Consider the following 227,721-nt stretch of genomic DNA (forward strand, 5'->3'; position numbering starts at 1 on the left):
AGCAGGCTCACTGCCAACCCCACGACTTGGATGGGCCGAGGCCTCCGGACACTTGCCTCTTGGACCTGCCGTCCCCTCTGCATTTGTGCTCGGCCCTTGCCTCCTTCAGCTCTGCCTTGGCCTCGGCCACCTGCTTCTTCTTCGCCTCAATCTGCAAAGAAGAGGGGCCCAGTCAGGGCTGCTCCTGCCTACCCTAGTCCAGCCCCAGGGACCACCGTCCACAGCCTGCAGGCCCTATGCCCTGAAAGGGCCCAGCTGACCAGGTCCCCTGGGTTCTGCCCATTCAGGGTGCTGGAGCGCTGGTCCTGACTGGTCACTCTGTGGCCAGGGGACAGGGTGAGGCCAAGCGGCCCCAGACATACCACCTGCTCCAGCCAGACCCGGCCCCCTTGCTCCGCTGACCTCCCTCCTGGGCTAGAGGCCCTTCCACACCAGAAGGCCGTGCAGGATGGCCTCTGGCCCTCCCTTAGCCGGTTCTCCCTCCTGGCCAGCACCTGGCCCCGGGCAGCCCTGATGTGCCCAAGCCCCTCCGAGGGCCGTGCGCTCCCAGGGAGGGAAGAGGAGGGGAGCCGCGCAGTCGCCCCAGAGGCCCTCCCGCCGTGCCCGCCGCGCACCTTTGACCGAAGCGTCTGCATCGACTTCTCGAAGGTCTTGGGAGTTGCCCGCTGATGGTTGCAGAGAACGGCAACGGCCCGATTTGCTCGGTTGTAAGACAGAATCTTAGCGGCTACGCTGTCTTCAGCTAGAAAACAGGAGTCTGTTACGCAGCGGCAGCCACAGGACAACAGCCGCTGCCGCCCCGAGGAAGGACCTCACAGGACAGGACTCAGGGTCCACACCTAGTCCAAGGGCCTCCCAACAGAGGCAGAGAGGAGGCCTCCCCAGATCCCCCCTGGGCCCATGTCCAGGAGCCCCCGCTGGGGGTGGGAGTGGCAGGAAGAGGGTTCCCGCACACAACGGGGGGACACGCAGAGCTGGACAGGCGCTTCAAAACCGACTCTGCCGAGGAGCAGACGCAGAGACTGGGCAGGGCCCTGACCGTGGGAGCAGAGACTGGGCAGGGGCCTGACCGTGCAGGTGGCCCCGCGGGGATGGCTTGGCCTGGGGACCTGCGCATCCCTGACCCGTCCCCGCAGGCCAGGGGAGCTCCACTCTGCCCTGGACACTGGCCACGAGGCATCCCGTACCAACCCAGCAGCCAGGCACCAGCCCACAAGCGGGCGCCCTGTCCCCACACCAGGTTCTAGCCAGAGCACACGAGCAAGAAAGCGACGTAAAAGGCATCCAAATTTGAGAGGAAGAAGTAAACTGTCTTTATTTGCAGATGGCAGGATCTTGTGTATAGAAAACCCACCAGATTCTACAACAACAACAAAAAATTATTAGGGCTAATAAATTAATTCAGCGAAGTCGCAGGGTACAAGATCAATATACAAAAATTGGTTTTCTTTCTTTACACCTGCAGTGAATTACCTGAGAAAATTACAAAACAACTGCATTTACAGTAGCACCAAAAAATGAAAATAGCTAGGAGTGAACTTACCCAAAAAAGTAAAATATTTGTAAACTTTAAACTACAAAACATGCCGAAAGAAATTAAAGAAGCTCTAAGTAAATGGAAAGTCATCCCATATTCATGGATTGGAAGACTCATTTTGCTAAGATGGCAATATTCCCCAAAGTGATCCACAGAAAAACCTAATCCCCATCAAAAGGTTGGCTTCTTTGCAGAAACTGACAACAATCCTAAAATTCACATGGAAATACAAGCTATCCAGAATAACCAAAACAATCCTGAAAGAGAAAAACAAGGTTAGAGGACTCACATTCTGATTTAACAGGGACTTCCCTGGTGGCGCAGCGGTTAAGGATACGCCTGCCAATGCAAGGGACACGGGTTTGATCCCTGGTCTGGGAAGATCCCACATGCTGCAGAGCAACTAAGCCTATGTGCCACAACTACTGAGCCCACATGCCACAACTACTGAGCCCACATGCCGCAACTACTGAAGCCCACGAGCCTAGAGCCCATGCTCTGCAACAACAGAAGCCACTGCAATGAGAAGCCAGCACACCACAACGAAGAGTAGACCCCGTTCGCCATACCTAGAGAAAGCCCACACACAGCAACAAGGACTGAACGCAGCCAAAAATAAAACAATTTTTTTTTAAAAGTACAAGCAAGGAAAAATAAAACAGCTAAAGTGGACTCATCAAAATTTCAAACCTTTTGTGCTTTAAAGGACACCATCGAGAAAATGAGAAGGCAATCCACAGGAAGGGAAAAAATGTTTGCAAATCATGTATCTGGTGAATGTAGTGTTCAGAATATATAAAGAACACTTACATCTCAACAATAAAAAGACAAATAACCCAACTAAAAAAAAAATAGACAAAGAAACTGATCAGACGTTTCTCCAAAGATATACAAACGGTCAATAAGCACAAAAGATGCTCAACATCCTTACCCATCCGGGAAATCCAAATCGAACCCACAATGAGAGGCCACTTCACACCCACCCACTTCATAAGCCTTCACGTCTCCTCATACTAGCAACTCCACAAAGAGCACCCCATTTCACATACAAGAAAAAAGAGGCTCAGAAAATCTAATTTCCCCAGAATCATATCGTTGCTGATATGGTATCAGGATCTGATACCAATAAAGACCATTCTGATCCCAAAGCTGGCAGCCCCACCTGTGGTCTCTGCTGCCCCCTTCACAAGGTGTGAAACAGCACTGACCAGCAGAAATGTGACACAAGCCACAAGTGAATTTTAAACCGATTTGATTTTTTGCAATATACTTAATTTCAACCAAAATATTTAAAATATTGTCACTACAATGTGTGATCAATATAAAAAATGAGTTCACATTCTTTTTCCTACTATTTGAAGTCAGCATGAACTTTTCACCCACAGCATGTCCCCACCAGGACCAGCCACATCTCAGGAGCTCACAGCCACACGCGGCTGGTGGCTGCAGGCTAGACGGCCCAGGAGGAGTGGTTAAGACGGCGGTGTCCAATGTGTGCTCCTCTGCTTAGTGTCCCTGTGACATGGCCAAGTTGCTTAACCTCTCTGTACCTCAGTTTCCTAACCTGGTAAGTGGAGATAACAGCACCTACCTCGCCAAGGACTGGCCAAAAGCAATGGAGACACAGAGCCAAGTGCATCACGGACGCTGGTTCTCACTAGCACCCGGTAACACCTACATTTCAAAGCTGCCCCTGCCCTACAATATTTTGGCGTTACCCACCACGCCTCCCCGACAGGCCCACAGCCGCAGCAAAAGCCAGCACTTACAGCCACCTTCTCTTTATGCCCACACGTGGGCGTGAGAGACCGCGGGTGGGGGTGGGGCAGAGGCGGGCCGTGAGCCCGGGGCGGGGCTACAGGGGTGGTGACCGGGTGAGGGGCGGGGCACGGCCTGCAGTGGGTGGTGATGGGCAGTGGGGGCGGGGGCGGGGACGGGGCCGGCGCGGGCGTACTATCTCCACCTGCCTTCTCCCTCCTCCTCCGGCCCTTTGGTGGCCTCGTGGTCCCTTTTCCTGTCTCTCCCTCGGGACGTTGCACCGACGGCTCCTCCTCTTGGCCTCTGCCCTGCTCCAGGCCACACCGACTTACCTCCTCTCTCCGTCGTTTCTCCCACCGTACGTCCTTCCCGGGGCGGCCCAGTCCACACCTGATGGCCCTCTCCGCCCGCCCATCCCCCCCCAGCTCCCCATCCCCTTGTCTCTGTTCCTTTGCTTCCGGAGCCCCTGCTCCGCCCACGCTGTCCTTCTTCCTTTTTTTGACTTTTCTGGAAACCACAGTCTCTGATGCGGACTCGTTACCAGCACCACATTTTTCATTTTCTTCTTAGTTTCTCCAGCCTACATGTCTTTCCCCTCCTCGACATTCCCTCGTAGCTGCTTCCTCCCCACCAACTCTCCCACCTTTTCGGTGTAGGCTAGCTGCCGGTCGTGGACGTTCCCCCCGCCTCCGCCTGCGCGTCTTCCCTGCGGCTCTCGGCTCCCGCGTCCCCATCGCCTCCATGCACCGCCTCCCCGCTAGGCCTGCGCCCCCTCTCCGCAGGCGCCCTCCTGCTGTGGCCACATGCACCCCTCCAGTCCCCGCTGCCCTCCTCCAGCTTCGAAGCCTTGGTCTGTCTCCCAGCACCTTTCTCCTTAAGCCCTTCCCGCCTTTGCTCTTCCGATATGTTCTCCTTTTTTTTTTCTGTTTGCTTTTCACTTTCACCCCATCCTTTCCCTGGCTTGCGTCCACTTGCTCCTTGTCTCCCTCTCCCAGGGTGCTGGGCCACACAGCCTTCCCACCATCCTGGCCGCTGGGCACAGCCTGCAGTGCCCCATCCTCAGAGGACACCTGGAGATCACCAAGGGCCATCTTCCTCTCGTCCCCAGGGCCTTGCAGCCTCGGAACCTTGTGCAGGAGAGAGAGCACACTGTGAGTGGGCCACACCCCACAGGCAGCACCCACCCAGGTCGCAGACCCCAGTGACTGCTTTACTCACCACATCCTGCCCTGCCCTTCCCCCCAGAGGCTTCCATCAGAGGAGCAACAAATCCAGACTGTGCGCCTCTACTGCCTCCAAAGGAGCTTCAGAAAATAGCTTCTGTGTCTCAGCCCTCCTGGCCCTTGTCAGAAGTGGAACCCAGGGCAGTGCACTGCCCCCGGGCACAAACCCCACTGGGAAAGGGCACAGGAGGAGCAGCTATTCCAATGCCACTTCCCCCACCCAGGCTCCACAGACTCATTTCACAATACATTCCTATTAGGAAGTCAGACAGGGGATCTGCCTGGTGGTCCAGTGGTAAAGAATCCGCTGTCCAATGCACAGGACACGGGTTCAATCCCTGGTCGGGGAACTCAGATCCCACATGCCACGGGGCAACTAATGCCACGTGCCACAACTACTGAGCTCATGCGCTTCAACTAGAGCCCGTGTGCCATAAACTACAGAGCCCACGTGCTCTGGATCCCACATGCCACAACTAGAGAGAAGCCCGTGCACTGCAGCAAAAGATCCCGCATGCCACAACTAAGACCTGACACAGCCATAAAAAATTAAAAAAATAAATATTTTTTTAAAAAAAGAAAGAAAGTCAGACAAGTCAGACAGTAAGGTCATTCGTTGTCTTTTTTTTGCCCACGCCGCACGGTACCAGGGATGGAACTCATGCCCCCTGCAGTGGAAGCATGGAGTCCTAACCACTGGACTGCCAGGGAAATCCCCATTCACTGTCTTCTTACACTTGCAAGAACAAACACGCAAGCATGCGCGCCTAGAAAGCTGCTCACGAGAATCACCCCTGAAGACGTCACCTGGCCTTGTAGCTGCTCACGAGAATCACTCCTGAAGACGTCACCTGGCCTTGTTTCTTGCAAAGCTTTGCACTGTTACGCGTCCTCACAGGCTTGGCGGTCTGTGCAGATCTGGAACACAAAACCATACGTAAATACATAAATCTGCTGCTCACTTAGGAAGCCTACCATTCTGAAAACAGATAAATAACCTACATTACAGACTACAGAGTCTCCAGTCTTTCCAGTGGACTCTCTATTTTTCACAACATGTTTGGTGAACATGAGCATATTCACAGGACATCTGTGGGCGGGGGCGAATGAGCGCAACTCCAGTCTGACACTAAGGAGCTGCTGGCAGCTGCAAAAGCACCCCTGGCGCACGTCCTGCCGACAGGAGACCCGCGGGGGCTGCAGAAAGAGCGGATGGCACAGCCAGCCCTGTCACCCACCAGGTCCACCTCTGTCCACCCCCGGCCCCTGTCAATACTGTGACTGCCATGGGACTTCCCTGGTGGTCCATGGTTAAGGCTCCACGCTTCCAATGCAGGGGACGCGGGTTCCATCCCTGCTTGGGGACCTAGGATCCCGCGTGCTGCGCAGCCAAAAAAATTAAAAATTAAAGAAAAAAAAAACTACGACTGCCAGGAAATCATCAATTTAGAAAAACGGCCCTTCAAGAGTAGCCTTGAAGAAGCAGTAATTGCGAGAAACACATTCAGAAACAAAACCCAAACTAAACAGAGAGATCAGACACAACAGGCCCGAGCAGGAGCGCGGGGCAGCCCCTGCAGCCGCCACCCAAACACCGCCACGGGGACAGGCCCTGGGGGGCCAGGCACTGGGGTGCCAGGCACTGGCTTATGGAGGGCAAGGGAGGCCCGCGACCAGGCGACTGACCAACTTCACACCCACTAGGACGGCTACAGCGAAAAGATGGACAATAACAAGTGCTGGCAGGCGTGTGGAGAACTCAAGCTCCTCGTACGCTGCTGGTGGGAATGTCAAATTGTGGAGCCGCCCCGGGAAACAGTGCGGCAGTGCCGGAGCGACGCAAACAGCTACCACGAGACACAGCAGCTCCACTCCTAGGTGTTCACACAAATACTGTGAGGGAATGTTCACAGCAGCAATACTGACAAGAGCCCAAAGGTGGAAACAACCCAAAACGTCCATCAACAGATGAACGGATAAGCAAAAGGCGCTACACTCAAACAGTAAAATATTTTCAGCCATAAAAATGAAGTGCTGTGGCTTCCCTGGTGGCGCACTGGTTAAGAATCCGCCTGTCGATGCAGGGGACACAGGTTCGAGCCCTGGTCCGGGAAGATCCCACGTGCAGTGGAGCAACAAAGCCCGTGCGCCACAACTACCGAGCCTGCGCTCTAGAGCCTGCGAGCCACAGCTACTGAGCCCGCATGCCGCAACTACTGAAGCCTGCACACCTAGAGCCTGTGCTCTGCAACAAGAGAAGCCACCGCGGTGAGAAGTCCACGCACTGCTACAAAGAGCAGCCCCCGCTCGCCACAACCAGAGAAAGCCCGCACGCAGCAACGGAGACGCAACACAGCCAAAAATAAATAAATAATTTTTTACATAAATAAAAATGAAGTGCTGATACGTGCTACAATGTGGATGAATCTTGAAAATATGTTAAGTGAAAGAAGCTGGACACAAAAGGACAAATATTGTGTGACCCACCTGTACAACATACCCAGGACAGGCCAATTCGTAGAAATAAAAGGCTGATGAGAGGTCGTCAGGGGCTGGGGGAAGAGGGAAATGAGGGGTATGGGGTTTCCCTTTGAGGTGATGAAAAAATTCTGGAATTAGATCGTGCTGACAGCTGCCCAAGATTGTGAATGTCCTTAGTACCAAGGAATTGTACACTCTGAAATGGTTAAAATGATGAATTTTACATTATATGAATGTTATCACAACAAAAACAAACACAAAAGGAAAGTTTCCCAAAATTTCTGACATTTTCCATGAGAGAAAAAGAAGAGTTGGGACAGAACACCAGGCACAGGAGAAATCCTGCCTCTGTTCACAGCACGGGGGCCGCACGATGAGGCCCACAAGCTAGACCTAGGTCGCACACGTTTCTGTCTGTCTGGCCAAGCAGTTCTGTAAAATTTCAGCAACATTTAACATCTGAGACGCTTCACCATAACGATACCCACGTCGATGGTGTGTGAGCTGCATACCCAGGGGCCTGCTCAGAAGTTCATCCACCACTCACGGCGGGGGTCCAGCAGGGAGGGAGGGAGGGAGGGAGCAAACGGCAGCCAGAAAAGGAGGGGCCCGCCCTCCCCCCACCCCACTCCCCCCCACCCGATTACGGGAAACTAATAAACATGATTTGACATGACTCAGAGAAAACATCAAATTAAACTACTCCTGTACTCCGAGGCCAGGTGCTTCACCCAAAACTGGAAATACTATTTAGAACAACAGCTTCAACTGCCTGATTCTGAAGCCTGGACTCCTTTCACCATGAACTGATACGCAAATCCTGTCATCAAGCCACACGTGTTTCCAACACCAAAGTTTCCAAAAGCAAAACCTACCACGGTTTTTTTCCATCAGGTTTTTTCTTTGTTCTACTGGACAAAGAGAGCTATTTATACTGTCCTCTGAGACAAGAAAGTGGTAGAAAACAGGAGAGGTAAAGAAAGGTCAGAGACAACCATATGCCTAATGCCTTTTAAACAATTTTTGGTTCTATTCTTTGAAAAAGATGTGGTTACGTTGATTGTTACCTAGTTTACAATTATTTCTGACAAGATCCTTTATTTATTGATAAAATAAAAACCACAAAAGAGAGGACCGACAGCAGATGAAGGGGGCCAGTCCTCGGCCTTCACAGAAGGCCTTCACAGAACGCGCAAAAGACTGATTTCCTGTGCAGCAGCCAGCAGCTCCCATTACCAATCGTTCTGTGGTTCTACCAGATTCTTCACTTCTGCTCAAGTGAGAGCAAAGACTGGATAAAAACAGGGAGTGCAGGTCCCAATTCCAATGCCAAGGCCGGACTCAGGACTGAAGGTGATGTCGCTGCCCCTCCCACAGCTGCATCCTCACCACCCTACCTCACCTCCTGCACAGACGAAAGGGACACAGAACAAACCCTACCTGATATCTTCGGAAATGGAGAACGTACTTTCTTCCTTCAGGCACTGCTACGAGACACAAGAAGACAGAGAGTTTTACTGAGAACATTTCCATGTTGCAGTAATGGTTAGAACTTCTGTTAAAACACTAAAGAGACCACCACCAATGTGTCCTGAAGTGGCCCCTGGGAAGAGCAAACGTGACCCTCAGCAAGTGAGCAAGTTAGGTCCAGGACACCACGACGCCCCCAGCCGGCAGCTTCCGGGTCCTTAGAACTCAGCAAGAGGGTGGCAGCCACTCAAAGGATTCTGAGTAATGCGTAACCGAACCCACCCCTCCCAGAACTGATTCCGAGGCCCAGGCACAACACAAAGCAGCGCGCCTTCCGAAATTAGAAATAAATGTACTTTACACACAAAGTGTACGTTTTTAAAACTATCAAAATGCCATAGAGACTAAGAAAGGCTTACAGATTTAAAAAAATGAAGAATTTAACTTACTGAAGCCCGTTAAGTTTAAAAACAGGACATTAACAGTAAATGAAAGATTCAAACCCGGTCTTTCCCACATCTTCCCTGCTGTTTTTGGTTTGGCTCCTTCACTTTCTGTTTCTTCAGGTTTTCTAGGTTCATGTGGTCAGTATTCTCCCTCTTCCTTTAATGAAAAACAAATTTTAATGCAAATCCCAAGGGAGGAAATGTAAAGCCAACATTGAAACGATGTCTCTGGCTTGAAGAAATACAAACTGCACAGAAAAGCGATAGGATCACCCCGCCCTCTCCCTCTCCAGCCTGACACCAGACTCCTTGCTCGACACCACCTGGGCCATGTCTGTGTGCACACACTCTTCCCATCCCATTTTCCACTAGTGCAGGGATGGGGTCAATTAGACTAGGGCATTTCAAGAGGTGAGCCAGCTCGTTAATAAAAATCACAATCCACTAAGCAAAGGCCGCTTCTTCCCAAAAATATTCAGTTACCCTGTGAGGGCAACCTCACCCTTCACCGAGAATGGCTTCAAATCGGACATTTGACCATCTCCCATAGCCTCTTCTTTACCTGTAATCGCGTGTCTCCAACTGTGAGAAAACAGAGCTGAGATGCATCAAAGAGGACCCCAGGTGAGGAGCAGGTCAGGCGGAAAGGAGGTGAGCCTGGGCCCATGTGCAGGGACATTCTATGGCCTGTCATGCTTGTGGCTGGTGGTCCCACTGGCTGAGTCTACATCTAAAACAGGTCAACAGCTAACTCACATCAACCCACGACTAAGAGAAGAGCAAAGGCCCACCGTTCACAAGGTCTCTATAGAACAGGCGCACCAGGAGATGCGTGTCACTCTTGACCTCATTACTACAGAAACAGTCTCTAAGAACAGCTTCAGGGCTTCCCTGGTGGCGCAGTGGTTGAGAGCCCGCCTGCCGATGCAGGTGACACGAGTTCGTGCCCCGGTCCGGGAAGATCCCACATGCCGCGGAGCAACTAGGCCCGTGAGCCATGGTCGCTGAGCCTGCGCGTCCAGAGCCTGTGCTCCGCAACGGGAGAAGCCACAACAGTGAGAGGCCCGCGTACCGCAAAAAAAAAAAAAAAAAAAAAAGAACAGCTTCAGTTAACAGGTCCTGAGCATTTTGCCGCGTTTTATGTATCATCTTCTTTACATTTTGAAACGTCACAATTAACTATCTTGAAGGCAGGCAACAACTGCCCTGAAAATAGCCTGTTTGCCAATTCCAGCTGAGTACTTATGGCTTTAGATGCATCAGACCAAAAGGAAAAGGAAAAGAAAGCTGTAAACTCGTGGTGTTAACGAGATGAACGCCAGCAGGTGGTAAAGACAAAGAAGGCAGATCAGAACTCAGGCAATGGGGCGGGCGGCTCCACGAGGAGGGCAACCCAGGCCCTAAGGCGGATATTCGGGTTCCAGGGCGGCCTCCGGCGGGGACTGGAGCCCGGGCACCGAGGGATTTGCGTGCGTCCGCGCCGGTCCACGCCCATTTCCTAGGGAGCTGGTCAGGCACAGGAGGCCCCGCGGGCCACGCTGGATCGTGCGGAGAAGGGGAGACTGGGGAAAACGTCCCCGGGGAGAAGGGGAAACTGGGGGAAACGTCCCCCTCTGGGCCCCACCCGCCGCGCGTTCCGGAAGTCCCACCTGCGGCTCCTCGAAGCCTCGGACTCCGCAGCGAGCGCCCCGTCTACCGACGCGCCATTTCCTGCCGTCAGGTCCGCGCGTGCGCGGCGCCGCCACCACCACGTGCCGCGCCTCAGCGGCGCGGGGGCCGCTGGGAAGGCAGGAGGCGCAAGCGTGGGGCGGGGCTCCTGCGCGGCACTGGCAGCTGGGGGTCTGGGGCGCGAACTCCCAGCCGCAGGCGGCGCGGGAGGTGGGGGGCGCAGAGCTGGGACCTGGCAGGGTGGGTAGGAGCGACGAGGGGGCAGCCCAGGGTCAAGGGCCCCGCGGGAGATCTTGGCCCGGGTGTGTGAGCGTGCATGTGTGAGCGTGCACGTGCACCTGCGTGCGCGGGTTGGGATTGGGGAAGGACCGGCAGGGCGTGGATGTGATGGTGCCGGGGGAGGGGGGCGGGGACTGTCAGGTTAGGAAAGACAGCGTGTTCCCATTGCATTTAGAGGGATGAGTGAGCCTCAGTGGGCAGGACAGTTCTTGGGGCAGAGAGGCCTGCGGGAGACGCAGTGCCTGGTTTCCTGGGAGACGGCAATGAGGTCGGCCAGCGGAGGATAGTGGAGGTGGGGACAAGAGGAGTTGAGGATGACACCCAGGGTTCCAGTTTGCATGGTTGCGTGGGTGGGGCTGTCCTCTGACCCTAAAACCCCATCACAGGAAAACCGTCTAAAAACATACCTCTGGTGAAAACAGAGGAGGCTATTACAAACATGCTCCTTACTTTACAATTTGGTTGTTGTTTTATAAGTTCTGGTGCTTTTGTTTGACGTTATTAAAGATGCCATTTTCCTGCCTTCTTAACAAACGGACGTTAGGTAAATGGCTGTTTTCCTGCTTTGGTGAATAATGGCCAGACGGAAGCCTTCTGTCGTGTCGACGGCCTCTCACTGCCAGCCCAGTGTGTGCTGCGGCAGCTTTGCATAAAGGTGGCATCGAATCTACAATTGCGCCTGGATTTGCTGGAGCCCACGGAGGCGGAACTCATTTTATTCAGAACGCCGCGGAACGATAACCAAAAAAGGATACCATGAAGGCAACATCCATCATATGCTTCTTTAAAAACCCCATTGTCAGCATCAGTGACGATGGCATTACCGCTCAGTCACTGAGATTAAAAATTAGTCATACGTGGAAAATAGAAACAGGTTTTCAGGGAAAAGGAAGCTTTGGTTCCACTGAATTATGCCTCTTTTTTGCTTGGTAAATAAAGGATGCATATTTTCCAATGATATATATTTTCGAGGTTAGCTATGTCTAGGTGGTCCCAGATTTGGGGTAAGAGCCTTGTTGTCAGTTGACTGACTGGGCAGGTGTCAAAAACACTTTATAGGGCTTCCCTGGTGGCGCAGTGGTTGGGAGTCCGCCTGCCGGTGCGGGGGGCGCGAGTTCGTGCCCCGGTCCGGGGGGATCCCGCGTGCCGCGGAGCGGCTGGGCCGGTGGGCCGTGGCCGCTGGGCCTGTGCGTCCGGAGCCTGTGCTCCGCGGCGGGAGGGGCCGCGGCGGTGGGAGGCCCACGTACCACGAAGAAAATAAAAAAAAAAAACTTTATAACTTATATCCAAAACCGTCTGACAACAAGGTATTCAGTTGTGACATCAGAGTTACCGCCATCCAGAATCTGAATCTTTCTGGATTGGGTCACGAATGAGTCCTTGGAATGACGGGTGTCTTCCTTCTCTTAGGTGTCACAGCCCATCAGTGAGGCTGAGTGTGCAAAGCGTCACTCGGCTGCCTGCGCCCTCTCACCCCCTTAAACCCTGGTGAAACCGAGCCCTCTGCCTTCCGGGCAGCCACACGCCAGCTGGGGCCCCCGCCCCACCAGGAAGCCCCACCCCCCGTCCTTAGCCATCCTCCTCCTTGCCTCCTGTGACCTCCAGCACCCCTCCTCGGCCCACTCTCAGCGGGGGCCTTGCTTCCTATGTCATCGACACATAGAAACAGCGCACAGGGAGTGTCCGCATCCTCCCAGCCCCACGTGTGCCCTGCCTGTGTCTGCCGTCCCTCTGCCTCCTCCTGTCGCTGTGGTTGGACTATTCGAACCTCTGTTGAAGGCTCTCAGCCCTCCCCTGAACCCACAAGCACGTGTCCCACCAGTTCTCTGCCCCCCGCCCCCTGCCAAGCAGAACTCCCCAGATGTGTGTCCACTTCCCGTCCTCTGGCTCACTTTTGATCCCCGTTAAGGCAGCCTTCTGTCCCCACACCCCACTGAGACGGCCCCCAGCAAGGTCTCCAACACCCACCACCACCTTCCCTGGCCTTATCCCGCTGACCGTCAGCAATGTGGGATGACGCCTCATTCACGGGTGCTCCTCGGACCGTGTCCGTCCCCAGGTTTCTGGGGGGCATCTGGCCCAGCTGCTCCTCCTCTTCCTGGCACTGCCATGAACTGCCAAGCTGTCTGCCCATGACTGCCCCACCACACGTGGCCCTGCCTGCAGCCCGCTCCCCACCTGGCCTCGCCTGGCCTCCACTCCTCCAGAGCCCAGGGTGGTCCTTCGGCAGCAGGATTTTCTGCAGAAGGTCGTGGGGGGGCCTCAGTGGGGGAGAACATGCAGGTGCCTTCAGCCGTCTGCCAGGGACCAGACCAGTAAACACCACGCTCTGGGGAGCCCTGGGCACCCTCACCTCGCACTGTTCAAAGGATAAAGCTAGTTCCCCAAAGTGGCCAGAAAAATGTCCATGGAGCCAGGCCACGATGCCAAACTTACAAGGACAATAATTTGTACCCACCCCCTTTCCTTGGACCTCATTCCCGAAAAGTGCCGTTTCCCCAGAAGCCACCGTCCTTGCTTGGAGACAGACCTCTCCCTCCCTCCCCACGTGCACCTCTGCGTCCAGGAGGGGCGAGAGCACAGACGTGGCTTGGGAAGGGTCCAGAGTGTGGTGGGTATTCAGGGCCCACAGAGCCCCTCCCACCAGGGCCCTGGGCTGGGCGCCCTGAAGAAGACTCTTCTAAGGCACTCTGTCTGCTCCCAGGTGGCTTTTCCAGGTGCCCTCTGCAGCCATTGCTCTCAGTGGCTCTTTTTTTTTTTTTTTTTTTTTCCCCAAATGACTCTCAGCTTGCCTTCAAATAAGAATAAATATGTGTGTCTGTTCCCTGGGCCTTTGACAGCCCTGAGCTGGCCCCATGACTCGGGTGGGATTGATGGCCCCGTCTCACTGAGAAGCCAGGTGCATCTTTTCCAAATGATGAATGGCTTTCTCACGAACACAAAATTGTTGATTGTATTTACAAACAATTCCTTTTTCACGTTCCGTTGATTCTTCTCCAGCGTCGGTCCCTCGGTGACACCCGCACGGCTGATGCATTGGTGGCCATTACCTCCATTGATTAAGGCTTCCTGTGGTCCCGCGGCGCCTGGTGCGCCATTTGTCACAGACAAGCGGCTTGCACACAGCAGTGTATCATGCTCCCTTCGGGCTTCACGGTTATTTCTTCTTCAATTTATGTTGCGTACCCTGTAAGTACAGGCGCACACCAAAACTCCAAAATCTTAGCATGCCACAACAGTGAGCGAATACAGGAGTAAAGGAATTCTTTGCCAATCCCGTGCCTCCAGAGCCTGACTCCTCTGCCCCTCATTCTGAAAAAATGCAAATGTAAATAAACAGTGTCAGCACTGTCCCTAATTGAGACTTGGGACCAGAGAGAAGGTCGACGGAAGCGCCGCCACTTTTCACCAAGTCATTCAACACTTAGCATGGAACCAAAAGACCCCAGACCCAAATTCTTCAGCACCTCCTGGGGACGAGGCAGCCGTCAAAATGGCCCAATCCAGGCCAGGTGGGAATTTGCTAGAATCAGCTGCTTTCTCTAGGTTCCTCTGTCCCACCTCCTCCTCCTGATGGCATTTTGGGCTCACCCGGGGCATTCCCCACGGTCAGTCCCTACCAGGAAACGGGCTGTGTGCAGAGAAGGTGCTGGACGCTGCAAGGGTCCTGGCTTCTCTCCGGCCACTGGGTCTTGGGCAAGCCGGTGACACTCCAGATGGCCAGGCCCTCCTCTGGAACTTGCAGAGGCTCAGAACAGAGCCCAACTTTCCTCCCAACTCGAAAACCTGGGTGTTCACGTTCGCATCGATTGCCTATCTGGCTCATAGTTGCAAAGTGTCGATCAGTATAAAAGTGTAAGTCAGAGCCCATCAGCACTTACCGTGTACTGCCGTGGAGAGAAATTTATCTTCTCACAGTGCGGGAGGCTAAGTCCAGGATCAAGGTGCCAGCTTATTCAGCTCCTTGTAAAGACTCTCTTCCTGGTTTGCAGATGGACACCTTCTCACTGTGTCCTCACGTGGCTAAGAAAGCAAACTCTGGTGTCTCTCTTTCTTTTTTTTTGGCCATGCCACTCAGCTTGTGGGATCTTAGTTCCCTGACGAGGGGTCGAACCCAGGCCCCCGGCAGTGAAAGCAGGGAGTCCTAACCACTGGACTGCCAGGGAATTCCCTGGTGTCTTTTTCTCTTACAAGGACACTAATCCCATCATGGGGTCCCCACCCTCATGACCTCATCTAACCCTCATCACCGCCCAAAAGCCCCACCTCCAAATCCTATCACATTGGAGGTTAGGGATTCAACATAGGAATTTGGAAGGTGGAGAAAATTCAGTCCATAACGTAGCTTAACACTAGCTACCTTACCAAATTATCTAATTAGTTCTAATAGGGTTTCTTTTTGGTTGAATTTCTTGGGATTTTAAATTATGCAATCATGTCATTTGCATATAATTTTGTCTTCTTTCCCCTAGTATTTAGTTTCCCTGCATTATTTCCTTAACTAAAAGTTACAAACTACTCCTCCTGTGGGGCTCTCCCAGGGGCCCTCTGAAGATCCCCCCCACCCAACTGGCCACAACTACATCCTGAGCCCATGCGTGTAGGCCTATGGATGGCTAACGGAATGGGACTAAGATGACCACTGTGGGTCACTGTGTCCTGCCGATGTTTGGGGCTGGACAGTGACTGTGCAGGTGTGCCCTGGCGTCACGGGCATTTATTTATTTATATATATTTTTAATGTCTCTTTTCTTGCTTTGCATTTTTTAAGATGATCTGGGTTTTTTAAATTTTATTTATTTTTATTTTTGGCTGTGCACAGGCTTTCTCTAGCTGCGGCAAGCGGGGGCTACTCTTCATTGCGGTGAGCAGACTTCTCATTGCAGTGGCTTCTCTTGTTGCGGAGCACGGGCTCTAGCCGCATGGGCTTCAGTAGTTGTGGCATGTGGGCTCAGTAGTTGTGGCTCACGGGCTCTGGAGCGCAGGCTCAGTAGTTGTAGTGCACGGGCTTAGTTGCTCCGCGGCACGTGGGATCTTCCCGGACCAGGGCTTGAACCTGTGTCCTTCGCATTGGTGGGCAGATTCTTTAACCACTGCGCCACCAGGGAAGCCTTCTAGTTATTTTTTAGGTAATGTGAAGTTTGTGTTCTTTCTTCTATTTCAAACCTTGTTTAGAAATATCTTTTCACTTCCAATGGTTACCTTTTATTTTGGATGTTTTTTGTTGTCCATTTCTAGACATCCACTCTTCCAAAACGAAGCTTTGGGATTGCTTTGTTATAGAAGGTGCAGAGTTTCACCAACCTTAGCTCTACAAGACCCGATTAGCCAAACAGGAGCCTCCTCCAGTGCCCTACCGCCCCCCCCAGGGGCGACCTCTTGTAACTCTTTGAGCTGCCGATTTGGTATTGAATTCCACAGTTCTGAACAACATACTTCTGCATCCGGAACTCTGTTTTCTAACTGAGGCCTTACCTACTGACTTTGCCTCAGGAGGATGAAGCTTCAGCTTCTCTCACCCACTTCTTCACTCTTCCCCTCTCCCCTCTTCCTAACAGAAACTCGTTATAATGGTCCTGAGGTCAAGATGCCAGGACATCCTGAAATACACAGCTGAGTCAGGTTATATTCTGTGGTTACTTTTTATTTTCCCGGGAGTTAACAATTACCTTATTTTGGAGTTGTTATTGTTGCAGATGGCCAGGGTGGGCCAAGGAGCTTAGTTTACAGGATTTAGCGCTGGGGAACTGCCGGATCAGGCGCACACGTTTGGAGAGAAGGAGCCTAGGGCTCTGCACGGAGGGGAGATGGTGAGGACGGACAAGCTGGAACTTTATCGGAACTTGATAAACTAGGGCTACTTATTACTCTGGTGTTCCTGCCCCTACAAACGGTGTGTTCTTAGGTGAGGTGAGCCCCACATGAAATTTGAGTGCATTGCAGAGTCACCATAACTAGAGAAATTATGAAAGGACCTGGACAGAGGCACATCGCTGGGGCAACCCTGCAGGGAGAGCAGGTTACGGAAAGAGTCCAATTCTGGAAGCAGGCTGGTCCTGGAGGCAAGTCAGTTCTAGAAGTAGGTTGTGAAAGCAAGATGATACTGGAAGCAGGTTGTGGAGGTGGGCTCCAGAGGAAGGTTCTGCAAGCGGGTTCTGGAGGTGTGACAATGGACGGCCGACCATGGCACCTCACTGGGGCCAGGCCGGAGCCTGGGTATCCGCGCGGAGACAGGAAAGCGGACCTTAAGAGCTGCACGGGCGCTCGCGCCAGCAAAACCGTTAACCCCATTGCGGATGTTTTCGGACTAGCCCCGCGGAGGCCCCCCAGCCGGTGCGGGTGAAACCCGCGCAGCCCGGGGCCCTGCGCGGCGCAGTGTTTTTCCCTTATCCGCCGGCCGGCGGTTGCCAGGGGCGACCGCATTCCCCCGGGGCTCCGCGGGAGCGGGAGGGCAGGGCCTGGACGCGGACCCACCTCCCTCGCACCCTGGTTGGCCAAGGCTGCTGTCCGTCGGAGTCTCCGCTGCCGCCGATTGGGCAGCGGAAAGTTTCGCACGCTCGGCGCCCAGCGCCCCGCCCCTCCAGCCGACTGGGCCACCCCTCCCACCCCCTCCGGGAGAGGGCAGTGCGGGATCCCGTGCGCCCGGGGTTCCTGCGCCAGCGTTGGCTTCCAGGCGGGCGCGGCCCGAACGGCGGGCGGCAATGGTCCCTGAGGGGAGGCCGGACGGTGCGGGCGCCGGCGAGGAGAGCGCCCGGCTGCAGGCGGCGGGCAGCGTCCGCAAGGTGGGAGTGCCCCAGGGCGGGGGGCGCCGGGAGGTGGGGTGCCAGATCCGACGTGCTCCTGTCGCCATCTGACTCCGGCGGGCGCGGGACTGCCGGGTCGGCGCTGGCTTCTCCCGTCCGAGCGCGCCGCTAGACTCCGGGGCGAACCCCGCATCTCGCTCGCCCCTAGAGGCAAGGTGGGCTTATCGCTGGGGAAACGGGCCCGGTGCGGAGCCAGAGCCCAGCTGTCTGCCTTTGCTGGGCTCCTCTCTAGCCCGTTTGGGGACCCCTCCTGTGTCGACCAGGAAAAAGTGGGAGCGCAAGTCCACCTCTTGGTTTTCTCCAACGCTTCAGGACCCCCTTCTGTGACAGGTGTTGCGCTCTGGTCAGTGACAGCCCGTGGCCCTAGTGTTTGTTCCTGGTGCCCATCATTCCTCCTTTTCTAGCTTTGCCCTCTCTCTCCTAGGGCTGTTCAGCTTGCCCTGGGCACCCAGCTCTGTGTTTAATGAAACTTTTAGCAACAGGTGGCTGAAGCCTCGTGGGTACGGGAAATGGCTGGAGGATTGCCCAGCTAGGTGGTTTGTCCCTCCTCACCTACCCGCACCTCTGCCCCCTCCTGAAATCCCTGACCCCACGCGCTGTGGACTGTGGACCATTTCCAGGACGACTGGGGAAGCTCTGGAAGGGAGGGGGTGTGGAGACATTCGAGTCTGTGCCTGGGAAGGAGAGGGTGCTCTGGCTGCCTCCCTCTGCAGCCCGGGAGCCCAGCTGTCCCCAGGTGGTCAGCAAGAGGCTGCCCCAGTGTTTATGCCAGGCCTTGGGCATCCATGTCCCCAAGGGTTTTCAGTCAGGTGCCACCAAGCATAGGTGGCACCTGCACCCACAAGGGTGTGAGGCCTGGCCCTGCTGACCATCTTGCTGATTGTTCCCAGGCCTGTGCTGGCATAGTTGCCCCCACACGTAGCCAGTTCTGGACACTGCCCATGCCATTTCCTCCTGGGCTTCTGGGGGATCCGCTAGACCCATGCCATCAGGGCCATTGCAGGGAGGGTGTGGGGAGCTGCCCCTCTTCTCCGTCGGAGTGGAGGTTCTTCCACAGGTGGGCGAGCTGGCACATCCCTTTACCACCTGGTGCGGAAATGGGGGTGAGTGTGGCTCTCAGCCTGCCCAGCACTGCGGACTGGGCCGTAGGCACACCTCCCATCCAGGTCACACAGCCAACCTGCCTTCTGGAGGGAGCGTTAGGGTCACAAGGCCATGGGGGTGCTGGCTGCGGAGCTCAGAGGGGACCCTGGCTCAGAGGCCGTGGTCTCCCGCCTCCAACACATCTCTCCGGGAGCACTTGACATTGGAGACAAACGAACTGTGTTGATGGGGACAGCCCTGCGGGGCTGGAGGTCTCTGCCCGGCACGTGGACCACCCCTCCCCAGGCAGACAGCTGTGCTGCTCACCCAGAACCCTTAGAACCTGCTGGAGCTTTGCAGTTGGACCTTCAGAGGGATAGGGATGTAGCTTCGGCTGTGGCCTGCCCCTCTGTCCCCAAATTCTCAGGCCTCCTGGAGGGGAGACTGCTCACATCCTCTCCTCATTCCCTTTTGCACCAAGTGGGTATGGGAGGCACCACGGAGAAGAGGCGCAGGCCAGTGGGAAGACAGACACTCAACAAGCAGAGCGGAGAGAGGAGAGCCGTGTTTTGTCTTGTTCCATCCTGGTGCCACCCTGACACCAGCCCCCTTCCCATCTACAGATGAGGGCCTGCCCAGGGTCCCACAGCAGGGAGTCCTCCAAGTTGATTGCTCTTTCTCCCATTGTTCAATGTGGACAAGTCCCCTCTCCCCAGTTACCTTGAAGCCTTCTATCAAGTCCCAGAAGAACGCCTCCTCCTGCAGGAAGTCTTCCCTGATTGATCTCTCCTGAGAATACTGGAGTGTGGAGGAGATGTTGGGCCATAATCCAAGGTGGCTATGCACCAGGAGCCTTGTCTGTGCAAGGGCGTGAGACCTTCTTTAGGGTGCCCCCTGCACAGGGCTGGGACAAACTAGAGCCCCCAGAAGGTGGGAAACTGCCCTGTGTGTGACAGTGGGGGCATGCTTCCTCAGATTTGCGGAAGACAGTGGCCATTGTAGGGAGGCCAGCGTCAGCCCCGCATGAATAAAACTTCCCCTGTCTGTGCCATCAGGGCAGGGTCCTGGGAGGCACTGTGTTCTCGTCCCTGCTCCGTTCGGGGGCCAGGTGATCACCTGAGCCTGAGAGGACGTTGCCCGAGGAAGTACGTTCTGAGAAATCCTTCCCAACTCTTGGGCTGGTGACTGACCCAGACGGGAGGTCCTTAAATGGCCAGGAGGAGGTGTGGCAGCTGCGGCTGCACCAGTCCCACTGGGGCCCTGAAGCCCCTCCCCTCACCAGAGGAAGCCGCTCACCCTCGGAACCTGCCGCAGGGCTCCCTGCTTGGGGCCCGGGACGGGACGTGGGCAGGCAGGCAGGTGGCCCATATGCAGTACAGAACCCGCGCAGAGGCACTTCGGATGGTGGCCGTTGGGAGGCCTGGCCTGCTGCCTGTGAGCAGAGGGACCCTGGGCCTGTGGTTTGGGACGGAGCCCGGCAATGTTCAGCGTGGCCCAGGGGAGCCTCCTGTTAGCGCCCCAGCGGGAGCTGGCTGGGCATCCCCTCCAATTAAACGTGTGTGGCCTGGCATAATTGTGTGGGCGGGATGGGTCGTGGGTGTTACAGAAGGAATTCAAAAGGGCAGGAGGATGTGTGGTGAGTAATTGGCCATCTCCCGGTGGGAGCTCCAGGCTGGGCTGCTGAGACCCAGAGCCACACCGGACAGGCCGAGATTCTTCCCGGGGCCCCAGTCCCAGCCACATCTCCCCCTGCCATGTCCTTGCTGGCCCGGCCCCCGTAACCTGTGGCCTCTCGGCAGGGCTGTGACCTCCTGGCAAATTCGCAGCACGGCTGCCTGCAGAGCCGCAGGGCCCAGATCCACCAGCAGATCAACAGGGAGCTGAGGATGCGGACGGGCGCCGAGAACCTGTACAGGTGCGTGCTGGCTGCCTGGGACACCTGCCGCCGGCCGACCCGTGGGAAAACAGTGCCGTGTTCCCCGAGGCCCCTGCGAGGCAGGTGCATCCCGGGGCAGGGCAGTGACCCAGGTGGGTGCCTGGTCTTGTGGTCCACATGTGATTCCGTGACCATGGCCTCCCATTCAGGCTCCTGAGAGGCAGGGCTGGGCGTCCCACTGGGGTCTGGGGCAGTCATGCCGCTCAGCTGAGACCCTCACAGGTGACTCAGGCCCCCACCTTGGTGGCCCAAACTGGCAGGGGTAGGCTCAGGGCCAGCCGAGTTCTGTTCCGTGCGGGACTGGAGCAGGGCTTGAGGGGATGTCCCCACTGCTGTGCAGTGTGGGAGCCTTTGAGATGCACATGGTGACCAGCAGCTGTGTGCTGACCTTCACACACGCCAGTTCTACTGGTGATGGCCTGAGGCCCAGGGAGGAGGCCTGACCTGCTTGAGTGCAGACTGCCAGTGAGTGCAGAACCAGCCCCAGGGCGGGGCTTGGCTGGGCCTGGGCCACTCCTTTTCCTTAGCAGCCCTGGCCCCCTGTCCCTCCCATCTGTAGGGCCAGCCCTGCCTTCCTGGACCTGTGGCCCCACTGGCAGGCACAGAGAGGGTCTGATCCCTGCCCCTCCAGGGAAGTTGGCTTCCATTCGCTGTGGAGGGCAGGCTGAGCTGTGTCCTGGGGGCGCGAGAGGTGGTGGAGGACACTTACGCCCTGGAAGCTCGGGGACCAAGGAGACGTGCTTGGGCCAGACATACCCGCGACATACCTGCGTGGACAGGAGTCTGCGTGAACCATGGGGGTTTGCAGAGAAGGGGGAGGTCATCTGGTGGGCCCTGGACCCCACTGCTGCCCCCCAAGGGGGCTGGGCCCGTCAGCACATCACTGTGGGAGCGGGCTCCAGAGCTCAGGCTAGGGCAGGGGCTGCAGCGAAGCCCAGGGGCGTGGGCCCGCCTGCAGGGCTGGGGCTTCACCTCAGCCTGGCCTCCCCTAGAGCCACCAGCAATGCCCGGGTGAGGGAGACTGTAGCCCTGGAGCTGAGCTACGTCAACTCCAGCCTGCAGCTGCTGAAGGAGGAGTTGGAGGGGCTCGATGGCAACGTGGACGCCGACCAGCCCCAGAGGTGTGTGTGCACGCGTGTGCAAGGACACGGACTGGCCCCGGATGTGCGTGTGTGCATGTGTGCAAGGACGCAGGCTGGCCCCAGAGATGCATGTGTGCAAGGATGCGGAGCGGCCCCAGAGGTGCGTGTGCATGCGTGCGCAGAACAGCACCCACCACGTGTGTGTGTGGGAGGATGTGATCCAAGACAGGGCGTGGTGGGACGTGTGTGGTGTGCAAGGACATGTACCGTAATCAGAGGAGAGGCGTGTCCCGTGGGGCGGGAGTGGTAGAGGGTGGACTGCGTGGCCACTGGGGACAGCAGAGTCCAGCCTTAGAGCCCAGACTCGATGCTTCTGGTTCTAGCGAAGGTGTCACTGTCCCCATGATCCCCCTGGGGCTGAAGGAGACCAAGCAGCTAGACTGGGCCACGCCCCTGAAGGTGAGTGCTGGCCTGTGCGCCCTGGGCTCGGGGGGTCTCTGGGGCTTCCTGGTCCAGCCGTCTCACGGAGATGAAGACTCTGAGGCCCAGAGAGGAGGGGGTCTGCCCTGGAGCCCCTTGGCCTCCCCAGGCTATGGGGGATTTGGATTGGGTGGGCTTTGCAGAAAGGCACGCACCCTGGGATGGGTGTCAGCAGAACTGGAGGCCCCAAGACGGCTGCAGGGTCCTGACTCTCACTCTGAGGGTCCCTCTGGCGGGGGCCACCTCTTCCAGTCAGAGCCTGTGCTGAGAAAACCCGCTGGTTCCTGGGGCCTTGTTGGGGCTCGTGAGCCCGGCTGCCCTGGCTAGCTCGCCACTCCGGCCAGGCCGGCAGAAAGGTGCCTCGCCTCTCGGCCTCAGTGTCCTTGCCTGTCAAGGGGCAGGTCACTTGCCTCGTGGGGTTAATGAGGGAATTCAAGTAGAAACATCACCAAGTCTCCAGGCCCCATATCTGTGGTGGGGGGCACCCATGTCAGTGTGTAGACCAGGGCCTCCCCTCGCTTCGGGTCTTCACCCGCGTCGGGCTGGGAGACTTCAGGGAAGCCCAGCGCCTGTCCCTTCGAATCAGGAGCTGATCTCAGGGCACTTTGGAGAGGACAGTGCTTCCTACGAGGCTGAAATCCGGGAGCTGGAGGACCTGCGGCAGGTGGGTGGGTGCCTCCCAGTCCATAGGTGAGAAGACAGAGGCTCGGTGCTGCTGGCCCTTTGGGAATGGCTACTCTGTGCCTGTCCCCACCCCAGGGACCCTGCCTGGGTCTCTCGCCCCAATGCCCTGCACAGTCTCCTGGAGTGGCACGTGGTCCACAGCAGCCCCCGGGAGGGCAGGTGTGACCGTGTCTACCCCTAGACCCTGGGGTGCTCTCCTAGGGCTGTGGCATTCAAGGGGATTCCCAGGGCGGTGTGCGTTCCATGAGGTGGGCTGGGGCCGTGGGACCCTGCTGACTTCCACCCGGCAGGCCGCGCGGACCCCTAGCCGGAGCGAGGCGGGCCTGGAGCTGCTCACGGCCTACTACAATCAGCTGTGCTTCCAGGAGGCGCGCTTTGTCACCCCTGCCAGGAGCCTGGGGCTGCTGTTCCACTGGTAGGGGCGGGGCGGGGTGGGGCGGGGCGGGGGGCGGCGGCGCTTCTGAGACCCTGGCTTCTCGTGAGGGCTCTGCCCAGCCTGACCCGACCCTGCAGGTATGACTCGCTGACGGGGGTTCCGGCCCAGCAGCGGGCCCTGGCCTTCGAGAAGGGCAGCGTGCTCTTCAACATCGGCGCCCTCCACACCCAGATCGGGGCTCGCCAGGACCGCTCCTGCCCCGAGGGCACCAGCTGTGCTGTGGAGGCCTTTCAGAGGGCTGCGGGTGAGAGCCGCCCAGGGCTGGCCCCCCAGCTGTGCCTGCGTGGTCCTCGCTTCCAGGCGTGAGGGGCAGAGGCTTCTCTGTGGCCAGAGCTAGGGGCCCAGTACGATGGCCCCCTAGCCCGAGGGGTCACACGCACAGGCCCTCTGTGGGACGCAGAGGGTGTTCCCCAACCAGGGCCGAGCACACGGGGTGGGGGTGGGGTGGGGGTGGGGTGGCCCCGCCGTGCCACGCTGAGCCCCCTCCCCTCCGCAGGGGCCTTCAGCCTCCTGAGGGAGAACTTCTCCCACGCACCCAGCCCCGACATGAGCCCCGCCTCACTCTCCATGCTGGAGCAGCTCATGACCGCCCAGGCCCAGGAGTGCGTCTTCGAGGGCCTCTTGCTGCAGGCCCCCGTGGCTCCCCGTGACTGCCTGGCCCAGCTCCACCTGGCTCAGGAGGCCGCCCAGGTGAGGGCGGGGAGCCCGGCCAAGCTGCGGTGTCTCAGTGAGCAGCAGGGCCTGGGTCGACGGTGCCGGCTGGAGCTTAGGAGCAGAGCCAGGATCTGGGCGGGGGGCGGGTACAGGGCCTCCTGTAGGGCCCCAGAGCCGGCTGTCAACCCCGAGGTCCTGAGTCCCCGCCTCTGGGGCAACACCAATCAGGGCAGGAACCGGGGCCCTGCCCCTGAGCTCAGCCTGGCATGGGGCAGGGCCGCTGGGACTTTGGTCGAAGCCAAGCCCCAGGGTGGGGACGGGTGGGGGCCCAGGCCGCTGGGCTCGCGGGAGGCCCCACCATCCTGCCGTGTGCGCCAGCAGGTGGCGGCCGAGTACCGGCTGGTGCATCAGACCATGGCCCAGCCGCCCGTCCAGGACTACGTGCCCTTCCCCTGGACCACCCTGGTGCACGTGAAGGCCGAGTACTTCCGCGCCCTGGCCCACTACCACGCGGCCCTGGCCCTGTGTGACGGCGCCCGTGAGTGCCCCGCCCCGCATGCCCGTGTGCCGGCAGGGCCCCGCCGGCGCCTCACCGCCCTCTCTGACCCACAGCGGTGGCGGAGGCGGAGCTTCCAGCCCTCGAGCAGATCTTCCTCGGGCTCCCGGCCTCGTCTGAGCCCCGGGGCCCCGCCCTGCCCCAGGAGCAGGAGGACCGCCGGAAGCTGGGTGAGGCGGCTGAGGGAGGGGCGGGGCGCTGGGGCCTCCGCGGGCGTGAATGCCCCACTCCACCCTGTCATCCCCAGTCCTGATGCCCCGGCGCTGGCGGGTGGGGTCCCCAGCTCGCCCGGAGCAGGGGCCCCAGCAGTGCGGGCGGCGTCGGGAGGGGGCGGGGGCAGGGGGGGCGAGCCACACACGGCGGCAGTTCTTTCGCGGCTCAGACCTGCCGTCGGGCCCTCAGGATGAGCCCAGAAGCCCTCGCTTGCCCTCCTCTCGCAGCACCTGGTGGTGGGGGAGCTGGGGCCCAGCCTGGAAGGGCCAGGCAGGCAGCGTGTGACAGCTCTGTCCCGTGCAGGCAAGGCCCACCTGAAGCGGGCCATCCTGGGTCAGGAGGAGGCCCTGCGGCTGCATGCCGTGTGCCGGGCCCTGCGCAGGGTGGACCTGCTGCAGGTCGTGCTGGCCCAGGCGCTGCGGCGCTCTCTGGCCAAGTACTCGGAACTCGACCTCGAGGACGACTTCTGTGAGGCCGCCGAGGCCCCTGACGTTCGGCGTGAGCAGCCAGGCCCCTTGGGTGGGTGTGTCCTGGCCCCAGGGGGGCGGGGGGCGGAGGCCTCCTGGCGAGCAACAGCCATTTGCCACAGAGCTATGGGCCCTGGAAGGAGGAGCGGGGCACTTGGCGGGGGATCCGTGACGGCAGCTCCACGCCCCCCTCTCCCTGCACCTGGGACCCCCAAGAACCACGCCCCGGGGCTCCTCCAGCTGGTGGCCCACAGAGGGGCCGGTGTGCACGGGCTGCATTCGGGTCACCCACTCCGCTCTGGCCGAGCCGCACCCGGCTGCTTCCCAGGGTTCTGGGGCCGAGAGCCTTGGGCTCAGCCACGCCCTCCCTCCCCCTTCTCCCTTTCAGCTAAGACGCAGCGGAGGCCGGAGGGCAGGGCGCCCAGCTTCTCCCGGGTGAAGGTGGCTGACATCTTCCATCGTCTGGTGAGCACCTCCCAGGCCACCCCCACCTCGGCTCTGCCCTGCGTTCTCAGGCAGGCCCTCGATGGCGGCCCAACCCTGCCCGGCCCCCTTGCAGACCCTGCTGGTTTCTGTCCCCAAATGTGGAGATCGGGGCGAGGGTGCTCCAGGCCGGGGCTCCCCCGAGGGCGGCAGCCCAGCCAGGCCTCTGATCTCTGACCTCTGGCCGCCCCCAGGGGCCCCTGTCCGTGTTCTCAGCCAGGAACCGCTGGCGGCTGGCAGGGCCCATCCACGTGGCCCGAGGAGAGGGCGGCTTCGGCTTCACGCTGCGGGGCGACGCGCCCGTCCTCATCGCGGCTGTCGTTCCAGGGGGCCGGGCCGCGGTAAGGGGCCCCGCCCCGGGGCTGACTGCGGGAAGGGGGAAGATGGGACTGGCCAGAGGTGGAGGGGTGCCCGCGGGACTCTCCCCGCCTCCCTGCAGGCGGCCGGCCTGAAGGAGGGTGACTACATCGTGTCAGTGAACGGGCAGCCGTGCAGGTGGTGGAAGCATGCAGATGTGGTAGCCCAGCTGAAGGGCGTGGGCGACGAGGGCGTGAGCCTGCAGGTGCTGACGCTGCTGCCTGGTGCCGAGCCGCCTGGCTCGGTGAGCCCCGGGGCCCTGGGGGGGTGGTCCCTAACTCCTTGTCCCGCCCCGGCCCTGGGCCTTCCGCCAAGCCCCCAACATGCGCAGATGCCAGGAGGGCACTCGGGTGACCTTCCAGGCAGCAGCCGCCTATGCTGCGGCCTCCACCTGGTAGCAGCTCCTGCCCTTGACAAGGCCCCAGCCCACCCCTCAGCTGGCCTCCACCCTCCTGGAGGCCCCGGGGTGCCCTGCTGCATGGCCGCCCTCCCAGGGACCCCGCCATGTGCCCCCTGAATACCACCCAGCTCGTCCCTGTCGCACTCACCAGGCTGGCCACAAGCAGGCCAGGCCAGGGTGCCGACCGATACCCATTTCCATCCCGAACACAGGGGGACCGCCGGCCAGCCCTGGGGGCGCTTCTGAGGAGCCAGAAGGAGTGTGGCTGGGAGACACCAGGGCCCGCACAAGCCAGCCCCAGGCCCCTCCTTGGCTGGAACCGCAAGGCCAAGAGGGGCAAGGCTGGAAGGAGGCTGTCCCCAGCCCCACACCCCTGAGCCGGGCTGCCCAGGCCGGCAGTGAGGGGCCAGCTCTCCCCACACCCCAGCCCCAGCACAGGCTCCAGCTGACTGGGAGTGAGGACCCCATGCACGCCTTCCTGACCCCAGAGCACCTTCGGGCCAGTTTGCTGCCCCACCCAGTGCCCAGAGCTGCCCATTAAAGACATTGTGAGATGAGGTGTGTCCGAGCCCAGTGATGTGGGCCAGGTGCTGCCCCCCCCATACGGGAAGTGTCACAGTCGCCTCTGGACCCCAACTCCCAAGTGCCAGGAGGCTGCCCCTGGGCTGCCCTGTCCTCCTGCGCCCCGGGTGCCCACTTGAGGGCAGCTTCCCGGGTGGGGGTGTCCGGCTGCCCTTCTTGGATCCTGAAGGAGCCGTCCCCAGAGAGCCAGGCAGGCTGGGGTGACGTGTTGCCAGCGGGTCCCTGCAGCCCAGATGCCCCCTGCCCCCCGTGCTGGGCTCCTGAGGCCCCTCAGCTGAGCTCTCCCCATCCCCCCGCCCCCCCAGCATGCCATATCTTGTCCACACCCTCCCTCAGGACTGGCTGCGCCCCAAGCCAAGCTTCTGTTTGGCCCCCAGTGATTCCTTCTGGGCACCCCTCCCGCTGGCCCACCTGGCGCCCAACAGGCTGGAGGAGGCTCAGCTGCCTTCCCGCCCTGCCCCTCCCTCCGCACAGCAGCCTGGAGTGCCCACAGCGCTGCCTCCCATCTGGTCGGGGTCCCAGCCAAGGCCAGCTACTGCAACACCCTTTACTGTCCCTCCGTGGACAGAACGGGGACCCATCCCTGCTTCCGTCCCTCCTGTCCCCTCATCCTGACCCCTTCTGCGTCGAGGGCCTAGATCTGATCCCAGCCCTGCACCTGCAGTCCAGTCCTTTACCAAGCCGCCTGCCAGGCCCATCTCCCGCCCTCACTTCCCATCTGGCCAAGCTCCACCCGCCCTCACCCTGTCTCCGCCCTCACCCCGCCAGGCCCCACCCCATCCTGCCAGGCTCTGCCCCACCTGTCCTCGCCCTGCAGTCGAGCCTGGGCGTCCGAGGCCCCTGCTCCAGCCTCGGGCGGGTGTCTGCGGGGCCGTTTCATCCTCCTGCACCTGAGCCCAGCACTGAGGGGTGCCCCCAGCCCACTCTAGCCCCCTTGGACTCCTCCCCAGCCCCTTTGGCACTGAACTGGGCTCCTCAGACCGTGAGCCTTCAGTGTTCCCCCCCAGCCATGCGTACTGGTGGACGGCCCCCAGAGACCACGGCGGCCACACTCTCCTGGATCCCCCGGTGGTGGTGTGGCTCAGGATCTGGCCCCAAAAAGAGGAGTGAGAGGTGGGACGGGGTGCCGCCTGCAGCCCTAGGCAGGGTTGGGGGGAGGCAGGGGTCCCCGTGGCCACCAGGGGGCAGCCGCTGCCCGCTAAGTGCAGTGCAGGTTTGGGGAAGGGCGAGCAGCAGACCCAGGAGAGCAAGGAAGCCCCCCTGCAGACCAAGGCCCAGCCACCCCCGTCTCCGGGCATCATCCCTGTCCCCTCTGTGAGGTCCCCAGGCAGGAGCAACCCTGTGGGGGGGCCAGGCAGGCCTGGCCCCTGCCATCCACCACCTTCTTTAGCATCACTGGGGCAGGGGAGTGAGTGGGCGGGGGGGCGGGGGGGGGCGGTGAGAGTGTGAGGGAATGGGTAAGTGGGTGTGATGAGGGCATGCAGCTTTCGGAGTGGGATGGCAGGGCTGCGCCACCTGCCGGAGCCTAGGGACAGGGCATCCAGGTGCGTCCCTCCCCGACCCACCTGCCCCTCCTGGGAGAATGCCCCTCTCAGCAGAACCGGCCAAGGTCACCTCCGCACTTACTAATTTGATTAATAAAACTGTGCATCAAGGAAGCATTACCCGCTAATCGGGGACGACAGGGCTGGCAGGTCCTGTCCAGGACTCAGCAACTTGCCTGCTTCCAGCAGCCGATCTGGACCCAAGAGGGGCTGGGACTGGGCACGGAGCTGCTACCTGCTTCTCGCCCCAGGCAGGTGGGGAGGGCCCCTTGCCAAGGACCAGACCCTCCCCATGCGGACAGCCGGTGGTGCACGCCCCACCAGGGCCTTCCCAGCCCCTCCCTTGCCCTGCACAAGTGGCCTGCCTCCCGGCCCTCAGGCAAGCCAGGGCCTTTGCTCCCCTGGGCCAGGTGGGGCTGGGCATCGAGGGGAACTCCAGCTCTCCAGGAAGCAGTGAACCCACTTTCCAGATGGGAAAGTAGGTGCTGAGCGTGGGGCACAGACCAACCGGCGTCCCACAGGGCCAGCGGAGGCTCTGCCCACACGTTTCAGCTGTTCCTGGACGCCGAGAGTACTGCCACCCTGTGTCCAGCACACCTCAGCACACAGCATACAGCACACGGCCCACCCAGTCTCCCTGGCATCTCCCTAGTGTCCCTGGACGGCTGAGTTGGCCAAAGGCGGAGTCCTGGGCTGGCTCCAGGAGGCCTTGGGGATGAGGTCATGGACACGACTCTGGGCCTGGCAGGACCCCCGGCGGTCAGTCGTGGCCTGACCCCCACCATGAGGGCAATACTGCACCCCCGTGGGGGCAGGACTCAGAACAAGCTGGCAGTGGCCTGTCTGGCACCCGAGGGTGAGTCCCGCTACACACGACATCAGCCTGGGGTTGTGTGAGCACCTGGCCCAGCCCAGGAGTGAAGCAGGCGGCTGAGGGGCTTCTCCGTGTGTGCCAGGGGACTGTCCAGGCTGGGAGAGGGACTATGCCCTGAGGGCCCACCTGGGCTGAGTCCTCTCCCCAGTGGCAGCGGGCTGCCCTGACGGGCTGGCGCGTGGGGATCCGCACACAGTGGGGCTGGGGGTGAGAAGGCGCACGCCTGCCCGGCCCATCCACTCTGCCCTGATGTGTCTAGGGGCTCCGGCCCTTCCCAGATGCCTGCCCCGTAACAGCGCCCCAGCCCCATTCTGCCCTGTGCTCTCTGCCCCCTCAGTTCCAAGCTGGGATGTGCTCAGCCTTCCTCAGATGTGGCCACGTCTCAGGTCGGTCACGGCTCTAAACCCCCCACTTTCCGGTCCAGCCACATCCCGTTGTCGCGATGCCCCGGATGGGCCGTGGGCCACAGACAGGGATGGCGCCGGCTCATCCACAAGCTCCACAAATACCTGGGAAGGTGCAGCCGCCTGGTGCGAGTGTCCCGTGCATGTGCCACCCGGGGAGGGAGGGTGAGGGCCGGGAGCTTCCGAGGCGGCAGCGGGACACTGTCCTTGTCCCCGTGCCCAGCGCGGGGAGGGCCCGGGAGGACTTGGGAGAGCGTGGGGCTGAGGGCGTGCGCTGAGCAGCGTGCACGCGGAGCTCCCCGGCACGCGCCCGGGCCGCCCCGGCCGCCGCCCCCCCCGCCCCACGCAGGGACGTCTCATTTTCCAGAGCGGTCTCGCGCTGCGCGGGGAGGTTGGGCTGAGTGCACGCTGTGATCGTTTTGCTTTGCCAACAGAAAACTGCCGCGAGGGGAAAAGGCAAACTCCCTTTCGCTTGGGTCAGCAGTGAGCGCAGCAGATTAATGTGAGGAGAGGCGTGGGCGCGGAAGGAAGGGAGCCCCGAGGCGGCGGCGGGAGGGCCAGGGAGGGGGTGGGGCGCAGGGGTCACAGGGGAGGGCCAGGTGGAGGACAGGTGTCAGGGCCGCCGGCTGGGGGGACTCCTCCTGGCTTCGCTCTTCCCCCGTACCCCCTCGATTCACTTCTCCCAGGGCTCCCACCGCACCCCACCCCCACCCGCACCCAGCCCAGGCCCATCCACCTCCGCCCCAATCCCCCAAAAGGCAGGCTTGGCCCAGGAGCCTCCAGAACAGGACCTGGATCGATGGCACACTCCAGCCGGAACCCCACTAACCATGACCACGAGGTGGTTCCCAGCCTTCACCCCACTGGACACCAGCCCCTGGGGTGAGCCCACGGGAGGTAGCACTCGGGGACCCAGGGCCAGTGTGAGAGGCGGTGCGGCTCACCAAAGCTGCACAGCCGCCGCGGGGGTGGGGGCCGCCAGGGTGGTCCCAGGGCCCTGGGGATCCAGAAGTGGGGTGCGTGGGAGGCAGTTAAGTGGGAGAAGCAGCCGCTCTGACCCCGAGCTCCTGGTGGGGCCGAGTCCCCAAGGCCCTGCTGAGAAGGCTGGGTTAGAGGTCTGCCGGCCCTCATGGAGGCCGGGAGGTAGGGCTCCAGCGTTGGGGTGTCCCGTAGGGACCCAAGCCCAAGAAGCCCGAGGCACACTGCTCCCAGCATCCCGAGACAGAGCTTTTGTTGGAGACGCTGAACTTGCTGCCTGACCGCAGAGGGCTCAATGGTGGCCCCCAAAAGATACAGCCACCCAGAACCTGTGAACGTGCCCTTGTGTGGAAAAAGGATCTTTGCAGATGTATTCAAGTTACGGATCTTGGGATGAGATCATCCTGATTACCCGGTGGGCCCTGAATCCACTGACACGTTTCCCAGTAAGAGACAGAAGAGGAGAGGCCGTGTGAAGACACGGGCAGAGACGAGTGCTGAGACAGCAGCCTAGGAGCACCTGGGGACACCAGAGCGGAAGGGACCAAGAAGGGTCCTCCCCTCCAGCCTGCGAGAGAGCACGGCCCTGCCGACACTTCCATCTCAGACTTTTGGCCTCCAGAACTGGGAGAGAACAAGTTTCCGGTGTTTTAAGCTTCCGAGTTTAGGGTAATTGGTTAGAACAGCAGCAGGAAGCCAATACGCCGACCTCACACAAGTCCCCGTGTTTCTGGGCCTCAGTTTGTCCTTCCGTAGGATGGACAACAGGGCCTCAGGTGTTGGATTAGAGGAGTGGGCTCAGCCCAGCTGTCCAGGAGAAGCATCTCCCACTTCTGGAAAGCCCGCCCCACCCCCAGATTCTGAAGCACGTGGCTGGGGCACTCGGTCACGATGGCCTGAACATCTGCATTTCGGGACTGTCCAGCTAGAGGCGGACCGAGTGGATGAGGCAGCCACAGACATCCCCCACCCTGCTCACCTCCCTCGGCCTCAGAGTCCTGGGGGCTCAGAGCCTTCTGTGGCTGGCTCCCAGGTGGCTGTGTGCCTTTGAGGCATCTCACCACCCCTCAGACGGGCCATGGGTCCTGAGTGCTGCCTCCTGGGGGCTCAGCCCCAGGGGGAGGTGGGAGACCGTTCTCTCGGTGGCTGGTGAGGCCTCTGCACAGGGCCGTGGGGTCGCTCAGAGTCCGTGTGAAGCAGCCCGGCCACGCCCCTGGCTGTGTGTGTTAGGGGGGTCTGAGGCCTGGGGGGCTGCCCAGGCTCAGCCAGCACCCCATCCACCCCCCCCACCAGGGCCAGGCACCCTAGCAAGCTTTGCCCTCTTCCCTGTGGCCGGGGTCTGTGCGTTCAGCTGTCGTGCAGGTGAGCCTACCTCACCGAGCTCCTGGGGGGGGGCGATGGACCCAAAAACAGTTGCCCCCAGGTAAATTTAGAAGGCTCGACTGGGGCCGTCCAAGGAAGTGGAGTGGAGGTGACTTGGGTCAGGGTCAGTAGTCGGTGTGGCCGCCGAGGGAACGGGCAGTGCACGGGTTTAGAGGACACTGAACCCCGCCCCCCCCACGAGCCCCCCTCTCCCAGCACCAGGGGTGAGGGTCTCCCGGGGCAACCTCGGCCGCCCCTTCTGTGGCCGCGTGCCTCCTGGTGCGAGGGAAAGGAGAGCCGCCCTGCCCCTGCGGGGCAGCCCCGAAACACCCCTCCCCTCCCTGCACCTGCCACAACAGAGCCACCTCTTCAGGGGGTGCTCCTGGAACCCCTCGGCGGAATCCCGGCCAAACATCTCTGCCTGGCCAGTCTCCTGGGACAGAGGGTCCCTGGGCTCACAGCCCAGGAGGGACAGGGGAGGAGTGGAGGGGACAGCGGCTTGCGGAGTCCTCAGGGACCAGAGCACACCCAGCACTCTGCTCGGACGGCTGGGAGAAGTCCTGTGCCTCTGGCCTGATGCATCGCTCTCTGCTGACTCTGGGCCGCCAGCCCTGCCCCGCCCCCCCGCAGCTGTGCCAGTGTCTGGAAGCCTCCTCTGCTTGCTCCAGTGCAGCTTAAGCTCATGAGAAACCCCACTATGGCCCTCCCCCTCCTCCCCTCCCCCTTCCTCCCTTCCCCTCCCTCTTCCCAGCCTCCCCTCCCCAGGGCCTGCACTCTCTCAGTGGCACCTAGCTCCGGGGCCAGGTGGGCATGGTCCTCACCTGCCCCTGAGTGGAGTTGAGGCAGGATGTGTGGGAAGGAGGGCAGGTGGGCTCCCAGAGGGGGCGGGGAAGGACGAGACAGAACTGCCCAGCTGAAGCCCAAGGCCCCACTTGTAAGGGGCTGTCCCTGGGGCGCCCTGTCCCAGCCTGCGAAGAACGCATCGCTGGGTCTCAGTTTCCCTACCTGAGAGCTCAGAGCCCTGCTGCGGCGGGGTGGGGGGCAGCGACGTCTGGGAGTCCTGCGTCCCTCCAGGAGCGGACGTGCCCGCCGTGACTCCCTCCTCTCCGGACGCTGACTGTGGACTGAGCCGGGGTCGGGGTGAGCCCAGCCACCACGCGCTCACACACACACACAGCCACTCCTCCCAGGCCATGCAGACCGCGAGGCCGGCTCCAGGTCCCGCACGCTCGGCCCACGGCACCACCAGGGAGCGCAGGAGGAAGCACCGGGCCGGGAGGGCGGGGTCAGCCCCGGAAAGGCAGGAAGGACCCTCCTCACTTCCTGGATCCCCTCCGAGGCTCCTGGGCCTTCAGAGGAGCAGAGAGGAGCCGGCCTCCGCCCACCTGCTGCCTCGCCCCTCCCCTCCCCTCCCCTCCCCCCCTGCCAAGACTCCCCTTTGCCACCTTCGCCTGCTCCACTTGCCCCATTGCTCCAGCCAACGTTCGGACCAGTAACAGCTCCAGCACCGTGGCCGCTGCCGGCCAGTAGCAGCACGTCCACCCCCACCCCGTCCCCACGGCCGTCAGCACCGTCACCTCCACACTGTCCCCGGCATCCACACATCATGTCCCCCGCACTGCGTCTCCGTCACTTGACCAGCAACACCATCACCGCCATGGCCGACAGCCACATCAGTGTCACCGCTGACTCGGTCTTAATTCCCTCAACGGCCACGACACGCCACCTTTACAAGTCCCTGGCCAGGCTCTTCTTCACCATTGTCCCTTCTTCTGGACAGAGGACCTCGGGTTGGGGCCAGTCAGTGCTGGCATGATGACGACAGGGTCCAGAGCGCGCCTAGGATCAGCTCAGGAGGGCCACCAGAACCCCGCTCAGCTTGCATCACTGAGCTGCGCTCTAGGCACTAAGAGGTGAAGCCAGGCCCCGGCCCTGGGGGGCTGACCACTGATGGGGCTGAGACACGCATCTCAGGGCGGCGGCAGTGACAAGCTCAGGGAACTTTGGGAGCCCAAGGGGCCTTCACCCCCCCCTGCCCAGTTTCAGGTTGGTCCCTGGGGACAGGGGGGATGAGGAGAGCCTAGAAGGGGCAGGAGGCAGCTTGGCAGAGAGAGGCAGGGCCGAGGTGCCTGGGGTGGGGCTGGGGGCCGGGACTCACCCCACCAGGTGGGCCCCTGCCTGGGGGAGGGCGTAACTCCAGGACTGCACCCCACTCCCGGAGGGCCCCCCGGCGGCCTGAACACTGAGGACCAGGGCTCACAGGTCCAGGAGCACATCTGTGAGGCCATGTGGCAGCGCTGGGCCGGGTGTGCTGGGGCTGTGGTTCCAGGAGCACATCTGTGAGGCCATGTGGCGGCGCTGGGCCGGGTGTGCTGGGGCTGTGGTTCCAGGAGGACGAGCAGGTTTGGGTGGGTCAGCTCAAGGTGGACCCACTGGACTTGGGCTGCCAGTGGGCACAAGGAGCGTGTCCAGGGAGCCGCTGGGCGTGGTCTGGGGCTGGAGGGAGAGGGTGGGTTGTGGGGGAGCCCTGGAGGGTTACCTGAAGCCCTGGGAGAGGGTGGTGGGGCTGGAGGAGTGGGGGACAGCCTGGACACCCCATAAGGGAAGGCTGGCGGGAGAATCTCGAGGGGGAGGTCAGAGGGGAGCAGTGCCCCAGAGAGCAGAGGCGGAGCGGCTGAGGGGAGGAGAGGAAGAAGAGGAAGTAGTCAGCTCCCTCCCTGCCCCCAGCCCAGCCAGGCCAGCCCTGCTGAGGGGTGGTGGCTGGAGCGACAGGCCCTGGGGGCCCTGAGGTCTCTCTGGAGGATGCAGGTGGGCATGGAGTCCAGGAGGGGCAGGGGCCCCTGCTGGTCAGGCAGCCCAGACCAGGCTGGGGTAGGCCCCCGGTATTGGAGTGGGAGGGGGGCCTTAGCTGGTGGGAGGAGGATGGACAGAGGCCTGGGCAGGTCCCTGTCAAGGTCAGCCCCTCTGGGGCCAGAGGTCTCACCTTACCTTGACCAAGAGGAAGGCCTCAGCAGGCCACCCCTTCTGGGAGTGGGGGCTCCTGCCTCAGTTTCCCCCTTGTGCAGGGCGGCCTCCCCGGCCCATGCATAATGCAGTATTTACCTGGGGATGATGGGCAGGCCCCCAGGCTCCACGCTCCTCTCCCCCTCGGCCCCTGGACGGGTGAGCCAGACGTGCATTAAGACAAGAGTGACTTATCGAGCTGTCAGGGGGAACGTTTTAAGACAGAATTATAGGGGAGAGGAAAAAGATTTTTACCAAATTAATGAAAAATCAATCTGGCCTCAAAAATCCATTAGCCTTCATAATGCGTCGGTTACAGGCCGAGCCGCACGGTCCGACGCGGCTGTTAAATACTGCGGCCACCACCCCCATTCGTTACCCCACGGTGCTTACTGCTGAGAAGACACCTGCCTCCCCGCCCCCCAGGCATCCAGACTCGCCTGGTCCAGGGCTCCTACCTCAGGGCCCCTCGGAGGCCCCAGCCCTGGACCCCAGTGTCCAGCTGAGTCGACCAGGGGCTCCCCCGGCAGACCCAGGGATCCCCGCACACTGGGCAAGGGAGCAGTACGGTGAAGGTGGGGTAGACAGGAAGGGGGATGCTGCCCGGGGGGTGTGCTGTGATGTCGGTGTCCACGCAACTGGCCGCGTGGGCAGAAGACTGGCTGTGGTCTCGGCAGGGCTGCCCGCGGTCTGTGGCCGTGAGGGTCAGTGTGGCTGGCGATGGTACTGCTGGCTGTGGAGACAGGCTGGTGCTGCCGTGGTGACCGTGCTGAGCTGGGTGGTGGGAGGTGCCAGGCCCGTGAGGGGGAGTGGGGAGCTGTGGGAGGGGCCGGAGGCCCTGCGCTCTGTCACTCCACGGAGGCCTCAGGGGCCAGGGGTCGGGACAGCAGGAGGGTCCTGGCTGACCCCAGACCCGGGTACTGCCAGGGGGACTCCTTCCCCACTGAGAGGAGGGGACCATGCTGTCCGAGGTCCTCCGTGCCCGGCAGGTGGCCTGCACCGGGCCAGGAGGCTGGACTGCTTGACTTTACATTAAATCGACAAATCTCTCCTTCTCTCCCCTCTCTCCTGGAACCCTGCCTTAAAACTCTCCTGCTCCGCCAGCTGCATCCGTCAGCGGCCCGTCTCCCTCTGATCCCTCTAAGGAGGTGCAGTCAGCACCCCTCCTGTCACCTTGTCACCCACCCCCCTGGAGGGGCTCCCTCGGGCCCGGCCTCAGGCGGGCAGCACCCCGGGGAAAGCCCAGGGCCTAGAGGGCTGCCCCCTCACCTGGCGCTTCTCCCCGGGACCCCTGCCTGACCTGCTCTAGTGACGGCCACGTGGCCTCGCCCACCGTGTGCCCGCACCCCGCCCAGACCCTGGTGTCCAGTCATTCCGAGCTGCCGCCCCCCTGAGTCCTCCTGGGGCTCTGCTCGCCTCACTTGTTCACCATTCATTCATTTGCACGGCTCCGGAGCCTGTCCTGCGGCGCCGCCCGGCCGGTCCCCGCTGCCCAGACGGGGCTCAGTCCCGGTCCCTGCCCCTGAGAGGGGGTGGGTTACGGGAGGCCAGGCAGGTAAGGGGAGGGCCCACGGGTGTGGGGCAGGAGGCCAGCCCCGGGGTGGGTTTGGGGCAGATGCGGTGCTGCCAGGGGGTTGGCCCTAACGGTGGGTGCTGGGCGCAGCAGAGGGTGGTGCCGGGGGCCGGCCCGGGGCGGGGTGCAGCCCCGGGGGGCTGAGGCTGCTGGAGGAACCCCTCAGAGCCTGCGAGCCCACCTCACCACCCCAGGCCTTGCTGCAGGAGATGGCCCACGGGGAGCGGCACACTCAGGGGGCCTCCCTGCTGCCTGGCTGTGGGGACCCCCGGCCCAGAGGGGTGGCTGCCCCGGGCCCTGAGCAGGCGGGGCAGTGGGCCCAGTGGGCTCCGGGCCTGACTCCGCTGCCCGCCTGCCCCTCACCCGCCCGGCTGGAGCCAGACAGTCGCGCTGTGGCCGGCTGTGATGTTGTGGATCAAATCCCAATTCATTAGCGGTGCTGGCCGGGGCGGGAGGGTAATTGTGGGCAGGGGCCGAGACCCTGTCTGCAGTTTTCCGGGTGGCCTGGCCGCCTGGCTCCAGAGGCTCCCAGACCCCACCAAGGGGACCCGCTTCCAATAATCGGTCGGGGATGGCGCGTGCCAACCGTGAACCCCTCAGACAGTGCGGCGAGCGGCCCAAGGCGACCTGAGCCTGGTCCCGCCTCTGAGGGGTGTCCAGGAGCGAGCGGTGGGGGCCCAGGTCCCGGCCCAGCCCTTTCTCTGTCCTGGTGTGTCCGTTGCCCCCCTTGTATCGGTCTCTCCTCGGGGTCTCGGCTCCCTTCTGCTCCTTCCATTCCTGGCCTGTCTCCCAGGTGCCCCTCTCGTTCTGGTTCTCATGCACGCATGCCCTCCCTCTCCGTCCGGGCACCTGTCACTTCTCTGCCTGCACCCTCATACCTGGGCAGGTCTGGGATGCCCAGGACCAGCCAATGCAGGAGGGAGCCAGGCCCTCCAGGTCAGAGGGCCCCTCAGTACAGGCTGGCAGTGTGCCTGCTAGGGTTCAGAGGTCACAGCCAAGTTCCCACTCTGGCTGGGGCGAGGGTCTCCCTGCCAGGTAAGGACAGTGTGTCAGGGGTGTCTTGAGCCTGCACAGGGCCAGGGCTGGCCCGCTGAGGCCACAGGAACTCTAGCTCCCCACCGCCGGCCAGGCCTCAGCTCTGCCCACTGGGATGATGCCAGGGCAGCATCAAGATGCCCCGGCCTGGGCTTCCCTGGTGGCGCCGTGGTTGAGAGTCTGCCTGTTAACGCAGGGGACGCAGGTTCGTGCCCCGGTCCGGGAAGATCCCGCATGCCGCAGAGCAACTGGGCCCGTGAGCCACAAGTACTGAGCCTGCGCGTCTGGAGCCTGTGCTCCACAACAAGAGAGGCCGCGATAGTGAGAGGCCCGCGCACGGTGATGAAGAGTGGCCCCCGCTCGCCACAACTGGAGAAAGCCCTCACACAGAAGCGAAGACCCAACACAGCAAAAATAAAAATAAATAAATTAATAAACTCCTACCCCAACTTCTAAAAAAAAAAAAGATGCCCCGGCCTGAGGGTCAACCGAGCAGAGGCTGGTGGCACGAGGAAGGGAGTGTCTGCATGTCTACGCCCACCCCCTGACCACGCTGCATGGGCAGCCCCCCGCCTCCCCCAGGGCCCAGCCAGGCCAGCATCTGTGTGATCTGACATCCTGAGCGGGGGATGGATCTGCTGACCCAGGCCAGCCTGCCGCATCCGTCCCATCAATAGCAGGTCATCCGGTGCTGTGCTGCTCTCAGCCCTCCAGGGAGCCTCGGCAGGACGATGGCCGGGCCCTGCAGCCTCAGTGGGGCAGGCCCTGAGAGCGAGGTGGGCAGGTGGGCAGTCACCTGGAGGCTCCTGGGCCTCGCCACCTGCCCGTCTCCCTGGTGGCCTCCAAGCCCCAGCAGAGTGGGCCCCCAAAGCTGCCTGGGGGCCTCCACGAGGCCTCACGCCCAGGACTCCTGCAGGGCTTTCAGGACAGCTGACCCCTCACCTCTGAGGCATCGCCTGCTGGGTGGAAGGGACTGGCACTGGGAGGAATTCCTGGGCCAGACTACCCTCAGTTTGGAGAACTTTCTACGAGGCAAAGCTGTCTCAGATAGTGGGGGGCCATGGAAGGCTGAGCTCCCCGTCACAGAGCTGTTCACGAGGAGGCCTAGTGGCCCTGACGGCAGGCAGCCAGGCCCTGTCTGGTCAGAGGCTCCACCACCCACTGTCCCCAAGAAAGCGGGCCCGAGCTCCCCACGCAGCGTTCACACCACGTCGTCCTGCACTTCTGTGAGCAGCCTGACCGGCCAGACAGGGCTTCCTGCCCAAAGAACAGGGGCTCCAAGAGGAGATTAGCCAGCTGGGGGCAAGCCTGGCTCGAGAAGACTTGGCAGCCTGGCCCACCAACGGGCCGAGGGCCAGTGAGGAGTGGGTCATGGCCGGGCAGCGGAGCAGTTGGTCAGAGGCAGTGGAGGGTGGGCAACCTGAATCAGCAGCCCAGGGCCCCTCTACCACCGGGACCACCACCCCTGGTCCTTCAACCCACAGGCTCCATGGTGACTGAGCAACCTTCTGTCTGCAGGCACTGGTCCTCCAAGCCCTGGACCATGACACAGCCTCTCAGGTTCATGGGGCAGGGCTTGGACTTCTGTTGTAGTGCCCAGAGAGGTTCAGAGACCTGTCCAGTGTCACATAGCATTTGGGCAGAGTCGGTGGACCTAGACACTCACCTCTGGGCCTGTTCAGAGCAGTTTGTTAGGGTTTGACTGGGAGCCCCGAAGGGCAAGCCCACCTTCTGTCTGCCACTGCATCCCCTGCCATGGGCGATGTGCACAGTGGGGGTGAGAGGAAGCAGGGCGGGGCCGCTGCACTCTCTGCCCTGGAGGGAGGTTGTGTGAGGGCATCCAGCTACGCCCCGCCCCCGCCGCCCCCACCCCGTGGCTGACTTGGGAGGGGGGCTGGGTTCACCTGCTCTTGGAACCGGTGTTTATGAATATTCCTAAAGAGGAAAAATCAATCAATTATCCCGGAACGTGGCCATTTCTCTAACTGGGAGAACATGCAGTTTTATGCACCTTGGAAGAGACGCCGGGGTGGATGGATGGCGGAGCGAGCTACCCTTTAAATCCTCTCTGGGCTGGCAGCCGCGCGGCCGGCCTCCGCAGGCAGCCTGCCATCTCCCCGCCCGGCAGCAGCCACACTGCCAGGTCAGCAGCCCTCACCTCCCGCTCGGCAGGACGGCAGCCGTGAGCCCTGGGGTGGCCAGACTGGCCAGCCTGGGACAGAATCACTCCTTATGGGCAATCTCAAGCGCCCCTGCCAAGGTCGCCTCCCCAGGCCTGAGGGCCCCCACCTACACTGTAGACACAGCTTGTGGCCAACACGGGGATCTGTGAGGAGCGCCCTGCGGGGTCGGGCCTGCCCTTTCCCAGCCCGGCATCCAGATGGTCTTGTGCTGAGGGGAGCGGCCAGCCTGCCCTGTGCAGGCGGAAGGGGGTGGGTTAAACAGACCAGCTAAAAGCTGCCCTGCTTTCTATCATCACCGCCCTAACCAGTGTCAACGAGAAAATGCCCCTCCCTCTGGAGGACCCTCCCCTGCCCCCCCGCCCTGCTTCCTTCAGTCCCAGCGCTGGTGCCCAGCTCTGCTCACCGGGACAGCCTGGGGTGCCCTCCTGAGCCTGGGCTTCTCCTTGGGGGGCCCCAGGCCCAAGCTGGCCTGGAACACCAGCCTCCCCAGCACCCCCTGGTCCCTGGCCCCCTCGGCCACTGCCACCCCATCCACGACAGTCCTCAAAGGAGGGCCTGGCTAGCATGGGAATAGAAGGAATACGTGAAATTTATGTTAAGTGTATTTTAACATGGTAAAAAAAAGTCTGTATAAAATCTTAGCATTTTTATAAGCACAGTTACATTGTGGTACAACCTTCACCAGCTCCAGAACCTTCTCATCTCCCCAAACTGAGGTTCTGCCCCGCTTAAAGCCCCCCAACCCCTCCCCCAGCCCCTGGCCCCCTCCCGGAGAGCGGACACATCCACCAGGCTCGGCGGCGTCATGGCGTGTGTGCCCGCAGCTCTGGAGGAGGGCAGGTATCCTGCCCAGGGAGTGGCAGGCCTCACCCAGGGCAGGGAGGCGGGGAAAGCCAAGGGAGACCCCGTGGGTGGAGGGTATGATGGAGCGGGCACGGGGGAGGGGAGGCGGCAGCGGTAACGGTAACTACCGTCCAGCAGCAAATTGATGTCTCCAGGCGGCCAGAGGCGGAGAGGGTTTTTAATGGTCCCTCAAGCCCTCGGTCAGCCGGCAGCGCTGAGCTCAGCATTCCCCCGTGAGGCTGGGAGGGGCCCACCCCCTCTCCTACTCCCCTCCAGGGCCACCGGAACTGGCCGCCAAAGAACTCAAGGAGAGGCGGGCAGAGCCCTGTCCTGTGGGTCTTCAGACCGCAGTTCTGACCCCTGCCTGCCAGGCCGGAACTGCCCTGCCCTTGGGGGCCCTGTTGGGGGGCACGGACAGATCGGAAGCTCCCCCAGCATCCTCCATCCTGTGTGTCAAGGGACCCATTAGGTGCTGACAGCTGCTTCCCCGTCTGCCCACCTCGGTGCAGGGCCTCGGCCCCCAAACCCCATCAATCATGGACCCTGGGGTCTGCAGCCCCCTCCACCTTGGTCTGGGCCGGGGGCCCTCAGTAGGACTGTTCGTTCGGGAAGGGCACCGTGGAGGGCTTGGGAGCATGTAGCGGGGAGGCAGCTCCCAAGCCAGGAGGGGCAGCAGTACAGCCAAGCCCCGGGGGGCTGGTGGCCAGACCAGGTGCCTGGGCCTGGAGCGTCCGGGTCAGGCCGGTCACAACCCTGCCCTAGTGGCCCACCTCTGGAGGGGGCCTGAGGCTGACACTGCTGGGTCTCTGGGCCTCTGTTTGCCCATCACCTGGGCTAGAGGGTGCATGGGAGGCCAGTCAGCCCCCAGGAGCGTCCAGCCGCTGGTCTCATTGGGCTGAGCCACCGCCGGCATGGGTGCTGGGCCAGGGAGAAGGGAGCCACCGGGAACGCCTGGCAGCTCCTTCCCTCCTCCAGAGGCTGCGTGCAGGCCTGGATGCAGGTGATGGCCTGGTCAGGCACACCAGCTGCCCCGGTCAGGACCGCCCAGCAGGCTGTGGTTTATTTATATGACGAGGTTTATTTATTTCTAGGACTCCCACTGGGCAGTGTCCAGCCATGACTGGGAACTCCCAGCTGCCAGAGGGGCCTGAGCCCTGAGATACTCAAGGCCCCACTGCAGAGAGGCCCACTGCAAAGGTGGCTGGTGTCCACCCCCAGCACGGGGAAGCAGTCCCCAAGGGGCCTCCCGCCTCCTTCTGGGTGGGGAAGCAGCGGTCACGCAGGTGAGGGTCACCAAGGGGTGTCAGGTCACAGCCGGGCTGGACCGCGTTTATGACAACAGTCCTCCAAGACCACGTTTCTGGAGCGCCCATGCCCTGGACCGGCTCTCGGCTTCTTGGTGCCCTGCTGGTCATGACTGTGGGAGGCTGGTGGGGATGACTGGGCCTGGGGCGGTGTGGGCCCTGCCAGGCTCTGGGGTCACAAGGCTTCCCTCCTGCCCGTCCCGTGCTCCCTCCCCAGGGTCTTCAGGTGAAGCCCAGGACCCAGGGGCATGTGCGTTTTACACAGGCAATGAATACTTCTTAGTGTCAGTAGTCCCCAAATCAAGCATGGGGCACACTTATAACTCGAATTGTTAAGCTGTTGTTGATCTGAAATCTGACTGTAACGGGGCCTCTTGGGTTTTTATTTGCTAAATCTGGCTGCCCTCCAAACACCGGCCAGGCAGCTGTCTGGGACCCCCCTGAGGACAGAAGCAGCCCCACCCCCGCAGAAAAGGGCCCTGAGGGCCGGCCTGGCCAGACCTGTCCCTGCCCTGCTTCCTCATATTTCAACCTCCACTTGCCCTGTGCCCACACCCCTGCGCCTGGATTAATTTGGGAAGGACAATGTTTGTATTAACCATTCATTTATCGACGTCTGCTTGCTGGGTCAATGGCCAAATTTATTGTCTCACAAGATGGGCCTCACTGAGCCGTGTACGCACCTCCCCCCGCAGCCCTGGGTGGACAGACGCTGTCAATCACAGACAGCTGACCTTGGGCCTGCCAGGCTCTGCTGGGGGCTGGGGGTCTCCCGCGAGAGGCTGCAGGAACAGGGAGGAGAGCAGGTGGGGGGGGTTCACCCCCGGACCCCACCATCGCTGTGGCCCCTTAATCGGCTGCACCCTCCCTCATGGATGGGGGTGGCACTGCCCAGAGGCCAGGGCTCTGACCCAGGCATGGGGAGTTCAGAAGCTCGAGAGGATGGGGGACATCGGACCACAGGCCCAGTGGGCGCCTGCCCAGTGATGCGAGGCCCGAGGCATCAGTGTGTAATTACACGTGGCACCTAGTGCCCAGAGCCTGCGGGGAGAGCCCAGGGCGGGGACGGGGCAGAGGAGCCAGGGGTGCAGAAGGCCTGAGAGCTGGCCACCCACCCTGCTGCCCAGCCGTGTAGACGGCTGGTGTAGACGCCTGGGTCAGCGCTGAGGTCCTGTGCAGAGAGACTGGGGTGTGTGCAGGCCTCAGGGACGCCTGCGCCTCCAGGCCCGGCCCGCCGCTGGCTGAGGGGGAGGGTGAGGCCCGCTCTTGTCCTCCCTCTGTCTGCAGAGTCCTGCGGGGCCTACAGACTGGGCTGTTCTGGGCAGGGGACCTGCCAACTCCAGGGTCCGGAGCAGGAGGGGCAACAGGCGGGGGGCCAGGGGCCAGCAGAGCCCAAGGAGGCTGTTCAGCTCAGGCTTCGGAGGGGCCGTGAGCAGTGAGAAGGTGAGTTCTGGTGTCTTTGAAGGACGATCACGTGGGTACGAGAGAGAGGGGCCTGGCGCTGGCGGTGGGGTCTGCACACTTCCGGGGCAAGGAGCTGGCTGGGGGTGGGGGAGAGGCGATGCTGTGGAGCTGCTCCTGCCAGAGGTGTCTTCCTGGGGCGCAGCCCGCACGAGCCCCTTCCAGGTCCTCCCCTTTCACCCCCATCCCCTGCACTGTGCCGCCAAGGGGAGCTGGCGGGTGGGCTCATTTGTGGGCAGCAGGTGGTTGACGGGCCTGGGACAGCCTGGCGCTGATGAAGATGCCCCTGGAGTTACAGCCTCCCGGAAACGGGTGATCCATCGGTCAGCTCAGCTCGTCCGGGGAGCAGGGCCCAGAGGCGGGAGAGACGGGGATTGGGTCCGTCCCCTTGGGGTAGGTGGATCCCAGCCCCTCAGAGATGCCCCTAGCCCTCCATCCCTTCCAATGGGGACAGGGTCATACCAGGCCCACATCTTTTTTCTGTTTTCTTTGATAGATAGATAGATAGATAGATAGATAGATAGATAGATAGATAGATAGGTGTAGATGTAAAATTAATAGACCTTTTTGGGTTCCAGTGGTTAAGACTTGGCGCTTTCACTGCCGTGGCCCAGGTCCAACCTGTGGATGGGGAACTAAACCCCACAAGCTGCACGGCCAAAAAAAAAAAAGCATTTTTTGAGCATTTTTATATTTATGGAAAAATGGGCAGGCAGCACAGCGTTGCCACATCCACCCTCAACCCCTTCCCAACGCGTTGCGTTAGTTAGTGGGACACTTGATGAGCCAACGTTGATACGTTATTATTATTGACTAAAGTCCACAGCTTTCCTTCGGGTTCCCTTCGGTGGGGCATTGTACGTTCTGTGACGTGTACCCACCATTACAATGTCATACAGAAGAGCTTCCCTGCCCTAGAAACCCCCTGTGCTCCCCCTGTTCTTCCCCCCTCACCACACACACCCCTGGCAAACGCTGGTCCTTTTACTGTCTCTATAGTAGTTTTCCCTTTTCCAAAATAGCCATAGAGACAGAATCACACAGTATGTAAGCTTTTCAGATTGGCTTCTGTCATTTAGTGATATGCACTTAAGGTTCCTCATGCCTCTTCATGGTTGGTAGCTCATTTCTTTCTTTTTCTTTTTCTTTTTTTTTGGTAGCTTTGAAGAAATCTCTCTCTCTCTCTTTTTTTAATTGAAGTGTAGTTGATTTACAACATCATGTTAGTTTTAGGGGTACAGCAAAGTGATTCAGTTTCATACACACACACACACAGAGCTGTATATCAATATAGAGATTCTTTTCCAGATTCTCTTCCCTTATAGGTTATTACAAAACATTGAGTACAGTTCCCTGTGCTATACAGTCGGTGCTTGTTGGTTATCCACTCTCTATGTAGTAGTGTGTGGATGTCAATCCCAACCCCTAATTTATCCCTCCTGATAGTTCATTTCCTTTTAGCATTAATATTCCGTTGCTTGGATGTACCACAGCTTATCCACTCACCTACTAAAGGACATCTTGGCTACTTCCAGGTTTGGGCAATTACGAATAAAGCTGCTATAAACATCCAGGTGCAGGTTTTGTGTAAACATAAGTTTTCAGCTACTTTGGGTAAATGCCAAGGAGCAGCAACCCTGGATCCTGTGGTAAGGATATGTTAGTTTTATAAGAAACCACTCAACTGCCTTCCAAGTGGCTGCACTATTTCGCATCCTGTCCAGCAATGGATGGGAGGTCCAGTTGCTCCACACCCTCGCCAGCACTTCCGGCGGTGTTTTCTCCGTGTTTCCAAATAATCTGTGAACGTGGCTCTCTTGATCTTTCAGCTTTAGTCGTCCCCAGTCCCTTCCTCCTCAAAACCAGGGTCTCCAGCCCCTGATTTGTTCACATCCTCATCATTGCCAGCTGTGGTTAGAGCACCGTTTCTGGTTGGTCATTACCGTGGCAGTGTAGATCTGTCCACGGCTGACACTGTGTCCTACAGCCCACAGGATCCTGGAGCCAGTCTCCCTCCCCCTCCCCACCCGCCCCCTCCTCCCTGAGGCTCAGTGCCCTACGTGGCTTCCCCCCACCCCTGTCTGCAGTGTGCCCTCGGCCTGGGATGACCTTGCCACTCCTGTGGCTGCTTCCCTGGGCCTCTCTCCTATGCTGGGGCCCCCTTTCTGGGGACCCATGTCTTCCCCCTCCCTGGCTTTCTCTCAAGCTGCTGTCTGCTCACTTCCCCAGGGACACTGCAAGGCAAACCTCTGGGGTCTTTGCACACCTTAAATTGTCCTGATTCTACAACCCACCTCAAGAGGCAGCTGGCCCAGGATTCTGGTTGCAAGTCGGCTGTGAGGGGACGCTCTGCTGTCTTCTGACTCTTCCCCTTTCTGCTTTTCTTCTCTGTATGTGACCTGGGCCACCCCGTCCCCCAGTCTTTTAGGAGATTCTCTTTGTCCTCAGGTTGGGGAGTTTCATAATGATGTTTGGCCTCTTTCCACCAGGTGTCAGAGCAAGAGCTCGTGGTCCAGGAGTGGGACGTGTTCCACCATCCACAGGCCATGACGGGCAGCATCCCTCCTCCGTGTTCTGGGAGTCGAGCGACGGGCACCGTGGGACCCACTGGGGAAGATCCCACCTTTCCACACAGAAGAGGGGTGCCCCCCTCCCCAGGCTGCTGTGCCCCCTGCCTGCCCCCAGCAGCTTCAGCTGCACTGCTGCTCCACCACTCACGGCCTAGCAGGGGCCAAGGGAGGCTGAGGTATAGGTGGGCAGCCAACTGGATGCCCAGGCAGGGCAGGGACTGGGAACCTGGTGTCCTGGTTGGCAAAGGGGAGGCTAGGACAGGCTGGAGGCTCTGGGGGTGTCCCCACCCCCCAGGCTGAGGTCACCTTCCAATCTCAGCCAGCTGCATTATTCATGTCGTGGTGGAGTGGCCTGAAACCCAACCCCACAGCTCCAGTTCCCTCCGCAGAGCCCAGAGCCCGCCGGGAGCGCCGGGAGGGCTGGCCCACTGAGGATGCTGTCCATCACTGCCCACCAAGGGGGGCCATCACTGGCCAGGGCAGGTGAGGTGAGCAAGGGAGAGGGCAGAGGGGGTGGCGGCACTGCTTACAGTCACCTGGCCGGGGCTGTCCTCTCCATTCCCTGGCTAGCCTCTGGCCTCTCTGCCCTGGCTGCAGGTCACCTGTGAGGTCATTTCAGTGCCGCCTCCTCAGGAAGCCCTCCCTCCCAAACACTGTCCCTCCACCTTCCAAGGCCCTTGTGATCAGCCATGTGATCCTGGGCCCTAGGAGGCCCTCCCCAGACTCCTGAAGGCGAATTCTGGGTGGGTCCTTGGCCCCTGGGCTGTTCTGCCACCCTGCCCGCGACCCCTCATCCATGGATGTCCCCCACAGCAAGATCGCCTCTCCTTTCCAGCCCAGCTTGCCCCCTCCCACCCCAGCCCAGGGTCTGGCCTCCTACATGCTTGGCCTGATGCCAGGTGTCCCCAGCGGAGTAGGTGGCAGGATCTCTGGGGTATCTGTAAAATGCAGATTCCCAGGCCTGCCCTCGGGCCTTGGGATCCCCAGGGTGGGATGGGGAGTGTGCACCTTGGACTGCTCCTGGTGCTGGGTGGGCACTGTGGAGGGGGCCGCCATCAACCACACGAGGTCGGGGACCCCTACAGAACTAAAGCCTCCGGAGGACAGGAACGTGTGGCCCTTCTCAGCCTTTGAGGACCTCAGCCCCACCAACACGGGTTATTTACAACAAATGTATTCCACTTCGGTTAAATAGATTTGATTAGGAAAACACCTTAATTTCATTGCTTTGAGAAACATAGCAAATGCAGGTTGAAATGAAATTTATTCGTTTTAATAAAAGTGCACTGAGCCTAGTGGGTTTTTTCTTTTTGGGGGGTGGGGGGCCTAGTGGTTTTTAAAAGAAGGCCACAGGCCAGAGCCTGTCCCAGGTCCTCACACCAGCCGTTTGCCTCCGGGCTAAGCATCCCGTGCCCTACCCCACACTCACTCCCGTAATTCCTGGCTGGCCACTCCTTCCAGGAGCCTTGTCTGAGGTGACCCGTCGCAGGCTGCAGGACACCCCGCTCGGGACCAGGTACAGGAAGAAGTCCTCAGACCCTCCAGACCCTTCTGCAGCCTGACCCAGTGACCTCACCCCGCTGCCCACAGTGGTCCCTGGGCTGCAGCACCACAGCACCATCGCCTCCAGGGCCTGGGAGGCGCTGCCCCTCTGGGGATCCCTGCCACACTCCAGGCCCCGCCCCTGGCCGCCCCTCCCCCACCCCTTTGCCTGCTGCACCGGACTCAGCACAGGGCCCACTCAAGGCGGCCGGGAGGGCAGGGGGCCCCCTTCAGCGTGGGGACCCAGCAGGCTGGCCTGGCCTCCCCGCAGGGCTGGACAGGAAGCATGCTCCTCTCACAGCAGCCCTTCACACACCTGCCTTCACTCCAGGGCGGTCTCAGTTATTCACAAGCGAGCCAGCTCCTGGGACCTCCACCTCCTTCCCGGAAGCCTCTTCAGCCCCAGGGGACAAGGCCGGAGGTGAGGCTGCGGGGGGGAGCAGACCCTGGGCTCCGGGAACGCCGGCCGCTAGCTCTGCCCTGCCTGCTGCCTGCCGGGGAGCTGCGACCTCCTCCTCGGTCTCCAGCACCCGCCCCCACCAAACTGGGGGCCTCACAGGTGCTCACAGGCTGGCTGCAAGAGTCAGGGGACGTGCCTCCCCTGGGCCCCTAGAGCCACCACACGGGGGCAAGGCCACTGTTCGGGGACTCCCACCCTGTCCTGTGGATGTCCCGGGCAGTCATGTGCTTTGAGGCTGTGTGCCCCCCACTGCCCCCATACTCATCCTCATCCTGGGAGTAGCCGGCCTGGAAGAAGCTAAGATGGACCCAGAGGGCCCACCAACCATGCCCTGAGGGTGCCCTTTTAGCTCCGTCCTTGGCGGAGGGCTCTCCGTGGGGAAAAGCCCCCAGGAAAACCGGGGTGTTTTTCACTTTCTGACAAGGAGACAAGGGTGACTGGGGTTCAGTTCAGCTGGGCCACGGGAGCTTCTTTTTGTTGCTGCATCTCCTCTTCTTTTATCTTAAGAACGTCTATTTTCTGCCTTACCTGTGGGTTTCCTGCACAATACCTCAAATCGTTATACGGCCCCACCCCAGCCTGCGTGGAGAGTGAACAGCTCACCTGGGCCGCAGGGGCAGCTCCGGGCAGGTGCCATGGCACAGAGGCAGTGAGAGCCCATGGGGGGATGCGAGAGCCAGTGAGAGCCTGTTGGGGAACGCGAGGGACAGTTAGGGCGCGTGGGAGGGGTCACAAGGGCTGGTCCCCGGGCCGCCCGCCCCGCCCTGGGAGCCCCGGCCGCGCACGCGCACTGGCGGCCCGGCCTGGCGCCGAGCAGCTGCGAGGAGACAGCTGCGCCCGCCCGCGCGTTCCCACCTCGCCCCGCCGGGGCGCGTCGGGACAGCCCCGGGCACCGGCGGTGGCAGCTCGGCGTGTCACCTCTCCTGCCACCCGCGCGGCGCAGCGGGCACGCGGCCCCTCCAGATGCGCAGGGCCCAGGGCCCCAGCACGCTTCCTCGGCGGAGGCGGGGGTCCGCCCGGGGCGGCACCATCTGACGCCCCCCTCACCTATCCGCCCACCCCGCCCGCTGCCATCTGTCTGCCGTGGAGCCGCGCCAGGCCAGGGGCCAGGGCCCGGAGAGCGCCCCAGCCCCTCCCCACGTCCAGCCGTCCCCCCGTCCCCACGCCGGGCTGGAATGCAGAGCCCCTGCTCGTCCCGGATGACGCCCCTGGGGCCGAGGGCGAAGCAGGAGAGGGAGGGTGTCGAGAGGTACGGGTGCCCGGACCTCTATGTGGAGCCAGAAGAAGAGCTACTGGGATCCTCCTTCCCGGGAGTCTCCACTGTGGGGCCTCCTCAGCTTCAAGCACCGGCCTGCTCTGGCCCTCACCGCGCCCCGGGCCCTGCCCACCCCCACCCCCCGGCCCCCAACGCCGTGCTGCCCGGCTCCGGCTCTCCAAGTGCCCCCATCAGGTTCCTCAGGTTGGACCCTAGTTTGCAACCCCCGACATCTGCAGCCCCAGAGCAGCAAGGAGCCTGGAGGCGACTTCCTCCTCCACTGGTTCACTCTGCATGGCCCCTACTCAGGACCGCTAGCAGTGGGGGCTCCCCTTGCCCCCGTGGCCATGCCTCCTCTCTCCTCGCCAGGGAATCAGGCTGATCAGCAAAGAACCACAAGGGGGGCCAGCCCCATATCCCTGGAGGGAGGCCTGTCATCACCACCCACTTTACAGATGAGGAAACTGAGGCTTAGAGGGAGTGTGGCCATCCCTTGGCCGTTCCACCCTCCTCACCTGCCCATTGGCTCCTTCAGGGAGAGGAGGGGTGTGGTCCTCCTGTGGGGGGGAGGGTGGAATCCCCCAAGCCTTACTGCAGTGGAACACAGGCATTGTGGGCTGCACAGGGATGCCAGGAAGTCCCTCAGAGGTACCCCAATCCCTGGGCTCCCCACCCACCCCCAGCCTCCCCTCTCTCCCCCTTTTTCATCAGCCTTCCTACTCTCTACCGCCTCTCTACTCACCCCCATGACCCAGTGGGGAAGGGGCTTCAAAGGTATGGGGGCCTGGCCACAGTCACCTGCCTGTTAGGCCACTGTGTCCACGTCCCCTGTAGGTCTGTGGCTGCTTGGGGTGAAGGGAGGGAGAGCCAGAGTCCAGAGGACCCCAGGTGGTCACAGATGGGCCAGGAGTCTGGAGAGGGGCAAGGGCCCTGCCGTGAGGTATGGGCACGCTGCCCTCATGGCCAGGAGCCACGGTCAGTGCTGGTGGCTGGAAGCTCTAGGACACATCTTCCCTGGGAAAGCCACCTCGAGAGGGAGGGGTCTCTCTGTCACTGGATGAGCTAGTCCTTTGGGCTCTCCTCTGGGCAGGGGTGCTGAGGGGGAAAGAGTGGCCAGGGGCTGATCCGTCTAAGGTGGTTGGAGAGGGACAAGAGCGGCCATGGGGGCTGTCTTGAGGGTGAGGGCCTCAGGGTGGGGGCCAGGCTGGGAGACTCCAGCTGGGAGAGAGCCAGCCCTGTGGGGAGGAGCACCACTGCCAAGGTTGCCCTTCACCCTCCTCCAGCCTCCATCGAGCGGCTAATTAGCATCCTGACCACCCAATTAATTAGGCTGTGCGGGCTTAATTATGACGGAGTGCCCGGCGGGGGCGGGGCGGCACCGTCAGCCCACAGCCCCAGGCCCCCAGGAGCTGAGGTTTATTGACCAGAAAAGACATATGAGGAGACCCTGGCCATGTGCAGCAGGGTGGGGTGTGGGGTGGTTGGAGGGGTAGGGGAGGGAGGCGGGAGCCCCGAGTGTGTGTGTGGGGGGGTAGGGGGCACTCCCATACCCTTAGCCCGGTTCCTGCCCAGGTCCCTGGGGGCGAGTCCTCCCCTTTCCACATCTCTGGCCCCCAAGTTTCTACCCATACCTGCCTTGCCTGAAGACAGCAGTTACCTGAAGTTATCCCAGGCAGGGTGGGTGTGTGGCCTGGAGCCCCCAGAGTGGAGGCCACACCCCTGCGAGCCCTCTCCTCTTGGGGCCTGGAGCAGGCGTGTGCCCTGGGCCAGCCGGGACACCTGGTGTGCTCACCCCAGATCTGTCTGCTGTGCTGTTCAGCTCATCCTGTGTTCTGCCAGACCGCCAAGCAGAGTGGCAAGGCTCAAGGCCCTCCCAGACGACCCCAGCCCCAGAGGCTCCTCCCGGTTTACTGTTCTGTGGGCAGAAATAGTCAATTTGGCATTGAGTTTTTTTCAGAAATACAAGAGGTTGTGTGTTATCTCCCAGCTAGATGATCATGAAGCTAGCAAGGTCCACAGTAGGCACTGATAGTGCATAATGAAGTGGTGATGGTGGTGGTGGTGGTGGTGGTGGTAGTGGCGGTGGTGGTGGTGATGGCAGAAGTGATGGTGGCGTTGGTGGTGGTGGAGGTGATGGGTGGCAGTGGTGGTGGTGGTGGCGGCGGTGGCGGTGGTGATGGCAGAGGTGATGGTGGTGGCGGTGGTGGTGGTGGCAGAGGTGATGGTGGTGGTGGTGGTGGCGGAGGTGATGGTGGTGGTGGTGGTGGTGTTGGTGGTGGCAGAGGTGATGGTGGTGGTGGTGGTGGTGGTGGTGGTGGTGGTGGTGGCGGAGGTGATGGTGGTGATGGTGGTGGTGTTGGTGGTGGCAGAGGTGATGGTGGTGGTGGTGGTGGTGGTGGTGAGGGTGATGGTGGTGGTGGTGGTGGTGGTGGTGGCAGAGGTGATGGTGGTGGTGGCGGTGGCGGAGGTGATGGTGGTGATGGTGGTGGTGTTGGTGGTGGCAGAGGTGATGGTGGTGGTGGTGGTGGTGGTGGTGATGGTGGTGGTGGTGGTGGCGGAGGTGATGGTGGTGATGGTGGTGGTGTTGGTGGTGGCAGAGGTGATGGTGGTGGTGGTGGTGGCGGAGGTGATGGTGGTGGTGGTGGTGGCGGAGGTGATGGTGGTGGTGGTGGTGGTGGCGGTGCCGGTGGTGGAGGTGATGGGTGGCGGTGGTGGTGGTGGTGGTGGCGGTGGCGGTGGTGATGGCAGAGGTGATGGTGGTGGTGGTGGTGATGGTGGTGGTGTTGGTGGTGGCAGAGGTGATGGTGGTGGTGGTGATGGCGGAGGTGATGGTGGTGATGGTGGCGGTGGTGGTGGTGGCAGAGGTGATGGTGGTGGTGGTGGTGGTGGTGGCAGAGGTGATGGTGGTGGTGATGGCAGAGGTGCTGGTGATGGTGGTGGTGGTGGAGGTGGTGATGGCAGAGGTGATGGTGATGGTGGTGGTGGTGGAGGTGGTGATGGTGGTGGTGGTGATGGCAGAGGTGATGGTGGTGGTGGTGGTGGCGGAGGTGATGGTGGTGATGGTGGTGGTGTTGGTGGTGGCAGAGGTGATGGTGGTGGTGGTGGTGGTGGTGAGGGTGATGGTGGTGGCGGTGGTGGTGGTGGCAGAGGTGATGGTGGTGGTGGTGGTGGCGGAGGTGATGGTGGTGATGGTGGTGGTGTTGGTGGTGGCAGAGGTGATGGTGATGGTGGTGGTGGTGGTGGTGGCGGTGGCGGTGGTGGAGGTGATGGGTGGCGGTGGTGGTGGTGGTGGTGATGGTGGTGGTGGTGTTGGTGGTGGCAGAGGTGATGGTGGTGGTGGTGGTGGCGGAGGTGATGGTGGTGATGGTGGTGGTGTTGGTGGTGGCAGAGGTGATGGTGGTGGTGGTGGTGGTGGCGGCGGCGGTGGCGGTGGTGATGGCAGAGGTGATGGTGGTGGCGGTGGTGGTGGTGGCAGAGGTGATGGTGGCGGTGGTGGTGGTGGTGGTGAGGGTGGTGGTGGTGGTGGTGAGGGTGAGGTGAGGGGACCTGCCTTGGGACGTTTCTCACAGGCTTGAGTGGCATGTGTCCTGAACACAGCCTGGCGAGGCTGAAGGAGGACGCCCTCATCTAGGAAGGGCAGTGCAGGGTGTGGGCCCCAGGGGCCTGGGAAGATGTTTGGTAGAGGCTGGAGGTTCTCAACAGAGACTCAGTGGGCTCTGGGGTTCCTCTGTCTCCCGATGTCACCATTTGTGTGGGGGAACCCAGGCTAGAGCTCTGCCTGATCTCTGACCTCTATCCCAGATGGCTTATCCCAGGCACACAGTAAGGCCACACTGTTGAGGACCCCAGTGCCTTCTGCCCAGCTGGGCCTCGTAGGTGACAGAGACCTGGAGGCACAGGCATGGGGAGGAGAGAGACTGGCAGTGCTGGGGCTGGGTGGGGGCAGAGGCTAGAACCCTGGGGGTGTCCAGGGCCTCTGAGGAGGGTCTGAGGGGCTGGCAGCAGCTCCCTAACATGTGGGGCTGGGGCAGGGTCCCCAGGTGTCTGCCCGGCATGACCCTGCAGTGACCGAGGCTCCCCCAGTGTGTGCCTGCGCCCCCCATGCAGCCAGAGTGGGCCTGGAAATCGCTGCTGGAAGGTCACATCCCAGCAGATTCAGAAGCCCACCAGCCACGCCGTACAGCCAGGAGCCCCCACAAGGCCCTGTGGGGAAGCAGGGAGGCCAAGCGAGACCCAGACGGGAGCCCGGGGCGCCCTGGGGAGGGAGAGAGGGGGTGCGCTGTCTTGAGGCGTGCAGCCTCATCCTGGCTCTAGTCGGGGTGCCCTGGGCCCCTGGCCCACCCTGGGAGGGAGGCCCCACCAACCCTGGGGAGCTGAGAGCCTGGCGTTCCCCAGACAAGCGAGGCCAAGGAGGACCCCTGCACCGAGGGGTCAAGGGCTGGAGGTCGGTCCCAGGCAGAGGGCAGAGCTGTCCCGGCTGAGAGGGCCAAAGGCTGGTACACCCCCGCCTGCCCATCCCTGCAGCCATGGTGGGCGCTGGGAGTCAGATACAATTACTCACTCCGTGCATCATAATTACCGCAAATAGCCCATTAAAGGAAATTACCATCAATATGATATTAGCAGACAGCGGGGAAATGAAGAAAGAAAAGTGCTTATTCTCCCATTGTCCCCCTAATGGGGACAGGGGATGCGGAAGCAGTGACACCCCCCTTCACTGACCTGCAGCCACGAGGGAGCCTGCAGGCCCAGGGCCGAGGCCTCGATTGGGGTGGGCCTCACACCTGCCCAGCTGCCAGAGGCTCTGTCCGCCCCCTCCCAAAGGCAGCTCCAGCTGGACCTGGCTGGCTCAGGCCGCCCTCCACGGGCCTCCCCAAGCCCTTCGCTAGGGCCCTCCCACCCTCCCACCTTGGGGAAAGCCCTGCAATCGGAACGGTCTGAGCTCTCGCAGCCTGGCTCAGTGTGGAGACACCAGGGCCCCGTCAAGTCCTGGGAGCCCAGACTTCTGTTAGACATGGCGGTGAGGGCAGGGGTGTCACTTCTTGGTGTTTCCCAAAAAGTGACCAGAATGACAGAGAAACAATAGAGAGAGAGGTGGTCCGTGGGACCAAGAGCACAGCAGAGCCAAGAAAGCCGGAGAAGGGACGCCCAGCAGGAGAGAAGCCAGAGGTTCTGCTCTGGGCCTGGGGCACCAACATCTGTGGTCAGAACCACTGGCCGCCCTGTGGCCTCTGCCAGCCACAGGGGACCAGAGACCTGCTGTTGGGGAAGCTGGCTGTGGGCACGGATCGGGGTGGTGGTGGTGGTGGGGCGTGTGGTGAGAGGACGCCTCTGTTTGCAGAGCACTGAGTGTCCCCTGTCTTGGCAAGCGGAAGGGATGTGATGACTGATGGCCAGGAGGCCACCTGTACCCAGGAGGTACTTGCAGGATGAAGGACCCCATCAGCGGACACAGAGCAGAGAACTGGCCAGTGGGGGGTGGCCTGACCCCGCCCTGTGCCCCCGCCTGTTTGCCAGGCCCCCGCCTGGGCTCACTCTGGTGGTAGCAGGTGAGGTGCGGACTTCAGTCTTGGGGAGAGATGGCGGTGGGCGGGGGTCGCAGACGGACAGTGGCTCAGGGCGCCCTCAACGCTCAGAAGAGGGCGGGGATCGAGAGGGAGGGTCTCAGCACTTTTTTTTTTTTTTGCGGTACGCGGGCCTCTCACTGCCATGGCCCCCCCCCCCCCCGCCACCGCGGAGCACAAGCTCCGGACGCGCAGGCCCAGCGGCCATGGCTCACGGGCCCAGCCGCTCCGCAGCATGTGGGATCTTCCTGGACCGGGGCACGAACCCGCGTCCCCTGCATCGGCAGGCGGACTCCCAACCACTGCGCCACCAGGGAAGCCCGGGTCTCAGCACTTCTTGAGCAACCCAGGCTACCTGGAGGGAAGCAGGAGCCAGAGAACAGCTTAGGGGGCAGCCGTGTGTGGGCAAGGTGATCTCTGTACGGAGAAGGAACAAGGGGCTGGAGGGGGGCCTTACAAGGTCAGTCCATCTCGCCACCCCTCTTTCCTTTGTTTTCTCCTTTCAACACCCATTTATTAAGCACCCCCTCTGTGCCAGGCACTGGTGTCAGCTCTAGGAAGCCAAGAGTGGAGTCACACAGACCCTGCCCTCCTGAAGCAGATATTCTGTGGTCAAGAGAGACAGTAAATCGAGCAGTAGGTATATTAGAAGGTGACAGGAGTCCAGAGAGAAGCAAGCGTGGGAGAGGAGAGGGGAGCATTGGGGACCCCAGTGATGATACAGGTTTCTCGAAAATGCAAGGGCAAGATTTGAGGAGGGCTCTGAAAAGAGGAGAGAAGGGGAGAGATGTGAGAAGGTTCTGGTGGGAGAATAATAGTTTGGAGTTGCCCTGTAGCTTTCTACAGCATCCATGTACCTATCCAGCCATCCACCCACCCACCCAGCCATCCATCCACCCATCCATCCATCCCCCATCCACCCACCCAGCCATCCATCCCCCATCCACCCACCCATCCACCCAGCCATCCATCTACCCAGCCATCCATCCACCCATCCATCCATCCATCCCCCATCCCCCCACCCACCCAGCCATCATCAATCCACCCATCCATCCATCCATCCCCCATCCCCCCACCCACCCAGCCATCCATCAATCCACCCATACATCCATCCATCCCCCATCCACCCACCCACCCAGCCATCCATCAATCCACCCATACATCCATCCATCCCCCATCCACCCACCCACCCAGCCATCCATCAATCCACCCATCCATCCATCTATCCATTCATCTATCCCCCATCCATTCATCACTGTATTCGTCCACGCATCATCCACCATCCATAGATCCTTCTATCCAGCCACCATCCTTCCATCTTGTCACCTGCCCATCTCTCCTTCCATCTTCCTAGTCACCCATCCAGTTTTCTGTCTGTCCGTCCAGCCAGCCAGCCTACTCATATTTATCAAGTGTCTTCTCACTCCAGGTGGCCAGTCCTGACTCCAGGTTCCAGCTGCTACCCCAATAGTGGTCTGGATTGTGGTGGTAGGAGTCTTGGGGTCTAGACCTGGACCCTGGATTGTGGGCCTGTGGCTAAAAGTCATGCTTTCCTGGATCATAATCTCGACATGGCCCTAAGTGCCCTGTCCATGCACCAGATTTTCTGAACTCAGCTTAATTCAGCTCCCCAAACTCAGTAGGAAGTGCTGAGAGATGGGAACGGGACTGTCCCCCAAGAATAACCCCTGGTGCACAGGTCTGGACAACGGCAGTGGAGGGACAGACCTAGATTGGAGGTGGAGGAAATCTGAGGGGCAGACGGCTGGGCACCTCTGCATGTCCCTCCTATGCTTCTTCCCTGCCCACCTCCCACCAGGACCAGGAGCCTGGCGCTAAGCTCCTGCAGGCGGTGGCTTCCACAAAAGTGTCTATGGACTGGGGACAACCCCTTCTGCAAACCCTGCCCCAGTGCACCTGGAGAGGCATGTCTTGCTCCATGCCCTCCCTTCCATACAGTGCCTCCTCTTCCAGGAAGCCTTCCCAGACTGACAGAGAACTTGCCTTTTCTCATTTGTCCCTCACAAGGACCCTGTGTGGGCAGGGGGAGCTCTGTCCTTTTTACCGATGAGGTGACTGAGCCCACAGAAGTCACTCCCTCCCCCCACTTCCATCTGGTGAGGGGCAGAGCTGGAAGTAAAGTCAGGCCTGGCTCCAGCCTTGGTGTGGATGGTGACTGGGGCAGGGGAGCCTGCAGAGGTGTCCCTCCAACCCAACCCGGCCTTTAGGCTGGGCCTCTGCCCACCCCAAACTGCCATGACCCACTTCCAAGGCATGGGCAGCCCCTATTCCACTCTAGAGAAGGGTCACTGAGGCCTTTTCTGGCTCACCAACCCCAGGCAGAACCCTCCACACCACCCCGTGCTTCCTGAGCCCTTGGAGTGTCATGGTGCTGGTGGGCTGTCTCCAAGCGCCCACAAAAGTGCCCGAGGGGCTGCCGTTCGGGGGCACCCAGACCAGCCTCCTGCCTTGGCTCTCTTGGAGGGCTGGTGGGATGGAGGGAGGGGCTCTGATCACTGTGGGGGTGGAGGCTCTGGGGCCAAAGTTAACCTCACTACACCCATGGGGGACATCTGTGTCACCCCCAACCACAGAGGAGACTGATGCTAGAACGGGGCAGCCGTTGGCCCAGGTCTCACCCCAGGCAGCCTGGGGAAGTGCATGCCCTCGTACAGCACCCCCAGAAACCGGAGGGCTGAGATGATGGCCGGTCAGGAGGAACAAGAGGCTGAGGGGACCATCCACGCCTCCGCCGTGCCCCATTTCATCCCCAAGCAAACCAGGGGAGCAGGTTCTATTATCATAGTCCCACACTCCCGCTGGGAGGACTGAGGACTCTTGCCCCTCTGAACTACAGCACAGGGGAGGGAGAGAGAACTCAACGGCCTGGCCAGCCTTCTCCCTGCACCTGGTGGTGGCCTCCAGCTCCATCCCCCAAGATCTGTCCCTAAGGAGGAGAAGCGGTTGGGGCGGGGGGCGGCCTTGCCCTGTTCCCACACCAACCAGGCTTCTGTGACCTGCCCTGCTCCCTCTCAGCCCTCCCCCAGCCCCTCCCCTGCAGCTTTGTGGGCCCCACCTCCCCTTCAGGCCCAGCCAGGCACCTCTGCACCTGGGCACCTGCTGCTGCCTCTGTCGGGAGGGCTCTTTCCCTCTCCCCTCCCCCCCGCCCTCCCCTCCCCCTGCACCCCCCCTCCCTTCTGCTCCTCCCCACCCAGCTGCGCTGTCTCCTGTGCCCACCTCACCTCGCTCTCTGACTTACTCTATCATTTACTTATTTAACTTGCTGACCGGCTCTCTTCCCAATAGAGCAGAGCCCCCCCACCCAGCTCTGCCCCTGCAGCTTGAGGTGGCGGCAGTGCTCACACCGGCCCACCCTGGAGTAACAGGTCCCAGGGCTGTGCTTCCACGAGCTCTGTGTACTGATCCATGTACGTGCCCTGCAGTGACCCAGCCAGAGCGTCTCACCCACTGACACACATCTGGAAGGGCCACTTTTTGACACCTGCCACTCACACCCACAGTCACGAAGTCACGTGCCCCACCCTGGGAAGGCGTGGCTCCCACCCCCACGGCAGCACTTGAGGAAAGCCTGGGCCGGTGGTGGGTGCAGGCCAGGGAGCCCTGCCACCTTCCTCCGGTGCCCCTCTGGCCACGCCCCAGCCCCCTCCCAAACCCCAAAGGATGGGGTCCCCCGAGGATAGGGAGGTTTCAGCTGTGTGGCGGCCCCAGGCAGTGGGGGTGGAGCTGGGGCTGAGCCAGTGGCCGCATGGGGTGGGCGGGGCTCCATTCACCACCGTATCTGGGGGGGATGAGTGTGGGGCCAGCAGGAGCTGGCAAGCGGGATGCTGGGAGCAGGTGGGAGTTAGCGGGAAAGGTGAGGAAGGAAGAGGCACCTGGGACAGGAATCAGAGAGCCCTGAGGCCCCAGGGCTACAGTCAGATCCCTCAGGAGCTGGGGGTGAGGGCACTGGGGAGCCACAGGCAGCTCCTGCCTGGAGTTGAAGAGGAGAGACCAGAGGCACGAGGGAGAAGCTGGGGTCAGGTCTGGGTGGACCCTAACCATGGCCAGTGGTGTTTAAAACCCCTTGTGTCTCAGGGAAGTAGTGGGCTGTGCCCCCTGCCAGGGCCAGGTCGTCAGCTGCTCGCTGGGGCACCTGTGCCCTGCAGAGAGCTTGAGGGGGCCTCGAGGGGACCCCGCCCCTGTCCCCTGGGTCTGACACTGCGGGAGAAGGGGCAGCGGAACTGTCCTTAACAGAGGGACTGGCCACTGCATCCTTGTCGACTGGCCTCTGGGGTCCAGCTGGGCCCCACTGAGCGACCTTGAGGACAGTCCCTCAGCCCAGCGCCCATCCAGGACCATTCCCAGGAGGCCATCGGGCGATCTGGAACCTGGCACATGCTGGACACTCCACCGTGGCATTCCTGGGCCCCTCTCTGAGGACAGGGTGGGAGGGAGGAGAGTCAGGGGAAGGCCCGTGGGAGAGGAGTGGGGGGGCAGCCTCCTAGGGGCTGGGCCCCGACTGAAGTGATGCAGGTGTCGAGGTGGAGTCACAAGGGACATGGCCAGGGCCACAAGGCAAGAGGCCAAGGCACCCGCCCTGTGGGGACCGGGAAGGGAGGGAACGGTGGGATGGGGGGCAGAGGCAAGTCGGGGGGCGGCAGAGCGTGGCTCTCTGGGAAGGCAGTGGCCCGGCGATGGGGAACAGTTCCCCTTGAGGCCGGCATGGCCGATCCCAGCTGGCCTCAGGACACCTAACGGGCGTCAGCCAGCAAGCGCTCCAGAGGCAGGGAGGCCAGTGTGGAGGAAGTGGCAAGGCTCAGGGTAGTGCCAGGGCCCAGAGGGCTAGGAGGAGGGCTGCTGTTGCAGGCAGCTGGAGCACGCCTTCCGCACGCTGCTCCCATCAACACTGGGCCGAGGTCCCACACCCACAGTCTGCTTCTTGCAGCACCACCCCCTGACTCCTGGGGGCGTCTCCCTGCAGCCCCTCCATCCTCCCAAACCTGTTTCCTCCTGCGATCCAACCCGGCCCCCAAAGAAAACCTTCTGGTCTCCACACCCCCTGCCCTGTGGCTTCAGCCCCGAGCGCCCTAGAAATGCTGGTTCTTGCCGCCCTGAGGTTCAGGGCGTCTGCATTTTAGCAGGATTCTAGCTTGGCGCCCGAGTCCTGAGAATGTTCCCGACCCGTTCTCCTCCCTAGGCGAGGACGCCAGGTCAGCCCGGAAGCTCCCTGAAGGAGGGGGTGGAGGAGGAGACGGAGGCGGGAGAGCGCGCCCGGAGCACTCGGTCTGCCCCTCCCCTGCGCCTGCCCCTCCGCGTCCCCTCCTCCGCCCCCGCCTGCCAGCCTTCTTTCCTCCGGGGTCGCGGCTAATCGGCTGTGACAACTCGAGCCCTCAGCAGCTGAGCGGTGTCACCGCGAATTAGGCCGGCGCTGAGCCCGCCAACGGCAAATTACTCGTCGCTGCTGCGCTGGGGCCGCGGGCGAGGCTGCGGCGGTGGCGGCGGGAGCCTCGTGAACGGCCCAAGGGCAGGTGTGCCGGGAGCTCGGCGCCAGCGAGGGTGTGGTGGGAGCGAGGGGTGCCCCACAGCGGCCCTGCCCGCCTTGCCCTGCCCTCCCCCGCAGCCCAGCGCTCCCAGCACTGCAGCCCCCGCCGGTCCGGTCCTTCCAGCTCCCGCCCTTCTGCCTTCCCCAGCCCAGCGCCCTCACCCCCAGGTCCACGCCCACCTTCTCTAACTTTCTTCCCAGCCCCGTTGTTGATCTGCTCTCCTTTTAGCAAAACTTCCCCCACAGTGACCTGGGCCCACTGTCCCACTTCCCGGGCCCCAGCGCTGCCCCGCCAGCTCACCAGCAGCAAACGCAGGACGGCCCTTCCGCCTCCTCTGCTGGTCCGGCCCCCAGGCTGGAGGGCAGCCTCCCACCAGAATAGGACCCCCAGGCAGTGGGCTGTCTGTCGTGTTCCCAGTTCTGTCCTCACCTTCTAGAATAGACCTTAGCACACAGCAGGTGCCCCATGAATAGTCTTGAGTGAATGAATGAGTCCCCTCCCCCTGGAGGAAAGGCAGACTTTTCTCCAGGCTGGCCCTCCTTCGATCCGGTGTGGTGTCCCCGTGGTGGCCAGGCGGGCTGGGCTTGTATCTGGGAGAGCAGGGGTGAGACCAGCCTCCCTGCACCCCAGCAGGGCCTCCCTGGCCCGTGGCCAGACTCTGTGGCCTCAGGAACTGCTGACAGTGTAGCTGGGCCCAGGGAGGTGACAGAGCTGGTCCTGTGGAGTCAGAGCCGCAGGCAGGGCTACGAGCTGTGCGGGGGGGCAGCTTTGGACCTCCACGGGACTGGTGGCCCTTCCCTGTCCCCCACTGTCCCCTCAAGTGCTGGGGACAACGCAGCCTGTCATCTCTGTGGCCAGCTCAAACCTGCCACTTGTCTGCCTCCCGGAGCGGCTAGAGGTGAGAAGACCCAGGCCCACTGGGGTCTGGGTGACTTGTCCTGATGCCCAATGCTCACCCTGTCCCAAGTCCCTCGGCCTGGGGCCAGAGAGTCCCAGGGCCGGTGCCACGGGGTGCTTTGACCCTTCCTTGGGCCCCAGGCTCCCAGCCCTGCCTGGTGGGCAGGTCACACAGCCCCGGCCCCACCAGTTCCCCACAGGTCAGTCTGCAGCTCGGAATCCTTCACAGCTCCCTGCGCCCTTCTAGGCCAGGCCCGCCCGGCATCACGCAGGCCCAGCCCGGGTCTGGACCTGGTACCCGCTGAGAGAGTGAATTCTGGACATGGAGCCCCCAGTCCAGGGCAGCTGGTGATGGTTCCCGCTGGGGCAGGGCCTGGCCTTTACCACATGGCGGGGGCGCGAGGTGAGCCTGAAGAGGGCTCTGCTCTTGGTCCAGGCAGCGGGAGGAGGCCTCCATCCGGGAGGGCATCTGGAGCCGCACTAGTGGCATGGAGGACCCAGGCTGGCCAGAGGGAGAGGACAAAGGGGCAGGTGGGGCAGCCGTGGGGCCCGGAGCCGGGCAGTAGCGGAGGGTGGCACTGCCCTGGGGTGGCCAGTGTCAGAGCTCATGAGGTCACAGGGCCAGGACGTGGGGTGAAGGGCCTGGGCCTGGGACAGGAAACCCCCGCGGTCTCGCGTGTGTCTGTGCAGGTCCCGCGTGTGCCGTCATGGGTTCCGGGATCCGTGTGCTCCCGGGCACGTCCAGTCCTGTGTGTGCGCGTGTACGTGGGTCTGTGCATTTGCACGTGTCTCAGCCACGCGTGTGGCCGTGTTTATCTGCGTGTGCGCCCATCCTGGGGAGGCGGGAGGCCAGGGAAGAGGACACCTTGGCCTTGGCCGGCCCCACCCAGGAGCAGCTATAAATAGGAGGCCGGGGCGGGGCCAGCGGACAGCCATCGCTGCAGAGGGCTGGGCTGGTGTGGAAATGGAGAGAGGCGGGGGAGGGGGCGCTGCCGACTGTGAGCAGAAGTGGGGGCCCCAGTACCGAGCAGCCCTGGGCATCCCCTAGGGCCAGCAGCTGGGGAAGGGGCCCAGGGCCCGCCTCGGTCCCCTCGAATCCCAGCTCAGGGTTTTTCCCGGAATCCTTAACCAGCTGGAGGACGAGGGCAGCAGCTGTGCCGTGTTCGCATGTGTTCGGGGTGTAGGGATCCTTGCACGAGGGGAAAATGAGGCCTAGCTGGGTGCTCTGTGTGTGGGGTGAGGGCCTGTAATGCAGGGGCGGAGCAGGGCCTGGATGGGGTGTGGGGTGCTGGGGCCTCAGCTCAGGCAGCCTCCCTGGGCTGGGAGCTGGGGCTGTCGGTGCAGGGGTGGCCCTGGGGATCCCAGCAGTCGGCAGCGAGCACAGCTGTGGTGGGCCAGGGCGGGGGAGAGGTGAGGGAGGGGGAGAGGGACTCCATCCTGCCACCCACCATCCGCAGTGGGGCAGCCATGCAGGGGAGTGTGTGGAGTGCAGAGTGCGTGTGTGGGAGCCACAGCTGCACTGTTATCTACACGTGGATCTGTGTATGTCGAGTGTAAAGAGTGTGCACGTGTCCAGTGTGTGTGTATGCTGCCCTGTCCTCTCCAGGGCCACGGGTCACAGTCCGCTCACTCAGCCCCCAGGCCTCCGGAGGGCGACTCCTGGGCCCTCTGGGAACACGACGTCCTCATGCTGCCTTCCAGGCTGCCCCAAATCTGCTCTAATGTCCTAGACCGCCCCTACCCCGAACCGCCACCCCCTCCTTTCCTCCAGGCACTCAGCCGCTGCTGTGTGTGTGGGTGATTGTCTCTCCCTTGGAATGCCAGGTGAGGGCTGTCCTTTTGGTCCCTGCTGTGGTCCCCACTGGGCCTGGCACAGAGTTGGGACTCCAACTGAATGAAGTAACGAAGGAATGAAGAAGGGATCCCCCCAGAGGCAGGGGCAGGGGCAGGGGGTGGCCAGGGTGCTTGGGGCCCCAAGGCCGCTGCTGCAGATTCTGCCTGTATGCTGGTTCTGGGGAGCCCCCTCCCGGAGGGCAGAGGATGGAGGTGTGAGCTGACAGCGTGCGAAGCTCTGGGATGGGCCCTGCCAGGAGTGACCAAGGCAAGGGCACCACCATGGCCCCCTGAACATCCAGGCTGGCACAGCAGCCCAGGGACCTTGGCATTGAGTGGAGGCTTGTCCTGCAGCCTGGACACTGCAGTCACCCCTACCCCAGGCGGGGGCCCTCGCTGCCCCGCCAGCTCCCTCTCAGACCCGTCCAGGTGGCTCCAGGGATCTCGGTGCTGCCAGTGCCCTCCCCACACCTACAGGGACACAAGTCCCATCACACTCATACAGGCAGAGAGAGACACACCTGAGCACTGGCTGTCACACGCCCGAGGTCCCCCTGCTCTCGCGGCCCCAGGCCCAGTGAGGTGGAGTCGCTCCACCACGCACCTCCCTCTCCCGCCCCCACCCCTGGGCCCCGCCCCGCCCCTGGCTGCAGCAGCACCTCCCTCGTGGGCAGAAGCTCCGCCCCCAGCACCTGCCCGACAGCGCCCGGCTAGGAGGAGGGAGCAGGTAGGGGGCCTAAGCTCTGCACTCCTGGAGGACTCAGAGGTGCTCCAGGGGCTCAGAGATGCTTTCCACAGGCTGGCTGCTTTCCTGCAGGAGTTCGTGAATCCCCTGAAAGCTTTTCGGAAAAGATCTGTCTCTAAACACAAAAATAAGCGCTCCTCCTGCCTCCCCCAATAACTTCCCTGTCCTCCGTGTTCATTTGTCTTCTCCATCTTATCCTAGAGGGAAAACCAGAGGAAAGAAGAGGTGGGGGAAGAAAGGAAGGAAAAAGAAAGAGGGAAGCAGGGAGGAAAAAGCAAAAGAAAATAGAAGAGGAAAGGGAAACCAAACCCAGAGCTCAGCCCCTCGCTCAGGCCCGCCCTGCAGAGGAACCCAAGCACTGGGGCGTGGGGGCGGGGGTACTTCCCGAGCCTCCCCTCCCCACCCCAGCCCCACTGCCCGGTCCAGGCCCCGAGTACTGGGCTCTGAGAGGCCTGGGGTGCTGGAGGGAGAGGGATGAGCGCGGCTCCCTGCCCACCAACTCCTCCCCGCAGAAGAAGACCGACCGTCAGGCTGCCCGGCCCTCAGCCCTTCATCCGCTTTCTCTGCCCGGAGGATGGCTCTCCAACGGCCCCTCAGGCGGTAACAGTGGAAACTAAGGCGCCCTCATCTAAACCAGCCAGAGGACCGGCCCTCGCGCGCACCCGGACTCCGGGCCCCTCGCGTCGGCAAGAGTCTGAGCCGCGGGGCGTCCTGAGGTTGGCTGGGACCCGCTGCGTGCTCCCCACCCCCTCGCCACGCTGCAGTCTCCCCAACTGCTCCCCTTAACTCGCTCCCCCACGCCCACACTTCTTCTCTCTGCACCAGCGTTTTTGCCCGCGGAGAGGGCAGCTTGCTCCCCTCCCTGGGGCTTGGAGGACTCAGCCCCTGGGTTTGGGGATTTCGCTCAAACCCTCACGGAGACCCAACCTCTCAGTTCTAAGTTTCATTCTAAGGCAAAGAGGGAGGGGGCAGCCCCCGGCTTTTCTCTGTCTTGCAGACAGAGGCACTAAAACAAACTCAGGCGACATCCTCGCGGGACCTGCAGCTGTCCCGGCCCCGAGGAGGAGCCTTGCTGTCCCCAGACAGAAAAGCGGGGAGCTTGGCAAGTTCCGTGGCAAGCTCTTCTCCAAATGTGCAAACCGCAGACTTCACCGGAGTTCACTCCACCCCCTCCCGTCGTGAACAGAGGTAACAGTCAAGTATCTTACGGCGGCCCCAGGTCTCAGCGTGAAGTTCCCAGAGGTGCCGCCCTCCCTGGTGCCCTTGCAGTCCAGGCCTCGGCCCTTCAGGTGGGAGACCGCAGGCTCAGAAGAGCTGAGGACGGCACTTGCCACCAGGACGCATCGGCGCTGTGTGTGGGGTCACCCCCAAGGACGGCCTCACGCACCGGGCCGCGTCCTGCCTTAGTGGGGCCGGGGCCGCCCTGTGCGGCCCTCCTCCCAGTGGGGCAGCCCAGGGGCGGCAGGGCAGGTGCCTGCGGGTCGGGCCCTGACAGCAGCCTTTTTTAACAACTCTGGTCAGTCTCTCCCTGTCGGCCCAGGCGGGTCACCCAGAGCTAAGGCAGGGCCCAGTTCAGGGACCTCCTTTTCTTTCTATTCAGGAAGAAATATGGCAAAAACGAAAGCCACGTAAAAACCAGCCAGGCTCCAGTGATTTTTGGATCTAAACCGATTTATTTTGTGTGTGTTTTTCTCTTTCTTCAGTTTCGTAGCAAAAGGAAAAAGAACCCAACAAATACAACAACACAACGAAACTTGCAACGAATTGGAGTCTCCTGCGCCCAGCAGAAGCAGGTGCTGGAGGAGTGCAGGATGGGCTGCGGTCCGGGGCCGGGGGCCTGCAGGGGCCGGAGCACCGGCCTCCCCACCCCCTCTTCCGGCTACTCCAAAAAGTGATCAGCTCTTAAAAGAAGAATCCACAAAAAACGAAACACATTTTAAATTAAAATAAAAACACTTTCTCCACCCGCCCCCATGCCAGGAGATTCAGGCGAAACCTCCTCTTTAAAAAAATTGTTTTTCTGCTAGAAATACTGTGCATTACTTTTTTTCTTTCACTTCTCTTGAGGGTTAAAATAAGATATATTTTCGCGGGAGTCATAAATACGATCTGGTGCATAGAGAAATAGCAGCTCGGGAGTCTGGGCCAGCTCCCACCCCCCTCCCCCCGTGGAGTACAGTAGGGCAGCAGGACTGAACACAGCATGGATAATGCTCCTCGGCTTCAATCTCTAGGGGACGCCAGTGGCAGGGTGGGGGGCAGGCAGGCAGGAGGGCAGGCAGGGGCCAGGCCCCTCCGAGCGAGCGACACATGCTGGGACACGCGACGTCCGAGGGCAACCCCGGCCGGGAAGCAGGGAGCTTCCTCTAAGGGTTTCTTTTCTAATCACCGAACAAAACAAATATAAATACTTCGAAAATAAGACCGCTTTAAAAAGGAGTAGAAAAGGGCGGGGTAGGGAGGCCAAAAGGAAGTAAACGAAGGAGCGCGGGGCGGCGGCGGAGGCCCTCGCGGCGGTCCGGGTGAGGTCGGGCGCAGAACCGCATCTCACGTATGTACAAGCGGACGCCAGGAAGGACTTCGACCCGGCCCAACTCTCCCGGGAATCGCCGCGCTCCGAGCAGAGGAGTCGTGGCAGCGTCAGGACGGTCAGCCGGTAAGGTGCGCGGGCCGGGAGCGAGGAGGCCGCGCCGCGGCAAGGGGCTTCCAGTCTGGAGCCTGCAGACGTCGCAGCGGGTCTCGCGGGGCCGGCCCGGCCGGAAGGCGGCGGCGTTAACGCGGGCGCGCGCGCGCGCGCGGCGGGCGCCTCGGCCCGGCCATGCGTCCTCGCCCTGCGCCGCGGAGTCCGAGCCGAGGCCCCGGGCCGCCCGCGCGAGCCTCATCTCGGCGGCGGCGCGGGCTCGGGGTCCGGTGCTCACAGGAAGAAGTCGGAAGCGCCCTTGGCCCCGACTCCCGGCGAGGACTCCCGCGGGAAGCCGGCTCCGCCCGCGCCCCCGGGGCCGCCCCGGCCGGCCAGCTTCTCGTATTTCTCCTTGTACAGGTCCCGCTCCTTGGCCAGGCGCCCCACCTCCAGCTTCAGCTGCTCCACCTGGCTCTGGAGCTGGCACTTCTCGCTCTCCAGAATGTGCCGCTGCTGCACCCGCTTGAAGCGGCATGACTGAGCGTAGCCGCGGTTCTTGAGCGTGCGCCGCTTCTGCTTCAGCCGGATGACCTCCTCCTTACTGAAGCCGCGGAGCTGCCTGTTTAGCTCGCGCACGGACATGGACACCAGCTGGTCGTCGGAGAAGCGCTCCTCCAGACGCACGTGGTGGCCCGTGCCGCCGCCGCCATGGCCCGCGCCGCCGTGGTGGTGGTGGTGGTGATGGTGGTGGGCGGCGTGGTGCGTGCCGTGGTGGTGGCCGGCGCCCATGTCGTCCGCGCCGCCGCCGCCCGCATAGCCCTGGCCCCGGAAAGCCTCGTAGGCCGCGGCGGCCTCTGGGTGGTGGTGCGCACCGTGGTGCCCGGTGTGGTGGCCGCTGCCGATGAGCGCCTCCACCGCGTCCTCAGGCGTCAAGTTGAGCGCCTCGGGGTTCAGGTGGTGCTGGTAGCCGCTCATCCAGTACAGATCCTCCAGCGCCGGCTTCCCCGAGGCGCCCCCGACGGCGCCGGGGCCCCCGCTTGCCGGCCCCGGGGCAGCCCCGGCCTGCGCCGCGCCGCCGCCGCCCCCCGCGCCGCCGCCGGTGCCCGGGCTGGGCGCGCAGAAGCTGGGCGAGGAGGGCACGGAGGAGCAGGGCGTGCTGAGCGGCGTCGAGGATAGCGAGCCGGGCGGCAGACGGTGGCAGAAGCGCTCGGCCTCGGGCGGCTCCTTCTTCACCTCGAACTTCATCAGGTCGAAGTCATTGACGTACTCGATGGCCAGCGGGCTGCTGGGCAGCTCAGCGCCCATCGCCAGCTCCGCGGCCATCGCCCGGGGGGGCCCGCCGCCTCGCCCGGCTGAGCCCCAACAGGAGGCCGGGGGGGGAGCCACGGGCCTCTCCCCCCCCTTCGCTCCCCACTGGCGGCGGGTCCCTGCGGGGGCGGCGGCGAGGGCGCGGGCTCCTAGCTGAAGCTCGCGGCGAAAAGTTTCACGCAGCCAACTCAGGGGTGGCCACCGGGGACGCCGCCGGGCAGCCCTGGGTCGCTCCCCGGCGGGTGCAGGCCGGCCGCGGTCCCCTGTTCCCGAGCCGGCGGCCGGGCGCTGGCCCGGCGGGTGGCGGTGCGGCCACCGCCTCCGGCTGCTCGGGTTCCCCTCGCTCCGCCCGCGTACAGCCCGGCCCCGCCTCCACCGCCGAGCGCCGAGCTGTGCGCTTCCCCCTTATAGTGCCGGGCGCCTGGGCCCGCCTTTATGGGAGGGGTACGCGCCTCCGGGCCAATCGGAGCCCCAGACCCGTCGCTCTCATTTGCCTATCCCCATGGCAACCCGGAGCCCAGCTGTCAATCTCCTGCGGGGAACAGCTGTGGGAAGGGGTGGTGACCCGCCGCCAGGGAGAGGAGGGGCAGGGCCCTCTGGTGGCCGCCTCGGGGGACTGCACGGGCAGAGGGCGCGGGGCGCGCGGGGGGCGCGGGACCGGGCCCGAGGCCTCCGAGGCCTCGCGTCCGCGACGGGGCGGCCACAGAGGCTCGGGGAGCAGGGGGTGCTCCTCGGTGCCTCCTTCCCCTGCAGTCCAGCTGGCCGTGACCCAGCAGCCTCTTCCCAGGTTTCTTTCCGGCCGGCCGGGAGCCCGCGTCCAGCCCCGCTAGCGTGGTGGCGCCGGGACATTCCGGTCTCCCGACACAGGTGACACTGCGCGGCCTGGCCGGGCGCTGCGCGGGAGCGCCGGTTATTTTTAGCTCCGCGGTTCAGGCGGGTTCAGGAATTTAGTCAACAAAGTTGCTGGCACCTTCGTGCGGCGGGATCCACCGCGGGACGCCCGACTCCAAGGGTGTGCGGCGCAGATGGGGAGGGAGTCGCGCGCAGGCCGGCGAAGTGGGGGCGCCAGGGACCCTAATACCGGGGCCTGAGCCGCGGGACGGGTGAGGCCTGGGGCTCAGAGGGCCGCTAGGCTCGCACCGCATTAGGCGTCCGGGCTCCAGCTGCCCACCTGCGCGGGTCTGGCCTCTTGGCAGGGTTGTGGCGCAGAGCTGGGCGGGGGCGGGGATTGGGGCGGCGGAGGTGGGGAGCCTCCAGTGCTAGGAGAAACCGGGAGGGCTGGGCTCAGGGAGCGGAGGTGCGCCTATTGCCCAGGGCGTGGTGACTAGGTAAAGAACTGTGGAGCAGTGGGTGCGCCCAGAGCAAGGGGCGGTCCCTGCCACGGCCCTCCAGGGTCAGCTGAGATGGGAGGGCGTGACCCAGAGAGGCCCCCAATCCTCTATGCTATTATGTGACTTTTATAATTTAAAAACTCAGTCTTAAATGCAACCATGTATGCGCATAGAAGCAAAGGTCTGGAGGGACTGTGGGCAAGACGTCACCAGGGACAGCCTAGCCACGTGCTGGGCGCGTTTATCCCCCAGGGTTTTTACCTTGTTCCTGGCATGAGTATCTAATATTTTATAATAAGAAAAGTGTCATACAATGGGGAGTGAAACCGCACCTCTTAAGATGTCATGGGGGTGACCCGGCCCCATCTGCACAGTGGGCACCTCTTGCCCCTTCCTCCTTTCCCCCACGTCCCTCTGGGTGGGGCTGGGCTGTGAGGCAGGGCCATGCGGAGAACAAGGACCCGTCCCACAGGGATGGCCCAGCAAGTGGCAGAACACAGGCCCCAGGCGGGGGGTCTGGGCTCTAGGCCAGATGCGTTGCCAGGTTTGGGGCTCCCTTTTAAGCCCTCGGCGTTCAGAGGGAGGCCACAGCGCAGAGGGGTGATGGCGAGCTGGCGGTACGTCTGCCTGTCCCAGGGGGAGAGCGCGTCTGCATTGGGCTGCTGTGTCTGGACACCTGGCCTCTGCCCCTCACACTGTGGCTCCAGCCAGGCCGCTGGACCAGCCACGGGTTTGGTCCCAAGCTCAGAAGGGTGCTGGGGTGGAGCCAGGCTTGTGCACGTGGGGGCCCTCCTCACAGCTCCTGGCCTCAGGCCGAGGGGCACTGACCTACAGCCGTGCCTGGGCTCTGTGGCACCCCCAGTCCCGCCCAGTCGTCTTGTCTTGTCCTGAGACATGCAGTAAGGCCCATCCCAAGCCCACCCTGAACCCCCTCGAGTCCTCTGCTCAGCCACACCAAGTCAGGGACAGTTCCCGCCACATCCAGCCCCAAAACGTGATGCTCGAGGATGCTGGGCCCCGCCCCAGCCCAGAGGCAGCCAGCCCCTCACTCAGTCACACACACAGGTCGTTCATTCACTTCCTCCACTGGGGGAGGGGACCCAGTGCAAGGCCTGCTGCAGAGACGGCATTCAGAACTGGGGAGAGGCACGGGGGCCTTCGGGGCAGCCTGGGACCAAGTAGGGTACCCATGTCCCTGACGGGCTTAAGCACCCGGTAAGCTCCCTGGTCCTGGACTTTGCCTCGGGGTCGGACTGGCTTCCTAGAAGGTCTGGGCCAGCAGGCCTGGCCTCAGCTCCTGGCGGTCCCCAAGCCTGGGGAGCCCTCAGTCTGCTCCCTGACTCTGCACGGTCTCAGCTGAGCTTTCGTCTCTCGTTAGTCACAGCCAGGCAGGTGGGAAAGGGGCCGAGAGTCCCCGTATGCAGGCCTTGGAGGGCTCGCCGACCACCCAGCGCCCTGCACGGTGGGCAAGACAGGCTCTCCCAGCCCAGGGAAGGGGCCGCCCCTTCCTGACTCAGGTGGTGGGCTCCAGGCTGGCTCCTTTCTCTTCAAACTCCTCTTTGCCACTTGCTGGCCTGGGGTGGGGCAAGTTCAAGGAGGCGCTCACAGCAGAGTCTGGGGAGCAGAGGCCGCGAGGGACCAGGGTCCATCCTGTCTGCCAGGAATGGCTGGTAGAAGGCCACAGAAACAGCATACAGGTGTGCTGTGTGCCCTGGCCGTGGCTGTCTTCTCAGCTCCCTGGACGGTGGAGGCTGGGAGAGATCACGCCAATGCCATGTTGCCCAGAAAAGGATCACTTTCTTCCCATCCACCACCACCACGTCTTCTGGGGGCCTCTCACACCCACCAAACAATCAGCACCTGAACCCATGGAACTCCACAGGGAGCCCCGTGGGGCTCGTCATTAAATGTGCCCCACGAGCCTTTACTGAGCACATTCTGTGCGCCAGGCTGCCTGCCCGCGGGCAGTGTCCACTGCCTTTCACCAGGGAGGTGGCCCTGGTGTGTGGGAAGCGTGATGCAGCCAATACTGTGCTCATGGGCTCTGCAGTGGACGTTTCTCTCTGACCCCGACAGCTGGGAGGACTTGAAGGCTAGAGCGACTGGACAGCTGACAGCTGGCAGATGACGGGGGCTGTAGCTGGACTGGCGCCTCCACACGGCAGCTGGCTGGTTGGGCTTCCTCGCAGCATGGTGGCTGGTTCCCAGCGGGAGTGTCCGAGAGCCTGGCGGACATGCCTGGCATTTTTGTGAGGTGCGGCAGTGCTCAGCCCACATCCCATGGGGGCACAGACACAGTCTCCTACAGGTCACGTAGAGGAAAAACACTACACTGGTACAGCATCTCTGGCAAATACAGTCTACCAGTGTGGGGATGAGAGCAGGGAGTAAACCATAAAATAATAAGCAAATTATCTGTTTCCCACTGCCGTGCAGGAAATCACCACAAGTCCAGCATCAAACGGCATCTTTATTGTCTCAGCGCCGTCGTCAGGAAGCCCGCGGGCCAGGGTCTCAAGGTCGGGGGTGCGTGCGTGCGTGCGTGCGTGCGTGCGTGTGTGCGTGCGTGTGTGTGTGTGTGTGTGTCTCTCTCTCTGTCTAGTCTGGAGGTTCCTCTGGGGAAAGAGACCCCCAAGTTCCCTCAGGTTGTCAGGACCATTTCTCGGAGTCTGAGGGACCAAGGCCCCGGGCTCAGGGGGCTGGAGGCCGCCCTGGCTCCCTGCACCCCATGACTGCCCCAAGGTGGCCAGGCCAGCGACAAGAGCCTCTGGAGGAGCCCCGCCCACCCGATGCGGAGGGGCCACCACAGCAGGTGAGAAAGGGGAGGGTCCAGGGGGCTTGGCCTGATGTTGGGGGTGGTCAGGCGCCTGTGGGCCACCTCTGGGGACCACAGGGCCGCCCATGGGCAGTGCTGCGTCAAAGTCCCAGCTCAGCACCCTGGGCTCTGGGCAAGCCCTGTTGCAAGGGTTAAACGCTCCATCACAAAGTGCGGTGCTGCAGGGTCCGCACGGCCTGCTACCGAGCTGCCTCACGGAATTCACAAGGTGAAGCCCCAGGACTCCCGTCCCCGAACAGCTGGCCCAGGCTCTCCAGGCTGGGGCCAGAGGTGCCGCTCGACCTGGGGCAGGGCGCAGCTGAAGGCCTCTGCTCAGCCCCACTCCCTCCCTCCAGGGATTTCTTCCTGAGCTCAGAGCGCTGCGGGTGCTCTCCCCACCCAGGGCCTCACCAGTGCTCAGAGAGGAGCAGGGTCGCATACTCTGCGGGGTGGGCGGTGCCTCCCTGGGGAAGGGCTCAGGCCGCCGGAGCGCCACCCACGCCCCCTTCCAACTCCTCCCAGCCCCCAGGAGAGGCCGTGCCGTGCCCAGGCAGCACCTCCTCCGGACTCCACGTGGGAGCCACGTTCGCGGCCCCCAGGCCTCCCCAGTGCACCCCCCACCTCGGATGCCTCGCCTCCCCTGGGGCTAGGGGCCCAGATTCTGAGGACCCTCGTGTGGTGGCCCAGGCCCATGCCACCTGCGGGTCACCTGACCTCAGGCCTCACCTAGAGGGTCTGCCCGCCACGGCTCCCTGTCCTTGGGGCCATCATCTGAGAGGCTGCACGACCTGCCTCACTAGAGCAAAGGGCAGTTCACAGGGTAGCGGGCGGGGGGTGCACAGGCCTGAAGAGGGCAGTGGGCTCCTGACAAGGCAAGAAAGGCTCCAGGAGGCCCTGCCTGGGCTCCACAGCCCTCACGCAGGCGGGGCTGCTGCAGGGCAGTGGGGCGGCAACCCACGCCTTCAACCTCGGGGCGCCCAGTGGCCTGCCCCTTAGCACGAGGAGCCCAGAGTGACCACTGCCCCCTCCTCCTGCCTGGGAACAGAGACCGACCAGGCTGAGCCTGAGGCTGACAAGGTCCTCAGGGGGTCACAGGGGCTGGAGGGTCCCCAGGACACGGGCCCAGAGCAGCCGCTGGTGGGGCAACTCCTCTTCCCGGGGTGCCCAGCCCTTCCTGAGCCTTCCACGGTGGCCTGCAGCTGTCAGAGCGGCTGCTTCCGGGCGGTGGGCTGTACCGTGGGCAGTGGGGCCAGGGCACAGGTATGCACGTGGAGGAGAGAGCGGCTGGGGAGAGTAGCCTCCGGAGAGCAGTGGCAGTCCCAGGCAGGCGGTGGGCATCCAGCTGCCCACGGGTCTGTCGGGAGCCCCCGCCATGGACACACCTGCTCACCTCCTGTCCAGCTGGTGCCCACCTTGCAGTCTCAGGGGCGTGTACCCTCTTTTACCGTGGAGGGAAGTACAGGGAGGTAGTGAGCAGGTGAGGGTCTGAGCCGGCCTCTCAGATCAGGAGGGACCAACAGCTGTGTTTCCGGTGGTCTCCTATCTGCCCAGGCGAAGGAGGGAGGATTTATCCCCCGCCCTCCCATCATCGAAAGTTTGCCCGCTGTGGTGGCGCTGACTGTGGGCTTCAAGAGGGAGCCTGGGGAGGATCGCCCGTCCTAGCCGGGAGGAGGAGCCGGGCAGCGGGGCAGGTTGCATCTCCGGCTCTTGCAGTCTCCCCTTTGTCATCACTTAGCCCAGGATCCTTGGCCCCCGCCGCACCAATCCACGTCTCCTCCAAGGCCCTGGGCCGAGGCCACCACCGAGAGACCCGAGGGGTGGCTGGATGAGGATACGGGCTCTGCCAATATCTGCCCGCAGGGCCAGGCTGGGGAAGCTAGCTGGCCCACAGCTGGTCCACTCAGTTCCCTGACGGGCTGGGGGCCCTTTTGTATAATTAATTAATTAATTAGTTAGTTAATTATTTTTCTTGGCCGCATTGGGTCTTCGTTGCCGTGCGCGGGCTTTCTCTAGTTGCGGCGAGCAGGGGCTACTCTTCATTGCGGTTTGCAGGCTTCTCATCGCGGTGGCTTCTCTCGTTGCGGAGCACAGGCTCTAGGCGTGCAGGCTTCAGGAGTTGTGGCACGCGGGCTTCAGTAGTTGTGGCACACGGGCTTAGTTGCTCCGCGGCATGTGGGATCTTCCTGGACCAGGGCTCGAGCCCGTGTGCCCTGCACGGGCAGGCGGATTCTCAACCGCTGCGCCACCACGGAAACCCCTGGGGGCCCTTTCTTCACAGCTGGGTCTGACTCCAGAATCCACCATCCTGCCGAACTGGCAAACGTCAGGCCCCAGTGATCAGCACGAGACGACAGGACCCCTGCTCTGCTAGACTGAACAGCGCCACCGCACGCTGACGCTGGGCAGGACCCTTGCCACGAACTGGCCTTGGTTCTTGTCACCTCTGAGCTGCTGCAGGGGCGCGCCATCACACAGACGAGGGCTGGTGGAGAGCAGGACCCCCGGGTGCTCACCCTGGCCTCCCGGGGCGGAGTGTCCGTCCCTCCCGTGCCGGGGCTGGGCCGAGGGGCCTTCGAGGCACTGGCCATCGAGGATGGAGTGTGGGCGGAGGCCCGAGCTGCACCCACACGGGTGGCCCTCTTACCCTTCAGCCAGCGCGGCCCTTTCAACCTGGGCCCAGAAGGAGCAGGTGGAGGACAAGTGGCCGTGCAGCTGACCCGACTCCTGGCAGAAGCGTGAGGCTGCAGGCTGGGGAGCAAGGGGCCCCCAGCACACGGGGTGGTTTGTGATGTGGATCCCGGGGCGGCCGCCCCAGAAGGGGGCTGCTGGCACACGCTCGCCAGCGGAGCACAGCTCACTTCCCTGGGGGTGAGGGGTGAATACCCTGAGTGGCCATGCACCCCTCCAAGCCTGGGCAGTGGCATCCAGCAGGGGGCCAGGCCCTGTCCGAGGCCCCCGTGCTCTCCGCCAGGGCTCCCCAAGCCCAGGGGCCAGAGACGCTGCCTCCTCCCTCGGGCCGCCCTGTCCCAGGCCAGGTGCCAGCTTGGGGCAGGTCCTCTGGCCCCAGGCGGTGGCATCCAACATGCAGGCAGGCCCCTCCTGGGTCTCTCCCAGCCACAAATCACACTGGCCTAGCCGTGGGGGACAGGCTGCCCCAACCCTCTGAGCCATCTAGGGGTGGCAGGGAAGTGGCCCATGTTCCTGCCCGAAGGCACGGAGGGGCTGTGCCTCCGCCTCACCAGGGCCAGGCGGGCAGGTGGAGAATGAGTGGGGGGCCACTGGAGGGGGGTCTGTGGCCTGCCCCTCACCTTCCCCTCAATCTCAGGCCTCCAGGCCACCCTGGGGTGGCACCCCTGGGGACGCTCTGGGGCCTCTGGGCAGGCCGGGCAGCGGTGGGGTGGCAGTCAGGACAGCCACGAGGACACAGGACAGAACCTTTATTGCTGAACACAAAACACCCGCCAGGGAGGCCTGCCCGGCAGTCCCTCCCTGGGCAGGAGGTCTGCGGGAGGACCGGCGTGGGGGTGGGGGGGCGCGCATTGCATGGCCGCTGCCGCACCCACAGTGGGGACGGGCCTGGGGGTGAGCCCTGCCGGGCACCCCTCGGGGCAAGGCTGAAGAACCCGGGGTGGGTGGGTGGGTGGAGCCCAGCCCGAGGGAGGTGAGGCCTGGGCACTGATCACGCAGGGCTGAGAGCCAGGCGGGCAGAGCGACGGCCCTGCAGCCCCTGGGGGGGCGCCCTGTGGCAAGCGGTCCCTCCTCTGGGGCGGTGGCGGGCAGTCTCCTTCCTCTCCAGGGATGAAGGGCTGAGGTAGGCGTGGGCCGGCTCCCTGGGCCTCACAGACGGGGTTTGATGTGCAGCGATTTCCCTGTTCCGAGAGGGGCAAAGGTCAGGCACCAGGAGTCCCCCAGCCAGGAGGAATGCCCCCCCTCCCAAAGCTTCTGGGTCAGGGACCGCTAGCAATGGGGAGAGGGGCTTTGACACCATCGTCCTCTCGTCCACCACCCACTGCCCTCCCTGGGGTCCGGCGTCTAGCAGGGTGCAGGCCTGGCCTGTGGGGCTGAGAGCTCCCCTGGGTGGGGGAGCAGAGGCCTGCCAGGTGGGATAGCCCCTGGGGAGTGGGTGGGTCACGGCGGGAGCCACAGCAGTGTCCAGGCTGAGCTATAAACACCAGATGCAGGCCGCCTGCACGCACACACAGCACAGGCTCGCACCTGGACAAGTCTGAGGCTGCCAGACGGAGCCCCTGGCGTGAAAAGCCAGGGTGGGTGTGAGCAGTTGCTGGGTGAGGGGCGGGGCTGAGGCCCCTGTGCAGGGTGACATGCCGGGGCGGGAGGGGCGCGGTGGTAGAGGCTTCCCACAGCAGAGCAGGCTCCTGCCCTGTGTGGCCCACGCTCACTGGGTGCCAATGCCCCTCCCCTCCTGTGAACACTCCAGGCCAGCAGCCCCGCTGACCACAGATGCCTCTGTGTGGCTGCCCATCGGCACGGCACTGTCCACGTGCCCCCTGCCAGCCCGCCTCTCCTCCTGGGACCCCACTTCAGGGCCGAGGACCCCAGTCACTGGCTCAGCTAAGCCAGTGCCTAGAGGTCAGCCCAGCCAGCCAGGGCCCCCGGCCTGCAGACTCCACCGGCCTCTGCTCGAGGGCCTCGGCCCCCCTCTGCCTGTTCTTCCAGCTCCTGGGAGGTCAGCAAGGCCTGAGCAGGGAAGGAGGCTGATGGGGGCCCCCAGGACAGTGGGGGTCTGCAGCCTCTCACCCACCCTGCCTGCTTCCTCTGATTCTGGGGCTGGTTGCAGGGCTCCTTATCTTACTTTAAAAAAAAAAAAAAAAGAATTTTCAAAGGTGGCTGCCTCGGGCTGTCTGCTCCCTCCCCCCGTGCCCCAGTGTGTCCTCCCGATGGAAGGAGCTGGTGACCAGCCAGGCAGGGTGGGCGGGTGGGGGGCCCGGCCGCAGCCTGGCGTCTGGGACGCGGTGGCTTGAGCAGGCGTGAGCGAGCTCAGCAGAGCTGTTAGCAAAGGCTGCAGCAAGCGTCTTCCATTAACGCTACGACCGTGAAATATGACAATAAAATGACGGCCGTATGGTCGCAAATTTGCAGCCCGCCGAGCTGCGTGGGGTTTATCGTCACTCAAACGCGCAGAGAGCTGTAAAATGTTTACAGAAAGGGTCGTTTGCAGCCATAAAATCCTCTTTTCTCTCCTAAACAAGGCTGAGTGGAGCCATTTACCAAGCCCCAAATGTTCATCGGGGGAGAGGGAACATCTGTTCTCTCCAGGAGCCTGCAGTGATCTTCCAGAACAAATGAACAGAAATGGGTGCTTTCTAATTAAATCAGCCCTCGGCTGGCGCGGTCTGTGCAGGCGGCGCTGCTGTGCTCGCACCTCGCCGGCCCTGGCCCTGTGGGCCCCCGCAGGTGCACACCTGCCAAGCCAGGGACAGGGCACGGCAGCGCCCAGCCCACGCCAGCTCTCCGGAACCATCCAGGCCCCGCCTAGAGATTCTGACCCAGTGGGTCTGAGGCGGGCACTGCAAGAGTGCAGCTGCGCTCCGGCGGGCGGGTTGCCTACCTGAGTCCTTGGTGGGGCTGCTCCTGGGGGTCGGGGTCCTGGGCTGGCCTCCTGGGCTTGGCGAGGACTGCAGGGAGATGAAGGAGGGCAGCCTGCAGAGGCTGCCGGAGCCCGTCCCCGCCGAGGCAGCCTCCTCCGGCACAGACAGCTCCTCCAGGTCCAGGGGCAGGGAGGCGGAGGGGGAGGAGGGGGAGAGGCGGGAGGGGGAGGACGGGGGGGAGGAGGGGGAGGGGGGCGAGGAGGAGGAGTGGGAGGAGGAGACGGAGGAAGAGGAGGCTGAGGCTGCAGCTAAGAGCCGTGGGGAAGGCGGGGTGGAGGCCGAGCCGGCTGCCGCGGAGGTGGGGCAGCTGGACATCTGCCTGGTGGGGCGATGGGCGGCCAAGGACTTCCTGCGGGAAATGAAGGGGAGCAGAGGCGTGAGGGTGGGCGGCCGGCCGGCCACCTGTATACTGCCTGTCCCGGCGGCAAGGCTCCCGGCGCCGCCCCGCCCCGGCAGCCATCAGGCATCACCGTGCGGGTTCAAGGCTGGTCCTCGGCCCAAGGACAGGCTGGCGGCGCTACAGGACCTGCAGCAACGCCACGCTGACCCTGTCCTCACTTTCTGCAGCCTTCCTCATGCACACGGGCTCCCACATTCACAGGGGGGTGAGCACAACAGGGGCCCCAGCCGTGAGCATCACCTGGGACCCTCCCCTCTCCTGGGGACTTGGAGGGGGCAGCTGAGAAGCCCCCACCTTCCTCCCCAGGGCGGGGGCTGGGCAGCCCTGCATGGCTTGGTCTGGGCCAGGGATGCCCTTGGCTCCGCCCAGCCTGGGGACCAGTGGGTGGGACACCTCGAGGTCACTTGATCGACTCTGGACTGAGGTTTCTTTTAGGGTCTGAAGCCCACAGAGCTGGGTGGCGGCGGGGTGGGGGGCTCCTTCCTGACCACCCCCCACCCTGCGCTTACACATGCAGCGCCCACTGTCCCCGTCACCTGGGCCCGTGGCTGGTGGAAGCCCTGCTCCTGGGGGGCGTGATGTTGGGCTCCGGGGCCGGGGCCGTGGCTGCCCGCCGGCCGAGGTGCCTCTGGTTGCGGTGGGGCAGCTGGCACTGGGCGCCCCGGGGGCAGACGCCCCTGCGGGAGAAGTCGGGACACAGCAGCGTGTGCTTCTTCTTGCACTGCGGGGAGAAGGGGTGTGGCTGGGCAAGCCAGTGGAGGCCTCTGCGCCACTGGGGTGGCCCTGCCTGCTCCGCCCGCTGAGGCCTGGGCCAAAGGCTTCCTGTTGGGGGACTGAGGCCCGAGGGCCAGAGTGGCCCCGCAGCCCACGCCCCACCCATCAAGAAGGGCCCCTGAGCAGCCCAAGGGTCGAGGGCGCCGCCCAGTCCAGCCCTGCGCCTGGGCTGAGGGTCCTGTCAGGCTGAGGTGGCGATTCCCAGGGCGCTAACTCCTCCTCCTGACCACAGCCCACCCATCCTGGCAGAGGACCAGGGTGGGGGCGCTAGGCCTGGGGGCCCAGGGTGGAGGCCGGCTGCACACCTGATCCACCACACCTGTCACGGTGCTAATTACACCCCGTGGGGGCGGCCTACAAGCAGCTCGGGCAACAGGCAGCCTCAGCTCTGCCCTTCAAGCCCAAGGCCTGCCTTTCCTCGGCCCTCCTGCCCCCAGGACTGGGGCTGCAGGGCCCAACTCCGCAGCCGGGCTGTGTCCCACTTCTTGCCTGGCTCTTCTAGGGGAGGGGGTCCTGTTCTTCCCCACACCCAACAGCTGGCTTAGGGGGCCCGACCCAGCAGGAGAGAGCCAGGTACAGCAAGCCTTATGGGCCAGGTGACAGGCGATATGCTGGAGACAGGCCCGGATGGGAACCACTGCAAGCAGAGTCCCTGTGAAACCCACCCAGGGGGGAGTTTAAAACCAGCCCCGGTGCCTGAGCAGCTCGAGGGTGCCCACCGGCACAGCCACTGGAAATACACGGCAACAGCCTCGAGAGCGTCTTCCTCCCGGGCCCCATCACCTCTCCCCGGGCACGTGCCCCGAGAGTCCCTGATCTTAGCTCTGCTCCCAACACCCAGGACAGAGCCGGCCGAGGACCCCACGGGGCGTGTACCCATTCTGTGAGCAGGATCTGGGCATTGACCCCATTCTTGGCCCCACACCTGGCTCCCCGCTGCCCCCAAGGGACCAGAAGCCCCTCACACTGGAGCCTGGGGGCTGGCATGAAGACAGGCAGGCAACAGCCCGAGCACCCCTGCACCACATCCCTGTGCTGGGCAGACTCAGCCCTGCCCCCGAGCAGAAGGCAGGCTCAGGCCAATGCCTGCTCTCCCTCCCTCCCTCCCTCCCTCCCTTCCACAGGGCCCTCTGCCCTGGGCCTGGCCAGTGACACGATCCCGAACCCAGTGGCCCCGCCCTCGCTGTTGCACACATAAAAGAGACACATGGAGACGCTGGGGCCATGCAGGGCTGCCCCTCGGGGTCTCTTGGGGAATAAGGGGGTCGGGGCAGGTAGAGGGGACAGGAAGGACCTTTGGGTGGAGAGGGCCCAGCACCGGGCTGCACACAGAGAGATGGCTAGAGGGCGCTGGACCTGCACTGTCCCGCGGTGACCACGAGCCCCGCGGCTGCTCTGAGCCTGGACGGTGTGACAGGTGCAACGCACAGGGGGCCCCAGGTAAAAGGCGGCACAGAGCTTTCTTCCCTGGTCGCACGCTGACATTTGTGATCTGCTGGGTCAAATAAACTCATCTCACCTGTTTCTGTTTCACTTTCTTAAGGTGGCTACTAGGAAATGTGAAATCCTGCGTGGGGTTCACATCTGGCTGACCTTCCTACTAGAGATGGCTGGTCTGAACTAGCTGAACTAGCTCCCAAGAACTAGTCTGAACTAGCTCCCAAGAACAACCGAATCCTAGGCTAGAGTGTAAAGAACTTTCTCAAATCGTCCGAGAGCTATCGAGAAAGTGAAATGATGGAGGAAAATCTATGCAGAGATGTGGTGGACACAGGGCTAGTCTCAGGTCTCAAAGGCCCGACGTCCCCCTTAGACCAAGGTCACTGAGGAAGGGGCAAAACCAACCAACCACACAAAACTCCCTGCAGAGCTGGAAATTAAGAAAGTCACCACTAAATAATTCATTGGTCAAACAAGAAACAATGGAAATCAGGTCATATTTAGAACCAAATGATAACACCAAAACAACCCATCAAAATTCGTGAAATGCAGCTGAAGCAGCACTTGGAGAGAAGTCCTCAGCCTTACAGGCTCATGTTATTAGTAAAGAGGATATACCTCAAAAGTTAGAAGTCTGGTCCACAGAAAAGGAAAGCAGAGAATACTTCTCAACGTAGTTTATTGGGCCAGAATAATCTTAGAACCAAACCCTGACCAGAACTAGATGATAAGAGAACATTTAGGGACTTCCCTGGTGGTGCAGTGGTTAGGAATCTGCCTGCCAATGCAGAGGACATGGGTTCGAGCCCTGGTCCTGGAAGATCCCACATGCTGTGGAGCAACTAAGCCCGAGCGCCACAACTACTGAGCCTGCGCCCTAGAGCCCGTGAGCCACAACTACTGAGCCCACGTGCCACAACTACTGAAGCCCGTGTGCTTTGAGCCCGTGCTCCACAACAAGAGAAGCCACCGCAATGAGAAGCCCATGCACCGCAACAAAGAGTAGCCCCCACTTGCCGCCAACTAGAGAAAGCCTGCGTGCAGCAATGAAGACTCAACGCAGCCAAAAATAAATTAAAAAAAAATGAAATTCAGCATCAATTCAAAGTTTAGCAAATTTGTGATAGAAGGGAACTTCCTTAGCTTAATATAGAACCTTTCAGAAAGCCTCACTTGCCAAGGGGCATGGCTGGAAGCCCACGGCCAGGACGAGTCAATATCACACTGGGCTTACAGGCAGGGCAGAAAAAGAAAGAAAAGGCGTTTAAACTCAAAGGAAGAAAATACGGTCGTTACTTCAAAAGATACGACTGTTTATGTAGAGAAACCCAAGAGAATCCACCCTATGGATGATTCACTACAATTACTAATACAGTTTAGCAAGGTTGCTGGAAACAAAATCAATATTAAAAGTTGTATGTCCAGGGCTTCCCTGGTGGCACAGTGGTTGAGAGTCCGCCTGCCGATGCAGGGGACACGGGTTCGTGCCCCGGTCCGGGAAGATCCCACATGCCGCCGAGCGGCTGGGCCCGTGAGCCATGGCCGCTGAGCCTGCGCGTCCGGAGCCTGTGCTCCGCAGTGGGAGAGGCCGCAACAGTGAGAGGCCCGCGTACCGAAAAAAAAAAAAAAAAAATTGTCCATACACCAATGAGCAGTGAGAAGATAACATTTAAAAATGTGTTCTTGATAAAAATAATAAATGTGACAGGAATAAATCTAACGAAGATAAGCAAGAATTTTATTAAATGAAAAGCTTTTGACAAAATTCAACACCCATTTATGATAAAAACTCTCCAGAAATTGGGCATAAAAGGAACCTACCTCAACATAATAAAGGCCATATATGACAAACCCAGAGCAAACATTCTCAATGGTGAAAAACTGAAAGCATTTCCTCTAAGATCAGGAACAAGACAAGGATGTCCACTCTTGCCACTATTATTCAACATAGTTTTGGAAGTCCTAGCCATGGCAATCAGAGAAGAAAAAGAAATAAAAGGAATACGAATTGGAAAAGAGGAAGTAAAACTGTCACTGTTTGCAGATGACGTGATACTATACATAGAGAACCCTAAAGATGCCACCAGAAAACTACTAGAGCTAATCAATGATTTGGTAAAGATGCAGGATACAAAATTAATGCACAGAAATCTCTTGCATTTCTATACACTAACAATGAAAGATCAGAAAGAGAAATTAAGGAAATAATCCCATTTGCCTACATATCAAAAAAATTAAAGAACCTAGGAATAAACCTACCTAAGGAGGTAAAAGACCTGTACTCAGAAAACTCTTAAGACACTGATGAAAGAAATCAAAGATGACACAAACAGATGGAGAGGTATACCATGTCCTTGGATTGGAAGAATCAATACTGTGAAAATGACTATACTACCTAAAGCAATCTACAAATTCAATGCCATCCTTATCAAATTACCAGTGGCATTTTTACAGAACTAGAACAAAAAATCTTAAAATCTGTATGGAGACACAAAAGACCCCGATAGCCAAAGCAGTCTTGAGGGAAAAAAAACGGAGCTGGATGGAATCAGACTCCCTGACTTCAGACTATACTACAAAGCTACAGTAATCAAGACAATATGGTACTGGCACAGAAACAGAAATATAGATCAATGGAACAGGATAGAAAGCCCAGAGATAAACCCATGCACCTATGGTTAACTAATCTATGACAAAGGAGGCAAGGGCATATAATGGAGAAAAGACAGTCTCTTCAATAAGTGGTGCTGGGAAAACTGGACAGCTACATGTAAAAGAATGAAATTAGAGCACTCCCTAACACCATACACAAAAATAAACTCAAAATGGATTAGACACCTAAATGTAAGACCAGACACCATAAAACTCTTAGAGGAAAACATAGGAAGAATACTCTTTGACATAAATCACAGCAAGATCTCTCTTGATCCACCTCCTAGAGTAATAGAAATAAAAAGAAAAATAAACAAATGGGACCTAATGAAACTTAAAAGCTTTTGCAAAGCAAAGGAAACTACAAACAAGACGAAAAGACAACCCTCAGAATGGGATAAAATATTTGCAAACGAATCAACAGACAAAGGATTAATCTCCAAAATATATAAACAGCTCATGCAGCTCAATATTAAAAAAACAAACAATGCAATCCCAAAATGGGCAGAAGACCTAAATAGACATCTCTCCAAAGAAGACATACAGATGGCCAAGAAGCACATGAAAAGCTGCTCAACATCACTAATTATTAGAGAAATGCAAATCAAAACTACCATGAGGTATCCCCTCACACCAGTCAGAATCGGCATCATCAGAAAATCTACAAACAACAAATGCTGGAGAGGGTGTGGAGAAAAGGGAGCCCTCCTGCACTGCTGGTGGGAATGTAAATTAATACAGCCACTGTGGAGAACAGTATGGAGGTTCCTTAAAAAACTAAAAATAGAATTACCATATGACCCAGCAATCCCACTACTGGGCATATACCCAGAGAAAACCATAATTCAAAAAGACACATGCACCCCAATGTTCACTGTAGCACTATTTACAATAGCCAGGTCATGGAAGCAACCTAAATGCCCATCGACAGATGAATGGATAAAGAAGATGTGGTACATATATACAATGGAATATTACTCAGCCATAAAAAGGAACGAAATTGGGTCATTTGTAGAGATGTGGATGGATCTAGAGACTGTCATACAGAGTGAAGTCAGAAAGAGAAAAACAAATATCATGTATTAATGCATAATTGTGGAACCTAGAAAAATGGTACAGATGAATCGGTTTGCAGGGCAGAAATAGAGACACATATGTAGAGAACAAACGTATGGACACCAAGGCAGAGCGGGGGGAAGTGGCGGGGGTGGTGGTGGTAGTGGTGGGATGAATTGGGAGATAGGGATTGACATGTACACACTAATATGGATAAAACAGATAACTAATAAGAACCTGCTGTATAAAAAAATAAATAAAATTCAAAAACAAAAATTTTATTAAACGACATCAAAGGAGAACCCTGTATAACTAGAGACGGTGTGCCTTGATCATGGGCAGAAGACTCACTGGAGAGACAGATACCAACTGTCCAAGGAAACCTGACTACAGAGGGGCCCATGACAGATCCACAGGGCAAAGGGGCTCTTCAGTGCAAGGTGTGTGGGCGAAACAACACTGGTCCCCTACACAGACACAAAATCACTTCCAGCTGGACTGGTGGGGAACGTCTTAAATGGCAAAGATCCGACCACAGGATGCAGTGGGGAAGGAGGTCTCATACAAGCACAAGAGGTGCAAACTGTAAAGAGAGATGAATAATAATATTTCCATTAAAATTAAGAGCTTTTGGGCTTCCCTGGTGGCGCAGTGGTTGAGAGTCCGCCTGCCGATGCAGGGGACACGGGTTCGTGTCCTGGTCTGGGAAGATCCCACATGCCACGGAGCAGCTGGGCCTGTGAGCCATGGCCGCTGAGGCTGCGCATCCGGAGCCTGTGCTCCGCAACGGGAGAGGCCACAACAGTGAGAGGCCCGCGTACCGCAAAAAAAAAAAAAAATTAAGAGCTTTTGTTCGTCAAGATTAAAGAACCTAGGAATAGGAAGTGGTAGGTGGTGGTAACGCACCAGCGCTAACTTCTTAGTTCTGACAGACAGTTACAGCTACGTAAGACACTAGGGTCTTCCTGGTGACGCCGTGGTTAAGAATCCGCCTGCCAATGCAGGGGACACGGGTTTGAGCCCTGGTCCAGGAAGATCCCACGCGCCGCGGAGCAACTAAGCCCGTGCGCCACAACTACTGAGCCTGCGCTCTAGAGCCCGCGAGCCACAACTACTGAAGCCCGCGTGCCTAGAGCCCGTGCTCCGCAACAAGAGAAGCCACCCAATGAGAAGCCTGCGCACCGCAACTAAGAGTAGGCCCCGCTCGCCACAACTAGAGAAAGCCCACGTGCAGCAACAGAGACCCAGCGCAGCCAAAAATAAATAAATAAATATTTTAAATAACTAACTAACCAAATAAATAAATAAATGGCACTTACCAAAATGATATTAAAAAAAGACAAGATACTAGCAGTGCAGGAGCCTGGGTGAAGGGTGCGCGGACCCTTCTCTGCACTATCTGCAACTTTTCGGTAAGTCTACACGATCACAAAGAAGATGCTTATCACACGATAAATGACGAGCACTCTGTGCCGGGGCCCATGCAGAGAACAAGCCGCCCCCTCCCAGTCAAGGTGCCCGCTGGACTCCTTCTGAGGGCATCAGAGGCCACTGCGAGACCAGGGCCCTGCAGCAACAGAAGCTGATCCCAAGGGTGAGACCTGTTGTCTGAAAAGGACAATTAGATGGGCAAGCCTCGGGCGAGACAGCCCAGAGAAAAGGCGAGAAAATACAGATGGAAAAGGTTAAGAGCTCAAGATGCAATGGGGAATGTTATACACACAAAGGCACACCAATACATTGAAAACCTCGATAAAACAGATCAATTTCTGGGGGAAAATAAGTCAAAACTGGCAAAATAAGAAATAGAAGGGACTGTCACTTCCTGGAAGACGAAGGAGACATATTTGTCCCTACTCCTCCACTAAGCACCACCAAAACCCTGACAACCGCAGGAAGACCATAAAAGGTGGAGAGGAGGCAGGCCACCAGGGACCTGGGGACCCAAGAAGTGACGTGGTGGTGGCTCTTGGGACTTCCTGTTGCCTCGTCATCCTGACCTGGAGCAGAAGAAGTTGACAACTCGGAACTGTCAGTGGGTGCGGATAAGGGGTGGCTCCCTCGCACCCGGGCCAGCAAAGGCTGAGTGGCGAGCCTTGACCCTGGCATCCCTCCCTGCCCTGCTAGGATGGTGCCGGAGGAGGCTGAGTGGGAAGCGAGTACTGCCATCCACCCAGGACCACCAGGGAGACCCCTCCGCAGGGGTCAGTGAAGGCCGAGTGGGGGAACCAGGATTTCTACCTGCACGCCCCCTGCCCACCTCCTGGAGTGGACTCAGGGGAAACCTGCTGAAACAGAAGGTTTAAATAAGATCCGGACTCTCATAACAGCCCAAACATCCAGGTTTCAATAGGAAACGACTCATCACACCAAGAGCAGCTGGCAGGGAACCACGTACACGGAGGAATAGCTGTAAAGTTGTATGTGGATTTTCAACTGCGCCGGCGGGTGGAGGGTGTTGGTGCCCCTGACTGCCCCCCGCCGTGCTGTTCAAGGGTCAACTGTATAGTGCAGAGACTGAATCCGTAATCAAAAGCCTCCCCACAAGGAAAAGCCCAAGACCAGATGGTTTCAACAGGTGAACTCTACTAAACATGTATAGAAGAACTGATACCTATTCTTCTTAGATTCTTCCAAAAAACTGAAGAGGCAAGAATACTTCCTAACTTACAACAGTCAAAACAATCTATGAGGCTAGTCTTACCTTGATTCCAAGACCAGACAAAGACACTACAAGAAAAGGAAACTACAGATCAATATTACTTATGAATACAGATGTGAATCCTCAACAAAATACTATAAAACTGAACTAGTGGCATATTAGAAGGATTATACCTCGTGATCCAGTGGGATTTAGTCTCGGAATGCAAAGATGGTTCAACATCCAAAAATCAATCAATATAATTGTGACTGATCAATGTGATCAATATGTTTATTGACCAGCTTAATAGAGTGAAGGGAAAAACCCCACATGATCATCTCAATTGACACAAAAAAGATTTGACAGGACTCAACACATTTTCATAATAAAAACACCAAATAAACTAGGACTGGAAGAGAATAACCTCAACATAATAAAGGCCACGTACGACAAGCCCTTAGCTAACAGCATACTCAACAGTGAAAGACTGAAAGCTAGGATAGCCCCGTTGTTCACTTTTATTCAACGTACTACTAGAAGCTCTAGCCGGAGCAATTCGGCAAAAAAAAGGAAGGAAGAAAAGAAGGGAGGGAGGGAGGGAGGGAGGGAGGGGGGGAGGGAGAGAGAAAAGACTAAAAGGCATCCAAATCAAAAAGGAAGAAAATTATCTCTGTTAGCAGATGACATGATCTTGTATGTAGAAAACCCTAAAGAATCCACAAAAAAATTGTTAGAGTTAATAAGTGAATTCAGCAAAATTTTAGGATATAAAATGAACACACAAAAATCAACTGCAGGGGCTTCCCTGGTGGCGCAGTGGTTGAGAGTCTGCCTGCCGATGCAGGGGACACGGGTTCGTGCCCCGGTCCAGGTGGATCCCACGTGCAGTGGAGCAGCTGGGCCCGTGACCCATGGCCGCTGGGCCTGCGTGTCCGGAGCCTGTGCTCTGCGGCGGGAGGGGCCGCAGCAGTGAGGCGCTCGCGTACGGCAAAAAAAAAAAAAAAAAAAATCAATTGCATTACTATACATTTATAATGAATGATCTAAAAAGGAAATTAAAAAACAATCCCATTTAAATAACATCAAAAAGTATAAAACACTCAGGATTTATTTATTTACTTATTTAGTTATGGATGGCTGCACTGGGTCTTCGTTGCTGCGCGCGGGCTTTCTCTAGTTGCAGCGAGTGGGGGCTACTCTTCATTGCGGTGCGGGGGTTTCTCACCGCGGTGGCAGAGAGCGGGCTCTAGGCGCTCGGGCTTCAGTAGTTGTGGCACGTGGGCTCAGTGGTTGTGGCTCGTGGGCTCTAGAGCGCAGGCTCAGTACTTGTGGATCACGGGCTTAGTTGCTCTGCGGCATGTGGGATATTCCCGGACCAGGGCTCGAACCCGTGTCCCCTGCATTGGCAGGCGGATTCCTAATCACTGTGCCACCAGGGAAGCCCAACACTCAGGAGTAAGTAAATTTAACCAAGGAGGCAAAAGACTTATACACTGCAAACTACAAAATACTGCTGAAAGAAATTAATGAAGGTCTAAATAAATGAAAACACATCATGCATTCATGTACTGGAAGACCTAGTATTGCTAAGATGACAATACTACCGAAAGTGATATACAGAGCTAATGCAATCCCTATTAAAATCCAAAAGGCCTTGTAAAAAAAAAAAAACAGAAATAGAAAAACCCATCCAAAAATTTACATGGAATCTCAAGGAACCCCAAATAGCCAAAACAACCTTGGCAAAGAACAAAGTTTGAAGGATGCATATTTCCTGATTTCAAAACTTATTATAAAGCTATAGTAATCAAAACACAAACATATAGACCTATGTAATAGAAAAGAGAAGCCAGAAATAAACCATCCCAAGTATGGTCAATAAATTTTCAACAATGGTGTCAAGATCATTCAATGGGGAAAGGACAGTCTTTTCAACAAGCAGTGCTGGGACTTCCCTGGTGGCGCAGTGGATAAGACTCCGTGCTCCCAATGCAGGGGGCCTGGGTTCGATCCCTGGTCAGGGAACTAGATCCCACATGCATGCCACAACTAAGAGTTCACATGCCACAACTAAGGAGCCCGCACACCACAACTAAGGAGCCCTGGTGCTGCAACTAAGGAGCTCGGCTGCTGCAACTAAGATCCGGTGCAACCAAATAAATAAATATTTTTAAAAAAGTGGTGCTGGGAAAACTGGATATCCATTTGCAAAAGAATGAAGTTGGGTCCTTATTTAATACCATATGCAAAAATTAACTCAAAATGGACCACAGACCTAAACTTTAGAGCTAAAACTATAAAACTCTTATAAGGAAACACAAGGGAAAAGCTTCATGACATTGGACTTGACAAAAATAAGTTAGATATCACACCAAAAGCACAGGCAATAGAAAAACAAATACATAAATTGCACTTAAACAAAATGAAAAACTTCCATGCATCAAAGTACACCACCAAGAGAGTGAAAAGACAACGCACAGAAGAGAAATATGCAAATCATGTCTCCAATAAGGGGTTAGTATTCAGAATATATAAAGAACTCCTATAACTCAACAACAACAAAAAACTCCCAAACAACCCAATTCAAACATGGGCAGAAGGGACTTCCCTGGTGGTCCAGTGGTTAAGACTCCATGCTTCCAATGCAGGGGGCGCGGGCTTGATCCCTGGTCAGGGAACTAAGATCCCACGTGCCACGGGGCACAGCCCAAAAAAAAAAAAAAAAAAAAAGGAAAAAAGGCAAGGACTTGAAGAGCAATTTCTCCAAAGAAGATAGACCAGTGACCAAGAAGCATGTGAAAATATGTTCAACATCATTAATCTCTAAGGCACTGTGAACTGAAACCACAGTCAGATGCCACACGCTGGATGGCTATTAACCAATGAGGAAGGTAAGTCACGGGTGAGGATGTGGAGGAAGCGAAACCCTCGGGCGCTGCCGGTGGGGACGCGAACAGTGCAGTCATTACGGAAAAGTCCAGTGGTCCCTCAAAGAGCTAAATACAGGATTATCGTATAATCGGCAATTCCACTCCTGGTGCCTCTCTACCCAAAGGAAGTGACAGGAGTAACCTGAAGAGCCACTCGTACGTTGATGGTCACAGCATGCAAAAGGTACAACCCCCGGGTCCATCCCCAGAGGAGGGGACAAACGAGTGTGGTCTGGACGCACGATGGGCCATCGCTCAGCCACAAAAGGGGTGAACCCTGAACGCGTGGTGCTCAGCGGGAGAAACCTGACATGAATGGACAAATACTGTAAGATTCCACTTATGTTAAATATCTAGAAGAGGCAGATTCATGGAGACGAAATGTAGATCTGTGGTTGCCAGGAGTTGGAGAGAGAGGGGGGACAGGGAGTCACTGCCGACTCTTTACAGAGGTTCTGTTTGGGGTGATGGAAAAGTTTTGGAAATAGACCGTGGTGGTGTTGCACAGTATTATAAATGTAATTAATGCCACTGAACTGTATACTCAACAAGGGCAAATTTTATGTTATATTTAGTTTACTACAGTTACAAAATTAAAAATGTAATACACCAAAAACCACTGTCCTGTGCACTTAAACGGGTGACAGGGCTGGCAGGTGCTGGCAAGGAGGTGACAAAATGAGACCCTCACTCATTCCTGGTGGGAGCTGGACCGGTGCAGGCGGCTATCCCTGCAGGCTGTGTCCACACTGAGACCCGCAGACGCTCACAGCAGGCTCACTCCAACAGCCCCACTGGCCACAGCCCAAGTGCCCATCCCCCGACGAGCGGAGAAACAGAAAGCGGTCTCTGCACACAGTGGAGGGCCGCTCGTGTGCTGCTCGAGACCACAGCACGACGATCCTCAGAAACACGTTCGCGACAGAAGCCAGACGCCGAAGTCTGCATGGTAGGACTCCCTCGCGTGCGCTGCCCACAAAAGACTGGTTCACGCAGACGGAGGTACGTTAGTGTGTCCTGGGGGTGGGGGGGGCAGCAGAGACAGGACCGACCACAGAAAGGGCTGAGGGAATGTCCTGGGGTGACGGAAACGCTCCAGCACCGGGGGGTGGTGATGGCTGCACAACTTCGTAAACTTACTAAAACCTACTGAATCGTACACCTGCCCAACAGATGAACGGGGCGATATGTAAACCGTACTCAATAAAGCTGGCGTTAAAAAGTGGCACCACAAATCAGAGAGGAAAGAACGGACAGCTTAGCATGCATCTGCGGGGAAAGGCTCACTATGTGGAAGAAACGAAGCGAGGTCGCACCTCACACCACAGGCTGGGTAACAGGGACACCGGAGCCTCCCTGACACCCCAGGGCCTGCTCCAAGGGCTGTGAAGCACTGCACTAATGTATGTACGTATGTACGTATTTACTTACTTATTTATTTATGGCTGCATTGGGTCTTTGTTGCTCCGAGTGGGCTTTCTCTAGTTGCAGTGAGCGGGGGCTACCCCTCGTTGCGGTGCGCGTGCTTCCCACTGCGGTGGCCTCCCTTACTGCGGAGCACAGGCCCTAGGTGCGCGGACTTCAGTAGTTGCGGCACGGGGGCTCAGTAGTTGTGGCTCGCAGGCTCTAGAGCGCAGGCTCAGTAGTTGTGGCACATGGGCTTAGTTGCTCTGCGGCAGGTGGGATCTTCCCGGACCAGGGTTTGAACCCGTGTCCCCTGCATTGGCAGGCAGACTCTCAACCACTGCGCCACCAGGGAAGCCCCCTGCACTAACGTCTTAATATTCACAAGCTTCCTACGTGGTAAGTACTACCGTTATCCCAATTTTACAGAAAGGAAACCGAGGCCCAGAGGGTGAACAACTTGTGCAGGGCCACGGCCGCGAGGGGACTGGGGTCTGAGCCCCAACCGGAGCCTCACCTCCACCCCGCCTCACTGCAGCTCGTAAAGCCAAACTGGAGAAGGTACAGGAGGGGCGCGTGGCCTTGAGTGGGGGCAGATCCTGGAACCAGACCCACATGGAGAAAAATGGAAGGACGCTCCCATAAAAACAGGAAGGATTTCAGCCTGAGAAAGGGTACCCGGGGCAAGTTATCAGGCGGTGACAAGGAGACGCTGTCTGTGACTCCAAAGACTGATATGCCAGGACAAAGAGCCTCCGAAGGGCAGGAGGAAGCAGGGGACAGGGGCGGAGGGGCCTCTCCAGCAGGCAGAGCGCCCCTGGAAGCCCGGACCCTGACACACGCAGGGGCAGGGTGAGAAGGAGGTCGAGGAGAGTATGTGAGGGAGCACAAGGGCCGGGACGCAGCCGGGCGGGGGCTGTCGGTACAGAGGTGGCTGCGAATGAGACTGCACGTGAGCTGCAGCAGGAGGCGCGGGAGACACGCGACACCCCAGCTGCAGTGAGCACCCTGACCACAAGCTGTGAACACAAGGAAGAGGAGCCAGGGTGCCGGGAGGGATGGCCGTTCCAGGGCGGGGTGCATGTCCTGCAGCGCCAGAAGGCACCCTGGGGACCACGTGAGCAACTGGACAGCGACAGTGAGGTCCTGGTGGGAGTCGCGGAGTCTGCACTGCTACCCACTCCCGGTGGGTGCAGGCAGGGAAGGGACACTCTCCCTCTGAGGGCAGCGCTGGTGACAGTGCTCCGAGTGCGGTGGACAGAGCAGCAGGGCTGTTAGCGCCGTGCCTCACAGTGGCGTCCCCCACAGCACGCGCATTAACAGCTGCTCCACGGACCCGACAGCAAGGGAACAAGGCGACCCCACCGCCAGCGCCAGGAGTGACGGGACTCGGGGCTGCGCAGAAAGCTCTGTGGCGGTGACCCTGTGACATGTGGCCATTGGACCACCCGAAGTGACAGGCGTCCTACAGGAGGACGCCGTGTCCCCAAGTGTCCTGAGTCCAGAGGGACAAAGTGAGGAGACACGAGGGGCTGACCTCTGAGCCTCAGGCCCAGGAGCAGCACCCGGCACCCGGAAGGGGAAGGGGCAGAGACCTACTCCGGACCTAAATTATTCACAAGAAAAGGGAACGCGCCTCTTTAACAAGCCAGCGCTTTATGAAGCAAGGTTAACAATTCCACTCGATTCGGTGGAATATTATAAACTCTCTGGGGCCCATCTGAGGACTTCCACTTCAGGAGCAAGGTGACGACTCAGCACTTTCTATATTATTTAGAATAAAATTAACCCTCGCCGGCCCAGGCTGCTGCTTCTGCTCCCGCGGATCCGGCCTGCTCAGCGCTTTTCCCACCTATAATTACAAGCTGCTATCCATCACGGGGCAGCCTCGCAGCCCGAAAGGGACGCAGTAAGCACTTCCACTAATAGAGGCAGACCTTAAAGACCGCTTTGATATTTTCATTTAAATGGAATCTCTAACAATAATCATCCCCAGCCTCTGGGGGTCCTGCCCCACCCCCCACCTGGGTTGCTCTGGAGCTGCCTGCTGGGCCCCGCCTCCAGGAAGGGCTGCCCTCAGGGTCATCACTGGCTCTGCTTGGGGCCCAGGGTCTGCGGAGCCGGCCCAGCCCTTAGGCTTGGGGCAGGAGGAAAAGGATTCGGGGAAGGGCTCCACCGACTGCAGAGAGCCGGGCACAGGAAGGGAGGGGTGCGGTGCGCAACGCGGGGGCCGGGGCCGGGGAGCTGGCCCCGCACTGACACGCGATCCCCATGCCCAGGGCCCAGGCCTGGTCCCCCACGGCAGACCACGGGTCCCCGAGGCAGGGCGGTCACTCACAAGTGTGTGGGGAAAGGGTGGCAGCGGGCCTTGCTGCAGCCCCTAGGCCAGTGAGGAGGCTCCCTCTCGGGGCACCGGGACCGAGGAGGCCTCTCCGGGGTCCCCCACGGCCCGTGCAGCCTCCCCCCAGCCCCGCAGGCCCGTGGGGGCGGGCCCTCCCAGAAGGAGCTGCGGCGCCGAGGGCTGCTCAGCTGCTGGGGGCTTTCCCACAACGGCAGCCCCGGTGCTGTGCTGGGCTGAGCCCACAGGTGAGCGTGACGGGCGAGGACACACCCGCGAGCCCCTCCCACCACCCACGCCCCTCACCTTCGCACCCAGTGGGCAGTAGCCTTTGAGGAAGTCGGTGCAGACCTCCGCCTTGCGGGACACGTAGACGTGACTGTAGGGACAGTTGCTGTTGCTGCAGATCCCTTTCAGGAAGTAGGAGCACACAGGCATCTGGGGGGGTGGAAAGGCATGAGGCTGAGGGCAGGCCACTTCCCCCGAGCCCCCCTCCTCACCCCACTTCACAGGCAGGAACGCCAGGATCCCAGGGCCCCACCCAGGGCTCCACCGCCAGGCATGAGCCACACACCGACTGTGGAAATAAGCACAGCGCTGGCCAGCAGGAGGGGCCGCCCACCCTGAAGTCAGACCCTCAGCCTCCCCAGAAGGTGTGGTCGCCCGGGCAGAGCTCGTCTGCCCTCACACGGTCCAGATGAGGATACTGAGACGGGGGACCCAGCCCAGCAGGCTGGCTCAGGCCCTGATGTGCTGTCACGTGAGTCCATCACCTGCCCCGAGCCTGCCTGGTTTCCAGGGTGTAGGGCTGGGGTGGCATGGGCCAGGAGGAGGTTGGTCTAGAAGAGCAGGGCTAGGGGGTAGGAGGGAGGCGGTGCATGGGGGCTCTAGGTGGGGTGTCAGCCCATAGGGCCTGAAATCCAGCAGAGTTTCCAGCTGCCTGATGCGTGGACACCTGGCAGCGTCCGTGAACTGGAGACCTGACTTGGCCTGGTGAAGCCTGGCCACGGGGCTCTGCTGAGCACTGAACGCAGGCGGGCACTGTGGAGGACTGGTGCAGGGGGCAGGCTCCCAGCACCCTGGCCCGTCGGCAGGTGGGTCCAGGGGAGACCTGGTGGGGGACACAGGGTGGGCAGCCCCCCTTCTCCCCCCGTGGGGGGACTGAGGCCTGAGGGCCAGCAGACAGCGGGAGGGGAGGGTGTGTGCCTCTGAAGTCGCCCAGGCTGACTCCTCGGTTGGGGCCCCTGCGGTGAGCCCTGCCCCTCCAGCAGGCCAGCCTCCTGGCGGGATGGAACCTTGCCAGGAGCTCGCACGGCTGTCACCCTGTAGGTCTCACACCTTCCACAGGCCTGATACCTCTCGGGGGCCTCCTCCCTCCGCTGTCAGACCTGCCTGCCCTGCCCACGTGGTCCCCGGGCACCCCCCACTGCTGGCCTCTCCCGGCCGGACTCCTCACTGCACCCCACTGGACTCCCGCCTGCCTGCAGAGGACACACAGGAGCTTCAAAAAGCCACTTTTCTGGGGAGAGGTGTGGGGTCGGGGGCAGCTGAATACGACTACAGCTGAGGAGGGAAGGAGAGAAAGCAGAGAAACAAAGGGTGATTTAGCGAGGAGACTATTTTTAATTGTCTTTTAACTGCAGCGCAGAAGGGAGCGGGGAGCGGTGGCCTGCGGCCGGCAGTGCTGCGGCTGCAGACAATTCCCTTAATGTGCGTTTTGATACAGGACCCAAATTAGCGCTAATAAAAAGGGGTAATAAAGCCAACTCTTGCACCAAACGGAACTCCTCTAGCTGTCAGCATCAAGAGGAAACTGCGTTCTCATTTCAATTAACCTTGTTTGCACCCAGCACGTCCACACAAATAACAATAACATTAATTCAGGGCGCTGGTGCAGGGCTTCTGCGTTAGACAGCTCAGAGCCTGCACCAGCTTTGGAGCCGGAGCTAATGAACCCGAAACTCGACGTGAATTTCCAAATTGCTCACAGCAGAGTTTCGAAGCTCTACTAGGGAGAAAAATGCTGATTCTTTTCAAGTTCCTCAAGGGGAAAAGCTGCAGCAGCAGCAGCGCCTCCGCCGGATCCCGCCTCCTCTGACCCGCTGCAGCCCCCGCTCCGCGCAGTGGGCGGCCCTCCGGCCAGCACTGACCCCTGACCTCAGAGCTCCCCGCACTGTGCGCCCCCCTCCGCCACGGCCCGGCCCTACACCTAGGGGCCACCGGGCACGTGGCGGGACGGAGGGGCAGAGCCTCCAGGTCCCACCCCCGGCCCCACGGGCGCAGGGGACAGGGGAAAACTCACCTTCTCCTTGGAGACGTGGTGGGAGAAGGGGCAGGTCCCGTCCGTCTTCTTGCACGTGCCCCGAACAAACCTAGGCAAACAGGGAGGGTCTGAGGGGCGAGGAGCCCGGGGAAGCCCCCACCCCACCCGCAGGGAGGCCCCAGTGGGCGCACCTGGTGCACACGGCCACCTTCTCGGGGTCGTGGATGTAGGGGCAGTGCTCGCCGCGGTTGCACCTGCCGAAGCGGTTGTAGTACATGCAGTACTCCTCCTTCCTCCGCCTCCGCCTCTGCCGCGCCTGCCGCACGATGGCCAGGCTGCGCTGCACGGCCCGGCTGGGGAGGGGGCAGACGTCCGTGAGCCCCGGGAGGACGGGGAGCACCCCCGCCCCCAACCCCAAGGGACGTACCTGGCCAGGGAGCGGCTGCAGCTGCTGGCAGGGTCCAAGCGGCCTGTGGTGGAGAGAGGCCGGGTCACTCCAGGCCCACCGCCCCGGCTCTGCCCTCTCCCTGCTCACCTGCCTGGCACCGGCCCCCTGGGATGCCCCACCCTCAGCTCAGGCACTGCCACCCCTCCAGGAAACCGCTTGCCCTCCTGGGCCCCTGCCAGGCCCCCTCCCAGCCCTGTGCAGGGGAGAGGCCGAGGCGAGACAGCAGAAGCGGACGGGGACGAAGGCTCAGGGACCAGGTCTGGTGGCACAGCTCCTCGAGGCCACCCTGGTTGCCGGCCAGTGGTCTTTGTTTTTTTAATTAATTAATTAATTAATTAATTTTTGGCTGCGTTGGGTCTTCATTGCTATGCATGGGCTTTCTCTAGTTGCGGCGAGCGGGGGCTACTCTTCGTAGCGGTGCGCGGGCTTCTCACTGCGGTGGCTTCTCTTGTTGCGGAGCACGAGCTCTAGGCACGCGGGCTTCAGTAGTTGCGGCACGCGGGCTCAGTAGCTGTGGCTCACGGGCTCTAGAGCGCAGGCTCAGCAGTTGTGGTGCACGGGCTTAGCTGCTCCGCGGCATGTGGGATCTTCCCGGACCAGGGTTCGAACCCGTGTCCCCTGCGTTGGCAGGAGGATTCTTAACCTCTGCAACACCCGGGAAGTCCTTGGCCCGTAGTCTTGCCTCAAGGCAAGTGGTCCCAGGAACAGTGGGTGGTGGGGCTTCCCCGCCACCTCCCTCTGCCTGGAGGAGAACCCAGGGACGCGTGACCTGAGTGGGGTCTGGGAATGCCACCTGGTTCTGCAGTAGCTAAGAATAGCTTATTTAAAGCGTCGTAAGATAAAAACAAAAAAGATGTGTATGGCCACAAATCCTGAAGTCCTCACTCCCAGGCCCTGAGGAAGCCACGTGCCGACGGCGGCCTGTGTCGTGTGGCTGGAGGCCCTGGCGGGTACCCGCTCCGCACAGTTTCGGAGGCACCGTGTAAGACACTCCTCAAAACCCCAAGGGCACAGACCAAGCAAGGCCTCTCTGAGGTCACCGATTGTGGCCTGAAGGGGAGTTGCTCACAGAGTGGTCAGTGGCGACAGGAAGGGAACAGGTGGACGTGCAGCCAGGGCAGCTGGGGTTTGGGTGGGGCTGGGCCCTGGGGGCAGGGGATGCGGGGCAGGCGGGTGGCACTGTCTTCTGCAGTGTGAGCTCACCCTACAGAAGGGGCATCCGGGCTAATACACGGCTCCCGCCTGCCTTTTTGATACCAGGTCACTCCCCAGGACCAAGGCGGGCCGGGCAGGGTGAGAGCTGCTCAGGATGGCCACAGTTCCTCAACACACACATGACCCTTCCCAGACCAGATCCGGTTTCCCACAGGCAGCTGCTGAAATGGATCCGGCAGCAGGAGGCACGAGTGACATCACTCAGAAATTCTAGGGACCTGAGGCGATGACAAAGCATCCCAGGTTTAAAAAGGGACGCCCCCAAGCTGCCTGGCCCTGAGCACCCGCCCCACCGGAGCCGGAGCCGCGTGGGAGGCCTGGGCAGGCGGCCCTCCTGTCACCTGTAGGGCCCTCTCCCTGGCTCGCCCCAGGGCGTCCTTTCCCAGGGCCCGCTCAGCTTGGTCTCCCGAGCTCCACACCCAGTCACACCAGTGTTCTGACACTTCACTCGGCCTGTCCAAACCCAAACCCCTTTGCGCCCCACAGGCCGGACCCTGAGACGCCCTCCTCCGCAGCCCACCCTCTGCTAAGCCCTGCCGCTCCCTGGACGCTCTGTGAGCCCGTCCTGGGCCAGTGCCCTCTGGCCAGTGTCCGCCCGCCTCTGAGCCTCGGTCTCCTCAAGTTAAAAAAGGCGGCTCCAGGGCTGTGCCGCGAGACCCCCGCGGGAGGGAAGTGCTCTGCACGGCGGCCCAGGCGGCTGCGTTACTGTATGTGAATGGGGGAAGGGAACGCGATGACACAGAAGGGAGAGAGGGGGCTCAGAGCGTGAGGGCTGGCGGGGAGGGGGTCTTAGGACGGCTCCAGGCCATACTGGAGTCTGGTTTCCAGGCCGGGGACACCCATCCTCGGGGTGGCAGTGGAGGCCAGTCCAGATGGCACGCAGTGGCCCTCCGCCTGCCAGCCTGAGGGTGACAGTGCAATCTGATCACTGTCGGTGAGCGCGGCTTCCGGGGCAGTCGCCCAGGCTGCCAGTGACGCCGTGGCGCCATCTGCTCCCGCCAGGGGCCACTGGCGTCATGCGCCTGCCTGTCAGACCCGCCCGCAGGCCTGGCCTCTGGTCGGGGCGGCAGGGCGGGGGGGGGGGGGGGGGGGGGGGCGGGTGGGCAGGGGGGGCGCGGGCAGGTTTACTCCTCTGTCCACTTCTGCTCTTACAAACATGCCAGTGCAGGGCCCCGCAGGAGTTTTACAAGCACAGGCGGCGCCTCTCCAAGTACTCTGCAGCGCTAAAACAGGCACATGAAGTAGCTGTTCGAAAAGCGGTGTGGAGGCGCTGAAAGGTTCAGCGGAAAACCCTTGGCCACCGCAGAGCAGGAGGCACTGAGCCTTCTGGAGAGCTTGCACTTCCCAGGGGTCTTCCCAAAACAGACTCAGGCGGTGAGGCAGCCCCCGCCCAGGCAGCGACTCAGACCGCCCCCACCCCCACCCTGCCCCGCACTACCTGCCCAGGGCACGTGGTGGCAGGTCAGCAGCAGGGAAACTGCCCACCACAGCCTCCGTCTGCCCCGGTCTGGGGCCTGGGGCTCAGAAGAAGCCTGGGAGCCAGGCCTGCAGCCCAGGCTGAGCAAGGTGGCTCTGGCAGGGGGACTCGTGGCTTCTGCTCCACCGCAGGGCCCTGCTGGCTCTTGGGGCCGAGGCACAGGCCAGGCCCAGTGGAGCCCCATCAGAGCCCCCGCCTGGGAGGACCCCCGCCAGGTTCCAGGCCAAAGCATGTGAGGGGGTGGGTCCCAGGGTTGGGCCCTCTGGGTGGGCAGACCTTAGACCTGGGAGGAAGTGCTTGGCCCCGGGGTTCCAGGGAAGCAAGGTGTGCCTGCTAGAAGGCCCTGCCCCTGGGGCTCGGGAGCTGGGCAGGGCAAGGCTCTCCCCAACGAAGCCTGGGATGGATCAGGCACCCCAACCAGGGGCTGATGTTGTCCCAGAGAGGCCGGCAGCCAGGAGGCGGGGGGGAGCCCCCGCCCCCTCCCAAGGAGGCCTGCACTTTCTCGCTGGAGTCAAAGTTCTGTCGACTCCGGAGTAGAAAATTTATTTCTTTAATTATCATTCACCTAAGTGGGCTGCTGGTCCACAGGCATTCCCACAGCTGGGAGCAATCCACCTTCCTTATAGCCAAGAATCGGCCACCCGTATGGGGGTCCAGGCAGCTGGTGCTGTGTTGGGCCGGCCTCATGCCCCCAGGACAGGCTGCCCTGTGGTCTGTGCTCCAAACCCCACCTCCCTGCCCCGACCCTGAGGCGGGAGGGCTGAGCCCCAGGGCTGCCCCTTGGCAGCCAGCAGGCTAGTCAGCAGGGTATGGGCAGCTGTGGCCTGCAGGGGCGGGTCAGCAGGGAGGAACCCCCCCCCACCCCTTCCTCACCTAATTGCCCAGAGGCTGGAGGGCTGGGGGGAGATGGGTGGGGAAGGCCAGGGCGCTACCCTGCAGCTGTCCTGTCCCTGCTGCTCTGTCTGAGCGGGGAGGTGGGATTCTGCGGAGCTCAGCACTTGGAGGGCAGCGGGCTCAGCGTGGCATCCTCCCCGGGGAGAAGTGTCGCAGCCCCCTCCCCGGCCAGCTGCCAGCTCAGGCGGCAGGGCCGTGCCCCACAGTCCCTAACGCCGGCCCCTCCCACCTGCTCTGACCGCACCCCGGGGCAGCAGCCGGCTCAGACCCGGGGCCCAGCGCCCAGCAGGCTGCTCGAACGTGGGGCCCCGCGATGCCTGTGGGCAGGCTGAGTCCAAACCCGCTTCTTCCTCTCAGCCTCCAGGCGCCTCTCCTCCGCCTGGATGCAGGCGTGAGGGATGCGAGGGGACGCAAGGAGCCCAGGTGGCGGGTGCAGCCCCGTCCCACAGGCCCACCGGCCCATTTCGGATCAGGCTCACGTGCAGCCCAGGGTCCCGGCGAGGGCCAGGACAGCCCCAAACCACAACCTGTCCAGCCCAAGGGAGGACAGCAGGGAGCGGAGCGGGGGTCCTGCCTGCTGGGCCGGTCGTGAGGGTGGGGTGGGGGGGGCTCGGGCATAGCTGGGGCCAGAGGTCGGGCCCACGGAGAGGCTTGGTCCCTCGGGCCGCCGGATGGCCACTCCGCCGAGCGGCCGCTGCAAGCCCTGTGCGTTTCTCTGGATGTCTGGGCACCCACGGCCCTGTCCAGCCCGCCAGCAGGCCTGGCTGCGGCAGCCCTGGGAGGGGCCTGGCTCAGGGGAAGCAGCAGGCTGGAAGCGGCCATGGACAGAGGAGGTCTGAGGTCCCTGCCCTCTGAGATGCCCACAGCTGCGTGTGGGCCCCACAGACTACGAGCACACGTGCTACGGGCCCGCTAGGCAATCCGGGTGGGACAGCAGATCTACCCGCCTTGCCTCAGGGCATCCCCTGACCCAAGGCGGCAGCCCCTCGGGGCTGAGTCTCACCAAGGCCCCTGAGGAGGCCCAGCCAGGCCTCTGCACCTGCTCCTCCACCACCAAGCTCCCGAGGTCAAGGCAGAGGCCCTGAGAGGTCACACAGCCCAACCCCTCTAGGTAGGAAACTTCCTCCAGGCAGGCGCAGAGTGCCTGTCCTGGGGAGCCCGGGGCACCTGGCCTGGAATTAGGCAGCCAGGCGCCCCAGGCCAACAGACAGAGGCCCTGGGAGAAGAGAGGGAGGGCTTCCAGGAGGGTCACCCGCGCCCTGCCTCCTCCCTGGCCCGGGCCTCTTCTCCCTCCTGCCCCTTTGGGCGGGTCGGGCTGGGGGCTGGGGTAGCTGGGCCTGTGCAATCCCCGTACCACCTGCAGCCTCTCCTCGTTTTTCTCCCTTTTCGACAGCAGAGAAAAAGAGTAAAACTGGACTGAAACCAAACTATTTTTCTAGTTAATGTGCACAATAAGCAAATCCAAAGCATCTCCTTCTCTGCGGCCTGTTTCCCAGGCTGCGGAGGCGCACGTGGTGGTGGCAGCCTCCAGGCACAGCGGGGCGTTGCCAAAGCAATTAGGCACCGCAGCCCCAGGTGTTCACTCGCCCAGGCCGTGTTCACCATACCCGGCTCACCTCCTTTGTCCAGGAGCAAAACACAGAAAATCAGAGGCGGCTTAGCCAAGCAAGAGGCAGGGGCACCCAAGCCGTCCCTGGGGGGCCTCCCCATCGTGGCCACTGCCAGCCTTGTGAGGGGCAATTGCTGAGGCTCTGCGAGCAGGAGTGAAGTGGCCCTGGGGCTGGGGCGCTGTCTGGGAAGCCCTCGCTTGGGCCGGGCCGGCTCCGGGAGAGCCCCAGGCCTGGGGCCTCAGACAGGTGGCCAGCCTGGAGCAACCGGCGCACGCACAGCCCTCACCCGCCAGGAGCCTCACCTGCGCGCAGGAGGGGCCTGCTGCCCCCGTCGCCGCCGGGCCGGCCGTAGGTCTTGGAGAGCTTGTTGGCCGACACCTTGTAGAGGACGCCTCCGATACAACGGTAGCCTTTGTTCCGCCACCGAGGGGAGCCGGGCTGGGCTTTCCCACCCGCTGCAGCAGTACGCAGGCCGTTCAGCACCAAGGACCTGCAAGGACAGGGAACGCCTGTCAGCCCAGCCCCAGGGCCCGCGGTCGCGGAAACCTGTCTCCCGCCCTCCACTGGCACAGGAGGGGGCACCCTCAACCCCACCAACCAGGCTGGGACTGAGCCTCCCCCTCCGACACGCACGCCTCTGCGACACGGCTTCGAGGGGGCTCCTTTGTGCCCTGGGCGCTTGCACTAAGGTGGCCCTGAGGGTCTACTCTAAGGCCTGTGGCCATCACCACTGCCCGGGAACACCTCCTGGGCGCTGCCCCAGTGGTGCCACCCCGGCTTTGGGAAGGCCGTGCTGTGGGGTCAGCAAGCTCCACTGCCCACCCTCCCTGCCTCTCTTCCATTGCACGGAGGGCCCTGCATGGAGACTGGGAGGGGACAGGCTCACAGACCCTGCTCCCGCCGGCAAGCTGTGGCAGGGGAAAGACTGAAGTCTCCTCGAGGTCAAAGGCTGGCAGAGGACTGAGCCGGCTGTCCTGGGGTTAGCGGACGCCCAGGCCAGCCCAAGGGCAGACAGGTCGGGATAAGTCCCCCGACAGACACACAGCGCGCAGCGGCCACACACACCCTGACTCAGGTCCCACAGATGGTGGGCCTGCAGCTGCCCTGGTGGACCTGCTCCCCCGAGCTGCCACGAGGGGTCCAAGGCCCTCCCGCTGCCCAGGGCCTCAGGGCTCCAGAAGGACTTGGCCTTGCACCGCCCCCCAACCCCGTGCGTTTCAGCAGGAATCTGTTTATGCAACTTGAGCTTAATTCCCTATGAGCTCAGATTCTGCTAATCACGCTGTCCCCACCCAGTGTACGTTCGGGCCCCACTGGCAAACCTGGGCAAGGGAGCACCAGCTGTCGCGTGAGCATCACCTCTACCCGAAGATGGCCCCCAAGGAGCAGGGGGGCGGCGCGTGAGGAGGGTGGTCCTACTGCAGGCAGTGCCACCAGCAGCAGCCCGGGGCCCAGCAGAGGAGCCGGCTGAAGCCAGGGCCCGTCCTGGGGCACACACGGCACCCTCCCTCTGGGTTCTCCAAAGTGCTCCCGCTGAGGCCCCTTCCCCTGGGAGCATATGAACCCCAACTCCACCTGGGCAGCAGCACACCCTTTCCTGGCTCCCTAGGGCCAGGGAGGGGGCCCAGACCTGGGTCTGAAGTGCAGACGGGACGCGGCAGGCCTCCGGGCCCACCCCTTGGCCCCCATCTCTCCATCTGCGAGTTGGGGGTCATTCTCACCAGCCGAGTGAGCCGGGTGCTGGGGACCTGAAGCAGCACCATGAGGCGGGAAGCTGAGGAGGCCCGCCAGAAAGCGCACAACCCCGTTTCCCCTAATTAAAACTTAAGTTCACAGAGACCGATCTTGGAGCGAAGGACTCCTGCCAAGGGTCCTCGGCAGCCCGGCTCACGCTGGCCGTGCCGACAGGCTCCAGCTGCCCTCTCACGGGGCACGTGGGCATCCTCTGGGGGAGGAGCCAGACCTCCAGGCTCTCCCGGACCTTGGGACTGCAGATCTACCCGCCTTGGCCTCAGGGCATCTGCATGTTCAGCGGGCACCTGCCCTGTCCCCTGGGCTCACACCAAGGCCAGGTGGAGGTGTGAGGAGGGGGCAGGGCTGGGTGGGGTCTCCGCCCCTCACTGCAGAGCGCTGTCAGCCTTGGGAGCCCGGGGCCCTCTGCAGGAGCTGTGGCTGCTGCCCGAAAGGCACAGCTTGGCCTGAGCCCTGATCTCCAAGGTTGAGAGCAGAGCCCAGGCTGGTGGTCACCACAGCTCACTTAGCCCGAGGCTGAGAGGCCCCCGACAGCCCCGGCCCCCAGCCCCGCACCATCCCGAGCCCTCAGAGGTCTCCCCGCCCACAAACCAGCCGCCCTTTCATCTGCCAGCCCCGGGCGAGGCGCAGCGTCGGGGCCCCCCCACTCCGCAGCCCCCATCTGTGCACCCAGGGTCGCCCCCAGCGCGCCGGCTGCTCGTGGCACTCAGGCCCTCACCGTGGGGCGGCTGCTCAGGGACAGCCCCCCGCCTCCCGCACAGGCTGTGCATCGCAATCGTGTGACTGCGCTTGCCAGGAACAAAGACGCGCTCAGCCGCCCCTCCCATTACCAAGGGCACCCCCTCTCCCACCTGCCTCTCCCTCCGCCCAGGGCGCTGGCCCCCATCAAACGTGAGAGAGAGACGGTGGGGAGGAAGGGAGTCAGGCCCTTCAAGAGGTGAGGAAGCTCCCCACCGGTGGGCATGCGCTCCTGGCTGAGGCTGGACAGGGACAGACCACCGCCCCCAGAGGCAGCCACGCAGGCGACGCCGTGGGCCGTGGGATTCAAGCGGCACGTGGCAGCCCAAGGAAGAGAAGGCCCCGCCCAGGCAGGACCCAGCAGGGTGGAGGCCGGCAGGTCCTGGGGCCAGAAGGAACTGGAAGCTTCAGGGCAGAGCGTGTGCCGGACCCCTCAGGCGGCCCCCGCCCAGGGCCTGCGTCCCACAGCTCTGCACACAGAGAAGCCTCAGTCTGGGGCTGTTGTTGGCCACCCCCACCCCCAGGAGAAGTGGCCCCGTTAATCGCTGCCTTCTGCGATTTGCTCTTACTGCTACGACGCCCATCTCAGGTGACATTCCTCTCTCGGGACAATGTTGATTATTCTTATGGATGAACACGACCAACCGATCCATCCCCTTTCCGACCCGAAAAGCCATGCCCCTGGGCTCTGGTGCAGTGGTGGGGCAACTGCGGGCCTCCGGGAGGAGCGGAGGCGCAGCAGGCCTCCTGCTCCGAGGCCCCGGCTCTGTGCTCACAGTCTGTGCTCACACCTGGGCCCAAGGACCCCGCGTGCCTGGGTGCAGGGCTGCAGCACGAGAACAGCCCTGGAGCCACAGCTCCCTGGGGCACCCCAGGAGCCTGGGAGCCAAGCTGGGAGAAGCTGCACTCCCAGATGGTGCCCTGGGGCTGCCTGGGGGAGGTGGATGCACCCAAAGAACTCGGGGAGGGCTGGCGAGGGCTGGGGAGGGCCCCCAGCCCGTGGAAACCGGCCCGGCCTGCAGTCTCGCAGAGCCGCCTCTGCCCCTCCCTCTCCCGCTGGTCCCGCTGACTTTGGACCTGTGGCCTGGCAGATGCCGGGCAGGCGGGAACTGGAACAGTGGGCTGGGCACCCCCCCCCCCCCGCCGCCCCAAACACCTTGTAGCCTTTCATTGCCGTGGGTGTCACAGCACTCCAGTAAATTGTTACCCTAATGGAGAGGACAGCCTTTGGAAACGAACTGTATTGAGAAGAGGGGATAAAATTAATGAGATAATAGCAGGGCCAAGGACCCAGAGAACGCGCCTGCCCTCGCAGCAAGGGCCTGTAATTCCTTTTCTACAACAGGAGCCTCAGATCTAAAGGCTGCTCCCATCCGTCCGGCAGGCCCATGCCGCCAGGAAATTTCATTAAGGCTGGAAAATAGGAAAGGTATTAAGCGAGGATAATGAAGGCCGGGGAGGGAACCTGCCTTAAGATAGTCCTTTTTCTCGCCTTTGTGATGGGAGGCATGAACTTTCCCTTCAAATCCATTTCTAATCCATTTGAAATACTACAGCAAATTATCTTTCCTTCAGCCCGAAAGCGGCCAGCCAATTTACTCCGAATAGCAGTGACAATGCCCCAGGATTTATCACCATAACCTTGACTACTCTGGGGTGAGGGCTGGGCCTCCCCTCGGCCCCCTGGGGGCCACGAAGGACAGGTGGGGGGGAGATAACGTTTTAAATGAAAAGCGGCAGTAATGGGGAGAAAGACACACACGCCACAAAAGTAGGTTTAAAAAGAAAAGCAGCCGTGTGTCCGCTGCCTGGGGAGCAGCTAGAAACTTCTAGGCCCAAGGCCATCCAGGAACTCCAAGGGGCTCTGCCCTCTGAGGCCCCTCTCACCTGCTGTACCCAGGAAGTGAGTAGAAAGTCCCAGGGAAAATGGACCCCGAGAGATGGGGCATCAGGGTCTGGGTAACACAGGAAAGCTCTCCCCAGGGAGCCAGGATGAGCGTGACAAAACCTCTGCTCGGCCTGCGGGGCGCACTGCCGGCACTGGCCGACTGCCCAGCCTGCCAGGGCTCCCCCACTCCCCAACGGTTTCAAAGGCTGGCCCTGGACACCCAGGCTCCCTGCACGCTCCCTGGCCACTGCCCAAGCAGGTCTGTGCAGCCCCCAACACCATGCGCAGGGCGCCCCTGCTGCGGGTCCGCTTCTCGGGCTGCACGGCTGAGACGGGCCCACCCAGAGCATCCTGGGCTAAGCAGCCTGGCAGCCTGGGGCACAGGTGTGCGTGCACGGAGTGCCAGGCAGACCAGCACCTGAACGCCACGCACCTCACCTGCCCCAGCGCACCCAAGACCCTGGGCCGAGGACAGGCAGCCTGCCAGGCCACGTCACCTTAAGGCCCACAGAGTGGCTCCTCCTAACGGAGGGCATGGTCAGGTGCAGGGAGGCAAGGGGCAGGGAGCCGGCCTGGCCCTGGAGACCCTGGAAGCAGCCCCAGCCTCCAGGACACCCTGGGCAGGGCGAGCCTCACCCTGGAGCTGTGCCCGGGTGCCCAGGCCTCCTCGCCAGGCCCACTGGCCTTTAAACTGACACGGCCTCAGGCCGCCAGCACAGCCCCGCGGGCTCCTCCTCGGCTGTCACTGCTCAGGTGGGATGGCAGGACCACACTGGAGCTGAAGGGGCCCCGCTCCGGCGTACCCACTCCTGAGGGCTCCAGGCCTCTCAGCACCCAGTCCTAAGGCAGCCTGGCACAGGCCCCGTGGACCCAGAGAGGGTGGGACAGAGCCTGCTGGGGACAGGGCCAGGCCCAGGGAGCCCGCGCCTGGACAAGTTGCTGGCGGAACTGGCGGCTATGCTCCAGGAAGGCCCCTCAGACACAGAGCGCTTCGCTGGTACCTTCCTTCCAGTCCCCACAGTCTGCTCCCCTCCTCCACACGCCCCGCACGCCCCGGGATGGGGACGCAGCCCGGACCTCTGTCACTGGTACCGAGGAAGTGGCCCTCTCGCCCCAGAGGCAGTCTGGGGTCCTGCCCTCATTCACGGCTCCCTGGTGGGGTCCCCATCCCATCAGTTGGTTTGAAAGCTGCACATCTGCTCGAGCTCCCTGCGCTCCACCTGCCCCCCCTGCAGGCGGGTCTCTCGGGCCCTCAACGGCCACTGCGACCCCCCTTGAGCCAGGCCTGTGCACGTGCCATCCCTGTGCCTGTCACACAGGTCTACCTGGAGACCAGGTCAGACGTCAGGTCCCTGGGAAGCCTCCCCCAAACCCCGACGGCACAGGGCTGTGTCATACCTGGGAGCGGGCACCACGGGGCGGGGGCCGTGCCAGTGAGCGGGGGCTCCAGTGACCCGTGCTGGGTGAATGCACACCAGGAGGGAGGCTGGGGGGCCACCCGGGTCCCGCACACCGGGATGCCCTGAGGTGTGAGGGGAGACACACAGACGGGAGACCTCGGTGGGTGGGAGACAGGACACGTGGGGCACTTACACCAGGAGAGGCCCCTGGGCTCAGCTGGAGGGACTGAGGCCGGGGCTGGGCAGTGCAGGGCCAGGAGGCGGGCAGGCTGGCCGGGAGCAGAGAAAACAAGTGGGGAAGCATTTTTCAGGAAGTGGAGCGGCTTCCACGCAGCTCCAGGCAAGCGGGGAGTGCGCCGTCAGCAGAAGGGGCACCCGGGGAGGCGGCTGCGCGGCGAATCCCAAGTAGGTCAGGCTCAGCCGCTGCCGCCACCGTGACGGCTGCAAACTGCTTAAGCGGGCTTTCCACGGAAACGCTGACGGCCTGGCTCCCCGCCACAGGCTGCGCCCTCCCAGCTGAGGCCTCACTCGGGGTCCTGGCCGTCGTGCAGGGCATCCTGTCACGCAGGTGCTGACAGAACGTTCTGGGTTCTGGGGGCGAGGGACAGAGGCCCTCGGGGGCTAGGGTCCAGGAGGGGTGGCAGGGCAGGCTCCCGGGAGCCAGGGACTCAGCGGATGTACGGACGGACGGACGGACGGTGCGGGCCTCAGGATGACTGGGGCCACCTGGCTTCCTGGGACCCTCCTCCCGGCGTGTGACGTGCTCCTCCTGCGTGTGGCCCCGGCCACCCTGGGGCAGGGGTGAGGTGATGGCTCGGCTTCCCAGGACACACCTGCTCGCAGTGGATGCGGGGCTACGGGTCCGGGTGGGAGCTGAGGCCTGAGGGCCCTGGTGGGTCGCGACAAGGACAGGACAGCCCTGGAGAGAGCTGGCCGGCCCAGGGCACAGGCTGAGCACTTGAGGGTGGAACTGCGGGGGCGGGGGGTGCAGGCAGGGGGCTGGCTGCCACGGGCCCCCCTGACCCAGCAGGACACCTAGGCGTCGTCTCTGAGGGTGCCTCTCCTTCCCAGGGGGTCCCCGCTAATGAACAGAAATGATTCGGGGCGCCCCTGGCCAGCCGGCATCTGGTGGGCAACACTAATCGTGCTGCCCGCAGTACGAGCGCCGGGGCTGCGTGAGGGGGGCTGGCTTGTTTTATGTGCTCACATCTATTCAATTGGTATTTCGATCAATGCATGCATTACAAGCTTTCCTTTTAAGAGCCTAGTAAACAACAAAATAGAAAGTAAAATTCTCCATAAAATGACACTTTTAAAAATCCATTTCAGCTGAAGCTATTGGTGTTTTGTATGTTAGCTGCAAAAAACAGGTTATTATTGGGCCTTAATGGCCCCACTCCAGAGGGCAGAGTTCAGCTCGCTGGGCTGAGGGGCTGGGGGAGCCCAGGATCAGGCAGCCAAATAGCTGGTGTAGCCCAGGGCGGGACCTCGGTCCTCTGCACCCAAGGGTCGCCTTCCATGCTGGGCTGTCGCCCAGGGCTCCCCTGGCCCCTGACGGCTGGTGAGGGGCAGGGCGGGCCCTTCCTCTGCTCCCTCGGCCCCTCCCATGTCGCTCTCTCTTGCCCACCAACTCCTCCCGCCCCCCCATCCCGGCCCTCACCGGCTCACTGTGCCCGTGAACTCCAGCCCACCCATCCCAGCCCTCTCCCGCAGGGCTGCATCGGCGAGGCGCTCCACGTGGGCAATAGACAAGGGAAGGCGGCTCAGGCAGTAGAGCGCCAGCCCCAGGTTCTCTGGCTCCCTGAGGACACCCCTGAAGGAGCCCTGTGCCAGTCGCCTGGCTCGTCCGGTCTCCGGCCCTTGCACCCGAGGACGCCCCCGGGCAACATCCGCGATGCCCATGCCCGGGTTTCAGGTCCAGCCCAGCCTCCACGTCCCACCCCGAGCCAAGACCTCAGACTCCGCCCACCAAGCCCCGAGGGCGCTTCCTCAAGCTCCCTCCTCAAAGCTGGGCCAGCGCATCAGCCCCTGCTGCCCACACACCATCCTCAGAGCAACCCCTCCTCTGTGCCCTGGTGCCCACTGCTCTGACCCCCATCACCAGGGACGCGGGGACCAGCGCCCAGAGAGCCCAGAGAGCGCCCCCACGGAGCCCTGGTAGCGGATGGGCCGAGGCCCCAGTGAAAAGCCAGGCCACCTAACCTCTGGCAGCAGAGGGCTCGCGCTCCTTGGCCAGGCCTCCCATCACCTACCTGCTCGGCAGCCCATCTCGGGGCCTCTGCCCTCACACTGCCCCGCAGTCCTGCTGGCTGGCGCTCGGCGCGCTCCACCTTGCAGCTGGCCCTTCTCGGGACGCGGCTCGCAGCCTCTCACTCGCAGAGCGCCACGCGGCCTACTGCTCAGGGTTAGAGGGCCCTGGCCACCTGCACCCCTCCCCGTCTCTCCAGCTCCCCTCCAGCCCCAGAGCCAGGGCTGCCATCTGCTCGGCAGGCACCTCGCTGCATCCCCCCTGCACCTCTGGCTCTCACACCAGTCGCCCGTGTCCCTCTGGTGACCCCCTAGGACATTCACGCTTGCATGTACGTCACGAAGAGGCCCCAGCACCTGGACGTGGCCGAGCTGAGAGACGCTGGAGGGCAGCCCAAGCGGGAGCGTGTGACACAGTGGGAACACGACCAGACCCCTGAATGCTACAAGCCCCGGCCCTCAGGGACCCGCATGTCACCGCTACGTAAAGAGACTCAGGAAGAGAGGAGGGGGGGGGGGGCAGGTGCCCCTCCCGCACAGTCCCCAGTGGGACGGCTCCTCCGAGAGTCACACGTGAGCACAGCCTGGCTCCCCGGGAAAGGGGGTGGTGGCCGCGCAGACGCGGGATCCAAGCAACTCCAGGGAAAGGCCCACGAGCTCAATAGCAAAAGTTCCTGAGAGGCAGAGGGTGAGCAGGCAGCTAGCTGCAAGGTGAACACACGCCCGTCAAAGCCTCCAAGACACCAGCAAGACTGGCTGGGACCACAAAAAAAAGCAAAACAAAACACTAAAGGCGACACCTTGGCAGGTGTGCCCGCAGACAGGCAAAACCCACGCGACACCGTTTCTGCAGCACCGAGACGAGGCAAGCCCTGCACAGAGGGCAGAATGAGAAGCTTAAGTGCAGGTGGGTGGGTTTGGAGGCTGGCTGGCTGCGGAAGGCTGAGAAACTGAGCCAGTGTTGCTACGGTTCACCTGAAGAATACGGAGGCCAGACACACAGTCTCTGGCTCTGCATTTTGGTGGGGGGAGGGGCTCGTCTCAGCAAACGTCTCTGTGAGGAGACAAAAAAACCTTGACCCCCCACCTCAGATGGCGAGTAAAAGTTAACTCACGAAGGATCGTAGGCTGAATATAAATGCTAAAATAGCCAAGCTTCTAGAAGAAAGCGTGACCTTGGGGTAGGCAACTATTTCTTCAACACGACACAAAGAGCACTACTCATAAAAGAAGACCGATAAATTAGACAGCACTGAAAGGCAAGCCCCACGCTGTGAGAAGATATCTGATAGAGAAATGTAGCCATAATATATAAAGAACACTAGCAAATCAATAAAAAAACAAACTAATACAAAGGTGGGCAAAAGACTCCATAGGGCACTTCACGAAGGTCTGCCAAAGTGGGAGAAGACGCTGGCACCGTGAGTCATCGGGACGTGAGATGCCACCCTAGCCCCCGTGACCGGAGCACCCTCACACTGTGGCACAAGTGCAGGCTAGGACAGCCGTGGGGGAGACCGGCCTTCCCTGCTACAGCCCAGCATCCATCCACCGCTGAGGCAGCAGTTCCATAGAGAGGAGGGCTCCTTGTCACTCGGCAACATGCCCAACAGGACAGAGAGCAGCAGAGCCTGGAAATAACCCAGACGTCCATCGAGAGCAAACGAGCACAGTGTGGCACACCCTGAGAGGAGTGCGGCACAGTGAGGGAAAAGAAGACGCCTCTGCTGCACACGGCACCACCTCAGCAGGCTCAGGCTGCCGTAAGGCACCACAGACGGGCGGCTAGGTTGGCCCACAGTTCTGGAGGCCGGAAGCCCCAGCTCAAGGCACCAGCAGGGCTGGTTCCTGGTGAGGCCTTTCCTCCTGGCCTGCAGGTGGCGTCTGAGTGCTCAGCTCTGGCGTCTCTTCCTCTGCTTATAAAGACACCAAACCTATCAGATTAGGGCCCCACCCTAAATGACCACATTTAACCTTAACCACCTCTGTAAAGGCCTCGTCTCCAAATATAGCCACACTGGGGTTCAGAGACTCAGCCTATGAATTTGGATGATTCAGTCCACAACAAACGGTGAGCAAAAGAAGTCACACACAAAACAGTACCTACTATATGAATCCACTGGTATGAAGTTCAAAAGTTTGGAGACAGAGCTAGTCTAGAGGCCAGAGGCCAGAGGAGTGGGACCTATGGGTGGCTGGCTGGGGACGTGACGGGAAGGAGCATGTGGGAGCTCCCGGGGCAGGAGACGGGCATACCCCGACCTGTGCGGTAGGCACGCAAGATGAAAACCCACAGAACTGACCACTGAAAATACAAACCACCACAAATGTTTTGCAAAGGGAAATCAAAGAGAAAGATCTGTCCAGAAGGCCAAGTTCAGGAACAAGATTTGTACATGACAAAAGTGACATTTTTAAATACTGGAAAAAAAGTCTGAATGTCTAGTGGTCCAGAGACAAGCAGGTAATAAGCGTTAAGCAAAATTAAATTTGACCTTTAGTCTTACACCATGTCCCCAGTAAAGTCCAGGTAGGTTACAGTTTTAAATGCAAACCTTGAAAACATAGCACTAGAAGAAAATAACTGAACTCATGTAATCTTGGGATGAGGAAGGCTGTTCTAAGCAAATCAATATACTAAGTCTTAACAGACTGACAGTTTTAAGAACACAGAAAAGTAAAAAGTTTGTTAAAAATCCAAAAGGGTGCCCCCCACCCCGAATACTTAGAGAGTCTTGAAAACCTGTAAGAAACAGGCCAGAGACAAATGAACAGTACACATAAAGAATGCTGAACTTGACAAAGAGTATGAATAAAACTGAAATTAAAAGAGTTCCCTGGTGGTCTAGCAGTTAGGATTTCACGCTTTCGCTGCTGTGGCCCGGGTTCAATCCCTGGTCGGGGAACTGAGATTCCCACAAGCCACGTGGTGTGGGGGAAAAAAAAAAAAACTGAAATGAAAACTGGACAGCATTCTCCTCCAGTAAATTGTCGAAAAGTTTCTGGCAGTGGCAGTTAACGCCAAGAAGGACACGAGAAGATGCAAACCAGCACGGCAGGAGGTGCCCCCCTGGCTCTCCCTAAAGCCCAGAACCAGGGCGGCCCCTCCTGGGTGGACCGACCTCAGTGAGGTGGACAAAAGAGGCACAACTTCAACAGCCGGGTCAGGCTGTAGCCACCTACGCGGCAAGCCAAATGTTGCCTCGGGAACACATCCGGGCTGCAGACACCACGGGGCAGAGCCATCTGTGGGAGGGAGGAGGTGGCGGCAGTGCGGTCCCATCGGCGCTGGGTCTCACACGGCAGAGACCTTGCTAGCACCTGCTGGTGGAGGATGGTCCAGGTGGAAAGCGCTCAGCCAGGGCCCGGCCCCAAGGAGGCCCTAGGGGTGGGGTGGGGGGAGCCCTGGAGGGCAGAGCGGCCAAGTCCACCCTCCTTCCCAGGGCCAGACACCGGAGCCCAGCAAGGCGGGGCGGGACAGGTGGCCTGGCCACGCCCACATGCAAGCCCCGAGCTGGGCATACCCACCTGGGCCCCTACCGGGCAGGTGGGCAGGGCAGGGCGGACTGGGAGGGGCCTGGCGCACCCCCTCTGCCCTGCCCCACCCCCAGAGGATCCCCCTTGCCAAGGGGACAGAGCCTGGGCCATAATTCATGCTCCCCCGCCTATGCTTTATGGCCTTCTTAATTCGGCTCCTGCTACTATTAATGTAGTTAATGCTGAGATTATATCTATTTTCTGGCGTCAGACGGTGATTTATTCAAGCCATTTTTCCGGTGGAGGCTCCCACGCTGTTAAATCAAGCGCCTTGCCAATTAAGTGCTGACTTGGGAAGTGGACGCAATCTTAACAGACATCTAACCGCAAATTAAACCGGGGCTCCTTACTCTGGGGAGTGGGTGGGGCAGCCACAGAAACCTTGCTGACTTCGGAGAAAGTCCGAGGAAAATAAACCGGCTCTGCGCCCGCCTGCTGCTCTGGCTCCAGGAGATGGGAGTGCGGGCCCAGAGCCAGGCTCAGCCGGAGCTGGGCTCAGGGTCCTGCCTGGCCGCGGTGACTGCCCCGCAGAAGGGGTGGCCGGGGCAAGGGCAGCCGTCAGCGGGCCTCCCCAACTCACAGAGGTCTTTGCAACCGCAGCCCCTCCCACCTGGGACAAATGTTTAAAAGGAGACACCCCACGATTCCTCCACTGTCCACCAGTTCGCACGTGCAGTGGCTGGAGAGGCCCTCTGACAGCCTTAGCAGGGTGCCAGGGGGGAGAAGATGTGACGTGGACGCCCCAGCAGTGGGTGGACGACATTCTGGCTCAGCAACCCCGGTCCTGGTTGGAGCCCTCAATGGCCAGGGGTGGAAGAGGGGCGAACCGAAGGCCCACCTCTGAGGACCCACATGGCGACATGCTGGGGGTGGGGGGGGGCTAAGTGCCGAGCCATGGCAGGGGGAGGACATGCCCACCCAACCCCCCAAGGGCCCAGCAGCTACTTGGGTGCCCCTGTGCCCTTTGGGAGCCCCCTGCCCAGAGAAGCTGAGGGTGACGCGGAGCAGGGCTGATGCCACAGGGTGGGGCATGGGGAGGAGGTGGTGGCCAGGCTGCCTGAGGCCCACCAGGGGCCTGAGCGGGCACCTGCTTGTGGGAGCCCTTTGGGCACGGTCCCCAGCAAGGGGAGCCCCCCGGACCCCACAGCCAACGCAGGGAGCCCATTTCCCTGAGCTACCCAGACCCCTAGAACAACGCCTCCCCCCAACCCATCTCCAGAGGCCCTGGCTCGGCCCCGAGGGGAATCGTGCCGTGGGGTAAGCTCAGGCAGGAGGCTGGACGTACGCAAAGAGTTAAATACGGTATTGATTATTTGAACGATGCTTTACTACCGCCTCTAAGCCAGGATAAAAGTGGCATTTCAAACGGCGTTTGACTGTGGAAGGCACCCAGGAAGCACTGGTGGACAAGGACGCTTTCTGTCTCCCCGTCGGGGGCAGTACTTTCAGCTGCCCCTGCTCCTCATCCCCCGGGACACCGACACAGACGCACGAGGGCCCACAGTGCAAGGTGTGGCCAGGGCCTGGGCACCCCCGAGGGCCACCTCCCACAGGGCCCCACGGGGAGGGACCTCACGGGACCTGCCCAGCTTCCTTCCAACAGTCCCGCTGCCTTCGGAACAAAGCTTCCCCCCGGGGCGAACGGCAGGGATGCTCTCTCTAGGTTTATCCTGAAACACCCAACGTGGCCTGTCCCACTCTTCCTCTGTGAGTCGCTGTACTGTCACCAAGCGCACGGGGAGGCCACACCGTGGCCTGTGCTCTGGCCGTGGCAGCGGCAGTGTCGCACGGGGCCCTGCAGGGTGCTGTCCCGTCAGCGCTGGCCCACAAGGAGCCAGGCCCGGGCGAGGCTCCTGCCTGCCTGACCCTTTTCCACGCCGGTCTGGAGGCTGCTGGGCAGGGCTTGGCCACACAAGCCAGCTCCCGTAGGGCAAAGAAGCCCCCTGCACGTCTCATGATCAAGACGCAGTGCGCTACGGCAGGCGAAGCAGGCCCGGCCACAGGCAGCAGAGATGGAGGGTGGCCTGGGAGAGCCCTTCCCCGAGGGGCAGCTGCAGCGAGGCGCGGAGGCTGGGGGGTGGTGCTGGGCCACGGGGTGGCGCCGGGCGCGGGCGTTCTAGAGTAAGAGCGCTTCACAGCCTGCCACCGCCGGGGCCCCGGCCACTCGGCACGCCCGCCCTCCTCACCTCCCTGTCCCCGGCACCACGCGCACGCCTGAGGCACCAGGGAGCGGCGTCCCACACTGCAAGAGGAAGGGCACGGGGTAGTGGGAGCAGGACAGAAGGGAGACACGCGCACGTCCGTCCATGGAGAGAAAGACACCAATGTGTGGAGGCAGCGACAAAAAAGCAGGGCCAAGGGATGAAGCAAGAGGGCTGAAGGCTCGAGGGCCCACGAGTCACACACAGACGAGGCACCAGCAGGGCTGGGGCTGGCCAGACGACAGAGGCCGTCCCAGGAGGGACCTGCGGCAGAGCGCCCTGGCCTGCTCAGCGGGCCGCTGTGCCCTGCACCCCGGCCTTGGCCCCAGCCCTGTGCGGCAGCTCCTGCCTACCAGCATGGCCCTCAGGGACACTGACCCAGGGGTGCACCCTGGGCCAGCGAGCTCCGGGCCAGCGAGCTCCGGGCCAGCTCACCACGGGCCCGGAGAGGGAGGGACCATGGCCACGGAACAGCAGCCCCTGGCCTGAGACAGAGCAAACGGGGGCTCCAGTGTAGGCCGCCAGCCTCCGCTCCCACGCCGCCTGCAGATGGAACACAGGTGCCACCTGTCAATGTGGTCTCGCCACAAACACTCCGGCTACAGTGCCTGTGACCCTGGGCCCACGCCAGTGGTCCCCATGGCCAGGGAAGAAGTGGTGGCACAGAGCTGCGTTGGGGGGCAACTGTCACGGGGGGCTGTGTGGCCACTGGGGAGGACGGGCCAGAGGCTCGGACTGATGGGGAAGAGGCACGTGAGCCCCACCCGGCCCCATCCCACACCAAGTACCCGCACACCCCATGTCAATGCCCCCGCAGTGCCAGCACAGACAGCCGAGGAGGAGCATGGCTCTGCCTCGCCCCTGCCTGGGAGCACACGGGCCGCGTGGCACTGGGGTGGCCCGGCCGAGCACAGCCTCCCCTCGCTCAGGGCTCCAGACCCTTAGTGCTGACTCCCTGCAGCGCTGGCCATGTCCCCCGACATCACGGGTCCGTCCTAGAGCTGCCCACACGGGGCAGGACGGGGACTGAGAGAACGAACAGACCCTGGACCCAGAGGGACAGGCTGGCCTGGTGCTCGGCTCCTAAGGGCTGGGGGTTCCACGTGCCAGCCCACACCGGTGGCGGTGCTTGACAGAGAGCACAGAAGAGAAGGAAGGCAGCAGGGCCACCTCGGCCTGTGCACCAGCTGGGCCCTGGCATCCAGGGCCCTCTCCTCAGGGTCCTGCATCCCAGGCCAGGCCCTGTCAGCGAGGGGCTGAGCTCTAACGTGGCCAAGAAAGGCCCCACTTCTGGACCAGGTTCCGGAGGGAGAGCGGGTAGTCCTCAACGTCCCAGCCTCAGTGCCGACAGGGGACAGCTGTGCCCTGGCAAGGCTGGTCTCCTCCCTCACCTCCCCGAAACCATCAAGGGGGTGAGGGGTCAAGGCCCCACATCGTCGCCCGAGCCCCAGGCCCTCCCCAAACCCACCGGGGAGCGCAGGCAGGCATTCAGGCCTCAGGGCTGCTGACAGCTGAAAGGCCTGCTAGACTCAGGCAGAGAGAGAAATAAATAAGCAAGACGCGCTTTGAACGGACTTCCAAATTAAGAGTTGCATCCTTGCTGTCAGGCCCCTGCCAGCAGTTTCCGCGGCACCTCCCGTGCAGAAACACACCTCAGCCCATTTATTAGAATGATGAGGGCAAAGGGACCTACAACTGCACTCCTTCCTTAATGAGCAGCCGAAGGGATCGGTAAGCATAATTTCAGAGGCCAGTAATATTTTATATAATCGCAGAGTGGTTTAAATTGAAAACCCCCAACTGAATCAATATTTACTGCATTGAAACGAAATGAATAGTAATAAGTCACTAAGCTCTCTGTCCTGTTTCATAAAATAAAAAATTATAAAAATGAGCCCAGGCGCAGGGAGGCCATCACATTAACTTTTACAGCACTTGGGGAGCCGTAACTGCCTGTTCTCATAAAATAAAATTCTAAAAAACCTGCCAGAGGAGACCTGCTTCAGCACCACGTGGGGAAGCAGGCGGGGGCGGGGGGCAGGAGGGGAGGGGGCAGGGTCACCCCAGGTCCCTCCCTGACCCCTACTGGCGCCCACCAATTCCCTTAAAGAGGTCCCACCCTAATCTCTCCAAAGCTCAGCACCAAGAGCTGGGTCACACCTCCCTGTCACCCTCAGGCCAAACTTCCTGCTCTGATTTCTTTTCTCATAATCCTTTTTCTTTTTTAATAAATAAATTTATTTATTTTGGGCTCTGTTGGGTCTTCGTTGCTGTCCGTGGGCTTTCTCTAGTTGCGACGAGCGGGCGCTACTCTTCGTTGCGGTGCGTGGGCTTCTCATTGCGGTGGCTTCTCTTGTTCCGGAGCACGGGCTCCAGGCACGCGGGCTTCAGCAGTTGTGGCACGTGGGCTCAGCAGTTGTGACGCACGGGCTTAGTTGCTCTGCGGCATGTGGGATCTTCCTGGACCAGGGCTCGAACCCAGGTCCCCTGCATCGGCAGGCAGATTCTCAACCACTGCGCCCCCCTGAGGGAAGTCCTTCCTGCTCTGATTTCTTTACCTGTTTCTTCCAATCCCACCCTGAGGGATGCCCTTGGCTGCTCCTGGGGCACAGGCAAGGCTGTCCTCTGACCACTCCCAGGCCCGGGGCTGGTAAGGGGTGTATGTGAGTGAGGGTGGAGGACAGGGTCCAGCACAGAGCAGCAGCCTGCGCTCCCCGTGGGCCTGGAGAGGTTGAGAAAGGCCAGGCTTCCCCTCTGGGGCTCCAGGTCCCCCAGGAGACCCAGGCCTGCAGGGTTCCCTTGGGGGCTGGGGAGGCGATGCTGGCAGAGAGCAGAGCCAGGTGAGAGCCTCCGGGGGGAAGGGTCCTTGACCTCACACTCTGAATGCGGGGCTGAGGATGGCGGCACAGCAGCCACGGGGCACAAGCCCCCCAGAGGGCCGAGAGCCCCCGTGGACCCACCGCCAGACTCCTGGGCAGGAAACAAGGCACTCATTCAAGCTGAGGCTGACTTGGCCAGGAAAGGCGCGGACACAGAGCCTTGAACAAGTGGACCACTCCCGCAGCTCAAGAACAGGAGACCAACCAGCAATTAAAAACGGGCAAAAGATGTGAGCACAAAAGAAGACACAAAAGAACACAAGAACAATCCCGTGCCTGAGCGGTCAACATGACTGGTAATCAGGGAAATGCAAATTAAACCACGACGAGATGCGATGGGAACTGGAACAGTAAGGGGGCGCTGCTCCGGGAGGGGACCCGGGTCTACACAAAGAGCCCTGCGAGAGCGGGGAGCCGCCCGCCCTCGAGAGCAGGGCAGTCAGTAATCGCTGGGGGTGGCTGCAGGCGGAAGTGCCGGGTGTGCACCTCCCCTGCGGCGTCTAGAACCAGCCAAAAGGACCACAATGAAAGCGGCCAGAAGAGGGCTCCTCAGGGGAGTCACGAGGGCACAGGGGGAGGCGGCCTGAAGCAGCAGCAGCAGCAGCATGGAGATAGCTGTGCGCACAGGTGCGCGGACTCTGACCCAGGAAGGCCTGCAAGGAGGACGCACCCCGCTGCCCGGACCCGCTCGACATGCTCCCGTCACCCCTTGGCACTGTTGACGAGACCCTCGGCAGTGCGGCTGCGAGCGGCCAGGAGCCACTGTGCTGCCAGGAGCCGGGGTCCGCAGACGCGGCTGGTTCCGGGCTGGAAGAGGGCAAGTCCCAGGTGAGCCTGGAAGCTTCCACTGGGCAGGTGAGGGAGGCTCGGTGAGTGACGGTGCCGCGTGGAAAGGAGACAGGACCAGCCCAGAGGGGGCCTCCGTGGGCCAGCGCCATGGCCGACGAAGGGTCGAGTGAATCACATCAACAGATTATAGCCTGAAAAGTAAGAATCGGGAGTCCACACCATTATAACTAAATGAATATACGAGGCAACAGGAGATGAGGGACAGCAGTTCCTTACAGGAACCCGACCAACCGATATGCAAGGAACGAGGGGCTGGAAATCACTAAGGGTCTAGGAGGAGCGGGTGAGGCCCAGCAAGGAGCAGGACGCCCACGCAGGCTCGACGCCACAGTCACCTAGAGGGACCCACAGCGCTCCTGCCCAAACGGCGAAGCTGAGTCTCGTCACACCCGAGGAGACCTCTGCTGCCCTGGTCACGGGCACCGAGGCTGCAATGTCCTCACAAATGGTCTGTGCAGAGAGTGGAAACAATACAGCAGATGCGGCGAGGTACAGATAACCGGTGGATTTCAGTGAATACACAGCAGTTCCATGTTCTACTTTTGCAACTTTTCTGTAAGTTCAGAAGTATGTGAAATAAAGTTACCCCCCAAAATTAAACGCAAGACACTGATTAGGAGGGACCAGGAGTGAGCCAGCAGCGCACGGCGACAGCCCCCGTCCCCGCCCTGCCCACTGGCCCAGGCCCGCCCTGGCTCCTCCATGCATCCCTCCCACACGACAGCCCCCGGCTCACAGCTCTCCTGGGGCTGAGGGGTGGTCAGCAGCAACAGGGCGCTGCCCCCAATGTGCTGACATAGAAGTGGCCCACTCAGGCCACAAGCCACAGAGCAGGGCTACAGCCCAGTGGCGACCATCTGCAGGGCCAGGCAGAGAGAGCGGTGGTCAGTGGGCAGCAGGGCCCTGGGCTGCAGCTTCCAAGCAGGCAGGGGCCTGACACAGGACAGGCCCTCTACGGACACTTGGGGAGCGAGTGGACTGGCTCCTCTTCCGCAGGCCCAGGGGCAGCTGGGAGCCACTAGCCACCTGCCTGGGGACTCCGCCTGTTCTGCTCCACCAGGCCTGAGCTGCAACACACAGGGACCAGGCAAAGAAAATGCTCAGGTGCCACCCAACTGAAAGCCACAACCCCAACAACCCCAAGCTCCAGCCCGGATGGAAGGCCCTTCTCCCGGAGGGGACAGCCCCATCAGGGCAGAGACCAGGCTCCACAGAACGTGTTGGGGGACCCCTCCTGTCCCACTCCTCCACTCTCACTGCCCCCAACCCCGGGCACAAGCCAGGTGGGGGCGGGCGGCGGGGAAACCCCGCCTCTGACATGAAACCAGGACAGTCCTGACTGCCCGCTGCCGACGGATCAGGCGGGGCCCGAAGCGGTCATCCGGGACCCTCAGCCCAGGGGGCGTTCCGGTGAGACCAGGGGAACGTTCTCCTCGAATGAGACGGGCACTTTCTGCTGTAAAAGAACCAGTCCAGAGCTCTGCTACCCATTCGCCAAAACCCCTTCAGCCCCTTCACAGGCAGCCGGAGCAGCGCTCGGCCCGGCAGCCTCCTCGGCTGTCAGTACAAGCTGCCCACGGGCAGAGCTGTCGTGGGGCAGCTAGAGGCACAGGGCTGGACGGAGCCAGGCGCGGTGTGCAGCTCCCCAGCCTCCACATCAGAGGCAGGCGAGCACCCCCAGGACCATGCAAGCCAGGTCAAGGTCGAGGTCGGGCACGGTGTGTGCCCAGGGCCTGCACACAGCAGTCACAGCCTGGGAAGAGGGGCCACCAGGAGGAAGGGTCGCAGCCCCCACCAACATCTCCCCAGCCCCTGCGGGTCCAGCAGCAGGGCCCAGGTCCCACCTTCCACACCAGCCTCCGCTGCCCTCTGAGCAGACATCCCGGGCTCCTTCCCAGCCCCCCGGGAAAGGCCCTCACAATGTGGCCCACACGGACCTCGCTGGCCCCAGCCCCAGAGGAGCCTTCTCTGGGCTCCTTGGTGGTCCGTCCACCCTGGGTGAGTCTCAGTGCTTCCCAGCACTCGCCACCCCGTGAAAGTATTCGCTTCATCCTCTGCTTGCTTCCTGACCCTCTGCCCACTGGGAGGCGAGTGCTGCGGGCAGAGAACTCGCCCGCACAGGACGGCTGCCCACAGGGATCTGCAGGGGAGCCCCACTGCCCAGCACTGGGCACCCTACTAGCTCCATCACAGGGTTGCGGCCTGGGCTGAGCTGGGAGGGGTCTCTGCACACCATCAGGCTGGGGCCTCGCCAGAGAGACAGCAGGACCCCGGACTCTGGCCATGGTGGAGGCGACTGGAAGGGAACACTGCTTTCCCAGAAGGGTTCTCCCCGGGGTCCCTCTAACTGCCACACCCTTCAGGGCAGGGCAGAAGGCTGTGGGGACCCCAGTTCCACTGGGCTGCACAGGACACTCCCTTCTCTGACTGAAGCCTGTATTCCCCCCTTCAATTCCTATGTTGAAGCCCTAAACCCAGTGTGATGCTGTTTGGAGGTGGGGCCTTTGGGAGGTGATGAAGGTGAGATAAGGTCGTCAGGGTGGGGCCCTGTGATGGGATTAGTGTCCTCATTAAGACCCCCGAGCCTTCTGCTCTCCCTCCACACATGAGGACACAGCGAGCAGGTGGCTGTCTGCAACCTGGAGGATAAATGGGCCCGGCCAGCACCCTGACCTCAGACGTGCAGCCTCCAGACTGTGAGGAACACACACCTGTGGTATAAGCCGCCCCGTGTGAGGCGTTTCGTTACGGCAGCCCGAGCTGCCCAACACCCCGATAACCAGAGGTGAGAAGGAGGCCGAGCAGGGCCAAGGCTGGTCTCCTGCTCTCCAGGGAGTCGGCAAGGGTAGGTGTGAAGGGAGGACGTGGAGCCGAGGCCACCCCACAGGGACACTGCCCATCCTCGCCCCGAATTCCTCTTTAATAATGACTCGTGGGCTTCCCTGGTGGCGCAGTGGTTGAGGGTCCGCCTGCCGATGCAGGGTTCATGCCCCGGTCCGGGAAGATCCCACATGCCGCGGAGTGGCTGGGCCCGTGAGCCATGGCCGCTGAGTCTGCGCGTCCGGAGCCTGTGCTCCGCAACGGGAGAGGCCACAACAGTGAGAGGCCCGCGTACCGCAAAAAAAAAAAAAGAAAAGAAAAATCGCAGCCCAAACCTCGTCAAACTGCCCAGAGATTACTTAAGATTTACCGCACAGACACAAAAATAAAATAAAATAAGGCAGCCCAGCGAGCGGCAGCCCCTGTGACAGCACCATTTGTAGTCGGGATGGAGCAGCCGCCAGACTCATCTGCTTAAGCACAGGGGCTTCTGTTTATTCTGCACTTTCATGTCAAATGAATTTGGAAAGAAAAAAAGTGACAGGCAGTTTAGGGATAAAAGTCGCATTTCAGCTTCAGTTCAGATTAATGAACTTGTTGGAAGCTGGCGAGGACACAGGCAAATCCACAAATCTTAGAACAAAAGAAATTAACTCCTCGCTTAGTGTGTGCCTCAGCCCCGGGGTGTGCTCGTGGGCCCCCCTGCTGCCCAGGTCCTGGGAGCCAGCTCTGGGCAGCGGCGCTGTGCAGTCCTCGAGCCCCAGCCACACCTCCTGGGGCCCTGGACCCGGCCTGCCCGGGCCAGCTTCCACGCCCCCTGCACGCAGGCAGCCCCAAAGCCGGAGCCGTGGTGCCGAGGATTCTGCCCCACTCAGGCCACAGTCCTTCCCAGCAGGGGCAGCCACCCCACCCTGTGTGCCTCCTGCTCCGGCCTCCACACGCTCCCCTGGCCAGGGCAGCGGCTGCCTCATCCGGCCCATGGCTCTCAATGGGATGGGCAGTGCCCACGGCGTCCAGGAGCTGCTGCCCGGCCGTTTCCCACCTTCCGTCTGCCCCAACGTGGACGAGGGCTGACCGGCCGACAGAACCGACGGGCTAACTGCCCTACTTCCAGCTGACTCTCCTCTCGGGTGTTTCTGGAGTCAGGGCCTCACCACAGAAGCACCAGAACCTCCTCCACCTCCAGACCAGATAGCTGGTGGGGGGAAGGGGACCCCAGGACTCCTGCTGTGAATGTGGGCTACCATGTGGCCCCTCAGCTCCCCACATATTAGGCCAAAACTGACATGGGGCTCAGAGTAGGTTTCTGTCTAAACCGGGAAACAGTGCAAAGCCGCCTTGCGAGGCAGACGTGCAGCCTGCCACCCAGGACAGCAGTCAGTGGTGGCCACACTGCCACGGTGGCTCAAGTCATGGTGTGGAACACGGGCTTCCGGGAGGGGAGAGGCCAAGGACCCTGCAACCCTCTGCCTCTTCCCAGACACTAGGAGCCAGGCCTGGGGATGCCCACCTCCCGAGCCCCCCCAGAGCAGGGAGCGGGCAGGGAGCCGTGCCGCCCCTGACCCAGGGCCAGCAGGGTGGGGAGGAGAGGAGAACGCTGCAGCGTTCAAAGGCAACGTGCCTCTCCTGAGGCCGCCGGCTCCGCCCCAAGAGTTTGGAAGGCGAGGGGCCCCAACATGAGTGAGGGCCGTGCTGAGCGTGGAGGAGGGGCCTGGGCAGCGCCCTGTTGCATCCCTCTCGGGAGAGGGCTCACAGCAGCCCCGCCACCTCTGAAGTCTTTCTAAAGCCAGGCCCCTCGCGGTGCGGGACTGAGCGTGGCGTCGCACAGGGAGGGCAGGGATTTGCCAAGGCCATGGCCGTCAGGCGCGGGTCTGGGCTGAGCCCAGGGTCACACGCTGTGTGCCGCCTACCGGGGGCTCCCTGGGCTCCCCCAGGCTGGCAGCCCCCGCCACGCACACACAGCTTCCTCTCTGCAGAGACTCACAGTGAGGGGTCTGCAGGGGGGTGGGGTCCAGGGCCACCTCATGCTAACACTGGCACTCAGCTGCTGGGCCACCCGCCTCACCTCCCACCTGTGTCCACCAGCCCCCAACTCTGCCCACTGAGATTTCCAGAACTGCTGGGGCCTGCCTGCCAGCCCGCCCCTCGGAGGTGTCCTCTCTCCATGGGGGACACAGATCGGGAGGCCCAAGAAGAGCCTTTGGTTCCTGGGCTCAGCCCCGCTGCCTGGTGGAACCGCCCTGCTTTCTCATCACTGAAGCAGCCCGTAGCCCACACTGGCCTCAGTCCAGCCACGAGCCCCCCACCCCCCTTCTGCCAGGGAGAGCTGAGGAACCTGCCGCTTACAGGACAGAGGCCAAGGCCATGGCCAAGGCCAGGTGGCCCCAGAACCTCTCTGGGACCTGCTGACCATACACAGGCAGCCCCAGCTCTGATGGAGCTGAAGGAGGAGGGTGGGAGGGCATCAGACTGGCCTCCGGCCCTGGAGACAAGCCCTTCCTGCTGCCTCGACAAGCTGAGCCTGGCGTGTACGGCCGACGGCAGGCTGGGCAGCTGGAGGGTGGCAACTGCTGAGAAGGCAGCCTCACCAGGGCACAGGTGGCCTTGAGCATAGGAAGCCCAGGCCACTGGCAGCCCAACCCACGCTTCCCAGGGCGTCCTGGCCGCTTGGCCCTGCTGCCCCGCAGACCACGTCCAGAGGCCAGGCCCTCAGGGTCCAGGGCTCTGGGTTCAAGGAGCCTCCCAGGTGCGTGGCGACGGGTCAGGCAGGCCTGCAGAGAGGCAGGCGGGCGGAGGGAGGCCTCACCGAGCACAGCCCACACATGCCCTCAGTGCACACGTGGCCATCCTGGCGTGGGCTCGGCTGCACCTCCATGCCCAGGGAGGGCACTGGGGCCTGGTGCAGCTGGGAATCTGCCTCAGAGCGCCCAGACACCAAGCACAGGCCAGGGCCGCGGGGCCTGAGCCATCGGGCACTCGGCACGGCCCTTGGCGGGGCTACACACAGCCATCTAGGGGCACGCCCTCCCCATAAGGCCCGGTACCACCTTCGCTGGGAGCTTGAGGCAAGCAGTGGCCGGGCGGGGCTGGCAGCTGGGCTGGGCCTGTCCTGATGGCCCATCCTATCCACCTGACCCGAGTGCGGACCTCACACACCTGTCCATGAGGCAGCCCCCACCTGTCTCCAGAACTGAGGGGAAGGCACACCCCCCGCCCTGCTGCTGACCGGGCTGTTCTCGGCCTGATGGGCTCAACACTCCGGCTGAAAGTAGGAGGCGGCTGCTGCCTCGGGGGCGCCCCCAGCCACCGCCCTCCTCAGGGGCCCTCGACCCCTGAGCCTGGCACCTATTTCTGCTCAGTGGCCACATCAGGGCCTGGCACACTCAACACTGGGCCAGCTGGACCCACACCTGGGCTTCCGTGGCACTCAGAGGCCAGGAAGGAGAGGCCCGCTGGTGCCTCCCTGACGAAGGTCACCCCCGGTCCCCAGCCAGGCCCCCTGGGAGAGGCGGGGCCAGGCCAGGGCTGCCAACGCGGGCAGGAAGGCCGACTGCAGGAGGGGGAGAGAGGAGCAAGAATCAATAAATCTGAACCTCATTCACGAAGATCTGGGGCTCTTATTAAGTAAATTAATTTAAGTTAATTTAGCTCGATCATGACTCCCAATCACAGTGATTTAGTGAGGGGGAAATTGCATTAGGAAAGGCCATGCTCACCAGATAGGAGAATGGAAGAAAATTAGACCCACTTAGCACCGTGAATTAATATGGAAATAGAAGGTGTAAATTTAACCTTATCGAGAGAGTGAAAATTATCTTCATAAATTTGTAGAAATAGCCCCCAAGATGCTTATAAATCTATTTAAAACAAAAATACTACAAAAAGTGCAGTAAAATTAATTTAAAATATACTTCCAGCTACTGCCTCCAGAAAAGTCGGTAGCAGGGCCAAGTTTCGTGTGGCCTGGTGGGAAGGGAGGAGGGCAGTGGCCACCGCTGACCTCCGGGCACACCTACCATGGGCCAGTAGGCCAGCACCTCCTCTCCCATGTCCAGAGAGTGGGGGGCCCGTGGGGGGCTGGCAGGATGGCCCCTGCCCAGGACTATAGCTGCTCTGCCCCGTGGCCCAGCCCTTTGGGGCACAATGGCCCCCTGGCCCCAAGGCCTGAGGCCATGTGCTCTGGAGTGCCCAGCACAGCCAGCTGGAAGCCCACACTGGGCCAAGGGGCTCCCACACCGCTCCCCAGAAGGACAGAGGGAGGCGACCTGCCACTGCCTGATTCCAACCCACCGAGGCTGTCACCCCTTCCCCTGCCTCATTGAAGGAAGGAGCCGCACCCCAACCTCTGCAGCCCTCCTGCTTCTGGGCCCAGGGGACCCAGAAAAGAAGAGGGAGCCGACCGCACCACACATGCCCTCCAGCAGAAGCAGCCTGGAGCGAGGCCACAGCGCTCAGCGTGCAGGCCAGACCCTGGTGTGGGCGGCCGGAGAGGCACACAGCCTCACCCCACCCCCGTAACAACCAGTACAGCGATAATGAGATGGCCCAGCCTCTCTCACCAGAAGCTTCTCCCTGAGGGACACCCAGGCGGTGCGGCTGCTCCCAGACCACCACCCCACCCCCCGCCCCAAGCTGGCAGCTGGCTGCTGGCGGACGGGGAGCGTGCGTGTCTGCGTGAGCGCACGGCACACACAGGCCGGCCACACGTCTCGTGCAGAAATTGCTAGACAGAAAAATTAGCCCATTCCCCAGCCAACAACTGTAGACCAAGCACTTCTGGGGGTGTGCTCGGTCCTGAGGCCCCGCCCTGCACTTTGGAGCCCAGCAGCCACAGGCCTCCTACCTGGACAGGGAGAGCCGCAGTGCCCGCCAGGAGGGCGGGGCCAGGGGCCCGGGGGCGGGGCTGAGAGGTGAGGCCTGGGTCTTCTTGACGATGCGGTAGCGAGTCTTGATCACTTTGCTGGTGGGAGGGGTCCGCTGGCCGTGCAGGCTGGAGGCTGCAGGGAAACCCAGACACGGGTGGTCAGTGGAGGTCGGTGGGGCCTCCCATCACCCCCTGATCCAACCCCCCGCCCACTCCCAGAGAGCTCAGCAGCCCCGGGCTGCCAGAGCCGGAGGCGGCCAGCACGGCCTCCAGGAGAGCAAGCGGGGCGGGTGCGGCCAGCTGCAGCAGCTGGCGTGGCAGGCCGGTGCTCCCCGTGGGCAGTGAGGAGGGGCCCACGGTCGGGTCCGCGAGGCTGCGGGCGTGAAGCGCTCACCGCCCTCTCTGGGAACCCTCACCGGGTGTCCATGTAGATTTATGTACTTAATCACTTCTGTTTTCAGAACATTTTGCAGGGTGATGTACACCACAGCTTTATTTCTTGCTGAATGGTTCATGCAATTAACAGGGATCTGTTTTGCCCCAGTTCCCTTCCACTTGATAGCCAGCAATTTCCCCATAGCTATGAGGAACGCATCTAATTGCCCGGCTTTCATAATATACAGCTCTAACTGCCCAGATAATTAAAGCTAACGCAGCATGGGAACACGGGCGCTGCTGCCTCTTGTGACCGACCCAGCACCCCAGCCCCTCAGGCCAGGCTGCTCGGACCCTGGTTCCCAAAGGCGCCTCCCTGTGGCCCCACCTAACCTGCCTGCACAGAGCCCAGGGCTCTGCTTGGAAGGGGGGCCCCTACCAGCCACCCCAGCAGCAGACAGCTTCTGGGCAGCACAGCCAGGCAGGGGGTGAGGGGCGTGGGGGGAGGGTGAATGGGAAGGGGCAGAGACAAGGAGGCCAGGAAAACACACACGTGCTCTCACCACCAGAGCTTCGGCACAAGGACAGGCCTATGATCCCTGGGCAAGAATTAGCTGACCCTCAGCTGAAGGCCGCCTGGGGTCCAGGGTGGCCCAGGAGAGGGAGCACAGCAGGGGCACGGTGGCACCAGACACGCAGGTTCCCACACTCCTGGCGGCTCAGGGCCAGCCACCCCGCTCTCTGACAGCACAAACCGGTGCTCCACGACCCGAACCTGCTCCCCTGGGCCCCAAGGACATATCCTCCCAGCACCTGCAAACTCCACGAGAAGCGGTGACTGCTCAGTGAACAGTGACAGTAACACTGGGTAGAAGTCACCTTCCAGAGCCCTAAACACAACAGACCACCAGCCCACAGCCAGGCCCTCCCCCAGTCAGCAATCAGCACCTTGGCCCAGATGCCTTCTCTCCAAGGCTCACCCAGCCTGATGGGCGGTGGGGTGCGGGGCCTGCCTGGGAGCAGGCAGGACAAGTCCGCCCCACGGGAGCTACCGCACCTGCACGGCCATCAGGACAGCACTATGCCTCCTTGTCCAGATGCTGGAAGAGCCCCTCCCTCAGGTGTCCCCAAACCCATCCCTGGGGCACTGCAGCCTCTAACAGGGCTCCCGTGCACCCACATGAGAAGGCCAGGACACAGCACAGGCTCAGAGCCCCCCCGAGAGCCCCCAGACCACAGGAGCAGCATGTGCAGGCTCCACGCACCCAGCCGGGGTCGGGGTGGACATGGGGCTGCAAGGCCCAGGGAGTGCTGAGAGCAGAGGACGCCTCTGCCCCTGGGACTGGAGGCAGGGGCACACAGCGGCTGCCCGCCAGGGGTCCACAGAAGTTTGCGCCAGGCCAGGCCAGCACCCCACAGTCTCCACCTCTGTCTCCGTCTCTCTCTCTCCTTCAAGGGTGGCAGCTCAGGGGGCAGTCAGGGAGAAAGAGGGAAGCTCGGCAGAAGCACCGGGCATCACCCGGGATGCCTGATCCTGCTGCGTGACCAAAGCGAGGGACTCCAGCTCCAGGCAGCCCCCACACATTTGGGGCGCACGGGAGAGCCTAGCACACAGGGGGCATCGGTAAATACATGTTTGTTGAATTGAATTCTCAAGGTCTTACAAGCAAGAAGAGACCAATGAAAATGGCTAACAGCTTGTCCCAGCTGAGCACTCAGGAGCGCAGGAATCCCTCTAAGTCACTGCCAAGCCCCACGCTGACACCACGGCCCCAAACCCACTCCCTGCTCCCACAGCCTCTGCACCTGGACAGCCCACCTGCCTATCCCCTCCGCCACCGCTGGGGCCACCCGCCCTCGGCCCCCTTCTGAGGGGGGGAGCTCCCACACCAGCCACCACCTGCCAGTCTGGGCTGCAACACGCACCCTAGAGCCCCAGGGCCCTGGCTGTGCAGCTCGGGGGCACCAGTGTGCAGGGTGGGAAGGAGGGCTGGGCTGTGCTGGGGCAGGGCCCCTCCTCAACAACTTTGTTTTCATCCTGAGCGCCGGGAGCCCCAGGCCTGGCCAGCTTCACCCCCCCTCGCCCAGAGGCACAACATCGGCTTCTCCTATCCCCCTCCCTGTTCCACCAGATGCCACCTCCTCCAGGAAGCCCCCAGCCCCCAATGCCCAAGGGACTGGACTCTGCATTCCGCAAAGTTCCTCTTGGGACATACCACCTCTGGGCCTGGCCCTCATTCCTGCTATTAACGGGCATCAGTATTTATAACATTCCTTTGCAATGCAGCCCCACTGTGAAATTTAACTTTTCACTAACTTACTGCATTTTACTTATTAGTACCTGACAACCACTTCTAAGAAAATACAAAGTAATAAAGTAGGCCCCCCTCTTAGAAGGCTAAGTGTCACCTCCCAGACTTCGGCCCCCGTCAGACCCCAGCCCCCGCGATCCCGAGTGGCAGAGGGGAGGGCACAGCAGCCCATGCCCCGCCCCCCAGAGTGGGGCTGTGACCCTCACAGCCTGGCCCCGCAGACCCTCCTGGTCTTCCCCATGAGCAGCCTGGCTGTGGGGGTGGAAGCACTCAGGACAGCGGCCCTGCAGAGAACAGGCCAGGGTGCCCACGCTGAGGGCACAGAGAGCTCAGCAGGGCGGACAGATGGCTGGTGTCGCCCCTCATCCTACGGCTGATAGGAGTGAGAGCTCCTCAGACCACGCATGGCACACAGGGACTGGAACCTCGAACCCAGTGCAAAGGCAGAGCGGCAGGCATGGGCGAGCTCCCCGTGGGCAGGGCACCCGGCCTCCCCCCGGCCCTGTGGTGCTGGAGGGTTGCCCCGGCAGCAGCCCCGGCAGGCAGCAGTCTCTCCCCTTCCTCCTGGCAGGCTGAGGGTTTGTGTAGATAATCATGTTATTTAGATAGGATGTTGGTTTAATTCCCTTCATTACAGACTCCCAGGGCTGTAATTTTTTTCTCCGCATGATGTATTCCCTGTGGCACGTTTCACTCAAATCAAACCCTTCGCGCCTTTATTGCCAACGACGCTCGGGCGCTGCGTTATCAGGCTCACACACACGCAGCCCTCTCCGCCCTGCCGTGCAGAGGTCACTTCTAATGACTAATCGATCTCATTAGCTTCCCTAATTAAAAACTTTACTACCGCAATGGAAGACAAACTACAAAAAAACTGCTGGCGTCATATCTGAATGGGATGTGAGCCCATCTATCAGCAGGGCCCGGCTCCTGCATGAGCGAGCTGGGGAGGGAGGCCACCGGCCAAGAGGCGGGGACTGGACCGACAGCGGCAGAGCCCAGGCGGTCTGGCACTCGGGCTGCGGAACTGCGGAGAGCGCCAGCCTTCCCGGGGCCTGTGCAGCTCGCGTGGCCGGTCAGGCGGCGCTGTCTGCAGCAGCCCGGCCTCCAGCTGACCCCGGCCCCGGCCTCAACGAGCCACCACAGATGGCAGAGCCCATCAGACGGAGGTCACTGCTCTCGCTGTGTTTCACCGCGACTAGGGGCGTTGAGAGGGAGTTCAGGTTTTTATGGTACTTCAAAGGGAGAGAACTAGAAGAAGGGGTGCTGCCGATCTCACCACTGCATAATGAGTAAGGAAGAGAGGGAGCCAGGACCCCTCTGAGCAGAGACTGTCTGGGGCCGCCGGCAGGAGAGAGGCAGCTATGGGACAAGCCCCAGGAGCCCGGCTGCCAGCAGCCCCCGCAGCCGCCCAGCTGTCTGTCCAGACACACCGAGATCGATTACCCATCGCCAAGCATCCCCACCCCGTGCCCCAGGGCCCCCTGCTCCTCCCCTCTCCCGGCCTTAATCTCCACCAAGGCGATGGGCCAGCCTGTGTCTTCAGAAGCCTTGGTGTTTGGCTTTATGGCTAAGCGTGTGCCCCACAGTCAGCACAGCCACAGTGGGGAGCTGAAGCTCTAGAACAGCTACGGAGGCCTCTGGCTCTTGGCCTCCCCTGGGGGTGGCTGCCCTGAGCCTGTCCTTCTCCTCAGTGCCGTCCAGGACATTTACAAAGGACAGGCGACCCCACGGGCCTCCCGAAGACCACTGCCCCACATGGCTAGAGGGCAAGAACGACCACGTAACCCTGGCTCCCCTCCTGCTGCCCCGTCTCCAGCTACCGCCGCAAAGGCCCTGCCTCCTGATGCTGCGCCAGCTCTCTCACCCCAGCCCTGCACTAGAGGCTTGTGGGCCTGGTCGCAGTCCCCCCGTCCAGTATCAGTCACTGCAGTTTGGGCCCCCCGAGCACAGAGGCTGAGAGTTTGGGGTACAGACGGTGTATCTGGAAGGCAGCAATTTTGGAAGCAGGCGAGAGGGAGCAGGGAGACAGGAGAGCAAAGTCAGTATAGAGTTGCCACTGCAAGCGTGCGGGGCACGACAGCTCCAGGACCGTGACCGCTGAGAGGCTGCAGGAGGCGTCTGGGATTGTCCATCAGAGCGAGGGAGATGGGACACCTTGCTCCCAGACTCTGCGCCAGCACAGGGACAAGGACAGGCCGGGCCGAGGGGGACAGGTGGGTCTGGACAGCGGGCAGGAAATGAGCTCACAGAGCCTGAGCCAGGGAAGGGTCCCCAGAGAGCCAGTGGGAGGGACTGGGCCCAGACGGGCCCCTGGTACCCAGCTCAGAACACATCACACAGTCCTTCCAGGGTTTCACCTTCCCACCCATCTGACAGGGAAGCCGGGCCTGCCGCTGGACTGTGGGGGCCCAGAGGCTCCTGGCCCTCTCGGCAGCAGCAGGCGGGCCTCACACAGGACAGGAAGCCACATGCAGGAGGCCGACGCGCAGGACCCGGCCAAGCGGGGGCCAGGCAGCCTCTCTCCCACCGTGGCCGAGCCGCCCTCTTGGGAAAGTGGCCACAGGAGAGCCGGCACGCATTTCTGAGAGGCTCCACAGCACCTGCAGGCTCGCTGCCCATCCGAGCTGTGTGCAGAGCCCCGGGCCTGGCAGGATGGCGCTGACCATGACTGGAGCCAGAGCAAAGGCCACGCGAGCGAGACGCTGCATCTCCCGATGAGGGTGCACTGCTACTGGGTGGGGAGACCCTGCCAGACCACACGATGAGGGGCGTCGCCCTCTCTGGACACTGCCCGTCTACCAGGGCATTTCCGAAAGTCAGCCCCATCTGAGCTGTCCCCTCAGTGACACAGTCCTGGAGATAGCAAGGCCACAACAGCATTTGGGGGTGAAAAGCGCCCTGGGGCTGAGGAGGGGCGAGCAGATCCCAGGGGCCACAAGGAGAGGCTCCGCCACCATCAGGAAGCAGCAAGAGGAAGGCCGAGGCAGGCGCTAAGGAGGCCACACAGCCAGAGCAACTGCCAGAGTGGTGGTCCCCAGCAGGTGTCCAGGAGGGGGGTGGTGGATGGGGACGGCAGCCCCCCCGCGGGCCCCTCACGTCTCGTTGAAGGGCCGGGCCAGGAGCGGAGCCGGGCGAGACACCTGCTGGGAGGACCCTGCCGCTGCCTGCGAAGAAGCGGATGAAGCCAGTTCCCCAGGGGGCTGGGCCCTCATCCTGCCCAGACCTCCAGGCCCCTCCACTGTTTACAGGCAAGGACCCAGGGAGGACTGGCTCTGGCCAGCTCAGGTGTCACCTCCCTGTCAACAGAAGTGAGGACCCTCTGTCCCTGCATCCCCTTCGCACAGAATCCACAATGCCCACCGCACAGCAGAGCTGACGGGGCACGTCAGCCCCCTGGTGAAGAGATCAGAAGACTAAGGCCTAGAGAAGGAGAATGACCTGCCCACCATGCCCAGCAGGATGGGGCCCAGGCTGGGCCAGGGGGCACTGGGCCAATGGGCCTCTGCTCAGGAGTCTCTCAGGAAGGACAGAGATGGACTCAACTCCCACTGACATCAGCCTAGAAGACACACACCGCTCCGTCCCATAAAGACAGCTAGAAACACACCTGCAGACCTCCCCTTGCATGCCTAGACCTCTGTCTGTATTCTCACACGGGCGCACTGCTCACCTGGTGCCAGCCCTGGGCCCACTGCATTCAGTGCTCCGGCACCCAGCCAGCCCCTGCCCAGGCCCTGCAGGTGCAGGGAGCACGCAGGTGACAGGGCTTGGCCGTCCTGCTCCCACCCACGAGAACACAGTAATATCATGACAAATCCCCAGCCCCGTGAACGGTTCTTCACGTGCTTGCAGACGCCTGTCCGTTTCTCCAAATGAGCAGGGATGGCAGCCGGCAGGAGGAGGCAAACGCCCCGCCCCCGCCCCTGCCACGCGGGAGCTGCCAGGGACCGCGCTCTAACAAGCTTCGGGCGTGGGATGACTGGGATCGCAAAGTATGAATTTTTATGAGTCTAATAAGTCACTCCACTTTTCCTGCGCTTGATGGTTCCCGACACTGCGAACATGGAAAAGCCCGCTGCAGTCAGGCGGCTCAGCCCTCACCTCCGGGGGCAGTCACAGAGGAGGCGACGGGCCAGCCAGAGGCCCCTCCTAGGCACCCATGACACCCCAGGTCTGCACCCTGGGCCACTGGAGGCCAGCACTCATGCAGGTCCCTCAGGAATGGCTCGGGCGGCCCGTGGAGAGACCCTGCCAGACTCCGACACACAGGTGGCTGCCTGGGAGGATGAGTGGACGTGCTCGCTAACACACACACACACACACACACACACACACACACACACACACGGTGTGCACACATCTGCAACGGGGCGGGGAGGGGACCCCAGGCCCTGGGAGGAGAGGTCTGGCCCTCGAGGGAGAGGGAGTGGCCCCCGGCCCAGGGCCTCACCCTGCTGGGCTTCCTGCAGCACTGCTGTCTGAACTGGGGACCAGCCTCTGACACACGTTTACCGATTACAGAGACTCAAAGCAGCCAAAAATAAAAAATAAAATAAATTTATAAAAAAAACCACAACGTTTACTGACTACTAAGTCACAGTGGCAGCCCGACAGGGCCATACGTCACGCAGCAGCGGTCGGCACCGCCGCAACAGGAGCGTGGGCCGCTGGGTGATGACAAAGCGCCGCTGTCAGCTGCCGGGCCCTGCGGCTGCCTCCTCTGTCGCCCCGCAGTACCTGGTGTTTAATGACAACACCGTCAGCCTGAGACACGCAGTGCTGGGACTGTCGGGGCCCTATTAGAGGAAAGATTGAGACCCTACTCTTCTCAAACTCACTCAAGCGACACATGCCGCTCGTTCCTATAATTACTGTGCGCGAGCCATCGATCGCGCGACGACACTGACCCGTCTGTATGAAATGGGAGTAGTTTACTCCCTGACAGTCGCTGTACATTATGGGGGTGGGTCTTCCCTCCCCTTTTAACCATCCCTCTAGAGGATGGAAGAGGGGAAAGCGAGCACCTCCCAGCCCCCACCCCACCTGCAGGCCTTGGGCCCAGGGGGAGGGGAGCCCCAGCACATCCCAGGGAGGCGCGCCCCAGAAGACAGCACAGCGTGTGGCTGGGAGATCCAGGTAGGGGGCAAACTCGCTGAGCGGGGCCCACAGGAGCAAGAGGCGGCTGCACCCCAAGGCCATGAGCCCCAAGCAAAGGCAGGGAAGGCAGGGTCCGTGCCAGGCAGACAGCGCGCCCTCCCAGGACCGCCCCCCAGAGACAGGACCAGGCCTGAGCGTGCTGCAAGCAGCGCCCACGTGATGCAGGCTCGTCCAGGGGCACGGCTGGCGCTCACCCCTTCCCCAGCAGACCAAGCAGCCCCTGCCCGCTTGGGGCCACACCCTGCAGGCACCGGACTGTGAGCCAGCTGCTCCCCCCAGTGCCCCATCTGACCTCAGCCAGAAGCAGCTACGACAGGACATCCTGGGACTGGGTACTCTACCCTGTCCGCTTTCACTCAGACCCCGATGAGCAAAATCCACCTCTTACTGAGGACAAAAGGCAAACCCACTTCTGGCTCAGCAGCCCCGGCAGGGCTCCAGGACCCGCGGGCACGAGAGGTGCCAGTGTCCAGGACAGCGCGTGGGGTGGCCATGGATGTACCGATGCGAGCCCCCAGGGCCTCACAGGTGAGGGCACGCACGTGCATGTTAGAGACAGGAATCTGCCTTCAGCGGGGGGCAGGTCCTAAGGCTCAGCTCCAGCCTCCAGAGACGGAGCTCACAACCGGGGGGTCCACCCTGGACCCTCCTCCCTTGGCCCTGGGTCATGGAGGACTGTGCCTTCCTAGGCTCCGAGCCCAGCCCTGACCACAGCGACCCTTGGGGCCCCTTGGCCCTTCTGCAGCCTACTGGCCACTCCTGCTCGCCTGCGGCCCTCTGATCGGGCGTCCCGGGCCCAGGCCCCCTCACTGGACCCACGCTGACAGTGCACGATGCTAGGTGATCAGCCATCTGTCTGCAGCCCGACACCGAGCCAGGCCTGCCATCTCACAGCCTCTTTTGCTTTTGTGGCCTGAGGTCCACTTGTTCCTTACGTGGAATCAAGTGACCAGGGACGTGAAAAAGCTTAGAAAGAAAACAGTGAAAAAAGTGTTTTAAAAGCAACTGCAGACCATAGAGGAAGCCAGAGAGGGAACTGGACCCTCACGCTTGACAAAAGCCACCCCAGAGGCCAGAGGGCTGAGGAAAGGATGCCCAGGCAGCACCAGCACCAGTGTGCCCCTTGCACAGAGCTCGCTCAGTCAGTCAACAGACATTTGGCGAGCCCGCTGCATGCTGGCCTCTGGGCTCTGGGGAAGCAGCAGGGAGCACAGCAAGCGCCCCTTCTCAGGGCAGGCGAGTCCCCTCAGCTCCTCCCGGGAAGGGCAGGTCCCTCCACAGCACGCTGGAAGAGGCAGAGGCAGCACCTCATTCGTTAGCCCTGAACACGAACAGCGTCCGCACCGGCGTCTGGACTGGGCAAGCCCTTCCTGCCCAGGGTTTCAGGGGCTCTGGAGGGCCAGCACCACCGGAAGCACCTAAACTTCTCTCAAGACGGCCCCCCTCCGTGCCGGTGCCCAGGGGCTCAGATGACCCCCTGGTCCTGCCCACCCGAAGCCAAGGCTCTCTCTCCACCTGCTGCAGGTCTCCCTGCCTGGCAGGGCCCAGCACCGGTGGCCCCGAACTCCCTGAGAGCCAGGTGGGACGAAGCACAGAGCTGCTGGCTGCCTGCGGGGACCCCCATCCAGGTAAACACGGAGCCGGCCACAGTGCCCCCGCCCCGGGCACGGTGCTCAGCCCAGCCCCCTGCACCTGCCAGGAGACAGGAAGTGAAGCTAGCCCAGCAGGAGAGGCCCCAGAGCAGGCCAAGACCTCACGCCGAGGCCTCTCTACCTACGCTGTGCCTAGGGCTGACATGCTCAGACGCAGAGGCCAGAGGCCTCTGACTGCCCAGGAGGGACCAGGTACCAGCCAACACCTACCCCGCACTGGGTCTACTGGCGTGTGTCTCTGCCCTCACAAAAGGGCAGTCCTCCGTCATCACTATGTCCCTCCATTTGAGGGCCTGGCCCATATGTGCCAGGAGGGCTGGAAGGGGTATCCATTCCCTTACCGGGCTGAAGCTCTAGAAGGCCAGAGCCCAGGGGAGCAACAGGGGCTCCCAAGTCCCCAAGGGAGAATCGAGGGGCCTTGTCCACACTCCACCGACAGCAACGGGGCCTCCACACGAGCCGGGCCAGCCCAGCTGAGGGGACAAAGCCCAGCCTGTGAGGTGAAGGCCCACCCCACCCTGGCAGCTTCTGCTGGGGGCTTTCAGGGGCGCAGAAAATTGCCCGCGAGTCCCAGGTGGACAGATACCCCACGTTCCAAGCCACGAGAGACGGAGAGGGACCAGTCCCTGTCCCTGAAGGGGGTGCTGCAGAACACACCTCGTCCCCCCCCGGCAGGTGCTGTGACAGTAACGGGGCACCACGGGATGGGCACCGACGAGCCTGCCTCTGCCCTTCTGACCCCCAGGGACACCCCCATTCTCTCCCACAGGGGCGGGAGCACAGAGGGGGACTTCCCCCAGCAGACACAGGGTGGGCAGCACAGCCCCGCAGGTGTCTGACAGACACTGGGCCTCAGCCACCCCAGGGAAGCCCGGCTCCACCACGTGGCCCAGAGCCGGTGGCCCTTGTGAGGGCAGCACTCCTGCGGGCCACAGCCTAGCCTCTCAGGATCGCTGCCCTGCTTCCTCGGAGTCAGGGCCAGAGAGAGACGCTTTCAAGAGAGCCTGGAAATAAGCCCACTATCAAAAGCAGCGGCCACGGAGAGAAAACCACGTACCCCTCACAGGCTCCGGGATGCTGGACTCTCCGGCTGCTCACCCGTTCCTTGCTGATGGCCGAAGGGGCAGGGCTGCAGCACAGGGGCAGCGAGCAGGCCGCGGAGGGGAGCCTGGGTGTGGGGGGGGCCCCGGCCTCACTCAGCCCTACAGCCAGCCTGCCCGGCGCCGGGCGCTGCGGCGGCAGAAGGAGGGCAGCGCACGAGCACGGGAGCTCGGGCCGCATCCCTGCCTCCCCACCCTCAGCTCCGTGGAGGCCACAGGGAGGAGCCCGGCCTTAGCTGCGGCTGCAGCTGCGCTGGGCCAGCAGACTCCAGAGTGAGCCTTCTGCTCCCCTGCCCTCCCCTCCCCTGCCCTCCCCCTCTGCCTTCCCTCCCCTCCCCTCCCCTCCCCTCCCCTCTGGGATCCTCCAGTCCCTGCACAGGATGCAGCCCCTGAGCCGGCAGCAGCACCCGCCTCAGGGTCAGTTCCCAAGCACACAGCCGGCAAAAAGTTCCTGCTGGGGCCAGTGTAAGGCTGGGGGCAGCTGGGGCCATACGGGTGAGGACCAAGGGCCGTTTGGGGGCCCCTGAGAAAGGGGGCTCAAGGCAGCCCCACTCATCTGTGAGAGCTGGGGCTCCTGCAGAAGACAGGGTCTTGGCCCTCTGTGAGAGGAAGGAGGGGGAGGGAGGAGGGGAAGGGGGAGGAAAGGGGTCTGAGGAAGGGCTGTGGGGCACAGGGCTAGCCCGGGCAGGTCAGGCAGAGGCCTCCCAGACTCAGGGTGGTGGGCGCCCGCAGGCCACTCTGTTGTCTCTCACGCACAGGGCGCCACACCTCATGCACATGCCATCTGGTGGGGGAAAGGGAGCCCCGAGAAACTCAACAGAAGGAAGAGAGGGAAGCAAAGGGGCTCCCAAGAGAAGGCCTGGGGCGCAGGCTGCCCCCCAGTGCTGACGCCCCAGGTCACGGTGCCCACTGGCACAACGGCCTGGAGGGGCAGCCGGGGTGCCTGAGCTCAGCCGGGCAGGTCCCGGGGTCCAGCCCGTCCCCCATTTCAACATTCCAGACCCCCACGCGGGTGGAGAGCGAGCAGTGACGGGAACACATGGCGCTGGTGATTTGCTGGACCACCGTGGGCTCCAGCGGGGCTCACCCCAGACACGCTGGGAGTTGGTGGGCCCGGGCCTGCTCAGACCCCCGGTCTCCCACCTCGAGCAGGGCCTGGCACAGAGCAAGCTTCTCTCCTCGGCCTTCCCAGACTCTGCGGCAGGCCCGGGCCACGGAGTTCAGCTTCTCTCACAACACCAGGCCTGCCTTCCATCTCCTGCAGAAACAGAGAGGTGCGCCCTCTCGCCCCGCCGCCCCGTGCGCCTCCCCCGGCCCGTGGCAGTTCAGGGTCTGGTGGCTGCCCTGCTGCAGCCCAGCGTGCGGGGCGCGAGCAAGCCGCTCTGAAGGCACCCCTGCAGTGAGCCGTCCTTCGCGCTACAAGACGTCTCCTGCCAAGCAGGCTCACGCCCCTCTCCGCACCAAGCACGCGCTGCCTCACAGAACGCCACCTGCCGGGTCGGGCGGCCACCTGCTGCCAGCGGCCGTGCTGCTGCGCCCACTCTCAGCTGCCACCTACCCGCACGGCCGCTGGCACTGCCAGAGCCCATCAGGGATTGGCACAGCTTGGGATACACCGTGAGAAGGAAATACAACAGCTCCGAATTAATTTAGAAAGCGCAGCGCCCTGAAGAATGACAACAAACGGCCGGCAAGTGCTGGGGGCAGCCAGGACGGGCCCTGCCCACCGGCCCATGGCTCTCCTGGGCAGAGCCAGCCGGGGGTGGAGTATCTCAGAAGTCTCCCCATCCACAGATGGGCAGGAAAGGCAGAAGCGGCAGCACGTCCCTTAGGTCCCTGCCACACTCAAAAACTTTAACGAGACGGGAGGGGGCGAGTGTGCCAGGGACAAGACCCCTGGGCCGGCGCCACAGCCTGCAGACGCCCCGAAGCATCCCAGGATGGGTCCCGGGGCAGAGGCAGTCAGTGACCCGTGCCCGGTCCGGAGAGAACGCTGGCCCCGGAACCCACCCAGGCCTCTCCACGCACAGCACCTGAGGGTTCAGCCCGCGGGGGGCACAGGAGGGCGTGGGGAGGGCAGCAGCTCGCTTCCACGCTTGCAACCCCACGGCAGGGGACCTGCCACTTCCCTGAGCTAGACACCTTGTCCCAATGCTGCCCGGACCAGCCGGCAGTGGGAGCAGGAACAGTGCAGACCCCTGGGGACCCCTGGGCCAGAGGTAACCAGAAGGGCCAGGGCTCCTCTGGCCAGGCCTGAGACACTCAGGCAAACCAACAAATGAGGGCGCGTCTGGTGATTAGAAGCTGACAGGTTTACAGTCGGCCCGCGAGGCTACAGATTTTCCTTGCAAATCCATCAAGTCCATGCCTCAGGGCCAAAGCTTCAAATCCCAAGGATACCTGTGGCCGCTGAGAGCCCGGGCCACACAGGTGATGCCTAGGTGGTACCAGCAGGGCCCAGCTGGGCTGTGGTGCCTTCTCAGCCTGGGATCTGCCTGGAAAGGGCTCAGTCTTGGGGGAAGCACTGCTCACTTCCCATGGACACGAGAGGGAAGGCAGGAAAGCAGGAGGGCTACGAAGAGAGGGCCCCACGGACACGGCGCCTCTCCAGGGTCACGCGGCCTGTCCCGAGGCCCCCGGCAGAGGCACACACGGCCCCGCCCTTTCCAGGACAGCTGAGCCCACCGCCCTCGGGGCCCCCCTCGTCAGAGCAAGTAGCGGGGCTCTGGCAGGGTGGGAAGCAGAGGGTCTCTGCTCAGAGCCTGGGGGAGGCCCATCCTTGGTGCCCACCCTGACTGGGCTCCCTCTGTGTCAACATGCTCCCAGGAGGACACGGTGGCGGGGGGCAACCAAGGGGACACAGCCGAGGGGGCTCCAAGCGAGTGCACCGTCGCTGCCCACCGGCTCTGGGGCAGCAAGCCCTTCCTGCCCACGACCCTTCCCACCACCCTAAGAAGAGAGACGCGGCCTCAGGTACAACAGAGCTGGGAGCCAAGTGTCACCAGGTCCTGCTCCTTCCCCAAAGCCAGCAGCTCCAGCCCACGTGAGCTGCAGGAGCAGGGAGGGAGCTGCTGGGACGTCTGAGCCCCACCGGCCCAGCCTGCACGCCCTGCGGGGCAGAGAGACACCCACCCTCCCAGGCTGAGGCCTTTCCATGCTCAGGCGGCCTGCCCGCCCGGGCCCAGAGAAGTGTGCCCCGAGGCGGTCAGCTTGTCCAGACCAGGCTGCCCCACTCCCTCGGGCAGCCTGTGCACCAGGGCCCTCTGCCGGTGGCCGCCTCAGAATCCAGCGCTCTCCCTGGATGTCACCAGAGGCCCTACTGACACAGGCACCGCCACCCCAGCTGTCAGGCAACCCCACTGCAACTCTTCGCCCGCCCCTGGGCAGGCAGCACCCCTGGCCCCTCACCCGGCCTCCATCGCCTGTGCCCAGGCCTGCCCAGCCCCTACAGCAGGCTCTGCATGGGGAGGCAGGCAGGGCTGCCAGAGGCCCCTCCCAGGGCCTGGAGCGGAGGCGGGGCAAGGCCTACAGGAGCAAGGCCACGTGCAGGAGGCCCACGGGCTGCCCCATCTACCCCACACCCAGAGACCTCTACTTCTCAGAGGCCACGGGTCAGTGAGCCCCTCCTGTCCCCAGCACACAGGTTACTGGGGGTTGCAGGGAGCCTCCCTTCTTCCCCCACCAAGCACACACTGGGGACAGGTGGGCAAGTGGGCTCCCACCACCCCTCCCTCGCCCTGCTCCTGCACAGACCCTGTTCTGCAGGCCAGCCTGCCGGTGCAGTGAGCCCGCCCCAGCGTGGGGCCCTCCCTGGACAGGAAGTGCCTGGGCACTCTCACTGCCCACACTGCCCTGACTCTGTAGGTCTGCTCCCCCAGGGGCCACGCACCCTGTCTGGGGGAACATGACATCATCTGGCCTTGAATTAGCTCCAGAACTCCATACACAACGTCCACCACTCGATACAAAATAACCAGACATACAAGCAAATCACACTTGACACAAAACTAAGAAGGAAAAAAACAGGCAATGGAATGAACAGGGATCCAGATAACTGGGTGGTCAGACACGGACTTTAAAAACGATTAATATATTCAAGGGCTTAAAGACAAGATTACAGAACTTCCCTGGTGGCGCAGTGGTTAAGAATCCGCCTGCCAATGCAGGGGACACGGGTTCGAGCCCTGGTCTGGGAAGATCCCACAGGCCGCGGAGCAACTAAGCCCGTGCGCCACAACTGCTGAGCCTGAGCTCTAGAGCCCGTGAGCCACAACTACTGAGCCCACGTGCCACAACTACTGAGCCCAGGTGCCACAACTACTGAAGCCCACGCGCCTAGGGCCCATGCTCCACTACAAGAGAAGCCACCACAATGAGAAGCCCACGCACCACAACGAAGAGTAGCCCCCCGCTCGTCACAACTAGAGAAAGCCCACGCGCAGCAGCAAAGACCCAACACAGCCAAAAATAAATTAATTAAAAAAAAAAAGACAAGATTGCAAATTTTGGCAGAGACCTAGTAACTATTTTTTAATAGAAATTTTAGAATTTAAAAGTCACTAAAACTAAAACCTCAACGGATGCATCTTGTAGCAGATTATACAAAGCTGAAACGACAATAACTAAACTAGAAAATAGGTTAGAAGAAACTACCCAGATTTAAGCATGGAGACAAGTCACAGAAGACACAGAGAAGAACACAGGAAACATGTAAGATATGGTGAAAAGGCTCAGTACAAATGCAGCTGAGGTCCCAGAAGGAGAGCTGGGGATGGAGCAGAAGCAATGCTTAAAGACAGAATGGCTGAGATTCCAAAATTGATGAAAACCATCAAGCCACAGATTCAAGAAATAGCACCAACCCTAAGCAGGATAGATAAATGTACAGGAAGCACCATGGCACACCTGCTGAAGACCAGAGACAGAGAAAGCCCCACAGCCAGAGGGGGGAGAGCCACGCCACCCTCCTGGGAAGGACAGCTGACGTCACCAAACGCCGTCAGCTGGCGATGGGGAGGGTCTCTCCCCAGCACCGAAAGCCCCACAGCTTCCCAGGCAGAAACACTCTCCAGAGAGTAAGGCAAGAACAAGGACTTTTCAGATAAACATCTATTGAGAGCAGTGGTCCCCAGCACACCTGCAATATTACAGGATGTATTAAGAGGTGTTTCTCAAACAGACAGCAAGGAAAGGAGGAAGAGAAAAGGGAGAATAAATACATAGTCTAGGTCAATGCTGACTGTACACAATTTTTTCTAGGGTCTAAAATATATGGAGAATTAAAATCATGGCAGTTCCCCACGTTTGATGGAAGAGAGGAAAATAGGGTTTAAGTACTCCAAGCTTCTTACGTTGTCTGGGGAGGGATCAGACAGTAATTTCTAAGTACCAATAACAGTGAGTCAAGAACACACAATATAACCTCTGGGGAAACCACCAAAAGAAGAATAAAAGAATGTATAATAAGCTAATTGAGGAGAAAATGGAATTAAAAAATACACATCCAAAAGAAAAAGAAAAAGAAGAGAAAAAAACAAAACAGGTGCAACAAAGAAAAAGCACAGAGGAAGACAGCAGATTTAAACCCAATACCCTAGTAATTGCATTAAATGTGAACAGACGAAACCCTTTTTTAGAAAAAGTTTCAGATTGCACTTAAAAAACAACTATTTGCTAGATACAAAAAAATCTAAACATAATAACGGATGAAAGTAAACATGTCTGCACATGTCACACATAAGTACATTTGCATAGAGAGTGTGTGTGTGTGTGTGTGTACACGAGTATATACACACATTTTGTGACACTAACTAAAAGGAAACTGGCCTAGCTATACCTGCTTCAGAGAAAGTAAATTTTAAGGCCAGAAGCTTTACTGGAGATAAAAAAGGACATTTCGTAGCAGTAAAAGATTCAATCCACCGGGGAGATATAACAATTCTAAGTGGTTTACACTCAGTCAAATGACCTCAAAATGCTTAATGCAAAAGTGACAACTGGAGAACAGTGGAAGATCTTAACACTCTCTCTCTGTGACTGGAAAAAGCAGACCCCCTCCCTGTCCCGCAAAATCAGAAAGTATACAGAAGACCTGAACAACACAATTAATACAACTTACCTTACAGAGCCCCAAACTCCCCAAGTGGAATCATTCTCTCTAAGTACACACAAGAGCTTTACCAAAACTGACCCTAAGCTGGTCCTTAAAACAAGTCTGAGCAGACTTCAAAGGACTGAAATCACACAGATAGCTAGCTGCCCAGTGGAGTGAAGCTGGGGAGCGGTCATTACAAAGAAACTCAAAAGCCCCAGGGGTTTGGAAATGAAGCAATCCCTTTTGAATAACCCTGGATCAAAGAAAAAATTACAATGAAAATTAGAAAACATTTTGGAGGAACACAAAAATAATTAACTTGCAGAAGACAGCTAAGGTTATGCTCAGGGGAGAATTTATAAGCTTACACCTGCATATTTCAGGAAAAAAGAGAACCTGGAGGTCAACTGTCCAGCCATCTGGTCCTGTTGCGCTCCGTCCAAGCTCAGACCCACTGGCCATGTGGGCAGCTCTGACCCTGGACAGCAGCCCCCAGCCCCGGCCTCGGCTCCCCGGCTGCCTGTCTCCCCACGTGCTGCCCCTTGGGGCACTGTCTCACGGCCCAGAGTCAAGGACATACACACCCGGGCCGGCCCCAGGGTCAGGGCAGCAAGAGGGGCAGTGTGGCCCTGCAGTCCCTTCCCCTGCTGCCCTGCCTTCCCAAGCCGAGGGGACCACACAGCATGGAGGTGGCAGCCTGAGACGGATGCCGACCACAAACCCCCACCCCACCTGGCATCTTCCCCCTTTAAAACGCAAGCCGTAAGGGGAGCCCGGCTAAAGAGAGCTCCACAGGGGAAACATGTCTTTGGAGTTCCTTTCTGAGATGACTTCTCTGGGCCCAAGCCCAGCTGCCCACCTCGGCGCCCCCAGCTTCACTCAAAGAGAGGGCCAAGGAAGAGCAGCTCCAGCCCAGACCCCTGGCTCTGAGTCTCACAGGGAGCCCACTGCATCACTGGCCGCGCTGGCACAGGGCCAGGCCGAGGTGTGCGGGGGAAGGGGTGCTCCGTGACGTAGCCCGGGGCGGGCTCCTGGACTGGGACCATGGGAGCATGGAGGAGTGGGACCTGGGTCTGGATGGGGTGCCCAGCAACATGCTGAAGCTGTGGAGAGAAGGTGCCACAATCCAGGACCTGGAAGGCCATGGCCCACCTCCAGCAGGTAGGAGCTCCCACGCCCCCATCACCAGGTGGCCCCCACTCCCCAAGGGAGGAAGGGGCTGGGCCCAGGAGAGCAGGTGGGACAGACCACCTGAGGGGCCAGCGGCAGCCACAGGGAGAGCACTGAGGGCCCAGGGGGAGGCTGGGAGACAAAGCAGCCCTAGAAAGACTCTGCCCTGCACCCCGCGCCCACGGACGGGTGGGCTTCTGAGAGCGCACCGGCTGAGGGACCCTCGGGCCGGGCCAGGCCCAGCTGGCAGAGAGGCTGGGTTTAACTCGGTCAGCCAGGACACAGGGGCGGGCCACCCTCAGCACACCGTCTACACTCGTCGGACACCTGGAGACCCTGGCCCACGAGACCCCGGGGCTGCAAGCTCTGGCCATCGTGAGAACATCACCCCTCCTTCCCAGGGGAGGAGCGGCTCCCAGGGCTTCAGCCTCATGGAGTCACTCAGGTGCCCCTGACTCCGCGGAGGTCACAGCTCCCCTAGAGGCCCCACGCCTGGCAGGCGCCACACAGGCAATGCGCATACGCGTACACGCACTCCCACGCCAGCTCTCGTGGAAGAATTAATTAGCACGGCCATGACGAACGTAAAACTGGAGGCCTCCGCCACGCCTGATCATTTATGCAGGCTCAGGATCGCTGCGGCTGCCTTTGCAGGGCCTACTTCAGCATTTTCATTTTCCCTTAGGAAGCAGGGCTCCAGATTGAACTGCTCTCACGCCCTTTACAGCGTCTGCCGTAGTAAAGCTAAACAACCCAACTGCACGCCAGCGAGTGATGATGGACCACAGACTGCTCCACGGCAGGAAACTCCAGCAGGGAGAAGAGCGACAGGAGCACCATCACCCGCCCAGCCGAGACCCGCCAAGCCGGCCCCACCCCCGCAGCCCGCACAGAAACCCCCGAGATGGCCTTCCACAGCTGTGGAAACAGAGCAAGGCAACGCCAGCACCAGCCTGGAGGCTTAGAACCAGGGCTTGCCCCCACCTCAGGACCGGGACCCAGGACCAGAGCACTGGACACGACGGGGACACCACAGGGGTCACCCAGCCCCGGCCCTGCGCCCACCCCTCTGGGCCACAGCAAGCCTGCCTCCTTCCTCCCACCTGCCCTGGCTCCTGATCTTCCCAAAGTGCTCCCAGTGGGCGCTGGTGGTGAAAAAACACTACCGATGAACGCGGAGACCCAGGGCGAGGCTTCACTGTGCTCCCTCTGACCACTGGCCCTCCCGCGGTCCTGAGGCCAGCACAGGCCATGCACAGGGCTGCCCAGCGCCAAGCAGTGGGCTCTGGGCTGCCTCCCAAGAGTGAGGCTGCCGTGTTAGTACCTGGCCCGCCGCCTGCCCGTGTCCACTGGGTACATCTGGTCAGAGGGGAGGCGGGGCCTGTTGGGAGAGGCTTGGGGCGCGGTAAGACGGGCAGGGCCCAAGACCACACCTACCTCTTCTGCCGATGACCCAGGATGAGTGGCCGCCCACTGCAGCCATAAACAGGTGACAGCAGATCCTCCAGACCGCGTGGCTGGCACGGCAGACTAAGGGACGTGAGGGAAGCGCCCGCCACGTGCTGGCAAGCTCTGAGCCAGAGGCAGGCGGCTGTGTGAGGCCCGGCTTGAGTGAAAGCCTCGGCAGCGCTCAGATCCACACCTGACGGCACTGTGAACACTGGGCCCTTCCTGTCAACCACAGCCCTGCCGGCACAGCCCTGAGCGACCCGCCAGGCCCACACCCCCCCCCACCGCGCTGGCCACTTGTCTGTGCAGAGGCAGGCGAAGGAGAGGTGGGTGGGCTCTCGCCACACATGCACTGTCCTGGGCAACCCCTGGGAGGCGAGGACGCCCCTGCCCGCACACCCGCCCGGGGCTTTTCCTTGGCACCTGACAGCAGACCTCTCCAAGTGACTGGGAGGAATCACGTGGCCTGTTGCTCCCAGGAAGCCCCCTAGCCTGGGGCCGAGTGTGCTGGGTGGGCTGCCAGCCCCCAACAACTGCAAGCGTCGTGCTGGGTAGGTGTGGACCAGGCAGCACCCTCTTTGCACACACGAAGCCTGTCACCTCAGGGCAGCCCGAGTCATGGCGCTGGGCCCGCTGTGGCCGGGGGAGAGGAGCCCCGGAGCTGGCCCCGAAGCCCCAGGTCTGCACTGGAAAGCCCACGTCCACACCGCGGGCTGTGACGACTAACTTCCGCAATCGAACGGGTGGCCAATCGGAAACCATCTTTGAGGTCTACGAAAAGTTCTCTTCTCTGCTGCCTTCTCTGGGGTCTGTCGGCACTGAGGCGGATCAAGTGGGGCCTCCGGCAGCCAAGGTGCGGTTATCCCCCCAGGGAGCACGGGGTGGGGTAGGGGTGTCACGTGGGGACCCCCAGGGACCACCTGCCCCACCCCCCAGCCAAAGTCTGACTCTAGGCCCAGGGAACTAGGTGGGAGGGTCAGACGGCTCGGCCAGAGAGGGCCGGTGGGGGGGCAGAGCGAGAGGAGGAGTCAGGCTGGAATCTTTGTAAGGTCAGGTCCCCAAGGCATGAGGCCACAGGCCTGCTGAACATGCAGTTTCGAATTCAATTAAAGCGATTATCTGCTGTGTCAAATAAACTGTGTGCAGCATATAGCGGGCGGCACTGTACACCTCGGGCTCATTATTCCCTAACTGTTTCCTCCTGTTTACGCGCCTTCAAATTAAACTGCTGATAGTATGAGCCCAAATAAAAAATGAGCGCACCTTGTCCCGAGGAAATGGATTCTCCCTTCCCCTGGACCGGCGATTGCCAGGTTTTATATACTCTGCTCCTGGTGACATTAGGAATTCAATTTTCTTTTTATTAGCCCCCTTATCTGCTGAGCAATACAGTGGCAGAGCTGACCTCTTTCGCACGGCCAAATGTTTAAAATCTTTTCCCTGATTAATTTTGCTAGTTAAGAAAAAGAGGAGAAATGGCCCGGCTCTTAGCCATCACAGTGAATAAAGCTTAATGTTGATTGTGATGGAATTTCTAATGCCAGGGAGATTGATTGAACGCGGCAATTACACTGCAATAGTAACTCAAGGGAGACGGGATCGCTTTCTCCTGGCCATAGCCTTTTGGTTATTTAAAACAATCCAATTTGCAAGGATAATTACTTATTAGTGTTTTATCTGCCACTTGAAATGAACAGGGGAGTTTCGATACTGGCCCAGCACTAGCAGGTTATTGCTGCAAATTACTTGATATCTGCTTTCTTTCACATAAAGAGGAAATTAGGCAATCAATTACCAGAAAAAGGTGGATGAAGAATAAGAGGGGCAAGTGCGCCCTCTGCTGGCCACCAGGCTGCACAGCCGGCCTGAAGTGGGGACCCCAGCCGGGGAAGCCCACCTCTCCCTCTCCCCCTCCTCAGCCCTCCTGGCCTCAGCAGCGAGGGCGTCCCAAAGGGGTCAGGTCTGACACAGCTCCAAGCGGAGGGCTGCATCTGGCACTAAAAGTCTGTGTGGGAAACAGGGCAGAGAAGCCTCAAAGCAAGTAGATGCAGAGACAGCCTCTGCCCCCATTCCCAGGGAGGCCCTGCCAGTGGCCCGTAGGTGGGGTCTGCACTTTCCAAGGGACGGGAGAGCATGCCCTGCACACGCGCACGCACGCACGCGCACACACACCCTGCTCAGGCCCACCAAGGGAGGGCGGGCAGGCAGAGCTGGGAAGCGGGAAGCCGGGTAGGCCTTTCGAGAGGAGGGGGCTGGGGGAGCCGTCAGCCCAGGGAAATGACCGCCACCTGTCCCGGCCTCACGACACCGGCCCAGCACACTCGCCTCCGCCAGCACAAGCCTCTCCAGTGAGCTCCCTGCCGTCAGGTCCCAAGGAGGAGGACCTCACCCCTCGGCCTGTAGTTCAGTTGCCTCACCCGCAGTCTCATCCTGGCTGCTGCCCCTCCGGGACCGCTGGACATTCCTGGGGCCCCGACGCGGCCACCTTGTGTCCCTGAGCACACCCATGCAGGCCCAGGTGCCTCCACTGTCCCTCAGGGGCTTCCCAACAGAACCCCCTTTTCCTTGCTGTGGCCGAGCACCACTTCCCATCCCTGGTCCTGCCTGCCCTCTGGCCTCGGCCCCTCCCACCCTCCAGGACACCGGCCACACAGGACCAGTCTCTGCTCCTGGAACAGGCAAAGCTCAGCCTACCTGTGACTTCGCCTGCAGAGGTGTGCCCACGCACCCCTCTCCTCACGCAGGGCTCGGTTCAGATGTCACTCCTCAGAGACGTCCCCGCCGCCCACCCTCCCCGAAGCTCCCTGCAGCACTGCTGCCTGTCTCCTTTTCCTCAGAGTGCTTCTGCCACCTGAAAGCAACTTTTCTTTTCTTTTTTTTTTGGCCGCGCTGTGCAGCCTGTGGGATCTTAGTTCCCTCCGGGCCCCCAGCAGTGGAAGCGCTGAGTCCTAACCACTTGACCGACAAGGAATTCCCCTTGAAAGCAACTTTTCAGTCTGTTTACAAGCACCCGAGGAGCCGTTTGTGTCCAGCAACGCAGCACGGCCCCAGCACACACACACCCCAGGAGACAGCACACTGCCCTGCACAGCTGTGCAGGAAACGGGGAGGGGATGAGGGGGTGGAGGACAGAGGATGCATGGGGGGATGGACAAGTGGCTGAGTGAGGGGAAGCCTTCTGCAAGCCCTTCCCCCAACAGGACCCTCTCCCCTCCTGCAGGGCATTCTGTGCGTGGTTATCACACTGTCTATAACTATGAGCTGATTCATCTGCCTCCTAGTGGAGAGGAGCGTGAAGGCAGGGACTGTGGCAGCCCCACTGGCAGGTGCCACAGTCCCCACCTGACAGCCCCACACCCAGCGGTGCCCTCAGCCTTTCTCCCCCTCCCACCGAATACCATGGCTGCCCTGCCAGCAGGCGGCAGCCACCACCGTCCCCAGCCTGCACCCCACTCTGCTCTAGGCCTACAAAGGGGCCAGGCTATTCACAAGTGCAGGTGCAGCTCCAGGGACGACACACGGCACCTCCTCTCCCACCTGGCCTGGTTACCGCATCTGCAGGCCCAGCATCTGTGCCCCCGCCAGCCCCTCACCCCTCTGTCCACCCCGCGACCGGGTGAGCATCCCAGAACATCTCTGGCCCGTGGCCCTGGGACGCTGCCCACAGGCCCCTACCCAGCTCTCCAGCTCCCCGGCCGCCCCTTGGCCAGTGGTTCCTGCAGCAAGGCTGCTGCCAGGCTGTTCCCGTGCCTGGGGCAGCCCTCACCCCAGCCCCCAAGCCGCACCAGAGCCCCCCGGCCTGGAGCCGGGAGAGAGGGCACCCAGGACCACCTGGCCGGCTGGTGGGAAAGCTTGGCTCTGCGAGGAGAGCTCCCGATGCCACTGCTGCCCACCCATCCGCAGAGGGCCCCTCGGTCCGTGGGTCCCCAGCCCACTCCTAGACCGCGTGGCGCTCCTTCCCTGGGGTGCCCACTGCACAGGCCAGCAGCAGCCTGCCTTGGGCCTGTCGACCCCCAGGCCAGACTCCTTGGAGGCAGGGGCAGCACAGGCCTGGCAGGGACAGAGTCAAGGCCAGTGTGCGTACCTGCATCAGGACTCAGCACCCCTGGGTGGCAGGAAGGGCGCCAAGAGGCCCAGGGCCCTGTCTGCCGCGACCATGCCACACTCAACACCTGCCCAGCAGGTGCTCCACACACACACCTGCTTCCAGGCCCAGCAAGGGGGCCCGACGCCCAGCAGACGCGCGCCAGATCCCCCAAGAGCTCTGCTGTCAGGAAGGGCCCAAGAAGGCAGGACAGGGCCTTAGGGCCTTCCCAGCACGCTGCCCCGGCTGGGACACTCCTCCCCCAAGCCACCTCCAACCACGTCCGTCAGTCAAGCCTCGCTGAAATACTACCTCCACAAGGGGCCCTACCTGGCCACCCCCTCTCTGTCGCCCCGACACCCTGCTAGTGGCAAGTCACGATGGGAATGTCTCAGCAGCTGGCCAGCTCGAATGCGGGCACCAGAGGGCAGGAGGGACCACCCCTGCCTTGGGTCTCCTGGACCCCCAGCACCTGGACCGCCCACTTCCCACAGCCGGCCCTGAGCACCACCATCATGGCCTGCATGCTGCCATCCCGCGTGACACCTCATCTGTGGGGACAGATCTGTCTGCAACTTCTCTGCACACCCGACATCTCGGCCGGCTAAGACAACACCGTGACAGAGAGGATCTGAACAGGGGCCATGAGTCCCCACAGAGGCCCAGATGTCCACAGACACCACCTCCTGGCCTCTCCCCCAGCTGCCCCAAGAGGCCACCTGACCCCCCACCTGCCCTCAAGCTCCCTGGGGGCGCCCCCGCCACCAGTCTCTCGAAGCGAGGGGCATCTTCAACTCGTCCTCTCCGGTCAACCCGCGGCAGCCTAACCGCTGGTCACCTTCAACCTCTTCACTCCCAGCCAGTCCTGCAGCCAAGGCCCGCCCCCCAATCCAGCCACCTCGCAGGAACCAGGAACCACTAACGCGGCTCCCTCTGCTCTGTCACCTGGCGTGAAATCCACACTTGCCATGGCGCACGGGATACGGCCAAAGGAGAATGGGCGGGAGGCCGGCACCCTCCAGCCTCACTTCCCCACAGCCCTCTCGCCGCCCCGCTCGACCCTCTGCCTGGGACCCCATGGCCCACCCTCCCACGGCCGGCTAGGCGCAGATGCTCAGCACAGCCCAGGCACCAGCTCCTCCAGAAGCCTTCTTCGAAGACTCCCGGCCAGGCCAAGGACCACGCCCTCGGCTGGGCTCCCCAGGCACCAAGCGTAGCACAGTTTCTAGAGCACGAGGCCCCGGCTGGAGCGCCCAGCGCCGAGCCTGCCCGGCCCCAAACCCTGTCACCTCCAGATCTCATACGGGTCAGTCTAGAAGCCGCTGCCGCACGTTCACCCCGCCGCTCAGAGGGGCCACCTCAGGACCAGGCACCCAGGTGAAGCCTGGCTCTGCAGCCTCCCCAGAGCACTGCCATCGCAGCAGTGGGGAGCCAGCCTCCTGCGGGGGCCACGCCCACAGCACTCCCCATTCTGTTCCTGGACTCCAGGGACTCATTAAGAGGGCAAAGCCGACCCCTCCCAGGCCAGCTCAGGCTTCCCGAAGAAAAGGCAGCGCCAGCAGGGAGGGGAGGGGTAGACCTGTGGCCCAGGCAGTGAGGAAAGGAGGGAGAGGCCCTGGGCGGCACAAGCCACGTCTCCTCCCACTTCAGGGCTGCGGGGCTGCCACCCTCTCATCTACCTTCCCGCTCCTCCTGCCAAGAGGGACTCGGCTGCACATACACAGAGGGATGTGCTGAATAGACCACCACATGCCTGCCTGGAAGCATCTCTCCGACCCAGAGTGCAGGGCACGGTACCCCGGTTCTTCTCCTTCTCCACTCACTAGCCCAGGCCACCCACTGCCCGCCAGGCTGAGCGCTCCTGGGCCAGGGCCCCACAATGCAAGGTGGACGGCGAAGGTGGGTTCCAACAGGGAGCAGAGCCGTCACAGGCCCAGGGAGCCCCTCCTCCTGGTCATACCTTCCTTGGTGGGGAGGTGGGCCCGGCCAGGAGGCAGGCAGCACAGCCGGTGCCTGCTGACCTGCATCAGGCCCTTGTTGGGCGTCTTCTTCAGCACAGGGCTGCTCTTCCCCCGGAGGGCCTGCCTCCGCCGCAGGCTGAACTGGCTCCTGGCCGTGGTAGCAGGTGGGGGGCTGCTCTTCTTGTCCCCAGGAAGGCTGCAGAGACAAAGAACAGACGGCTCCTAACAGGCTCCCCCAGCGAGTGGCTCACCTCCCACCCCTGCCCGCCCAGATCCCAGCAACATGGACTCAGCCCCCGGAGGGAACCAACCTCAGCAGCCGTCAGAAGGCTGCTCCCCACCCATCCCCCCACGCCACCCCCTCCTCCTCCCCGCCAGGGCCAGGCTCGCAGCCACAACCCTGGAGGATCCCAGAGCCAAGGCAGGCGGAGAGCGCAGGAGAGCAGCCTCGACCCCCACCCAGTGCTCCACAAGCACCTCCTGCACCGCCCCAGGCGAGATGAGCCCCCGCCTGGAGCTGGAGGAGAAGAAAAGCAGGCAGGCCTTGTACGGAGGAGGCGCTGCCACCAGCCTGGTGACCCCCTCCCCACACTGGCGGAAACAGAAAAAGTGAGGAGGGCAGGGAACCCGAGGAATCCAAGACAGCACCGATCGGGGAGGGCAGGGCCCAAGACCAGGTCAGACAGCAGGAAGGACCTCTGGAGTGGGACTTGCTGGGAGGTCAGCGAGTGTCACCACGTCTGACGGCAGAGGCAGGCCCTCTGCCCTTGCCACTGGCAGCCACCACAATTAAGTCCCTGACCCCAGACGGAGCACTGGGCCATGACACCGTCCTCGAGCCTCCTCTAGACCCGAGAGGACAGAGGGCGGGGAAGGTGACATGGGTTCAGTGAGGCCGTGACTCACCCTGTCACCCGGCCATCAAGGGGCAGCATTCCTCCCCGGTGGAAAGGCGACCCCCTCCCACAGAGACACTGCGCCCTGGGTTTGCTTGCCCTGCTCCTGGCCTGGGCACAAAACCTGCAGGCCCAGAACAGAAATCACCCAGCAGTCTCTGGTCTCTTGCCCACAGGAGAAAGGGTGGGATGCTGCCACCACCTCCACCTGTCCCCACCTGGCTGGGGGCCCCAGGCCAGCCCCCAGCCAGGTTGAGCCCTGTCACTCAGCTGTAAGAGACAGCAGTGACCCTGGCCTCATTCCTACTGACTATGGTGACACCACCAAAGGCAAAGCTCCGCGCTCAGGCCCCGTCAGGGGTGACGCTTCCTCTCCACCTCCCACACCCCTGCGGGCGGGCCCTCCCACCTGCTCTGCACACAAGGCGGAACCTGCCTGGCCAGACAGGGCCGGGGGCGGGGCAGGGACACACACCTAGCACTCCCCCGCCTCCGGATGATCTTGGTGCGGCTCTTCACTTTGTAAGCCGAGAGCGGGGTCTCACTGAAGAGGGGCTTCAAGCTGCTGGGTCCCACTGCTGGTCTGTCCCGTGGGGGGAACCTAGATGGGACTGGGGAGAGCTGGGAGGCATGGTCCTTGCTGCCGGCCTCTGACTGCCAACGGAAGGAGGAGGCCGAGGAGGCCAAGGGGCTGGAGGCCTTCCACTTGTACTTGCTCGGGGAGGCCCCAGGCACGGAGGCTGCGGCCGACCTCCTGGGCTTGGCATCCAGGTCGCCTCTGAGCTGCGGCTTCTCCGTTCGTTCCGCTGCAGAAAAGGGGGCCTTGCACACATTCTCCGCCACTGCTCTGGGACTGAGGGCCCTCCGAGGGGCCCGGGGACTCTTCGCCGAGGCAGCCACCCATTTGTAGTTGTTTTGCCGGAACTTGTTGCTTCGACAGGACACCAGCAGCAAGGGCTCCCGGGTCTGCCTGGGTCCAGCAGCAGGTCTAGCTGGGCCTGCCACCAGGCCAGAGGCAGCTGACTGATCTGCATGGCCGGCGTTCGCTCTCCCGTCCCCAAGGAGCTGTGTGCCGCAGTTGGCCGCAGGTTGTGAGCCCACCTTCCGGCCCAGGGCCGTGCCGCCCCGCTGGGGCGGGCTGGAGGGCGGGAAGCGGGCCCTGGCCGCAACTGCGCTCTCACCGACCATCCGCCGGGGCTCCGAGGGGCTGCTGCTCACAGTACTCATCGACTTCACCACCCGGGGCTTGCCAGGCTCCTTCTGGCAGACCAGAAGGGGGTCCTCCTCACTGCAGCTCCCCTTAGCTCTTCCTGGCCTCGAGGGCTGCTGCTGCCCACCGGGAAGCTCACCCTCACCTTCCTGAGGCCTGTGGTTGCTCCAGGGGGCATCCCCGTATTCTTCCAAGGAGCCCCGCAGGACCCCTGCAGTGCCAGCTGAGCCCGGCTTTGACGGTGGTTTGACATTGATGACCATGTTCTGAGCCGGACTGAGCTGGACCTGCCTCTCCAGGATGTACTGCTGGGGCTCGGGACCCTGGCTGCCCCCAGCCCCAAGGGGCGGCTGCGCAGCACAGTCGCCGGGTGGGTCCGAGGATCCCAAGGGCCGATTCACAAGGGAGTATTTCTTGCGCCACACGGGCCCATGGTTCGGGGAGAAGCCCCTCCGGCTCAGACGAGGGCAGCGAGCACTGAAGGCCCTGCCGCTGCTGTAAGCGGGCGGCTGCCACTGGGAAGCGGCGGAGGTGCCTGGGGCAGAGGCATTGCCATGGAGGTTTTTGTAGTCATCGATCAGACCTGAGGAGACAGGAGCACAAGCCCCATTAACCGGAGGGTGAGTAAAATCAGTGAGAATTCCCTGGAGGGGCATCAGCTGACCAAACACCCCGCAGACCCCGGTGGATCCTGTCACGTCCCAGTGCAGGAGGGGCAGCTGCCAGTGCGTGAGAACCACTGAAAGTCAGCCCAAATTCCCTAGGCCAATCTTCTCCATAAGTCTTTTCCCGTCAGTTCTATTTCAATCCTATTTCTAGTTGCTTATCCTTAAAATGTATCCCTGTGGCATATTCCCTATTCTCCAGGAATATTATGCTAGGTTCACAATCCTTTGAGAAGAAGTGTCACTCAGTATGAAAAGACCAGCAAGGCCCTATGCTGTAATGCCTCAAGAGACATGGAGGCCCTCTGGCTTGCCCACAGATAGAAAGGGAGCAGGGCTGCACCTCAATGAGCTCCCTGCCTGGCACACAAGGCAGTGAGGGTGAGGTAAGTGACACCCCTGGGTACTCCACACTTGACAAGAATGTCACACCATCCTCCCCTGAGGAGAGGAGAGGCCTAATCATCGGGAATCGCAGTGCAGTGGACCGCCACGGGGCCTTGCCAAGGAAGCCCCTGGACAGCTGTGCCCGTGCAGGTGGGGCACAGGCCTCGGCTGAAACAACCCAAGCTGTTACAACTCAGCCAACAAGCCCCACCGTTACAACGCTCCCCCACCATATGTCCCGCCCCCAGGCCCAAAGAGAGCCAGGTCCAGACCTGGTGACACCTCAGGGCAGATATGATGGAAGGCCAGGAAGTGCCTGGAAGGTGGGCTCAGCCCACCTGAACTCTCCCCCATACACACTTTCCAAGTCCTTAAGTCTTCTCTTTGTGGGAATAACTTTACAAGGGGAATTTTTTTTTTAAGTATAGCAAACCACATTAGGTCTAAAAATGGAAAAGTTTGGAAACTGAAGACTGGGGAGTCTGGGCCGGGAATATCACGGAGAGTGTGACTGTACGGACGGAAGGAGCGTCAAAACGGGCTGTCCAGGGAAGAAACACACACCTGGCCCCGAGCGGGCTTTGCCACTGTCGGGCGCGGGGAGCGAGGGAGCGCCCAGGAGGCGCCGAGTACGTGCCCGCGCGTGGGGGTGGGGGGCCCCCTCCCGCCCGCCGGTTACTAAGCGACCGCCCCGCCGCCACCAGCCGCAGCGCCGGAAACGCTCGCACCCTCCGTCGAAACCCGAGCTGGAGGTGACCCAGGCCAGTCGGGACGCCCCTCCGGGTCCCCTAGACCCAGCCCGACCCCACCTACCTCCCCACCCGACCGGACCTAGCCGCCGAGACCGCGGGCGGAAAGCCACCCCCTTAGGGGAGGCGGGCAGGGGCCCGCTGTGAAGAGAAGGGGAAGAAAGGGACGCGCGACCCGGGCCCGACCCGACCTGACCTGACCCACCCTGCAGGAGACGGATCTGCCGCCGTAATTGCTCCTTTTCCTCCATCTCCAGAGTCCGCGACGCCCGGCCAGGCCCCCGCGACGTCATCGCCGCGCGACCGTTTCCCCGCGGGCTGGGCGGAGCGCGGGGAGGTGCCGAGACTGCGCACTGAGGCGAGGCCTGGGCGACTGCCGGGCCGCGGGGAGGGTGAGCAGAAGAGATGAGCCCGTCGCCCTGGCAACGGCTGGAGAGGCGGGGTCACGCATGCGCAGAGCTGGGGGGTCGCGTCACTACGGAGCGCCGGGAAGTGGACTCACCGCTCGTGTGAAAGGGGCGCTGCGGTAGGTGGTCGCCGCCCTGGAGCGCTCTGGCCGCGTTCTTCGCCAAGAACTCTCGTTCCTTGCGGGACTGGGCGAGGGCCGAATTCCAGACCCCACCCCAGCGGCGACCTGGTGGGATGAGGGCCCAAGAGACTCTATTGTTGCGCGGGCCAGGACAGGAGAAGAAACGTCCAAGATCGAAGAGGCCCTACAGAGACGTGTTAAACCTCTGAAAACTTGAAAGATTTTGGTGTATCAGTGGAAACAAGTATAAAACCAGGTGTGTAAATCCCTCGATAGAGCTGGGGCGTGTAAAATGGTATGGCCGCTGTGGAAAACAGTCTGGTGTTTCCTCAGAAAGTTAAAAACAGAATTAGGGTTTGTCCCAGCACTTCCACTTCCGGGTATATACCCTGAAGAAGTGAGAACTCAAACATGTGCCAGTGTGGGATGGAGCATTATTCGCAGTAACCAAAAGGTGGAAATAGCCCAAGTGTCCATGAGGATGGATGGATAAACGGTGTATATCCGTACAATGGAACAGGATTTAGCCTTGAAAAGGAATGTAGTACTGATCCATGCTACGGCATAAATGAACCTCAGAAACATTACGCTAAATGAAGTAAGCCAGTCACAAAAGGACAAATACGGCAAAATTCCACTTATATGACATAGCTAGAATAGGGAAATTTATAGAGACAGAAAGTAGATCAGAGGTTACCAAGGGCTGAGGGGAGGAGGAATGGGGAATTAATGCTTTTTGGGTAGAGTCTATGTTTGGAGCGATGAAAAAGTTTCGGAAACAAGCAGCGGTGATGGTTGCACAACATTGTGAATGTACTTAATGCCACTGAAGTGGACACTTTAAAATGATTATATAACAATTTTTATATATTTACCACAATAAAAAAAAAGTGGACAGAATGTGTCTGCACAGACCTGAAAAATAGGAAATGTTAAAGGAAATTCTTCGAGCTGAAGGGAAATGATACAATATGGAGACAGAGCTACATGAAGAAAGAGAACAGGAAACGGGAAATATGTTAGTAATTTTTTTAAATTCTCATTTCTTATTTTCTCTAAAAGACAAATAGATACAGCAAAAATAATAAAAACGTATTGTGGGTTTATAACATACGTAGAGGTAAAACATATGCCACCAATGATTCAAGGGGTCACGTGCTCTGTCTCCTGCAGGTGAGGATGCAGCCCACAGCCTCTTAGGTCAGCACCTGAACCCACCTTAGGGAGTCAATGTTACTCCACTCAACATGCAGCAGCGGGCACCCTGGGATTTCTTTGGCGGAGGTGGCCCCAGGCTAGGAAGACCAGACAATAGAATGGCCCCTGCACTCAGGCTGTGAGATGGGGTGAGCCACAGGTCGTGCCCCACCAGCTGAACACTGTAAGACCCTTAGGCCTTGGCCGAACTCTGAGGGCAGGGTAGGGGAGTTCTCGTGGAATGACGGAATTTCCCACCAGGGATCTTGAAAAGCACTTCTTCGGACTTGCCCTGTCTTGCTTCTCTTGAGAATCCTGCAGCCATCACCTTATGAATGAGCCAGGGCTGGCCTGATGGAGGATGGACAACACATGCCTAGTTAATACCGCTGACCCTCTTGACAGCCAGCCGTCTGCCAAACAATGAGGCCAGTGGTTGCCAGCTAGCCACAGAATCGATGAAGCCAGGTGATACCATGTGGAGCAGAGATGAGCCTAAATGTCATAATTTAGGGCACCTCACGTGATAATGAGCAAACCAGGGGGTGTTTGTGTCACTAGGTTTTGGGGTGACTTATTAGCACACACTGACGGATTCATGGGTCTAGCGCTGAACTTGTCTTCTGTGCCCGACAAGCTCTCTGCTCCTGGACTTCAGTCCTGGGGTGGTGGAGCGGAGAGCCCAGCCACTTGCTGAGAGGAGGCAAGGTTTGTGGGTTTGTCTCCTGGAGTTGTGAAAGTGTAAGTGGGATGTAAGTGCTGTCACGATTAACTCCTTAAAACTGACCTTGACAGTTACACTTAAAACTCTGATGCCCATCAAGCTGGCACCGATTAAAGCAGCCTGCCTTCAGTGTTCGGGGCGAGGGCAAGAGACTCCACTGTTCACTTTTTGGATGTTGGCACAGCCTTTCTGAAGGACAATTTGCAACACGTGCCAAGACCCTGAATACCGTGTGAGGAATTTCACTTTTCAGAATCCCCCCAAAAGAGATAATGAAACACGTGCAAGGCCTTATGAACAAAAATATCAGGTGCTGGGGGGAAAGGGATGGGGAGGGATAAATTAGGAGTTTGGGATTAGCAGATACAAACTACTGTATATAAAATAGATAGCAAGGTCTTACTGTACAGCACAGGGAACTGTATTCAATATCCTGTAAAAAACCATAATGGGAAGGAATATGAAAATACATATGCATGTATAACTGAATCACTTTGCTGTATACCAAAAACTAATAGAACATTATAGATCAACTATACGTCAATAAAAATTAAAAATTTTAAAGTCAGGTGCTGAGTTCTTTACATGGAACAAAAATATTGAGCATGTTTATAGCCCATTACAGTGTGCAAGGCCCCTCCCCCTTTTTTTTTTAAAGCACAGGTCTGTGTTTGTTTGTTTACTTATTTATTTATTTGGGCTGCGCAGGCTCTTTGTTGCAGGCTTGTCTCTAGTTGCAGCACATGGGTTTAGTTGCGCGGCGGCATGTGGGATCTTAGTTCCCTGATCAGGGATCGAACCCGCGTCCCCTGCATTGGAAGGCAGATTCTTAACCAGTGGACCAGCAAGAAAGCCCCTAGGCCCCATTCTAGTGTTAACACACATTAATGCATTGAGTCTTCACAACAACCCTGTCGTTTCCAACTTAAGGATGAGGAGACCAACACAAAGGGGGTCAATCTCCCACCCCAAATCACAGGGTAGCCTCACCCTCCCCAGACTCCTGCGCGTCCTGGGCCGACTACTTCCAGGCCATCTCTCTCCTCCAGCGGTCTCTTCTTGCTGGCTGCCCACTCTCCGAGTGATCTCTTCTCTGCCAATCCTCTGTCTTCCCCGCAGTGGACCTTCCCATAGGGCTGCCCAGGTGCAGGTCTGGGGCCATAAAAAGGACTCCATTACTGGCATTCAGCAAACAAGTGCTGAGGAACAGACATACCTGTTGCTGGAAGGCCATTTCCATGGACTTCTCCCTCTCTCCCCTCACAGGGGAGTTGTCTCCCACCGCCACCCCTCACCTCCCTCTGCTCTCCTCCCTTCTCCCACACCCAGCTTCCTGCTCTTTTCACCACCCTAGCCCAAGCAGCCTTCCTGAGCCGCACGCTGTTCCCCCGGCCACCCCACCCACATCTGCCCTTGGCCTTGCACACCCCGCTTCTCTCCAGCCCCACCACATAAGGCTACCCCAGGCACCAGCCTCTCTGAAGGGGGTGGGAGAGTAGGAAAGCAATGCAGCTGTACCGAATGCACTTTTACCAGGGCGCGAGCACAAAATGTCAAATCCTTCCTGAGCTTGTTACCTGTCTCCTTGTTCTGTGGCCTGCAAAAGTATCTGCGTCCCCCCTCCACCAACCCAGCCTGCACCTTCCTTGGGGAATGTCCCCCTCCTGCCATCTCCTTCCCTCCAGGAGGTCTGCATGCGATGGGAGTCAGGCACCCTGACTCACCGGGCCCTCACGTGGGAACAGGTGCTTGGCTGGCTGGGACCGCTACCCCATGGATACCTCCTTGCCTTTTATCCCAGAGGGAGAGAGGCAGGAAGTGAGTGTAGAAGAGAACTACCATTGAGGGCTCTGTGGGTCCCTCCTTCATCCCAGCCTCCAATCCCCCACTTGACCCCCCACCCTCACGGCAAAGCATGAGCCTCAGAACCAGATCCTCTTGGGAAAAAAGTTGATTAATCTACTGTTTCCTAGATGGCAGCATTTCCACGAGGCTCTCAGGGACCACGGTGGATGGATGGTGTGAATCTCACCTCCACAATTTCCCACATGCCCTAGTACTGGGCAAGCCTAACTAGGTGGAAGAGACACCCCCCCACCCCAGCCCAGCAATGCCTGGATCCCAGCAGTAAGAGCCCCCTGCAGCTGGGGCAAAGTGAAGTGAGGCTCAGAGCGTCGGAAACAAGAGCCGCTTCCCTCTGCAGAGGACCAGTTGGAGTGGGGCAGGGTTCTGAGCCGCTCCCCCGACCCCTGTCAGCAGAAAGTGCCGAGCCAGGCAGGATGCCGCAGGCCTCCGGACCGAGGACCAAAAGGAAACAAGACAGGAGGGCCGCGCGGGGGAGGGGCGGCTGGAGGCGGGGCGTGGGCGAAGGGAACCGCTAGTCACCCGCGCCGGCCCCCAGGACGCACCGTGAGCCTCCGCTGATCCTGACCTGCGGGGAGTAGTTTCCTCGCCTGCCTCTCCCCCACCCAGTTCTGCCGCCCCTTCCTGAGGCCTATGCCCCTCCTGACTCCCGGGGCGCCCCTGGATCCGAGACCGCCTTGCTCTGGGGCCGCCCCGTCGCCCAGCGATCCGCCGAGCGTTGATTGAGCGCCTGCTGGACAGGCCCTGCTGACCGGCGGTCCGAGCCGCCGCCGAGGGTCCGGGCCCGCAAGGGGGGGCGGGGGCGGCGAGCGGGAGGGAAGCCCCGGGGGGACTCAACTCCCAAAGGAAAGGACTCCTGGGACTTCAGTGCGTCTGGCAGCCTCTCGGCCCCTCGCTCCGCGTTCGTTCACTCCCGGCCAAGCGGCTCTCGGGCACACGGGGCCCTCCGGGGCGCCTCTTGCCCGCGCGGGCTCCTGGGGGCGCGGCAGCGCGGGCCGCGGCTGCCGACATCCTGGGCGCCGACTTCCGGCACCCTGGGAACCCCCAAAGTGTCACTGGGAGGCGGGCACAGGGTGGAGCCAGCCCCCTGAGCTGCACCACCCACATCGCAGACCCAGATGAGCCCGAGGCCCACAGCTCCCCCTACCCCTCCCTGGACCCTGGCCGTCCCTGATGCCCGATGGCCGGGGCTGGGTGGGTTCCTCGGGCCGACTACCCCCTAGCCCCGTCTCATGCGGTCCTGGCCTCCACTGTCCCTGCCTGGAGGACAGTGGACACCCTCAGGCCTCCTCTCCCTAAGCCCACTCTGCCATGTCCTCTGAGGTATCCCAACCGCTGCCTCCAAAGGGCTGTCCTGGTTATCTTCTGTCCTTGTTCCTCCCAGGGGCTCGGCCCTTCCAGGGTAGAGGCTGTGGCCTCCACTGCCCAGTTCCCAGCAGTGCCTGGCCAGCCCTGCCCCTCACCGGGTGGGTGGAGGCATCGGATTGCGGTGGGCTTCCTCTTCCTTAGAACTCTCCCAGAGGTGCTAACCCTTCCCCGCACACAGCCAGAAGCCCCCTCCCAGGCTCCCATCCCTGGTCACGGTTCTCCCCCCAGGGCGCGGTGTCCTAGCTGGCTCTGGACCCCCAGGGTCTGCCCAGACGTTGCGCAGGGAGGCCTCACCTACCCCCATATCAGAGTGGCTGTGAGGAAGACGGGAGGTTGCCCCAGACTTCCTGGCCCTGGAAATGTCCGAGTGCTCCCCAGGCCTCCAAATGGGGAGGGGGAGGGGGTGCAGGGCCAGCCCCAGCCACCTTCCTTCTGCTTTTTCTCCCCAGTGGACTCACTTCCTGTCATCTCAGGCTGACTCTGCCCTCAGGAGCCTAGGGACACAACCACTCACCAAGCCCAGTGCCTCTTGTTTAGGTTATTGCCAGAGAACTGAACATGTGAACGAGGAGTTGCTGCAGCGATGCCCTGTCCATGCTTCATTCAGCCCCGGGTCATTGCAACATTCCAAAACACCCCCCCAGGAAGTCACTTTCCCTGCACTGGCATCGGGCCGCTGCCAGCGGCTCTACCTGGAGGGGCCCTTGTCCCGTTCACGGCCAGAGCCCTCATCTGCAGGAGCACGTGGCGCCAGGTGCTGATAAACACTCATGGCTCGAATTAGTGCATGTGGCGGAGCCTTCGGGGTGAGTCTCAGGCCAGCCAACTGGCAGGGGCCCTGGTGCGGGCTCCAGAGTGTCACAGGGCCCAGAGGCAGGATGTGGCGGTGGAGCGGTGGAGAAAAGGGGGCATGGGGCTCCTGGCTGCCTTGCACTGGACATGATCCGCAAGCAGCCCAAGAGAGTAAGGGTGTTGAGAACCTGAGACAGGCCTGGCTTCAGCTTTTCAAAGTAACAGCTTTATTGAGATACAATTCACATACCATACAATTCACCCATTAAAAGTGTGAAACTCTGGGGCTTTTAGCGTATTCAGAGTTGAGAACATTTCCACTCCCCAAAAGAGGCTGTGTCACTCCCCATCCCCCTCCCCGCAGCACCTGGCAACTACTAAGCTGCTTTCTGTCCCTACGGTTTGCCTGTTCTAAACAATTTGCATACATGAATCCCGTGAGATATTGTCTTTCACGTCTGCCTTCTCTCACTTGGCATAATGTCTTGAGGTCCGTCTACGTTGTGCCGAGAGTCACAACTTCATTCCTTTGTATGACTGAGCACCACACCATCCTGTGTCTTCCATCGTGTGCACTGACCACATTGTCTGTGCTTCCACAGACGGACATTTTGCGGTGCTTCTGAGTTTTGGCTGTTAACAATAATGTTGTGGGAACATCCATGTGCCGGTTTTTGCGTGAACATATGTTTTCACTTCTCTTGAATACACACCTAGCAGTGGAATGAATGAGATCTAATGGTAATTCTCTGTTTAACTTTTTGAGGAACTGCCAGACTCTTTTGCATCCATTTACATTCCCAGTAGTGTGTGAGGCTCCAGTTTCCCCCATCTTCCCCAACACTCGTTACTTCTCTTCTATACAGTTATCTATGGGGTGTGAAGCAGCATCTTCTGCAGTTTGATCTGCAGTTCCCTGACAGCAAATGGCGTGAGCATCTTTTTGTGCGCTTGTTGGCCATTTGTAGCAATACATTTTCTTTGAGGAAATGTCTCTTCAGACCCTTTGCCGTGGCCCAGAGTCTCCAGAGAGAAGGACTGAAGAAGCGCCCAGCAGTTAGTGCCCAGCAGTTGGAGGCAGCAGCGGGTGGGGCACGAGCTGGCGCACCCTGACCCTCCCCCACCCTCGCCAGGCTGGGGCTGCGGGGGCGGGCTCACGGGGGTTTCCGGGCTGTGGCTGCTGCAGGCCAGCCGAGGTTTCACTTCTGGATCTGGGAAGCTTTGGGTTGTGTGCTAGCTTGGCAGCTCCGGGGCAGAGCCCTCCGACCCCAGCCAGCAGAGCGGCCTGGCTTCAGCTCTGTGGGCGCAGGCACGCAGCAGTCACGGTCACGGTGAGCTGCTCCCCGCCCCTGCGCGCCGCACCCCACTGCCTGCCCTGGTTCCAGGGGGGTGCTCTCCCTAGTGCTGGGTGGGGGGAGGCCAGCTCCTCTGGGTGGAGACCTGGTCCGGGCACCCTTCTGCGGCTTCCCCAAGCCCCCCAAGGACTCGCAATCCCAGACAGGTTTGGGGAAGCCCCAGGCCTCTGGGAAGGGGGTGCCCTCCCCAGCCCGGCTGGTTTGGGCTTAACTCCAGGTAGGCCCTCTAGGTGCTCCTTGGGCCACTCTCAGACTTCAGACCATCCCTGAAGCTCAGAGGCTTCCTAAGGGCTGGCCCCCGTGCCTGGAGCCCAGATGTCCTGGGTCCTGAGTCAGGCCCACATTGGCTTCTGACCCCTGAAGACAGACTAGTGGCTCACGGAGCTTTGGGCGCAGAGAAAGCCCTGGAGGACACGTCTAGGAGCTGGGGACACTTTGGCTGGGCCTTGCTGTGGGCCTTTGCACCAACTGCCCAGGAAGTGATGGCTTCTGATTCTTCCCCCGCCCTCTGAACACCTCAGCCAGCGGGGGGCGCTGCTACAGCAGACGGAGCAGTGGCTCGGGGTCACTCCAAGGCCCCAGCCTTGCCCTGCCCTTCCTCAGTGGCTGCTTTTCGTGAGCAGCCCTAAGCCTTGTTGAAGTGACAAAGGGACAAGAGGCCTTGGTGGGTGGCCAGGGCTGCCCCCCCCGCCCCAAGCGCTGAGTCCCAGGGCTTTCTCGGGCTCCATGTGGGCACTCTGATCACAGAACAGCTGGTGTGCGTGGCCTGAGTCCCACTGAGGGCTGTGAATGACGCCCCACCCTGGAGGTGCTCATGGCCCCTTGGAAAGATGGACTAGTGGATGCCCGGGTGTGCTTCTGCTTGTCTTTGTGTTGGGTGATAGTCAGCAAGCGCCTTCTGCCAGTCAGAGCATCCCAGGACTAGCCAAGCAGGACTGCTTTGGAGGGAAAGAGCTCCCCATCACTGGAGACGTCCAGGCACCTACCTTCCCCCTCTGCCGCCCGCCCTCTTCCAGCCCTGCGGGTGCAAGGCCTGACCCAGCTGCCCTCCTCAGGGGCATGGCATCGGCCTTTGCAAGGGTGGTCAAGAGCGTGGTCCAGGAGCTGGACCACGGTGGGGAGCTCACCCCTGTGGACAGCCTGCAGAGCTCCACCAGCTTCCAGCTCTACTGCCTTTTGGGCAGGAAGTCCTCGAGTTCACGGTTCTGGAAACACCGCTACACACGTGTCAACCTGTCCATCAGGGACATCCTGGAGCCCGACGCCCCAGAGCCAGGTACCCCACTTGGCACTGTCAGAGCCATGGGTCGGGTCGGGGGAGGAGGGGGCAGGCCCGCTGCCACCTGCTCTGGGCCTCTGGGCTCCTGCTTCCAGAGGGCAGGCACTTTTCAGAGGCCCCTCCGCCCGGGGGGAAAGGCGGCGGATGGTGGGATGGGCCTCAGCTCTGGTCTTGCTCCAGCTGTGGAGTGTGGCAACACCTTCCATTTCCACGATGCTATGGATGGGAAGATGCAGGGCAGCGTGGAGCTGGCGGCCCCAGGACAGGGGAAGCTGTCAGGCGGGGCCGCGGTGTCCGGCAGCTCCAGCGCCTCGATGATCGTGTGCACGCTGCGAGTGGCGCCCAACACCTGGGAAGCCATGCATCGAGAGAGGTGAGCCCTGGGGTGGCGGGGCCCTGCTGAAACTGGGCAGCCTCTGGGTCAGGACCTCGGGGCAGCAGGAGTCATAGGGGGTCTCTGCCAGGCTGAGGGAAGTCCCAGAGGCAGGGGCATGCTGGGACCAGTGGGCAGGGAAGGAGGCTGCAGAGGTCCTGGGGGCCTGCATCCTGCGGGCCAGGGCGGCCAGGCAGGGCCCTAGGGTCAGGGGTCAGACCAAGTCCCACTGCGAGGGGGCTGGGCTGCTGGGGTGGAGCAGACACAGGGACCCTGGGGAGAAGGACCATTAGCTCAGAGCGGAGACATGAGATTTGAACCCTGGGAGCGGCAGGGAGTGGAGGGAGAGAGCAGCCAGGTGAGCAACCGGCCAACAGGGTGGGCCCCTCCAGAGGTCTTCAGGTGTCCACCCGTCCCCACTGGACCTTGTCTTTTCTTCCTGCACCCCACCCACTCACAAACATTGTCGGAAGCACCAGGGAGGGAATGATGGGTATCCCGTGCCTGGGCATCCACAGAGCTCTCGGTCTCCTCGGCCGAGTCACCGCCCCCAACCCCTATGGCCACAAAGGCTGAGGTCCAGGGAACGGAAGCCCGCCCCGTGGCAGGGGGAGGGGAGCGCAGGGTGCACCGCTGCGAGCTTCCCATTGGTCTGCTCACCACAGGCGCTTGCAGCGGCCTGAGCACAAAGTCCTGCAGCAGCTGCGGAATCGTGGGGATGACGTGTTCGTCGTGACCGAGGTGCTGCAGACACAGCAGGAGGTGGAAGTCACCCGGACCCAAAAGCAGGAGGGCTCCGGCCAGTTTGCACTTCCGGGAGCCATGGGCTTGCAGGTGTGCGGGGGCTCGGGCTGGGGAGGCAGAATGGGGCAGACCCCTGCCACCAGCACCCTGTTACGTCTGGTCCCACGACCCAGAGCCCAGTCCTGAGCCCATATCCATCTATCAGGGCAGAGGCGAGGGCCACCTGAGCCAGAACAAGATGGTCACCATCCCCGCGGGCAGCATCCTCGCCTTTCGGGTGGCCCAGCTGGTTATTGGCTCTGACTGGGGTGAGCCAGGATTACGGTGACTTCTGGGGCCCAGACTCCATGGCAGAGAGGCAGAGAGGCCTGAAAGAGCCCCCAGGGGTCACTGGGGGCATCTGGGTCGGGGTGGCCGAGGGTCCCTTGCTCTGGCATTTGGGAGGTTGGGGCACAATGGGGGTACTGCACAGGGGGTCCCAGCTTGGGAGGGAGATGCCAAGTGCCCCGCCAACCTGCTTTCCCACCTCTGCTCCCGTCTGGCTGCCAGACATCCTCTTCTTCCCGGACAAGAAGCAGACGACCTTCAGGCCACAGCAGAAAGGTGAGGCCTGTGGACCTGGGCAATGGGATGAGCTGATGAGGCATTCTCCTGCCCAGCACAGCACAGCCGGGGGACGCACACACGCGCGCACACACACACACGGGTGACACGGTGACAGGCTGACACCAGCCTGGTTCGACCTTGCTCCCTGTCCCGGGCTGCCAGTACTAGGGTGGTGGTGACAGGCTGTGAGGGCCGAGGGGAGGCCTCAGGCCTCTCTGGCTCGGGGACCCAGCCCTGCGCTGACCAGCCCTGCCTCGTCCAGACTACAGGCCCTCCTACATTGCAGGTGGCCAGCTGCAGCGGTCCTCCTGCCTCACCTCCACAAAATTTCTCTCTCTCCGCTTCAAGTTCCTGTCGGGTCAGTACCTTCTTGGCCACCCCCCTGGTGGGCTCCCCTTCTGCCCCCCTGTGGTCTGCCCTCCATAACCAGGGCTCCCCGGGGCCACGTGGGTACCTGGGCAATGGCAGCCCTGTCCCCACAGATGGGCCCATGGAGGACCGGTTGGCGACCACCGAAGGCTTCCAGGGCCTGCAGGCAGAAGTGGAGGCTTGGGCCGTGGGCCTGGAGGGCTTGTCCAAGGAGCCTTGTCGGCAGCTGCTGGGGGCCCTCGGGCAGGTGCTGCGGGACGAGGCCGCCCTGCAAGCCCTGGATGAGTCGGTGAGAGAGCTGGGTGGGGCGTGGGGGGCGTGCAGGGGTGGTGGGTGGGTGGGGGGCGAGCTGGGGCGGGGTGGGGCGGGCAGAGCTGGTGCCTGCGCCCCGCCCCCGCGCTCACCCACCCGCCCCACGCCCTCACCCCCAGCTGGAGCACGGCCTGCGTGGCGGGCTTTTGGAGTCTCGGGATGGTCCGGTGGGTGCTGTCCTCGAGTGCCTGGTGTTTTCCTCCAGAAGGCTGGAAAAGAGACTTGCCGGCCCCGTCTTCTACCTGCTGCAAGCTCTAGCTGGTGAGGGGCTCCGGGGGTGGGACAGGCAGGGAGCAGGAATGTGGGCTTCCCTAGCTGGCCTTCCAGAACCCCTCTCACCCAAGGTCTCTCCCCAGTGCTGAGTGCAACCCAGCACGTGCTGCTGGCTGAGGTGCTGGAGATGGGGGCCCTGTCAGGGGCGTTCAAACTGGTGAGTGGGCCCAGCTTGTAGGGGAGGGGCTGTGCCGGAGGTGCGGACCCAGTGCATCTGGGCTGGGGTGGTGTGGATGGTGCCAGAATCCTGGGGGCCCCTCTGACAACCTCCCACCCTGTTCTGCCAGGTGGAGAGCCTTTTGGAGCAGAGCACCCCATGGCAGGAGCACAGGGCCGTGTCCCTGCCGCACGAGCTCCTGGGGAGCAGCTGGGGCTCAGAGGCACCCACCTGGGTCCTGCTGGAGGAGTGTGGCCTTGAGCCACAGGTGGGCGCCCCCCAGGTGTGCTGGAAACCGGAGGCCCAGGGCTGTGCGAACGCGCTTTACGCCTGCCTCGCACTGCTGTTCAGGCTGAGCCGGCTCTGCTAGCCTGCAGCCTGCCCGCAGGGCAGCTCTCTAGTCGGGGCAGAGCTCATGCCCACCCAGCTGCCAGGAGCCACACCCAGCCATGTGGGCAGCTCCCCACAAGGCCTGGGAGTTGAGGAAAGACAATAAATGTGATGAACAAAGAGAAAATGCTCACTGAGCTTTCGAGGGGCCCTATGTCAGGGGTCGGGCAGCGATGGGGATGGGGCCTCATATGGGGAGGGACCTGGGGGCTGAGAGCAGGCATCTCTCCCGTGGGGCTGAGGGGGCGTTCCCTGTGCTGCACCGGATCACTCCAGAGTGAGCAGCCACGTGGCCGGGCTCCTGGCGCCCTCCCCCAGCCGGCTGGCCTGGAAAGAACGGGACGGGGCGATTCCAGCCCTCAGGATGGTTCTCTGTCTGCCTCAGGGAACTTGAGAACGTACTGATGCAGGGAGCCGGGGCTGTCCTTGCCCTCCGGGGCGCAGAGAGGACAGAGAAAGGGTGTACTGACAGGCACACAGATCTGCACTCCTGGGGCTGCACTGGGGCCCCAGGGAAGTGACCCGAACCAGAGCAACTGGCCTTTGGGGTATGTCTCATCCAAATTAATTAGCTCAAAGGTAAGAGTCTCCCGAGAGGAGGGCTCTGGGCCCCTGAGTCGCAGTCCCTGGGCCTTCGGCAGGGCTCAGAGCCTCCCTGGACCAGGGTGCCTGAGCCTCCCTGGGGCGTGGGGGCGGGGGTGGAACGGCCCCACGTGCAAGGAGAGATAGTAACTGATTCAGCCATGGACTTATTCTCATCTTGGAGCTTGAACAGCCAGGAGAAATTCGCCTCTCCCCGTGGGAGCCAGTCTGCCATCCTCCGCTTGGCGGAAGGCGGGGGAAGCCGCGCTCCCCTCCTGTCAGGCTCACACTGCCCTGCAGCCTCAGGACTGGCTAAAGAGAAGGGATGATCGGCCCTGCCGTGGTTGGGACATTAACCCCCGAGAAAACTCAGGATTGAGGCCAACAGTAAAATTAATATTAAAACAGAGTGTTTGGGTCTTCCCTGGTGGTACAGTGGTTAAGAATCCGCCTGCCAATGCAGGCGACGCGGGTTCGAGCCCTGGTCTGGGAAGATCCCACATGCCGCGGAGCAACGAAACCTGTGCGCCACAACTACTGAGCCTGCGCTCTAGAGCCCGCGAGCCACAACTACTGAGCCCGCGTGCCACAACTACTGAAGCCCACGTGCCTAGAGCCCCTGCTCCACAACAAAGAGAAGCCACCACATGAGAAGCCCGCGCACTGCAACGAAGACCCAATGCAGCCAAAAATAAATAAATTTATAATTAAAAAAAAAAAACAAAACCAGAGGGTTCCCCAAACATCCCAGATCCTGGTACAGAAACTGCTAGAAGGGATCTCCCTGGTGGCCCAGTGGGTAAGACTCTGTGCTCCCAATGCAGGGGACCCGGGTTCGATCCCTGGTCGGGAAACCAGATCCTGCGTGCGTGCCGCAGCTGAAAGGTCCTACGTGCCGCGACAAAGATCACGAGCGCCGGACTAAGACCTGGTGCAGCCTAAATCAATGTTTAAAAAAGCAAACAGAAACCCCTAGAGATCTACCCCTCACACAGGGAGAGGAGAAGCTGGACACCTCTCAAGCCTGTTTGTGTTCACCAGGGCCCACGCCCCTCCTTTGGGAACCGCATTAGGGGGACTTGAAAGGCAAAACCAAGGGGGACGGGACTGGAAGAGCCTGGACAGCCTGGACACTCAGCCAGCGATGCTCGCCTGGGAGCAGGGCTACGGCAGCACTGATCCACCTGGAGCCTCCCTGAGGATCCCAGCAGAGAAATCCCCGAGAAGGGTTACACTCCCAGGACAAAGCAACAGGCTCTGAGTGAACCCAACACCTGGCAAGCAGGGAGTCTAGCAGGGCTTCCAGCGATGGGGCAGGGGACCACGGCAAGGCAGTCTTGCACACAAGACTGATCATCCAAGAGAAGCCTGCACTCCAACTGGCCTGCTACAGGGAGGAGTACGGGCTCCCAGGCCTAAGAAGCCCAGGCATCACGGAGGTGTCGCGAGAAGAGGGGGGGTGCTGCCTGCCCGAGCCCTCATCTGAGGCTGGGCTCTCCTTTCCAGTGGGCGTCACTGTGGGGGTTGCCACTAGCCTGCCCAGCTGTGCTCTGCAGTGGGACAAGCGTGTGCCTGGTGGGGGAAATGGGCATCCAATGCTCACCCAGCTTCTGGCTCCTCGGCTGCAAGCAGTGGGGGCCAGGCTTGCTTCTGCCCATGGGGGCTGCCACTGAGGTCCGCCAGGCTCCTGCTGAGCCCAGGCCCAGACCCAGACCAAGTCGGGCGGCTGTGAGGGTGCTCCTCGTGGGCCCCACCTGCAGCCATGGAAGCTGAGGAGGGACCCCCAGGCCTGGGAGCTGGAGCCTCCTTGATGGGTGACAGGCTGAAGAACCCCCTGAGGACATTCCCACCAACCTCCCTTCCTTCCGTCCTCCTCTCCTTCACGGGCGTCTGACAGCCTCCTGGCCTCTCCAGCGTGTACCCCGATATATTTCTTGTAGCTTAATCCAGTTTGGGCATCTGCTTTGGAGAAGCCGAGCCAATACCCCAAACCATGCCCCTGGCTTCACACAGACCAGTGCCCTCGGCCCGAGCCTCCCCTGCCCTGGGAATGACCTACGAGGAGACCCCAACCCCTTCCTGCTGAGCCCCGGCCCCATTGGCTCGGCATGCGTAGGCCCAAAGCACAGCTTCTCAGCTCAGGGTGGAACCTGCCTGGCCTTCCGCCCACCCCGGAGCCGACCCAAACTCCTGGCTACGTGCTGTCTTCCTTGTAATCTCAGCCCCAGCCCGATCTCGGACCAGGCCCAGCGCATCAGAACCCAGCCTCGGCCCAGACCCAGGCCCCAGACAGACGCTGAACCCCTAGGATCCGTATGTTTATTTTAAACGCTTTCCACAGGGATGGGCAGGACCCCAGCCTCCAAGAGGCTGTGTGAGTTGAGGCCTCCTCTGAGGAGGAGGCAGCACTGGGGGGGCCCTGAAAGGGCAAGAGGACACCTCAAGGTGGGCACTCCAGGTGGAGGAAGCCGCCCGTCCAGGGTCTGGATGGATTGGGTCACGGCCTCGGAGCCATCCTGAGGGCCCTCTTCCCCACATGTCCAGTCACGCCTCCATTCACCCCTGAGCAAGGTGCTGGGGTGCCAGCGCGACAGCTCAGCCTAGTGGGGTGCGAATGCTGGCAGCCCACACCTGAGCCCGCAGGTGTCATCTCGGGTCCGTGCTGTCCAGTGGGGAGGTCGGGGACAGCTTCCGGAGAAGGCCCAGGTGGGGTCTGACACGGTAAGTGCGGGGGAGGGGCAGGAACGGGGCCAGGCTGTGGGGCAGCGGGTGTGGACAGGAGGACAGATCAGTGCTTCTTGGCCAGGAACCTCAGAACCTCAGGCCAGGACATGGCCAGCCAGGAGTGGAGCACGTGACGAGGAGTGATGGGCTGCTGGGGCGGCCGGGAGGGCCCAGGCAGAGGGCGGCCTATCACGGCGCCGGCTCCCAGGGCTGTGTCGGCTTCACAGTGGCCCCCACCAGGCCTCGGCCCGGGAGGTCAGGTGTCATCCAGGCAGGGGGCTGAGGGGGGACAGATGGACTCAGGGGTGTACGAGGCAAGAGGCTGAGGGCGAAATGGTGCTCCGTCAGAAGGTGCGTGCCCCTCTAGGTCGTAGGGCTGTCTGGGGGGTGAGCTCCCGGAGAGGGGTCTTTGTGTGCAACAGGCCTTGCGTGGCTCGGGGGGCAGCCATTGGTGCCCAGCACCGAGCCCAGGGTGCCCCTCAAGGGGGGGCCTCTTCTGCAGATGTGCCCCTGCTAAGACTGGCCGCAGAGCGGTGGGGGGCGGGCCAGTCGGGCTCAGCCTGGTCCTAAGCAGCCCCAGGGGCCAGCGGGGCTCTGGTGGTGCCGGAACGGGCTGTCTCTGTAGACTGGTGGGGGCCGGGCAGGGTGGGTGCGGCGCCGGCCCGGGCAGGGAAGGCGCAGGAGGCACCACGGCAGGGAGGGTGCTGCGCCTGAGCCCGCGGCACCACCTGCTGGGTGGACGCTTGTGCCGCTGCCACCACAGTGGGCTCAGGGTCACTCTGCAGCTGCCCCAGGTCTGTGGGGGACAGGGCAGTTCATGGCGCGGGAGGGCCCCAGGGCCCCAGCTCTCCATCCACCCATTCCCATCCGCTCCGCCCTAGCGCCCACCACCTTTCCGGAACCCCATGCCCCGGTGAGTCGGGTCCTCACCCTGGAACAGATTGTCTAGCAGGTCCTGGTTGATGCGGCGGGGGCTTGAGTGATGGACCAGGAAGCCTGGACCAAAGCAAACCCTGAGTGCTGGCCCCCTGCCCACAGCAGGGAGGGGCTGGCCCAGCTCCCAGAGCCCTAGGTGCAAGGGACAGTGTGACACCAGGACTGCCTTACCCACGAGCACCACAGCTGCCCAGCGCAGGGAGTCCTGTGGGCTCCGCAGGTAGCCCTGGGTCTGGCTCAGGAAGCGGGGCACGTGACTTGGGTACCCCTAAACCTGGGGACAGAAGGGCTCATAGCAGGACAGGAGGGCCAATTCTGCATGGGAAGGAGGCCGCAGAGGTGAGTCCAGGGGCTGAGGGCCCTGGGGATCCCCCGGGACATGGCATCAGGACCTGAGGCTTTAGACCTGCCACCACCTTGACTGCAAGGGTGGGAAGGCTCAGTTTGGGGGGAGAGGCCCTGGTGTATATTGGACCAAGCGGGCAGCTGACCCTATACCCCATCATTGTCACTGTCCTCCCCCAACTGACCAGGCGGTGGCAGATGCAGCTTAGGGCCCCAGGGCTGTTGCAGAGGGCCACGGTGACCATCTCCTCCAGTAGGCCCCAGCGCAGGGCCTGGTCACAGAGGGTCAGGGTCCACTCTGAGCTCTGGAACAGGGGAAGGCAGCAAGGTTAGGAGCCCAGACAGTGGCAAGAAATGGCCTGGGAGGGGGGAGGTGGCCAGGATGAGGGGTGGAGGCGCAGGCGGCCCAGGAAAGACCAGGGACCTGGCTGCGCATGTCACCTGCACCTGAGGTCCTGGGAGAAGTCCCCGACCTGTAATCTTTGGAGAGGCAGCTGTCGTGGGAATGGGTGGGGCTGGATGGAGACAGCCCTGGGACAGTCTTGGGGGGACTGACCTCATTGGTGTCCCGGCTGGGGTCATACAGTCGCAACAGCAGCGGCACGAGACTCTGCAGCACCAGCTTCCGCAGGGGGCCGCGGAGTCCCACCCGGAGCCCGCCCCAGCCGCGCCGCACCAGCGTCCCGAGGAGCCCGACCGCCGAGGCGCGGACCGAGTCCCGGGCCTGCATAGCAGGGCGCGGTCAGGGCGGAGCCAGCAGAGAGAGGGTGTCCGGAGGGCTGCCGTCTGAGGGCGTGATCTGGGGGCCAGGAGCGGGGCCTGGTTGGGGAACCCTGGGAGAGCCTGGGGAGGGGGTGGTGACGGCGGGAGGGGCGGGGCCGGAGGGGCGGGCTCACGTCTTCCACAAGCGGTGGGAGGAGCGGTCCCAGCTCCGCGCCCAGGAGCCGCACCGGCGCCCGCGGCCGCATCAGGACCCTCCGCAGCGTCCCCAGTGCGGCGCCCACGAGCCGCGCGCCACCCTCGCCCAGGGCGCCCAGGAGCGCGGGCAGCAGCGTGCTCACGTGACGCACCTGCAGGGACGGGGACTCGTGGGAGACCCCTCGCAGACCCCGCCCAGTCCTGCCTCTCACCTTCCTGCGGTTCAGCGCCAGGTGGCCGAGGCCCAGCAGGCCCAGCCAGTGCACGGTGGGCTCGGGGTCGCCCTGCCAAGCGCAGAGCCGGTCCAGGATGACCTCCTCCCGCAGAAGCCGTGTGGTGGGCCGGCTCTGCAACAGCTGGGCGGGGGGGACACAGGGTCAGCACGCTCGCGTTCCCGTGCCGGCCCGGCCGCTTAGGGGCCAAGTCCATGGTCACCCCTCACCACCCATCCTGGAAGAGGGCTCACTCCGCTGAAGAAGGCCATAGCCGTGAGGCGCTGTGCGTCTTCCGCGCTGCGCAGCTGGGGCAGCAAGTCCGCGAACAGGCCTCGCAGGTGGTGGTCGGCGTGCGCCGCCATGGCACTGTGATGAGGCGGAAATGGGAGCTCTCCCTCTGCGTCCGGCCTCGCCCCTCACGAAGCCTCTACCCAACAACCCCCATGCCCCTGCCTCTTATCCCACACCCCTGCCCTGCACCTGGCCAGCAGCAGGACACCCTCCAGGTGGGTGTGGGCTCCCACCAGTCTTCTCCAGCGTCCAGCCTGCTCCATGCACGTGACCACCATGCAGCAGCTATCCCCAGTGAACAGGGCCTTCAAGGCCTCCACTGTGCAGCTGGGGGGGGGGGGCAGCAGACGAATGGGCAGTGAGGGCCAGGAGGGCACTGGCCCAGCCCTCACTCCCCCCGGTGTGCACCCCTCACCTGGCGTGGCTGTACGGTAGCCCTTGGTGGGATGGGGCCCAAACCTTGGGGATGTCAGTGGGGCATGGGTCCCGGGCCAGCTCATGTAGCTGTGTGACCAGCACAAGGAGAAGATGCGGGTAGAAGCCCCGCGTGGCACCCACGCAGCCTGACACAGCCAGCATCTCCCCAACGGCACGAGTGGCCTATGGAACAAGGGGCTCATTCAGGCTCAGACACTGCAGACAGGGCGAGGACAAAGCCTCTATGCTTGAGAGACGTTATGGATGGGTGTGACTCAGGTGAGAGCCTGCTGCCCCCAAACCCCTGAGCCCAGACTCTCCTGTCCCCTTGGGCCAGGGCCAGGGGAGTCCCTGGCAATGCCACCTACCACCAGTGCCTCCAGCTGGCATCTGGCCGAGCCCTTTAGCACCCACAGCAGCTGCACCAGCACCTGCCCATTCACGCGCTGGTTCTGGCTCAGGCCACGCCAAAGCTCGGCTGCCGCCCTGGGGGCACGGGGCGTGTGAGCCAGGGCCTGGCGCTGGGATGAGGGGCGTCTCCAGGTCAGGGAGGCGGCCACTGGGACTCCAGCAGGAGGAGGGGCAGGTAATCAACCCCGCAATCCCAGAGAAACAAAATAAGTGGCATCTGTGCAGAGACCACAATGGAGCCAAGTCTGCAGGATCAGCTGCCCGGCGGGACCACGCAGACCCTGTTTGGCCAGTAGCGGTGAGACAGGCCTGGCATCACGAACAATCACCGTGGAGAGTAAAGCCACAGGTAGCTCTCCTGGGGCAGACTCACCAAAGAGCCATGGGCGCCGGGGTGCAGCAGCCACCTGGCTTGCTCGGAAGCACGCCCCGCCGGGCTGGGCTGCAGGAGAGGCCTGGAGAGAGAAGGCAGGCCCCAAGCCTGGAAGCCAGCCCTGAGGACCCTCAGGGGGTGAGAGGCAGGAGCGGAAGGCAGGGAAGGCCCTGCCCCGCTGTGACCCACCCCACCCTGGGCCAGTCTCCACAACAAGCCGGAAAGCGGAGGGAAGCTGCGTCGGGCCGCGGGGGGGATGCGGCGTCTGGCGGGGCGGGGCGGGTTACCGGTCCGGGGACAGTGAGCGCGGCAGCAGTGCACACACCACGGCCCGACAGTGCTCCAGGGCCAGTGTGCTCAGCACCTGCAGGGCCGCCCGCTGGGGCCTCCACTCTGCCAGGCTGGGCACCTGTGCCAGCGGCCCTCGCACAAGGCCGTGCACCTGGCGTGGAGGGGCGGACGTCAGTGGTCCAGTCTCCGTGACCCCTGCACGTTACCCTCAGTACCCTGACCAAGCAGCTGCGGCCTGAAGGGGGCTGCTCCCTCTAGCCCCCAACCCTGGAGGGGACCAGGCGGGAGACTCCAAGGGCAGGGAGGGGACGGGGGCTAACCTGGTCCTCCAGCCACTCCCCCCAGGCCTCCAGGGCTGAGGAGAGGGTGAGTGCTGTCGCCTGCGTTCCCGCAAAGCCAGCCTCGTCCAGACAGGCAGCCGTGTACGACGCCAGGTCTGCGAGGGCCCCCTCTTCCAAGGAACTCTGGGGAGTCTGGGAGTGGGGGCGAGGGGAGACTATGAGACCCCCTTGCCTCTCACTCTCTTCCTCCCCACCCTGTCCCAGCTCTTGACAAAACCCCCGTGGCCTTTCTGTTTTTTCCCAGCTCCGTCCCCCTTTACCCCCCAGGCATCCCTCCTGCTCACCAGATGAAGACCGGGTCCCTCAGGGGCTGGCTCCTGGGTAGGAGGCTGGGAGAAGGGCTCACTGCCAGCTGGGGAAATGGCGGCTGCCCGCCCAGGCTCTACCCCGCGTTCAAGCTCAGGTTCGGGCTGAGGGCCGGTGGAAGGGGGTCCCGGGGGCTGCCCCTGGCTGGCCCGGATCCCTTCAGCCAGAGCCGTCAGGGTTAGGGCTCCCACGGGAGCCCCCTGGGCCCAGTCCCACGCGCCCCCAGCCATGGCCGCCGCACACACTGAGCTGCTCAGCCGGGCTCAGCCTGCAGCACCTGGCACTGGTGCTCCCAGAAGCCGTGCCCAGGCCTGACCTAGAAGCAGGCCCCAGGCAGGCGGGCCCAGGGACAGGCGTGGCAGCGTGTGGGTGCATGTGCGTGTGCATGCTCTGTGGGGGCGGGAGGTCGGGGAGCCACACGGGGGTGTCCCCAGGTGTGGTGCCTGCAGGGGCTTTTGAAGGGTCTTCCCGCCCAGACTGTTGTTGGTGAGTGGCCAGCCTAGGCTCTGCCCACCAGGACCTGGGAAAAGGGCAAGGTCCCTGGGAGACAGTGGATCTGCAAGGCGGGGGGGAAGGGTCCCTGACCCTGACTTCCGACCCGTCTGGGCAGGGAATCCTGGGCAGGTGTAGACAGCTCTGAGGAGGCCCCAGCACGTTTTAGAAGTCTGGGCCCAGCCCTGAGCTGAGGCCTCGCCTGATTCAGCCCTAAAGAAGCAGTCAGGTCCAGGCTGCACTTGCGGCCGGGGGCTGGGCTCTCCTCTCTGCATCCTGACCCGGCCGGACATCCCGGGCATGCGGATGATTTGGAGCAGCCCTGGGGGGGAGCCGGAAGCAAGAGGAGCTGCCCTGTGCCTCCCAGGTGCCCTTGCAGGTGACTGACATCAATGGATGGATCACGGTGGGTGGGTGGGGGAGTGTCTGGGTCCTGGCACTGAGGAAGTGTAAAGCTCAGAAGTGGTGACCTGTGGGTACCTGGGGCCTGGTGCGTGTCCTGATGTGTGTGTGGCGGTGGCGGGCGGAGTCTGTGTCTCTCTCCGAGCCTCCTGCTCCCCAGGGCTGGCCTGACCGGGCCTCTGCCCCAAATCCCCGCTGTCGCCCTCACCCAGCAGCGCAGCGGCCACTGCCCAGCCTGGTCCAGGGGAGCCAGAAGAGCTGGTCTGGCCAAATACCTGGGCAGGCAGAAGTGCTCCGGGAAGCACCCTGGACAGTCGGCACTCCCCCTCGTCCTGGCCTGCTTGTGTCCCCCGCCCAGGCGGGAGAAGCCCAGGCCCCGCCCTCTGTCCCGCAGGGCCTCCAACCTCTCCTGAGTGGCTCCTCCGGAGGCAAAGCCGGTGGAGACCCGACGAGCCTGCTCGCACAGGGGCAGGGCCAGCCCAGGACCCTGGCCAGGTGCCCAGAGCTGAGCCAGTCCCTGCTCCCTCACCTCCACCAGCTCTAGTGCAGGCAGGCCCCGAGCCCTCCTCTCCTTTCCCAGGACTGCAGGGGCGGGAGCTGGGTCCCCAAGGCCCAGGCCTAGTCCGTGCCGTGACAGATGCCAGGGCCGACAGGGAGCCAGATGGGTGGGGCCCAGGGGTACAGGGTCCCACAGAGCTGGCAGCAGCAGTGGCAGGGGACACCCAGGCCTCTCCTTGGCTGGGGAAGCTTGAGGCGTCCACCGAGCCTGCCCCGCCCGGGGGGCATCCCGGAGCCCCCCCATCTGGGCTGGATCCCCAGCCCGCCTCGGGCCTCTAGCATGGAGCGGTCTTCCAGTAACCAACCCCCCCAGCTCCTAGTTGGGCACCAAAGCCCCCTCCCTTTCCCCACAGCCCTGCCCTGTCCTGCCCGGATCTGCCCCTACAGTCCAGCTCCCCAGGCCTCAGATACCGACCCCCACCCCACAGGCCTTAGCCGACCTCAGGCCTCAGCACGGGGCTGCCTACCTGCCCTGGCTGGGCTGGGGTCTTCCCTGGGAGGATGAACCCCCATGCTGATTCCTGACTCCAGCCCACCCTGGGAAGCCCTGGGGGTCCAGTGAGTGGCAGGCTGGGTGAAGAAATGACACATGACAAGCTGTGGGGATAGTGAGTGACTCATGTTCATTTCAGGCAGCTCCCAGCAAGGGATTCTCAGAGGGCACCTCTGCACTCAGTCTGTCCACCAGGGCCCGGAGCTTCTCAGACAGCGCCACCTGCAGGGAGGAGAGGGGGGGACCATGGGTGGCCGTGGGGGGAGAGAGGGCACAGGGCGGGTTGATGATGTGGGCCCTACACCCACCTGGTACAGCGCAGGCTGCTCGAGCCACCTGTGGGCAGGACTCAGACGGCTCAGGGACTGCTGGGCGAAGGCTCTAGATTCGGCCAGAGATGGGAGGGGCTCACACAGCTGGGGGGAAGAGGGAGGAAGGGGCTGGCTCGAGGTCAGGTGTCCGAGCTTGATTTGAGTTGAAGGTGCAGGCTAAGGGGGTGGGTGGCTAGGGGCGGTCACCTGTCCCTGCTGGACCCAGAGTCGCAGCAGTGGCTCCACGTGCACCGGCCTCACGGTACAGGACTCCTGGGTCCCTCGAGGCCAGACTCTGAGCTCCTGGCCAGCCTGGGGAGGTGGCTCCTCTGCTAACTGCAGCACGTCTAACAGCAGAGCCCCTGCGTGGGTGCGCATGTGAGGGCGCCAAGCATGCACGGGGCCTGGGGCCTTGAGCTCAACTGCGGAGGGTGGGCGGGGCCTCACCATCGGAGCCCAGGAGCCGGAAGGCAGCCTTGCTTCCAGGCAATGTCTGCTTCTCGGGGTCCTCGGTCAGCTTCATCCGCGGCTGGCCTCCCACGGACACCAGCTACAGGGACAGGGTGCTGAGCTAGCTGGACCCTTCTCCCCGGACCCATGGTCCATCCCCAGCCCATCCCCACTGGGCCCCGGACTCTCTCCACCTTGTAGACACAGCCCAGGGAAGGCTGGCGAGGGCAGGTGACCACGCTAGTACCGATGCCGATGACGTTCACCTCACTGCCCTGGGGGGGAGGGGAAATGAGCTCGGCCAGCATCTGCAGGCCCAGGGCCCGCCGAGCCACCCTCTGGGCTGCCCCTGCCCCGCCTACCTTCTGGGACAGCCTGGCCAGCTCCTGCTCATCAATGTTGTTGCTGACAGCAATGGGGATGGACTCCAGCCAGGGCACCCGGAACCTGTGACGAGGGCAGCCCTCAAACGCCCCTGACTCACCCGGCCCCCTCCCAACCCAGTCATGCCGTCTCCCCGCCACCTGATAATCTGCCCTCAGCCACACTGGCTCTATGGGCCCCTGAGCGAGCCCACCCCAGCTTCTTTGCCAAGGCTGCAGTACCTCTACTGAGGTAGCAGCGTATCAGAGAGCCTCACGGTGGGAGAGGCACGGTCCCTCCCTCCCTCTGTCCCATCCCAATATTCCTGAACCGGAGGGGATCTCTCAGAAGGCAAAGCCCCTCCCAGGGGGACTCACTGGGCCGCCACTGTTCGGAAGACGCCACGCGCCTCCTGAGCCTGCTGAAGCAGGTCGCCACTGTCCAGCCTCACTCCCACTGCCTGGTAGCCCAGCTCCTCCAGTGCCAGGGCTACAGCCAGGAAGTTGGGGAGACCACTCCTGCAGGTGGGGACATGGGAGTAGGGGGTCTGCTGCTGCTCTGCTGAGCCCACCCTGGGGGATGCCCGGGCCTCACCTCCGCACACTGTAGGTGTCCAGCAGGCCCTGGAAGGCCCGGGGAAAGGCCAGGGCATAGGCCACAAAGGCCGCCCGCTCACCCCGGTGTGGCTCCTGCACCCCCAGCCCCAGGTGGCCACACACACGCTCCAGCCACGTCTCCACGCAGGCAGCCAGGTCCACCCTGGGGCCCTGACCAGCCGCTGGAGCCAACATCTATGGAGAAGAGTTGGTGAAGGATGGAGAACCCAAAGCGCAGGGTGGGGACTGGTTCAACCCCAGCAGAGAGTCTGAGCCACCTGCCTGCCAGCTTCCCAGTGCCGCACTGAGACCACCTGCCCGGCGTGGCTTGGGTGGGCCAGGCGTGGTATCTGCCTGTGCACAGAGCAGGGACTGGCCTCTCCTGCTCCCTGGGAAGGGCTCGGCTTGGGGGGTCTGCCCTCTGGAGTCCAGCTGGGGGGACAGGGGTACTGACCGGTTCAGGGGGCACCTCGGTGCCTGAAAAGGAGGTGATGAAGGAGTGCGCCAGGGTCCCGGCCACCGGCACGCCCCGCAGCTGTCCTGCGAGCATGTTGCTGCTGCCATCGAAGCCTGGGGTCAGGGCATCAGGCAAAGTTGGGGGACTTCAGGCACTGAAGGGGGTTCTCAGGGCTGGCCTCCTCCTCCCCCAAACCAGGCCTCCGTCTCCTGGCCCTCACCGCCCAGGTAGCTGTAGGTAGAGGCGGTAAGACCCCCGTCGGGGCCCTGAGCCCGCCGAAGCCCCAGCTCCAGCAGCCGCTTCTCCGGCCCTGCGATCAGGCGAAGCCGCGCGGCGTTCGTGGCGACGAGGCTGCGGGAGCAAGGGGGCAGGGGACCCGCAGTGACGGCCGGGAAGCCACCCAGAGCGCTGCCTCTCCCGAGGACCCGAGCAGCGGGAGCCGGAGGCCCCTGCCAGGACCCCGGCTCAGCGCTCCGCCCCCAGGGGCCACGCCCCACGGATCCGGGCCCGGAAGTCAGCGCTCCTTCACGGAGAGCCCAGGCTTCCGGCCTCGGGCGGGAGGCGGGTGTCCCGCCCCAGGCCCCACCTGGCGCCCCGGGCCCCACCTGGCGTAGCTGACCAGGCAGAGGAGCGGCGTCTCCAGCAGCTGCACCACCAGGAGCGGCCCGGACACCTGCAGCAGCGGCACCTGCGGGGCGGGCTGTCAGCTCGGCGCCACCCGGCCCTGCTCTGGCCCACCCCCCGTGCCCCGCTCCCCCGGCACTCACGCTGGGGAAGGCGAGGGAGCCCTCGGGCAGGGCCCGCACCGTCACCCCGGAGCAGTCGAGGGCACGAAGATGCTGGAAGAACGCGGGGTCTGTGTCTGGGGGCAGCACCGAGGCCAGGAACTGCACGTCTGGGGGCGACACAGGCCGTGGTGGCGAGGGCTCGCCGGGGCTGCCGGGGGCGGGGGGCTGGCGGGGTGAGGGGCCGGGGGGCGGCTACCTGCGTCCGTCAGGCGGAAGTCGCGCACGAAACGCACGCAGTCGCGCAGCCCCGCGGCCAGGGCGAAGGCTCCGCCGAACGGGCAGCGGCGGAAGAAGAGTTCGAACTCGGCCGCCTCCTGCGCCCGGCCGGCGCGCCAGTAGCCCAGCGCCATGGTGGCCTGGTACAGGTCGGTGAGCAGCGGCCGCGCCGCCGCGCGCCCCTCGGGGTCCTGCTCCGCCGCCATCGGACTCTGGGTGCTGCCCTGGCGCCCCGGACTCTGGCCGCCCCGCCCGCGTGACGCCGCGCTGGCCAGGGCCCGCCCCGCCAGCGGGTTGGGACACCGTGGAGCCACTGCCTTTCCTGGCAACCAGAACCGTCAGGGCGGGCCGCTGGCCTCCGGACGCTCTCTGACAGCCGGACCGTGGCTCGAGGTGGGGACTTGTGCTCTCGCTGGTCAGCCCAGCTCCCCCTGGCCCCTTGGAGCATGGTCTGTCCTGCCCCAGGCCGCGCGGCCAAGTCCGGGGAGCGCGGGGAGAGGGTGGAAGAGGGCAATTCGAACTCCACGTCCAGCTGGACTCCATCCTCGCCCGCCCAGAAGCCACCCCGGGCCTGGGCAGGGCAGCTCGCGGCCGGCACCACACCAGAGCAAGGCCCACGCGACGCTGTTCGGGTAGCAGCGCGGTGCCGACAGAACGAGGGGGCGGCTCATCCACCGCCAGCTGGCACCGAAGGCTCTCGGGTCTCACACGCTAAACCCCACATGACTCCTGCGGGCCCTTTGAGGCCACCAGCTCTGACCAGAGTAACCACAACCCACTCTTTCTCACCAGCCACGTTGGGTCCAGGGCAAGAACCACTAGTGACACAAGTCCTGCCCAGACTGGGGAGGGGGGTGGGGGCCCAGGCAGGACAGTGGGCACAATTCCACAGGGCAGTGTGTCATGGGATCTGTCAAGGGCCCAGGTCTCCAGCAGGCAGCAGGGGCCTCAGGGCTAAGGGAAGAAGTCCAGCCTCCTTCCTAGAAACGGTCGGCTACCCGGCAGGGTTTTGAACAGGCCAGCCCCGATGGGGCACGTGACTGTAGTCACAACAGCAGGGCCAGGACGGCCGCTGGGGCCTCTTCCCTGGATAGTTCTGGACTGTCAATTCTCTACCCATGGGAACGGCTCAGCGAAAGAAGCAGAATGGAGACGGCAGAAGGCTGGGACGCCTCCCACAGTGAGGAAAACAATGTACACCGTTAGAGGTAGACCTGGACGTCCCACTTGCAACTGAGACGTGAGTGAGTCAGGGGAACAGGAGGGGCAGAGGGGTGGGTCACACGGCCACAGGAGGGCTGTGGAGAGACCCAGAATGGGGAGAAGGGCAGTGGCCACTGGTGCAGGAGCAGAGCGTGAGATGCCCGCCCAGTGTGAGGCTGGGGGCCTGGCAGAGTGCGGCTCACTGAATGCGCCCCCCCGCAGGGCCCAAACCAGGACAGGAGCCAGAGGGCTGGAATCTCAGTCTTTATTGGCTGCAAGGCTTCCCACGCCCGGGCCAGTGCCGGGGCTCAGATCTTGTTGAAAGCAGCAATGTCAACGCTCTGCACCTGTGGAGAGGGAGGCTGGTGGTCACACGGGGCCCTGCTTCCCAAAGGCCCAAGCGCCCATGTGCCTGGCCAGAGGCTCATTTGGACACCCCAGGCCCCTACCCTGTGTGGGCCCCTCACTCACATGCTCCTCGAACTTGGTGATCTCCTCTTCCAGGAGGTCCGTGCCCACCTTGTCGTCCTCCACCACACACTGGATCTGTAGCTTGTGGATGCCGTAGCCCACGGGCACCAGCTTGGAGCCCCCCCAGGTCAGCCCATCCAGCTGGATGGAGCGCACGCAGGCCTCCAGCTGGGCCATGTCCGTCTCGTCATCCCACTGGGGAGGAGAGGGGAGGAGGGCTGGGTCAGAGCCCGCTCCCGCCGTCAACACAATCTGAGTCTACTCCTGCCCTGCCCGGCACTGATCCCTCCAGGACCACAGGGCACCGCGAGGGGAGGGTCAGAGGTGAGCCACTCACAGGCTTGACGTCCAGGAGGATGGAGGACTTGGCCACCAGGGCAGGCTTTGCGGCCTTCTTCTCGGCGTACTGCCGCAGCCTCTCCTCCCGCAGCCGGGCCGCCTCCCGGTCCTCCTCCTCGTCGCTGCCGAACAGGTCAATGTCGTCGTCCTCGTCGTCCTCTGTGGCGGTGGCCACCTTCCTGGCGGGGGGCTCCACTTGGCGCATGGGAGACACGTGCTGCCACACAGGAGGGGAGACTGGGGCCCGTGCAGCCAGGACACCAGGCCTCCAGCCCTCCACCGCTGCCTGGGCCACAGCCCACATGGGGGCCGCCCGCGGCCTCCCGCTCCTCAGCGCCAGGTGTGTGGGTCCCTGGCGGGGAAGGGCCCTCACCTGGGTCTGCAGAGCTGTGGCCCGGTGGGCGGGCGAGCTCTTCTCTAGCGCGCTCAGCCGGGCCTCCAGCTGGGAGACAGCCTGCTGCAGATCCTGCACCACTGCGGGGGCAAAGGGGATGCTGGTCAGGCAGCAAGTGCTGGGGTGGGGCCCCCCGCCCGTCAGGCCCAGGGCCTCACCCCCTCGCAGGCTCTGGTTCTCCACTTCCAGGCTGGCAATCCGGATGACCAGCTCACTGTGGTCTCCGCTGGGCCCGCTGGGGGCCCCGGGGCCTGAGCTCTGCAAGGCAGGGGGAGAGGAAGGGCTCATACCCTAGCCTGCTCCTTGGGGTCCCCCCCATTCACAGCCATACTGAAGCAGAGCACTAAGCTGGATGAGAAGCCCATCAAGCCCCATGGGGTCCGCTGGCCATGCTCCACCCAGGCAAGGGGAGAGGAAGCCCTGCAAGCTGAGGCCACAGTGGCATCCTCAGCCCAGCACGTGACACGAAGCAGGACCCCAGGGTGGCCCTAACGTGGGGGCGGCGCAGAGCTGAGCCATGGCTGCCACTGCCTGGTGGGTGGGAGGAAGCAAAGGACTCAGCTCCAGGGGCAGCCAGACCCAGCAGCTCGGGAGGACCGGGCAACACAGCCTTGAGCTGGACACAGGAGGGGACAGCACTGGGGGCAGCCACCCCGCAGCAGCCAGGGCCACACACCTGCCTGCCTTTGAAAGCTCTGGGTGACCCAGGGACCCTGGCCTGGCCACCAGCCTCCTCTGGCTCCTCCCTGACCGGGAGCCCCCGTCATCTGACCCAGGCGGCACTGCCCAGGGAGCTCAGGCCCGAGTTACACCCCAGGAGCCTGCACGCAGGCCGTTCAGCACCCCTACCCGCCACTGCAGTGGCTCCAAGGGTGGGGTTCAGTGCACCTTGCCCTTGCCAGAGGGCTGCTGGCCCCCTCCAACGTCCAGTCAAGATAAAGGCCTGGGGCCCACCCACCAAGCAGCCACAGGGAAGCCACAGGGGTGGCCTCCTCCCCTGGTCTGCACACCGCCAGGGCACTACCAAGGTGAAGGTCTCCAGAGAGGACAGGCTGACACATGCCTGGCTCCCTGCCCTGGGACCCATGGGCAGTGCTAAGCTGACACCGTCTCCTAGACCCACCAGCTCCCACTACACAGAACTCCCAGCAGAGCTGGCCAAGTGGCACTGCGTGGCTGCAGAAGGAGCACTGACCAGCCCCCAGGACCAGATGGGCTCTGCGCACGCCACCGCCCTCCTCAGACCAACCCAAGTGTCCGCCCCACCTCCTACTCTGGCTAGTAAGTGGCAGCCCTCCGCCCACAGCTGGCCACCCCGCCGAGTCCCAGCCACCACCACCGGCACGCGACCTCCTCTCCAGCCTACTTCCCACGGCTCAGCTCCCGGACCATTCCCACCAAGAAGGTCCCACGGCTTCCGTGGCACAGGGATGAAATCCAGGACCAGCTGTTCCCCACGAAGCCCCGCCAGCCCCCGCCAACCTGCACTCTCAGGCCCCACCCCCTCTCAGCAGGCTTCCCCAAGGCCGTCTCTCCCCGTTGATCTGTGCCCGCTAAGCAAATGAACCAGGTCCCGGTGGCTCAAGGCAGGCTGGAACCTCAAGCCTTTGCCCTGCTGTGCCTGCTGCCTGGCCCCGGGGACCTCCCGACACAGGCCCGGCACCACCACCAAGTGAGGACCAACTGTGGACGGGTCCCGAGGCTGCAGGCTCCGGGCGGGCAAGGCCCCACCTGCTGCAAGGCCAAGACAAAGTGGCAGGGGAGAGACCAGGCTGTTAGGGGCCATGGGGTCACCACCGCTCGGCCCAGAAAGCACCAGGCCACTCCACGGTGTCTAGGCCCTGGGCCCACCCTGCCCACCCGGACTGAGAAGGAAGCCAGGGCGCTCAGTGAGGCAGGCCCAGGCTACCCAGTCCAGTCTGAGCTCCCAACAGCAGGCCGCAGGCAGCCACCTGGTGGCCTCGGGGGCGGTGCCGTACCAAGGTTCCGAATCCAGAAGCCTCCATCCCGGCCTCCAGCCCTGTGCCTGGCACCACGTGCAGTCCCCAGGAACCTCTGGAACCCCAGTGTCTGCTGAGCCCCACTCTACCCAAACCCAAGCATGGGGCTGGGCCACAGCACCCTTCCCGGGGCCACCGGCAGCTGAATGATGTTCCTCTGAAGTTCACGTGGAAGCCCCTGCCGCCAGGGCCTCAGAGTGGGAGATTATTTGAAAATGGGGTCTTCACACTGGTAATCAGTCACAATGACATTATTAGGGTGGCCCTAATCCAATGACTGGTGTCCTCGTGTGAAAAAATTTGGACAGAGAAAACACAGGAAGAAAACAGCCATCTACCAAAGAGAAACCAACCCCACCCACACCCTGATCCTGGACTTTGAACCTCCTGATCATCAGAAGATAAATTTCTGTTGTTTCGGTCACCTGGTCTGTGCTGCTCCATCATTACAGCAACCTAGGCAGACCAGTCCCCAAGCCCTAACAGCTGCTCAGGTGAATTCCCTGAAGACCGGGACCCCAAAGCTGACCCCAACAGCCAGGGCCCTGAGGCCCGGTGGGGGAAGAGTTCTCACAGCCTAAGAATCTCCAGGGCCGCAGCCCCAGAGCTGCTGAGCCCCTGGCTGCAGCCTTCTGAGCACTGGAGCCCGACGTGCCCGGCCTGGGTGCGAAGACCTTGCGCCACCTCGATCCCGCGGCTGCCTGGCCTGAACTTGCTCCGGCAAGCAGAGGGTGGCAGGTGGGATTTGGGGCTAATGGGCAGAAGGCAAGGCAGGAGCATGTGGGGGCCAAGTATAAAGCAGGGCCTGCTGGGCAGACAGTGGTGGCAACGCTTCCTGGGGGACACCCACCCAGGGCCGCCCAGCTGATGGCCAGGAGCCAGTATATCCGAGCCAGCTGTGGCAGGCAGAAAGTTCCCAAATATGCCCCCAACCCTGTAAAAAGATGACCTCACGTGGCCAAAGGGACTTTGCAGATGTGACGAGGTTGAGGATCTGGACGTGGGGAGGTTACCCTGGATGACCCAGGTGGGCCCAGTGTCATTGCAAAGGTCCACATAAGAGAGAAGCAGGAGAGAGAAAGAAACGTGACAGAAATAGATGTCAAAGCTCGTGACGCTGCTGGCTAGAAGCCATAGGCCGAGGGATGTGGGCAGCTTTCTGAAAGGTAGAAAAAGCAAGAAAATGGATTCTCTCCTGGAGTCTCCAGAAGGAACACAGCTCTGCTGACACTTGGCCCTCGAGGCTGGGACACCACTCTGTAGCCCAGACAATCCTCTGAGAAGGAAGGTGGAGCAGCAGGGCTGCCACTCCGAGGGACACACTCCCCGGCCAGGCCAGGGACACACTGGACATGACCGTTTCCCTCTCCTGATCTCACGTGGGACCTTGAGCCCGAGCTGGGCTGCAGGGCCCCTCCTGGGCCTCAAATTCAAGATGGTGGTGACTCTATGCCTTGGGACTCGGCACACCCTGTGAACCCATCTCACAGAGGAGGGCCACGCCTAAGAGGGAAGGGAGGAAGCGCAGCACGCGCCAGCCCCTCACACTCTCGGAGCAGGGAGCGAGCAGGAAGGAGAAGGCCTCAGGCCTGGTACCACAGGAGCAGCCGTGGCAAGGCGGGGAGTCCCGGGTGACCGCCAGCAATCCCAGCAAGGAGCGAGAGGAAGGACGTCTCCTCTGGCCGTGTGGGAACACAGCGCTGCACGCCGCACCCTGACTTTGCTCCAAGGGGCGACGTCATCAGCAGTACCGGGGGAAGCGCCGGGCACGCCGTTTGCCACGAGGGCGGTACTCACCCCGGCCAGGGACTTCTGGATGTTTTCTCTGGCTCTCGCGATGTCACGGAGGATCACGCTGGCGCCGTTCTCCTGCAGATGGTGCATAAAGAACAACGCTTTCATTTAAAAAAAAAAAAAAAAATTAAAAAGGCAGCCTCCTGTGGAGAGAGCAGGAAAGCCCTGCACAAAACAAAAGCTCACGGGCCTGAGGACGGAAGAGGATGGAGTCCTGTGGCCCTGACGACAGGGCCTGAGGCGCACGTGGCCTGCAAGCCCAGCCGGGCCACGTGTCGCAGGTCCTGATGGGCACCTAGAGACGCTGTGAGCGCCCTGCCCACATGTGACACGAGAGCAGCTCCAGCTCCCCGGGAGCCGGCCAGCCGCCCTCCGAAGAACCAACCCCAGCACCTGCAGCAGCGCCACCTGGGCCAACGTGCGTGTCCCGCTGTGCTGGCACAGACACCCCGAGACCCCAAGCGCAGCAGCCCCTACCTGGCGTGAGGAGCCGGCCACGGGCCCGTTCATCTGCTCGTAGAATTTCCTTTCTGCATCGTCATATTTGAACTTGTCAAACCAGATCTTCTCGTGCACTAGAAAGTTTGTGGCCATTTTCCTGTTGAGAGGGGAGGAGAGACTAAGACAGCCTGGCCGGGAGGAGGGGGCACCTCCTCGCAGACCCCAGGGCTGGCTTGCACAAGCGCCCCTTCCAACAGCCCGGACCCCGAGGGTACAGGGCAGGCCGTCCCGGTCCTTGGGTAACAAGGGCTCCAGGGCCCAGGGCAGAGCACCAGAGGGTCTCAGCACGGACCACAGCAAGCCTGCGAGCCCCTCCCCCACACCACGTGGGCTTCCTTCAGTGGTAAGGCGGGTGGCCCCCAGGCCAGTCCCCAAGACCAGTGGCTCTCAAAGCATGGCCAGGAACCTCTGGGGGTCCCCAAGGTCCTCCCCTTTCCAATCACACAACTGTTCAAGGCTGGATTTGTCGGACAATATACACCAACAGATAATGCACAAGCAGGTTTAAGAATCCAGCTGCCTCCTATTAAGCCAGACACAAGACTCGCAAAAATGTAAAACAAGGCCACTTAGTTCACTGACCTTTTTTGTTACAGAAAAGTTATTTCTTGCGTAAACGTCATTAACGTGTAACAAGCTTGTTATTATTTTTCAACAAATAAGTGCTTCTGCATTTAATTACTAATATAGGAAAAATTAATAAACAAAACAAAAGCTCTCTTAGCATCACAAGACCAGCAAGTTTGAGAACTGCTGCTGTAGACCAGGGCCTGGCGAACGCCGGCCTGTGAGCCAGATCCCGCCACTGTCCGTTTTTGCAAATCGCTGTATTGGCACGTCTGCAGTCTGCTGCTTTCCCACTACTCGGCAAGGCGGGGGAGCTGCCGGACCTGGGCCCAGAGCCCGAATTCTCACAGATGACAAAGTCTGCTGACTCAGAACCGCCCTGTCCCTCACCAAGTGCAACAGAAAAGGACCCAATCTCACCAATTCTCTTTGCTGAGGATCCCAGGCCATCACTGGACCTCACCAAGTGTACCCCCGTGACAAGGGAGGTTGAGCCCTGTAACTCTCCTCCACCCCAGCTCGAAGAGGCATCACTGAACAGTTTCAGTTCCACGCCACCCCGCACGCACACGTACTGCCTGATGGGGAACGCCCCCCTCCCCCCGGCGGTGGGCCCCACACCCTGCCCCTCGCACCAAGGCCAGGATCCCGTCAAAGCAGCACATCCAACCCCACCGAGGAGCCGAGGGGCTCCTGCCGGGAGTCTGGGGTCCAGGGAGGCCCCTCCACGCCCCCTCTGGCCCGGCCTGCGGCCCAGGGCCTCTCCCCACTGGGGGGCCCCCAGTCTGCCCTGAGTCCAACGGTCTCTGCCCTCCTGCCTGAGCCCAGTGGGCTAAGGGATCCCTTCCATGGCCAGGCTCTGGCCTCCAGCGACCAGCTGGCACTGCATAAACCGCTCTGGGGGCCAGACCCCTGGGTCCACAGGCTGAAGGCAAGTTGGCCTCATCCAGTGGGTGTCTTCCAGACTCAGGCCGCTGGACCGGCCGCATGCTAGAGCACCTGAGACGCCCACCTCACCTCAGGTGGTTCTGGACAAGGAGATGGGGGAGACAGCAGGATGGGTCGGCAAGCGGCCCAGTGGGGCTTGGGGGCCGGGAGCCTTCATCGCTCCCCTGTCCCATGAGTCAGGGGAGAAGCTGGAAGTTGCCTGGCCAAAGGGGAAACCTTGCGCAAGACAGATTCAGGCCCACGTGGACCCCTTCCCTCCACCAACTTGGTGGGGGTGACCCCAGAGGCTGCAATGCCCCAGGGGCAGATAGCTATCCCAGCCCGACCCGAGCTAGCTTCCAACTCAGCCGGTCCAGGAGTCTTGGGAGGAGCCCCGCCAGGGGTGGTGGGGGCAGGGAAGGGAGCACGCCGGCCACCCAGCCCGGCCCGGGGAAGCCCAGGCACCCGCCCGGCACGTTTTCCCTACTTGGGTCTCAGGCTGGACATGGAAGGGCCAGACCGGGCGCTGGGTCGGTGAACCAGGGACGGAGCTTCAAGGCGCCAGGCCATGCGCAGGGCCTCGGCGGCGTGGTGGCGGCACTCTGCGCTGTCGTAGGCCGGCTTGCTGAGCCAGGGGGCCTCGGCATCCTTGTGCAGGAAGTACCGGTAGGGCAGGGCAGAGGAGGCCTCCCCGTCCACCCGCCGCGGCCCGAGCCGCCGGCTTCCCACGGCGTTGCGGCCCCGCCGGTCTCTGCGGCCGCGCCGGGCGCCCTCAGCCTGACCGGCTTGCTCCTGCAAGCGCACCTTCCCAGGGGGGTGGCCGTCAAACAGGGCCTCGTAGAAGACCCTCTCGGCCGCGTCGTAGCGGGGCTTCTCCAGCCACACCTCCCGCACCAGCGCCTGCAGGCTGCCCAGTGGGGGCTGGCCGTTGGCTGGCGGGCTGGGCTGGCGGATGAGGTGCCGGTCGGGGGCGGCCGCCCACTGGCCCGTGTCGGGAGCCCCCTGCCCGCCGCTCCCCTCCGCAGCCAGCAGCAAGGCCTGAGACCACTCCACGAACGCCCGCTCAGCCTGGTCAAAGGAAGACTTGTTGACCCAGACGCCCCAGGTCACGTGGTGGCAGGCCACCTGGCTTCCGAGGGCGCAGAGGGCCCCAGGGGCCAGGGCGGGAGGCCGGGCTGCCTGGGCGGCCGCATCTGCCAGCCTCTGGTGGTACGAGCTCTCCGCCTGGTCGAACAGCGGCTTGTCCAGCCAGACGTGGTCGGCTGAGAGGCCCACGAGGGCCAGGTCCCCCTGGCTGAGCCAGCCCCTCGGGGAGCGCTTCCTCGGCTTCTGCAACGGCTTCTTCCCATTGTGGCTCTTCCCGGGCTCGCTGCTGCCGCTGCCGTTGGGGGCGCCCGCCTCCTCGGCCTCATCCTCCCGGCCCGGCCCGTTCACTGCCAGTGCCTCGGCCGGGAGCTGCTGGGCGGCGGCTCTCATGGCCTCGTGCTCGTAGAAGCGCCGCTCAGCTTCCCCGTACTTCTGCTTGTCTTCCCAGACCGTCTCCAGGGCACAGGAGGCCTTCCCGCTCATCTTCCACGCAGCGTTAAAAAGCAAGCACAAAGGGCAGTTGCAACACCGTGGGCCGTGGGCAGACGGCACCCCCGCCCCTCCCTGCTCGGCCGCCCGGATGGGGTGCCCCGGGGCAGCATGCACGGGGAGCTGGGGAAGCAGTAAACACGCACGAGCACGTAATGCGTGGTGTGGTTGCACGTGTGTATCCTCCTAACCGCAAAACTTGCCTTTTCTCATCCAACATGCACCCAGGCTCTCCAAGGGGGCCCAGAGAACACTTTCCAAACCTCTTTGGCTACAGAAACCTCTTCGGTGAACCCCAAGAACAGCGGCCAAATAAACACAGGACGCGCTCAGCTAATTCAACTTTTACGTCAACAGCAAATGAGTTTTAGAACAAGTGCGTCCCGTGAAACATTAGAGCCTCACTTATTCTGAAAAGTTAGCCGCTGTTCATCTGAAACTTTAACTGGACGTCCTGCGTTTTTGCTAAGCCTGGCCACCTCCCTGAGGCACTCGGGCTTCTGTTTTATAGAAATGCACTTGGTGGTCTCAGAGGACGGCCCCGCTCCTGGCACATTCTGCCTGATCTGAGTCCCCCACCTGCACGGCCACACCGCCATCCTGAGCAGTGCATGTTCCAAGGGAAGCTAGAAGATCTTAGCTAAGGGGCACCTGGGAACAGAGGGTGGAGCACCCACCCCTGCGAGGCCACATCAGGGGAGATGCCAGGGAGTGAGTGTCTAAAAGGGAAGGAAGGCAGTGGCTCTGGCAGTTAAGAATCAGGTTCCTTGGTCAGCGGCCGATGCCTCCTGACCAGGAGACAAGCAACTCACACCCGTGGGTGCGCCTAAACTAAAGGAACCATGTGGGAACCTCCGAGTCCTGTCCTAGGACGCGAGATCCTCCCTGCACTCCAGCGCCTTTTGGTGTAAGGGGCTCCGCACACCTGCCACTGTGGCTACTGGATAAGCCTCTGTCCAGAAGCCTGAGCTCAGAGTAGCCCCGTCACCTGCTGCCCCCGTGCAAGACTGAGGGCTGCTGGGCCACAGGGCGTGCGCAAACAGCCACGAGGCGATGGCCTCGGCCCTGCCGCTGGCACAGGGCCCCCCATTCTGCTCCCGGGCACGGTGCCCCGTAAAGGCTAGCCCCATTGCTGGGCAGCCCAGAATTCTACAGCAGACCCTACTCAGCAGAACCAAGGGGCCTGGGCCACCGCAGCCTCCGGCTAGAAGCAGCTCAAGCCCAGAAAGCCCTGGAGGCCAGTCTGCTCTTAGGGTGCACCTAGGGGTCCCCGAGCTCACACCTGGCTGGCCTGTTCTAGAGGACGGCCTTGACTAGCACAGGGACTCCTCCCCTGAGACCCTACTCTGGACCCTGTGCCCGCCCAGAAGCAGAAGCACCAGGCCGACTGCCTGGGGCTAAGCAGCTTGCTCTCAGGATGGCCCCAGTGTCTCCTGCTGCTGCGAGGTCACCTGGTGAAGCCTAAGCGAGGGCAGACCTGCTGGGCCCTCACCCCAGGGAGGAGGCCCCCCGAGGGGGCAGACTTTCACCCCGGGACAGCAAACCCTTCCTGCCACTCACCGCAGGGTCTACAGCCCCCCGACCAAAACCAAAACCCAATTCCAATCACCCCGGGACGTGTGGGCCAAGTCCCGACCGACCTGGGACTTCAGGGAGACTGCCCTTTGTGCTCTGAGGGGCTCGCCGGGGTCTCTCACAGCACCCGATGCAGGGGCGGAGGCCCAGGCTCAGAGAGGTCCCTGGCCACTCCCTCGAGCCTCCCTCCCCGGGGCCAGCAGCACTTACCAAGGCCAGGCTGACTGCAGAGGCAGTGCTGGGGGGCGGGAGCCCATGCCCAGGAGGCGGGGCACTGTGACATCACTCACTGTAACCGAGGGCTGCAGGCCTACCAGGCTGGGCTTGTCTGCCCTCTGACCTCTCTGGCGGACCCTCACCAAAGCAGCGCAGCGCGGGTCAGGGCTGGTCTGGCCCCTGCAGCCCTGCCCACCAGGCTGACCCCCCAGTGCGGAAGCCCTACGTGAACCTAGTGGCCTAAACGCTGTCCTCGGCTCCTGACATCAAACCAGGCTCTGCTCAGAGCTCTAAGGGTCACAGTTCGGGGGAGGGGAAGCCCCCTCTCAAGATGCCCGTGAGCAAGGGACAGGGCCTGAGACCAGGGGCTGGCTGGGGCGGCGGCACCCTGCCCTGCCCAGAGGTGTGGAAGGTGCCCACCCTACTGCCGGGGCAGGAACTGGCTCAGCCCAGGAAGGTGCTGAGGCCACACCCAACAGGTCCAGACAAGGAAACCGAGGCCGGCAGCCTGGCCCCAGAGGTGTCAGGACTCGCCGGGCGTGGTGAGGGCTGGGCTGGGGGCCCCTGGCTCGGGTGAAGGGGACACAGGACCCTGGGACGGGCGAGTACTTACTTTGCTTCGATCTCCTAGGACAGCATGAAGAGAAAGCAGCAGAGTTAGAAGCAGCCAGACAGGGCGGCCCGAGCAGGCTGGGGGGCCTTCTCAGAAGCTGCTCGGTGAGGCGGCGTGGAGGCGAGTTTGCTGGGGAACAAAGGCGAGCACCGGCGCCAAGACCCACCACCAAAATCCCAGGGGGCGGCCGCTGCTCCTTCATCACTCGAAATGCGCAGATGCTGGGGTTCCTGTTAGCCGGAGCCAGGCAGCCCTGGGAGGCCCCATCTGAGCTCCTCGCTGAGCTGAGCCAACCTGGGGAGGTGAGCCAGCACCTCGAGTGCCCCGCTGCCCACGTGGATCAGTGCTAGGAGGGCTCTCCCCAGCCCCGCACCGCCACTGGGTCCAGACCGCTGGACCACGTGTAGGACGACAAGGACCTGGCAGAAGGTCTTGGCGGCCACCCAGCCCCAGTACCCACGCCGGACAGGCCTCTCCCTCAGCAGGGCCACTATGGGGGCGAGAGGCCAGGTGGGCAGGGTGTGCCGTCCCCGCAGGCCGGCACCGGAGGGTGCACGAGAGGACAGACGGGGTGCCCGGCCCTGAATCCACAAGAGGTGCCACCAAGGGGCTGAGGACCCAGTCAGCCCTGCCACCCAGGCCCCTGGCCTCCCGTCTCCCCCACACCACGGCCAGCGCGCCAGCATCAAGTCACCCCGGGACAGGGTGCGCGAGGCGTCCTGCGGGGCGAACAGAGAGGCTAGCAGGCAGGAGGCAGGCGTGCACGGAGGTCCCAGGCAGGCTCTCCGCAGACACCCACCATAGGGGCTTCGTGTGGCAAGGCTCTGGCGGGAGGAGGACTCCCCAGAGACACCACACAGGAGCGCTGTCACCTGGGGAGGCGACCACAGACAGCTGAGGGCTGCCTGGTAAAGCCAGTGCCAGGATGGGGCCAAGAGCACCCCCAGGGCTGCTGGAGGATGAGGCCCCAGGACAGCCGGCACAGCCCCCGACGTCAGAGGCAGGGGCCCACCTCTCCCAGTAGAAGAACCACTCTGAGCCTGAACACTTTCCCGCGAGGACGCCACCAGGGAAGCACAGAACTCTCGGCTAGGGGCCGGGCGTCCTACAGGAGCAGTCGGGCCTCCACCGCCCCCCCCCGCCCCCCGCAACACTGGAGCACACAGGGGGCAGAGCCAGGACGCAGAGGAAGCAGTCCCACCCTGTACTCCTCACCTGCAGGGCCAAGAGCAAGCCGCCTGCCACTAAGGACCAGCCCTGGGGCATAAAGCATGTCAAGACCACTCCCATAAGAGGGGGCACTGAGGCGTGGGAGGCCCTGGAGGGATCACGGCCCACCCAGCCACCAGGATCTGGGGCGAAGGCACCGAGCAGCTCTTCCTCTGCAACTCCCCCAGCCCAGCGTCAGTGCGAATCAGCACTCCTGGCTGTGCTGAGGGACTCTGGGGGCTGCGGAGTCCTTCTCAGCCTCTGCCCAGCTGGGAGGGCAGTTCTTGCAGTGCCAGTACAGGGAACCTGGCAGCACTCCCTGGCCAGGATACTCCTGGCTGGAGGCTCCTGAAGGTGAGGACGTGGCCTGGCAGAGCGGTGCCCACCAATCCGCCAAGAGGTCCCCGTGAGGCTGGGTGAACGGGGAAGGTTTCTGGGAGGGGTGAGGGTTGCCCCCTCCCCCGGCTCCATCCTCCACACCTCGTTCTCATCCTCCAAACGGTCTCAGGTAACCAGGTGCCCATGTGACCCCATCGCAGTCACACACAGGCAGGGGCTCCCAGGTCATCCACCCAGAGGTCACAGCTCTCTGCCCCCCTTCCACAGGAAGTGGGAATCGGTGTGCGGTGTGGGGAGATGGGGCCCCTGGCTGGCGCGGCCTGGACCAGTGCTGCACAACAGAGCTTCCACGCGTGCAGTGTCCAAGAGAACGCGGCGAGCACTCAGCACGCTTCAGCCGATGAGAACGAGCCAGCAGTGGGGCAACTGCACGAGAGGGCTGCCCTCTGATTTTCTTTAGAGGCGAACTCCACAGCCCCCAGTTCCTACTCAGAAGCTTCCCCACCTCTGACTCCTGGACAGTCCGGCCCCACTCAAAAATGCCAACCTGTCCTGCTGGCGTGGAGGGGGGCCCCTGCACCCCAAGACTCAGCACTCACACTGCGGCTGCCCAAGTCACCCCACCTGAGGCCCAGCCAGCTGCATGACATTTGTGCTACAATACCATGGCCGTCGGTTCTATTTCTATCCCAGTCTGTGGTGCCCTGGTCTATCTACCCTGACCGCCAGGTGCCTGCGCCCCCTTCCCTCGGGCGGCTCCAGCACTGCACGCGCCTCCTCAACCATTCTGAGTACACCTGACGCCTCACACAGCTGGGAGACGGGAGTGGGGTAAACTGAGGCTCCGGGTCGGCGAGGTGAGAATCTGGGACTCCGTGTCTCATTCTGACGCCTGTCCTTCACACAAATGTCACACTGCCCCCCACTTCAAAGTCACACGTGCCATCTTCAAACAGGGCCACAGGGCCAGGGCTCGTGCCGGCATTTCCTGCCTGCAGCCCTTGAAAAGCTGACACCAGAGCGCGACGCACCGGGGACGTTCTTTGTGGCCGCCTATTTAGGATCACCTTCAAGAAACCTTCATCCACAAAAACACTGGTCAAGCGTGTTTGCCCCCCAGGCTCCTCTAGGGGAAGGCACAGCAGCCGCGCTCCAAGGTGAGGAGATGGAGAGCTGCAGGGCACCCCGGCACTGGCACAGGGCCCAGGCCCGACTGCCCCGCAGAGGCGGCACAGGGCACCTGCTCCTCGGAGTCTGTGCCAAGCTTTCTCAGGGAACCCCTACGTCTGGAGCTAAGCACGGCGGTGGGGCTCAACCCACTTATGGTTGAGGGCTCCCTAGGAGCTAGGGGTGTCAGAGCTGCTTCTGAGGCAACACCGGGTCCTTCCCCGACCCAGGCCAGACCTACTCCCTCACCAGTTACTTGCCAGAGTCAATCTGCTCTCGCGACAAGCAGGGACCACCCCAAAGTCCAGCCACACAAACAGCTCTCTTGCTCCAGGGTGGCCCTTCACTCTGAAAACCCTGTCGTGCTGGTCCCCGCCCCATGCCACCCCCCTGGCTCCAGGACAAGGCTTTCCCTTCTTCGTTCCACTGAAAGTGCCCACTTTTCAGGAAGGTATCCTCCTCCCCTTCAGAGAGTGGCTTCGACATCGCCTCCTGCCCGGATCACCTTATCCAAATCCAGACCCTCCATCCCTCTCAGAGAACGCTGTATTTCAGTCACCCAGCAATCACATCCTTATTCTTCCCCGAGTTCATGAGCTCTCCAGGTTCCACGAAGACTGGGTCCGTGCCTGTCTCAAGCCCAGAGCCGACATGAAGGAGGTGCTCCACAAACGTCGACAAAGAAACGGGGGGACTACAGGCCCGGGTCACAGGTGGGCAAACATCCTTGTCACCCACCGGGGCGGAGACCAGCGCGGCCCCGACATTCCCGCAGCCGCCCTCCCGCCGGGGCAGCCGCAGGGGTCCGGCCGGCACGTGGCCCGCGGGCTCCGCCCCTCTGCGCGGCCGCGAGCCCGCATCCGGCCCCGCGCCCCGGAGCCGGCCTGCCGGCGGCTCTCCAACCAAGTCCCTGCCGGCGCAGCGCGGGCCGTCCCTTCCCCGGGCCCCAGGGCCTGGCGGCGCAACCCTAGGTACTCACACGCCAGCCAAGGACGCGGCGACCAACGTTGAGGGATCGGCGGCGCGCGACGGCAAAGAAAAGGGAGGGCCGCGCTGGCCGCGCACGGGAAGTGAAGCAGCGGGCTCTACCACGCGCCGGGACGCGGGGGACGCGGCCCGCGCGCACGGCCCGCTGCGCTGCCTGGGCCTTCCGCGCGACTTTCCCCGCGGGTGGACAGAAGACAGTGGGAGACCCCCGCGAGGCTCGCCCTTTCCCGGAGGAGCTGGAGCAACCCGCCGGGCACAGCGCCGCCGGCTCCCGCCCCCCTCCGCTGCAGCTCCGGTGGACTCGGCGGGCCCGGGCGGAGCAGACCGGCCGGCACGTGCCGGGTGACGTGCAGCGCGGGGTGGGGCCCGCGGGGCCAACGCGCCTGCGCGCGCCGAGCGGGCGAGACAAAGGGGAGGGCCCGGCCGGTCCCGCCCCCAGCGCCCGCCCAGCGCGGCCGGCCGGGCGGGCGTATGGCCCCGGTTCCCGCGCCCCCGCTGCCGCTGCCGCCGCAGCCGCAGCAGCAACCATGTACCCCGCGGGACTCCCGGCCGGCCCGGCCCCGCGCCGCGGCCGCCGCCCCCCACCCGGGCGCCCCGCGCAGTCGCCGCGGCCCCCCGCGCCCGCCCCGGTCGCCGCCGCGCGGCCGCCGCCCCCCGCGCCCGGGCCGCGGCCCCGCGTGGCTGTGAAGATGGCCTTCCGCAAGGCCTACTCCATCAAGGACAAGCTGCAGGCCATCGAGCGCGTCAAGGGCGGCGAGCGGCAGGCCAGCGTGTGCCGCGACTTCGGCGTGCCCGGCGGCACGCTGCGCGGCTGGCTCAAGGACGAGCCCAAGCTGCGCTGGTTCCTGGAGCAGCTGGGCGGCGAGGTGGGCACGCAGCGCAAGAAGATGCGGCTAGCCAACGAGGAGGAGATCGACCGCGCCGTCTACTCGTGGTTCCTGGCGCTGCGCCAGCACGGCGTGCCGCTGTCGGGGCCGCTCATCCAAGCGCAGGCCGAGGCCTTCGCGCGCCAGATCTACGGGCCCGAGTGCACCTTCAAGGCCAGCCACGGCTGGTTCTGGCGCTGGCAGAAGCGCCACGGCATCTCCAGCCAGCGCATCTACGGCGAGGCCGAGCCCCCAGCCGCCGGCCCCGCGCCCGGCCTGCCGGTCAAGCAGGAGCCCGCGCAGCTCACCCGCACCGGCCCCCTGCCCGACCGCGCCCTGAATTCCCCTGCCCCCGCCGAGGGCGGCTACGGCGACGAGCAGATCTACAACGCCAACGTCACCGGCCTCTACTGGAAGCTGCTTCCGGAGCAGGCCGCGCCCCTGGGCGCGGGGGGCTGTGGCCGTCGCTGGCGGGGCGACCGGGTGACGGTGCTGCTGGCCGCCAACCTGACCGGCAGCCACAAGCTGAAGCCGCTGGTCATCGGGCAGTTGCCGGACCCACCCAGCCTGCGCCACCACAACCAGGACAAGTTCCCCGCCTCCTACCGCTACAGCCCCGACGCCTGGCTCAGCCGCCCGCTGCTGCGCGGCTGGTTCTTCGAGGAGTTCGTCCCGGGCGTCAGGCGCTACCTGCGCCGCAGCTGCCTGCAGCAGAAGGCTGTGCTGCTGGTCGCCCACCCGCCCTGCCCCAGCCCTGCGGCCAGGATGCCCACGCTGGAGGAGAGCGAGGAGACCCCCAGGAGGTGCCGGCCTGAGCCCCTGGGCCCTCCGGAGGAGCTGCAGACCCCCGACGGGGCGGTGCGGGTGCTGTTCCTGTCCAAGGGCAGCAGCCGGGCACACATCCCGGCCCCACTGGAGCAGGGGGTGGTGGCCGCCTTCAAGCAGCTGTACAAGCGGGAGCTGCTGCGGCTGGCCGTGTCCTGCGCCGGGGGGTCCCCGCTGGACTTCATGCGCAGCTTCATGCTCAAGGACATGCTCTACCTGGCCGGCCTCTCCTGGGACCTGGTGCAGGCAGGCAGCATCGAGCGCTGCTGGCTTTTGGGCTTGCGGGCTGCCTTCGAGCCCCGGCCGGCGGAGGAGTGCGCTGGGCAGCCAGCTGGCCAGGCCGAGGAGGCCGCGGAGCGCAGCAGGGTGCTTAGCGACCTCACGCACCTGGCAGCCCTGGCCTACAAGCGGCTGGCGCCCGAGGAGGTGGCCGAGTGGCTGCACCTGGACGATGACGGGGGGCTGCCCGACGGCTGCAGAGAGGACCCAGGCCCCAGCCGGCCTCCCGTGCTGGTCCCTGGGGCCCCTCCGCCCCCAGCCAGCTTGCCCTCTGTCGCGGCGGGAGGAGAGGAGGAGGAGGAGGCCGCCGTGCCCTCCGCTGGGGAGGCCGTGCGGGGCCTGGAGACAGCTCTGCGATGGCTGGAGAGCCGGGACCCCCGGGAGGTAGGGCCGCTGAAGCTGGTGCAGCTTCGCTCCCTGATCAGCATGGCCCGGAGGCTGGGGGGCATCGGGCCCTCTCCTGCAGTCCCTGATGATGGGGTGTGACCAGGCCAGTCCGAGCAGCCCCCAGTGGCCTTTCTCCTGCGGCACTTGGAGGGGATACACACAGCCTCCCCATCTCTCCTCCCCTCCCCTGGGGTGGCCTCCCCCCCTCGCTCGGGGTTGCAGGGATCCCAGCCCAGCCTGGCTCAGAGGAGCTCTGTTGGTGAAGGGCCGTCCCCTCCACTGGTGCCCGCGTTTCATGTGGGGACAGAACAGAGGCCGCGGGCGCCTGCTTCCCCTCCCTGGGCAGGCGCGCACGTGGGGTCTGCGGTCTTAGCCAGGTGCCCTCTCGTGCAGGCCTGGCACACACACCACAGCACTTATCAGAGAGCAGGTGGCTGTGCTCCCACCCTGGCCCCTGTGGGGCTGAGGCCTCCAGCCATGTTCCTGTCCACACCGCCCAGCACTTGTACCGGACGAGGGCCCGGCGCTCCCATCCCTCCCGACCACAGCCATGCGGTCGGTCGTCTCAATGGGAAGCACACCACTCGTTTTGTTTTTAGCGCGTTAAGTCTGTCTTTAACAGATACGCTTCAGGGACCCGGGGTGGAGGGCTCCGTGGGCTGGAAGGGAGGATGGTGCCCGGCACGCGGGGCCTCCCAAGGTTCTGGGTGCAGCGAGGGCTGTAGGTTTCTGTTCCACTCGGATTTTTAACTTTCCTTAAGAAAACATTCTGAACAGCTCTCTTGTTCCGTGGGGTTGGCGAGCACTAGACCTGGGCCCTGGTGACAGACCAGTGGCCGGGCCAGCGCCCTGTGCCCCCACCAGCCACAGGCCACTTTGTCCAGCCCCAGAGCCCAGAGCCATCCCGTTTCCCCGGAGCAGCCCTGGGGCACTGACGGCCATGCCAGGACAACCCTCAGTGCCTTAGCTCCCCTCCAAGGCTCCCCTGCCCAGCCTGCCCTCAGGTTTCTCTCCCGCGCCTGGCGCTGCCCAAGGCGTGGCTGAGGGGCTGCTTCCCATGGCCCCATCAACTGGGCTCCTAGATGGCACCGTTTGTAAGGAGAAGGTAAGGGCTCTGTAACTGTCCAGCTCTGGATTCAGGATCCTGCTGGTGGCCTGAGGCCGAGAGATACCCACCCGGCCTCCCAGAGGCTGCCCTGCACAGATACCCAGAGCTCTTGTGAGGGGCAGTGGGGCCGGATTTGAGGTGCTGCCTGCCTCAGCGCTCTGCCCTCATCCTCACCTGCCCCATCCTCCTGGTGGTCTGAGACTGCAGAGGCCACAGACAGGTGCTGTGTTTGTGGGACGGGAGGGCTGTGCACGGCGGTAGGACGGCTGGGCACCCCCAGAGCAAGGACATAAACTGTTCCTTGGAACCACCCCCCCCCCAAAAAAAAACCACATATGTATGTGTATGTCAAATCTGAAAGCTGAGGAACAGTATGTAGGATTTGGAAACAAGAGAAGGGAGGCTTGGCTAGCCAGGCCCAGGCAGCAGCCTCCAGCCGCAACTGCTGGGGCCCACCTGGCACCTCCACTTCCATCTGTGTCAAGCCTGCACACCTGCAGGAGCCTCTGGCGGTCTCCGCTGGCCCTGGGTCTAACCAAGCAGCTGCACGGGGCTTCAGGATGTCTCGCATGTTACACCACCTGCCTCTCCCGCTGGTGGCGACCCGGGGACCCAGGCCGGGAGCTCCTGGTCACGATGGCCAGCAGGTCCTCTGCCCTGCCCGCCTATAGGGTCCTGTGGAGAGACAGACCTCAGAGCCCAGGTGGGCACCGGGCGAGGGTGGCCTCTGGTAGCATCATCAGCACTGCCCCTCTTGCCAAGTATCCTGTCTCAGCCTTTAATCCTCTTGTACCCCGGAGCCTGGGCAGGGGGACTGCAGTTGGTATTGAGAACCGGCTAGCAGGACAGGACCTCCCACCTCCTCTCATGTGGCTCCAGCCTCGTCCCCTCTGGAGAACCAAGGCTGCACCCCAGGAGGTGGCTCTGCCCGGTCTCCAAGGCCCTGGATGGGCAGCGTGGCAACGAGGCACAGCGCAGGCTGGCCTGGGGCCTTGAAGAGTTAGGGGGCCCATCAAGGGTGGGTCTGGGAGCCGCTTCGCTTTGCTGGGCTGGGGACTACCTCGCCCAAGGACCTCCGAAGGTGTCCTCTCTAGAATGGGGGCACTGGTGCCACCGGGCCCTGCACATGAAGAGGGTGGCTCTGGCCCCAAACGCAGCCCCAGCAATGATCCTTGTGACCCCGGGCCCCATCGCAGCTCTGGCACGAGGTCACCCACCTCCCTGGGCTCACCTCACTGTGAACCACAGGGCAGAGTCTTCCTGTGGGAGACGCCAGCTTTTCTCTGCAGAATGGGTGAAATGGCCTCGCTGCCGACACCTGCTGGGCCCGGGGCATCTAAGCCGCTCCCCGGTTTGTGCTGAGGGTAAGGCGGTTGATGGCAGAGGGAGGGGTCTTAGTTGCTGCCTGAACTCCTTCAGCAGCCCTACCTGCAGAGTGCTGGGCACCATGCTGGAGACTGGGTTTCTTGCCCTCAAGGATTACACGTCTCTTGTGAGGGTGTGGGACCCCTGTGGCCTGGGAGGTGCTCAGGGACACAGCCACCATGCTCTCCCCACCCTGTTCACAGCCCTCTGACAAATCCTCAAGGCGGTAAAGATCACTGATTCCAAAAAGCAGCCCCTGGTCAGTCACTGTCAGGGCTGGCCCCGTGGGCTTGGTGGTGGGCACCGCGGGAAAGCACTGCGGGTGGAAAGGGGAGCTTGTGGCTTCTGCTGAAGCCAGCCCAGCTGGGGGCTGGGAGGGCAAGACCAGGCTGCAGCATCAGAGGGAACCCGTGTGAGGCCAAGCTTGCCCGAGGGGCCTCACGCTTGGGAATGAGCCCCCAGGTGACAGCTGGACCGAAGCTGGAGCACGGGAGCGCGGGGTGAGAGGAATGGGGCACCCTCCAGCAGGGGCTCGGGCCTCCTGGGACCCCCAGCCTGCTGGCCCAAGAGCCCCGGGGGCAAGGGTGCTTGCCCTGTCGAGGGACCCTTTCACAGCCAACCTCACTGACAGCAGAGGTCGCCGGCCAGATAGGCCCAGCACGCTTTCTAATAAAGGCTGGATGCGCCAGCGTCACATGATCCCTGTTCTAGTCTTATTTGTGTAACTGTCTAGTGCTTGGATCCAGAACACCTGATTTGAAAAAGTGGGGAGGGTACAGGAAAGGGACAACGTTGATGAAAAAAGTTCACATCCAGCAGCTTCTGAGAAAAGTAATTTTAGCTTCGCAGTATAAGGTGAAGGGACTTGGCCGGCCAGTGACTGGGCTGCAACCCTGCCCGCCCCCGCCCCAAGCTGCCGTTCTTGGGTCAGGCCCTCTTCAACTGGCATTTCCTGTCACGGGCCATCACCAGCTGGGCTCACCGGGCACCTCACATTCAGGAGGTGACCGCCTAAGGGCAGGGCTGGGCAGAGGTGCATCTTCCACTCCCCAAGCCGAGCCCTGCCTGGTCCTCAGGGATTCTGTTGGAAGATACGTGGCGGGGACCCATGGACGTACAGCTGAGGGTGAGGTTGGAGGGCTGGGCGGGGGCAGGGGGAGCCTACCCTTGCAGAGCTCTCGCGTGATGGGAAGCCCTGTGCCCAGACCACCTACACCCACAGCTCCGAGTCTGGGCCAGTATCCTGGGCCTTGCCTGAGACGTGCTTCCAGGCACTTGGCATTGGGTTTGACCAGCCTCCAGTTAAATATTGCTTGCTCCGTGCTAGAGGACAGCCGCGGTTCAAAAGTGAAAGAAAAGGCGCCGAAATGGACTCAGGCTGAGCCTTCTAGCAGGTGGAAGGGCCAGGGTCAGACGGACAGTCGCTGGCTGAGGGCCAGCCGCCCATGAAGGCTGGAGTGGTGGGGGCTCAGCGCTGTGCGGGCAGTGAGGGGCAGGCTGCCGTGTAAGCCCTGTTCACAGCCTGGGGATCACTTTGCCGCGAGCCTCACAGCTGGCGGGTGGAAGGAAGGGGCTCCAGCACTAGGGCCCATGTGGGGTGGGGAGGCCCCTGTGAGCCTTGGGCTGCAGGTAGTCTGCCCCGCACCCAGAGGCGCCTCGTCCTTGCTTAGGGCCCTAAGTTGCTGGCTTTCCTGGCCTGTTGGTCCTTTCACAGACATGCTAAGAACCAAATCCTGCAGTCAGAGGCCAGGCCGTGGGACCCTCCAGGACCCTTGACCCAAGGAAGGGTCATCAGGACCAGCTCCACCTGCCGCTGGCCGCGAGCTCAGGGTCTGGAGAGGGGCCCACAGCCCGCTGTGATCCCCGCTGGCCAGGACCTGTTCTCCACCCAGCCTCCCACACCTCAAGCAGCTCCCCCACTGGCCTGCAGGCTGGAGAGAACCCGAGTCCTCGGGAAGGGGCTGGGGGGTGGCCACGGCCTGCACCCAGTGCCTGCGCCCTACTTCCTGCTGAGTTCCCGGGCCCGGCAGGTGGCAGCCTCCACAGCGCTCATGGCCGCCGCCCGCAGCGCGCCCTGCTCCAGCGCGTGGAGCCCATAGATAGTGGTGCCGCCGGGCGTGCACACGTCAGTCCGCAGCTGAGCCGGGTGCTGCCCCTTCTGCAGAAGCATCTTGGCCGTGCCCTGGGGAAAGTGGCATTGGGGTGACTCGGGGGAGGCCAGCAGCCCCTCCTTGGCTCAGCCCCACCCCCACCCCCGCCGCCCCGTCTCAGCCCAGGCTGCTCAGGCCTGCCCTCTCCCTTCCCACAGCTCCCAGGAGGCGTGCTGCCCCCTCCCCTTCCACACGCTCCCCCAGGACCGGGCAGCAAGGTCTCACCAGCAGGGTCTGGGCGGCAATGCGGTGGGCCAGGCCACTGGGCATGCCCATCTTGATGGCTCCTTCGGCCAAGGCCTCCGAGAAGGCACACACCTGTAGCAGCGGGGGGCGGGGACAAAGCCAGCACTCCCTTGGACACAGAACCCAGCCTGGAAAAGGCTGGGGACCCTCAGGAACAAGGTCCTGCACACCAGCCACCAGAGCTGAGGCCAGAGCCCAGGGGTCTGCCAAGGGGCCGGCCTCAAAGGCCCAGGAAGGCACAGATAACAGGGGGTGGGTGGCGCACACGGGGAGCTGCGGACCCAGCCGGGGAGCCATGGGGCCAGGGGCTGTCGGGGGGGCTCCACAAGGCCCCACTTTGCCGAGGGAGGGCCGGCCTGTGAGGGCAGGGGTTGGGGTGCGGGGACCAGACGACACTCACAAAGGCCACACCGCTGCCGCTGAGGCCAGTGTGGACGTCCACCTGGGCCTCGGGCACCTCCTCGCACTGCCCGCAGGCCTCCAGCAGGGTCCGCAGGAGCCCGGCCTCGCCACTGCCAGCATGGCGGCCCCGTGCCATCACCATGGCCCCCTCCTGGACCACGCAGGGCAGGTTGGGCGAGACCCGCAGCACTCGCGCCATCGGGGGCAGCAGCTGGCGGGAGAGAGGCTGCGATCAGGGCGGCTGTGGGGTCAGGCTGCCGGGCAGGCACACGCCGGGCCAGAGCAGGCTCCCCGCTACTTCCCGGGCGTGGCGCCCTAACCCCAGCCCCCTAGCCACCTGGCCACCTGTGCAGGCCGGCTGAGAGGCTGTCTGCCCCCCAACCCACCCATCCTGGTTTCTGGAAGGGCTGGACCCAGGCTGCAGCCGGGCTGGGATGGCAGGGGTGGGAGGCCAGCAGAGCCCACCCTGGGGTCAGAGCCTCAGCCCCCACTGCACCCCGACAGGCCACTCACCTCCTCCAGGGTGCTCAGGGAGACCCCAGCAGCCACAGACACCAAGATGTGCTCAGCGGTGACCACAGGAGCCACCTCCACCAGGACAGCCGGCAGGATGTGGGGCTTGGTGGCAAAGAAGACGAGCGAGCAGCTCTGCAGCACCTCCCGGTTGGAGTGGCTGGTCTGGCAGCCCAGGGCCTGCAGCAGGGTTGCCGGGACCAGGCCCACGTCAGCGGGCATCCTCCCAGACCACGGCCCTCCCTGCCGGAGCCCACCCTGCAATCCCACGGGCCCCCCATTGCAAACGGCCCTAAACTAATGCCCATGACGCGCCCAGACCACCCGTTCTCGCTCAGGATCCAACCTCAGATGGCCCTGGTGTCAGCACCTCCTCGAGCTCTCTGATCCCAGTGAGTGCCCGTGACATTCCCGCCCGTCCAGCATGCACACGCACACGCACACCCCTTTACCCCACCCGGGCCTCCCACAACCTTGACTTTCCTTCTGGCCTTTGACCTCCCCTTCCCCAGCCCAGCCCGGCCCGTGTCAAAACTTTAGCTAAGTAAGCAGCACTTCCCTGGCCCCAAGGAGCCAAGAGCCATCTGAGCCCTGGGAAGCCTCCACTCAGAGGAGCTGCCCGGCTCACCCGGAAGCGGCAGAGGTTCCTGTCCGTCGGTGCGCTGGCCAGCACGTGCTGAGCTTCCACTTTTCCTGGAAGGAAAGGCAAAGGCGGGTAGGGGGTGTCAGTGAGGATGTGGCGCGGGGAGAAGCCAGCCTGGCAGGCCCCTTACAGCAGGTCTCAGCCACACCTGGGCCACGCGGAGCCTCTCCAAGAAGCCAGGTGCTTGGCGGGGCCGCTCCACTCGGCTGGGACCAGGCAACCAGCTTCACTTGATTCTACTCAGCAGTCATCGCTGCCCACCTGCTGCTGCTGCTGAGGCCAGACGCCCTGCCGGACACAGGGGCCGGGAGCTTGCCTTGTCTCGTGAGGACACAGATCCCAGGGACCCCTGCCTCCGGGAACGGTTAGGCTGGGGAGGGGGCATGGTGGGTAGGGAGGCTGGGGTGGGGGATGAGCTTCCTCCGGAGGGGGGGTGCATCTGTACGGGGACATCCAAGCAGAGGCTCAGTGCCCGTTTGGTAGAAATCCTCTACAGATCAGATTTCTGTAAAGTCTAGCAGGAAGGCAGAAGTGCACCCCACGGCCTCAAGAGACGGTGGCAGCACTGTGAGACTCCGTGCAGCAGGGGAGGCAGGTGATACTCCAGGTTTTACAGGTTTAAAACACCTGAGACTTGCAGTAAACTGTTTTCTGATGATTTTGACCTTTCTAGACCTTGACATATGGCTGAAGGCAGAAAACCAGTCCACATCTACATATAAAGGTTTCTAAATACTGTGGAACCTCCATCCCTGCTATAAGTGGTGCTCGACCGAGGATGATTTTGCCCCCCCGCCCCGGGGACATTGACAGTGTCTGGAGACATTTTGGCTGTCACAACTGGGGGTGTCACTAACACCTAGTGGGGAGAAGCCAGGCAAGGGGCTAAAGAGCCTACAATGTGAAGAATGGAGAATGCTGTGGCCCCAAATGTGCACAGTGCCGGACACCAGGGGTGCAGCCGGCGAACAAACAGAAAGAAGAGTCGGAGGCTCAGAGCGGTCAGGCAGCTCGACCGAGGCACGAGGTTAGGACGTCGGCAGGAGATCCCGCGCTCTAAGCTAGGGCTGTCCAAGAGAAGTATCGCTCGAGCCACACACGTAGCTTCACATTTTCTAGTAGTCTTATTAAACAAGTAGGAAGAAACGGGTGAATTGTAGTACATTTTACTTAACTCAGGGTAGCCAAAATGTCACCCTTCCAACACCTAATCAATATTAAAAGTTACTAAGATACGTTATTTTTTGTTTGGATGATAAATCTTCCAAATTCGGCGTATATTTTATTCTGTGCACTCACAGCACATCTCAACTCGGACGTGGGGACGGCCGGCGCTGAGCCTCTCCACCACATCCCCTCCAGCCGCGCTCCCAGAGGAAGCAGAGACCGGAGGCACAGGGTCCGCGCGCGGCCCTGGCCCACGCCCGCCGGCCAGCCCCACCCTGGGGCCCCTGCGCGGAGGGCCCCGTGCTGCCCGGGGCTCCGCGGGGCAGGTGAGCTACGGAGAGGTAAGCCCGTCCCTCCCACACAGGCCGGTGTCGGACGCCCTCTAGCCCGCGGGCCCGGGACCCCACGCGCCCCACCTGCTTGGATGAGGCCCTGCGCGATGGCCTCCGCCATGCGGCCGGCGCCCACGAAGCCCACGCGCCTCGGGCCAGACTCCGCCGCAACCGCCGCCGCCATCTCGCCACCGCCCCGCGCCGCGCCCCGCCCGCGCCCTCAGCGCCGCCAATGGGCTACACCGCCCAGCACCTGCCCTCGTCCATTGGCTGCCGAGACCTCACGCTCCGCCCCCTCCCGCGGGCTCCACGCTCTATCGATCGCTAGCAATTGGGCTCACCCCTTCGCAGCTCATTGGCCGGAGAGATGTAGGGCGAGGAGGGGTGGGCCGCGGCGCGGGGCGCCGGGCGGGCGGCCACGATACTGTGTTGGCTTCTGTCCCGATGTGTGAAATTTCCCAAAGGGCAACTTGAGCTGGTCCTTAAAGGCGAAGGGCAGGAAAGGGTGGGGGCTCCCCTGGTCTTGTCCCAGAGGTGGGCGCCTCAGGCCGCTCGGAGCCTGCCAGTGGACCTGGGTGTGGCGGACAGGGTGGCCTGGTCAGGGCCTGTGGTCAGCTCTTCCCCAAGCCGCAGTGGGTCTGGGTGACAGCATAAAATTGGCACAGCCAGTGAAACGTGGGAGCAGGGGTCTGCTTTTCTGTTAAAGGAGGTCCTCAGGCCAGCCTGGATTCTGGTTTCTGAGGGCCTCTCAGGGAGCTGCAGGGGAGACCTTCATGAGGCCTAGGTCCCCGGCGGAGACCTGGCCCCTCTTGCTGGTTCTGTGGGAGATGGAGTGCTTCGCCAGGGCCAGGGCCCACCTTAGAGACTGAGAGGGGGAGGGTGGGTGTGGGTGTGGGCTGTGCTTGTAATTTTTGATTGACATGGGAAAAACAAGGTTGAAGAACTAAGATTGCAGTTTTTAAGACTGAATTTTAAAGATGTTATTTTCTTTAAACTCTACTTTGACACGTTCAGAGCTCTTCAACAATGAGATCCCTTCATTCCTTCAACGCTGCCCCTTCAGCGTGGGGGCCCTGCTCTGGGCTGGGAACGAAGGGCACACAGCAGTGGAGTGCACAAACCCCCACCCCGCAGACTTGCATTCTGGCTGGAGAGACAGCCCCTCTACGATAAACACACACCCCATAACCCAAGGGACAAGTCAGGACACACAACCACTACTTGAGGCCAGGCACGTCCAGGCCTCTCTGCCCCGCGCAGGGCCTCCTTCCCCCCATTCTCACTTGGCTGACCCGAGCTCCCACTCAGGGACCACCCCTCCCCCTCTCCCTGAACGCCCACAGGGGCAGACCCTTCAGATTCACAAAGGGCTGGCACCCAGGGGATACAGCATGAAGGGCCGACCAGGTCCTGGAGCTCCAAGCCCTGGGGGGTGGGGGAGGGGAGGTGTTTCCAGAGAAGCAAGCAGGTGGGGTGGGCCTCAGTCAGCAGAGACCTAAGAGGTGGGCAGGCACTGATGTGAGAGGGGCAGGACTGGCCCCTGGAGAGGCCTGTGGGCCGGGGTGGTGGTAACAAACGCAGTGAGGGATCAGCTGGACACGGGACGGGGGGTGGGGCTCGCGTGGCCGGCACAGGGAAGGCAGCCCACAGCGCCTGAATGAACAAAGCAAGTAAGGAACGTGGCAGGCACACCTGGGGCCAGAAGAGAGCTGGGAGTCACTGGTGTGAAGACAGCAAAGGGTACCCCAGGGGAGGTGGGCCCCGGAGCCAGGGAAGGTGCCTGGGTCCTGGGGGAAGCACACCCGGCACTGACTGGCTAGGCGGAGGCCGGTGGGTCAACCGGTCCAGACTTTCCTGTTGAGGATGGGAGGCCTGTGCCGCTCACTGCCGTGCCCGCCAGGCCCACTCTTGCGTGACACCTATTGCTGCCCATGGGAGAAGGGCAGGCCAAGCCCCAGCACCCAAGCTGCTACCTGAGGGCTAGGGCGATGAGGGGCCAGGCCTGACCTGGCCAATCGCCACTGCTCTCCTCAGATCCATCTGTGTTCCTGCTCAGCCTGTCCAAATCCAGACCCAGCCTCTTTCCCCAAAGTCCTGGGATGGGGGCGGGTAAGCCCGGGGAGTGCAGGTTACCCAGGCCTGCACCCGGCTGTGCGTGGAGAGGCTCGGCTCTCCCCGCAGCCGGTGGGGACTGCCGCAGGTGCCTGCCCTTTGTCCCCGCCGGCTGACAGTCCAGCCTCTCCTGCCACCTGCCCACACACCCACCTCTCCGTGTCTCCGGCCACTGCTGCCCTTCTACCCCAGGGACAGTTGGCCACCGTGGCCCAGCAGCTCTTGGGGGCTGGCCAGGCTCAGGAGGCAGTGCTGGGGCGGGGGATATGGGGGGCTGATACAGAGCTGCCGGGGCCAGGCCTGTGGAAACGCACTTTATTGGCTCCCAGGGATCAGAAGTGTACATGCTCTGCGACTGGCGTCGGGGAGCAGGGTGCTGGGCCTGGCCAGGCCTTGGCTTCCCTGAGGACGGTGTGAACGGTGGCCTCACCGGAGAGTCAGCCAGGTCTACCCCGGCAGAGGGCGTGGGGCAGGGGCCGGCCGCCACGAGGGCAGTGCCCTCAGCCCCGGCAGGTTCTGAGTGGCTGCCGCTGGGCTCTGCTGGCTGAGCGCCGGGGAGAGGGCGGCACCCGCTCCCGCCGCACACTTCACTTCCGGGCCTGCTCGTAGTTGTCAGTGAACCAGGCACAGGTCTCCTGCACGGCTGCAGAGGCGGGCGGGTGAGGCCCAGGGATGTAGGGCAGTCACCCCGTGTCCTGCCTCCACGGTGAGGGTGTGGAGGCCAAAGCTGCAGGGCGTCCACCCCCAACTGGCAGTAGGGAAGCTGAGGCCTGGGGAGGGGCCGGGCGGTCCTGAGGGTTGGGGTGGGAGGGCTCACCCTGCTTGAAGGGCGTGAACCGGAAGTCGGGCAGGTAGGCCCGCAGCTTGCCATTACTCGCCGTCTTCTTAAACTGCCCATCTGACTTGGTTGTATCAAACTAGGCACCTGGTCAAGGGCACAGCAGAAGGGGCAGCCCACCCTTCCACCAGCCTGCCCTTGAAGCTTGTCTAGCCTTCCCAGGGGGAGCCTCCAGGAGAAAGCAGCAGACACCCTCCCCCCCCCGGCTGCCAGGGTGAGTGCCATGGGTGCGTCACACCCACGGCCTCCTGCAGGGAGGCCCACGCTCTCCCGCCTAGAACCAAAGGATACGGTGACCTCCCCATGGAAGTCCATGGCCTCCACCACGGCCTCAGCCACCTCCTGGATGGACACCTCATCCTCCTCACCCACTGTGGGGACCGAGGGGCCAGTGGCCAGGTCAGGCCTCCTCTGCCTGGACCCGCTGCCGCCCAGCCCCACAGACGTTCCCGCTGCCCTGCTCAGCGGCTCTCAGGACAGACGGGTGTCCTGCCCCACTGCAATGGGGGTGGGACTGCAGGGCACCCACCTGACAGGATGATGGGCTCCACCTCATCGTACTCCCGCAGGACCCAGATAAAGAGCCGGGCCAGGTCCTGGAGATCAGACAGCCAGGGTCAAAGGCCACAAATTATGGCCAAACGGGCCCAGGTCACCTCTCCCAAGTGCTCCTGCTTGGCGGGGTGCAGCCCAGGCTTGGCTGGGGCCCGGGGTACCCCCTTTGGGCAGTGCTTGGCCAGCTCAGCCCCAAGTCCTTTCTCCTGATGAGCTCAGAGCTGTACCCAGCAACGTCCCTGGGGAATGGAACGTACACGGACCCAGCAAGAACCAGTGACTGCTCCCCTGGGGGCTCAGCCTGGACACCCGGCCCTTCCTAGGCTCCCTCATGCCTCCCCACAGCCAGCACGGCAGCTCCAGGAGACGTTCTGGGGAACAGCTGTGCCCCTCGCGGCACCAACCAGTGAGTAGATGAACTGCCTCCGAGGCCTCCCTGTGCCCCACACTGTCAAGGCTGAGCCGCGACCTGCAGGGTGGGGAGGGCAGGGGTCAGAGGGGACGTGCCAGCACCGCCCCTCCTCCCCGCTGTGCCCCAGGGGCCCCATCAAGCAAGCACACAGCTGTGCCATGGGTGGCGGTCACTCACTCTTGGCCAGATGCACCTTGTGGATGAGGCCAGGCAGCACGTGGCCGTCCTCGATGCTGAAGTTGTCATGGGGCCCGAAGACATTGGTGGGGATGACAGCGGTGAAGGTGCAGCCGTGCTGCTGGAAGTAGGCCCTGCGGGGCACAGCATCCCCTCTGGCCCTCATCCTCGGATCACGGGCGAGCCCCACCCCAGCCGAGGCTAGCAAGGAGGGGAGCCGAGATCTGAGCGCCCTGCCAGGGCGGCCCCCTGGGCCCACCCACCACAGGGCGTCTGGGGCCCCCTTCCCCGTTCTTGGCTGGCTTCAGCCTGGCACGCGCGGGAAGAGGACCTGTTCTGCACGTCGATCATCCTCTTGGCGTAAGAGTAGCCAAAATTGCTGCTGTGCGGGGGTCCGTTGTGAATCTGGGGAAGCAGAGGAGCCGCTGCTTCTCAGCCCTGCCCCCAGGCCAGGCCCCGCCCCAGCCCCGCCCCTCACCATGGTCTCATCGATAGGGTAGCTGGTCTTGTCGGGGAAGATGCAGGTAGACAGGCAGGAGACCACCTTTCGCGCCCCCACCTCGAAGGCCGAGTGCAGCACGTTGTCGTTGATGTGTATGTTTTTCCGCTGAGGGGGCAGGGGCAGGGGCAGGGCAAGGTTCAGGCCCCAGGCAGGATGCCAGCCCTTACCTGCCCCTCCAGGGACAGAAGTGCGGACACACCTGGCAGGCAGTACCTGGGCCAGCGGTTCTACCAGCTCCCAGGACCCACTGTCCAGAGACCATGGCCCCCTCCCAGCCTGTTAGTCCCACCCCCAGGGCTGTAGGAGGGTCCAGGCCTGCCTACTCTGAGGCTGGGGGAGGGCCCTGAGGAGAGGGCCACACCCCTAAGCTCAGGGCTGAGCCTGCCCACAGGGGCTGCTGCGGGCTAGGCAGGTGAGGTGCGAGCCAGGAGCCCAGGGGGCTCCACTCCCACACCCCCAGGAGCTCACCCCGCTCTACTGCTCAGTAGCAGTGAAGCCTTGGCTGGCCACACCCCTCCTCCAGCCCCTTCCGGGGACTTCAGCTGGCCAGGGCATTTGGGTGGTCTGGGGAGAGGTGGTGGCCGGGCAGCCTGCTGCGAAGGCTGTCACTGAGACGAGGAGGGCCCTGTGGCGACAGGGGCCCCCAGGGAAAATCTGGTCTAAGCTTCTGCCATCCCAGGCCCGATGCAGGGCCAAACCAGGCCAAGGCCAATTTTAGAGATGATGGGCCAGCCCTCAGAGGCCCAGCCAGGCAGGGGCAGGGCTGTGGGCGAGCCCAGCTCTCCTCCTGCCCCTGCCCCACACGTGCAACCCCTCAGGGCACATGCTGCAGGCCCAGAGCCCAGCTCACGCACCTCTGCACCCCTGAGCGCACTGTGGGCCTGGCTCAGTGCAGCTGGACCTCCTGGAACCAGGAGGGTCTGAAGGCCCAGGGGGCAGGAACCAGCCGGGGGTCACAAGGCAAACACTGGCTTGTCTCAGCTCCTCCAACCCCCAGGTTAGCTCTGAGGCTTTTCCTATTCGGCCAAATGCCCCCAGGCCCACCTGCGTGCCCCTCTACCTACAAATCAAGTGTGGGTCACTGGGGGCCCCTCAGGGACTTCCCTGGGCCAGAACAGGAGCTTGGGAAGTTGGCCAGGAAGTTCCCAGAATCCGGGGTCCTGGCTCCCAGTACTCACTGGGGCCCCCTCACTTACCCAGAAGTCCAAATTGTATTTGATATTCCGGAACAGGCCCCCCACCATTGCAGCAAGATGGATGACATGTGTGGGCCGGACTTTTTCAAACAGCGCTCGGGTCTGTGCAGCATCCCTGAGGGGGAGCCGGGCCATCAGGGGCTGCTTGGAGGCCCAAGGGAACTAGCACCCTGGCTGAAAGCACTGGGGGCAGGAGGCAGGCGGGGCCGAAGGTGGGAGGGTCAGGCTCTGGCTGGCATGAGGGTGTGGGCTTCCAGGAAGAGATGGGAGGAAGTTTGCCCAGAAGCAAAACTGCACACACCCAGGCCAGGCCAGCCACCTGGCAGGGACGGGCCTGACCTGAGGCTACCAGGCCCAGGAATAGGCCTGGCCCGGAGCTCTCAGTCTGGAGAGGGCATGGTGGGGCTGCTCCAGGGATGAGCCCACTCACGTAAGATCAGCATCCTTGGAAGAAACAAACACCCAGTCCTCTCCGGGCAGCCTGGCCCCATCTGCTACCACCTTCTGGATGGCTCTGCCCACCAGCCCAGAGCCCCCAGTCACTAGGATCCGCATGGACCCCTGGGGCTCACCCATGTTGGCTGCACCTGCAGGGCCAAATGGTGTGAGGCTGAGGCCATCCCGCTCCCCCGCAACAGAACCCCACTCCCTTGAGATGCCCCAGCCTAGGGTCACTGCCCTTAGCACTGGGCCTCACTGTGATTTCCAAGGGCTGGCCTGGGGCAACGGGCACAGTATAAGGTCAGCAGCGCAGGGAGACTGCCCACTGGGGACCAGACAGACCCATCTAGCCTGAGTCATCCCCTCCTCTCAGCCCTGCTCCCCAGGAAGTCCTCTGTCTAGAGCTGCACAGGGGCCCTAGGACTACCACCCAGCTGGGAGAGCCAGGCTCTGCCCGGCAGGCCCAACCCTGACCCCCACTGGGCCAAGAAAGGGAACATTCAGCTCCCCTCTGTCTGACAAGAGGGGAGGCAGCCAACCTTGGGACTGGGGGCTCCTGGCCCAGGTCGTTTGGGCTGCTCCCAGCCAAAGTCCATATGCTACAGACGGGGAAGGGGCGGCGCCTGTGTATGCAACCCGGGGCCCACCAGCGGCCGGCTGGTCCCAGCTAGCCTTCGAGAGCCTGGCTCCTTCTGGGCAGGTTGCGCTTCTGGCTAAGAAATGGACAGGCCTCGGGGCGCCACCACCTCTGAGGACCCTTCCTGGGGGCTGGAAATCTGCTCGGGCCGCTACAGGACGACTCTGACCCCGCTGCAGGGCCCCACGGGCAGCCCGGACAGGAGGGGACGCTGCCCAGAAATTCCGCTGCTCTCGAGAGCGCGCGCAGCGCGGCAGCAGGCCTTGGGGTAGACCCCACCACGGCCGGGCCCCTCCACGTCCCTCAGGCGCTTCCCACGCCCCCGGGTCTCCTTCCTGGCCCCACCTCCGAACCCACCGCATCTTGCAGCTGGGCCCCCTCCCACGCTTCCAGGCCCCTCCTACGCCCCCAGTTCCTGGTACCCCTCAGGCCCCTCTGGCTGTCACGGGGCACCCAAGGCCCAGGCCCCGGCTCGCCACACCACGCCCCCCGTCCCAGGGTCCCCTCGTGCCCCGCGCTGTCTCACCTGCGTCTTACCTGACCTGCCCGGAGAGCGGCTTCAGGCGCCGGTTGAGAGTCCTGCCACGCGTTGGGGTTAGGTGGAGGGAGCGGGATCAGGTCGGGCCCTCCCGCGGAACTCTGGGAAATGGAGTCCTGGCGGGGCGCCCCGGGCGTTGCTGGGAAATGGAGTCCGGAACCGCGCAGCAGCCTGGGAAATGTAGTTCTTCCGGCTCCTCCTCCCCTGGGCGGACCCCGACCCGCCCTTAACCCAGCCTGGCGCTGGTCGCGAGCCCTTGCTGGAGAGCGTGGGGGCGTGGGAGAGGAGGAGAGGCAGCGCGTCTCCGAAAGCCCGCAAGCTGTGGACCGAGGAGAGGCGGCAGAACCAAACACCGTTCTAAAAATGGAGAAGCTGCAACTCCTCAGTGCTTTCCTAGGGCAAAAACTGCATTTGTGAGAAACAACTGCAACTCTGTTACTATATTCGGGACACTGAGGGGGCAGTATATAAAATATACTTTAATAAATACATTAAAAAGACAAACACGTTTCAGGAGATTATTAAAAGCAGGAGACCACTTAGCGGCCACTGCTGTAGTTCAGGTAATGAGGACTCAAAAGAAGTTTACTGCCTTAAGCAACATCGAGGTGGTAGGATTAACGGGACTCATGCTTCACCAGCCACGCAAGTCATGGGAGCAAGTTAGGAACGATGCCTGGTGTGACGGCTGGTGTTAGGTGTCAACTTGGCCAGGCTGTAGCACCCAGTGATTCAATCAAACACAAATCTAGGTGTTGCCAGTGAAGAGATTTTGTAGATGGTAACATCTTCAATCAGGTGGCTTTAAGAAAACAAGACTTTCAGGCTTCCCTGGTGGCGCAGTGGTTGACAATCTTCCTGCTAATGCAGGGGACACGGGTTCGAGCCCTGGTCTGGGAGGATCCCACGTGCCGCGGAGCAGCTAGGCCCGTGAGCCACAACTACTGAGCCTGCACTCTAGAGCCCATGAGCCACAACTGCTGAGCCCACGTGCCACAACTACTGAAGCCCGTGCACCTAGAGCCCATGCTCTGCAACAGGAGAAGCCACCGCAATGAGAAGCCCGCGCACCACAACGAAGAGTAGTCCCCGCTCGCCGCAACCAGAGAAAAGCCCGCGTGCAGCAACAAAGGCCCAATGCAGCCAAAAAAATTTAAAATAAATAATAATAAAAAAATAAAATAAAACGCCTGTAATTGTTTTAAAAAAAGACAAAGAAAAAAACTACATGATCATCTCAGCTGATGCAGATAAAGCATTTGACAAAATCACACCCTTTCATGATAAGAACACGCAACAAACCAGGAACAGAAGAGGACTTCCTCAACTTAATAAAGGGCATTTATGAAAAACCCACAGCTAACATCATACTCTATGAATGAAAGACTGAAAGCTTTCCCTCTAAGGTAAGAAATTAGACAAGGATATCCATTTTTGCCACTCCTGTTAAACATTGTACTGGAATTTCTAGCCAGAGTAACTGGGCAAGAAAAAGAAAAGGCATCCAAATTGGAAAGAAGTAAATCTATCACTATTCACGGATGACATGAGATATATACACACCTTTTCCTTCAGTGATGGACTGGAGGGGAGGGTCTGATTGCCTTAGCTTCCTCCCGGGTTGACCAGTGGCCACAGGAGGAGGTGCACCCAGACTGAGACCACCACTGTGACTTCCTACAACAGATCCTAGGAAGTGCTGCAAACCAAAGGTGAGGTGCTCTTACAAAAAGAAAGAAGGAGGGGATAGATGTGGGATGGGCTGAAACAAGAGCTGTTCGTTACAATCCACTCCTTGAAAACCTGATATCCACGTAAGCACATTTTCTCAAAAAGCAATTTCAAAACTTCCTCTCAAACCATTCCAACATAATGCAATTATTACATAGCTCTAAAACTAGGATTTCAAAGGCGTTTAGAACCCACCTATGATGCAAATGGAGACAAAGACCTACGTTTTAAGTTTCAAAAATAAAATCTGGATGCACTTGAAAATAGCGACTTTCAAACCATCAACTTGCCCAAGAAGTACCACAGCCACGCGGAATCCAGCTGCCGGGCGGCGCCCGCCGGGGCGGGCAGGCCTGGGCCACCCCCGTCGTGGGAAGGACCCGAAATGCACAGGCTGATCGCGGGTGGAGAACAATCCGGTCCCTCGTGCTGCTCTCGCTCTGGCACTGCTCCACGTGCCCGGGGACATCCTTCCGGGGCGCTCCTTGGAGTAGCAGCGAGTCCCAAGCTCTCCCTTCCAGCGGCTGCTTCCAGAGCTTAGCTTACAGAGGTCCACGCTGCCTCGGTGTGATTTCTGGTGGTTCCGAAAGCTGGACTTCCAGATGAAGCTCTTCCCGCACCTCGCGCACCGGAACGGCCTCTCTCGGGTGTGGATCCGCTGGTGCTGGGCGAGGAGGGTGCTGTAACTGAAGGGCTTCCCGCACCACTGGCACCCGAAGGACTTCTCGCCGCTGTGGACACGTGGCCGCACTGTCCGCAGGTGTGCGGCTTCTGGCCCACGTGCGCGCTGCGGCGCTGCGCCAGGTGCGAGCGCTGGCTGAACGCGCGGCCGCACTCCCGCACGCGTGCGACTTCTCGCCGCTGTGCGTGGCCCGGTGTCTCACAGGCGCGAGAGGTACCGGAAGCTCTTGGCGCACGTTTCGCACGTGCGGGCTCGCTGCCGTTTCATGTTTCTCTCACGGGCCCCAGGGCGCGGGCTGCGGAGAAGTTCGGGTCCCCATTTACCGCCTTTCTGGGCACCTTCTGCTTTGGAGATGGTCCAGTAGGTTCTGTGTGGTTGTCTCTCCCGGAAAAGGAAGTTCTCAAGGCTCCCTAGCCTGCCCTCGTGCCCGGCGGCTTCTCTGCAGACCAGTGTTGGAGGCCCACCCCCTGAGAACCTTCCAGATGCTTCTGGAGGCTCTGAGGCTTGAGTCATTTTCACCCTCGCCATCACCTGCTTACGCAAAGACCCCCGGCTGGAATCTGCAACGAAGAGAAAGGGCCTGTGTGTTACTCTGTTTGAGAAGGTCCACCTGGGGCCCCCTCCGTGCCCGGGAGCACGGACTCCACGCGCCAGCCCTCTCCGTGGGGTGTCTCACAGGTGACACCAGGTTCACTGGCTGTGCCCATGCTCTGCAACAGGAGAAGCCTGTTGTGCTCACCTCCTCCACGGACCTTCCCCTCCTATGTCCCGTTTCCTCCCCACCTTTTTTTTTTTTTGCGGTACACGGGCCTCTCACTGCTGTGGCCTCTCCCTTTGCGGAGCACAGGCTCCAGACGCGCAGGCTCAGCGGCCATGGCTCACGGGCCCAGCCGCTCCGCAGCATGTGGGATCTTCTCGGACCGGGGCACGAACCCGTGTCCCCCGCATCGGCAGGCGGACTCTCAACCACCGCGCCACCAGGGAAGCCCTCCCCACCTTTTCTGAGTGGAAGCTCATAGCTGACGCTGCCAGCACACTATGCCAGGCCCCCTGCCTCTCTCGGATTCCGGCCTCCTCGCTGCAGCAGACAGCTCTGCAGAGCTCTGACTGCCCGCATCCTCTGGGGTACAGGTGCACCTCAACCCCTCCAAAGTTCCATGCTGCCAGCCCATGCTGCGTGACAGGTACCACCCCGGGATTGGGAATAGAGGACAAGTATCCCATCTCCCTCGCTCTGATGGACAATCCCAGACGCCTCCTGCAGCCTCTCAGCGGTCACGGTCCTGGAGCTGTCGTGCCCCGCACGCTTGCAGTGGCAACTCTATACTGACTTTGCTCTCCTGTCTCCCTGCTCCCTCTCGCCTGCCTCCAAAATTGCTGCCTTCCAGATACACCATCTGTACCCCAAACTCTCAGCCTCTGTGTTCAGGGGGGCCCAAACTGCGGTGACTGGTACTGGACGGGGGGACTGTGACCAGGCCCCGCTGCTCAGAGGCCCACAAGCCTCTAGTGCAGGGCTGGGGTGAGAGAGCTGGCGCAGCATCAGGAGGCAGGGCCTTTGCGGCGGTAGCTGGAGACGGGGCAGCAGGAGGGGAGCCAGGGTTACGTGGTCGTTCTTGCCCTCTAGCCATGTGGGGCAGTGGTCTTCGGGAGGCCCGTGGGGTCGCCTGTCCTTTGTAAATGTCCTGGACGGCACTGAGGAGAAGGACAGGCTCAGGGCAGCCACCCCCAGGGGAGGCCAAGAGCCAGAGGCCTCCGTAGCAGTTCTAGAGCTTCAGCTCCCCACTGTGGCTGTGCTGACTGTGGGGCACACGCTTAGCCATAAAGCCAGACACCAAGGCTTCTGAAGACACAGGCTGGCCCATCGCCTTGGTGGAGATTAAGGCCGGGAGAGGGGAGGAGCAGGGGGCCCTGGGGCACGGGGTGGGGATGCTTGGCGATGGGTAATCGATCTCTGTGCGCCAGACAGTGAGCAGCTGGCCAGGCTGCTGCTTGACTTGTAGAACCAGGAAAGGCCAAGAGATGGGGAGGGGAAGGCTAAGATGAGCCGCCATGCTGGAGAGCCCAATCCCTCACCCAGATCTGGGCAGTTCTCAGACTGGGGCCCGCTGACGAAGGGGAGGCTGGGTCCCCTTGAGACAAACCTCCTGCAAGTTAGCACAGCAGATACTCTCCCTCCCACAGAGCTGACCACTGGGAAAAGAGGGATGCCCACACCTGGCAGGCTGCTGGATGCAGCATTTGAGCCGACACTGAAAATAGGGCCCCAAAATGCCGTTAGAGTTGGGCATATGGAGGCTGGTGACAAAAGGGCTGGGGAACCAAGTCACGGACCCACTTGCAGGGCCTCGTCGGGATGGATGCACTTGGCAGCGGGGGGAACCCTCTCATCAGTCTCCGGACCTGAGGGGTAAGAGCCATTACGTTGGGAAGGGCCAAGTGGAAGCCCCAGTGTAGTGGAGTAACTGAGGACATGGAAAGGAGATGTGACCCATGAGACCACCCCCCCCCCCCAGCAAACTGGGGGCTGGCGAATAAGCCAGAATTGCAAACAGTCCTGGTTGCTTTGAGCCCCCCCCCCCCGCTCCACCCCCCCCCCCGGCAAACCAGGGACCTGCGAATAAGCACTGAGTGCTTTGGGCACTGATCCATGAGATGTCCTCAGTGTAATCAGAATGGTGGGAACGCAAGGAAGTGTCCTTGTGCTGCTTCAGTATAATCAGAATGGTGGGAACGCAAGGAAGTGTCCTTGTGCTGCTTCAGTATAATCAGAATGGTGGGAACGCAAGGAAATGTCCTTGTGCTACTGCGGTATAATCAGAATGGTGGGAACGCAAGGCAATGTCCTTGTGCTGCTTCAGTATAATCAGAATGATGGAAACACAAGGAAATGTCCTTGTGCTGCTTTTGCGCTCAAGGACGAAGCGGCATGTCTTCAGGGAAGCCCATTGTTGCCTGTATAATCAATAAAAGCATATGTTGCTGCTCTGGCATTTCTGGAATGTTAAGAAAACAAGTCTTAAAATGTAAACCTAGATAATGCTTAAATAAAAGCCACCACGGCAGGACAGACGGCGAGCAGGCGGCAGCCCTCTACTGCTGTGCTTCGGCACAGTTCATCTCGTGGGATGACCTTGCTTTCGGCCCTGTCGTAAGATAAACTACAACACCCCAGAAACTGCCCCCAGCCCCGGCCAAGGTCCTCGACCAGCAGCGGTGCTGTGCGCACACGGCCACCTCAGAGCAGAGGGATGCAGGGACGGCGGCTCCACCACAGCCCCGTTCGGTCCACCTGTGTGGCCCATGAACCACCGGATGGCTCACACCTGCTGCTGGGAACCACTGGGAGCTTGCCCAAGTGTAGGCTTGGCTTCAGCTGCTGGGCCAGACGCGGCGCCTGTGATGGGCAGAGCAGCAGCCCCTTGCACTCGGGAAGGCACGCTCAATTTGGCCAATGTGTTCATCCACAGCGGGCCGGCGGTCACTGTGTTGATGACCTCATGCCAACTGGATGCAGTGAGCGAACTGAAGTGTTACATGCTCCAGATACCCTAGAGAGATGCCTGCACGGCAGAGGGTGGGGCAGAACCTACAAAGGGCCAGGGCCACGTCGAGTCTATGGCGAGAGGCCCAGGTGACCTCGCCCTCCTCGCTCCGGGAGACATGCCACACGGGGGAGACTGCTCCCACCTGTCGCTGAGTGACCCAGAGGCTGCCAGTGTCGAGCAGGGCCTGGAAGAAAGCCAGGGCTCTGCCTCAGGTCCCGGCTGCGAGGGGACAGGAGCCACGGGACCCTGCGTGGAGTCCCTGGCCAGCTGTGCCACGCAGAGCCCTTAGATTCTGGGCAAGGACACACTTGCCATTTCAAAAGTGGTGTGTGATGTGCCGCTGGCCTCTGCAGAGACCGGACAAGGGACAGAAAATGACCACGTGGTCAGAGCGGCCACCAGCAGACAGGTTACAGGCACATGCATCTAAACAGGCCTGGCAGGTCCAGAAGACATGATTAGTCATGGGAGTGAGGGCCCAGGTCCTCACGTCACTCATCTCTTTGACACTAGCAGCTGTCTCAGCTTGTCCCCGGGGCCTCCCTGGGACCCCAACAACCAGGTGGTCCAGGGCCCACTACCTGCCTGGGTGGGCTCCAAACCTGGCCAGGGATGGGGCCACCTCCCAGGGGCAGAGCTCGGGGCAGGGTGCCTGCTCGCCAGCTCCGAGGTGAGGATGCAGGTGAATCCCAGGGCAAGGTCACACCTGGGGAGAGGCGTGCGATGGACGGTGTACAGATCCATTGTGGGGAAGGCACTCAGGGACCAGGGGACAGGACGGCCTGTCCTGTGCATATCAGCTAGCCTCTGTCCTTGGTCACCAGAGCTTGAACAGGTGAGCCCATGGGAAGAGGAACCCCAGTGCAGGGAGGGGACGTACATAGCTCCCTCTTGTGGAAACCCCTCTAGCCGCTGTCCCCACTGAACGGGTGGCCTGTCAGCAAAGGCTGACTCCTCAGTGTGAAGCCTGCAGGAGACTGACCGGTGCTTGTGGGCAAGTTAATCACACAGGACCTTCCATCCTGGAGGAGACAGTGGCTGGTCCTGACCAACACTGACACCTACTCCAGACACAGGTCTGCCGGAAGCACCTTTGCCAGCACCCTGCTTCTAGGGCCCACCCCGGGTTTCTGAACGTCGAAGCCACAGGTCACAGCTTTAGATCAAGGGATCCATTTTGTGGCAAAGGAGATAAAACAGGAGGTACAGGGCCTCCAGAAACACTGGTCCTCCCATACATGCATCAGTAGAGGCAGCAGCCTGACGCAACCTGGCAAGGTTCTGCTGAGGAACGAGCTGTGGCCCTCCCTGGGGTGCACAGGCACTCAACCAACGGCAGGTGTACGAGGAGCCGGGGCCATCCGCCCTGGGACACACATGCAGCATTTTTGCTTCCGCTTACTAGAACCTTTGGCTCTGCGACAGAGACTGCGTGGCCTGCAAAACCTGAAACACTTTCTGTCCTAGCCCCAGACCTCCAAGGAGGGGAGAAGGGCTAGTGACCGGGTTCAGTCCCCAGTGGCCAATGATTTGATCAATCACACACATGCAGTGGAGCCTCCACAACCACGCAAAGGGGTTCGGAGAGCTTCTGGCTTGGTGACCACGTGGAGGTGCTGGGGAGTGAGCGCGCCTCGAGAGGGTGTGGGAGCTCTGCACCCCTTCCCCAGACCTTGCCCTGTGCCGCTCTTCCACTGGGCTGTTCCTGAGTTGTGTCCTTTATAATAAACCGGTAACTCACCAGTAACTGTTAAGTACAGTGTTTCCTTGAGTTCTGAGCTGTTCTAGCGTATTACTCAAGCCCAAGGGTGGGGTCGTGGGAACCTCCAATCCACAGCTGGTCGAGCAGCACAGGTGCCAGCCTGGCCTTGTGATTGGCACCTGAGGTGGGGGCGGTCTCGTGGGACTGAGCCCTTCACGGGCAGGGTCTGCGCTAACTCCGGGTGGTCAGTGTCAGAACTAAATTGTAGGACACCCAGTTGATGTGCAGAGAGGTGGAGACTGGTTGGTGTGAGGAACCGCCCTACATTTGGTGTTGGAAGCATTGCTGTGAGAAATAGAGAACAGAAGTTTCTGTTTAACAGCAGGTGGACAGACATGTCCTGATGGTGCGATGGTCACCAGCGGGCCACTACCACACATGGCCAGCAGCCGTTCTTGGAGGCTGGATGTCTGACCCAACGAACGTTAAATATTCTGGCTTTCACCCCTGTGCCAACGGCATCATTCGGAGCCTGAGACCCACAGTGCAGAGAACCAACCCCACCCCCAACTTTCAGGACTTGAGCCAAGAGCCTCCCCACAACTTTGGCCGGTTGGGTTGGGTTTTCGGTTCCTTGCAATTGAGGGTTCTGACTGATAGCTCGTCCCATGGGGACGACCGTGTGACTGTCCTGTCTGACCGTTCACGACACTGGCTGTGTGTACTAAGCATATATACTGAACAATCTGAGGCCCGCGGCACCCCTCATTCACCTGTGCTGGGGTCTCCCACGGTCTCTCCTTCCTGGGCCCCCAGCAGGTCCAAGCCCCAGGGCTCCTTTCCTTGCTCCAGCTGGGAGATCAGATCTGGTTTGGATCCTGGAACTCCTGCCCGAGGGGAAATGGGTGAACTGAAGCGCTACGGCACCCTTGGCTTCCCGCCCCAGGGGTAGCGTGGGACTGGGGTTTAGCTGGACCCAGGATGCAGGCTTAGAAACAGGGGGTCTCCCCAGGAGGCTGAGGGGGACAGCAAGCAGGGCAGGGATGTGGGCGCAGCCGAGGTCCACAGCTGTGGGAGAAGTGGGCACTCTAGTCACCCAGCAGCAAAGTGCTGGGAAAGGCCCTGCCCCGGGGATGGGTCCAGAAACCCCACCTGTCCCCTGGGCCTGGGAGCAGAATGTCCTGGCTCTGGTCCTGGAGTCACAGCCAGCCTGACCCCTCTGGGATCCCACCTGTGCTCTGAGTGTGGGCTGGGAGTGGGGAAGAGGGAAGGCGTGGGGCTGAGACACCTCACCCAGGGAGGCCAGGTTCCTCTAAGTCTCCAGCATCACGTCTCTATACAGGGCCCTCTGCCCCGGGTCCAGACGTGCCCCTCCTTCCTGCGTGAAGTGCACAGCCATGTCCCTAAAGGTCAGCAGGCGCTGAAACAACACTGGTGCTGCCCGTGGGGTCACCACCTCAGGACGGGGTGGGGGAATTCAAGGTGGGGGAGGCAGAAGGCTCACTAGCAGGCGTGTGGAACCCCTGGATCCCGTCCCAGGTACCCTGCCTGCCAGGGGACCCCTAATGACAACCCTCAACCCAACATGTCCAGCTGGCCCTACTTCTCTCCACCCTCCATCCCCCAACCTGCTCCCTACAGTCTTCCTTGGTGAGTGTCCCTCCCCAGCCGCAGGGAGGCCCCGGGAGAAAAAAGGGGAGGGACAAGGGACGCCCCAGTGAGTTCCCTCCTCCTGGAGAGGACCTGGGACTCAGGTTCCCAGGTGCGGCGGGCTCCGCGGAAAGATCTTCCGGGTCGCAAGGAGCCCAGGTCCGGGGGGCAGGCGCCCTCACCTGGGGCCCGGCGGCCGGGGAGCTGCCCACCAAGCCGGCTTCCGGTCCCTCCGAGGCGAGGGCAGAGGGCTGCGGAGAGGAGAGCCGGCAGGGGAGGGCGGCGGGCCCGGGGGTCCGGACCGAGCCCCGGCCCTTCCGCGGCGTCAGCTACGAGGCTGGCCGGGACAGGTGCCTCCCGGGGACGCCGACGCTCTGCGTTGACGTGAGGACCCGGGCGCGCGGGTCAATCCATAATAAAGCAGGGGAGCTGGATGGGCGCCGCGCGGGCAAGCGGGATAAGCCCACCCACCACCACTCCGCCCGGCCTGCCTGGGGCGAGGCTACAGCTCCCGGGCTCCGCGGTTCAGCGGGGTCGGAGCGGCGCCGCGCCGGACTCACCGCCGAAGCCCAAAGCCCGAATCGGGCCGCCCCAGCCCGCGCACGGTGAGCGGGCCGGCTCCCGCCCGGCTCCTCCCCCTCTTTGTCTCTGCAGGCCCGCCCCGCCCCGCCCCGCCCTCGGACAGGTTCTCAGGCCCCGCCTCCTCCAGGCCCCTTTCCTCCTCCCGGGTTGCTCCACAGGCACCATTCCCTGCAGCCCCTCCGCGCGTGCGCGCCCAGGCCCCACCTCCTTCGGTTACTTGCGCTGGATCACCTGGGACGCTTGCAGAAGGCACAGGTTTCGGGCCTTTGCCGAGGGAGTTCTGGTTCCGTGGATCTGAATGAACTTGGGAATCAACTTGAGACTCTTTCTAAGGCAGACTTAGGAACCTGTTCCGGACCCTCCTGTTCCTAGGACAGTCCGCATCCCCTCCACCGCCTGGCGGGTGCCGCCCTGGGCTGCGACCTCGGAGGGCCTGATAGTCACACACAGGCACCTCTGTCTCCCAGGATCTGGGCTTGGCATTGACACAGCTCTGTGTGTTTTTTTTTTTTAATTAATTAATTAATTAATTTTTGGCTGCATTGGGTCTTCGTTGCTGCACACGGGCTTTCTCTAGTTGCGGAGAGCGGGGGCTACTCTTCGTTTCGGTGCGGGGACTTCTCATGGCGGTGGCTTCTCTTTCCTGCCCAGCATGGGCTCTAGGTGCGCGGGCTTCAGTTATTGTGGCTAGCGGGCTCAGTAGTTGTGGCTTGCGGGCTATAGAGCACAGGCTCAGTAAGTTGTAGCGCACGGGCTTAGTTGTTCTGCAGCATGTGAACTCGTGTCCCCTGCATTGGTAGGCGGATTCTTAACCACTGCGCCACCAGGGAAGTCCCACAACTCTGTCTTTAAAAAAAAAAAAAAGCGATTGGTCCAGATACCAGGAAGGTTTGTGGTTGTGACCAACTGGTGTTGGAAAAGTACTGCTTCCAGGTACAAGGAGGATTGGAGCAGTGGAGGTGCTGCTTAGGTGAGAGGAAATACAAATGAGTTACTTAGATCCTTGGCGCGCAACTGATCCAGCATAAGGAAGCGACAGTTGGTAGTAGTGAGGACCATCCCTACTCTTGCTTCTCTTCTGTAGCAATCACGCTGCGGGGACAGAATAGACCCCACAAAAAAATTGGTTGTGATGTGGACTTATGATGCCACACACACACCAAGAAGGTATGAAAAGATGTACTACTTACATAAGGAGGCTTTTCTGGGGACAGCAGGGCAGCCCTCCGAAAATGGCTTGAGAAAGCAAGCAAAGAAGACTAGATAATGAGAGCAGTGTTTGTGTCTTTAGGATTCGGGGGGCATCGGCTGGGCAGAGCCTTGAGGGAATTTTCTGGGGCGATGGTGATGCTCCTTACGTACATCGGGGTTTGAGTGACACAAGGGTCTGCATATGTCAAAGTTCACGCAAGGGTACACATAAGACGTGCATTTCACTGTATAAATTTTACCTAAAAATGTCTCCTCTAACTATATTGAACTCTAGTTAGTTAGTGATCTGCATGCTGAACTATTTAGGAGTGAATTTTACTAATGTCTGCAACTTACTTTGAAATGCACCAAAAAATAAGATGAATGGGTAGACAGAATAGGTATGCAGATGAATAGAATAAATGCATGATAAAGAAATATAGCAAGGCAGTAACAGTAGAAACGGGATGCTGGGTACATGAGTGGTCACTGTACAATTTTTAAAAATAGTTATAATTAAATATGGACATTTTTCACTTATATAATTTTTACAATTTATTTATTTTATTTTTGGCTGAGTTGGGTCTTTGTTGCTGCGTGCGGGCTTTCTCTAGTTGCGGTGAGCGGGGGCTACTCTTCGTTGCAGTGCGTGGGCTTCTCATTGCAGTGGCTTCTCTTGTTGCAGAGCATGGGCTCTAGTAGGCACGCGGGCTTCAGAGGTTGTGGCGCACAGGCTCAGTAGTTGTGGCGCATGGGCTTAGTTGCTCCATGGCATGTGGGATCTTCGCGGACCAGGGATCGAACCTGTGTCCCCTGCATTGGCAGGTGGATACTTAACCACTGCACCACCAGGGAAGCCCTATATAATTTTTTATTGTACATCTTTATACTCATTAAGTATAACTTATGGGTTTTTTTGTTTGTTTTTGTTTTTGTTTGCGGTACGCGGACCTCTCACTGTTGTGGCCTCTCCCGTTGCGGAGCACAGGCTCCGGACGCGCAGGCTCAGCGGCCATGGCTCACGGGCCCAGCCGCTCCGCAGCGTGTGGGATCTTCCCAGACCGGGGCACGAACCCGTGTCCCCTGCATCGGCAGGTGCTCTCAACCACTGCGCCACCAGTGAAGCCCTATGTTTTGTTTTTTTAACTTCAACTTTTTATTTTGAAATAATTTTAGACTCACAAGAATTTGCAAAGTACTACAGAGAGGTCCCATGTTCTTTTCATTCAGCTTTTCCAAAAAAAAACCATCTTACATTGTCAAAACCAGGAAACTGAGGATGGTATTAACTCATGTACAGACCTTAACCGGTTTCATCAGTTTTGCACGCACTCTTTATTTGGGGAGGGGGTGTGTAGTTTTTTGAAATTTTGTCACATGTATGGTTTCTTGTAACCACCACCATAATCAGGACACAGCCCTGCTCCATCACCACAAAGAAACGCCCTTATGGTGCTTCTGCATAGTCACACCTCCCCACAACTCTAACTCCTGGGAACCAGCCTGGTTCTACGATGTCATCACCGCAAGAGTGTCGTATAACTGGAACCATACAGTATGCAGCGTTTTGAGACTGGCTTTTGCACTCAGTATAATGCCCTGTAATCCGCCCACGTTGCATCAAAAGTTTGTTCCTTTTGGTTGCAGAGTTGTTTCCCACGGTGTGGATGGACCTGGGTTTGTTTGTTCATTCCCCTGTTGAAAGACAGTTGGCAGCTGTGAATAAAGCTGCTATGAACATTCAG

General features: G+C 61.9%; 10 protein-coding genes across 17 annotated transcripts; 3 read left to right on the plus strand and 7 right to left on the minus strand.

Moving 5' to 3' along the window:
- The first annotated feature begins 17,480 nt into the window (after positions 1-17,480).
- Positions 17,481-27,044, plus strand: RHPN1 (rhophilin Rho GTPase binding protein 1). Of its 3 annotated transcripts, none has more exons than XM_060035348.1 (15): positions 17,481-17,644; positions 20,548-20,663; positions 21,677-21,805; positions 22,150-22,225; positions 22,833-22,910; positions 23,221-23,345; positions 23,444-23,610; positions 23,863-24,056; positions 24,402-24,558; positions 24,633-24,746; positions 25,093-25,287; positions 25,645-25,721; positions 25,934-26,080; positions 26,179-26,340; positions 26,709-27,044. In XM_060035348.1, exons 1-15 carry the CDS (start codon positions 17,564-17,566, stop codon positions 26,871-26,873), a joined length of 1,983 nt encoding a protein of 660 aa, XP_059891331.1. In that variant the 5' UTR covers positions 17,481-17,563; the 3' UTR covers positions 26,874-27,044. The 3 variants fall into 3 exon arrangements, with proteins under 3 accessions (XP_059891331.1, XP_059891332.1, XP_059891333.1); XM_060035349.1 differs by having other exon boundaries at positions 26,179-26,301; XM_060035350.1 differs by having other exon boundaries at positions 23,296-23,345.
- Positions 27,045-65,717: 38,673 nt separating this feature from the next.
- Positions 65,718-68,313, minus strand: MAFA (MAF bZIP transcription factor A). Its single transcript, XM_060035351.2, has one exon. The coding sequence runs from the start codon at positions 67,992-67,994 to the stop codon at positions 66,966-66,968; it is 1,029 nt and encodes a 342-aa protein (XP_059891334.1). The 5' UTR covers positions 67,995-68,313; the 3' UTR covers positions 65,718-66,965.
- Positions 68,314-75,826: 7,513 nt separating this feature from the next.
- Positions 75,827-156,008, minus strand: ZC3H3 (zinc finger CCCH-type containing 3). Of its 2 annotated transcripts, XM_059995269.1 has the most exons (12): positions 155,921-156,008; positions 153,180-154,497; positions 151,808-152,004; positions 126,431-126,584; positions 101,579-101,766; positions 96,060-96,102; positions 95,824-95,985; positions 95,672-95,741; positions 93,676-93,807; positions 78,671-78,855; positions 77,695-78,083; positions 75,827-75,994 (listed from the first exon to the last, which is right to left on the minus strand). In XM_059995269.1, exons 1-12 carry the CDS (start codon positions 156,006-156,008, stop codon positions 75,963-75,965), a joined length of 2,958 nt encoding a protein of 985 aa, XP_059851252.1. In that variant the 3' UTR covers positions 75,827-75,962. The 2 variants fall into 2 exon arrangements, with proteins under 2 accessions (XP_059851252.1, XP_059851253.1); XM_059995270.1 differs by lacking the exons at positions 75,827-75,994; positions 77,695-78,083; positions 78,671-78,855 and adding an exon at positions 91,232-91,344 and having other exon boundaries at positions 155,921-155,991.
- Positions 156,009-164,332: 8,324 nt separating this feature from the next.
- Positions 164,333-168,151, plus strand: GSDMD (gasdermin D). Its single transcript, XM_060035352.2, has 10 exons — positions 164,333-164,819; positions 165,003-165,195; positions 165,861-166,029; positions 166,145-166,247; positions 166,489-166,542; positions 166,832-166,903; positions 167,028-167,203; positions 167,346-167,487; positions 167,583-167,656; positions 167,787-168,151. Exons 1-10 carry the CDS (start codon positions 164,333-164,335, stop codon positions 168,024-168,026), a joined length of 1,710 nt encoding a protein of 569 aa, XP_059891335.2. The 3' UTR covers positions 168,027-168,151.
- A 921-nt stretch (positions 168,152-169,072) lies between these two features.
- MROH6 (maestro heat like repeat family member 6) lies at positions 169,073-176,457 on the minus strand. The gene is given in 16 exon segments (XM_059995280.1): positions 169,073-169,566; positions 170,232-172,038; positions 172,041-172,148; positions 172,283-172,348; positions 172,460-172,562; positions 172,819-172,938; positions 173,190-173,357; positions 173,530-173,703; positions 173,764-173,907; positions 174,018-174,132; positions 174,247-174,384; positions 174,473-174,657; positions 174,843-174,960; positions 175,546-175,700; positions 175,870-176,022; positions 176,175-176,457. Coding segments are annotated over 15 exon segments (2,130 nt in total). The 5' UTR covers positions 176,427-176,457; the 3' UTR covers positions 169,073-169,566; positions 170,232-171,907.
- Positions 176,458-178,240: 1,783 nt separating this feature from the next.
- Positions 178,241-181,970, minus strand: NAPRT (nicotinate phosphoribosyltransferase). 2 transcript variants are annotated; one of them, XM_059995271.1, is made up of 13 exons: positions 181,303-181,966; positions 181,086-181,213; positions 180,924-181,006; positions 180,539-180,669; positions 180,316-180,431; positions 179,860-180,056; positions 179,643-179,783; positions 179,265-179,349; positions 179,097-179,177; positions 178,900-179,002; positions 178,660-178,814; positions 178,450-178,557; positions 178,241-178,363 (listed from the first exon to the last, which is right to left on the minus strand). In XM_059995271.1, the coding sequence occupies exons 1-13, from the start codon at positions 181,526-181,528 to the stop codon at positions 178,277-178,279; spliced, it is 1,641 nt and encodes a 546-aa protein (XP_059851254.1). In that variant the 5' UTR covers positions 181,529-181,966; the 3' UTR covers positions 178,241-178,276. The 2 variants fall into 2 exon arrangements, with proteins under 2 accessions (XP_059851254.1, XP_059851256.1); XM_059995273.1 differs by lacking the exon at positions 179,097-179,177 and having other exon boundaries at positions 181,303-181,970.
- Positions 181,971-182,773: 803 nt separating this feature from the next.
- Positions 182,774-197,337, minus strand: EEF1D (eukaryotic translation elongation factor 1 delta). 2 transcript variants are annotated; one of them, XM_059995278.1, is made up of 8 exons: positions 197,192-197,337; positions 188,001-188,121; positions 187,527-187,598; positions 183,888-183,987; positions 183,709-183,809; positions 183,334-183,552; positions 182,997-183,191; positions 182,774-182,872 (listed from the first exon to the last, which is right to left on the minus strand). In XM_059995278.1, exons 2-8 carry the CDS (start codon positions 188,115-188,117, stop codon positions 182,834-182,836), a joined length of 843 nt encoding a protein of 280 aa, XP_059851261.1. In that variant the 5' UTR covers positions 188,118-188,121; positions 197,192-197,337; the 3' UTR covers positions 182,774-182,833. The 2 variants fall into 2 exon arrangements, with proteins under 2 accessions (XP_059851261.1, XP_069396097.1); XM_069539996.1 differs by lacking the exon at positions 197,192-197,337 and adding an exon at positions 190,006-191,087.
- A 279-nt stretch (positions 197,338-197,616) lies between these two features.
- TIGD5 (tigger transposable element derived 5) lies at positions 197,617-202,728 on the plus strand. Its single transcript, XM_059995274.1, has one exon. It carries the CDS (start codon positions 197,727-197,729, stop codon positions 199,653-199,655), a length of 1,929 nt encoding a protein of 642 aa, XP_059851257.1. The 5' UTR covers positions 197,617-197,726; the 3' UTR covers positions 199,656-202,728.
- Positions 202,729-202,828: 100 nt separating this feature from the next.
- On the minus strand, positions 202,829-207,684 carry PYCR3 (pyrroline-5-carboxylate reductase 3). Its single transcript, XM_059995279.1, has 6 exons — positions 207,567-207,684; positions 205,969-206,033; positions 205,341-205,520; positions 204,826-205,038; positions 204,405-204,497; positions 202,829-204,211 (listed from the first exon to the last, which is right to left on the minus strand). The coding sequence occupies exons 1-6, from the start codon at positions 207,664-207,666 to the stop codon at positions 204,029-204,031; spliced, it is 834 nt and encodes a 277-aa protein (XP_059851262.1). The 5' UTR covers positions 207,667-207,684; the 3' UTR covers positions 202,829-204,028.
- Positions 207,685-209,899: 2,215 nt separating this feature from the next.
- GFUS (GDP-L-fucose synthase) lies at positions 209,900-215,013 on the minus strand. 3 transcript variants are annotated; one of them, XM_059995275.1, is made up of 11 exons: positions 214,879-215,013; positions 213,705-213,861; positions 213,275-213,389; positions 212,055-212,183; positions 211,908-211,981; positions 211,577-211,710; positions 211,392-211,456; positions 210,962-211,028; positions 210,724-210,803; positions 210,412-210,511; positions 209,900-210,237 (listed from the first exon to the last, which is right to left on the minus strand). In XM_059995275.1, exons 2-11 carry the CDS (start codon positions 213,848-213,850, stop codon positions 210,182-210,184), a joined length of 966 nt encoding a protein of 321 aa, XP_059851258.1. In that variant the 5' UTR covers positions 213,851-213,861; positions 214,879-215,013; the 3' UTR covers positions 209,900-210,181. The 3 variants fall into 3 exon arrangements, with proteins under 3 accessions (XP_059851258.1, XP_059851259.1, XP_059851260.1); XM_059995276.1 differs by having other exon boundaries at positions 214,890-214,997; XM_059995277.1 differs by lacking the exons at positions 213,705-213,861; positions 214,879-215,013 and adding an exon at positions 213,614-213,655.
- Positions 215,014-227,721: the final 12,708 nt, after the last annotated feature.

The sequence above is a fragment of the Delphinus delphis genome, chromosome 17 (assembly GCF_949987515.2).
Source record: "Delphinus delphis chromosome 17, mDelDel1.2, whole genome shotgun sequence".
In the NCBI taxonomy this organism is placed as follows: Eukaryota; Metazoa; Chordata; class Mammalia; order Artiodactyla; family Delphinidae; genus Delphinus; species Delphinus delphis.

What these genes read in the sequence shown, in the direction of transcription:
- EEF1D (XM_069539996.1), bottom strand. Translation starts at nt 191,087, where the DNA reads ATGAGCGGGAAGGCCTCCTGTGCCCTGGAGACGGTCTGGGAAGACAAG. An exon ending in TGGCCGGCTCCTCACGCCAG is followed by an intron (nt 187,599 to 188,000) that starts GTAGGGGCTGCT and finishes CACCATCTGCAG; the next exon opens with GAGAACGGCGCCAGCGTGAT. An exon ending in CCACAGCTCTGCAGACCCAG is followed by an intron (nt 183,553 to 183,708) that starts GTGAGGGCCCTT and finishes CCTGTGTGGCAG; the next exon opens with CACGTGTCTCCCATGCGCCA.
- MAFA (XM_060035351.2), bottom strand. Translation starts at nt 67,994, where the DNA reads ATGGCCGCGGAGCTGGCGATGGGCGCTGAGCTGCCCAGCAGCCCGCTG.
- RHPN1 (XM_060035348.1), top strand. Translation starts at nt 17,564, where the DNA reads ATGGTCCCTGAGGGGAGGCCGGACGGTGCGGGCGCCGGCGAGGAGAGC. An exon ending in GGCCTTTCAGAGGGCTGCGG is followed by an intron (nt 23,611 to 23,862) that starts GTGAGAGCCGCC and finishes TCCCCTCCGCAG; the next exon opens with GGGCCTTCAGCCTCCTGAGG. An exon ending in CTGACATCTTCCATCGTCTG is followed by an intron (nt 25,722 to 25,933) that starts GTGAGCACCTCC and finishes GGCCGCCCCCAG; the next exon opens with GGGCCCCTGTCCGTGTTCTC.
- NAPRT (XM_059995271.1), bottom strand. Translation starts at nt 181,528, where the DNA reads ATGGCGGCGGAGCAGGACCCCGAGGGGCGCGCGGCGGCGCGGCCGCTG. An exon ending in CCGAGGTGCCCCCTGAACCG is followed by an intron (nt 180,057 to 180,315) that starts GTCAGTACCCCT and finishes TCTTCTCCATAG; the next exon opens with ATGTTGGCTCCAGCGGCTGG. An exon ending in GACACCTACAGTGTGCGGAG is followed by an intron (nt 179,784 to 179,859) that starts GTGAGGCCCGGG and finishes CCCCACCTGCAG; the next exon opens with GAGTGGTCTCCCCAACTTCC.
- GSDMD (XM_060035352.2), top strand. Translation starts at nt 164,333, where the DNA reads ATGACGCCCCACCCTGGAGGTGCTCATGGCCCCTTGGAAAGATGGACT. An exon ending in GCCCGACGCCCCAGAGCCAG is followed by an intron (nt 164,820 to 165,002) that starts GTACCCCACTTG and finishes GTCTTGCTCCAG; the next exon opens with CTGTGGAGTGTGGCAACACC. An exon ending in CCGCTTCAAGTTCCTGTCGG is followed by an intron (nt 166,904 to 167,027) that starts GTCAGTACCTTC and finishes CTGTCCCCACAG; the next exon opens with ATGGGCCCATGGAGGACCGG.
- TIGD5 (XM_059995274.1), top strand. Translation starts at nt 197,727, where the DNA reads ATGTACCCCGCGGGACTCCCGGCCGGCCCGGCCCCGCGCCGCGGCCGC.
- PYCR3 (XM_059995279.1), bottom strand. Translation starts at nt 207,666, where the DNA reads ATGGCGGCGGCGGTTGCGGCGGAGTCTGGCCCGAGGCGCGTGGGCTTC. An exon ending in GCAGGGCCTCATCCAAGCAG is followed by an intron (nt 206,034 to 207,566) that starts GTGGGGCGCGTG and finishes CTTTCCTTCCAG; the next exon opens with GAAAAGTGGAAGCTCAGCAC. An exon ending in TTGCCGCCCAGACCCTGCTG is followed by an intron (nt 204,212 to 204,404) that starts GTGAGACCTTGC and finishes CACTTTCCCCAG; the next exon opens with GGCACGGCCAAGATGCTTCT.
- GFUS (XM_059995275.1), bottom strand. Translation starts at nt 213,850, where the DNA reads ATGGGTGAGCCCCAGGGGTCCATGCGGATCCTAGTGACTGGGGGCTCT. An exon ending in ATGATCGACGTGCAGAACAG is followed by an intron (nt 211,711 to 211,907) that starts GTCCTCTTCCCG and finishes TGTGCCCCGCAG; the next exon opens with GGCCTACTTCCAGCAGCACG. An exon ending in GGCAGTTCATCTACTCACTG is followed by an intron (nt 211,029 to 211,391) that starts GTTGGTGCCGCG and finishes TCTGATCTCCAG; the next exon opens with GACCTGGCCCGGCTCTTTAT.
- ZC3H3 (XM_059995269.1), bottom strand. Translation starts at nt 156,008, where the DNA reads ATGACGTCGCGGGGGCCTGGCCGGGCGTCGCGGACTCTGGAGATGGAG. An exon ending in CTGCGGCTCTCCCTGTCCAG is followed by an intron (nt 101,767 to 126,430) that starts GTAGGAGGCCTG and finishes CTGTCCTTGCAG; the next exon opens with GTCCTTGGTGCTGAACGGCC. An exon ending in ACCACGTCTCCAAGGAGAAG is followed by an intron (nt 93,808 to 95,671) that starts GTGAGTTTTCCC and finishes CCACCCCCCCAG; the next exon opens with ATGCCTGTGTGCTCCTACTT.